The sequence below is a fragment of the Mastigoproctus giganteus genome, chromosome 11, assembly GCF_048544385.1.
Source record: "Mastigoproctus giganteus isolate SK-2022 chromosome 11, ASM4854438v1, whole genome shotgun sequence".
NCBI lineage: Eukaryota > Metazoa > Arthropoda > Arachnida > Uropygi > Thelyphonidae > Mastigoproctus > Mastigoproctus giganteus.
Window position 1 is genome coordinate 64,776,377 of NC_143585.1, and position 243,793 is coordinate 65,020,169.

The following is a 243,793-nucleotide window of genomic DNA, read 5'->3' on the forward strand; positions in this document are numbered from 1 at the left end:
GCTATGAATAAAATTCCATGCTCTTGTGGTACCTATGCTGTAATGGTTCTTTCCTATTGCTGTAATTGATCCTCAGCCAGGAGGATTATGGTTTTGTTGCGAACTTAAACCTCTGCGATATTATGGTTCTGTTGCGATAATAACATGTATTGCAGCCTCTTTGCATATGCTTTAGCTAATATATATAAATTTAAATATTAGGTATTTCTTTACTTCGGTCTTATTAAAATTTTTAAAAAATTCTGTACCAGGTACATAATATGTCCTGCCGCTAGCACATTTAACGTGTTTTACATTTAATTAATTAATTTTAAAATTAATTATTAATTTTATTTTATTAATAATAATTACATTACATACCGGTTACTGAAAGTATTGGTCTGTGATCTAAAAATTATATATCCTACTAAAGTAGGATATATAATTTTTACATTGAAGAGATTTTAGTTGATGACTAAATACACCATCTATAGTTGTTCAATTATGTGCAGTATTTATCGAAAAGATATGATGACATATCCAAGTTGAAGAATGTTTTCATAAACGTGCAGAACTCTTTTCCAGCCTCAGTTTAATTGTAAAAAAAAAAAAAACGAAAGCGCGGTTAAGTTGGCGAAAAAAGGACAAATTGGGCAAGTTTCTTTCATATGAGATCAACTAGAGTTTATTTTAAATCAGACGTGACGCTAAACATTTTGATGACGTCGCAAAGGAAATATGACGTCGTTTAATATTTTTCGAGATGGGCTATTTTAGAGTGATACACGACAGTGTATCACTCTAAAATAGAGTGATACACGACAGTGTATCACTCTAAACGACAGTGTTCTTTCCCCCATAAACATCACCCTTTCTTTTAATGGCACGTTCCTAGCATTTCTCCCTTCCATCCCTTTCTCCCCCTTCCATCCCCTTTCGTGATGGAACAGCTGCGTCAAGCAGGGGCCGTTTCCATGGTTTCCCAAACAATGACAGAAGGCTGCGAGAAGAATTCAAATCAGAAAACTGCAATTTTCAGAGGTTTGAAAGTTTTCCCTCTAGTGTAGAGCTAAGATGAAGCTCTACACTAGAGGCAAAATTTCATTAAATTTGGTCCAGTAGACGATTAATTAAACTGGAATAAATTTTCGTAACGCGTTTCGCATGACGGTTTTTCGTTACAAAATTTTTGGAATAACACCAGTAAAAACGTTTTTAACGTCAATCACGTAGACTAGTTTCTCAGATGGGGGTTATGGAAAAATAATACTGAACAATGGAAGAATTCTTCTGCTCTTATGCTTCGATGAAACCCCGATTTCTAGGCAAGATCATATATCTCTATTGCGGGATTACACTGATGACATATCCAATTTCTCTTGGCATAAGCATATTACAAATATTGCTTCCTCTGCATCTAAAATTGGGTTTTCTCTTTCGCTCTTGGTGTTACTTTTCTTCCAAACAGTTGTTCACTCTGTTCCCACATCTTGGGCGGTGCCCCCAAATACTCTCTCAGGCTTCTAGATTCTATTTAAAAGGGCAGTTAAGGCTCTAGCCCTAAATTAAGGGCTAGATATTTAAAAGGGCAGTTAAGGCTCTAGCCCTAAATGCGCCTTAGTCTAAAGGGCAGTTAGGTTAATTAATGACTATCTCTAACAGAATCTCTTCACTCTATCTCATAGACGGTCTGTTTCTGCTGCATGCCTTTTCTATAGATACTGTACTTCCATGGATACTGTTCTTCTAAATTGGCTTATGTAATTCCCGCTCTCTCTTTCAAAGTAGTCTGAACACTTGCCGCAACCAGTCAACATCCTTTTGCTGTCCAACTTCAAATTCCCAGAACCTACTTTTCTTCTTCCTCATTTATTCATGCAACTTCCGTTTTCTGGACCAACCTTCCTTCATACGCATTTCCTGAAAATTGCAATCTACAGACGTTCAAGTCTAATGTCAACAAATATCTTCTTTCATGTTCTCAACCTCCAACTGTACTAAGTACTATAGGTTCTAATACCTCTCGTGTTTGGGGGTTTCATAAAAAAAAAAAAAAAAAAGTATTCAATTATATGATTAAAAATTTTTTTATTTATTAATTACAGAAATGTAATTTTTTTTGCCCATGCTGTAAAATTTTCTCAGGTCAGCCGCGGGTTAGTGGGAGTAGTGTTGTGGGGCTGATTGTGGCCAGCGAGACGATTTCCACTGGTTACAATCTGTTACAGTTTAACTTGTACTTCTTCGCCATTGTCATTAAGTGCAGAGTTTTAATTACAGTATATTGTAACTTGCCAAGGAGCGGTATTTACCCATTCGTACCGAATTGTTATTATTATTTTTTAGCTTTTAATTACACTTTATTTACTGAAATTATTAATTGTTCATCTTTCTTTTTTTTTTTTTTTTTTTGCGTTTAAATCTATTTCTGTTCCCTGTTCTAAATCCCATTCACATTAAAATAATAATAAATTTTCTGTTTATACTCTGGGACGACCAAACGGTCAGAGGAGTTTACAAGATACACAGAATACAGCACCGTATTCAGCAGTCACGGGCTTGAACCCCGATCACTCAAGGTGGGTATATGTACTTATGCACCCGCGCGCCTGACCACTAGTCTACGGCGGCCTTAATGCTCTACGACTGTGCATGAAAAACATTAGAAAAGCCATGCAAGTGGAATAGGTGAGTAAGTGTGAATGTCTTATCGGGGTGATTTCAATTCTCCCTAATTCATTGGGGGAAGTGGGGGCAAAATTTTTTAATAAACTAAATTATTATTATTTATTATTTATTATTATTATTTTATTTTTTTACCAGATTGTTAGAGAAAACTAGAGGAAAGAACATTCTAGGCCTGATCATCACCTACGCACTAGATAATATCGTAGGACTTACAGTACAGGAACCATTAGCAGGAAGTGATCACATGGTTTCTAAGTTTGAAGATGAAGAAAGAGGTTACATTTATTAAAGGTGATGGTATGGCTTTTAATTTCAGGAAAGGGCCCTACATCGCCTTACTACATAGCTAGCACACAGAGAGTGAAATTGCTTTTGATATATGCCGCAAAAATCCGCAGTCTTCCCTCTCACCCTAATTGGAGATGTCTGTACAAACCCGAAAGGGACTCATTTTACAACAGTAAACCAAATGAAAACAGACGTGCTGCACTTAGACTTAAAGAACTAACTCAAACGTGGAATATTGAAATCGGCAATATATATCAGGAAATAACACCGCCTGATCCACCGTGGACAAATATCCCTGGAATTTACGATGACTATTTCCAACAGTGGGGAAAGAACACCTTGTCTCCCTTCAATATCGCACAGTTACATGAAACTCACTCTGCTTCTAATTCACAGGCCTGTAAGATCTATACAGACGGATCAAAAACTGAGACCCAAGTAGGCGCTGCAGCGATCTTTCCATCTTTCACCACTTCTGTCTCATTACCTGTAGAATGCAGTATCTTCACTGCTGAGCTTTATGCTATTAACTTGGCTCTAGGTCACATTACTCAACTTCTAATTTCATCTGCCTTAATATACACTGACTCGCTCAGTGCTGTCTCTGCCATAAATAGTAATACCAACTCCTCTCACCCTGTAATAAAACAAATCCATTCTAAATTACTTGTGTGTAATGAGTCAGACCAAACTGTGACATTCTGCTGGATTCCAGGTCATTCTGGGATAGCAGGAAATGAAAGAGCAGATCTTGCAGCCAAACAACCAGTTACTTCTCTTTTGCAGACTTTTCGAACCCCATATACTGATTATAAACATATTATCCGTAAAGCATGTTACAATAGCTGGTCACTAATCTGGAGAGGTTATCCAGGAAACAAACTATACCAAATAAAATCAGAACCAAAGCTGTGGCCCTCCAGCTTCCAGAAAAGCAGACGAGAAGAAACAATTTTAGGAAGGCTCAGGATTGGGCATACTCATCTCACACACCTGTATCTATTAACTAATGACAGTGCTTCACAATGTACATCATGTCAAGTACAACTGACCATTCACCATTTGTTAGTGGACTGTCCCCACTTTCAGAACATCCGCTTAGATACTTTTAAATCAATTACTAATATGCAGACATCAATAAATTTATTGCAGATTATGGAAGATGATCCTAATAAAAAAAAAACTATTTACTTTCCTAAACCGGATAGGAATATATCATAAAATATACAGTAGTTATTATTTCATATTCACCATTAGAAGACACAATATGGTCCAAGTAGCCTATGTGTCGTAAAACCCAACAACCAAAGAGAGTGAATACATTAGGACGATGAAAATAAAGCACAGAGAGAATAACAAGATGGATGGATGAAAACAGAGCCGACCAATTTAATATAACAGAAATATGGCATGAGAAATTTACAGTATAATGAAGAGTATTGAAGCTTATAACAATTATAAATTGATATCTAATAATTCCACACAAGAGGAAAGGCTAAATATGAGAATTAACTGTCTAAGACAGCAAAGAACGGGAAAAATAAGTTTTTCACGTACAGGCAGTTCTGGCTTTACGAGTTCCCGGGTTTATGAGTTTTTTTTTTTTTTTTCAAAGTATCAAGTATCAACAAAATCGAAAATATGAACATTCATTGCAAAAAATGAATGTTAAACATTCATAAATACCGCATTTCAAACCACTCGCGTAGCTATACAATACAGTACCCAGATTAATCCGTTCCAGAGATACCATCGTATCGTGAAAATATCGTAATGTGAACCCAATTGTTTTTTGGTAATTCGTTCCATGGCCTCGGAAGTTGAAATTTTCGCTATATAACTCTCTAAAAGGTCGTTTTTATAGTGCAAATTATATTAATTACCAATTCAAATCAATAAAATGCACTACACTTTCATCGTTATCATATTTCCTGTTATATGAACCAATTTTGAACGCCTTTGTGACATTTTTCTAAAGCACATTTCTGGAGGTCACGACCATAAAACAATTTGAACTTTCTGGTTTATTGGGCTTTTCTGTTACTGCAAGCAATTATAAACGGGTAGTAAACTCGATGTATTGCATTTGCGAAAATACCGATAGCTGGAATTGTGTGGTTTTTGCGATATTATTATTATTTTCTGTTTATACTCAGGCACGACAACCAAGTCAGTAGAGCTTACAATAAATCATCAATACAAATATTTATAGTAATTAGTAATCACGGGCTTGAACCCCGCTCCACTCAAGGAACGCGTGCTATGCACTCTCGTTCCTGACCACTGGGCTATGGTGAAATGTGTTTCCTCTTTATTGAAATCTTCAATCGTATAAAAAACATAAATAAATTTTCAGAATCTTCATTTCATTCTATTTTTTTAAGTTTAGTAAACTTGTTACTCTGCGCAAATCGTGCTAGTTGCAATTTGTGCGTTCCGTTAAAAAATGCTTATGTATCTATTGAAATTTATAAAGAAAATAGAAGATTATCTTGGAAACAAACGCCTCTTGAAGCATTTCTCAAGAAGACGACTCCTTGTGAACGAGTGCCGAGCCAATAATAAGTGATTAACGAGTGTGCATTTAGTCGATGATGAAGAATAACAATTCTTTAAAATTTGTAAGTCATAAATAATTTCTTTATTATTATAATTTGCTTGATTTTACAGGCTACGTTTTAATTTATTTGGATAAATCAATCATTGTTTAAACATAAACTAATTAGCTAACTAATTTCATTGTTGAGAACGTAATCCCTATTTTTAACGTTATGTCTATGGAATTTAATCCCCGCTTTACGAGTTTTCGCTTTACGAGCGCGCGCTAGGAACGAATTAACTCGTAAAGTCGAAAACTACCTGTATATGAATATCAAGAAGGAAACGAATCGGCTCGGATTGAATAATTGGTGTGAAAAAGTCTTAGGTAATCTAGTTGATATTGCTAATTAATTTAACAGCCACTTCTCATCGATACTTTACAGATGAAAGATCTTCATAGTGAGGATTAGCTGTGCGAGCAAGGCTAAGCAGCTGAAAATTAGCGATATTGAAATTAGAGAAGATTGTTTATTAGAAGAAAATTCAAGTCTAAAAGGCTCTCGTGGGTAGAACAGTAGGTAGCAGTGCCGGATTAAGGCACGGGCTAGCAGGGGCCCTTATCCGGGGCGCCATTTTTTTAAGGGGCGCCAAAAACAAGAACAATGAAGCAAAAAATATCTATATCCTTACTAAAGGGCGTCGAAAAATCTTTCTGCCCAGGGCGCGGCAGGCCTTTTGGTGAAGGCCTTGTAAAAGGCCTTCACCAAGTATGCTCAGACCATTTTTGAAATCTGCCGAACCTTGCAGAGACAGGCTCTTCAACTAGTCCCTGTAGCAAATCAATGGACCACATATATAACCAGCCCATTTCCCTCCCCATGCCCAGTGAATGACAAAATCTCTACATGACTGAACATACCTGAATTGACTCAGGTGCCTCCGTAGCCAGGTGGGCAGGAGCAGCAGTGCGTAGCACACGCTTCTTGATTAGACCGGGGTTCGAGCTCGTGACCACCAAATACGGAGGATGCGGATCGGTCATTGAATGACCACCGCATATCCCCGGTGCAATATGGCCTTAGTTGCTAATGCTCCTAAAAACCAAATAACAAACAACAACAAACAAACCTGAATTGACTCAGATATTATCGGGACTTTACCAGAGTTGACGTCTTGCCCCTGGGGACTCCTTTGGCTCATTGCCAGTGGACCATAGAGGTAGGAAAATAACCAAATGTGACTGATGGGAATAATGGCAGGCTGGTACTGCCCTCATCATAGCATACATCCAATCAAAACAGACTGAGTTCCTAAACATGACAACACTCACGGAAAGAACTTTAAAGAGACTGGTATAGACATACAGCCAGGGTTACCTGTCAGCTGGAAAACACTAGTAAGCTGCAGGTTTCTGAAGTATGCTAGTATGAATGAGAACTGGACTGAATGTAAAGGCAAGAGTATGAAAGGAAATGCTAGGAAGGGTGAGTGAATGATAATTTATGCCTCTGGGTGTGTGAGGGATGAATGTGTGGGAAGGGGTGAGTGCTGAAAGAGTAAATGTGGAAATTGAGTAAAATTAGCGAATGACTGTGGAGTCTGAGTGAAATGGGCTGGGTGTAAAAGTGTGTGCCTGGATGAGCGAATGAATGCCAGAAATAGTGTGGGATAAATGTCGAAAGCAGAATGTAAAAGTATGATAGGAAATTTGTTTAAAAAAAGAAAAAAAAAATTTTGCGTTAGTATAATTGTTATATAAATGTGTGTGTTCCTTTATTTTTATTATTATTTGTATGTAATTTAAATTGTGTGAGCTTTCTTTAAATTATTGCTTGTTTAAATTGTTGCTTTGTCTTTAAAGTAATGGTTAAACAAGCATTCAATTATTTTAAAAGCAATAATTGGACAGGCTGGATTGACAGCCTGGTGTCAGTTTTGATTGTTTAATAAGTCACCCCCTCCTGGGTGTGAATGAATGAAAAAAAAAAAAAGTATAAAAAGTTGTAAAATGTAAAAACTATGAAATGTTGCCTTGAAATGTAGGCGAAAAAACATAAAATGTTGAAAAAAGAGAAAAGAAGGAAAATAACCACACTATAAAATGTAAAAAAAAAAAAAAAATGAATGATATAAATTGCATGTTCTATTCGAGCCTCTCCTCCAAATGGCCATGGGAACCTTATGGACCATAAGGTCATCCATGCTGTTGGCTGTTCCTAGCTGGCATGCTGTGGAATGCTGTCCCAGGTGGGATACAACCACCAGCACATCTCAGCTGCTGCCATTAGGCGTTCCTAGCCATGCTCCCTTGCGTGGTACTTCGGCTCCACTCCCCGGGCGGGAGGGGGGAGGTTACCTCTGGTCTCCTCTCCCCTCGCCGCCCCTCTTTCCACTCTGGTGGGGCTGGCTGGCTCCATTGATTTGGGGGGTCATCTTCTCTATGGACCCCATATCTCTGTCTTTTTTCCCCAGCCTTCAGTCTCCCTTCCCCCTCTAACTTACAACTACTAGCGTTCGAATCATTGTTAAATTGCTTGAGCCCTACACCCAAAAATTTAATGACATCAAATTGCATAACTAGTATTCCTTTTGGCTGACCCCTATCTATAGCGGGTTTTTTTTTTTTTTTTTTTTTTTAGGTCCTAGCTACTGAAATCTCAGGAAATTAGGTGGCAGGACCCATAATACTCATGTACCTGGTCTGCCTCCATGGGGCGGATTGTGGGCAACGTTGGGTCCCATTAGGGGCCCAGCGGCCAAATGACCAGAAGAACAACGGTACACGACACTACACATATACAAGATACATACACTTTTAAATCTCTGTCATTGACAGTGGCGTGTTACTCTACCATCTGGCATTTACGGTAGAGTAATATCATATTTCTTTATTGGGGAAGTATCACTTATTAGTACTGCAACACCTCAAGATTGACTTAGAGTTTGAGAGGTCAAGCCTTTTGAAGACTTCACGTATTTTTAATAAGTAGGCTATAAAAGAGATGTAAACCCATAACTAATACTTTCTTTTATGTACAGGGTGTCTCAAAAATACACAGCATAACTTCAGGAATGAGTTCCTCATATGTAGACAATAAAAATATTTTATATCAACATAGTTCCGGAAATGCTTGGTTCCCGAGTTATTAACCGGAATGTCTTATCTCCCGCAGGTGATTTCCTTCATCACAAGGTACTGACAGAATCTGGTGGTTTTCCATTCCGACCATTTACTCAAATCAGGAGCAAGCGGATATGCACTTTATGTACGGTTTGGCGGACGGCAATGCTCTGGAGGCTCGTCGTTTCTACCACGAAAGGTTCCCAGAACGAAAATGTCCAGACAGGAAAACGTTTGAAGGTATCCATCACTGCCTTTGTGAACATGGGACCTTTACACCTCGTGTTGCCGACAGAGGACGACCAAGATCTACAACTCCTGAAGTAGAGGAGGAGATTTTGGATTTTGTGCATGCCACTCCTGGAATCAGCACACACAGAATAGCAATGCAACTGGCTGTTCAACGTTCGACTATTTGGAGAGTGTTGAGAGAACACCAACTGTATCCTTACCATCTGCAAATGGTACAAACCTTGTCACCAGCAGATTACCCTGTAGGAGTAATGTTCTGCCAGTGGTTCTTGCAGCAGTGTGGTACAACTCCTCACTTTCCTGCCTCACAGATGAAGCACAGTTCACATGAGACGGAATCCAAAACTTTCACAATCAGCATGTATGGACTGAGGAAAACTCACATGCAATTCTTCCATCACATCACCAACAGCGGTTCAGCCTCAACATCTGGGCGGGTGTTTTTGGTGATAAGTTATTTGGGCCCCATGTACTTCCAAATAAACTCACAGGGCATGCGTACAGAAACTTTCTAGAAAACAACATGCCTTTCGTGGTACAAACGACGAGTCTCCAGAGCATTGCCGTCCACCAAACCGTACATAAAGTGCATATCCGCTTGCTTCTGATTTGAGTACATGGTCGGAATGGAAAGCCACCAGAATCTGTCAGTACCTTGTGATGAAGGAAATCACCTGCGGGAGATAAGACATTCCGGTTAATAACTCGGGAACCAAGCATTTCCAGAACTATGTTGATATAAAATATTTTTATTGTCTACATTTGAGGAACTCATTCCTGAAGTTATGCCGTGTATTTTTGAGACACCCTGTATATCATCCATGGGTAGCAGAGTTGGTAGGATCGCCGTGCCCACAACTGGTAGGAAAGAAACAGTTCGAACCCGTTGATGACGGGAGGAATTTTTATAGGTCATTTTCACAACATTGCTGAATTAGTCGGTCTCAGTCGAGAGTAGCATGCTTTTTCCTCCCGGAAACTCGGGTTCTTTCGTCAAGCAAACAGAAAATCTATCTCAGCACACATGCAATTTACAGACAGTATATACGGAGCAATATGGTCTTAGCTGCCGATGCTCCTAAAACCGAATAGCAACAAATATATATATATATATATTATTATTATGTGTCAGTTGATTGAGTGCTAGACAGAACCATAGTGGACTCAGGGCATCTCCCCGAAAGATTACTTTTTGACGGGTATCGGTCTGGTAGTGATGCTCTCGACCTTGGTGACAAAAAATCATAATAATAATTATTATTATGAACTTTTCTCCTAATGGGATTTCTCCCCCCCCCCCCCCCCACCGCAACGGGTATTGGTACTAATTGCATGGTTTGTTGTGTCTGTTTTTACTATTATTTATTACTGTTGTTCGATGAACTCTCTGACTGTCCTACAGGTGTTCGGGATCGCGGCTTTCTGGAGTTCCATGTAAGTGTTATCTGCGAGGCGTATTGCTGCTAGGTTCTTATAGAGGCTCTTTAACACCATGCCGGTGGTTGACACGGTGATTGGGATGGTAATTTCTTGTTCCATATGCCAAATTTCTTTGACTTCCTATCTTAGGTCTATGTATTTCCTGATCTTTTCCTCGTAGGTTTTCTGGGCACTGCTACGTCGATCAGGTAGTTAGCCATTTCCTTCTTGTCGATTAGGGTTATGGCTTGTTCGCTATGATGGCCCGATCCCGGTATAGTTTGTGCATTGGGGTCTTTAGTAGTCCCTTGGGTTCGCACTTGCAATACGGTACACTTTCTTTGATTAACTGGTATTTTTTCTCAAGTTTCAGGTATATTATCCTGGCGACCTGGTCGTGTTGATGAGTGTACTACGTATGAATGATCACTGTGCTTCCCACAATGATGGGCTGTATTGTGTCTAAGGACCAAGTGGCATCGCGACACGTGTCATCTGCCACTTTGGGATCCTTGGCGATATTACCTGGTCATGGCTGGCGAGCATGAATTCTTCGGTCTCGGGACAGAGCCTTCGCTCATAAAATTTCCTGACATCATATGACAGTATTCGAACGCAAGTCTTTTTCATCCGATGTGAGGAGGCTGCAATTTATCAACTGTGCTAAACGTGAGGGCAACGAATGAGAGAGAGAGAGTGATGTGTTTTCAGAGGTAGAAGAAAGAAAAACTAGGAGTCACAAACATAACATTTTTAAGGAATAACAGGAAGCTTTATTTCATTACTTTGCGTAACGTATATCAGATCATTGTAATAAACTACTTACCTTGGTAAGCGAGGTACAGAGTGTTATAAGGTTCAAACCGGACTTGGATAGTCACTTTTTTGTTCCCAACTACAAAAAGTGACTATCAAAGTCACTTTTTGGAGATAGGGACACCGTGAGTTATTGAGAATTTTTTTTTTGTTTATTTTATTTATTTATTATTTTAATTTTTTGACAGATATAGAAATAGTCTGTTTCCTTTTAACATTTAGCTATTATAATATTAATATTAATAACGTCTAGGAGTATATATAGTGACGCTTGATTACAGTGAAGCGTCATATATATAGTGACACTTCACCGTAGTCATTTGGCAAAACTCATTCATTCACAGACCATCACATTTTGGAACATTTTCTGCTGGGAAGTAATAATAATGCCATTCTGACCGCACAGATGCAATTTTATGATGCACGCAAAGTTTTGCATCATAAAAAAAGGTTTCAGTGTTGTTAGAATAGCCGATTTCTCTTCACCGAGACCGACTAACTCGGCTACGGTGTTACAAAAGCCTAAACAGGTTATCCACATCTGGAAGAAAGTCTAACTGAGGCCCTTTCTACATATAACTTTCTTGAACGGCGAGATATCGCTTTATTTGGAAATGATTAAACTGAAGTTTCAATTGAAATGAAATATGCTTATTTTAGATAGCAAAACAGACAGCCTTACCTTCGTATGGAGATATCATTAGCGTGAAAAACTCAAAAACTGTAAAAATTAAGGTAACTAATTTAACAGTTAGAAGCTTCTTGTGACCGTTCATGATAATACGAGATGAAATTCACTGCACTTCATTCAGGAACAAAACACTTTATACACTTCCACCTTTACAATTGTTCTTATATAGTTTTCGAGTGCAAACATTTTTCTCCAGGAAGAAATACCTTTCATATATAATATACTCTCCATTGGTTTTTGTGAGGTGCAATATTCACTTACCTACTCTTTAACTAATAACTACTATTTAACCTACTCATTCACTAACATAAACGATACTGAACATATTCAATAGCACCATGCTTCTTATTTGACAATGCTCACATGTTTTTAGTTTTCAGCGCTTAGCGGAAGATCGTTAAACTGTTCAGACTTAGCGGAAGATCCATAAACCGTCTAGTTGTGCGAACCAGCACCAGCACAGCTTCTAAATAGTTTGGTCGATAGGCTTTCCACGGTAGGGTGCGCTTTGATCTATAGCAATGAAAGTGCAAGTTTTAGTGTGTTGTATTAATTTGAGCGTTGACTGAGGTAGTTTGTTTTCTTTCCTTAAGTTGTATTGGCATTGTATTCTTTCCTTAAATTGTATAAATATATTATCAAATTAAACAATTATATAAACCTTAACGTCATTATTGAGAAGCAGTAATCGTACAAAATATTCTGTAAATTTTAGGTTAGTAAGTCACATTCCCTTCCGTCTGTTACTCAGTTTTCAGTAATTTTTTTTTATTTTTATCCTTTTTGTTTATTTTAATATTAATTAATTTTTTAATTTAGGCATAGGTCGTTATGCATGTGTTTAAGAAGCACGTATATTTTAAAACGGTGGCTATCATGAGTAGATATTGTTTGCCTGTGTAATATTGAGTCATTCTGGAGTGACAAGCACCGGGAATTTTTTTTTTTCCTCGCCTTTTTCCCATTATTATGTGGGTTCACCGTTTTTATTGCTTTGGCATGCAATTTTTACGTCGGGATGCCCTTCCTGACGTCAATCCTCACCCTTTATTCGGGCCGGGAATATGCGGTGGTCATTCCCTGATCTGCCGCATCCTCCGTATTTGGTGGGTACGGGCTCGAACCCCGGTCTAATCAAGAAACGTGTGCTATGCACTACTGCTCCTGCCCACCTGTCTACGGAGGCGCCAGTGACAAGCACCGGGAAATCCAAAATGAAAATAGGATCTGAAATGGAATACTGTGCGAAATAGAACGCATGTCAGGATAATGTGTAGAAGGCAGCTAACCTGTATGCATGACATTACCATCGCATCAGACGAACTGGAACAGTAAACTGGCTTCCATTCAAAGTACAGGGCATGTTATAAGCCACATGACTGTCGAGTATAATGAACAACTATAGGGACAAAGTAGAGGAACTTGCAGGTTTGTTCTACACTTGAGCAAAGCATTTCTAGATTTATTAGATAACTTTGTTCTATCACTACATGTTAAAAAAGACCAAAAGAGAAAGCAATTTTCATGAACTGATTGTTACCAGGTAAAGGGAAGGGCTTTTGCTTTCATAAGGGTGACTAGACTGGTTTCGGTGGATATATATATAAAGTCTGTATCTGTATCAGCCAATACAGAAGCTTATGGTAGATATAAACCACTCCGTAATCAAGCACAAAGGAGGTAAGGCAAGCTAAGGCAGATCATGAGAAGTCTCTGACAAAGAATGCAAAGAAAAGCAGCAAAGACTTTACTCATATTAACAGTAGAAGTAAGAGGTTGAATCATATTGGTCCACTCAGTGTCGGTGGTTTAACTGTTGATAATTTTTCCGAAGTTGTTGACAAACTGAACAGATATTTTTCATCTACATTCAGGCATAAGGAATTCTTTAGGGAGAGGAATGCCAGAGTTTATCAAAATCTAACAGGAAGCTAAATGATTTTGTAACTGAGAGGAAAGTAGAAGAGAAATTGTTGAAGATTAACATAAAAAATACGCCTGGGGTGGATGAGATCTATCCAGTTATATTAAGGGAGGCAGCAAAGGAGTTAAGCAAACTCTTAGCCATAATTATGAGAGCATCTTTGGTTTCAGGGGGAAATTCTTATGGATTGGGGATGTGCAAATAAATAAATAAATTTTCTGTTTATACTCCGGGACGACCAAACGGTCAGAGGAGTTCACAAGATAGACAGAATACAAGAAACAGCACCGTATTCAGTAGTCACGGGCTTGAACCCCAGTCACTCAAGGCACGTGTACTTATGCACCCGCGCGCCTGACCACTAGGCTACGGCGGCCAAATGTATCCCCAGTTCACAAAGGAGAATCAAAAGGTGGCATGAGTAATTACAGACCTGTTAGCTTAACTTCTGTCGGAGGGAAAATAATGGAGTCGCTGTTTAAAGTCACTGTTTAAATGCAGGACCATCTAGACAGGAATGCAATTAATGAAAATGGGTGTTGATAATATGGGGAAAATGAAAATAGGTTGAAGAAATAAGGTTTCTCTATCTCTCTAACACACACATGCACACTTACTGTTCAGTCAGCCTGTGTGAACCTTTTGTTATACAAGGTGCGGAAATAAAGTTCTTGGACTGATACAATAAAAAGAACACAAAGTGAAGGAGGTCAAAAGCGGTTTTCTTTTTATTCAAAGTAATCACCACCTGATTGAATGCACTTGTTATACAAGCCGCCCCGGCTAGCCGGGTGGGTAAAGTGCCTGCCTGGCAACCCAAAGGTCGCAGGTTCGATTCCCGCCTCGAGCTTGGATCAAAGTACTGCAAAAACCTTGGGATGTGCATTATGGTCACAGAAGCCTATGCGCCAACAACTACCAAAAAAAAAAAAAAAAAAAAAAACTTGTTATACTGTTCTAAAAGTTTCTGAAAAAGAGTCAATGAAGGCATCCAAAGAGGCGAAGTTCAGTTCGGATTTTTCTTCATGTCCTCGACATTCTGAACTCTCCTTCGAGGGCAGTTTTCACTCTAGAAAAGAGAAAGACTGCTGGTGCTAGATAGGAAAAGTAAGGTGGATGGTTGATCTGTACAATTCCACGTTTTGTCAGAAATATCTACACAACAAAGACCTCTAAACCTGCAAAGAATTTTAATAATAAGTGTGAAATGGGCAGGGACATTGTCAAGCAACAAGAACCGGCTGCATTTCTCTCAAAATTGTAGCATCACCCAGGAAATATGCCTTCAATAGTCTTTGAAGCACCCGTATATAGAACACAACATTGACTATCTCTCTCTCTCCCCCCCTCCTCTCTCCCTTGGTGATGATTTTGAAGTTCACTGTGTGCCCTGACATTTTGTCCTTTGGTTCATACTGAAACACCCAACACTCATCTACAGTAACAATACAGAATTAGGATGCCTTCACAAGTCTGGATGAAGTCTTCATCCTGACTTGTCACGACTTCATCTTTGTTGCTTCTGCTCATATGTGAGGCCTTAATTTTCCCTAAAATCTTCATGCAGAATTTGACAGATTGTCTCCTTATTCATATCCAACTCATTTTCCATCATTTTGAGGGTCAAATAACTATCTCCTCCCCCAATTTCCAAAACTTTTACAATTCTGTCCTCCTCATTTTAAGAGGTTGATGGGCATCCACATCAACCTCTTGAAATGAGGTTGATGTGGATGCCCATCATTGTGAGCATTCTCACTTTCATCCTTGAACTGCTTGTACCATTCAAACACAGTGGTATGCCTTAATGTTTAATTACCATAAACAGTTTTAATATTTCGTACATTTATGTTGCAGATTTCTTAGTTTTAAAGCAAAATTTCATATTCTTTTGTTGCTACATTGCAAAATCGTTACACAGAATGTTACAATTTTACTAATGAAACTGGTTGTTGCAACCTGTCAGCTTATTGGACAGTCTCTGTACACCATCTGTTGGAGAAAGTTTTAACTATAGCATACTATTTTAGTTTTTTTTTCAAATTCATCGAACGTGACCACAACAGCACCAGTTAGGGAACTGTATTGCCACAGCTTGTATATTACTGCATATTTCTAATTATCATAATCCCATTCCAATAACAGAATTATAGGTATGAATTTTTGTTCTGTAAGCTGTAAACCTGCAAAGAAACATTGTTTCACTGGTTTGTGGTGTTTTCCTTTTATTACTCTTATTCACATTTTTTTCCTATATCGGCAGACTTTATTATTTTAAAATGAACAAAATAAAAATAAAATCAGTTAAATTGATGCTGTAGAGCAGATATCATCTTTTAAGGGCACAAAAAGTGATATTGTTGTACACATTGGAACAAATGACTTTAAGAGTAAGAGATCTGCAGATTTACTCAACAAGTACAGATCAATATTGAAGAAAAGTCACGAGTTAGGGTTGAATGTGAAAATGTCTGCAATTCTGCCCAGACACGATAGGAGGGAGTATATGATGAGAGCCTTGTCGATCAGTTCAGCCCCGGAGAGATTGTGCAAGGCTCAAGGGGTAGAATTTTTTTCAGCCTGGTCTGTGCTTGTTGATAGGAGAGACTGCTTCTACAGGGATGGGGTACATTTAAATAGAAAGGGCGCAAGAATATTTACCGATGCTATCAAGGCACTGTTAGGTGGGTCGGAATACTGCTAGCTTGGGGGAATACGCAGACCAAAAGGTTAACAGTGGCCGCAGGCAGAGGCAAAAGTGACTCTTGCACTGCTTCTATTAGAATGAACAGCAGCCTGGAAAGCAAGGTAATGGAGATTTCCAGGACTGTTGGGAGTCATAGTGGAACAAGTAAATACATGGGCTGTGTTAGGGTAACCAAGAGTAGGAACAGGTGCATGTATACTTGCATGTACACCAATGCTAGGAGTGTAGTTAATAAATTTGATGAGCTTGAAGTGCTAGTGAAGACATCAAAGGCAGATATTGTTGGGATATCAGAGATGTAGTGCCACACAGATATAACCAGTACAGAATTCGAATTTGGGGAGTACAAAGTGTACAGGAAGGATAGACAGGACAGAAAGGGAGGAGAGGTTATACTGTTAGTTAAGAAACACAAAATCTAAGGAAGTGCATCCAATTGGTGTTGGTGGACAGTGCAGTATCGAGTCTGTTTGGTGTGAAATAAGCACTGGGAAAGGAAAAATGAGAGTAGGTGTGTTATAGGCCTAATGAATCTGATGAGTATAATGAGCAATTGTGCAGAGAAATAGAGTGGGCCAGTAAATCAGAATTTTAAGGGCACAAAAGGTGATATTGTTGTACAGGTTGGCACTAATATTAAGAGTAGAAGACCAGCAGAATTACTTAACAAGTACATGTCACTGTAGAAATAAAGCCGTGAATTAGGATTGAATTTGAAAGTTTCTGCAATTCTGCCCAGACACGATAGGAGGGAGTATATGATGAGAGCCTTGTCAATTATTTCGGCCCTTGAAAGATTGTGCATGGCTCAAGGGGTAGAATTTTTTTCAGCCCAGTCTGTACATGTTAACAGGAGAGACTGCTTCTACAGGGATGGGATACACTTAAATAGAAAGGGTGCAAGAATCGAGGCAGTGTTAGATGGGTCAAAAAACTGCTAGCTTGGGGAGATACAAGGACTAATAGATTAACAGTAGCCACTAGGGCTTGCAAACTGGTTTCATAAAACCGGTTAAATCGGTTTTCATATTGAGTTGTTAAAACCGGATTCGAATATTTTCTTAGTTAGCCCTCGAATATATTTTTTTTGTTTTTCTTTTGTTTGTTTGTTTGTCTGTCTGGATCGTTCAACTGCTTTATGTTTTAAACATATATTTTATTTTATTTTATGTTTAAGTACGAACATCATGGGCAAGTGGCTCAAATCTAGGAGGGGTACCTTTTATCTTCCCACCTGTATCATGGCACGATGCAGGTGTACTCATTTACGACTGAGTGAGTCGGAGCGATAGCGTAAAAGAAAATGCTCAACATTTCTCCATTCCATCTATCTTGTTCGCTAGGCAAGTTATGGAACGTGCCTTATTGATGGTTACCCACTAGAAACAGATTCGCTGAATATTGCATCAAATTTCAATCGTAGAAAGTTTTTTGCTTCTTTATTCCTATTAAATTTGTGATCAAATGTTCTCCAAAAAGCAGCTTCACCAAAAATACAATAGATTTAATTGGGGGAAAAAAATTGCAAGTAAATAAATAAAAAATTTCTTTCGTGAAAATTTTGAAACTTGTCTCGTTTAGACTCTTCATTCAGTGTTTGCTGGTGTGACGCATAGTATTGTGCCTTTGTTATCTTCAATATTTTTATTTAAAATTGTCGGTGATATAAATTCCTACTAATTAATATTTATTACCCTTAATATGTCTAAGATGAAATCAAATGTATGGAATTATTTTGCTCGAAAAAGCAAAGATGAAGCACAATGTTCGAAATGTCAGAAGATAATGAAGTCATCTGGAGGATCTACATCATCTTTGATGTTGCATTTAAAGAAAATGCATCAGATTGACATTAAACAAGATAACAGTGAACCTCCCGTAAAAATGGTAAGAACATTAGAAAACTTTATCGTTAAAAAATCTATGGAAGAAGAGATTTCAAAATTAGCTGTTTTAGATGGATTTTCTTTTAATTCAATTGCCAAGAGTGAGTTTATACAATCAAGCCTTCACCTTCAGAGAAATAAATATGATAAATTACCACCAGCCTCAGTGAATGGAATTAAAAATATGGTTCTGAATTATTATAAAACTAAGAAAGAAGAACTCATTCAGCATTTCAAAAATTCATTGGTTTTGGGTGCCCGGTATTCATTGACTCTAGACGAATATGCATCGATACAAAATAAAAGGTATATGAATATAAATGTGCATTCAAAAGACAATCATTGGTCGTTAGGTCTTATTGAGATTAATGGTTCACTTGATAACAGAAGAACTGAGCAAATTGTGAATGGACTCTTGAAGGAATTTGGTTTGAACTTGGATGAGGATATTGTTGCCTGCACCACCGATGGAGCAGCAATGTTGATTAAGTTTGGCAAGCAAATTACGCCTAATCATTAACAATGTATAGTCCATTGTATAGTCCATCCGTCAGTTATAGATGTACTTTATGAAAAAGCAATCAATTATGGTGCCACAGTCTCTGAGTCTCCCAAAGACAATGAAGAAAATGAAAATAATGAAGAAAGTAGTGATGATGAAGAAGTTGAAGAAAGACAGCAAGGCATGCTTTATCAAACCGACTTTACCGATGAGCTAATTTATTTCTTCAATCCAATGGCCAATATTGCACAAACTATTAACAAAGTCAGAAAAATTTGCAAGCTTTTTCGAAAATTGCCTACCAAAAATGACGTATTACAAAATTTTGTTAAAGCAAAATTTAATGGGAAAGAATATAAACTTATATTAGATTGCAAGACTAGAGGGGATAGCACATTCTATATGATTGAGAGATTTTTGAAATTGAAAAATTGCATTCCAAATGCTCTATGTGCAGTACTGTCAACTGAAGCCGTGTCTGACGATGACTGGAAAACACTTGAATTGCTATGTGAAACTTTGCGACCTGTTGAAATGATTCTGAAGGCTATAACCTCAGAAGATACAGACTTACTTAAAGCAGAGTCTTCAATAGAATTTCTGCTTGCTGAGCTTGATACAGCAGAAAATCCATTTGCTTTAAAGTTTCACCAAAGCCTTTTGCAGCATTACAATGCAAGACGAAATTGCCAAACTGTGACTTTGCTGAGCTATCTACACAACCCCAAAAAGTTTAGGAAAGCAGATTCAGGTTCAAGAACTTTTGATTTTCCAAGTAAGCAAGTTTTGAAAAAGCATGCTGAAGAGATTTATCAGAGATTATTTGCAAAACATTCCGAAGGAGTCTTAGCATTGAATGAAGAAACTGAAAATAAACGAACTGTTCTTTTAGAAGAAAACAAAGACTCGTCTAGTTCCGATGTTGGAGATACACTCATGTGAGAGTATGATAGTGTAATAAAGAGATTAACTGAAGAGCCTTCAAAATATCCGAGTGAATTGGAAATCAGCAAAGAATTTAAAATTTCAGAGGCAGCTAGCAGTAGAAGTGAAAAGCTGGAGAAAGTTTATAGAGCACTGCTGACCATTAAACCAACAAGTGTCCAATCTGAGAGAGTGTTTTCGATCACTGGTCTCTTTAACACAAAAATAAGGTCAAGTCTATCAGGAAAAATGTTTAATATACTTGTGCTTTTTAAAGGATCATTTTCAGAAAAAATCTGAGCAATAAATAGTAAAGTAATTTCCCCAAGCTGGTTTTTTTTTTCACATTATTTTTATTTATTTATTATTATTATTATAGGGCTTATTATTTTTTTGTTTACTATACGAGAAGATAGTTTTTATTCAAAGGATTTGAATACAATTTGTAATTTTGTATAACCTCAAGTTGGTTACTTTTTTGGAGCATTTTTATTTTTTTTTACTATAAGAGGTGATAGATTTTGTTTAAAAGATTTGATTACGATTTGTACAATCTACCCAAGATAAAATAAATACCTGTGTTATAAGCTTTTAATTATTTTTCTTAAGTCTGAGAAAATCGGTTTTAAAACCAGTTTTAAGAGTAAACTTCGGTTAAATTCAGTTTTGAAATTTCTCAGTTTTATGCAAGCCCTAGTAGCCACTGGCAGAGGTGAAAGTGATTCTTGCACTGCTTCTATTGGAATGAGCAGCAACATGGAAAACAAGATGAAGGATATTTCAGAGACTGCTGGGAGTCATTGCGGTACAAGTAAACACATGGGTTGTGTTAGGGTAGCTAACAATAGGAACAGGTGCATGTAGTTGCATATACACCAATGCTAGGAGTTGGGTAAATAAATTTTATGATTTTGAGGTATTGCTCAAAACATCAAAGGCAGATATTGTTGGGATATCATAGATGTGGTGTCACACAGATATAAGGAATGCAGAACTGGAATTTGGGAAGTACAATATGTACAGGAAGGGAGGAGGGGTTATGCTATTAGTTAAGAAACACAAAATCCAAGGAAGTGAAGCCAGTCGACATTGCTGGCCAGTGCAGTCTCGAGTCAGTTTGGTGTGACATAAGCATTGGGAGATCAAAATTGAGAGTAGGAGTGTGTTATAGGCCTAATGACTCTGATGAGTATAATAAGAAACTGTACAGGGAAATAGTGGGCCAGTAAATCAGAGTGTCTTATAATTGGGAATTTTAATTTCCCAGATATTGACTGGAATTTGTGGGTTGGCCACTCACACACTAGCAAGGCTTTTGTGGATTTATTGGATGATTGTTTTCTACATCAGCATGTTCGGGAGGCAACTAGAGGGAGTAATACTCTTGATTTGATTATCAGTAGTGATTCTTCATGCATCAAGAATCTGCAGATAAAGGAACCACTAGGTGGCAGTGATCACAGTGTGCTGAAGTGGGATTTACTCAGAGGTAACTACCATCAGGGGTAAAGGGAAGGGTTTTTCTTTCAGAATGGTGACTACGGTGGGACCAACTGATGATGTTACCAACAGCAAATTCAAAATGGGAAGCATTCAAAGAATTTATATTGGAAGCTACTAGGCTTTACATACCAACTAAAAAATATTGTTCTATGTTTAGGCCTAAATGGATGTCAGATGAACTAATGAGACATATGGCAGCGAAGAAAAATGCTTGGGATACATATAAATTAATGGGTGACATGGAAGCCTATGATAGATATATAAGCTGGTCTGTAACCAAGTTACAAAGGAGATCAGGCAGACAAAGGCAGATTATGAGAAATCCTTGGCAAAAGATGCAAATAAAAACAGAAAAGAGTTCTTTACCTATGTAAACTCAAGAAGAAAAGGGATGAATCAGATGGATATTGATGGTTCAACAGTTGAGGATCCTGCTCAGGTGGCTAACAAACTAAACGAGTATTTCGCATCTACATTCACCCATGAGGAGTTATTCAGAGGGGGGAATGCCAGAGGTGAGTTGAACTCTGGCAGTGAGCTAGATGAGTTTGTAATAACTGAGAGGAAAGTGGAGGAGAAATTGTTGAAGATAAACACAAGAAAGGCACCCGGGGTGGATGGGATCTATCCAGTTATATTAAAGGAGGCAGCAAAGGAAATAAGCAAACCCTTAGCCATAATTATGACAGCTTCTTTGGACTCAGGAGAGGTACCCATGGGCTGGAGATGTGCAAATGTGACCCCAATTCACAAAGGAGGATCAAAGGGTGACACAAGTAATTATAGACCTGTTAGTTTAACTTCTGTTCCAGGAAAATTAATGGAGGCAGTGGTTAAAGAAGCACTGCAGGATCATCTAGACAAGACTTCATTTATAGCTCGGACACAGCATGGTTTTGTTAAGGGAAAGTCTTTCCTGACCAATTTGATTGAATACTATGATGTGGTCACAAAGGAACTGGATGCAGGGAATAACTTTGATATCATATATTTGGATCTTAGAAAGGCTTTTGATACTATTGCACATGGAAGACTACTGAACAAATTGGAGCAGTGTGGCATCGGAGGCAAATTGCTGCCATGGATAAAGGGATGGTTGAGTGGGAGAAGACAGAGAGAGAGTGGTAATCAGTGGACACTGCTCATCGTTAAATTCATTGTTATTAGTGGAGGCCCTCAGGGTTCATTGTTGGGTCCGTTCTGGTTTTCTGTATTTATAAATAATATTGATGATGGTATATCAGGCTTAATGTCCAAGTTTGCAGACGATACGAAGGTTGGCAGGGTTGTTAAGGACACTAATGACAGTACGCTGCTGCAACAGGATCTAGAAAAGTTGATCAGATGGGCTGAGAGGTGGCAAATGAAGTTTAACATTGACAAATATAAAGTACTACATATGGGAAGCATTAACCCCAGAGTGACATATCAACTCTGTGGTACTACACTGACAGTGGTAGAGAATGAAAAGGATCTCGGGGTAATTGTGCAGGCAGATATGAAGTTTTCCGAGCACTGCAGACGGTCTGCAAGAGTAGTTCATGGTGTCTTGTCAATGATATACAGGAATTTTTCTAGCAGGGATAATTAGGTGATTATCCCCTTGTATAAAGCAATGGTCAGGCCACACCTCGAGTACTGTATACAGGTCTGGAGGCCTCATTTTAAGAAGGATGTAGAGCTGTTGTAACTAGTACAGAGAAGGGCAAAAAGATTAGTGAAGAGAACAAAGGATTGCTCTTAGAAAGAAAGGCTTAAGTTTTGCAAATTAGTGTCTAGAGACTAGGCACCTGCAAGGTGATCTGATTGATGTGTATAAAGCCTTGAATGGTTTGAGCATGCTCAATGCTGATGGGATTCTTCCTCTTGCTCCGAATAATCACCTGAGAGGGCATAAATTGAAATTGAGGAAAGACAGATGTAGGATAGATGTGTGAAAGTTTGCCTTTAGCCAGTGGCCAGTTGGGTTGTGGAACAGACTTCCATCCTTTGTTGTGGAAGTTGATAGTTTAAATAAATTTAAGGCTGAGCTGGACAGGTATTTGGAAGAATGGAGGGGGTGAAATGGAAGCATTTTTTTTTTTTTTTTCCTTATTTGGCTGATGCTGCATAAGCTTGCTTTCTTGCATCATATGCCTCTACTAATGCTACTGTCTTATAATGGGGGATTTTAACTTTCTAGATATTGACTGGAACTTGTGGGTTGGTCACTCACACACTAGCAAGACTTTTGTGGATTTATTGGATGACTGTTTTCTACAGCAACATGTTCGAGAGGGAGTAATACTCTTAATCTGATTATCAGCAGTGATTATTTATGCATTAAAAATTTGCAATTAAAAACCACTGGGTGACAGTGATCACAATGTACTGATGTGGGAATTACTTAAAGATGCAACTACCATCAAGGCTAAAGGGAAGGGCTTTTGCTTTCGTAAAGGTGACTACAGAGGTCTCAGACAGTTTTTAAATTCTGTACAGTGGAATCAACTGATGATGTTACCAATGGTGAATTCTAAGAATTCTAATGGGAAGCCTTCAGGGACTTAATTTTGGAGGCTTTTCATTCCAACTAAGAAATACTGTTCAAGTTTTAGACCTAAATGGATGTCAGATCAATTAATGAGGCTTGTGGTAGAGAAGAAAAATGTATGTGATGCATATAAAATATCAGGTGACACAGAAGCCTATGACAGGTATAAGCTAGTCTTTAATCAAGTCACAAAGGAAGTTAGGCAAGCAAAGGCAGATTACGAGAAATCTTTAGCAAAATATAAAAAGAAAAACAGCAACGAGTTCTTTACTTATGTAAACTCTAGAAGGAAAGGAATGAATCAGATTGGACCACTTAACATAATGGGGTGACTATTGATGACCATGCTCAGGTAGCTGATAAACTGAATCAGTATTTTGGATCTACAGTCATACATGAGTTATTCAATGAGAGGAGTGCCAGAAGTTGATAAAATGCTAACAGAGAACTAAGTGATTTTGTAATAACTGAGAGTAAAGTGGAGGAGTAATTGTTGAAGGTAAACATAAGGAAGGCACCTGGGGTGAGTGGGATCTATCCAGTTATATTAAAGGAGCCAGCAAAGGAAGTAAGCAAACCCTTAGCCATAATTATGAGGGCTTCCTTGGACTCAGGGGAGTTCCCATGGACTGGAGGGGTGCAAGTGTATCACCAATTCAGAAAGTTGGTTCAAAAGGTGACACAAGTAACTATAGACCAGTTAGTTTAACTTGTGGTCCAGGGAAAATAATGGAGTCACTGGTTAAAGAAGCATTGCAGGATCATAAAGAGAAGGCTGCAGTAATAGTTAAGACACAGCTTGGGTTTGTTAAAGAGAGGTCTTGTCTGATCAATTTGATTGGGTACTATGATGTGATCACAAAGGAACCAAATGCGAAAAATAATTTTTATTTCAGGATTTCAGGAAAGCTTTTGATCTTGTTGCACATGAAAGACTGCTGTACAAATTGGAGAGGTATGGCATGAAGGGTAAGTTGCTACAATGGATAAAGGGATGGTTGAGTGGGAGACTACAGAGAGTGGTAATCAATGGGCACTGCTCTTTGTGGACAAATGTTATTAGTGTCGTTCCCCAGGGTTCGGTGTTGGGCCCATTGTTGTTTTGTATATTTATCAATGATATTGATAAAGGTATAAAGGTTTAATGTCCAAGTTTGCAGATGATATAAAGGTTGGCAGGGTTGTTAACGACAGTAAGGAGAGTATGCTACTCCAACTGGATCTAGATAAGTTGGGAAAATGGGCTGAGAAGTGGCAACTGAAGTTTAACATTGACAAATGCAAAGTACTGCATATGGGTAGCAATAACCGAAGAGAAACATACCAATTGTGTGGTACTACACTCAGGGAAGTGGAAAGTGAAAAAGACCTGGGGGTAATTGTGCAGTCAAATATGAAGTTTTCTGAGCAGTGCAGAGGGCTGCCAGGGCAGGTCATGGAGTCTTGTAAATAATATATAGGACTTTTGCTAGCAGGGACAGGGAGGTGATTATCCCGTTATACAAGGCAGTGGTCAGACCACACCTAGAGGCAATGGTGAGGTCACAGCACATCTAGCCACTACATCCTTCCTTTTAGGAAGGATGTGGAGTGGCTAGAACGAGTACAAAGAATTGCAACAAGATTGGTGAGGGGAACAAAGGGGTGCTCTTACCAAGAAAGGCTTAAATTCTGCTAATTGCAGTGCTTGGAGGGTACACCTGCGAGGTGATCTGATTGAGGTGTATAAGGCCTTGAATGGGTTGAGCAAGCTGAATGCTGATGTGATTCTTCCCCTTGCTCAGACTAAGAACCTGAGGGGGCACAGTTTCAAATTGAGGAAAGATAGTTGTAGAATAGATGTGCGGAAATTTGCCTTTAGCCAGCGAGTAGTTGATTGGCTGCCATCTTTTGTTGTGGAAGCTAATAGCCTAAATAAATTTAAAGCTGAGCTGGACAGGCATTTGGAACGAATGGAGGGGTGAAATGGGAGGTGTTTTTTTTTTTTTTTTGGCTGATGCTGCATAAGCTTGCTTTCTTGTATTGTATACCTCTACTAATGCTAATGCTAAGTTTCCTGTGCATCAGTGTCAACAAGAATATTTATCATTGCCCTCAAAATATGTAATTATACATTTTTATCTTCTCAAAAGGGAATGGGAAGGCTGCTTCCCCCCGATTAAAAGGCCAGAAGCCACTGTTTATTTGGCTTCTGTTTGCATAAGTAAATTGTGTTATGCTTCTTTAGAAAAAATGTTTCACATACATCAGTAAGAAATGCTGAAAATAGCTCTTGTTCATTTTTATAGTTTTATTGAATGATCAAAGAAGTAATTTTTTAAGAAAATTTTATTTTAGGGGTGACTAACCAGTTATAAAATTTGAGTTCTAGTGAAAGCACATAGTCTGCATTTTAAAAACAGTGTGCAAAAATTGCTTATTTTTTTCAGCAGTGTGCTGGGGATGGCTGGCATGTGTCATTCATATATGTTTGCCAGTACATCCTTGTATATTATGCAGAAGTAATAGTAAGAGGGGAAATGGGGAGGAAGAAGACATAAAAATAGGGGATAAAATTGTACAGTGAAATTTAGAGATGATTTGGTATCAATATCTGTTAGAGAAGAGGGATTACAGATTTTGTTGGAAAGACTCGAGCAAAGTTCTGAAAATATGAAATGAGAATGAATTTCAATAATACTGAAATTATGATAGAGATGGGATGAAAAGGGAAAATGCTATTAAAATGAATAAGAAGGCTGTTATAAATGGATAAATATCAATATCTTGGCAGTCTGCTAACAGACGATAGGAGAAATAGCCAGGAAGTTAGAACTATAATTGCAATAGTGTTTAGGAGGAGGAAGCAGATATTTACAGTGAGATTGGGTTTTGGAAGAGATTAGCTAAACGTTTTGTGGTATTAGAAAAGAATTAGCTTTTCACTTGTGAGGACACTTGAAAGGGTGATATTGACAGATAGGATTACAAATGAGGATTTTTTTTTTTTTCTTTTCACCAATGCTAGATAAGCTTGCTTTCTCGTGTCATTGCCACTACCAATGCTAATACAGTACTAATTTAAGCTGATGAAAAGATTTTTTGCTTCCAGTTCCTTTATTACTGTGTCATTATATCCAATCAGGTTGATAAAAGACAAGATCGGCCCTTAACAAATGCATGCTGTGACTGCTGTATAACTGCATTCCCCACCCTAGCTTTTCTTTCATTACTTCTTTAACCAATTACTCCATTATTTTTCCTAGATCAGAATCAAGCTAACAGGTCTGTAATTACTCATGTTACCCTTTGATCCCCTCCCCTTTGTGAACTGGGGATACATTTACACATTTTCCAATCCACGGGGATACCCCCTGAATCCAGAGATGCTCTCATAATTATGGCTAAAGGTTTGTGCTGCCTTTCTTAATATTAATGGATAGATGCTGTCACCAGGTGCCTTATTTATGTTTAGCCTCAACAGTTTTTTTCTCACTTTTCCAGTTGTTACAAAATCATTTGGCTTTCTATAATTTGATATATTATAGATTTTGATATATTTATGGCATCCTCACTCCTAAAAAATTCCTCATTGTGTGATTGTAGATGCAAAGTATCCATTCAGTTTGTTAGCAGCCTGTTTTACTGTTCATACGTAGTGGGCTGATGTGATTCATCCCCTTTTAGTGATTACATAAGTAGTCTTTTTTTTCTTTTTTTTTTTTTTTTTTTTTGCATTCTTTGCTAGGGACTTTTCATAATCTGACTTAGCATTCCTAACTCTCTTTGTAATTTGATCGTAGACTAATTTATACTTTTAGTTTTCTTGCAATTTTCTTCACTGCTGCTAGTCTCATCAGGTCATCTGATAGCCATTTAAGTTTAGACCTTGAACAGTATCTCTTAGTTGGTATAAAAATCCCAGTGGTGTCTACCTAAATGCTTCTCATTTAGAATTTATTGTTGGTAACATCATTAATTGGTTCCATTGAATAGATTTTAAAAACTGTCTGAGACCATTGATTGATTGAAATCCCATATCAATGCACTGTGACCTAGTCCCTTTACCCTAGACAGTAGCTTCATTTTTATGTAAATCCCATATCAGTGCACTGTGATCACTGTGACCCAGTGCTCAGGGGACAGCAACCTGTGGCTCGTGAGCTGCATGCAGTTCTTTGAATGTGTAATTGTGGCTCTAACTTTTAGCACACATGAAGCACAATTTGAAATGGAGTTAGGCCTTAGAAATCAATGACATTTGGAGTGCAAGACTAAAATGCCTTAAAACTGAAATTGAGGATTTGGAAAGGCAAAGGGTTGCCCTTGCAATTGTACACAAATGGACTGTGATAGATGAGTTGAAAATGCAAGACCAAATTGCATTCAATGCGTGGAGTAGCTTACCGGACACACATAAATTTGAATATGATTGCGTTTGGATTTCTCTCAGTTTATGGTTTGACATATTTCTGCAGGCAAATATTTTCGAACATGAACTATATTAAAAATAAATCAAGAAACTGTATGAACAATGAGAGTTTCTCAGCATGTTTAAAGATGAAAATTACGGCATACTCGCATGATGTTGAGAGACTAGCTGAAGAAGTTCAGAAGCAAAAGTCACATTAAATTGTCTCTAATTGGATGTTTGTTACATTTTTTCAGTAATAATAAATAATATTTCAAAAAAATATATTTTTTAATAAAACACCTTCCCATTCTATTCCATTTCTTAAAAAACTCCCCCCCCCTCCCAGCTTGAGCTGAGATGCGGTTCTTGGGATTCTTATTTTTTAATTAGATCAAAAATGGCTCTTCACTCAAACAAGATTGCCGACCTTTGCTAGTGCTTCTTTTTTCTACAGATTCTCAATGCATGACATCACTGCTGATAATTGGATAATGGTGATGTTTTCTCTTGTTGCCTCTAACATGCCTGGTGTAGAAAACAGCCATCCAGTAAATACACAAAAGTCATACTACTGTATAAGTAACCAACATGTGTTTCAGTTAATATCTGAGATGGGTTCTTGGTTAACATGCATGTGCAAATTTACGCATTCCAAGATCAAACCTATATGCTGCCACTAAAAGTGCATAACCCATTGTTAGCTGTTACGTTGGCTACAATAAAAACAGTTACAATGAAGTTGTAAACCCTTCTTGCCTTGGCTGTCCAGAATATAAATGTATACATTTATTTATTTATTCTGATTTACTGGTCTACTCTATTTGTCTGTATAGGTGTTTGTTATACTTATCACAGTGGTTACATCCTACTCTCATTTTTGTTTTCCTAGTGCTTATGTTACACTAAACTGACTCAACATTGCACTGGCCACCTCCATCAACTGAGTGCACTGCCTTAGATTCTGGCGCCTCCGTAGCCAGGTGGGCAGGAGCAGCAGTGCGTAGCACACTCTTCTTGATTAGACTGGGGTTTGAGCCCGTGACCACCAAATATGGAGGATGTGGAAAGGTCAGAGAACGACCACTGCATATCCCGGAGCAATATGGCTTTAGTTGCTAATGCTCCTAAAAACCAAATAACAACAACAGCGGCCTTAGATTCTTTGTGCTTCTTAACTAATAGCTTAACTCCTCCTTTGCTCTCCTCTTGTCCTGTCTCTCCTTTCTGTATACACCTGTATTCCCATCTCTCCTTTCTGTACACCTCTACTCTGAGAGCCTATCTTAGCCTTGGCAAACTAGGCATGTTCCTAGTGCCTGTAAATGGCAATGGACACAGCCAAAATCAATGATTTCCAGTAGCTTAATGATGAGCATGAGTGCTAATGTTGTTTATAAAATTTTGCAAATAAAATTATCATGGTATTTATACTTATACCTGATTTTGATACCAAAAATAAATTTTTTTAGAATACGTGTTGTGCATTATATTCTGCATATATGCAGATATCTGCATATATGCAAATTTATTTGCTTTACATTTTTATATTGACTATAATCCTACAGGCTGGTGTGGGGGTCCTCAAATACCAATGAACAATTGCCTAGGGCCCAAATACTTCAAAAATAGGCCCTGCAGTACTTTTCATATTCAAATTCTGCATCCTTTGTCTACTATCCCTAAAATGTCTGCATTTGATGACTTAGCCAGTACTTCAGATTTATCAGATTTATTTATTATGCTCATAGCATTAATGTGCAAGCAAATATACATTAATGCATACTTGCATAGACAGTGGTACTACTGGCCACTGCCTATGCTTAATGCGGTTACTGTGTGCTCCTGGATTTTATGTTAATGTGATTTTAAGAAGAAGAGTTTGATTTTTCTTAGTGATCACCTTGTTAACGAGTTGCATTGTAGTTAGAGTTGAGTGTTCTTTCACCATATCAGGTAGTATTCAACTACTTATAGACATGCGCTTATTTGACAGTTGGAACGTTCTTTAGTTCTAACGGTCAGCTGATTGTTTGCCTATATTATAGCATAGCGTAAATACTTAACATTTTATGCTGGCTATAATTTAAAATTTATTCATTGGGACTAAGCCTGTACAAACCACCATGAAAATGGGTTTAAGAAAATTCAAAAATCATTAATATATTGGACAATATTAGCTGGAGATTGAGAGAGGAAGAGTGATAATGCACCACCTCACTGAAGATTAAAAAAATAATAATGAGGGCACTAAGTGGAGCTTTGCTGTAGTCACCTTTCCTCTTCAAGAGCATCTCGTAGGATGCATGACTCTTTCTATGATTAAAGCCAGCCCCTTTCAAAATCGGCCATGTCTACCACATGGCCGATTTTGAAAGGGGCATACCACCACATTATTTGATGCCACAGAGACCATAACAAAACCAACTCCAAAAACTGCTGATAAAGGAAGACCTGCAACTAGGTCGGAGGATAGGATCAGTGAACTTTTGGGTGTGACATTTGGCGATGCTGCTCGTATAGCATATGATCGATGCAGTTGGAGGATTTTGTTGATGGCCACAGCTCCTCAGGGAACTGTGACTGGAAGAAGAAGTATGCATACAGTTGTTTTTACTCATAGTAACTTAACTTAACATAGCCTGTGTATTTGCTTGTAGCATCAACCAAAAAAAAAAAAACTTCCCATATCACCTGTCCATTCCTTAAAAAAAAAAACTTCCCATATCACCTGTCCATTCCTTCAATAGTTTTAGTTCTTCCTTGAATTTATTCAAACTACTGACTTGCACAACAACTGATAGAAGTATGTTCCAACAATCAGCCACCTGCTAGCTTAAGACAAACTTCCACACATCTGTATTGCAACCTGTATGTTTCAATAGAAGCAGTGCATGAATTGTTGTGTGGCTGCTGTTAACTATTAGTCTTTGTATTCCCCCCCCCCAAGCTAGCTGCTTTTCTACCTACCTAACACTGCCTTAGTGGCATCAGCAAATATTCTTGCACCCATTCTGTTTAAGTGTCTCATCCCTGTAAAGACAGTTTCTCCTGATAACAAGTGCAGACCACGCTGAGAAAAATTCTACTCCATGAGTCTTGCACAGTCTGCAGGACTGAATTTGATTGACAAGGTTCTCATGTACTCCCTTCTGTTATGTCTGGGTAGAATTGCCGACACTGCAAAATTTAGGATAGTCTTATGTGTGCTACCTTTAGCATGATCATTATAAGTTGTTTATTCTTGGTTTAGATTAAATTAAAAATATCACCAGAGATATCATATTGATCCTCTACCAGTTCATAAGCATATTCTATATGCTTTGAAATTAATGACTCATTACTTACTGATTTGTGTAGCACAAGCTCATAGATAAGTGTGAAAAGATACCTTTAGATAACTTTAGATAAGTCTAAAAAGATGTTTACTATTCTTTTTATTCACAGTTAAACCAACTTAACATCTGTTGAAAAATGAAACTCTAAGGAAACTAAGGGAGTCTCCCCATTCTGAGGTAAAAATGAATAGTCCCAAATAGTGTAATCAGTTTATTTGAGAAAAAAAAAATTTCATTAGTGCTTGACACCTGCAACCTGTTTAATAAGACAGTTTTCTAGTGAAGTGGATTATACTATATCAACTTAACATCTCAAAACCACTCCTAACTATTATGAATTGTGTTTGTTCATATTTTCTCATAAATTTCCAGACTATTTATTCCTTGTTATTAAATTAACTGCATTTTAATTTCTTCATTCTTGATGTTTCATAATCTTTGTTTTGCCTTAGCTGTTGGGCTCGGATCACATTAGTCATAACATGCCCAAACATATGTAGAACTGTTAACTACTCCCACAGTTCTGCCACAGAGCCTCTTATATAATAAGATGTCTCTCATCATGTGTAGAAGTTTCCATTAAACAATGTTCTCTTTGTTCCTTACCATTCGTTTTTATTCAGACTCCTGTACTTCTGGTGAGCTATGATTTTACAAGAGTGTATATACACTGTACAATCATACATTACCTTTCTTTCTCTGTTTTTTCCACCAAGAAAGAATTTCAGTTGAATCAGAAATATTTATTATTTGTATCACATCAGTTAATAATTAGTTTCTTTATTAAATAGCACATAGTATTGCTTCTGAGTTGAATGCTTACCACATTTCTTGTCATCTTTATAAGTATTCATTTTCAGATATATATATTTTAAGTCCGGTAAGGATGGATTTACCTTCAATCATTCCACATAACTCTGGAGTTGGAAATGCACCAGTTAAAGAAGATGACCAGTATGGGATTCATACCACACTAATCCATGGGTAAGTAGCTAAAATGGATTTGGAACGTTTATCTAGTTATCATTAGTAGAATTAGCTATGATTACTTAAATTTTTCTTATTTCTATACTTATTATTCACCTGGTTTTTTGGTGCATTATAGCCTCAGTTGCTAATGCCCCAATAAATCCCAAACTAAACCAAACCAGACCAAAACTTGTTATTCAACTGTTGAGCTTATATGTTAGTTCAGGTATCACACTTTTTATATTTCTAATGGAATTTTATTGCTAGTCATTGTTACTTAGTTTTTGTACTAAGTTTCGGATTTTCAAAATATCTATTACTTTACTTTCAGTGATATTGAGAAGTACTGGAAACTTTTTTTTGAAAAAAATGGAAACAAAAACTTTTTTTTTTTTTTTTGATAATCTAATAAGGAAAGAACACAGGCTAATAAAAAATGGATAATGAACTTATTTTGCCTGCTGATTGGTAATATCAGATTGTTTTTTAACAAAACAATTTTGCTAGTTATAAATGTTTTATAGGTTACATTGTTAAAACTTTGGGAAATTATTTTTCTTCTAAGAAATACAGAACAAGCACCACACAAAAACAATATATTAAATTTGTCACAGTAATGATAAGAGACAAGTAGTAGTTAGCAGGCATGTAAAAATAATTGAAGCAAAAGAATTTTTTGCACATCTGCAAGAATCAATCATAGTCATCTGTTAACAGTCATGTTTCTTTATATGTTATTCAAATGGAATATTGAATCAAACTTATACATCTATCTTGTGGCTATAGCAGTTTCATGACTTGTCACTCATTTCAAGAGGTATGGATTTAAATCCCATCAGGGCCTGTAGAAATTACCGGGGGGGGGGGGGGGAGAATCAGTTTTCTTCTGAGTTAACCAAGTTTTTTTAGAGTGCACAACATACACATCAGCCTGTGAGCCCACGCATACAAATTAAATGGTTCAAGATGCTCTAAAGCCAACGAATTATCCATTCTTCATATTAATGAAGTGCAGTAATGAAAATTGGTTATGTAAAATTTCCTCCACATATACATCATATACTTTGTGAACTTCATTTTCCTTAAATTCACGCATCAGGATTTATACAGCACTTCTGGTGAAATTCTCTTATTGTTGCTGGTGCAGTGCTGTTATATTTGTAAAACTGTTTAACAGGAATAATGGCACTGCATGTCCAGAATGAAGTAAATTTCAGTGAAGTGCTGAATCTGAATTATGCTCCAGTGAATACAGACAGACTTAAATTTATTTGCCTGTATGTGCACTGCATGTTTTGCTATCTTTGTTTTGTTTTCAATGCAAAAGTTTGCTAATCTATTACAGCATTATGTGATTTTCCCATAAAATGTCATTAAATCATATAATTCTTTAGTGTCTAGTTGTAACTTCCCACTCATTTTAAACATGTAATGCTTCAGTGCTTGTCTTTGGCTTCCCCTTCAATGAAATATCACTGTCCTCCGCATATCTTTCTGGTCTCAGAAGACATTGGCTCATGTCACCTTGCATAAGAACACTTTATAGAGATCTTTGAAAATGAAAGTGTTATTTTTCATCCATACCATCAATAAAATTCATATCTGCATCGCTCCTGTCTCACTTGATTAGCAGTTCCCTAAACCCTTTAAGGCCTCTTCAGTGATATCAGCAAATACTCTTACAACCATCTCCATTAATATATTGACTGCTTGTTGATGCCTATTGTGCATCATAGATTGATTTTTGGGCTTTCTTCTCATGGCTGAATTAATGAGCCACATTTTTCATCCAATTGGATGAAAAACCACCTGACTTTAAGAACCATTTCCTTCTGATTTGATTTGATGGAAGAAAACCCAGATATTTTTGACAAGCAATTGTTACCATTGGCTCAACTGATTCAGCCATAGTGAGAAGAAAGGCCAAAAATGTCTGCCCTCTCCAATCCAGATTGAGTCAATCTTGTAAATTTTTAATTCAGCACATGAAGGTTGTAGGTAAAATTAGCAGCAAAGGTGTTAAAGTGTACTTTATCTCTAATGACATGTGCTCATTAAAAAAAAAAAAAAAAAACTAAATGCTTGTAGTGTTCAAGTTTTGAGTTATCATTAGGCTTTTAGTGTAGAGTCAATGCATATCAGTGCATGAACAGAATTACAAGCCCAAATACAGATATACCTCAGTTTACATCTTTTGGTTTTGTCAGGGCTGGATGTTAAGCAAAAAGATATATTGAGGATTATTTTCCCATAAACACATTAGATGCTATAAATAGGTAATTTGTTCCCAACGTTGAAAATCACATTGTATTTTGATATTATCCTATTTTAAGCACTTATTGGCAATAATTTATATAAATAGAAGAATATTAAAAATATTTGATGGAACAATTAAAATATAAGGCAATGCTTTAATTTTTAAGTTTTTGCATATTTGAATAGGCTTTAAAAATTATTCAGATAACTGTTACCTTCATCAGTTTGGCCTTTTCAAGGACTTGTTCAGTTTCTGGTTTTTGTGTTCTGTCAGGGCTCCATGGGGCTATCATTGGAAAAGGAAAAGTTTTTCCAGTGACAGTAGTAAAAATTTTTTTTTTTTTTTTTCTAACATAGAGTATTTTATAGCATCTTACAGAATTCAAACTTTTGCTCACTTTGTTCAAGGAATGGATCATATGTTTGAACAATCTCCTTTATTGTCTTTAAATGATGAAAACTGATTAAAGGCCTATGCTTTAAGAGATCTTAATGATGGAGTTAAGAGTTCTTTATTTATGTAAACACTAGAAGGAAAGGGATGAATCAGATTGAACTATTTAATGTAGATATGTTGACTATTGATGATCATGCTCAGGTAGCTGATAAACTGAATGAGTATTTTGCATCTACATTCACACATGAGGAGTTATTCAATGAGGGGAATGTCAGACATTTATCAAACTCTAACAGGGAGCTAAGTGATTTTGTAATAACTGAGAGCAAAGTGGAGAAGAAATTGTTGAAGTTAAACATAAGGAAGGCACCTGGGGTGGACAGGATCTATCTAGCTATATTAGAGGCAGCAAAGGAAGTAAGCATACCCTTAGCCATAATTATGAGAGCTTCCTTGGACTCGGGGGAAGTCCCCATGGACTGGAGGCGTGAAAAATCACCAATTCACAAGGGGGGTTCAAAAGGTGACAAGTAACTATAGACCTGTTAGTTTAACTTGTGTTCTGGGGAAAATAATGCAGTCACTGGTTAAAGAAGCATTGCAGGATCATCTAGACAAGAATTCAGTAATAGTATCATATACTTGGATTTCAGGAAAACTTTTGATACTGTTGTGCCTGGAAGACTGCTGTACAAATTGAAGAGGTATGGCATTAAGGGTAAGTTGCTACAATAGATAAAGGGATGGTTGAGTGGGAGACGACAGAGAGTGTTAATCAATGGACACTGCTCTTCACGGACAAATGTTATTAGTGGAGTTTCACAGGGTTTGGTGCTGGGCCCATTGTTATTTTGTGTATTCATCAATGATATTGATGAAGGTATATCAGGGATAATGTCCAAGTTTCCAGATGATACAAAAAAAGGTAAACTGCAGCCATTATCAACCCACTGCAGGATGGAAGCCTCCTCAACAATTCATGTTGAGGGAAATGGACCATAATCTGCCACACTGGTCCAGTGCTGGTTGGCAGATCGATCGTATTTAGCAGTCGGGCTTGAACCCCGGTCTACTCAAAGAGCGTGTGCTACCACACTCCCGCTCCTGACCACTCGGCTACAGAAACCCTACGGAAAAAGATAGTATACTACTCCAACTGGATCTAGATAAGTTGGGCAAGCTGAGAAGTGGCAACTGAAGTTTAACATTGACAAATGCAAAGTACTGCATATGGGTAGCAATAACTGAAGAGAAATGTACCAACTGTGTGGTACTACACTCAGGGAAGTGGAAAGTGAAAAAGACCTGGGGGGTAATTGTGCAGCCAAATATAAAGTCTGCTGAGCAGTGCAGATGGGCTGCCAGGGCAGGTCATGGAGTCTTGTCAATGATATATAGGAATTTTGCTAGCAGGGACAGGGAGGTGATTATCCTGTTGTACAAGGCAATGGTCAGGCCACACCTAGAGTACTGTGTACAGGTCTGAAGGCCTCATTTTAGGAAGGATGTAGAGTGGCTAGAACAAGTACAAAGAAGGGTAACAATATTGGTGAGGGGAACAAAGGTGTGCTCTTACCAAGAAAGGCTTAAGCTCTGCAAATTGCAGTGCCTGGAGAGTAGGCACCTGTAAGGTGATCTGATTGAGGTGTATAAAGCTTCCAATGGGTTGAGCAATCTGAATGCTGATGGGATTCTTCCTCTTGCTCAGATTAAGAACCTTAAGGGGGCATAGATTCAAATCGAGGAAAGACAGTTGTATAATGGATGTGCGGAAGTTTGCTTTTACCCTGCGGGTGGTTGATTGGTGGAACAGACTTTCATCTTTTGTTGTGGAAGTTTATAGCCTAAATAAATTAAGGCTGAGCTGGACAGGCATTTGGAACAAATGGAGGGGTGAAATGGGAGGTTTTTTTTTTTTTTTGGCTGATGCTTTCTTGCAATGTATTTAATAAGCTTGCTTTCTTGCATTGTATGCCTCTGCTAATGCTAACTTTATTCCAGGCTTCATCATTGATATTTATAGCTTTACGGAAGTTGAGTTACTTCCAAAATTGATTTAGGGTTAGTTTCACTAATTTCTCTGTAAGATGATGACGTATGGTAATAGTGCTTGAAATTTGCAATGACACCTTGATCTGTAGTTTCAAGTATTGTGACTTGTATTTGGTGGTATGAAAAAACCTTAACCTTGACTTCAGGCAAATCTATACCTTGTGAATTATCCAGATCATTATTCAAAAAATATCCTGTGAGATCAGCAACAGTATCTGAAGGGTTATTTTTGATGTGCAGTCTTTACTAACTAATTACTAAATAATCCACTTGCCATTCTTGAAAAACTATTTGTGTAACCCTGGCCTTCTTATTTGCTTTTCAGAGAACTGGCAACTTTTATCTTAGATAGGCACTTTAATGTGAGTGGAAAACTAGCATTGGTTCGAGTTGTAAATGTCCTTCAGTGTTCTATCCAAGGGAAAGAACAAGCTCTTTAGATTTTTTAAATTCTGGTATAGATTATTCATTGCTGGTTAAGAAAGCTTATCAGACATGTGTTTTTTTCCCTACAAAATAAATTTTTGTCCATTCTGAATATGTTTGGACTGTGTATCTTGTTTATTTTTTTTTTCAAGTGACCCCAGTATAATGAGCTATTGTCAGATGTTTCATTGCATATATAAGTGGAAGAAGAGATGTATGAAGGTGGGTTTGGTTATACAGTAGACTCTCTATTTTCTAGGATAGATGATAAAAAAAAAATCCTGGATAATCGCCTTCCCGGTTAATCCAAAAATACAGTAAGTCCCCGACATATGTAACAGATACGTTCCAGGACTTCTTACGTAAGTCAAGTTTTATGTAACTCGGGAATGACTAATAAAATATTGCTACTATATCCCTGATATGCAAAAACCACATAATATCCTCAGAAGAATGAAGAAGAATAGTTATATATTTTTAATTAGTTCAATTAAAAATTTTATTTGGGGTCAGTGGTGAAGTAGCCGGAGTGGCACATAAGAAAATAAAACATAAAAGGAAGAAAAAAATAGAAAGAACGCATGTTATTGTACTGTAAAAACTGATACGTATTTCGTACGTAGCCTTATTATAGTTGACTTAATTGGTGCCGATTCCTTCACTTCTTGTATTCTGTTTTTTCATTATTGTGTTCACCGTTGACACTGAAAAATCTGAATTCCGTGCGATACTTGTTAATGTTTGACCAGTTTCATACATCCTTATTATTTTAATTTTCTGATCCAACTCGATCGCTTTCCTTTCCTTGGTAGATTTACTAGTACCGCTGTCCCTTATTCTCTTAGTCGGCAACATGATAACGATCAAAATAAAATTTTCTGTAAAGAACTTCAGAGTTAAGGTGAAAACTCACTATTATTAACCGACCGAGCCCACATTTTACTAAAGCATATTTCTGGAGGTCACTACCATAAAAAAATAAAAACAATTTGCAGTTTCTAGTTTATTGGGCTTTTCTGTTAGTGAAATATATTATAAATGGGTAGTGAATTTGATATTATTGCATTTGCGATAATACCGATAGCTGGAATTCTGTGGGGGGTTTTTATGTTATTATGGTGAAATGTGTGTCCCCTTCACAAATCTTCAATCATATTAAAAAATAATAATAATAATAATAATCTTCTCTTCATTCCCATTTTTAAGCTTGTTACTTCGTATCTCATTTGTGCAGTGATCATCGTTATTGATTGCTTATTTTTTTATTATTATTATTTTTTTACTGTTTTAAATTTTACAATCCTAAAAAAAATGGAGTGAAAAAAAATTTACGTAAGTCTGGGACTTACTGTATCGAAAAATGTTCAGCAACATAGGTAAAAAATATGGCGATAGATAAAAAATGAAAAAACTTACCACAACCATACACTACTTGCTTGTCCAACATGATGCTTCCCTTTATTTTTTATGATGTTGCGTATGGTTTGATCACCAACGTTATAATGGTTCATTAAAGATTTAATAGAGGCATTGTTTTCAAACTTTTGAATAATTTCAAGTTTTTGTTTAATTGAAAGCATAACTCTTTGACGTTTACCATATTTTTCACGATTTCTAAACAAAAAAAATATATTTACTATATAAAAAAAATTGACATCCCTGACATAAATAACGAAACAAATTTTGTCTTTTTGTGGTGTGACGGAATACAACAATTGAACGCGACAAACTAAACATTTGTTCTCTCTCTCTCTCTCTCTTTTTTTTTTTTTTTTATTAGTGGCGGGGTTTACAAAATAATAAGTACATTAATCTCTCAATGACGACTTATAATGCCGCTTCTTGTCACTTATTTAAAACTTGCAAAATATATGTTTATACCAATTCTAGTTATTACTTGAATTTTACGATTTCTGCTTTATTATTATTATTTTTAATTTGGAGTCTTGAAGTGTCCCAGTAAATCGAGAGTCTGCTATAATTGGTTGTGGACGTAAGCAAAAAGACTGAAATCAGCAGATTCCTGTAGTGAGTCCTCTAATAAAATTGCATCCTTTCGAACCAGAATAGTTTTTATTTGACAGTTTTTTCCTGAGGCCTGAATCAGGGGTTGGCACCTGCCAGTTTACTGGTTACTTGAATCCCCAGAAAGTCTGCAGTTTTGTTTTCTGGAAGGACACCAATTTGCTTCCTTAGTAATTCAGTCTCATTTTAGCAAGGGTTTTAATTTGTTTCCTACACTTGTACATCTGGGACATAGAAGAGAATCATCAATTGAGTGAGGATTATGTCCAAGAATGATCATGAAGTACATTCTTTGATTATAAAATATTGGTATAAATACACCATAGTGAACTCATAATGAAAAACTACGTAAGTAGTGTAAAGGCATTGATTTTATTGTATCTCATATTGTATTGCCATGTATTGCATTACCTCGAATAAGTAATGCTTCACTAATAGAGAAGATTATTGTTACTTATTCTCAGTGGGCACCACCACCCACATGGCACTGTTTCAAGGCTTATTGGTCTATCCTCAATGGGTGCGCAGATACCCTGGTGTTGCAATCATGCCAACCCAGTTGGAATCTCATATTCCACAATATGAGAGATGCCAAAAGGTGTACAAGATAATACTTAAATAAGATTTAAATGCTCAAGGCATAATATATTATTAGTTTAAAATACACTATAAAATATCTGTGTAAAACACACCATAGTGAACTCATAATGAAAAACTACACAAGTAGTGTAAAGGCGTCGATTTAATTGTATCTCATATTGTGATTACCTTCACAACAAGTTACCATGTATTGCATTACCTTGAATAAGTAATGCTTCACCAATAGAGAAGACTATTGTTACTTATTCTCAGTGGGCACTACCACCCAGACAGCTCCGTTTCATGCATACAGGGTACGCGTTGGTTTTTTTTTTTATTTTTTTTTATGATTCTGACAAGAGGAGAAAAGACAATGGGCAATATAAAAAAAATAAATAAAGAAAGAAAATAAAATGTGCTATTTACTGTTGGGCTGCTGGTTGGAATGAAGTAAAGTAGAAGAATGAAGTAGCTTTTTCCATGCATTTACAGTAGGAATTGCATGGGAAAAGCCATTAAATGATAAATTGATTTCATTTATTTAGATGGAATCGAAGGTGAAAAGTCTGTTTTGAATCAGTATCAAAAAAGTAGTATTAAATGGGTGATGTGAGAACATGGCTAGAAGATTTTTAAATAGCAACAGCATTTCAAGGGGAAAAAAATCTGTAGGTGAAGTAGGAAGTGAAGAAAGAAATATTATTTCATATCATTATATTCTAAAGTTTGGTATAATCCCCATTTTAATGTGCTACCTATGGTTAGTTCATAGATACCCCATTAAAATTAAAATAATGTCCATTTATACTCGAGATGTGACCAAGGCAAGGAGAGTTTACAATTTCATTGTAACTGTTTTATTGCAGCCGACATAACAGCCACAGCAGCTAACAATGGGCTGTGCGTAATTTGTGGCAGGGTACAGGCTCAATCTCATAATATGTGAATTTGTGTTCATGCATGTTACCCCAGGATGTCCAATGGTTTTGTTCAAAACAACCAATGGTCCCAGGCAGTAGCGTAGCTACCCTTTTTCAGGCCCGGAGGCAAAGAACATGTTTGGGCCCCTACTTAATTAATGAAATTTGCAAAAAAGAGGAGACAGCCAAAGATTCCGGGCCCCTAGGCAATTGCCTTGCCTGCCTACATGGTAGCTACACCACTGGTCCCAGGCCAAACTGTGAAAAACAGCCCCCAGATCACTCTGCACTCCATTGTTAAGATGATACAGTCTGGTAGCCAGCTTTCTCTAAGCATCTGCCATGCCCAGGCACAGCTGTTAGACCGGTAGACATGTACTCTGACTCGGCACTCCAAAACACAGCTTTCCATTGGTCTGTGGTACAAGAATGGTAGGCCTTACACCAAGCTACATGGTTTCATTTGGCATTATAACAGCTTGCAGCTGTCATAATGACAAATGAAATGTCAAGGATAAAACTAATGATTATACATGCATTTTGGAGAAATGTATTCTATTAAATTTATTCTTCATAATTGTATTTAAAATAATTGAGTTATTATATTAGTGCATTTATTAATAAAGTGGTATTACATTCCAGATTTGGTAGTGTAAGATCAGAGTTATCGTTATCTCATCCTCTTGAAGCTTCTGAAAAGAGAGTAAGTTTTTTTTTTTTTAATATTACTTAATTTAAATTGTGTAAAATAAAGAGAATACAGATTTTTGTGGTATTCTGATGTGATATTTAGATGCTCTTTTAAACTGTGAAATGAATGCCTTCTAGTAGTAACTGTTGATACTTTCAATGTTCCAAAAGCGAATTCACATTCTTAAATAATATCAGTGGCTGTATGTGAGCATTTTTATCTGCAGACCCTAACTCTAATTTTATCCAATGATCTGAACCTGTGGTTCTTTTGCTACTATTGTATACAAGAAATGCAAGAAAAAAATCTGGGAATTAATTTGATTAATTTGGTCTGTTGTGTGTGGGCTTTCAGCTTTCCAAGAGTCCGTGTACTATTTTTTCTGTATGACTAGAAGTTTTGTATGATATTTAGATATGAGTTCTAATATAAATAAAAACATGTGCACTATCTCTGTGCAGAATGTTATACATAATTTTTTTAAACATCAAAAATCAAATATTCAAAATGGGTTAGGTCATGTTTAAGTAGTAAATAGACTCATATATACTGGTTTTAAAAGATGTGAATATATGGGATTATCATGTGTAAAACGTTACCACAGGAAACTCAGTTATCTTTAATCTGTCATCTTATACTCTGATATTGTAATTTATTAAATATCTTTTTATTGTTGTAATTAGCATTTGTGAATTCATAATAAATAATATAAAAAATATTCTATTTATACCTTCAGCATGACTACTAGGTCAGAGGAGTTTACAGGTAACCATTTCAATGGTGGATGCAACACTTAACTATTTGGCAGTCACATTAGCTTGAACTGTGGTGCACTCAAATGCATGTGCTTTGGCATTCTTGTGCTTAACCACTCAGCCAAAAGTCAGGCATAATGAAGATGTGCCAGAATGCACCAAAATGAAGTGATGGTAGTGAGAAAATTATTATTTTATTATTTTTATTTATTCTTTGTGACTAATCCACACCAATACTACACTTGTGCCAAAGTAAAAGTCGTTATCAGTATATATGTTGAGATGGCTTAAATAAAAATAAATTCCATTTTATATCCTGTATGGCCACTTCAGCCAGAGGAGTTCACAGTTACACTGTAATAACTGTTTTGTTGTAGTAGGTAAATCAGTACAAACAATTTACAATGAGTAGTGGATTTTTTGTGTTGTGTACAGGTTTGATCTTACATTATAACACTGAGTGAATATGCTTTTCTGCTATAATCCCATTGTCAAAAAAACTGCATTAATTTGTAAATTAAAACCAAATTGTGTCTTAATTAGGCATAATTAGGATAATCCGGTTTTGGTTTACAAATCAATGCAGTTTTTAATGCAACTATAAAACAACTGTTGTAATTGCTGTAACTATAAAGAAAACAGTAAAGAAATGTATTGAAATAATCAAAAATGATAGAAATTATACTAATACAAATAAGGAAATAACAAAGAAAATAAGTATAAAATAAACAAATATAAATTAAACCATCTGAAAACACATTCACTTAAGTGCAGAGTTCTAGCTAGGTTTTTGGTACCCTTGGCAAATTCATGGCTACGTGCCTTTTTTTGATAATTGGTAAAATCATAACGAATAATAATAAGTACAGTCAGACCTCTGTTTAACGAACTTCTTTATAGTGAATTTTTTGAATTCCCCTTGGTAATTACATTTAAGTTTCCGTAGAATGAAGAAAGTTTTCCGTATAACGAATGGATTACGAGAGACTGAACTGGGTATGCATTGTTTGCATATCCAGGCAATAGTGCTGTTGCTAAGCACAAATTAAGAGCTAAAGAGATTACTATCTGCAACTTAGTTGGTACCCATAAAACCTGCAGAGGTCTAGCTAGGTTTTTGGTACCCTTGGCAAATTCATGGCTACGTGCCTTTTTTTGATAATTGGTAAAATCATAATGAATAATAATAAGTACAGTCGGACCTCTGTTTAACGAACTTCTTTATAGTGAATTTTTTGAATTCCCCTTGGTAATTACATTTAAGTTTCCGTAGAATGAAGAAAGTTTTCCGTATAACGAATGGATTACGAGAGACTGAACTGGGTATGCATTGTTTGCATATCCAGGCAATAGTGCTGTTGCTAAGCACAAATTAAGAGCTAAAGAGATTACCATCTGCAACTTAGTTGGTACCCATAAAACCTATCCAACTACCTGTCCCACATACTGAGAAGTTGACCTGGTCAACTACTTTCTATGTATCCATAGCCAGTGGGCAAATTAAGGTGTATTCCACATTCAGACAGTAGGCTCTGGTCAACCTTATACTATAAGCACCCTATTAGAGATAGTGCTCAGACAAAAACCCTCTCGATGTAGGACAAAACCTCTTTAGTTAAAGTAAAATATGACAAAAGCCCCCATTTTTTTCCGTTTTTCACACTTTTAATTTTTAAATACAGTGGAACTTCTCAATTACGAACTTCTATTTAATGAATTTCTCTATATTACAAATTTTTTCGCAGAACATTGTACTTTGAAATGAAATTACATGTAAAATTAACCCCACATAGTGAAGTGTTAGTCTCTCTATAACGAATTTTTAAAAAAATTAGCAAAAGCATTTTTGAAGATTTTCAAGCTTTTACTGCTAAACAGCTGGTCAAATATACGGCCTCCTTCCCTCTGAAATTTCTCACTGGCATCTGTAATTAATCATCCTTTTAGTGAACACTTGTAGCCATTGATGCCTGTAGGAGGGTCTTTGTTTCATTTTTGTTACAGCTATGAAACCAAATTAATGGATTTTCTGAAAAGTGGTCATAAACTTTGCAATAAATAGGGTAGATTTGTAAATTGAGGTTGGCTAAGGGGAAAACGAAATTTGCTGCAGGTAAATCTTTAGCACACTGTGGTGGCAATACATAGAATGCTTCAATAGTTGGTTTTTAGTAATGCCTAATGAGTGACATTCACTTCTCACCACAACTGTACCATGTGACTATTCTATCAATCATTGTGATAGTTTTTGTATATGTCCATTCTCATCTAACTGGACTCCCAGCAGATGATTTTCATGAATTTTTTTTTTTAAATTTCATTCTTTTAGAATGATTTGTCATCAATCACATAGGCTATATGCACTTGATTTTTTTTTTTTTTTTTTCTGAAAAGTAATGTACAGCATACATCAACCATAAATTTTATTTCATGTATCAAAGCAGAATAAAAGAAATTCACAAAGTCATATTTCTTCAAAGTGATTGATAGGAAAGGCACATGATACTGTTGAATTGACAAGTGAACGTCATTGAGTAGGTGGTACTAACAATTCACTATATGGCCAGCGCAGCGAAATTTGCGGTGGCTACATGGTGTATGTATCGGCAGTGAGCTGCAGCCAAGTAATTTTTACCGTTGCTGAAATAATGTTGAAGAGAAAAAGTGTTTAAGTATTAATGAAAAAGTCAAGATTGTTCATGATATTGACCAGGGTTTTAAGAAAAAAGATATTGTGGAGTTTATCTACAATTTTAAAAAATCGAGAATTAATTTTAAATCCAATTGAAGGAGGAGTAGACAAGAAACGAATTAAGTTGTGTATATACGAAGATGTTGATAAAGTTGTTCTAAAATGGGTGCAAACGATACGTGAAAAGAATATACCAATATCAGGTCCAATAATTAAGCAACAAGCTCTGAAATTTGCAGTCACTTGGACATACAGAATTTAATGCAAGGTGGTTAGATAAATTTAAGAAGCACCACAGAATTGTGGAAAACGTTATTTGTGGAGAAAGTGTTAATGTAAGTGAAGAAGATTGCAACTGTTGGAGGAACAACACCTTAAACAAGATTTTGGAAAAATATGAACCTAAGGATGTTTTTAATGCTGATGAAATGGGTTTATTCTTTAAATGTTTACCTAAAAGAATACTTGCTTTTAAGGATGATAAATGTTTTGGTGGAAAAGAAAGCAAAGGAGGAATCACTATTCTAGTTGGAGCCATTATGAAGAAGTGAAAAATAAGACTTAGTCATCGGAAAATCAAAAAACCCAAGATGTTTTAGAGGCACAAAATCTTTGGAGGTTGACTACACCTTTAATAAAAAAGCATGGATGACAAGTGATAATTTCGAAAAATGGATATTAAAACTAGACAAGTGTATAACAAAAGAAAAAATTAAAAATCGTGTAGATTACTGACAACTGTCTGGCACATCCTGCCAGTACTTCTGCCGAACTTAAAAGTGTGAAGTTATGGTTTTTACCACCAAACATAATGTCATAACTCCAGCCAATGGACCAAGGCATTGTTAAAAATTTTAAATTTCATTATCGAAAGAGAATAATAATAAAGATTATTAATGCGTTACACGAAAACAGAAACTTGAAGGTTACAATTAACCTTAGAGATTGCATCTCTGAACTGGCAAAAGTTTGGACAAACGATGTCACTGAATACACTATTCAAAATTGTTTTTCAAAAGTAGGATTTGCATTGAATACAGAAGTCAAACAACTGAAAAACTTTTGGACATTTATTAGAATCATCCAGAAACATCAAATGAAATAACGCTGGATGGTTATGTTTATATAGATCAAGATCTGGCTGCAACAGAACAGTGCTAATAGACGTGACCATGATCACGAAGAAATTAATGATGATACTGAAGACACATCAGAACAACCCGTAGAAAAGCCAACTCGCGAAAAAATGATTCACGTCTTATAAAGCGGTTCATCTGGGTCTACAGGTTTGTGAAACTGTTCCTGATAATGTTTTTAATGCTCTGAATAAATGTGAGGTTTTCTTTGAGAATCACATTTTTTAATTTTACCGTGCAAACAAAAATTACTGATTTTTTTTTAATTTGTGATACTTACCGGCAAAAATTGCGTAAATGTAATTTAATTTATGTTTTGAAATAAAATACATTAAAAATAAATGTACATTCGTTTTCATTTTCTAATTAGATAACAATTTCCAATAAAAAGATTCTCTGTATAATGAATTTTTTCCGCTGGATTTATCGAATTCGTTATAGGGAGGTTTGACTGTATTTATTAGAATATCAGACCTGAAAATTATCTTTGTCCATGTTGGTTTACTCTACTTGATCATTGTTTTGTCTACCTGAGTAATCCTCCAAAAGTGACCTGGTGCACTCAGGTCACCATTTAGTGGTCATATGACCTTGTATCTTAGCAGCCTGTCAGAGATTAAATCAAAATTAATCTCAGGAGGGCAAGTCAGCATTTAATTATTTCGCACTTATGTTTTTATTCCTCCAAAGTGTGTGGGTTCTATATGTGAGTTCTGCACCAAATTGCAGGCATCCTCCACAATTTCCAGCATTTAATTATAAGTTATAAGCAATTGTTATATCAACGGGATTAACAAACCCACAACTGTCTAACTTTGTATCTTAACAGCCTGTCAGAGATTAAATCAGAATTAACCTCAGGTCATTGCTGGGGAGAGCAAGTCAGGTGTGTATACAAGGCTTCTAGATCTAATCTGTTAACGTCTGTAGGAATATGCTGTTGTTGTGAGCTTGTAGTGTTTTTAAAAATTGGTTATATTCTCTGAATGACCTGAAAAATCAGTATCTTTAACCACCATGGAGATCATCAAGAACAATAAAGGAGATTCTAAACTGTGTACAAAAGGCTATTTGTACACCAAGAAGAGCTTAAACAATACACGAATATGTTAGGAATGTTCTCAGAGGAATGCACTTTCTGCAAAGGTTGTGCTCGTATAGATTTGTAGGTGAAGCAACTATTTTCTGTAACTGAACACAGCCATGATTTTATTCTAACAAGGTTAAACATTCAAAGTAAAGAACACCATAAAGAAAGCTGCTTTGACCAACTGGGTCAGACCTGCACATATTGTTGCAGATGACATGTCAACAACCACTTGGGGGTCTGCTGTGCCATTGGTCGATTTGACTTGTTGAAACGTAATGTTCAATGTCTACAGAAAGGAGCATTGCCAAAGGACCCAGCATCCTTACAAGAATTGGAGCATATCAGTGGTGAATGGAAAACTACAGAAGCTCCAGAATACCAGAATTTCCTCATTTATGGCACTGGACTTGAGTCAACACCCTGCCCTCTGCTCTCATCCTTATGCAACATCATCTAGGGGTGCCATTTTCTCAGCTAGCCTCTGGTATCGAAATAGATTGGCACGGAAATGCTAAGTCAGTGGCACCCTTCTGATATCAGCGCCCTTGGCACCTGCCCCCAATGCCAAGGCGTTCTTATGCTACTGCTTAAGTGAAATTCATTCCTAAAGGAAAAGAGGATCCGTAAAACCTTCCCAGCTGTAGGGACTAAAACTATAAATGAGTGATCTCGTAGAACAGCTACCTAGTATTTTTAACCTCAATTCTCCCAAAATGACTAAAGAAGCCATCTTAAATTAAGAGGTGAGATGAATGTTTTTCAAATTACCATCTTCAAAGGGATAAACAACAAGGAACTATGGTAATTTTATAGCTATAGCTCATACCATTGCATTACTACTCCTGGGGTATAAGAAAGGGAGGGGAAGAAGATGAAAAGGAAAAGAAAGAATAGAAGAATATCTCTACACCCTTGTATAAGCTAATAGCAGATGGAAAAAAATTGAGGAAATAAGGAATGCAAAAAGAAGAAAACAAAGATTTCACTTGGATATCTGGATGCATGAGTATGAGTACCTGCCCTCTTAGTTGAAGTCTTGGTTAAAGAATTAAACGTTAAAGTGTTCATGAGTGGGGGTTGTGTATGTAACTTATGACCACAAAATCAAAATTATATTAAAGTGGCTTGAGGTTCCATTCTTTGAAACATTTTAGCAAACATTTATAGAGTAAGTAATTGCAGTTTTATCTGCAATTACCCAATCTTGCTACTAAAGTTTCCCTAGTTTCCAACTTAAACTTAGTAAGCTGTTTATCTAATACTATGGTCAAATTCTAGTTTAGTGTGGTTTACAAACAATCTGGTTTACAAACAGTGTATCACTAATTAACTTAAACTATATACAGGTGACCCCCACTTAACGCTGATAATTCGTTCCTGAAAAAAAAAAAAAGAGTGCTAAGTGAATCAGTGCTAAGCGAGTGCCGCATTCCCATAAGGTAACATATGTATTTGTGAGTTGCGGTCTATTCCATAGGATATTCCTAATCAATAATAAATGGTAGAAAATATGCACAAAAATGTCGATTAAAAATATTTAATATTCAAATTTTTGTACATTCGAAACATTCTACATTACATAGTATATAATTATGTGGTAATTAACTAAAATTATAAATTTATTAATCTGATGGCCCTGTGCTCTCAAGTTTTCGTACCTTCAGACTGAAAAATGTGTCGATTTTGGATTGTGCTTTGGCCCCTTCCTCTCGTTGTACAATATCATGTCTAGATTCATTTCTTTCTTCACATTTCTTATTATCTTGGCACTTTGTTCCGTGTCAGGGTTGTTCTGGAAATAATCACATTTTTTCAAAGTGTTCAAAAGCTTCACTAAGTCCTTTTGCAGTCAGCGACTTCATTGGTTCATCTGTAGTATCTTATCTTCTCCCTCAATAGCAAGCTCTTGTTCTTTTATCATTTCCATTAGTTCTTCATTAGAGAGGGGCCATCCCTGTCGTTGTCGATCATCTCTTGTATGTTGTCATCATCAATTTCGTCTAATTCTGCTTCTTTTCTGAGCTCAACAATTTGCGCTTTAACATTTTCAATGGAATCATCAGGTTCCTGGGAATGCTTTATGCAATTCTTCCAAATTTTCCTCCACACTCCATTCTTGGTTTTCTTAGTCACTTCAACCCAGGCACTTGAAATGTTGTAGATGGCGGTTTTAATGTTATAGGATTTACAAAACTCCTTCAGGCTCAGTACATTTTCAGTGTTGATGGCTTTTAATAGCTTGGGAAAAGGTGTTCTTTATGTAGTATGCTTTAAATGTGGCAGTTACACCTTGGTCCATTGGTTGGATCAGAGATGTAGTGTTTGGAGGCATGTAGAAAACTTATGTGATTATTCAAGTCTTCTAAGCTCTCTTTGCTTGGGTGTCCTGGTACGTTGTTCATGATCAGAATTGCTTTGTAATCAAAGGTTATTTTTTGCACAATATCTTTCCACCGCAGAACAGAAGAACTCCACATCAAACCTACCTGTAATCAATGAAAAGTGGCCTGGTTATCCAAGCCTTTTCCAGATTACAGGTAGGTTTGATTTAGCTGAACCTTTAAGAGCCCTTGGATTTTCCAAATGGTAAACTAAAAGGGGGTTTAATTTAAAATGCCCCACAGCGTTACCGCCCAACAAAAAAGTCAACTGATCCTTCGCCGCTTTGAAGCTTGGCATGTTTTTTCCTTCTTTCGATATGAAACTTCTTTTAGGCATTCATTTCCAGAAAAAAAAAAAGATCTGTTTCATCTATGTTAAAAACTTGTTGAGCAGTATAACACCCCTCTTCAATAATTTTAAGTTCTTTTTTTTTTTCAAGTTTCGACGACTCCTTGATCTGTACTTGCGGCTTCTCCCTGTATTGCTACGTTGTGTAGGTTACAGTGCTTTTTAAATATATAAAACTAGCCCTTACTAGCGTTAAATGGTTCCCCATTTTTTTTTCGTGGTGAGCTTCCTTCAAATCTTCGTATAGGCTCTTCACTTTTTCTTTAATAATAATTGAACTTAATGGAATTCTGCATTGAATATTATCTTCAGTAAAATTTAGAAGTTTCTCCATTTCAATCATAATAGCTGCCCTAGCCCTAGTCAGTTTAGTTGCTTGCAGGGGAACAGCTGTTTTTCTGGCTGCTAAAATTGATTCTTTATTTTTTATAATTGTTCTTACAGTTGAACCTGCTAGTCCTAAATTATTGCACACATCCACTTGTCGTTGACCAGAATCGATTCTCTTCAAAACGTCTAATTTAATTTTCAAACTCAATGTTTTTCTTACCTTTCCAGTCTTTGTATGGCATCCAGAAGTTGTTGCTTTTTCATTCTTATCCGCCATAACTCTCTGAAAATGTAACTGTGTTGCACTGATTGTGATACGATGTTTGAGTACAGTAAACTGTCCGTATGTCTAACACTGTAGGTATTGAATGATGACTAGAATCCCTCTGGCAAGTGAGCTGAAGACAGTGACAACAAGAGTTTTATTTATCTGAAAAGTTCAATTTTGCCTTGCGGTAAAATCAAACATTTGTACCGTAATCCTTTATTGCACGAAAAGTACTATAATCAATTACATTGTGAGTAGTGGAGAATGTTTTTCTGCTTCAAATGGATGGAAAGTATTTATCAATATTCCATCTGGAAATAATGTCAAGGGGTGTGAAGACAGTAACAATAGTTGTTTTATTTTGAGAAGTCCCATACAGTAAATTCAAACAAGGAAGTTACCCTTTATGTTACCGAAAGTAATTCATTACGGTGGAGAATGTAAACTGCTTCTAACAGATGTATTTTCCAATATTTCCAAAGGGGATAATCTCAAGGCAATGCAGCTTAGAAGACAGAATGGAGTACATATGGCCATTTGGACAGTAAAACAAATTTTCTGTACTTCGAGTCAGAGGAGTTCAGAAGATAAGAGAATACAAGAAACAGCACTGCCCTTAGCACTCATGAGGTTGATTGTGTGAAATAACATTTTCACAAGTTATAGTTCCTACAGTAAAACAAAAGAAGAGATAGGGAGTAAATCTATTTTTCAGTAGGGTATATTTTTCTATTACAGGTCAAAACAGGAAATGCAGACTTCATAACAGCATATGATACTGAATGGTGAATTTTTTCAGCTTGTGTACTAAAAAAGAATTTCTCCCTTAAGTTTCAATTTTGTACATAGAGTAGAAATCATAAAAATAATTAGTTAATTTCGTGGTGGCTATTTTCTCCTTTTGCCAAAAAAAAAGGCTTAAAAACTGACTGGATTGAAGCAGGGTTTGCAAAAAATTCAATCTGTACACTAGTAAAATAGCATTATAGTGAATTGTGGCAGCGTTATAGTGAGATACAGGTTATAATATAAGAACAGTGTTGATTGTAGTGAATTAGTATAAAGTGAACTGCGTTATAAGGAGGGCCTGCTGTAACTTGATATGATGCTGAGAAAATATATTCATGTTTCTTTTTTTTTTTTTTATAACTATATTTAGAAAACCTTTTTATTTCTATAATTGGGTATATAGAGATGTTCTAATGCTTATTTTATTTATTTTTTTTATTTCCTGAATTGTATTAATGTAATTTCTATTGTTTTTGATTATCTAAATAATATTTCTTTTTCGTTTACAAATTCACACAATTTTTTTGACAAGAATGGAATTATAGTAGGAAAGCATTTGTTTCTGTCTACATACAGCAGGTTTTGAAACAGAAGTATATTTGCTCAGTGTCATATCAAGTTATATAAGTTTATGAGGCAGTAGGAATTTCCTTCATTACTTTTTTTTCAAGTGTGATTTTGCAATGTGTGTGCCATTTTGTTATCCTAGTACCACAGCCATTCCCAATAATTAAAGCCCTGAACATTTAAAATTTCAGCTAGACTTTACACAGGTAAAAAATTGGACACTTCTAGAAATATCTGGAAATGTAACCGTATGAATACAGTTATTTTAAGAATTATTTAAGAATGAATGAAATAATTATTAATAATTTTTCACATGCTTTAGTTTTCATTCTTTTATTAACGTATTCCCAAGATTTTACCTTATATAGACACGGGTAGAATTTGATAAATCGCATAACAAATATTTTAAATTTAATATACTTTAAAGTAACATAGCTGCATATTGACTGTTGGTTGCTGTTGGAACAATGTGGCTTTACAGATAAAACTAGTTTGGTCCAGTACACACTAGCATACAGTTTTTTTTCACTACAGCTTTATCTTCAATTACTCCTGTGGCAGTTCTGTTCCCAAATAGGTTTACGCCCTGAGGTGGCCCCGGGTGCCAAGCGTTTCCGTGGCCAAGCGATTCTCGTGCGATTGAAAAGCGTTTTTCTGTAAGCGACTAGGTTCTATTTTGTTTTCTCCCTTGATTATTAAACTTTTTCTTTAAGTAGCCCTTTTTCTTAAAAGCATTAAGAAGAGAGCCCAGAAGAAGGAAAGAACCTTTTTCTTTAATTAAATCCGTCTTACTAATTGTACTAACCTATACGCTTGGCCACAAGCGGCACTGCTCCTGCCTCCCCGTGGCGGGGCCGGTAATCTGGGTGGTAAAAATATACCCCAGGGCCAAAAGGAGCTAACATGGATACGACTAATTATCCACCTTTAGAGCCATCAAGCTCAAGGTCAGAAATTCCTGACAACGACCATGACACCAACCAGCCCAAAAGGCTTAGAAGGGAACCTGAATGCCATGATGAATTACCAAATTTCTTGGTGATTCATTCCTTATCCTCCCAACCTGTAGGCAAATTGTCACCATTTTTGATTCAAAAATATTTGGAATCAATTACTGGATCACCAAAAATGGTGAAAAGACTACAATCCAGAGATCTCCTCATTGAAACTGCCACCGCTAAACTCACTCCAACGAGATCGATCATTTTAACATTCAGTACGCCAGACTTACCATCCTCAATTAAAGCTGGATATTTGAATTGTCGTATAAGACCATTTATTCCGAATCCCGTTCGCTGCTTCAAATGCCAGAAATACGGGCATTCGCAGCAGGCATGTAGAGGTGAGGCCATATGTCCCATCTGCGGCTCTAAAGATCACACTCAAGCGGATTGCTCTGTCAAAACCCCTGTTTGTCCCAACTGCAAAGAAAGCCACCCAGCTTTTTCCAAAACATGTGGGCTATGGATTACAGGAAAGAAAATTCAAAAGTACAAAATAGAAAATAAAGTCACCTTTCCTGAGGCACGTAAACAAGTTATGTCGACCCTGCCTAGTAGTCGTTCCTATGCAGCTCGCACTCGGAACTTCGTTTCTACTGCAGCTCAAACAGATGTATCAGTTCCACCTAACACCTCTCTAGCGAACTGGCTCAAATCTACGCTTTCAACCTCAAAGAAAGATAATCCTCCAAAAAGAACTAGCGAAGCCACAAATACTCCAATCAGCATTCCTACTCATACCCCATTAGTCCCAGTTGGAAAAGAACAATTAAAATCTGAATCAGTCTCTAAAAAAACGAATCTCCCTCCAAAAGCAAGGATGTAGATGAGCTGCTAGACAATGAGGAACCTATTCTAGAACTCCATGCAGATGACACCATGGATACTGGACGCCCCACATTCTCAAAAAAGGACCAGAAAAAATGTCCCACGTACAGAAAACAGTCAGATGAATCATCCTCAGTTAAACCTAAATAATGAACAAGATCATACAATGGAATTGCAGAGGACTAAGCACTCATTCTGATGACTTAAGAGATTTAATAGCTCAATTTAATCCCATAGGTGTATGCTTACAGGAAACATTCTTGTCAACCCAAGTTTTGCCAAAATTTTCAAGTTATACCATTTACAGACGAGATAGGAACTCGATATCACCTGCACGTGGAGGAGTTGCTATTCTTGTTAACGCCAACATACCATCCAAGCCGATCCAATTGAGAACTACCCTAGAAGCTGTGGCAGCTCGCCTGCAGTTGGTACGTCATTTACCATTGTTTCCATTTATATTCCGCCATCTGCCCCACTTCTGCTTTCAGAACTTGACAACCTCATTGCACAACTCCCAACTCCAATTTGTCTTTTTGGTGACTTTAATGGACACCATCCATTGTGGGGATCGGCCACAATGGATATAAGAGGCAAATTGATGGAGGAATTCATGCATAATAATGATCTTAATTTATTAAATTCTGGATCTCCTACCTACCTCCACTTAGCAATCGGATCTGCTTCCGCAATAGACTTGTCAATTTGTTCGCCATCCATATTTCCAATCATGACATGGTCGGTATTAACCGATCCCTTCAACAGTGATCACTTTCCAATTATTTGCTCACTACAAACAGGGGTAACTTCAAATCCTGACCAACGATCCACTTGGCAGTTTAAAAAGGCAAACTGGGGGGCTATTCTGCCCAGATACGCTTAGACAGATTTTATGTTCAAAGGCAACATATTGATGATGTCAACACTTACATAACCAATCAGATTCTGACTGCAGCTAAGGCCTCCATTCCAAAATCCACACCATATCGAAAACACAGAAATCACTGGTGGAATACAGATTGTTTAATTGCCAAACAGGAAAAAAACCGCGCCTGGAATCATTTCCGCAAGTATCCCACCACTAGTAACCTAATTGCTTTTAAAAGACTAAAAGCAAAAGCTAGACAAGTTAGGCGGAAAGCGAAACGGGATTCATGGATTGCTTTTGCCTCCACCATTACCAAAGACACGGACACACAAGTCATCTGGAAAAGAATACAGGCACTAAATGGCAAATTTGCTCGGCTGCCCTCTCCGATACTTCATTGGAAAGGGAAAGACATTTCTACTCCCGAAGAAGTTGCAAATGCATTAGCAGAATCATTTGCAAAAATGTCAGCTTCTGCCACCTGTGCCTCCACCTTCCAGAAAATCAAAGCAGGTGCAGAACGGTATAAAATTAACTTCTCCATGCGCCGTTCATTCCCGTACAACCAACCGTTTACGTTAATAGAACTTCAAGAATCATTAAACAGATCTTCCAATAGTGCTGCAGGTCCAGATGGAGTTCATTACATTATGTTAAAGCATTTACTTGGAGAAGACTTGAGAACCCTATTAATTTTTTACAATCGGATCTACTCTGAAAATGCCTATCCATCTTCATGGCGCCATTCGTTCATTATCGCCTTACCAAAACCAGGAAAAAATCCTTCCTGTATTGAAAACTACAGGCCAATATCTCTTACAAGCTGCATGGGAAAAATTTTCGAAAGAATGGTTCATACTAGGCTCACTTACATCCTGGAGTCAGAGAATCTCCTTCCAGATCACCAGTATGGCTTTCGAAAAAATAGATCAACCCTAGATGTGCTCATTAAAGCCGAGTCTCATATCCGAAATGCCTTTGTCATGAAACAACATCTAGTCATGGTCAATTTAGATCTTGAAAAGGCATTTGACACTACATGGCGGCATGGTATTATTATGGACCTTTACCATCTGGGGCTTAGGGGTCATTTGCCAGAAATAATTCAGAATTTCCTGCAATTGCGCTCTTTTCAAGTCCGATACAAAAACGTCCTCTCTACATCTCACATTCTGGAAGAGGGAGTCCCGCAGGGTTCAATACTCAGTCCAACACTGTTTTCAATCCGAGTTAGCAGCATGACACGAGATATCCCAAAAACTGTTCAAACTTATATGTATGCAGATGATCTTACCATTTTCGTGTCAATCTCAAAGTATGAATACCATTGAATGGCAGCTACAACTTGCCATAACCAAAATAGAATCCTGGACTTCACGGAACGGTTACAGACTGTCAGAAAAGAAATGCACTGTCACTCACTTTTGCAAGAAGCGAGCTCTCCATCCTGAACCTGAATTACAAATAAACAATACTCCAATCCCGCTCGTTAATACCGTTAAATTTCTTGGACTACTATTAGACCGCAAACTAAATTTCCAAGCTCACATCACTTATTTGAGAACTTCCTGTTTAAAGCATTTGAATATACTTCGTTCAGTATCATCTATGTCATGGGGAGCTGATCGGTGTACTTTGCTGCACCTTTATAGAAGTTTAATCTGTTCACGGCTAGATTATGGTTGTCCAGTGTATGACTCTGCCAGGAGCACTACTTTAAAACGGCTAAATATGATCCATCACAGTGCTCTGAGGACTGCGTTGGGAGCTTTCAGGACTTCTCCGATCCAAAGTCTGTATATTGAAGCGCATGATCCTCCATTACACCTGCGTAGAAAAACACTACTGCTTCACTATGCTGCTAAGATCCAGAGTCTACCATCGCACCAAGTTGGGAGTATCTCTATAATACTCGTTGGGATGTCTTCTATGAGAGTAAGCCAACTGAAAATAGATCTGCTTCTCTCAGGATCAAAGAGCTTGTTCAGACTTGGAATGTCGATTTAAATGAAATCTTCCAAGACACAACTACACCTCTTGCTCCTTGGACATATGTGTCTGTCTCTCAAGATACATACTTCCTCCAGTGGGAGAAAAATATACCTTCCTGCAATATCAGACAGTTACATTCAGCTCATGCTATGAACAACCATGCCTGTAAAATTTATACGGATGGTTCAAAAACTGAGAGTATGGTAGGTGCTGCGGCAGTTTTTCCTTTATGTACAATTTCAGCCACACTACCGCTTGCTTGCAGCGTCTTCACAGCTGAATTATATGCCATTAAGTTAGCGCTTAGTAAGATAATTGAGCTTTCCATCTCATCTGCCATAATTTACACAGATTCTCTTAGTGCTGTCTCTGCCATAAGGAAGAATTCCTCCATTTCTCACCCTACATTGAAACAGATTCATTCCCAGCTATTTGCTTGCAGTGTGTCCAATCAGTCAATCAGTTTTTGCTGGATCCCATTCAGGCATTCCGGGAAATGAAAGTGCCGACTTTGTTGCTAAACATCCTCAACCCGCTCTCTCACAACATCCTCAGGTTCCTTTCTCTGGTCATACGCAAAGCCTGCTACAATAAATGGTCACAGACCTGGAAACGTGACCCTAACAATAAACTTTACCAGATAAAAGAAGATCCAAAGCTGTGGCTGTCTGGCTTCCGAAGAAACAAACGAGAGGAAGTGGTACTGGCAAGACTCAGAATTGGACACACTCACCATACTCATCTCTTTCTATTATTGGGTGAAAGCCCACCACAGTGCCCATCCTGTCAGACGCAACTTACAGTCCGTCATTTCCTGGTTGATTGTCCCTTACATTCAACCATCCGGTCAAACAATTTTCAGTCTCTCTCTAAATTGAATATATCACCTGATTTATCTCGCATCTTAGGAAATGAAGCAAACATTGAAGAACTTTTATTATATCTAAAACATATTGGTTTGTATGGAAGCATATAATGTAATTTCTCTAACAATATACTTTTTGTCAATTAACGATGAAGAGACTATGTATAAATATAGTACAAACGCATCAGAAAAGTATGAAGAGACACAATTTGGCCGTAGTAGCCCTTGTGTCGTTAAAACGAACAACAACAACGCCCTGAGGTATTCTCACTTTCTGAATACTGGAAGTTAATTGAAATGATGATGATTATTATTTTTAGTAGTAGTGGTGGTGACAAATGATGCAAGAAGCAAGCTTATACAGCATCAGCCAAAAGAGACCCATATTTTCCATTTCACCTGTCCATCCCTTCTAGCAGTTTATCTATTTCTACCTTTAATTCATTCAAACTACCCACCTCCACAACACCAGATGGGTGTTTATTTCAACAGTCAGTCACCCTCTGGCTGAAGCAAATTTCTGCATGTCCAACCTACAGCCATTCCTCCTTAATTTGAATTTATGCCCCTACATGTGTATAATCTGAGCAATAGGAAGGATTACATCAGCATTGAGCTTACTCAATCCATTCAAGGCCTCAAACCCCTAAATCAGATCTCCCAGGTGCTGTTCCTAGATGCTGCAATTTTCCTGCTCTTACGAGGAAACTCGAAGCGTCTCCTGGTAAGGGCACCCTTATTATGCATTGTTCCCATGCTGACTTGTATATACTGTTATATACATCTATTATAAAATTTATATCTATATATTTAATTGTATGTATAATACCACCCTGTTGCCCTTGCTAGCTGTTTCTTCCTTGGGACATGTACCAACTATTAAACTGGATAAATAAAATTGGATCTGTTGATTCATGCTAACAGATCAGTTTTTATTTGTGATTTTGGACTGGCATAATTGAAATTGAAGGATAAAAATGCTCATATATGGCCACCAATATTTCTTGTATGGAGAACCTGATACACATCAAACTGGCTTTGCATTAATGCTTGGTTGATGGGATTGTATCCATGGGAAAACCTGGAGTCTAAAAGCACCTACCATGTTGGCATTACTTATACAAAGGAAACATTATTGGATGGAAATTTATACATAGGATTATATAGTGATCAGTATATGAATGATGTTGGAGGAAAGCAAGTGAATGATAGTATAGAGGAGAAAGAACTCAAAATTTCATTAAAAAATTGAAACATTTATTTTTTAAAATGATTTTACAAAACAAAGGGCGCCTCCGTAGCCAGGAGGGCAGGAGCTGCAGCGCATAGCACACGCTTCTTGATTAGACCGGGGTTCGAGCCCGTGACTACCAAATATGGAGGATGTGCAAAGGTCAGGGAATGACCACCGCATATCCCCTGGAGCAATATGGCCTTAGTTGCTAATGCTCGTAAAAACCAAACAACTACAACAAAACAAAGCCTCAATTGCTTTATCATTTAGAGATCTGCACATCTTAAAGAAGACCCATTCACTTGCCATAAGCATTTGACAAATATATTTTAAGGTGCCATATATAAAGCATTTATCTTTTAGGTACATTTTGTATTCTCTTATGAGACTATCCCCCTACTCTTGAGTTCACGAAACAGAAAACAGTTCCTTAATTTACAGTATTCGCAGGTTTTGTGAAGTAAGCAATTATCTATGGTTTATTAATTTGATGTTTGTTAGTATAAAGTTTCATAATAATGTTTATTAGTAGTATCCAGTGAGTGATAAGGCAGTCAGTGGTAAGTAGTCAGTTAGTCCTCCAGAGTTTCTTCTCTCTCTGGGAGAAGAAACCCACTCTCCCAGGGCTTTAAGGAGCAAAGACAGATAACAATGTTTCCACCTTTAGAACCATTGAGCTCAAGACCTCAGACAAATGACACCAGAAGTGACTTTTTTAAATCCAAGAGGTTGAAAACAATTCATCAAGAGGAAATGCCAGAATTTCTCATTTTGCACTCCCTACCAGACCAGCTTCTGAGTAAACTATCTCCCTTGTGCAGAAATGCATCAAGTCTGTTGCAGGCTTACTGAAATCAGATGATCTGGTGGAGACTTCTCAATCCCAACATTTTGCAAAGCTATTAACGCTGACAACCTTTGGCAGACATCCAGTAAAAGTTACTTCTCATGCCATACTGAACTCCTCAAAGGGAGGAATAACAGAATGGGACTTATTAATGTTTCGTGCAATGGCCATCCATTTACTACACACGAACTCTTGAATTTCATCTGTCCATCTCCGTCGTTGACTTTCAGGTTTTCTTTTAGCTCCTATTAACTGTATCAGAGGAGGAAATTGTTCAAGAGCTGTGTGAGCAAGAAGTTATCCAGGCAAGGAGAATCAGCACTTGAAAAGACGTTAGTCTTGTTCTGACAAGGAGCACGGTCCTCACTTTTAGATCTCCTAACTTGTCAACATCTGCCAAAGCAGGCTATCTCCACTGCCGCATGTGATCTTACGTTCCTAACCCCATCAGGTGCTTCAAATGCCAAAAATATGGGCACTCCCAAACTATATGTCGATATGAGGCAATATGTCCTATTTGTGGATCGAACGATCACAACCAAACTGTTAGCACTCCTCATTGCCCAAACTGTAAAGATGTATCAATATCCCTATTGATATGGATCATGCCCCTAATTGACCATGTTTTTGCTCTGTTCCAAAAATATCCTTTGCAATAAACAACTGAACAAGCCAGTAATACCACAATTACAATTCAGCCGATGTACCTCTGACAATAAAACCAAAAGCGACAAATGACCAAACTGCAGCCATCACTTTCCATCAAATGGACATTGAACAGAATGATATGGATGATGGAATTTTAGAACTCCATGCGACTGATGGAATGCTTGTTTTTTGCATATTACTTATTTTAAAATTCATAGAAAAATCAATGATTTTTCTGTGAATTTAAATTTTTTTTTGTTATTCCCTGATTATCCCACCACCATATGACAAATCTCACCCTAGTTATCATTTATTTATAAGAAAATTTCTGGTACTGGGCAGTGCCAGCAGAACATGGTTCTGAAGTGCTCTGGCTAAAATTGGAAACTTGAAGTCTTCCAATTTTTGATTTCTAAAAGTTGGCAGGTATAAACAAATAGATATATTTCTGAACAACTACTCACTCTGTGCAAATCTCAAATCCATGCCACCTTGGAATATTGTTCCCACATATAGGGTGGTGATCATCTCCTCCTCCAGCTTCTCTACCAAAGTATTTAGTATTCTGTTAAATTTGACTTGGAGTATTATGGCCTTAGCTGAGCTGCCAATGTGCCATTAAACCAAATCAATCAATCAATCAATCAACCCCAGCCTCTCTTGGGCTACTCCATTCAAAAGAGGACATTCGTGTTAATTAATAATCCATCTCTTACAAAGTCTCTCCACTCTGTCTCATAGGCATTCAATTTCGGCTGCATGCCTTTTCTATAGATACTTCTATGGGCATTATTCTTCTGAATTGGCATCTGTAATTCCCCCACTTTTTTCTAAATCAGTCTGAACATGTGCTGCAAGTAACTGTCAACTTTTCCTCATCCTCATTTATTTTTTCTACTTCTATTTTTTGGAACAACCTTCATCAAATGTATTTCTTGAAAATTACATTCTACAGAAATTTGTCTAATGTCATCTTCTGCTTTCTCTGTCTTCATCCCATACGTGTGGAGTCTAATAATTTTGTGATAAAGTTTTCATTTTGAAAATAAGTACCAATTAATTCATATTTATTTAATTATAAAGTGATTTTTTCTTTCATAATTTTTTTTTCCTGTAATTTAAAAAAAAGCGTATTTTTGTATATCTCTTTTAGTATAAGAGCAACTCAAATCGGATGAATTTTGCCATGATGAAATCAGTTCAAGGACTTCATGCTCCATTACGTCTGCTAGCTGAGAAGAAAGCTGCACTGAAGGTAATAAAAACTTACTAGGAATATTCGGACAGATTTGTTACTAACTTTATAAATGTATATAAATATTATACGTAGAGAAGAGAAAAGTGATTATTCATAGTTTAGGCTCATGGCTTGAGATAATGCTGTTCAGAAAAAAATTTCCTTTTTTTTTTCCTCCCTCAATTTCAGTTTGTCTTCAGCTTGTTCTTGGAAAAATGGACTTAACTCTTTTGAATTTGATTAATTCTACTATAGATAAGCAGAGAGCTCATCTTGACTTTTCTTTTTGTTTCTTTTAAATTAATTTCTTACGTGTATGACAACGAGCACATCTCGTTGTCATACACGGCAAGCGAGCCATGCCAAAGGGGTGATGAGACATTCTTATTTAATTCACAAAAAATAATAAACAGTTTTACAGAAATGGAATAAATGATTTTTTTACATGGAGGGCAAATGGTTTAGTGAAATTATAAAAAAGTAAAAGAAGTTTACATAAATTTTCATTGATGTAAACCTTCAAATTTATGTTGAATTTTTATGTAAGTAATAATTAAAAGGCTTGATATAACCATTTTCTAATACACAGAATAATAAGATTAAATATCACAAATGATAAAAAGTTTAGCAAAAATTGAAATATATTTACATTAAATTTAATGTAAAAGTCACAAATGTTTACAAGAATTTCTGTTTTCGGCCTTTTAGAGGCAAAAACATGAAGTAGGTCTTAAAATTTGATCTTTTTTAAAACATTGTGCTCTATGGAGATATTTGCCAGTCCAGTCAGTCATTCTTAAGATATAGTTGATCTCAAATAATTTATAAAATTTTCATTTTAGAGAAACCTCTTTCAAAAGACGCTTATTGGAAGAGTTAACATAATTCCCAATGTAACTGCCACATTGAGAGCAAAATCATTTGGTAAAATAAATCGCAACACAGCTAATGATGTCCAATCGATTTTATTAAAGGAGAAAGTGCTGTTATTTCCTGAAACATTTCCAAGCCATCCAAGTCACTCTCATTGATGTCATTTGAGTTTGTTAATTTATCGTCTTTAAAATATTACCAGACAACGATACAGCAAATAAAACGGAAATTTTTCATTTGATTTGCTAATGTTTCCGCTTCATGGCAGACAAATGGATCAAAGGCTGAATCTCAATAAAGGGAATCATAAATTTTGTGGAATGAAACCTGAAAGGTTTTATCTTCTCTGTTGTACTTTCCCATCTAGTTTCACTCAATGGTTTTACTGTTAATTTTTGATTAAAATAGACCATCTTGTAGATCCACTCCTGAAAACATAGATAGCCAGTATTACTCTAAAAAATGATACAGCAATGTGAGATGATTTAGCAGCATCATTGATGACAAGATTCAAAGAGTGAGCATGGCAAGGAACAAAAAATGCTCAATTATTTACCTCAAGTATCCTTTTTTTAACACCTGAATGTCTGCCTTTCACGTTTGAAGCATTGTCATATCCTTGACTGCACATATTACTGATGGAAATACCGGACTTTTCAAGTTCCGTAAAAATAGCCTCGGTAAGTTCTGATGCAGTTGTTTTCTGCTCCTTGATTGATATTGAGAAAACATTATGTTGACATCTGTTCAACTTTGCTTATGTCTGGAGTACAATCAGTGACTATCAAATAATATTTCACTTGCTTTAAATTTTCTGTTATCTTATTTTGCACTGCCAGGGATGTTAGCTGCATTAGTTCTTTTTGAACAGTTCCCCCTAAATAGTGGTTATGGAGTTCATTGGATTTTACTCTTTGCAAATGCTTTGCCATGACAGAATCCAGCAGCCCTACTAATTGCAGATAATTCCCATTATTGCTTTCATACAATCTGTCCGATGAACCCCTAAATGCAAGACCCTGGTGTCTGAGAAATTCGACTATTGCAAATAGTCTTTCTAATACTCTTTGCCAATAACAAGTTTCAGCATTCAAATTGTTTTGAAAATGTAAATCTAATGTTTCATTATTAGAAGCCCTTTTCTTGAGTACTGTCCATTTCTTATGCGATTCAAAATGAATTGGTGAGGTTTCATGCTCTTTAAGGGTTTTACTCAAATTTCTCCAGTCATTATAACCATCCTGAGCAAGAGAAATTTTTGTCAAGCTAAAGAGTTAAAAAAATAAAAAGCAAAACATGTTTTTAATTGGATTACCATGAGATTACCATGTTCTGGTAATCTCAATTTACTTTTGACATTTGCAACAGTAAATCTACGGTTATTCTTGTCTTTAGGGTAATTAAAATCAGCACTTGGCTTCCAGTCCTTTTAAAACTGCTTTTAATCTAAGTGAATCTGTCATAACAGATGACCAGGTTGCAGGATCTGAAATGCTATCAACACATTCTTTTCTAAGATCTGAATTTATCATGTTATCTGCCGCTTCCGCAGACTCATGTGAAGAAAGCTCATCTTTCTTGTCTTCAAGAACCACAGTTTCACTTATTATGGATTCTCTCAAAGCTGGCTCTTCTTTTAAATTTTTTTTCAACGACCCTGATTGCTTTTTAATTTCTAATTGAGGCTTAGCCTTTCACTCGCAATATTCAGCACCCGATAATTTTTTTAGCCCAAAGCATCATTATTTAACTGTAAAATAATAAGGAATAGTGTTTCGATTTTTTTATGATTATGAAATCGAAAATAATAAATAATACACAACTGTTGTAATATTATTTGCCGTTGATCTGCTCTGATTAACTTTATATTCAAGTTTTCGTAACTTTTACAAAATTTCTACGATTACTTCTATCGTTGACCTCGGCAATTTCAGTGTGGTTGGCATTAAGGGTTACATTAAAAATAAGATTAATTCTTTCCCAAAAAAGAATGAAGTTATGGATTAAATGCAAATAAATCTGATGCTACTTATTTCTTTATTACAAATAAGATTGGAAACCTATTTTTGTCTCTCAGCACCCTACCTCAGATAATTTAATCTCCTGTAATTTTCATTCCTCTGAGTTTATTTTTTATCAGGTTGTGCAGTTTATTCATTTAAAAACTAAATATAAATCGCTTATAAATTATATTTATTAAATTATTGGGGATTCACAGGGGAAAATCAAGTAATTTATATTGTTTATAACAAAAGGCTGAATTGTAGGTCTTAAACATATAAATGTTGCCAATTTCTTATTAAAGCAGTATATAAATTTGTTAAAATTATAAAACGTTTCCATTAGACCAATTTAAATGTAATCGGTAACTGTTCGGAATGAATACACAGCGAGCAATGAGGGGGGGTGGCAAGCATCAGCGAACAGGGGACATCCTCCTATTAAGTCAATTAATATATATTGAAAGAACTCTATCATTTTAGTAAGCCTATGTTTCCAAACGATATATTGAATGTCTTCACCCATTACCATTTGAATGTCTTTGCTGATTTTCAGTAGCTTCAAATACAGCAGAATTAAGATCATTTTCAGAACTTTGTGATTTAGATTTAGCACCCTCGAAATTTTGCTGTCCCAAGCAATCCCTTGGTTTGCTTATAGTGTTGGGCTGGCCCTGGCTATAAGACCTATATTCATGTCTGTTTTTTTTTTTTTTTTTCCAAAATCCAACTCAAAAATTTTCGTCTATATTATCTCTTTAGACATTTTAGAAACCGTTGATCCACAGGCTGGATCAGAGATGTCACACTTGGTGGTATACATGGTCTTTATGTCCTCTCTTTTAAGTTCCTAACAATTGGGATGCGGAGGAGTTGTTCTCCAGAAAGAGAATAGCCGTTTTAGGTAAGTTTGTTTTCTTTAGTTTCTGTACAGAAGGTACAGATTTGTGAACCAGTCTGCATAATTCAGGCTGTCCGTGCTGATTTTTGTGAGTGATAGTAAATTGGTAAAGAGAACAATTCATATTTTTAAAAGTTGAAGGATTAGTTGATTTGCCAACAACAATTGACGCGTTTCATTGCATTGCTGCAAGTGGCTACTGTGATTTTTTTTTGTATACTTATAATACAGGCTCTGCTTTTTTTGCCATTATTTAGGGAACATTTTATAATTTAGACCTGTTTCATCTATATTGTAGAATTGTTCTTCAATAAATTTTTCTTTGATAAATGAATGCAAATCTTTTGTAAATTTTTGAGCAGCAGGCTGATCAGCAGACTATCTTGTCCTACTAATAATCAGTACATATATTTTTTTCTAATATCCATGCCATTTGTTGCTCTTGCTGTAAACCCTTTGAACTGTTCAATCTTTTGTTGTAAGACCAAGGATTTTTTCTGATATTGCTTTTATGAATGTGCTGATTGGGGTTCCATGTCGTATTTCTTGTATAAACCACAGCCATAATGCATTGTTTACTATTTCTAATTTTAGTTTAATTTAACTACCCTTATAAAATAAACTTAGTTCAAAATCCTACTAGATTTTTTCCCTCCCAGTCTTTCACAGATGTTTCACCCACACCCAATTAAACAGCCAAATTTTTTTAGCTTCACCTTAATCAGTCTTTTCAGAGCATCTAACTTAGTCTTCTTAGAAACAATTCTCTTTCCAGGAAGTCTAATATCTAATTTCACAGCCAAGGTCAGATATAAGAAAATCAAGTGATATTGATACATAAATAGATGTAAGAGCATGATTGCTTCAAGAAAGCAATGACTGGTTTTGTTTTTCTGATCAGCTGTTGTGTTGGATATTAAAATCAAAATTAGAACAAATCAATATTTTAAAGCATTTATGTACAAAGTTTTCATTTTTACAAAATTCCATGATCAATGATCAAATTCGCTTGACAGAGCCCTCCCCCCCCATTTAGTAAACTCATGAAAACGTTAATATAGACAAATTTGTTTACAGTTTTTATACAGGCATATTTTTGTGGAGTACACTTCGGGAACCACTGGTCCAAACAATATTTTTTGCAGAGTAATTGAATATATTTCAATATTATTAAAAAATTCATAGCATTTTTTTTTTTTTTATATTTAAAGATTCAGCGCTTGCCCCTTCTTCCAAGTTCAAACATCATGTTGGAAACTTTAGAGGGAACTGATGAGACGGTTGAATTTGAAGATGTACTGAATGGTAAGTATGTCTGTGCTTGTTGTCTTGTTATTACTGCAGTTTAATTGCTGGACTACTTTTTTCTTTCTTTGAGTTACTTTCAAAATATTCATCATTAACTAGGCATGCCCCCCCTTCCCTGTCTGTCTCTCCTGGAAAATCAAATATAAAAATATTTTGAGCACAGTACATCTTAACCTTCCTAGTTGGTTAGGATGTTTCAATCCCATTATTTTTATTATATATGCTCCACACACTGAATTTTATAAGGATACCAGTATAATGTATTCCTTAGTGCTTACTACACTGGATGTTCCATCCATTCATGGAGTGATCAGTTTGTTGATGTGCTCTTCAGTACCAGGCACAATTATGAGGTGTGATCAAAAATTTCAGGGGCTGAACTAATATTTGGAAAAAGATGAAACTTACTGGTATTTGGATGGGTCTCCTTTGAAGTAGTCTCCTTGACATGACATGTATATCAATTCCAATTCTTCTGCAAATTGTAGAAGTGAAACATTCCTAGTAGGCTTATTGGAATTGCTAATAATTTCCTGTTTTTTTTTTTTTTCAAATCTGTGACTTTTCAAGGGGGACTTTAAGCTTGGGGGAAATCAAAGGTGCTAAATCCAGTGAGTATGATGGATGGAAGACTAGTGATTTTTTTTTTTTTTTTTTTATTAAAACCCCAAACACGAATACCAAATAGGTATTAGAACCTATAATACTTATTACCGTACTTGGGTTGGAGGTGGAGAAGACAAAACGATATTTGTTGATATTATAGACTTGAACTTCTGTGGACTGTAATTTTCAGGAAATACGTATGAAGGAAGGTTGTTCCAGAAAATGGCAGCTGAATGAATAAATGAACAAGATGAAAAATTGGTTCTGTGAGTTTGAAGTTGGACAGTAAAAGGATGTTGGCTGGTGGCAGCACATGTTCAGACTGTTCTGAAAGAGAGAGTCCGAATTATGGAAGCCAATTCATAAGAACAGTGCCCATGGAAGCATCTGTAGAAAAGGCATACAGCAGAAACAGTACGTCTATGAGACAGAGCGGAGAGACTGTTAGAGATGAGCCGAGAATTAGGGTTGAATTTGAAAGTGTCTGCAATTCTGCCCAGACACGATAGGAGGGAGTATATGATGAGAGCCTTGTCGATCAATTCGGCCATGGAAAGATTGTGCAAGGCTCAAGGGGTAGAATTTTTTTCAGCCTGGACTGTACTTGTTAACAGGAGAGATTGCTTCTACAGGGATGGGATACACTTAAATAGAAAGGGTGCAAGAATATTTGCTGATGCTATCGAGGCAGTGTTAGGTGGGTCGGAAAACTGCTAGCTTGGGGGGAGACAAAGACCAATAGATTGACAGTAGCCACTGGCAGAGGTGAAAGAGATTCTTGCACTGCTTCTATTAGAATGAGCAGAAGCCTGAAAAACAAGATGCATGATATTTCAGAGACTGCTGGGAGCCATTGCGGTACAAGTAAACACGTGGGTTGTGTTAGGTTAGCTAAGAATAGAAACAGGTGCAGGTATACTTGCGTGTACACCAATGCTAGGAGTTTAATAAATAAATTTGATGAATTTGAGGTATTGCTCAAAACATCAAAGGCAGATATTGTTGGGATATCAGAGACGTGTCACACAGATATAAGGGATGCAGAACTGGAATTTGGGGAGTACAATGTCTACAGAAAGGATAGACAGGATAGGAAGGGGGGGAGGGGTTATGCTATTAGTTAAGAAACACATAAAAACCAAGGAAGTGAAGCCAGTCGACATCGCTGGACAGTGCAGTGTTGAGTCAGTTTGGTGTGACATAAGCATTGGGAGATCAAAATTGAGAGTAGGAGTGTGCTATAGGCCTAATGACTCTGATGAGTATAATAAGAAACTGTACAGGGAAATAGAGTGGGCCAGTAAATCAGAGAGTCTTATAATGGGAGATTTTAATTTCCCAGATATTGACTGGAATTTGGGGGCTGGTCACTCACACACTAGCAGGGCTTTTGTGGATTTATTGGATGATTGTTTTCTACATCAGCATGTTCAGGAGGCAACTAGAGGGAGTAATACTCTTGATTCGATTATCAGCAGTGATTCTTAATGCATTAAGAATCTGCAGATAAATGAACCACTAGGTGGCAGTGAGCACAGTGTGCTGAAGTGGGATTTACTCAAAGAGGTAACTACCATTAGGGGTAAAGGGAAGGGTTATTGCTTCCGTAAAGGCGACTACGATGGACTGAGACAGTATTTAAATTCTATACAGTGGGACCAACTGATGTTACCAACAGCAAATTCAAAATGGGAAGCATTCAAAGAACTTATCTTGGAAGCTACTAGGCTTTACATACCAACTAAGAAATATTGTTCAAGGTTTAGGCCAAAATGGATGTCAGATGAACTAATGAGGCATATGGCAGAGAAGAAAAATGCATGGGATACTTACAAATTAACACATGACACAGAAGCCTATGATAGATACAAGTTGATATGCAACCAAGTTACAAAGGAGGTTAGGCAGGCGAAGGCAGATTACGAGAAATCCTTGGCAAGGGATGCAAAGAAAAACAGCAAAGAGTTCTTTACTTATGTAAACTCTAGAAGGAAGGGGATGAATCAGATTGGTCCACTTGATATTGATGGGTCAGCTGTTGATGATCCTGCTCAGGTAGCTAACAAACTAAATGAATATTTTGCATCGACATTCACACATGAGGAGTTATTCAGCAAGGGGAATGCCAGAGGTGTATTCAACTCTAGCAGTAAGCTACAGAATCTTGAAATAACTGGGAGTAAAGTGGAGGAGAAACTGTTGAAGATAAACACAAGAAAGGCACCCGGGGTGGATGGGATCTATCCAGTTATATTAAAGGAGGCAGCAAAGGAAGTAAGCAAACCCTTAGCCATAATTATGAGATCTTCCTTGGACTCAGGGGAGGTATCCATGGACTGGAAATGTGCAAATGTGACCCCAATTCACAAAGCAGGATCAAAGGCTGACACAAGTAATTATAGACCTGTGAGCTTAACTTCTGTTCCAGGAAAATTAATGGAGGCACTGGTTAAAGAACCACTGCAGGATCATTTAGACAAGACTTCAGTTATAGCTCGGACACAGCATGGTTTTGTTAAGGGGAAGTCTTGCATGACCAATTTGATTGGATACTATGATGCAGTCACAAAAGAACTGGATGCAGGGAATAGCTTTGATATTATATACTTGGATCTTAGAAAGGCTTTTGATACTGTTGCAATGGAAGACTGCTACACAAATTGGAGCAATGTGACATTGGAGGCAAATTGCTGCTATGGATAAAGGGGTGGTTGAGGGGGAGAAGACAGAGAGTGGTAATCAATGGACACTGCTCATCGTGGACTAATGTTATTAGTGGAGTCCCTCAGGGCTCAGTGTTGGGTCCATTATTGTTTTCTGTATTTATAAATGATATTGATGATGGTATATCAAGCTTAATGTCCAAGTTTGCAGACGATACAAAGGTTGGCAGGGTTGTCAAGGACACTACTGACACTATGCTGCTGCAACAGGATCTGGAAAGGTTGAGCATATGGGCTAAGAGGTGGCAAATGAAGTTTAACATTGACAAATGTAAAGTACTACACATGGGAAACAGCAACCCCAGAGCCAATGTATCAACTCTGTGGTACTACACTGACAGTGGTAGAGAATGAAAGGGACTTGGGGGTGGTTGTGCAGGCAGATATGAAGTTCTCTGAGCAGTGCAGACGGGCTGCAAGAGTAGCTCATGGAGTATTGTCAATGATATACAGGAATTTTTCCAGCAGGGATAGGAGGTGATTATTCCCTTGTATAAGGCAATGGTCAGGCCACACCTGGAGTACTGTATACAGGTCTGGAGGCCTCATTTCAAGAAGGATGTAGAGCTGCTGGAACGAGTACAGAGAAGGGCAACAAGATTAGTGAATGGAACAAAGGGGTGCTCTTACGAAGAAAGGCTTAAGTTTTGCAAATTATAGTGTCTGGAGACTAGGCACCAGCGAGGTGATCTGATAGAGGTGTATAAAGCCTTGAATGGTTTGAGCATGCTCAATGCTGATGGGATTCTTCCTCTAGCTCAGAATAATCACCTGAGAGGGCATAAATTCAAATTGAGGAAAGACAGATGTAGGATAGACGTGCGGAAATTTGCCTTTAGCCAGCGGGTGGTTGGTTGGTGGAACAGACTTCCATCCCTTGTAGTGGAGGTGGATAGCCTAAATAAGTTTAAGGCTCAGCTGGACAGGTATTTTGAACGAACAGAGGGGTGAAGTGGAAGTGGGTTTTTTTTTTTTTTTTGGCTGATGCTGCATAAGCTTGCTTTCTTGCATCAAATGCCTCTGCTAATGCTAATGATGAGTCATTATTAACCTAACTGCCCTCTTCTGAATGGAATCTAGAAGACTGAGAGAGGTTTTGGGGGCACCACCCCAGATGTGGGAACAATATTCCATGGTAGGGTGGATTTACGATTTGTACAGAGTGAACAGTTGTTTGGAAGAAAAGTAACGCCGAGAGCGAAAGAGAAAACCAAGTTTTTTAGATGCAGAGGAAGCAATATTTGTAATGTGCTTGTGCCAAGAGAGATTAGAAGTCAGGGGCCGACCGGGCTAGCCGAGTGGGTAAAGTACCTGCCCGGCAACCCAAAGGTCGCGGGTTCGATTCCCGCCTCGGGCTTGGATCAAAGTACTGCAAAAACCTTGGGAGGTGCAATATGGCCACAGAAGCCGATGCGCCAACAACTACCAAATCAAAAAAAAAAAAAAAAAAAGAAGTCAGGGTAATCCCCAAAAGAGATGTATCATCTTGCCTAGACATCGGAGTGTCACCAAAGATAAGCATAGGAGCAGAAGAATCCTTTTTGCGAGATATAAGAAGGACTGGCTTATATTCTTATCAAATGCTTATCTTCTACATGTGTAGTTGTCTCACTGACACCACCTCATTGCAGGTGTTTCAAACTCTTGTAAGGCCTCTAGCGCCATTTCCCCCACCTTCCTTCAGGCAAAGGCGGATTGATTTAAATTTGATTCAACATACTCCTTTCTAAATCACAATGGAGAATGGACACTAATACTATCTTACTTTAATCAAGACTTTGAACCAGTCCTTTGCTTAGTGTACTTTATCCATAAAGATTGATACTAATTACTGTGCTCTTTACATTGCGGAATAATAAAATAATTTGCCACTCCGCAACTCATTACAGCACCCTTACCGAAGCTGGATCAGTTTGCAAGTGATCAAGGTTCCGTAAAAGGTGCTGTAACGCACTGTGGAACAAATTATTTTATTATGGTGTAAAGAGTGTAAGTAATTATCAATTGTTCTGTTCATACTTATTCATTCAGTATATAGTACACATTCATATAACAGGGAAAAGGGAGAGAAAACTTAATTCAAATTTGGTGTGTTCTTTATTCTATCCGAGTAAGTCTGATAACCTGAATTCCTTTGTGGAATCCGAAACCCCTGTCTTGACAGGATATACCTATCGTTAGACTGCAAGTATAAATGTTGCCTGTTTTGCTGTTGAATGCTTCATGTGAAATTCTTGATTGGGAAAAGTGAGCATGTGGGGGCATTGTCATGATATTGGAACAAATTTCCTGAATCCTACTTTTCTGGCATTTTCTCCGAACAGCATTGCACAATTGTTGTTGAACTGTTTTGTAGTATTCACTGTTTGACTGAGACATTTATAATGAGCAATGCCTTGTGAATAAAAAATACAATAAGCATGGTCTTCACATTTCATTGAGATTGACTTAAATGGACCTTTGCTTAAATTCATAACCATACACCCACAATTTGCCATCAGTAATGATGGAAGATAAAAGCATAGGTCAACAGAAGTACATTAACAAAGATCCTGACATGTGAGAACTCTTTATAATCATTAGTAAGGATGCAAGGCACAAACGGCTGAAGCACATTGTTCCCAAAATGAATGATTTTATAAATTATAAATACATAGTTAACAATGATATATAGCCTAAGAAATATGTAAAAACAGAGAATTTGGTGTTTGTAAATTATTAATGGCACATAATACATAAATTTGGCACCTGCAGTGCTTTTTTAAAGTCCAACTAGCCTATTTGCGATTGGGTGGTCAACTGCCTTTACAGAAATATTCAAAAAGTGCCAGAATTTGCAGTTTTTTCTACTGTAATAGTTTTGGTTTAATGTGTTGTGTGAAAGGCATGATGTGGCTTATTAACAGTAACTAAAATTATATAAAATAAATACTCATACATGTTTGTTTTTGTAATTAGTTTATTGTGAATTAAATTATTGAAAATTATTATCCTTATTGAAATTATTACAAAATATTTGTATATCCAATCACCTACTACAGTTCAGTAAACTGTTTTATCTCACTATGTTTTGGAGTGTACGTTGAAAATTCCATCATTGTCTGCGATATGTGGAGAACAGGAATTGAACAAAGGAGTTAGAGATCTAGCAGGGAAAAATGGATACCCTTACCTATGTAATAAGATTATAAGTGGGGCATGATTAATAAATACAGAAAATAAACTTCACAGAAAGAACCCAGCTGCACTACAATTATTACATATATACCTGTTATAGAAGAAGCAAGATCTTAGTATCCATGCCCACCATCCCATTAGGAATAGGCTGAGTTCAGTACCTTCTATTGAAATTGAAGGATAAAAGGAAATGATTGTTGAAAGGACTTTCCAACCAGCCAAAGAGTAATCAATTGTTAGAATAAACTTCCACCTAATATTGTCGAGGAAGATAGTTTGAACATATTTAAGGTGGGTTTAGACAAATTACTGGAAGCAATGAGGAAATTGTGTGGTTTTTTTTTTTTTTTTTTTTTTTTTTTTTTTTAATGATACTGTATAGGCTTTGCTTCCTTCCATCATGTTGCCAATACTAATACTCTGTTACCTGCTTTTCATTCACATTTAAGTATGATTGCTATAACTATCAGTGTAATATGTGGATGGGAGCCATCAATGCACTTTCTGGAAAGCAAAGTTTTTCTTGTTTAAAATGTCAACTGGACAGTAGATGAAAGAAAAGGCTAGACATGTCTGGCTTTTGCTGGACACATAGTAACCTTTGTAGTAATGGCAGAGCCTCCAAAACAACATGCTTTCATTTATAGATTTCTCTGGGAAGGGGGGGGGGTCTGGCTGTGAAATTGCAGTTCGATCTTGAACATTTCCAGGGACCAAAAAAACATACATTGAAAATTGTAACATCTGAAAAAAAAAAAAAACCTTGATTTACTGCAGATGTGTAACCTGATATGTACAAGGGGAAAAAAGTAATTGTTGGGTCTTTCTAAATGATAAAATGTAAAGCTTTGTGAAAACACATCCAATAGCAGTAGAGATATGTAATGAAGACAATAAGCCCCTTTACACATCTGTGAGCACACCTAGAAAAGTTGACTTGTTCGTAATTTATATGAAAATTAATTTTAAGTAATTTCTGCTTTTATAAACTATTTATATTTAATTTTACTTTGAAACTTATTATATATATAATAATTATTGATTTTAATTACAGAGCTAAGTCAGTCAGAAGTTTTGGAACCTCCTGCATACTGGTGATGGAAAAATGTTAAAGTGTTTTAGGTTCTTTTTTGAATGTGAAATAATTGATATGTATTAAAGAGATTTTTAAAATAATTTTTTCCTTGTTTCAGTGTCTGTTTTTCTAGGTTTAAGTTATTTTTATATACAGGAAATCTCCTTAAATAATTTGTATATTGTGTTGATTTTGTAATGGTTATTTAAAACCAGTGATTCTTATAAATACAGTAAGTTTAAACTACTATTCTTCAGATCACTCTAAATTGCACATATAAGATATTAATCCATGGATTTGAGGGCAGCCATTTGTGAACAATTATAGGTCCATATTTTTTTTTATGACTGTTAATGGTGACTAGACACCAAGATATCCGTTTTAAAAATAACACCACAACAGAATGCAGAAAGATTGGCATAGAAACACTAGAGCAGTGGTTTTCAACCTTTTTTTTTAATAATGCCACCCCTAAGTAATTTATTTTATTTTGCGGCACCCCTACTCAATTTTCTGCCTGTTTGATCTGATTTTCTCTGTGTGTGTGTGTGTGTGTGTATATATATATATATATATATGTTATATGACACATATATATGTTATATGATATTTATTATAATAATATATGATTATAAAAATTACATTTCATAATACAAATTATATATATACACAGTATATAATAATTTTATTCTTTATATAGAAAGTACTAAGTAAACATCAATTATAGATCACCACAAAATTAAAAAGATACTGTACACCTTTTTATAAAGAAATAAACATATAAATTAAAAAATTTGTTTATTTCTTAAACTTCAAACCCAAATTACACGGCACCCCTGGAATGTTGTTGCGGCACCCCGGTTGAAAACCACTGCACTAGAGAATAGTTTAGATTAGACACTTCCGATATACAGTCCAGTAGCCACTCCCATTTCTCAAATTAGTTCAGTATGTTAAAAAATAATTATCACTGAATTGATCAAAATTAACATTGTGCTTAGAATTAATTAACTGTTTTTTGGACTGCTTCTGTACTGCAGGAAAAAATCGATATTTTTTAATAATTAACAGGCTAAACTTCATTGTTATCAATAAAAAAATATATTGCCCTATATATATGCTGCAGACCTATATGGCCTCAAAGGAATGAGTTTGACTATCTAATGCAAATACTGGGATCACGTGATGCACTCATGCAACGTATACTTAGATCTAAGAATCCAGCTACTCCTAGACCTCCACACTACATCACTTCAGCCAGAAACCAAGTTATTGGAATCTAATGATACCTTCCGTGCACTGACCAATTATGCCAACGAGGTCTTTCGTCGTCGCTGGCATCACCTGCAACTCCCGAACACTACTCCTGGATAACCTCCTCTAGACAGCAACTGATAACCAGCACCGGAAACTTCCAGACATGAAACTGCAAATGGCGGCCAGCCCTGTCGACGCCGCTCCGTGATTCTCCATTGTGATGATCCTGGACTCTTTTAATTTGAACTTTACCTATTCTCTTCTTCCTACCCACAGTCTTTCTCCAGGACTCCCACAACTCCACCTAGCACTCTTCCTGCTCCGTTTCGCCTGGGAGGATGCCTACACTCTGTCATCCTCGCTATCTTGTCTGTCTTCCACTTTCCTGTCTCTTCTCTGCTCTTTCCTTGGCCTTCCCCGCTCTCGCTCCTGCAAGAGTGTGGACGGCCCGTCAGATGTCTTTTACTCCCTGGTCCGGCTCCTCGTGCCAGTGGACAGATGCTGGGAGGCTCCTTCCTGGTGATTGCGCCTCCCAGTAACGAAGAGGCCAGTCAAATAACACAAACAAAACACTACTCACACATAACCCACACTGACTGGCTTTGCTATGTTAACAGAGTATTTAACGCGGATTTGTGGGAAACCACGGGAACCACATAACAAAAAACACTATGTCCACTATCTAATGCAAATATTAAGCTGTAAATAAATCAGAGTAATTATTGTGGAGATTACAGAAGTTTGCTTTTCTTTTCATTTCTTTGAAAATTGAGGAATACAGGTAACCCTTGTATAACATGGTAGCTAGGTTTCTATAAAATGTGTTGTGCGAAACTGTTATATGGCAGTGGTCTCAAACTCAAATTGCATGCGGGCCGAATGCACAATCTGAAAGCAGCTGACAGGCCGTGATTTTTTTTTTTTTTTAACAAAATGAGAGTAAATATATATTGCACTGTACTTACCCCTAATATATGGATACCACCCCTTTATAATCTGGTGTGATGCATGTGTATGGTGTGTTGCGTGTAAGTTTATAATAAGTTTGGAAATTCTCTTTCTTTTATTTATTAAATTTTTCTTCGATACATACAGAAAAAATACATGTTTATATGTAAATAATTATAAACTTCTTTATTTCTTACTACAACTTGACACTTGATGGCGTTTCGATTCTGATAAAGTTTGTAGCCTTGGAGAAAAATTACTAGAAACTATCTTCATCACGGATTGTAGATGCTCATCGGTCAATCGGGTTCTTTTCTTAGACTTATTAATTTTCAATTGCAAAAACAACTGTTCACATATAAATGTACTCCCAAACAAAGCGATTATTCTTATTGCAAAAATTCGTAACTGAGGGTATTTATCTTTTTACAAGTACGAATAAAAGTTGATCAAATCTGTACTTCAAATCTTTGAATAAGATTTATATCACACTGTAAATTAATTAGCTCCATTTATAGATTTTCTGGTGCATTATTCACGTTCGTTTTTAATGGTAATGAAAATAATGTAAAATCAGACTCCAAATCATTAAAATCTTTCTTCAAATTCTTGTCGTAATAATGCTATTTTTCTTGCATATTCTTGAGATTTTTCATTTGAAATAATAGGGCAGGATTTAAGATGTAGGAAATGTACGAAACTTTTTGATTCCAGTTGTGTTTCCCATAATTGCAATTTAACTTAAAGCTTTAATACAAGCATACATGTCAGTGATAAGTTTATTCTTTCCTTGTAGCTCTTTATTGAGAATATTTAAATGGCCGGTTAAGTCAACAAGAAATGCTAAATCTGTTATCCATGTATCATTATGTAGCTTGTCGATGGTTTTATTTTTTTGTCATGAAAATTTTGATTTCATTTATTAAATCAAAAAATCGTTTTAATACAGCTCCTCGACTTAATCACCTCACCCGTTATAATAAATCATTTCTTTGTACCCACTTTCAATTTCTTCAAGCAATGCAACAAATTCTCGATGATTCAGAGCTCGTCCACGGATAAAGTTTACTGTTTTAGTTACTGTTTCCATAACATTATCCATCTGCAAACTTTTGGCACAAAGTGCTTCTTGATGAATAATGCAGTGTATAGTGCAAAAATTATTCTGAAATTTTTCTTCTTTCACTATATTTCTTAATTTTACTGTTACTCCATTTTTTTACCAACCATAGTAGCTGCACCATTTTATCCCAACTTAATTTATATTTATCTATTACAGTTTTTATTTCAGAAAAAATATCCTGTGCACCTGTTTTTCCTTTCATAGGAATTATTTCCAATAATTCCTCAATTACTTCAAATTCATCAGTAACACCTCGTAAGAAAATGGCAAGTTGTGCTATATCTGTGATGTCAGTACTCTCATCAACTGCTATTGAGAATGCTGCAAAATCTATACTTTTTTCTTTTAACTGACATTGTAAGTCATTAGCGATTTCATTAATACGTTCTGCTACTGTGTTGGCTGACAAACTAATATTTTTAAATAATTGTTGTTTGTCAGGACAAAGAAGTTCAGCAGACTTAATCAAACAATCTTTAAGGAATTCGCCATCAGTAAATGGTTTTGATCGTTTTGCAGTGATGTGCACAAGAGCAAAACTTGCGTGAAGTGTTGCTTCACTGGATTTATTTGCTTCAGTAAAAAAATTTTATTGTTGTTGTAAGCCAGATTTCAGAAACTAACTTTTCTTCCCTCAATTTGCCTTAACATTTCAAATTTTTCTTTATGATTTGTTTCGTAATGGCGACGTAAATTGTATTCTTTTGGAACTGATATTCCCTTATTACAAATAAAACATACAATTTTATTGTGCACAAAAGTACATAATTTCCCATTTATCTTGACAAACACTTCCTTCTTCGTCCACTTTTCTTTTACCCTTTGTTAAAGACATGGCTTGCAGTTTAATCTCTTAATTAAAATCACTATTATAATTTTATTTAACTTTAATTTAACAAGATAATTTTTGTATGAAAGCAACACTCAAAAGTTATGCACAATTCTAAACGATAGGTATTGATATAATGTAGAATCCTCATTATATCAATACCTATCATTTATCGTTAGATCTACATTGTAGAATTGTAAGGAAAATATATATCAGAAGTACCAACTCAATAGAAAAAATCGGAAACACCACCAACTGTCGGCTGGCAAACTAAATTTACTGATTGTACCGAAGTGGGAAGTTCTCCCACCTTATCCCAGTCACGTGGCCTGGCATACAGTGACAAAGACAAAGCCCCAACCTATTCATTCTCTCTTTTTCCTTCAATAGCAGTCGCGCACATAAGCTCAGTCCATATCTCTGTCTCTAAAACTATAAGCACCATATTTACAACAAATACATAATTGAAATGTATTCGCGGGCTGTGTAAAATTGCTTCGGGGGCCTGATGGGGCCCGCGGGCCGCCAGATTGAAACCACTGTTATACGGGACTAAGAAAAAGTACAAAAAGGGAGGTTACGTTCCAAAAACTAACAAAAATACATCATTCTAGATTTCGTGTATATCTTCTGCTCTCTTTAAAAAATCTAATCTGGGTTTGTTTGCTTTTGCTTGATAGATCTTTGCAAATTTCATCGTATGGAACTGAAGCTACCTTTTGAACTTTGGGCTCCTTTCATTCAATAATCTGCATTCAAAAAATAAGATTCTAATTGCTCAGCTAACTTTTATGCCTTCCCCTATGCTTTTTAGTGTAAAATTTGAAAGTTTAAAATTTATCTGCCCCCATCATCCTCTGAATTGATTTGGTTTTACCTCCGATGCCATTTCCACCAAATCCGCTTCGCCAGCCTCTTTTTATACCAGTAATTCTTGAATGTCTTCAGTAATCATATTTTTTTAAAATTTTTTTGAAGAGCATTGGCAACTAAGGCCATGTTACTCTGTGTATATTGTTTAAATATTGCATGTCCTGAGGTCAATTTTCTGTTTTGCTGGACAAAAAACCCAAATTTTAGGGAGAGAAAAAAACTATGCTACCCTCGCCCAAGCCCAACCAACTCAGCCAAGTTGTGAAAAAGACCCATAAAAATTCCTCCCGCCATCGATGGGATTCAAGCTCGGATCTTTTCCACCCGGTGTGGGGAGGAGGGCGATTCGGTCAACTGTGCTACCCACGAGGGCTTCAGTAGTCATATCATCAAAACCTTCCCCTCCTACCAATGTAGCAAGTTCTACTAATGCACTGATTCCGTTTTCTGCCAGTTCAACTATACATTTTTCTGCACACATTTAACATTGATGGTTTTACTTTTTTCAGCGACAAAGCTATGATTCTGATACAGTCCACAATTGTGAAATGTTTTCATGCCTCCATTACTTCAATAGATTTGGAATCAATTTTTTCCAAAATTCATTGTAACGATTTTCTGATGCAGTGAGTTTTAAAGGTGGATATAATGCCTTGATCTAATGGCTGAATGAAAGAAGTTGTATTAACCCAGTACAACTGTGGTGGTAGGAACATAACTTCGATGTTTGGATGACTTAAATCTTTTGGAGCCTGGTGTGATATCCAATTGGCATAAGCCCTGATTTGCTTTTCTTGATCAATAATACTCTTCCATATAGGCCTCAGCTAGTAACTTATTCTTATTAAATGTCCAAGTTATGCAGGTCTGTTCCCTAGTTTTGATAGTTATGATTACGATTCATGAAAATAGAGGCATATTTCATTTCAGACTCATAACTGCCAAATAACAAACAAACATGTTTGTTTGTTATTTGGTTTTAATATGCCATTAAATGATAAATAGCCGACTGGGCTATAGCCAGGTGGGTCAAGTGCCTGCCTGGCAATCCAAAGGTCGTGGGTTCGAATCCCGCCTCGGGCTTGGATCAGAGTAAAATGCAAAAACTGTGGGAGGTGCATTATGGCCACAGAAGCCGATGCACAAACTAACAAAAAAAATAAAAATAACTGGTAACTCTAACAATCTTCCACAAAAGATTTGACAGAACTGCAGCAAGTATATTTTTATTGATATTTCAGATTTTATGGGTATAACTTACAACTTTTCTGCATCACATACACTTTCTCTCACATTCTACTCTTAGGAGCATGCTTCTCAGAGTAGAATGTGAGAGAGGTGTATGTGATGCAATGCAATATTGCCCCCCCCCCCCCCCCAGTATTTATCTTCTCTAAGTAGTTTGGCACTACCTTTTCTTTCATTAACCGGTATCACCTTTATGGTCATTATTTTGTGCCAAATTATGATGCTTGTATAACTTCTACATGTTATAATTCCCCACCTATATATTTTTTATTTATCTTTTGGCTTTGCTTCTTGTTTGACTTTACGCACTATTTTGTTTAATTTTGTTTCCACAGGGTAGTTACTTTACTTTAACATAACACTCACTGTACAGGCAACCTGCATTATAACACGGTACTTCTACAACACGGTTTTGCTCTAACACAATTGATAAATTGCGGAAATCCTCGCACAACACAGTAATTATATAACACGGATAGAGAATTGCCGTAAACCTCCCATAACCTATGATGGTTGTAATTTTTCAACATTTCCACTCTTTTTGAATGCCCACTGTTGACTCTAGTCAAAAAAAAAAAATTATTGAGAAATCCCCTGTATTTCATTTTGTTGGGAAATCCCCGTGTTATGTTCTGTGCTATTGAACTTGTGCTTGTTGAAAAATCTAGATTTCAAAGTTTTATTACTAATTCTCTTTCAAATGAGAAAGGAATGTCTGCATCAGATGCAGTTAGCTCCCTTCTGGGGGATGGGGAATGTATATTCTAATTTCATTTCATACATGGAGTTCAGAAGCATTTCATAACTCTTCAGATGGACAGTATTTTAACCATTACAGTAGAAGATAGCATCATTGTAAACAAGTTGTTGGCAAGTGTTTGGAGCGGATGGAATTTTGAAGTATGATTAGGTATCTAAAATTTTGTCTACCCTTGTTTCTCACACTGATGCAGAATGTGAATGTGTTTTTCAGTCTTGTAAAAAAGAAGTAACAGACCAGAATTCAGATTGCATTTCAGTTTTAAAATATTAGAAAATTGGTCCTTTTGCTGCTATGGCTTTGTTAGATTTTTCCTGAAGAAGCAAAGAAGTTTATTGCTTTAAGGTCTCTATATCAAGTTTGTATAGGAAGGAACATCTTATATTTTGCATTTGCTTTGAAATGTATTTCTTTATACTGTAATTTCAGTATCTGGTAATTTCACTTTGAAATTTACTTTTCCACTTGACCAATTTCAAACATCAACCTTGGTCACAAAAATTTTCTATTTATAATCAAATAGAATATTTTAGAAATACTTCAGAATTTTTGTCAGAAGTTCAGATTTTTTTTAATGGATTTAAATTTATAGTTTCTACAAATTTTAGGGCAATCATAGCACTTCTTTTCTGATACTCCAGAAATCATGGTTTATTTGAATTAGTGCAATATCAGACAACTTTTGTGAAGTAGCAAGCGCACTTCCAAGTTTTTTATGATCTCAAACAAAAGGTATTGGAACCTATAGGATTCTAGTACCTTGTATGGTTTGAAGGATGTGGTAAGGAAGAATAAATTCATTGACATTGGACTTGAATTTCTGCATACCATAATTTTTAGGAAATGTGAAGAAAGGTTGTTCCAAAGAACAAAAATAGTAGATGAGATCAATGACTGAGGAAAAGTTAGTTTGGAGTTATATTTTTAATAGATGTTGACTACTTGATGCATACTTAAATTGAAAAAAAATGGATGCAGCATAATGTGCAAAAATTTTCTTGTTGTAACACACTTCCATCTGGTGTTGCGAAAGTGGTTAATTTAAGAAAGAATTATACAAATTATTAGAGGGGATGGGTAGGTTCTTTTTTTGCTGATGCTCTATGAACTTGTTTTCTTGCATCACTTTCCATTACTAATACTAAAGCTTTCCTTTTCTGTATGATACAATACAAACCAAAGTTTATATTATACAGAATTGTGGGAAGTGGAGAGTTTCTTTTATACTGTTACAGTAATGTAAGTGGTTGAGTGTGTCATACTCAACAGTGCTGCTATTTCAATATTGAATTACTGTGATTTTAACCACCTCCAATAACTTAGTTGCACTCATATAAACCTCATGAAAAGAAATTCATTTTTGGTTTTTAAATCACTATCACTTTCAAAAATTTCCTCTATTTATACCCAGAGTATTCTGAAAATACTCTATTTGGAATTGAAACAGTTGGGCCTGTAATTCATTCATTTTGTGGATGTTATTATTGTTTTCACTTTCCGTTTAAGATAGTCTCATGCATTCTCTGGAATTTAAATTGGAATTTAAATGCCATACCATTGCCTCATGTTTCTCGTGGTAGTTTAAAACAGTAGAGGCCCAATGAACTGGGGTTATCATCTTGGAATGTGATAGTATCAACATTATGAGTGCCCCTTGAATATTCAGCAATAGGCACAACCTGATCATATTTGTATAGCCAGCCTGATTCTTCCTAGTTGGTATTTCAAGTAACAGACCAAATTTATAATAATTAAAACATCCCCAAAGCTTCAGTGACCCAACATCACCTTGCCTGCAGGCTGGATGAAATGCCACATTGTCTCTCTTGTACCTGGCATTAGAATATAGACAAAATTGGATTTGTTAGACTATTACAGCTTTACAATTATCAGAATACCAGTTTTTGTGGATGTTGATGATGGGAAAACCTTTCACAGCTTGTATTAACTAGAATTTTGTTATATGCAACTATTAACATTGATATTTTTTGGGTGACTACTCCAGACAAGATATCCGAGTTAAATTCTTTTTGGAGTATTCTCTCCGAAATCAGCTAATGAGGACACGATATTTGATATCAGTCAAGATCACTTAGCTCAGACTTTTGACAACAATTCTGCTGTTGATTTTGATTCACTTTTCCTTAAAAACTGTTATTGCTGTTCTATTCTTAAACACCAGCAAATTCAGCTTTTAACAGGATGTTCTTTAGACATGTTAAATGCTATCATACCTTTCTACCACTCAGTAGCATCTTTTTTGAGCTTCATCATTCATGGTGGGAACACTTTTGTTTCTTCAGTCACAACTAGTATACCTGTAAATAGAGAAGATCGGTTAACCTTATAATCTAACTTCTCCACTAATGCTGGTGTCCCCCAAGGTTTAGTTCTTATCCCCACTCTTTTCCTCTTGTATATTAATGACCTTCCATTGACCGGAAATCCTTTGAGACTTCCACTTTGAGAAACCTCACCCTGCTCAATCAGCTTCAACTTCTCAAATATTCGCTATCAATTCCTTAAATGCCAATCTCCAGGTAATTCTCCAGTGGAGCAAAGACAACTTAGTTGATTTCAATCCTTCTAAAACTCAGTCCTTTCTTATATCTTGCAAAAAGGATTCTTCTGCTCTTATACTTATCTTTGGTGATACTCCAATTTCTAGGCAAGATGATATCTCTTTTGGGGATTATGCTGACTTCTAACCTCTCTTGGCACAAGCACATTACAAATATTGCTTCTACTGCATCTAAAAAACTTGGTTTTCTCTTTCACTCTCAGCGTTACTTTTCTTCCAAACAGCTGTTCACTCTACAAATCGCAAATCCGCCGTACCATGGAATATTGTTCCCACATCTGGGGCAGTACCTGCAAAACCTCTCTCAGGCTTCTAGATTCCATTCAGAAGAGGGCAATTAGGTTAATGACTCATCTCTAACAGTCTCTCCACTTGCTGTCTCATAGATGTACTGTACTGTTTCTGCTGCATGCCTTTTCTATAGATACAGTCTGTCCTCGTATAGCACGATAGTTGCGTTCCTAGAAACCCTCGTGCAATATAAACAACAGGTCCTATGGGAAAAGTAGGGTTATGTGCCGACCACCCAAGATTGAACACACATTTGGAACCAAAACATTACCAAACACAATAAATAATCGGGTAATTTTAATTGTTATAAAATACGTAAGTATTTTATAATGATTAAAATACACAATAAAAATAATATTATATTATAATAAAGTATTTTTAGTATTTTTTAATACAAAAAAAGTATTTTTTACGGATAAAATACGTATTTTATTCGTAAAAAATTTATTATATTAAATAAAATAGTAATAAAATACGTATTTTATAATACGTAAGTATAAATTATAATACGTAAGTCGTAATAAAATATTGCTAATGCTTTTGCTTCTATCGTAAGCAAACTTGCTTTTTGTTTGATTTTCTATCCAAAGAGATGACAGCCGTTCCATCTCTTCCAATTTCTTTGTGTCTTAATCTAATGGATTTTAATTACACTTTGAGTTGTTCCCGCTATGAAAGTTGTTTTTATTTTCTCCGCATTTGTAGTTCTCAGCGTTGTCTCATTTAGGTCTGTAGCACGTGCAATATCACATGGTCTTTCATTTCGCTCAAAGCCTTTCAAAATTTCATATTTTTTCTCTATCGACAGAAGCGGACTGGCCATAAGCCTTATGGGGGAAACCACGGTGGGCCGGAGGCCGGTGTGATTTTGGCCATAAACCGTAGTATCAGGCCACTACAAATTTTCCCGGGTAAGAATTTTTGACCCAGTCCGCCTCTGTTTATCGATATTGCTTCTTTTTTTTTCTCTCTGAATCTGCAGTGTCTTAGCCAGGACGCTTCCTTTTCACACCTTTTAAGTATTTTACTAATTTTTAGGGAATAAAGCACAATTACAAACGAGGTGGCACGCTTGATACACAGAAACAAAGCTGCGCGCGTGTAGCAACTGAATAAACAACACCGTAAAGGCCGAGATACACTATTGCCTACACCTCACATTTTACTAAAGCACATTTCTGGGGGTTACTACCATAAAACAATAAAAACAATTTCCAGTTGCGTTTATGCTAGAGGAATCTGTTATAAACTGGTAGTAAACTCCATCTAATTGCATTTGCGATTATATCGATAGCTGGAATTGTTGGTTTTTACGTTATTATGGTGAAATGTGTTTCCCCTTCACTGATATAAAACACATAAATACATTTTCAGAATCTTCTTCGTTCCTATCGTGTTGCGTTCAGTTGGGGTGATTGCGCATTCGACTGCCATTTCTTGTAAACACAAAGGCGAATCGTGTATAAGCGAATTCGGTTCGTGTTATATAAGATAACGTTCCCCTATTTATAAATCGTGTATGATCGAATTCGTGTAATGCAAACACGTGTTATACGAGGACCGACTGTACTTACAAGAATACCGGACAGTCCTAATCATACAGCCAATACGCTTGATCTTTTTCTCATAAACAACCCTTCTAAGTACACGGTCGAAGTGAGAGGTCCTTTAGGCACTTCAGATCACAACTTGGTGATTGTCTCTTCTCCAATGGAACCTTTATCTCATGGCTATTCCCAACCACGTGTTGTTTGGCATTACAAGAATGCAAAATGGGATGACCTGCGAGACTTCTTTTCTTCTTTTCCTTGGTCGGATTACTGTTTCAAAACTTCTGATGTCAACGTTTGCTCAGATCGTGTCAGTGAAATTATTCTTGCAGGAATGGAATCCTTTATCCCACACTCCACTTTAAAATTTCGTCCTTTATCTAAACCTTGGTTTTCCAATAAATGTGCTAAGGCTGTTCAAGAGAAGAATGTTGCATATCGTAATTGGCTTGTTTCTAATTCTTCAGTTTCATTTTCTGCCTACACCAAAGCTCGCAATCGTTGTAAAGCAGTTATTAACCAGTCCAAACTAGAGTTTGAACAGGCTAAGAGTAGAAACTTGCTTCTTGCCCTAATGGTAGCCGAGCATTCTGGTCTCTTGCCAAAGCTATTGGCCGCAACTTTTGCCCATCTTTGCTCCCACCTCTGTCCAAACCAGATGGTTCTGTTGCCACTTCAGCCAAGGATAAAGCTGACCTGCTAGCATCCCATTTTTCTTTCAGCTCATGTATTAATGATCTTGGTAAAACACCTCCCACCATTCCCAACACGCTCCATTCAATGCCTCCTGTGGTCTTCCGTCAAAAGGATATCAGAAGGATTTTGATGAATCTTGATGCTAAGAAAGCTCCAGGTCCTGATGGTATTTCTCCACTTGTTCTCAAAACCTGTGCTCCTGAACTTACTCCTATTCTTTGCCGCCTTTTTTCACTTTCTTATTCCAAAGGTGTTTTTCTTTCTGCTTGGAAATTTGCTCCAGCCAGTTCCTAAAAAGGGGTGACAAATCCCTCCCATCCAATTATCGTCCCATTGCAATTACTTCTACTCTTTCGAAAGTAATGGAGAAATCAATTAACCGCCAACTCTTAAACTACCTAGAAACCTTCCGTCTGATCAACGATCACCAGTATGGATTCCGTCAGTGTCGATCCACTGGAGATATTCTGGCTTATGTTACCCATTTATGGACTAATTCAATGGAAAGGTTCGGTGAAACACGAGTAGTTGCTCTTGACATCTCAAAGGCTTTTGTTCGTGTTTGGCATAAAGGTCTTCTAAACAAGCTTCCATCTTATGGTTTGCCAACTGTTTTTAGTAATTGGTTATCCAGTTTTCTCTCTGATCGCTCACTGAGGGTGATGGTAGATGGCTCTCTGTCTTCTAACTTCTCCACTAATGCCGGTGTCCCCCAAGGTTCAGTTCTTTCCCCCACTCTTTTCCTCTTGTATATCAATGACCTTCTTCCATTGACTGAAAATCCTATCCATAGTTTTGCTGATGATAGCACATTGCATTCAACTTTCCATTTTGAGAAACCTTGTCCTGCTCAATCAGCTTCAACTTCTCGAAAATCTGCTACCAATTCCTTAAATGCCGATCTTCAGGTAATTCTCCAGTGGGGCAAAGACAACTTAGTTGATTTCAACCCTTCTAAAACTCAGTCTTGTCTTATATCTCGCAAAAAGGATTCTTCTGCTCCCATACTTATCTTTAGTGACACTCCGATTTCTAGGCAAAATGATATATCTCTTTTGGGGATTACCCTGACTTCTAATCTCTCTTGGCACAGGCACATTACAAATATTGCTTCCTCTGCATCTAAAAAACTTGGTTTTCTCTTTCGCTCTCGGCGTTACTTTTCTTCCAAACAGCTGCTCACTCTGTATAAATCGCAAATTCGCCCTGCCATGGAATATTGTTCCCATATCTGGGGTGGTGCCCCCAAAACCTCTCTCCGGCTTCTTGATTCCATTCAGAAGAGGGCAGTTAGGTTAATTAATGATTCATCTCTAACAGAGTCTCTCCACTCACTTTCTCATAGACGCACTGTTTCTGCTGCATGCCTCTTCTACAGATACTTCCATGGGCACTGTTCTTCTGAATTGGCTTCTATAATTCCTGCTCTCTCTTTCAAAACAGTCCGAACACGTGCCGCCACCAGCCAACATCCATTTACTGTCCAACTTCAAACCCACAGAACCAACTTTTCATCTTCCTCATTTATTCATTCAACTGCCGTTTTCTGGAACAATCTTCCTTCATACGTATTTCCTGAAAATTACAATCTACAGAAGTTCAAGTCCAATGTCAACAAATATCTTCTTTCGTCTTCTTAACCTCAAACCCAAGCACGGTACTAAGTACTATAAGTTCTAATACCTCTCGTGTTTGGGGTTCACATAAAAAAAAAAAAAAAAAAAAACTTCCATGGGCACTGTTCTTCTGAATTGGCTTCAATAATTCCTGCTCTCTCTCTTTCAAAACAGTCCGAACACTTGCCGCCAACATCCATTTACTGCCAACTCCATACTCGCAGAACCAACTTTTCATCTTCCTCGTTTATTCATTCAGCTGCCGTTTTCTGGAACAAGCTTCCTTCATACGTGTTTCCTGAAAAGTACAATCTACAGAAGTTCAAGTCTAATGTCAACAAATATCTTCTTTTGGCTTCTCAACCTCCAACCCACCATGGGTTGGTAGGTTCTAATACTTCTCGTGTTTGGGGTTTTCATAAAAAAAAAACTTATACTCTAATTTCAGTGCTATATGCAAATAATCATAGAAGATACACGTTCAATCTGTTATATGTCCTAAATATCATATAATTGGATTTAAAAATATAGTGGTTCTTATTGCAAGTTTATATAGCATCAGTCAAAAAAAAAAAAAAAAACATGCTGTCCAGATCGTCCTTGAATTTATTCAAACTACCCACTTCTACAATGCCCTCATGGGTAGCACAGTTGGTAGAATTGCTGTCCTCCCACGAAACCAGTGGAAAAGATCTGAGTTCGAGTCCTGTCAACGATGTGAGGAATTTTTATGGGCCTTTCTCACAACATGGTTGAGTTAGTCTGTCTCGTGTGAGGGTGGAATGGCATTTTTGTCCTGGAAACTCAAGTTTTTTGATGAGCAAACAGAAAATCGATCACAGAACACTCAATTTACAGACAATATACTGTACATGGAGCAATATGGCCTTAGTCACTGATGCTCCTGAAACCCTACTACACACCAGATATGGAAGTTTGTTCCAACAATCAACTACCCTCTGGCTGAAGGTAAACCTCCACATATCTATCTTACAACCAACCTTCCTCAATTTCACAGCATGTCCATACATGTCCTAGCAACAGAAAGGATTCCATCAGCTTACTCCGTCCATTCAAAGCCCTACACCTCAATCATACTCCTCTCGGGTGCCAAGTCTCCAGACTGCAGTTTGTAGAATTGAAGGAAGCCTTTTAAAAGCAACCTTTTTCTCTCACTCTAATCTCATTGCAAATTGCAATTCTCTGTACACGTTCCAACAGATCCACATCCTTCCTAAAATGAGGCTTCCACACTGCTATGCAGTACTCAAGATGTGGCCTAACCATTACGTTATACAATGGAATAATAACTTCCTTGTCCCCCACTGGAAAAATACCTTTATCATTGACAAAACTCCACAAGTTGCCATGGCAGCCTGACTGTTCAGAGAACTCCATATCTGACTGCACAATTAACTCCAGGTCTTTTTCATTCTCAACTACTGAGTGTGGTATTGCTACCCATGAGCGGTAATTTGTCAATGTTAAACTTCAATTGTTACTTCTCAGCCAATCGGCTTAATTTTTCTGGATCTTGTTATAGTATTTTACCCTGATTACTGTCATTAACCACCTTGTCATTAGGTAACCTATGGTATCATCTGGGCATTAAGTCTGATATACTTTAATCAATATCATTAATAAATATAGAAAACAAAAATGGGCCCAGCACAAAACCCTGGTGGACCCACTAATATTTGTACAAAACAAAGTGTCATTGATTACAACTTTTCTCACTCAACCATCCCTTTATCCACAGCAGTAACTTACCCTTAATGCCACATTGCTCCAATTTGTACAGCAGTCTATTGTATGCATTAGTATCGAAGGCTTTTGTAAAATGCCCACATTTTTCATATTAATTTACAGATATTTCCCATGCATTTCCCTCCCCCCCCCTTTGCTGTGCCCCTTCTTGCTAAAGAGTTGTTTTGACCGTTTCAGCAGAAAATATAAATGCCAATCGTACATGAGTAACCGCTATCAGTTTCTTGTCAAATATAGAATGGTAAAATTCGACTTAGTTGCTTTCTCAGTTATAAATTCCCTTTGCCATTATTTTCCTAACTGAAGATAACAGTCGCTACGTAGAAGTAAGTTCACAAGTCCACGAAAATACGAGCTTCGCTCTCCCTGACAAATACTGGTCAGTGTGTCTGATGTTGACCGCGTGAGAAAAGTGTCCCACCCTAGTTCAAGCTCGGTGTGAGGCGAAAGTTCATGCGATAAGGAGCATATACCCTGGTGGACGATGAGCGAAAGGGGGTTGTTTTGTGGTGGCTTTTGGTAGAAGCAGTCGGTTAGTTAGTCTGTATGAGAGAGAGTGAAAAAATACAGTAAGTTTTTGGAAACGGGAATTACGTTACAGAATGACTGTACAGAGAGAAGCTTGAAGAACAGCGCAAGAAGATACAGAATGAGCGAGCGAAGATAGCAGAACCTGAAGGAAGGCTGCGAAAGCACGGAATCCCCTCACCGAGTTCCGCCCCCCGTAGAATGAGTCATCCGTATTTAGGTAAGTCATCCCACAGCTATGCATAAACCTTACTCCTCAATAATATAATTAATTATGTTAGCATTGATAAATTGTAAAATGTCTTAATACTGCTATCTTAAATAGCGCATCACTTAGATTGTCAGTTTCACAAATTAACAATAGGTAAATGATGTATCTTAAGCATGCTATCCTAAATAGTGCAGTACAGTATTTTTAGTATTGACCCCATCATGTTTGTACAACCATTATGTCATATGCTAGTCCTTGCCTGAGATGAAGTATCCACACGAAGAACACCTATGTGAAGAACCCATTAATTTCCAAAACATCAATAAATGCTAAGAACTCTTAAATACTTCCATAAAGTCAGTTTATATTATTGTAACCAAATGATTTAGGATTTGCTTGTCACTGCCGCTAGGGCAGTAGTTTTCATACATGTATCAATTCTATAGTGGAGTATATTAAACTATATTTTGTTTCAAACATATGCCTCAGGCCTATCCTCTATTCACACGAATGAGTAAGCAAAGAATTATATAATAGAACTGATACCGCGGGTACTCGAATTTCTACCTATAATTGGAAAGAGTTTGAGTATTTTCACAACGCCTGATCGAAGCTGCAGTTCCTATTCCCTTGAATAGTTTACCGAGGGCCGAGATCATTGTCCTAATATGAAAAACCACTAGACAATCACATGAGTATACTGGGGTTATCATCGAACAAATGATTAAGGAAGGAAAACGTCCCGCCATACAGATGTGTTGTCCAGAGAAGTCCGAACGAACGAAAGTAAGTAATTAATAAGCAAGCAAGAAGTATAATAAATAAAAACACCCCCGGTATAACACTTTCCTGAAACCCAAGTGTATGTTATCTAAATTTTTTGCATCCAGTTCCTTTTTGACTGCATCATAGTATCCACTCAGTTGGCCAGACAAGCTCACCCCTTATCAATTCTATGACGCAACTGCAGTATAACTGCATCCTTGTTTAGATGGTCCTGCATTACTCCTCTAACCAGTAACTCCAATATTTTTGTCAAAATAGAAATCAAGCTAACAGGTCTGTAATTACTCATGTCACCCTTTGATCTGCCTCTGTTAATTGGAGAATCATTTGCATATCTCCAGTCACAGAGACCTCACCTGAATGCTCTCATAATTATGGCTAAAGGTTTTCTTACCTCCTTAGCTGCCTTCCTTAATACAATTGATTGTATAATGTATTGACCTACCTTTGGCCAGACTGGAAGAAGAGAACAGCATGACTCATTCCACAGTACAGTTTTAGTATTTTTTATTTTTTAATTTTTTATTTTATTATAATTATTTTTTTAATTTTTTTATTTTATTATAATTATTTATTTATTTATGTTTTTTCTTATTATTTTTTTATTATTTTTAGTAATTTTTTTTAATTTTTATTTATTATTATTTATTTTATTTTTTTTATTTTATTTATTTATTATTATTTTTTTTATTTTATTTATTTATTATTATTTTTTTTTATAGGCCCTTGCCACTGAAATCTTAGGAAATTAGGTGGCAGGGCCTGCCAGAGTAATTACTTCTAATGCGATCCCTCTATGCCTGACCTGCCTCCTCAGGGTTAAGTGTGGCAACGGGGGGGGGGGTCCCACTAGGGGCCCAACGGCTAAAAGGTCAGAGGAACAACACAACATAAACATGTACCTTACACTTTTTAAAATCTCTGGCCTTCACAGTGTTCTGTGTTTCACAAACAGAGTACACAACACGGAGATGGGGGAAGGGAAACCCCTTGGGCCGTTAGTCAATGAACACTTTACACTTTACACAGTACAGTTTTAGTGTCCTTTGTGCCTGCCGACTAATGGTGTGCATTTATTTTTACCATCAGAGGCTTTTTTTGGGTTGTAGCACTGTTGGGGAACATAAGTTTGCCTGTGGCTGCTTGCAGTGCTCAAACTCACATACTTCACTGTCTGATGGTGAGCAAGGTAACTTTCTATTTTTAGGTGTGTTGGTTCCTGTCAGAAAGTATTTTACAATAACCCGGTTGTTTCTTTGACTCATTTCTATTTCTTCAACATATTGCCTAGCTGTTGACCCAGAAATGCTGATATTCCTGTCAACAGTTAGCAATGTGCTATGGTTAAAATAAGTAACAGTCCCCTGGGATCAATTTTTTTTTATATATATATTTTTTTTCCTAGTTGTATTTTTGTGTTGTATCCTGTCCCCCCCTTTTTTTTGTGCTCGTATCCCACCAATATGCACTTGCAGGCCTATGAGATAATGTGCAGAAAAGTTACCAATATGGCAGCTACTAACTCAATCTTCAAACAGGCCTATGGGGCTGGGAAATTCCATACTGCAATAATTAAAGACAAACACCAGCCAAGGAATTAAAAATTTACTATAAAAATAAAATATACAGAATATAATGAAATACTGTGATACACTATCGGAAGACTAAAATATTACAATAAATTACGATAAAATAAACTACGATAAAACGTTAAAAATATCGAAGCAATAAAATTATCTAAAATAAACTGGATTAAAAGCTATAAAACCTGATAAAAGCCTCTGATGGTAAAAACCTAAAGCTTTTAATCCAGTTTATTTTAAATAATTTTATTGCTTCGGTATTTTTAACTATATTTTTAATGTTTTATCATAGTTTATTTTATCGTAATTTATTGTAATATTTTAGTCTTCCGATAGTGTATCACAGTATTTCATTATATTCTGTATATTTTATTTTTATAGTAAATTTTTAATTCCTTGGCTGGTGTTTGTCTTTAATTATTACAGCTACTAACTCACACTGAAAGTCTGTAATGTTCCAATCCATGACCCATACTATTTCTGCACAGGCAGACAAAACATTAAAACATTTACGCTTGGCATATCTGAGCTGATATATGTATATCAGCAAAGAACACAATATTAATGGAGAGGTGTCTGAATACTACTCGTGGTCAGTATATGTCATTTATGTTAGCATAGAGGCCTCTGCAATTCCACTGGATTATAATTCTAATTATCTAGTTTTTGAGAAGACTTCAGATTGGCTCCTTGGAGTTTTTTGATCTTTCTTTTTCTTTACCAAAATTCTCTAGCTCTAACTTCTCTGATTGATTTTCCTTTGTCTCCATTTGCCTGACTGGCTTTTAATTTATAATGTTTATATGCTTATTTTTGGGTGTCTATATTTGGAGAGATTTATATTGGTGTTTTTAAATTTGTTCTTTTGCTTGTAGTTGATACAAGCATAACTTTGTTGCCTTGTCTAAAATGGGCTTGAAGAATCGGTTTTTGTTGTAAGCAGATTTTTTGTGATTTGTGTAGAATCACAAAAAACTTAAAGAATGCTTGTTTACAGTTGTAAGTATTGTGGAGTATGGCATAAAGTTTTATTCCAATGGAATGTGACACGTCTTTACCACCGTATCAGCATTTCTCTTGTCAAATATTTAGATTTTTGAGTATAATGTTTGATCATTACACTGGCCAACACGTAAAATGTTATGAAAATAAAAATACCAAACCTTGACTAATTTTATGCTGCTGAACACAAAAATTACATTAAAATTTGTCAATTGGCTCTTGTTTTCAAATTACAGTTGGGGGTTAGCGAGGTGCTGTACATTATCAACTACAGCTCTCGGCAAAACACATGGCAATCCCACAGTTTTAGTACCACCACGCTCTTATGTGATCGGCAACTGTTGCCTCGCTCTGCATCACATGACAAGTTGTCGCCTCAAATAAGTCTTCAACTCTGTTGCAGTAATCCTCACATGGGGTGAGATTCCTTTTTGTGCAGCATTTGTGTCGTGTAAGATTAATATGCCCGTAATTGTGTGAATATTCCAGATGACTTCTGTTACGTATGTGGAGAAGTCGCATTAGCTTCAAGAAAGTGTTAGAAAAGGGATGACAAAGAAAAAGTGGACAGTGACATACCCAAGTATACATCTGCAATTCGTCCTGTGCCTCACGGTGAAGTACTATATTTCTGAGCCACCCGACCATTTTTCTGTATACTCTGATGAACACCAACTTGATGTACACAAAGAAGTAGAGCAGCTATCTACATCAAGGGATCCACTATTTTGTTGAAACCTTTATCCTTCTGAACCACATAAGATCACAGAAAGTGAGCTTAATTAATTCATCAGGGATTTCGAACTGCCGAGGAATAAGGCAGAACGTTTGGCCTTGAGGCTACAACAGTAGAATCTTCTGGATCATTCTGTGAAAGTGACATTTCTTAATAGAATATTACATGATAGAATAAATTCTATCAAACAGAAGGTGAACTCATTTTTTCAAAATATGTCGGTCTAACTGCAGCAATGAATATGAGGCATGTTCCAGAAGAATGGCAACTATAGACACTTCTAAGGTTAGCCTTAAGGATATGTTATTACACAGTGGAAATATGCTGCCTTCAATACCTCTTGTGTATGTGGCCACAAAAAAGAAACATGGAGACATCCTCTTAGGTGTACACTGTCAGTAGTATGATTGGCAGATATATGGTGATTTAAAGGTAATCACCATTTTATTAGGACTCTACAAAACGGTTACACTAAAGATTGTTGCTTTCTCTGTGAGTGGGATAGTTGTGCAAAGGATATGTACTGAGAAGAGTTGGTCTCAACAAAAATCATTACCACGCAGAATGAAGAAAGTAGCATTTGAACCTCTGGTAGATCCAAATAAAGTTTTGCTTCCACCACTTCAAAGTGGGGCTCATGAAAAATTTCGTGAAGGCTTTGGAAGTGAACGGTCCTGCATTCACATACTTGTAAGAGAAATTCCTAAGACTTACTACAGAGAAGATTAAGGCAGGCATTTTCATTGGTCCACAAATAAGGCAACTTTTCAAAGATGAACAGTTCAAACGTGTCCTTTGTGATAACGAGAAATCAGCGTGGAAAGCCTTTCGAAATGTTTTGACTGTTTTTTTAGGAAATGTTAAATCTGCAACTTTTGGAAGATATCATTATGTCTTATGAAAAACTGGGGTGCAACATGTCATTGAAGATGCATTTTTTGCACTCACACCTGGATTTCTTCCCACCAAACTGTGGTGCAGTCAGCGAGGAAAATGGTGAGCACTTCCAACAAGACATCGCAGCAATGGAACAAAGATACAAAAGCAAACGGAGTGCCACTATGTTAGCTGATTATTGTTGGATGGTGAAAAGGGATGCTCCCAAAGCTGAATACAAGTGAAAGGTGAAAAGGTCCTGTTTGATACAGATGTGTTCGTAGCTACATCTTACTGCTGTTTAAATAAAAAAAATACCTTTTATAAATATAAAAAATTACTCTTTTCGAAAACAAGAGCCAATCTGCCATTTTAAGCACTATTTCCATGTTTCTAAAATCTATAAAGTAAACTTACTTTCAAGCATATAACAAGATATAACCCAAAATTTTTTTGTTCTGTGTTGTCAAACATTGCAGATTGGATAATGTTTGCTCATTTAGTTTGGAATTGGACGGTTTAGCGTGTCAACGAGAACCAGATGGTACAAAAAGCAATACTGCAGCATGCTGTTTATAAATGGCAACATTTCTGGAATTTTAAGCAATGGAGGGGGATTTATAATTACAGTCTGATGGTACAATTTAAATATCCCTCCCCATGAATAAGTAGTTCCTTTGCAACTAAGACTTAGACATGTGCAAATTAATACCTCATAAAATACATTTTTTTTTTATACCTTAGTTGCCCTTGTCATAAAACAACAACAATAGCATTTTTACAGTTCATGTGGACAGTGCCAGGAAGGACATTAAACTTCTAGTTAAACTTCTAAGGGTAATTTCAATGTTTGCTTATTCTCAAAAATTACATGCAACAAATATTTTATAGAGAAAACCTCAGTTTATTTTTCAAAAGAGGTTGTCTAGACTGTAAAATGTTCTGCATCATTTAAAAAGCCAATTATTTAATAAACATCAAAAGCAGAAAATTATTTAACATTCAGCAAAAACAACAGTGTATTAACAAAAAATTTCTCTTCAGTCATTTCAAATGTATTTCCTAATATATTCAAACATACATTGTGTATTTTACATCTTTGAATTTCAAATATTCATAATTAGAAAAATTTTCTTTTCAATTCAAAGGCACCAAAACATTTTCAGTCACAAATGTTTTTTGAATGCAACTTGGAACAAATACTTTGGTTATAATTTAATATTTAAAAAAAAAAAGTGATATTTCTAGTGACTTAATTATTAAACAGTAATTTAACATTTTCTTCACTTGATATCAAGCTATACATAAACTTTAAAAGATAATCTACAAATAGTGTCCTTACAACTAAGTACACATAAAAACTACCACGGGTCCCAGTACAAATCTCCAGCTGAACTGTATTTTTGTTTTTTATGATACATGTGTATAAGAATATCAATATCAAATTGTATAATTTGCTTCATCCTACAGAACAGTGAGAAATATACAATTATATATATTTTTACAGATTAGCTAACAGTAAATTTTCACTGTATTTCAGAGCTGAGATCTACAATGTCCTCATTTGTTTCACACCCAGAGCACTGTTTTGGAGATGCAATTTTGGCATCTGTAATAGAGTGTGTACTGTTATTTACAATACTGTCATAACTTCCTATTACTGACTGTGACCTTGTCAGTTCCTCACCAGGTGGTGAAACTAAAAGGCATCTTTCTTCATCTTTAATTGCTATGTTTCTTCCCGACACTGTCATTTTCATTTTTTTACCTAAGCAAAAAAAATTAGGTATTTATGTGGAGAGAGCATAATTGGCTATATCATTATAGAAATGGATCTTAAATAACTAGCTGAAGATACAAGGGGTATACAGAAGATATGAGACTGCAATAACTTGTATACAGAGGGAGCTGAGCCATTTTCCTGATTTGAATGTTGCCCACATAAGATGTAAATCAGGCCATAAGCACACAATTGCACAGATGTGACAAACCATATGAAATACTGGAACTGACACACTACAGTCTGTGCATCTGATGCATTGAATTCTCATGAATAAGAAACCCCAACTTTAGTAGAAGTCAATATGACTCTCTTTGAATTTTTTTGAAAATACTAATAATAAATGGTTCAAAGAGAACAATAAAAAAGTAGCAATCTTCAGCCCTTGTTTATAATGCAAGTGAATGCATAATGTAGGCTTCTGGGACCATGGAAGAAAAGGAAACTGTACATGTAGAAGTGCAATAAAATTTTATCAAATTAGACTGATACAATTACAACATATAAAAACAGGCTGTCCAAAAAGCACTGTGTGTGGAGAGAGAGGGAGAGTTTGAATTTAATGTTACTGAATTTTCAATCCACAAAATTTGATTAAAAAAATTCTGAACAAGTACCAATATATCAAGAATTTGATACCAAGTTAAGGCAGTGTTTGTTCTGCAGTAATTTTTTAGCTGTAAGCCTAAGTTTAGTGGCACTGAACATATCAGCCAAAGTGTCATATATTTTAAAAGTCGTCTCCAAGTACCATTTGGTTTAATGTATGAAAGTAAAGAATTAAACTATTACCTAGAATCCCTCTCCCCAAATAATGTGCACCTCTGTATGGAGAATTAACATTTCCCTAATAAAATACAATTTGAACACTAAAATAAAGCCAGGAGCTCTAGTGAGGCACTTTTGAATTCATGTTCCATCTCCTGCTGATTATGGCAATAACATTTGAAGAGAGAGTAATTTAAATTATGTATTGTTTTTGTTATTTTATTTTATTTTGAAGTTAGGTAAATGACATTCCACCATGCAAAGGTTAATTTCATTGGATTTCTACTTAACAGTTTTTAATTCTTTATTTTTGCATTAAATCAAATTGGATTTGAATGTGATTTTTGTTAAAATATAAGTTTTGGCTGAATTAGGATAGCCTAAAAGAGGCCTTTATTGCTATAAGAAAAACTTCTTCAAAAAAGGTACCACTTTTCATTAGGAGCAACCAACAAGGTGACTTCATTATACAGTTAATTAGTATTAGTAATGGCAAATGATGCAAGAAAGCAAGTTATTTATAAAGCATCATACAAAAAAAAACAAGACACCTCCCATTTCACATATTCATTCCCTGCAAGAGTTTGTCTACTTCTTCCTTGAATTTATTTAAGCAGTCTACTTCCAGAATAACAGATGGAAGTTTGTTCCAGCAATTAACCACCCACTGGCTAAAAGCAAATTTCCACACATCTATTCTGTACAACTGTCTTCACCCAATTTGAATTTATGACCCCCTCAATTGTGTAATCTGAGTAAGAGGAAGAATCCCATCAGCACTGAGCAAACTCAATGTTGATGGGATTCTTCCTCTTATACGCCTCAATCAGACCACCTCACAGGTGCCTAGTCTCCAGACATGGCAATTTGCAGAACTTAAGATTTTCTTGGTAAGAGCAACCCTTTGTTTCCCCCTCACTAATCTCGTTGCCCTTCTCTGTACTCATTCCAGCAGCTCCACATTATTCCTAAAATGAGGCTTCCAGACCTGTATGCAGCACTCAAGGCATGGCCTGACCATTGCCTTATACAATGAGATAATGACCTCCTTATTCTTGCTAGCAAAATTCCTATATATCAATGACAAAACCCCATGAGCAGCAATGCTCAGAGAACTTCATATCTGACTGTACAATTACCACCAAGGTCTTTTTCATTTTCCACTACCCTGACTAGTCCCACACAGTTGGTACGTTACTCTGGAGTTACTGCTACCCATATGCAGTAATTTGCATTTGTTAATGTTAAACTTCAATTGCCATTTCTAAGCCCATTTGCCTAACTTTTCTAGATCCTGTTGCAGTAGCACCATTACTATCATTAACTACCCTACCAACCTTTGTATCATCTGCAGACTTAAATATTAAGCCTGATATGCCTTCATCAATATCACTGATAAATACAGCCACTCCCTGACTTATGTAAGGATTGCGTTCTGCGGACTTAATTCGGATGTAAGTTGCAAATTTGATTAAAGGAAAAAAAAAAAAAGTTCAACGAATGTGTAAATAGAATTATTTATTCAATTTTTTTTTTATCTCATGTGTAGGAAAAGTTAAAAATGTGTACAAAATTATAAAATTTTCAAAATTATAAAATTACAAAAAGAGAGAGGAGACAGGCATGCAGCAAGTTTTACCTTTCGAGCATTGTTGCCAGAATTAACTCTCCAACTGATAAGCATGCTGCTGTGGAGATTTAGAAGGGTTTTTTCCACCACATCACAAAATTTCTCTGCAGCTGCAGAATTCGCACTGGCAACTTCACTGCATGCTTGAATGTTTTGGAAACCAGCGCGATGTTTGAACCTATTAAACCACCCATTGCTTGCCATGAACTTGGCTTGGGTTGGTTGATTGTTTGTGTTTTAATGGTGCATCAGCAACTAGGGCTATAATGCGCCAACTTGGCTTGGGATTCCCCATACTTATCCTTAATATCTCCATAATGCTTCTTGCTTTTGCTTGAATGGCCATTAGACTCGGGGGCACTTCCTTCTGAATCTGATTTTCCATCCATATTATTAATAGCTTTTCCATCTTCGATATAGAACCTGAACACTGTTTTGTGATAAATGTTGATCTTAAATGCATTGATCCTTTAACATGTTCTTTTATATGTGCACTGTCCCATAAAATAGTATTCACTGATAAAGCAGCGAGACCTAATTCTGTGCAATAGATGACGAACTTTGTCCTGCTTCATACTTCTTAATTAATCATCTTCATTTCTAAATCAATTTTGTTTCGTTTCCTACACCATTGTAATAAGTAAATAGGAATGAAGAGAAGATTCTGAAAATTTGTTTTTTATGTGATTGAAGATTTCAGTGAATGGGAACTCATTTCATTATAATACCGTAACGTAAAAACCCACAGAATTCCAGTTATCGGTATCATCGCAAATGTTATAAGATCGAGTTTACTATCCGTTTATAATAGATTGCACTGACAAAAAAGCCCAATAAACTTGAAAGTGAAAAAATTGTTTTATGGTAGTGACCTCCAGAAATGTTTTAGAAAAATATCACAAAGGCACGTTCAAAATTGATTCTTATAATGGAACGTATAACGATGAAAGTGTAGCGCAATTTCCATTACAAAAATGATCTTTTAGAGAGATATATAGCTTAGTCATATAGGGAAAATTTCAACTTCCAAGGTCTTGGAACGAATTACCAAAAAAAAAAAAAAAAAAAAAAACCGTGTTAATGAATCATATTACAATATTTTTATGATACCTCCATTTCTTCCTATGGGATGCAAAATATGTTTCCACAATTTTTTAAAGTTTGCAACGGCTGGCAAAAACTTATATAAAGTTGAATTTCCGTAAGTCGAGTATTACGTAAGCTGGGGAGTGGCTGTATTGAAAAGAACAATGGGCCCAATATTGAATCCTGGGGGTTATTATTGTTATTATTTGGTTTTTAGAAGCATTAGCAACTAAGGCCATATTGCTCTGGGGATATGCAGTGGTCATTCCCTGACCTTTCCGCATCCTCCGTATTTGGTGGCTCACGGGCTCGAACCCCGGTCTAATCAAGAAGCATGTGCTGCTCCTGCCCACCTGGCTACGGAGGCGCCGAATCCTGGGGGAATCCACTAATAACATTAGTTCACAAAGAGCAATGTCCGTTGATTACCACTTTCTGTCCTCTCCCATTCAACCATCTCTTTACCCATAGCAACAACTTGCCCTTAATTCCACACTGCTCTAATTTGTACAGCAGTCTTATGTGCAAAAGTTTTCCTGAACTCCACAAGTATATGATATCAAAATAATTTTTTTGTCCAGTTCCTTTGACCACATTGTTGTATCCAATCATATTGGCCAGACAAGATTTTTCCTTAATAAACCCAGGTTGTGTATAATTGCAGCCTTGTCTAGATGATCCTGCATTGCTTCTTTTACCAGTGACTCCATTATTTTCCTTGGAACAGAAGTTAAACTAACAGGTTCGTAATGACTCATATCACCCTTTGATCCCCTTTGTAAATTGGGGATACATTCGTGCATCTTCAGTCCATGGAGACCTCCCATGAATCCATGGATGCTATCATAATTATGGCTAAGGGTTTACTTACTTCCATTGTTGCCTCCCTTAATATAATTGGATAGATCCCATCTACCCCAAGCCTTTATGTTTAACTTCAACAATTTCACTTTCTTCTCAGTTATTACAAAATCATTCAGCTCTGTTAGTTTTATAAACTTTTGGTATCCTCTTCTCTAAAGAATTCCTTGTGTGAATGTAGATGCAAAATACTCATTCAGTTTGCCAACATCCTGAACAGAATCATCAATGGTCAAACCATCGATGTCAAGTGGATAAATTTGATTTATCTTCACATAAATGATTTTATTCATTGTAAAAATAATGTAAACTCCACTGACCTAGTGGCCATGCTGGAGTATAAACAGGAACATTTTTTTATTTGAATTTTATATTCAATATGTTTTGTGTAGTATAGGGTGTAAAAAAAGACCTGTAACTGGAAGGCAGCTTTTTTACAGACCACCTCGCGTCCAACACTCTGCTGAAACCAATCTTAAAAATTTTAATTTGTTCTTGTTTATGTGGTGCATTGGAATCTTAGGCCATACTGCACCAGTAATGTCTATACAAGTGTGTGTTCACAGGTCAATCTGTAAGTTGTGTAAATAACTGAACGTGGGGCTCTACTACCCTTCAACCAGAGACTGATCCAGCTCCAGCTGAAGAGGCCATTACAAATTTTTTTGGTCTCCAAAAGGATATGAGCCCAGACCTCTTCAAACAGGTTACAAGTGACAAAACTCCTATAGTGTCATGGAGGATGCAATCCTAGAATAAGTTTAGCTTTTAATTGCAAAAAAGAACAATAATATTTCTGAGTGTGCTACACTAATTCATTAGTCAAGTTTAATGCTGATAATTCCTGGATATTTATGAGACAGTGGGGCTGACCGGGCTAGCCGGGTGGGTAAAGTGCCTGCCTGGCAACCCAAAGGTCGCGGGTTCGATTCCCGCCTCGGGCTTGGATCAATGTACTGCAAAAACCTTGGGAGGTGCATTATGGCCACAGAAGCCTATGTGCCAACAACTACCAAAAAAAAAAAAAAAAAATGAGACAGTGGAATACATACAGGAACAATTAATATTTTATGAATGGAGTGACTAACTTGAATTTGAGATAAAATGCCAAGTTGGTTGGTTTTAAAATGCATTACTTATTTTATCTTGCACAATTACAATATTAAAAAAATTAACACTAGATTAATTGTTAAAATAAATAAAGGACAATACTGTAATGGTTTGGCTGTTATACCACAGGCTTTGACTAATTCCTGTTAAAGCCTACACCATGACAGCAATTAGTGTTGCTGGTAGCAGGGATTTCATGCCATTAATGAGTGCTAAGTCCTGATTGTAATGAAGTGCACTTTTCTGAAGAGCCATTAATTCATTAAAGTTTTGAGAAGTGGATGATGATGACTCAAAATTTCAAAGCAACCCCAAAGTATCCTACTCTAACAGGTACAGAGACCCCTCTCACTCCATGTGGAAAATATCCTCCGAGAAGAAAATTCTTCTTCCTCTTCCATGGAAGAGAGAGAGCATTATCGTCCATTAAAAAGGGGTACTAACTGTACTTCAAGAAAGTCTAATATAGGGCGCAAGGATTTTTTCCCCCCTTATATCTCAGAGCAGTTAGTTGCTCTTGCAAATACGTGCACATTTTTGTAATAATTATGCCTGCTCAGATCAATTCACCTCCTGCAAGTGATCTCTCACTCTATGAGACATATTTAAAAAGGTTTCTGGTGTACCGCTTCATTCTTTCTGTGGTCTGAAATGAATTCAAATCTTACCAAATTCTCAAAGCACTACATATTTGATGCAATTTTCCTCCATCTTTTCTATACCGTTTACACAGAACCCACTGTCTTGTTCCTCTAACTGTTCCTTAGTCACATGAATAACATCATTATTTGTCCCCAAGTTTCATTCTTTCCATGCCAGTGCAGGAAACAGGTAGTAATCTGAAAAAGGCCATACCTAAGAGAACACGGTGGGTATGACAATAATTCATAATCTAAATGACTGATTTTCTCCTTGTGACTTGGAGCAGTGTCATGCAAAGGAGGATCCCTCTGGAGAGTTTCTCATGACATTTGGTCTTAACTGCTCATGAAATTTCAGTAGCAAGAAATAATAATATTCATCCATAATTGATTTACCCTTTTGAAAGTAATCAGCAAATATCACTCCTTAGTCCAGAAAAAAAATTGATGTTATCACTTTGGTGGCTAATAAGGGACCCTTTAAAACTTCTTGCTGCAAGGAGACCCTTTGCAATGCCACTCCACGGAGTGTTGTTTGGTCTCATAATCACAGTAATGAACCCAAGTTCCACCCCATGGTTAGGTTTGACTAAGACTAACTTGTTTGAAAGTAAGGCAATTTTGCAAGAATCGTCTTTGTGTAATTCACCCTCTCCTCTCCTTTCTGGTCTGCATTTAAATCTTTTTGTACCCATTTTGCTGAAGTATTTTCCATGCTGTTCTTTGTAGACATGACAGCCTCAGTAATCCGTCCAATGATTGTTCAAAATCAGGCCACGAAATAGCATGTTTTCTACAGTTCATGTAGCTTACAGGTTGTCTAGGCTTGGGTTCACCTTCAGTGAGAAGGATCCCTTTTTGACCAGTAGCCCAAAGAGTTTTTCTGTGTTCAAATATAATTTCATAAAAATGCTATATGATGCTTGATATTGCTTTCATAATTGCCTTAGCAACAGTGGTATCCAGCTTTTTAAGTGAGGGATGTCAATTTTCCCATGCCAAAATACCATTTTCACTTGATAGTGGTAATTTAAGTGGCTATGTGTAAAGGTTTTATTGAAGTTTGTTTGTGTATATTCCTACAGAACACTGGCTGAAATTGTTCTGTGCATAACACTGATTGCATACTACTTTTTTTAATGAAATGAAACAGAGCCATGTGCAGAAATTTAAAGGGGGGGGGGGAGTTTGACCCATTAAAGGGAAGGTTGTATTCTATTACATTAAAAGAATTCTATGTGACCAAAAACGATGCATATAGATGAAAACAAGTAAGTGATCAAATCTAATTATCCATAATGAACATGAAACCGCCTAAACCAAAATGCTCTAAACAAAGAATTTATATTCATTTTAAAGTTAATTAACTGAAACATATATGTACAATGATAATCAATAAAACAAAAAATTCTGAGTAAACATCCAGTTATGGCAAATTTTATTTTTTCAAGTTGCTGAAACTGGATACACCAACCTCTGCAAAGTGGATACTTTCTTTTGACCTAATGGTATCTGCTTTGGAGAGGTTCTGCTGTATATAAAAAAAAAAAAAATAATAATAATAATACAGTGCAGCATTGATATACTGAGTGTATGTTTATATCCCCAAAAACAAATAGGGGATAAAAATAGTGTTCAGAAAGCACTTTCACAAATTGGCAATGGTATATATACACATCTATATCACACTACTTCCATAAAAGAAAATCAGTTACTGCAGGATGTCCAAAACTTTATGCACCTAGGGACTGGTTTTTTTCAGCACCTTTATTTTGTGGCCAAAAAATATAAATGTATATATAAAAAACAAATAATTTTTTTTCTTTATTTAATTTTATAACAATAAGTTATTTCTTGTGTGTGCACTTTATAGCTTTTAAATAACTAAGAGGAAAACTAAGATGAAGGATGAAGCTTAATATCACAAAATTTGGTGTTTGCTCTTTGTTACGTTGTTCCTCAACAACACAGACAAAGGAAAGATGTGCAGCTCAGCTCACACTACGTTCTGAAATGGTGCCAATTTCTGTTGACCTTGACTATGATGCTTGAGAAACAATCACTCATTTCATGACATCAGTCTCATTTTCCAATTACTACACTATGTATAATATTCTGGCAGTCACTGAATAGTGGGGGCGATGTGAATGTGAAAATTTAATTAAACTTTAAGAAGATAAATAAAAGTCTGGTCCTGTATAAGTGAATGAAGTGATTAAAGAAAGGACAATGAAAAAAAATGATAGTAAGCCAGTAAGTCTCCTTTCAGACAAATTTATCCTAAATAAATTACATAACTGAAGAGAATATTCAGAAGTAAAAAACTCTGCAGAACCAGCAAGACGACAGGTCTCTGTTACTGGACTAAAGCTCCCACAAACTGAAATGAATTTTGGGGGGGGGGGGAAATGGGGTTGTGCCGCCCATATAAAGGAAATGGCAAAATATACATGAGAAAATGTAGAAGTAATATTTTATATTACTTCTCCAGGCAAAAATTACTCCCTCTTTTCCTATTGCTGCACAGTATAATGTTTCTCTGATCCCCCCATCCCCTAAGTAATCCAATTACCACAGAGATTCCAAGAAAAATCATGGTACTTTATTGCACTCAAGATCATGGACATATCTGCACTTCTCCAGGCAAAAATTCCTCTCTCTTTTCCTACTACCTATCATATAGTGAACGGTACTTTACTGTGGTGACTCCATCGTAATGTGATTTGATTGTACAGTGAACCAATTGTAAAGCAGGGGGCCATTGTAATTTTAACTTTTTTTTACGTGAAACGTCGGATAATTGGGACAGCCGCTTAATCGGGCCAAAATGCACTAGTCCCGATGTGTCCCAAATAACCAGAATCGACTGTACATCTATTTCTCGTACACCAAGCAAGGGCACTAAACTTTAAAAAAAAAAAAAAAAAAATATATATATATATATATATATATATATATATATATATATATATGAAGAAGGAATGTGTGGTAAGTTTTTCAAACACTAGACGAACCTCCATTTTGTATTTTCTTTTGCTTTTTCTTTCTCTGAAACATTGAAATTTGCAAATAGTATATTTAATTCTTTTAAGACTGGTTCTACCTGCAACTTATTGTGGTTTAAGTTAAAACAACGTGAATTATCAATTAAGATATTCTTGGCATCCAATGCTTTCATGAAAATCACTAAACCATAAAGCTGTTTGTTTTGTTTTTTTTTTGGTTTTTAGGAGCATTAGCAACTAAGGCCATATTGCTCCGGAATATGCGGTGGTCATTCCCTGACCTTTCCGCATCCTCCGTATTTGGTGGTGACGGGCTCGAACCCCGGTCTAATCAAGAAGCGTGTGCTACGCACTGCTGCTCCTTCCCACCTGGCTATGGAGGCACCTAACCATAAAGCAAAGACATCACATTATCCAGTATTTGGATGACATGATATTTTTATAAAATCACAGTTAGAGTTTTTTTGTGTTGATGTAGCTTGGAACACCATGGGCTTTGTGATTGCTAGTCTTGTTGGTGCACAGAAACTGAGTCAATCTGCAACTCCACTAATCAATTGGAGCTCTCTGACTTCCTCTCTTTGCAACTTGACTTTCTCCAGTCCAACTTTCCTAACAGTGAGGTAATTTTCCTTGGAGATTTTAATGTTCACCACTCCAGCTGGCTTCCGTTTTCTAGTCACACCGACCCAGCAGGTCGAGATGCTGAGGCTTTTGCAATTACTAATGACCTAGCACAGATTGTTCGTTTACGTACAAGAATACTGGACAATCCTAATCATACAGCCAATACGCTTGATCTTTTTCTCACAAACAACCCTTCTAAGTACACGGTCGAAGTGAGAGGTCCTTTAAGCACTTCAGACCACAACTTGGTGATTGTCTCTTCTCCAATGGAATCTTTATCTCATGGCTATTCCCAACCTCGTGTTGTTTGGCATTACAAGAACGCAAAATGGGATGACCTGCGAGACTTCTTTTCTTCTTTTCCTTGGTCGGATTACTGTTTCAAAACTTCTGATGTCAACATTTGCTCAGATCGTGTCATTGAAATTATTCTTGCAGGAATGGAATCCTTTATCCCACACTCCACTTTAAAATCTCGTCCTTTATCTAAACCTTGGTTTTCCAATAAATGTGCTGAGGCTGTTCAAGAGAAGAACGTTGCATATCGTAATTGGCTCGTTTCTAATTCTTCAGTTTCATTTTCTGCCTACACCAAAGCTCGCAACGATTGTAAAGCAGTTATTAATCAGTCCAAACTAGAGTTTGAACAGGCTAAGAGTAGAAAACTTGTTTCTTGCCCTAATGGTAGCCGAGCATTCTGGTCTCTTGCCAAAGCTATTGGCCGCAACTTTTGCCCATCTCTGCTCCCACCTCTGTCCAAACCAGATGGTTCTGTTGTCACTTCAGCCAAGGATAAAGCTGACCTGCTAGCATCCCATTTTTCTTCCAGCTCATGTATTAATGAGCTTGGTAAAACGCCTCCCACCATTCCCAACACGGTCCATTCAATGCCTCCTGTGGTCTTCCGTCAAAAGGATATCAGAAGGATTTTGATGAATCTTGATGCTAAGAAAGCTCCAGGTCCTGATGGTATTTCTCCACTTGTTCTCAAAACCTGTGCTCCTGAACTTACTCCTATTCTTTGCCGCCTTTTTTCACTTTCTTATTCCAAAGGTGTTTTTCCTTCTGCTTGGAAATTTGCTCATATCCAGCCAGTTCCTAAAATGGGTGACAAATCTCTCCCATCCAATTATCGTCCCATTGCAATTACTTCTACTCTTTCTAAAGTAATGGAGAGATCAATTAACTGTGAACTCTTAAACTACCTAGAAACCTTCCGTCTGATCAACGATCGCCAGTATGGATTCCGTCAGTGTCGATCCACTGGTGATATTCTGGCTTATGTTACCCATTTATGGACTAATTCAATGGAAAAGTTCGGTGAAGCACAAGTAGTTGCTCTTGACATCTCAAAGGCTTTTGATCGTGTTTGGCATAAAGGTCTTCTAAACAAGCTTCCAGCTTATGGTTTGCCAACTGTTTTTAGTAATTGGTTATCCAGTTTTCTCTCTGATCACTCACTGAGGGTGATGATAGATGACTCTCTGTCTTCTAACTTCTCCACTAATGCCGGTGTCCCCCAAGGTTCAGTTCTTTCCCCCACTCTTTTCCTCTTGTATATTAATGACCTTCTTCCATTGACTGGAAATCCTATCCATAGTTTTGCCGATGAAAGCACATTGCATTCCACTTTCCATTTTGAGAAACCTTGTCCTGCTCAATCAGCTTCAACTTCTCGAAAATCTGCTACCAATTCCTTAAATGCCGATCTTCAGGTAATTCTCCAGTGGGGCAAAGACAACTTAGTTGATTTCAACCCTTCTAAAACTCAGTCTTGTCTTATATCTTGCAAAAAAGGATTCTTCTGCTCCTATGCTTATCTTTAGTGACACTCCGATTTCTAGGCAAAATGATATATCTCTTTTGGGGATTACCCTGACTTCTAATCTCTCTTGGCACAGGCACATTACAAATATTGCTTCCTCTTCATCTAAAAAACTTGGTTTTCTCTTTCGCTCTCGGTGTTACTTTTCTTCCAAACAGCTGCTCACTCTGTATAAATCGCAAATCCACCCTGCCATGGAATATTGTTCCCACATCTGGGGTGGTGCCCCCAAAACCTCTCTCAAGCTTCTTGATTCCATTTAGAAGAGGGCAGTTAGGTTAATTAATGATTCATCTCTAACAGAGTCTCTCCACTCGCTTTCTCATAGACGTACTGTTTCTGCTGCATGCCTCTTCTACAGATACTTCCATGGGCACTGTTCTTCTGAATTGGCTTCTATAATTCCCGCTCCCTCTTTCAAAACAGTCCGAACATGTGCCGTCAACATCCATTTACTGTCCAACTTCAAACCCACAGAACCAACTTTTCATCTTCCTCATTTATTCATTCAACTGCCGTTTTCTGGAACAACCTTCCTTCGTATGTATTTCCTGAAAATTACAATCTACAGAAGTTCAAGTCCGATGTCAACAAATATCTTCTTTCGTCTTCTCAACCTCCAACCCAAGCACGGTACTAAGTACTATAGGTTCTAATACCTCTCATGTTTGGGGTTCACATAAAAAAAAAAAAAAAAAATCTCTCGTTAGTTTTCATGCCCTCTTTGTCGGGTGCCTTCTTAATATACACTGATTTGTTTGAGAGAAGTTATAGTACAACACTGTTTTGTCACAGTTAAAAACTGTTCATCAGTGAATTCACCATCCATTACAAAGATGAGGTCTTGCAACTGCTCATGGATCAAAACACACATATGTTAGTGCATGTAATACAGCAAATATGTAGAGCTCAATTTTGTTCTCATCACCAATCTTGCAGTCAGAGTACAAAGAACATGCATGTTTAGTAATACTGTAGATTTTCTTCTTCTGTTTTTGTTTTAAGCTGTCCACACATGTGGCAGAAATTGTCGGCATGATTCAGACACTTCCTTTGCTTCTGCTAAAACATTTTAAGAATACAATGCTAAGCAAAACAGAAGAAACAAACAATATGTAACAGGTATGTAGGTAAACTATATATGTACTGAAATTACAATTATCTTTCTTAGTGAGCAAGGCAGACAAGTATCTTACTTGCCGCTAACCCTTCAGAAGCTTTAAATGCATCATCTCAACCAAAGCAACTTATGAACTGCCTATGCTTTCAAAATTATTCAATTTATCAGTACTCCTCTATTATGTTTATGTAGAAATCACACATATAAACATTAGTGGAGGAAGCAGGCCCCAAAGAAAGAAGAAATCTACCGTTCTTTCTTTGGAAGGCCTACTTCATCTTCTGTGGAGTACGGAGGCTGTGAATGTATATATTTTTTCTTACACATTCATCTATCTGCAGATCATTCCTTCTGGAATTTCACATTCACGAAATACTGTTTTTTTGCCACTCTTGACTCATTCTGAAAATAACAATAAGCTCATAGATGACAGTGGCAGGGTTAATATGTTCACTCTTGTCTACTTGCTACTTGCCTCTCACTAACAAAGATAATTGTAATTTCAGTACATGTATAGTTTATCTACATACCTATTACATATTGTTTGTTTCTTCTGTTTTGCTTAGCACTGTATTGTTAAAATATTTTAGCAGAAGCAAAGGAAGTGCCTGAATCATGGCGACATGTGTGGACAGCTTAAAACAAAAACAGAGGAAGAACATCTACAGTATTACTAAACATGCATGTTCTTTGTACTTCGGTTGCAAGATTGCTGATGAGAACAAAATTGGGCTCTACATATTTGCTGTATTACCTGTACTATAATTCTGAGGATGTGACTAACTGGGACAATGAGAACTGCACAACCATATTGACAACTGCAATTGCATGACAAAAATATCAGGGATATCCAGATAAAGCAACAGCAGCACAGCATCAAATATCCTAATATATGTGTTGCAGGCTTTGCTAGATGAAAAGACACATTTTTGATGCCCCAAAATTAAGTTTAAAAGCATTTTTGCTGTACAGTGGAAATGCATTCCAATTTGTGCTATTGTATTTGAAGAAATTTTTTTTTTTTTTTAAATGAAAACCCCAAACATGATAGGTATTAAAACCTACAGTACTAATAACATGCATGGGTTGAAGGTTGATAAGATGAAAGAGATACTTGATATTAAACATGAATTTCTGCAGGTTGTAATTTTCTGAAAATAACTTATGAAGGAAGGTTGTTCCAGAAAATGGATGTTGAATGAATAAATGAGAAAGAAGAAAAGTTGGTTCTGTGAGAGTGAAGTTGGACAGTAAAAGGATGTTGACTGGTTGTGACATGCATTTGGACTGCTCTGGAAGAGAGCAGTAATTATAGAAGCCAATTCAGAACAGTGCCCGTAGAAGTATCTATAGAAAAGGCATGCAGCAGAAACAGAATGTCTATAAGACAAAGAGTGGAGATACTTTATTAGGGATGAGTCATTAATTAACCTAACTGCTGTATTTTGAATAGAATCTAGAAACCTGAGAGAGGTTTTGGGGGGGGGACCATCCAGATGTGGAAACAATATTCCATGGTAAGGGAGATTTGCGATTTGTACAGAGTGAACGGCTGTTTGGAAGAAAATAAAAGAGAGATTAGAAGTCAGGGTAATCCCAATAGAGATATATGATCTTGCCTAGAAATCAGTGTCATCGAAGATAAGCATAGGAGCAGAAGAATCCTTTTTGTGAGATATAAGACAGGACTGAGTTTAAGAAAGATTGAAATTAACTAAGTTATCTTTGCCCCACTGGAGAATTACCTGGAAATCAGCATTTAAAGAATTGGTAGTGGATATTTGAGAGGTTGAAGCTGTTTGTACAGGGCAAGATTTCACAAACTGGAAAGTAAAATGCAATGTGCTATCATCAGCAAAACTATGGATAGGATTTCTGGACAATGGAAGGGGGTCATTAATATACAAGAGGAAAAGAGTGGGAGAAAACTGAACCTTGGGGTATACCATCATTAGTGGAGAAGTTGGATGACATAGCGCCATCTACCATCATGGGCAGTGAACATCAGAGAGAAAACTGGATACCCAATTACAAAAAACAGTTATTAAACCACAAGATGGAAGCTTATGTAGAAGACCTTTATGCCAAACACGATCAAAAGGCCTTTGAAATGTCAAGAGCAACTTCTTGAATGTCACCCAACTTTTCCACTGAATTTGTTCATAGATGCGTTACCTAAGCCAGTATATCACCAGTGAATCGACACTGATGGAATCCATACTGGTGATCATTGATCAGATGGAAGGTTTCTATATAGTTTTAAGAGTTGCCAGTTAATAGATTTCTCCATTACTTTAGATAGAGCAGAAGTAAGTACAATGGGATGATAATTGAATGGGAGGATTTGTCACCCTTTTTAAGAAGTGGTTGGATATGAGAAAATTTTAAAAGCAGAAGGGAAAACACCTTTGGAATAAGAAAGTGAAAAAAGGCAACACAGAACAGGAGTAAGTTCAGGAGCACAGGTTTTTAAAACAAGTGGGAGAAATAACATCAGGACCTGGAACTTTTTTAGTATCAAGATTGTTCAAAATCCTTCTAACATCCTTTTGACAGAAGACACCAGGAGGCATTGAATGGATGTACTGGGAATGGGTGATTTACTAAGAGCATCAATACACAAGTTAGAAGAAAAGTAGGATGCTAGCAGGTAAGCTTTATCTTTGGCTGAAGTGGCAATAGAATCATCTGGTTTTGACAGAGGTGGGGATAGAGATGGACAAAAGTTACAGCCAGTTGTAGGTTTTTTCAGTAGTTTTGGCAAGAGACCAGAATGCTCAACTACCATTTGTACAAGAAACAGGTTTTCTACTCTTAGCCTGTTCAAAATCTACTTTGGACTGATTAATAATTGCTTTACAATTTTTTCAAGCTTTGGTGCAGGCAGAAAAGGAATCTGGAGATTTGGATACAAGCCAGTTGCGATATGCCGCATTCTTGAACAGCCTTAGCACATTTATTGAAAAACCAAGGTTTAGATTAAGGACGAGATTTTAAGGTAGAGTGTGGAATAAAGGATTTCATCCCTACAAGAATAATTTCACTGACACAATCTAAGCAAACATTGGTATCAGATTTGAAACAGTAATCTGACCAATGAAAAGAAATCTCGCAGATCATCCCATTTTGCATTCTTGTAATGCCAAGCAACACTAGGTTGAGAATGGTCATGAGAGAAAGGTCCACTGGAGAAGAGACCATACCAAGTTGTGATCTGAGGTGCCTTGCAGACCACTTACCTCAACTGTGTAATTAGAAGGGTTGTTGGTGAGAAAAAGATCAAACACATTGGCTGTGTGGTTACGATTGTCTGGTATTCTGGTAGGTAAATGAACAATTTGTGCAAGGTCATTAGAAATTGAAAAAGCCTCAGTATCTCAACTGGCTGGGTCCGTGTGACTAGAAAATGGAAGCGGGCTGGAATTGTGAACATTAAAATAAAGTAAAATTACCTCTCTGTTAGGAAAGTTGGACTGAGAAAGTCAAATTTCAAAGAGAGGAAGTATAAGAATTCCAATATTTAGTGGAGTTTCGAGAACGATAGCAGCAACAGATGAATTTGGCAGAATGCGGTAGAGAGATTTTAAACCAAAGAAGATCAAAAAGAGAAGATTCCAAATTATTAATTCTCTGATAGAATATCAGAGCCGATATATGCACAAGTACCACCTTTGAAGTGAAAGGAATCATACAGTGAATAATTCAGATTACTGATACGAGCAATGATGGAATATACCCTATAATCTTAAGGGAGGCGGCAAGTGAGTGCATTGAAACATTGAGACTAATTATGCAAGCATTACTAGACTCGGGAGATTCCGTTGAATTGGAAAAGTGCCAATGTATCTCCCATACATAAGAGTGGTTCTAAGAGTGAAGTGGGAAATTATCGACCTGTCAGTCTGACTTCAGTGGTAGGGAAAATCATGGAAGCAATGATCAAGGGTGGAATTCAGTATCATTTGGATAGAATTGAAATTCTCAAGGATACTCAGCATGGTTTTGTAAAGGGAAAATCATGTTTAACAAATCTGGTTCGCTATTTTGAAAGGGTCACTCTCGAGCTGAATTTAGGGAATAATTTCAACATTGTTTATTTAGATTTCAGCAAATCTTTTGACTCAGTCCCACATGAGCGGTTGCTTTATAAGCTGGAACAGGTTGGAATCACTGGGAAAATCCTTAGATGTATATCAGGATGGCTTCAGGGCAGGGGGCAGAGGGTTGTGATAAATTGCTATTCCTCAGATTGGGTTGATGTAAGAAGTGGGATTCCCCAAGGATCAGTATTAGGACCACTGTTGAAATTTGTAGATGATGTTTAAAATTGGTAGAGTAGTTAATGATCACTGTCAAGCTGAGCTTCGTCAGAGAGACCTAGATAGACTTCAGGAATGGTCAGAAAAATGGCAGCTATGCTTTAATCCAACAAAGTGTAAGGCATTATACCTGGGAAACAGTAATCCCAAAATAACTTATTCACTTGGTGGAGTTCAACTAAACCCAGTACTGGAGGAAAGGGATTTGGGTGTTACGATACAGTCAGACATGAAATTCTCTGAGCATTGTAAACAGGTTGCAAGGAAGGCCCATGGTGTCCTATCAATCCTATCAATGATCTATCGAACTTTTGCAAGTAGAGATAGGGATGTGATAATCCCATTATATAAGGCTTATGTTAGACCACACTTGGAATACTGTGTTCAAGTATGGAGACCACACCTAAAGAAAGACATCGAGCTTCTTGAAAGGGTGCAAAGATGGGTAACTCGCCTGGTGAGATTGGCAAAGGGGTGTCCTTATGAAGAAAGACTTCGAATATGTGAGTTGCAGAGTCTGGAAACTAGACACTTTAGAGGAGATTTGATTGAGGTGTTTAAGGCTCTGAGAGGTATCAGTAAAATGAATGAGGATGAAATTTTCACGATTATAAATGATGCTAGAACTAGTAGTAGTGGTAGTAGTAATAATAGTGGCATGTGATGCAAGAAAGCAAGTGTATGAGCTTATGCAGCATTAGCCAAAAAAAAAAAAAAAAAAAAAATCACACCATTCCCTCCAAATGCCTGTCCAGTTCCTCCTTAAATTTATTTAACCTATCAACTTCCACAACGACAGATGGAAGTTTGTTCCAGCAATTAACCACCCGCTGGCTAAAGGCAAATTTCCGCACATCTATTCTACATCTGGCCTTTCTTAATTTGAATTTATGCCCCCTTAGGTTCGTAATCTGAACAAGTGGAAGGATCCCATCAGAATTAAATTCAAGTTACGGGGAGAGATGTTTAGATTGGACTGCAGGAAGTTTTATTTTAGCCAACGAGTTATTAATTACTGGAATAAGTTGCTTACATGGGTGGTAGAGGCTGACAGTTTGGGGAAATTCAAAGGTCATCTGGATAGTACCTTCGGGTGAGGGAAACGCATAGGATGATAGGTTTAATTTCCTTTTCTTTTATTAATTGTTAGTTGTTTTTTTTTATCATTGTTTTATTCCGGTTTTTTTTTTTTTTTTTTTGGCTGGTGCAGCATAAGCCATAGGCTTTCTTGCACTGTGCAGCCATTACTAATACTAATACTAATGGTTGAATCAATCGATAACTGGGATTCTGTCAGAAAAAGTACATGGCTTTGGTAGACTGTAAATGGACATCATTGAGATTGGAACTGAGACCACGTATATACATGAAATGAATGAGGAAGTGTTTGGGAGGTTTAGATGTTTTATGATGTTTTTGCAAATACAGTATTCTTGTACGTAAACGAACAATCTGTGCTAGGTCATTAGTAATTGCAAAAGCCTCAGCATCTCAACCTGCTGGGTCGGTGTGACTAGAAAACGGAAGCCAACTGTAGTGGTGAACATTAAAATCACCAAGGAAAATTACCTCACTGTTAGGAAAGTTGGACTGGAGAAAGTCAAGTTGCAAAGAGAGGAAGTCAGAGAGCTCCAAGTGATTAGTGGAGTTGCAGATTGACTCAGTTTCTGTGCACCAACAAGACTAGCAATCACAAAGCCCATGGTGTTCCAAGCTACATCAACACAAAAAAACTCTAACTGTGATTTTATAAAAATATCATGTCATCCAAATACTGGATAATGTGATGTCTTTGCTTTATGGTTTAGTGATTTTCATGAAAGCATTGGATGCCAAGAATATCTTAATTGATAATTCACGTTGTTTTAACTTAAACCACAATAAGTTGCAGGTAGAACCAGTCTTAAAAGAATTAAATATACTATTTGCAAATTTCAATGTTTCAGAGAAAGAAACAGCAAAAGAAAATACAAAATGGAGGTTCGTCTAGTGTTTGAAAAACTTACCACACATTCCTTCATATATATATATATATATATTTTAAAGTTTAGTGCCCTTGCTTGGTGTATGAGAAATAGATGTACAGTCGATTCTGGTTATTTGGGACACATCGGGACTAGTGCATTTTGGCCCGATTAAGCGGCTGTCCCAATTATCCGACATTTCACGTAAAAAAAGTTAAAATTACAATGGACCCCTGCTTTACAATTGGTTCACTGTACAATCAAATTACATTACGATGGAGTCACCACAGTAAAGTACCGTTCACTATACGATAGGTAGTAAGTGCCGATTGTTGTGATCCCATTTTTGAATTGTATTTTAATTCTATTAAACAGCGATTATAATTACAGAAAATAGAAGGAATATTATCCACAGGCCATAAAAGTAAAGATATATTAAGCACAAATTTACCCTTTATTACCATACCTACCAATTCAAAAATTAAATGATACGTGATAATCGGAATAATTAACCCTGATATGTATATTGTCAGAATTGACATTTCCGTTCACTGACATTTGTGGGTGGGGGTTAAAATTTAAAACAGTAAACAGATAAGCAATCAATAACAAAGAACACAGCACACAAATTGCAAGTAACACGATACGTGCAAGTGAGAATGGATTAAAAAGTTACGAAGCTTTAAAAATAGGAATGAAGAGAAGATTCTGGAAATTAATTTTTTTTAATGTGATTGAAGATTCCATGGAAGTGTAAACACATTTCACCATAATAACCCACAGAATTCCAGCTGTCGGTATTATTGCAAATTCAATAATATCAAGTTTACTATCTGTTTATGATCGATTGCACTAATAGAAAAGCACAATAAACAGGTGACTGCTAATTGTTTTTAGTTTTATAGTTGTGACCTCCAGAAATCCAACCAAACCATGTGGTACGGTCAGAGACAATCTTAGGGTAATCTCCAGTGCTGCGGTCTTCTGCCCCGATTAAACGGCATGTTGTACCAATTAAGCGAAGTAAACCCTGGCTATTTTCTCGATTGGGTTCTGTTTTTTAAGATTTGCCCCAAATAAACAGCTGCCCCGATTAACCGGTGGCCCAAATAATCGGAATCCACTGTATTTTATGGTTTTATTATATGGTGATAGGCTTAAAAGGCCATTATATGTGCCTGTATGCTCATTGATTTTAGATAGAGTTAGCCATAATGCTTGAGCATTAAGCATGATTTAGTTTATGTGTAAAATTTTTAGTTATTGGGGGAGAACCTTTATCTGGATTCTATAACTGGTCAAAGTAAATGCAGTTTGGTATGAAGCTCTCCAAACAGCATAGTAAAGCGGAAAAGAGGGTATATGCAGAAAATTTGCCACTAGAGATAAAGAGGTAATTATTCCATTTTATAAATCAGTTATTAGACCATATCTTGTAATATTAGATATTACAAGAAGACAGTCCAGTCCCATAGCTTCAAAGTTTCGAAACTAGACAGTTTCAAGTACATTACAAACAACCTTGTTCTGAAAGTGCTGCTAACTCCAGGTGATGATTGATGATCTTGTCTTGTGCAAAACATTTTTATAACAGTTTTAAATTGGCATGGAGCTTTTTTCCTTGCTAATCTAGCAAGGAAAAATGTATGGTATGCAAGTGTTTTCTGAAATTTGGGAACTTACTCTTCAGAGTTCACAACTGCTTTGCGGGCTCAAATAGTGTCTCGATCCACGAGCTGGGCAGTGATCCAATAGTAACAGAGCCTTTTTTCAAGTTTTTTGGAAGTGACATCTCACTGAAGTTAAAAACTCACTACCAAACCATAAAGCAAAGACATCACATTATCCAGCGTTTGGATGACATGATATTTTCATATATCACAGTTAGAGAATTTGTGTTGATGTAGCTTGGAACACCATGGGCTTCCTGATTGCTAGTCTTGTTGGTGCACAGCAACTGAGTCACTCTCTCGTTGTTAGTTTTCGTGCCCCCTTTTTTGGGTGCCTTCTTAATATGCGCTGATTTGTCTGAGAGAAGTCTATAGTACAACACTGTTTTGTCACAGTTAAAAATGTCCATCAATGAATTTACCATCCATTACACAGAAATTCAAGGAACGTTTCTGCTGCTTTAATGTTTCTAAATGTAGATTTGCTTCCAAGACTAATCTGTGATATCCCACGATAAACCTTTGAAGTCCAAAGCCACCCTTCAGAAGCTTTAAATGCATTATCTCAACGAAGAAACTTATGAACTGCCTATGCTTTCAAAATTATTCAATTTATCAGTACTCCTTTATTATGTTTATGGAAATCACAAGTATAAACATTAGAAGAGAAAGTAAGCCCCAAAGAAAGAAGTCATCTACAGTTCTTTCTTTGGAAGGCCTACTTCATATTCTATGGAGTACGGAGCCTGTGAATGTATATATTTTTTCTTACGTGCTCATCCATCTGCAGATCATTCCTTCTGGAATTTCACACTCACAAAATACTGTTTTTTTGCCATTCTTGACTCATTCTGTAAATAACAATAAGCTCATAGATGACAGTGGGAGGGTTAATATGTTCACCCTTGTCTACCTGCCTCTCACTAACAAAGATAATTGTAATTTCAGTACATATATAGTTTATCTACATACCTATTATATATTGTTTGTTTCTTCTGTTTTGCTTAGCACTGTATTGTTAAAATATTTTAGCCGAAGCAAAGGAAGTGCCTGAATCATGGCGACATGTGTGGGCAGCTTAAAACAAAAACAGAGAAAGAAAATCTACAGTATTACTAAACATGCATGTTCTTTGTATTTTGGTTGCAAGATTGGTGATGAGAACAAAGTTGGGCTCTACATATTTGCTGTATTACCTGCACTACAATTCTGAGGATGTGGCTAACTGGGAAAATGAAAACTGCACAACCATATTGACAACTGCTATTGCATAACAAAAATATCAGGGATATCCAGATAAAGCAACAACAGCACGGCATCAAATATCCTAACATGTGTCTTGATCCATGAGCAGTTGCAAGACCACATCTTTGTGATGGATGGTGTATTCACGGATGAACAGCTTTTAACTGTGACAAAACAGTGTAGTACTATAAACTTCTCTCAGACAAATTGGTGCATATTAAGAAGGCACCCAAAAAAGGGGGCACGAAAACTAACAAGAGAGAGTGACTCAGTTGCTGTGCACCAACAAGACTGGCAATCACAAAGCCCATGGTGTTCCAAGCTACATCAACACAAAATCTCTAACTGTGATTTATAAAAATATCATGTCATCCAAACACTGGATGATGTGATGTCTTTGCTTTATGGTTTGGAAGTGAGTTTGTAACTTCAGCGAGATGTCACTTCCAAAAAACTGGAAAAAAGGCTCTGTAAACTATTGGATCACTGCCCAGCTTATGGATCAAGACACTATTTGAGCCTGCAAAGCCTACTATTATTGTGAGCTACTTGAAGACATTGTGAACTCTGAAGAGTAAGTTCCCAAATTTCAGAAAACACTTGCATACCATACATTTTTCCTTGCTAGATTAGCAAGGAAAAAAAGCTCCATGCCAATTTAAAACTGTTAGAAAAAATATTTTGCACAAGACAAGATCATCAATCACAACCTGGAGTTAGCAGCACTTTCAGAACAAGGTTGTTTGTAATGTACTTGAAACTTTCTAGTTTCGAAACTTTGAAGCTATGCAACTGGACTCTCTTCTTGTAATATCTAATATTATGAGATATGGTCTAATCACTGATTAATAAAATGGAATAATTACCTCTTTATCTCTAGTGGCAAATTTTCTGCATATAACTGACACTACCCTCTTTTCCACTTTACTATGCTGTTTTTTTGAGAGCTGCATTTACTTTGACCAGTTACAGAATCCAGATAAAGGTTACCCCACCAATAACTAAAAATTTTACATATAAACTAAATCATGCTTAATTCTCAAGCATTATGGCTAACTCTATCTAAAATCAGTGAGAATACAGGCACATATAATGGCCTTTTAAACTTATTACCATATAATAACCCAACCATAAAATACATCTATTTCTCATACACTAAGCAATGGCACTAAACTTTAAAAAATATGTGTATGAAGAAAGAATGTGTGGTAAGTTTTTCAAGCACACTAGACGAACCTCCATTTTGTATTTTCTTTTGCTGTTTCTTTCTCTGAAATATGGAAATTTGCAAATAGTATATTTATTTCTTTGTTTTTCTAAAAGTAATTCTTTTAAGACTGGTTCTACATGCAACTCATTGTGGTTTAAGTTAAAATAACATGAATTATCAATTAAGATATTCTTGGCATCCAATTCTTTCATGAAAATCACCACTCTCAATTTCTAAAAGCTAAAAATGCCAAAACCAATGGTATCCTTGACTGCAATTGCTTTACTGTGGGTAGCCATGCATTCGTTCACTAGTGGGGTGATATATGTGCCAAAACTATGGCAAAAATTAGGTAGCAATGCACATCAAAATTTAATTTCTTAAGGATAAAAAATTTTTCTGTTAGATATTTTATCCCTCATATATTAGCAAGCTGCCTCTTGCTTATTTCTGTTTATGAAAGCCACTTGACGACTCATTCTATCTTCTAAAGAGAGCTTCAAATATCTTTGATTCTTCAAAAAAAAAAAAAAAAAAAACCCACCATGTAGAAAAATAAATAATATATCTTTTACATACATAAAATTACATCCATTTGGGTCACCTCATATAAATAAATTCAAGAGATAATTTAAAATGGAATTATACACACAAATTAAGAATTTTTCTTGTTTTTTTTTCAGTTACAAAGCAGAATAAATAGGTTTACAGTGATAATAACATCAGCATAAACCTATTTAAAAATAACAGTTTTTCTTACCAACATGTCGTATATGTTCAGAAACATCATGAGTTACATCTGATACATCCCACATAGCCATGAAAGAGAGACAACAGGGAACTTGATCTGCTGCTAGGTCTATATATGGCCGATGAGAAAATGCAAAATAATGTGCCACGGCAGCAATAAACATTTCAATGCAGATAAGGTAGTCCTAAAAAATTAAAAATAACTTATCTTCATAATATGCAAAAATGATTTAGTTATATTAGTTGGAATTATGAAATATATTAGAAAACTAAGGGCTAATTTAATGTTCTATTATCATAATTCTAGCTACTGCATAAAAATCATACAGGTACAATAGTGGAATTGTAGTAGTAGTGATAAATGATGAAAGAAAGCAAGCTTATATAGCAGTAGCCAAAAAAAAAAAAACAACCATTACACACTTCACCCATTCATACCCTCCAAGTATTTGTCAGGTTCTTCCTTGAATTTATTCAAACCATTCACTTCCACAACAACAGATGAAAGCACTGGCTGAAGGCAAACTTCTGCACATCTAACCTGCAACCATCCTTCCTTAACTTGCATTTATGCTGCTTCATGTGTGTAGTCTCTCAGCAGGAAGAATGCCATTAACATTCAGCTTATCCAATCCATTCAAAGCCTTAAACATCTCAATCAGATACCCCCCCCCCTGCAGGTGCATAGTCTCCAGACGTTGCAACTTGCAGAACAGAAGCTGTTTCAGATAGGAGCACCCTATTGTTTCTGTCACCAATCTGGTTGCCCTTTTCTGCACCTATTCCAGCAGATCTACATCCTTCCTAAAGTGAGGCCCCCACACCTGTATACAGTACTCAAAATGCAGCCTAACCACGGCTTTGTATAAAATGTTAATCACTTCTTATCCCTGCTAGCAAAGTTTCTGTATAACACTGACAAAACGAAATGAGCTGTCCTGGCACATGTCTGCACTGCTCAGAGAATTTCATATGTGACTGCACAATTACTCCGAGGTATTTTTCATTTTCCACTACCCTGAATGAATTACCACACAGTTGATAAGTTACTCTGGGATTACTGCTACCCATATATTCAGTAACTCAATGTACCTTCAACTGCCATTTCTCAGCCCATCGACCCAGCTTTCCTAGATCAGTGAACAAATGGAACGGATTATTTCGCATTCAGTAGCAGCTAGTTCTTAGACCATTTAGATGACTTCTTTCTAAACTAACTTGTTGGAGAAGACACTGGATGATTCAATATGCTTGACTTGGTCATTATTGTATCACATCAAAAATGTTTTTGTATGGGAAATATCCAAGGAAATCATAATTATCAAGGGTGAAGAGAAGGATTTTATTTTTTCTTATTGGCCCTAGACCTCATCTAAGTTTAACAGAAACAGAAATTTTATTTATTTAACGTTAAAAAATTGTCATTTACTCGTGCCCATTATGTTTAACTCACACAGAAAATTTGTCAGAAGTTGTTTCTGGAACAATTTTATCCTTAAATCTAGTTTCAACATTCAATCTATTTCTATACTTGTTTTTAAAGAAAACTAGAGATGGGAAACTAGCAAGAGAAACTACCAAACACGAGAACAGTTTATCAAAAATGTTCTTTTAAGGCAGAGTAACAGGAAAGTTCAATTAATGAATCCACTGCTGATGTAGTTGATTGTAATATTTCCTCATTTTGATGTTAACAGAAAATGGGTTCTTAATCCAAATTTAATTGGCTCAACTGCAGGAACATCACATACGAAACATTAGTTTCAACATATTTTTCTTGTACAGTTAATTGCAAAAACATTTAAAAATTCTTTTGTCAACTTACTTTGCTCATAAACAAAGTTTTTTAGAGTTCTTACTTTTATTAATTTATAAAAGTAAATTTAGTTTACTTTTATAAATTATTAATTTTAGATAAATAATTTAATATTAATTTTAAAATAATATTAAATTTAAAAATATTAATTTTAAATATTAATTATGTTAAAATATTAATTTTAGAGTAAATTTAGATTTACAAGTAATATACTCAAAAGACAAAATATATCACATAAGCCCCCACTTGATCCAATGAAATTCATTAAACAATTTCTTTAAATTCAAATAAAATATAGCATCTTTTACTGATGGAGAATACTGTGCCAAGAATAATTAAACTTTAGATTTATTTTCAAAGTTTTAACATGACCTTTTGAGAACCACTGAATCTCACAGTATAAAAACAGATGTTCATGTTCACTTCCCAGTTCTTTGCACAAAAAGCAATAAAAATTCTGGAATTTAAAGAATGACATTTTATATAATTTATAAACTTCATATACAGGGTGATTCAAGGAATAGTAAATATTTTGGAGGTTATAAATATCGATTATTATGAGTAAAAAAATTCATAAAATGTGTCCAATTCTCAATGGATATGAAAATACAGCTGGTTGAAACTGGCGCACACAAAGCCATTATGAGAGGTATTAGAACAATAAATGACTTGTTTGTATTTATGGACTTTTTGAATGACACAAAATGCAAATAATTGACAAATTTTTTATAGTTCACAATAAATGTTTGAATATCCCACCGCCAACCTCAATGCACTTTGCAACTCTTGTGGTAAAATGTGTTGTTCTTCTGAGGTCGTTTTGGCATTCCTTTATGAGGGCAGCAGTATCCAAAATGCGACCGAACAATTCATCTCTTGTATTCACCTTTTGGTGGCCAATGAACAGGACCACCGCAGCCGATCCACTGTTCAGGGAAAGTTTGATTTAGATATTGTAACACCAGACGAGTATAATGTGCAGGAGCTCCGTCATGCTGAAAGTACATACCAATCATTGTAGCCAAGGGAACATCCTCCAATAGTAGTGGAAGTTTGTTTTCCAGAAATTCTACGTAAATGGGCCCTGTAAGACAATTTTGTAACACAACAGGCCCAATCAACTGATTGTCAATGATACCGCACCTGTAGAAAATTTGTTTCTACAGTGGCATGTGGATTTTCATCTGACCACCTATGAATCTCACAGGTACTGTTGATACTGTCACAGGTGAAAGTATCTTCATCACTGAACAGTATTAATGGAATTAATCGGTGATTAGCATTTACCTATCGACAAAATTCCAATCGCTGGGCATCGTCTCCTGGTTGCAGGTGTATCCAGTGTACATGAAATGTGGATACAAGCTGCGCTCACGTAATGTTCGCCATACTGTCATCTGTGGAACACTGACACATGTAGAAATTCTTCGTATGCTAATAGTAGGATTATGTTCTACCAACTGAAGAAAGTATTCTATTTCGTCCACATTTTGTTCAATTGCACGTTCAGAAGAAATGAGTGATGGGAACTGTACCAGTCTCACAGTTTAGTTTAAACACTGGTAAACGCTCCTGAATCTGGTATTCTCTGGTTAGGAAACCACTGACGGTATTCGCTACAAGCAGCAGTAGCACTTCCATCACAAAAACCATATCGGCATATTCAGCATGTGTGAAGATGAGTGGCATTCTTAACAGCACTTCTAACACCAAACAGCATCAGGTTATAACTGCTTCTTGGTCACAACTGATTCAGGGAGCTGTGCGTGCCAAACAGCTGTATCTCCGTATCCATTCAGAATTGGACACATGATTATACAAACATTTTTACTCAGAATAATCAATACTATAACCTCCCAAAATATTTATTATTCCTCCTAAATCACCCTGTATACCATAAAAGTGAACTCAAAAATGAGGGTATAGTTTTCACAGCCGGTGCATCTCTACGAATATTACGATGCACCCATTGTGTTGTGTGTGAAACTGCTTGAACCCTGGGACAAACCCACTGCAGAGCCCTGCCAACGCCCAAGTTCCATTACTGTCATTCCAATCAATAATGCTTTAAAGAATAAAAATGTTGCCAGCTATTCTTCTTGTTGGAAGTGGTTTACACAATAAAAAATGCCTTGAATGGAGTATATGTAACAAAATATATACTAAGAAATTTTATTTCTAGTAAGGCTATAACAAATTTAAAACTTAGTATAACTTAGCAGTGCAATATGTATTTTTGCATTTAGCTATCTAATAGTTTATAGTAGTACAGTAGATTCTGGTTATTTGGGGCACCGGTTAATCGGGGCAAATCTTAAAAAACAGAACCCAATCGAGAAAATAGCCAGGGTTTAATTCGCTTAATTGGGACAACATGCCGTTTAATCGGGACAGGAGACCGCAGCACTGGAGATTACCCTACAATTGTCTCCGACCGTACCAAGTGGTTCGGTCGGATTTCTGGAGGTCACAACCTCAATTAGCAGTCACCTGTTTATTGGGCTTTTCTGTTAGTGCAATCTATCATAAACAGATAGTTAACTTGATCTTATTGAATTTGGGATAATACCGACAGCTGGAATCCTGTGGGTTATTATGGTGAAATGTGTTTACACTTCCATGGAATCTTCAATCATATTAAAAAAATTAATTTTCAGAATCTTCTCTTCATTCCTATTTTTAAAGCTTCGTAACTTGTTACTCCATTCTCACTTGCGCATATCGTGTTACTTGCAATTTGTGTGTGCTGAGTTCTTTGTTATTGATTGCTTATCTTTTTACTGTTTTAAAGTTTAATCCCCACCCACAAATGTCAGTGAACAGAAATGTCAACTATTTTTCAGTTAGTATGTACATATTACAGTATGTATTAATTATTTCGATTATCATGTATATTCTTCCGATTTTCACGTATGATTTAATTTTTTAATTGGTAAGGTAATAAATTTGCAAAGGTAAAGGTAAGGTAAGGTAAAGTGTAAATTTGCACTTAATATATCTTTACTTTTATAGCCTGTGGATAATATTCCTCCTATTTTTGCTAATTAGAATCACTGTTTAATAGAATTAAAATTCAATTCAAAACGTGATCAATGACCGGCGCTTACTACACATCGTATAGTGAACGGTATTTTACTATGGTGGCTCCATCATAACGTGATTTGATTGTACAGTGAACTAATTGTAAAGTGGGGGTCCATTGTATTTTTAACCTTTTTTAAGTGAAACTTTGGATAATTGGGGCAGCCACTTAATCGGGCCAAAATGCACTAGTCCCGATGTGCCTCAAATAACCGGAATCTACTGTATTCTCAAATTAAATTGAATTTAAACAGAAATCATGACTTAGACTAGAGCAGCAAAGCAATGGGATCAAAGTAGCAGGAGTGATGTGGCTTGGGAGAGAAATTGAATGGGTGGTTTTCCCATGAATCATGGACTTATAAAATGTGATACCTGTGCAAAGTTTGCAGACTTATCTGGAATAGCACATGATACAGCTAAGGAAAATGTCTTTGTGTGAGTTTGGTGCGAAGAGTGTGAGGAAATTATGTGCAAACTCAGAGTTCTAATGGGCATTTATGAGAGCTTGAAGCATTGGGGGATGCCATTGAAGGAAATAAAATATGGGGGGGGGCCCATTAAGCTCTCAGCTGCCAAACTCAATACCAGAGCTTGCACTTGTGCATTAGGCAACAGTGGCAATCTCATATTATAACAGGCAATACTTACTTGCAAACTCCTGCTTAGCATCTTTGTATCTCCCTCAGCATCAGTAGTGAAAGATTCAGATATCACTCCCGTGTATACAAGAATGGCAATAATCACAGACTGGCTAGAGGTTAATAACAAAATTTATTTAAGTTTTATATATGATTATATTTTGCTATTATATGCCCATAATAGCAAATATACCTATATTCTTTTAAACTAAAATAATAAATCTAACACAAGCAGTGGAAACTCATTTTATGAATATCAATCAATAATTTTTATGCTTATTTTATTTACTTCTGGTGTGACTACAAATAATACCATATCTTCTCTTGCAAAAAAACATAAAATCAATCATAAAAAATATATACAGTAATAGTGCTTTTGAAGGGTCCAGACCCAAAGAGCATTATATAAGGGGCTCCCACTTCACAGGGCTGACCATAAGAATGGAAGAGCACAGGTGACACCCGCTTAACGCTGATAATTCGTTCTGGAAAAACAGAGCGTTAAGCAAATCAGCTCTAAGCAAGTGCCATATTTCCAGTCTGTGCCATAGGATATTTCCTAATAAATAATTGAACAGCTGTCATTTCCATTGCTAAAATTAATTCTTTATTTTTTATAATTGTTCTTACAGTTGAACCTGGCAGTCCTAAATTATTGTGCACACATCCACTTGTCGTTGATCGGAATCAATTCACTTCAAAACATCTAATTTAATTTTCAAACTTAGTCTTTTTCTTAACTTTGTAGTCTTCGTACCACATGCAGATGTTGTTGCTTTTTTTGGCTTAATATATCTTTACTTTTATAGCCTGTAGATAATATTCCTCCTATTTTTGCTAATTAGACTCGCTGTTTAATAGAATTAAAATTCAATTCAAAACGTGATCACAATTATTAACCATTTACTATCCACCATTATTAACTCTTAAAAAATTTAACTGCGCTGTATTAATTATATACAATGTTCGAGTAAACTGTCAGTTACGGACAATGTCTAGCATTGTACTCAGTGATAACTAGACTTTGAATAAATGCATATAACACAAATATTACAAGCAATACTGCAATATTCCTTAACTTGATCATTTTTTCAAATGTTGATCTAGGAACTAAGTAAAAAGTCACTGTACTGCAATTAAATTAGTGTGGGAGAGAATTTACTGAGTGTGGGAAAATTTCTCAAGTCTGGGTGGGAAACATTTTAATGCTGTCTTGCTATTCATTCTCATGCTATCGATCACATTAGATGAAACTTTTGTTACACATGCCAAAAATAACTGTAAAAGAATTCAATTCAAAAATTCAAGCTGTACGTGGGTAAAACAGCATTATAGTGAGTTGTGACAATGTTATAGTGAGATATGGGTTATAATATAAGAACAGTGTTATAGCGAATCAGCATAAAGCAAACCGCATTATAATGAGGGCGTACTGTACAAGAACAGGATAATATTATATGTGAGAGTGCCACAGAGGGAGGTTTACCATGTGTGTGTGTGTGTGTGTGTGAAATATAAAAGTACATGAAGTTTGAACAACATTATCATTACTGGATTACTTAAATACACGTGTCCCTTGAGTCAGGCGATTAATGTGTTCTTGAAAATATTTAGTAAGGTGAAAACACATCTTGGAAATAATTTTCCATAGAAAATGTAATAAGCCCAGATTGAACTTTCTGTCACACACACACACACACACACGAATTTTAATTACTACAAAATCATTTAATGAATGGTGGTGGTAAGGATGTTTGATGGATAATATTATGGATAGAGATAATAATTAAATTATGGATACTATATACATCTCCTGAATATAACATTCTATCAATATTTAGCTCAAATCTGTAAATTGCATTCATTAAATTAAGAAATTAAAACCTGACAGCCTGAATTAAAAATTTATACTGTTTAAGACTTTCGCTGCATACATTTCCAATGACCTTTTTAAGCTCATTAAGCTCATAAGGGGAGGCAAAGACGAATAGATTAACAGTAGCCACTGGCAGAGGTGAAAGAGATTCTTGCACTGCTTCTATTGGAATGAGCAGAAGCCTGAAAAACAAGATGCAGGATATTTCAGAGACTGCTGGGAGTCATTGCGGTACAAGTAAACACATAGGTTGTGTTAGGGTAGCTAAGAATAGAAATAGGTGCATGTATACTTGCGTGTACACCAATGCTAGGAGTTTAGTAAATAAATTTGATGAATTTGAGGTATTGCTCAAAACATCAAAGGCAGATATTGTTGGGATATCAGAGACGTGGTGTCACACAGATATAAGGAATGCAGAACTGGAATTTGGGGAGTACAACATCTACAGAAAGGATAGACAGGAGAGGAAGGGAGGAGGGGTTATGCTATTAGTTAAGAAATACATAAAATCCAAGGAAGTGAAGCCAGTGGACATCGCTGGACAGTGCAGTGTCGAGTCAGTTTGGTGTGACATAAGCATTGGGAGATCAAAATTGAGAGTAGGAGTGTGCTATAGGCCTAATGACTATGATGAGTACAATAAGAAACTGTACAGGGAAATAGAGTGGGCCAGTAAATCAGAGTCTTATAATGGGAGATTTTAATTTCCCAGATATTGACTGGAATTTGGGGGCTGGTCACTCACACACTAGCAAGGCTTTTGTGGATTTATTGGATGATTGTTTTCTACATCAGCATGTTTGGGAGGCAACTAGAGGGAGGAATACTCTTGATTTGATTATCAGCAGTGATTCTTCATGCATTAAGAATCTGCAGATAAATGAACCACTAGGTGGCAGTGATCACAGTGTGCTGAAGTGGGATTTACTCAAACAGGTAACTACCATTAGGGATAAAGGGAAGGGTTATTGCTTTTGTAAAGGCGACTACGATGGACTGAGACAGTATTTAAATTCTATACAGTGGGACCAACTGATGATGTTACCAACAGCAAATGCAAAATGAGAAGCATTCAAAGAACTTATCTTGGAAGCTACTAGGCTTTACATACCAACTAAGAAATATTGTTCAAGGTTTAGGCCTAAATGGATGTCAGATGAACTGATGAGGCATATGACAGAGAAGAAACATGCATGGGATACATACAAATTAACACATGACACAGAAGCCTATGATAGATACAAGTTGATCTGTAACCAAGTTACAAAGGAGGTTAGGCAGGCGAAGGCAGATTACGAGAAATCTTTGGCAAGGGATGCAAAGAAAAACAGCAAAGAGTTCTTTACTTATGTAAACTCTAGAAGGAATGGGATGAATCAGATTGGTCCACTTGATATCGATGGGTCAACTGTTGATGATCCTGCTCAGGTAGCTAACAAACTAAATGCATATTTTGCATCGACATTCACACATGAGGAGTTATTTAGCGAGGGGAAAGCCAGAGGTGTATTCAACTCTAGCAGTAAGCTAGAGAATCTTGTAATAACTGAGAGTAAAGTGGAGGAGAAATTGTTGAAGATAAACACAAGAAAGGCACCCGGGGTGGATGGGATCTATCCAGTTATATTAAAGGAGGCAGCAGAGGAAGTAAGCAAACCCTTAGCCATAATTATGAGAGCTTCCTTGGACTCAGGGGAAGTACCCACGGACTGGAGATGTGCAAATGTGACCCCAATTCACAAAGGAGGATCAAAGACTGACACAAGTAATTATAGACCTGTGAGTTTAACTTCTGTTCCAGGAAAATTAATGGAGGCACTAGTTAAAGAAGCACTGCAGGATCATTTAGACAAGACTTCAGTTATAGCTCGGACACAGCATGGTTTTGTTAAGGGGAAGTCTTGCCTGACCAATTTGATTGGATACTATGATGCAGTCACAAAGGAACTGGATGCAGGGAATAACTTTGATATTATATACTTGGATCTTAGAAAGGCTTTTGATACTGTTGCACATGGAAGACTGCTGCACAAATTGGAGCAGTGTGACATTGGAGGCAAATTGCTGCTGTGGATAAAGGGGTGGCTGAGGGGGAGAAGACAGAGAGTGGTAATCAATGGACACTGCTCGTCATGGACTAATGTTATTAGTGGAGTCCCTCAGGGCTCAGTGTTGGGTCCATTATTGTTTTCTGTATTCATAAATGATATTGATGATAGAATATCAAGCTTAATGTCGAAGTTTGCAGACGATACAAAGGTAGGCAGGGTTGTCAAGGACACTACTGACACTATGCTGCTGCAACAGGATCTGGAAAGGCTGAGCAGATGGGCTGAGAGGTGGCAAATGAAGTTTAACATTGACAAACGTAAAGTACTACACATGGGAAACAGCAACCCCAGAGCAACGTATCAACTCTGTGGTACTACACTGACAGTGGTAGAGAATGAAAGGGACCTGGGGGTGGTTGTGCAGGCAGATATGAAGTTCTCTGAGCAGTGCAGACGGGCTGCAAGAGTAGCTCATGGTGTATTGTCAATGATATATAGGAATTTTTCTAGCAGGGATTCCCTTGTGTAAGGCAATGGTCAGGCCACACCTAGAGTACTGTATACAGGTCTGGAGGCCTCATTTCAAGAAGGATGTAGAGCTGCTGGAACGAGTACAGAGAAGGGCAACAAGATTAGTGAATGGAACAAAGGGGTGCTCTTATGAAGAAAGGCTTAAGTTTTGCAAATTACAGTGTCTGGAGACTAGGCACCAGCGAGGTGATCTGATAGAGGTGTATAAAACCTTGAATGGTTTGAGCATGCTCAATGCTGATGGGATTCTTCCTCTCGCTCAGAATAATCACCTGAGAGGGCATAAATTCAAATTGAGGAAAGACAGATGTAGGATAGACGTGCGGAAATTTGCCTTTAGCCAGCGGGTGGTTGGTTGGTGGAACAGACTTCCATCCCTTGTCGTGGAAGTTGATAGCTTAAATAAGTTTAAGGCTCAGCTGGACAGGTATTTCGAACGAACAGAGGGGTGAAGTGGAAGTGGTTTTTTTTTTTTTTTTTTTTTTTGGCTGATGCTGCATAACTTGCTTTCTTGCATCAAATGCCTCTACTAATGCTAATGCTAAGCTGGGATGGAAAACAACAGGATTGAGATGATTGTAGAGGGCAGACATTTTTCAGCTTTCTTCTCACAATGGCTAAATTAGTCAGCTGCTGGTAAAGGTTGCTTGACAAAATATAATTTTTCTTCCATCAATTTGGAATAAAATTGTTCTAAAGTCAGGTGGTTCCCTTCAAGTGGATTAAAAATCCCTTAATGCGATTAATGTGTTAGCCTTTCTCAAATATATAATAATTATATTCATCTGCATACTGTTCTCTTTTATTTTAAAATTTTCTTATGTGCTACATGTAGTGAGTATAATATAAACTATATTCTAAAAAGCAACCAGAGTTTCGCATTGACATCACTCATTTCAACAGCAATTCTTCCCCCCCCCCCCCACCGCCACTATAACAACCTTATCCTCCAGAGGGTAGGCTTTCACCAACGAACAATAGATTGTAGTAGGCATAGTTATCCTCTCCTCCTGCAGAACAGTGACTAGTTGAGCTACTGATGTCGGAAGTATTGGTCAAATATTCATCTGATGTTTCAATTAATCTCATATGTGTTCTACAGATTTCAAATTGGGACTCTGAACTACTATTCCAACCTTTGTACATTCATGTTTCACAAACCATTCTTGAACAGCACTCACAGTATAACATGGGATGTTAACCTGTTGAAACAAACATGGGTCTATACCAGGATTACTGGATGTTCATTTTTTTCATGATTTGTCTTTGGGACACACAAATATTCCAGTTTTCCAAGATTTTAAGTGTAATCTTGGTAATTTTAAAAAACTTTAAAATTAAGTGTAATTTTAAAGGTTCATCCACCAGTTTTTTCAACAGGATAATATGAATGTCATACTGCAAGTACTGCATGATTGAATTCAATTTCAATCTCAAACCAGATCTACTAAATACAATTTTACAAAAGGTATTTGAATTTTCAGTGTTGAAAAAAGCAACTTTTGTAAATAAGTTCACCAAGAGTTGATTCTAAGAAAATAAGGATGAGAGCTGGGCACAAATTTCCCCTCATTCTCTTTTTTTATTAGTAGCCTCGGTGGTGCATATTTTGAGTGCATCTGCTGTGCTATCCCGTAGAGCAGGGGTGGGCAACTTCCAGTACACGGGTCAACTCTGGTCCAAAAACGTACGTAATCCAGCCCATGGTTCTTTTCGAAATATATATATGATAAACGAACCACTGAAGGATATATATCATGAAATTATGTTTATTGTAATTTTTTATTATATTTGCTGTTATTAAATTGTTTTTAACATTTTGACATCTAATGAATCATTTGAATTTGTGCCATAATCACAACGCAAGTAAGCAGCACTGTAGTGTTGCCAAACGGTAAGCAATCATAGCTTCTTCTGGCAATACTGGTAAGCAGGCATAGACTTGCATGTAGTCATTAGTAGTTCCAGGACTCTCGGCTCTGAAGAATGCGATTGCAGTATAAGTGTATTGCACGTTTCAATGGCAAATGGCAGTGAATAATCAACGGATAAAAGCAATAATTTGGAGAGGATTTACCATTTTATTTTTATGAAGGTATTTATTGAAACTTATCGCAATGCATAATTGAAATTCTAAGATTATTAAGGTTTTATAAAATCTTTGAAATTATAATAATTTTCAATTTTATTTTATTTTACAATTGTATACTATAAATGTATTTTTGAAATTTTATTCTTGAATTTACATTTTGTTTTCTTAATAAAAATTAATTATATGTATGAGTATTATTGAAATGAAAAAATTATAATTCCTCAGAGCGATTAATACTAGAATATACATATAGAGAACGGTTAGTATACAAAAGAGCTTTCGGCTGAGTGGACAGCCTTCTTCAGTTAAACATATTAAATGACAGTCCATAGACAAACGCTGGCTGCGTCACCACCATACGTCACAGCCACAAACTTCAACCTCAAACAATTAGCCCGCGCCTCACGCACCAACTTGGCAGTGCACATCTCCATTCTACTGTCATTTAATATGTTTAACTGAAGAAGGCTGTCTACTCAGCCGAAAGCTCTTTTGTATACTAACCGTTCTCTATATGTATATTCTAGTATTAACTGCTCTGAGGAATTATAATTTTTTCATTTCAATAATATGAATCCGGAGCGCATAGGCCTCTTTCACCACGTATGAGTATGTACAAATATTAAAATAAATAAAATAAAACTGTTTATGGCAATTTTTTCATTATACACCATTTTACCATTTCACCACCATACGTCACCACCATACGCCACCATACACCATTCACCACCATACGTCACAGCCACAAACTTCAACCTCAAACAATTAGCCCGCGCCTCACGCACCAACTTGGCAGTGCACATCTCCATTCTACTGTCATTTAATATGTTTAACTGAAGAAGGCTGTCTACTCAGCCGAAAGCTCTTTTGTATACTAACCGTTCTCTATATGTATATTCTAGTATTAACTGCTCTGAGGAATTATAATTTTTTCATTTCAATAATATGAATCCGGAGCGCATAGGCCTCTTTCACCGTGTATGAGTATGTACAAATATTAAAATAAATAAAATAAAACTGTTTATGGCAATTTTTTCATTATACACCATTTTAATAATCCTAAAAATTGTGGAAAGCTAAAAAAAAAAAAAAAAAAGTACACACAAAATGACACGAGATACACACAGACAAAATGCCTGTGTGTACCTCACAGACATTTTATTTGGCTCACCATTTAAAAACTTTGTCCACCCCTACTGTAGCATGTCCTTCTGTGGGTTTATAGACAGAATTCCATGTAGACAGTGAACAGACAACCAATGTTGTACAGTAAGACAAGCTGTCCTGCAATTTTATTTTCATTACTAGTTCGCCGAACTTAGTAATTTTGAGAATTTTGTTCTTTATAAGATTTATTTAAAAACCTGACAGATAAGCTTATAGCAAGCAATCTATAGAATGTTAAAAATTTTTGAGGTATTGGAGGCATTTTTCTTGAAGGAAGAAAAATGCCTTCAATACTTCAAAGGAAGAAAAACCACTGAAATTTATTTGTAAAATTTTTTGAATCATCATTAAGTGAAGCATACTTCCATGGTATGCACAGTGTGCTTAGCACGTTCAATAATCAATTACTAAAAATGCAATGCTTCAAAGATTGCATAATAAAGGTTATGAGTTACATGCATCATATGATCAAAATGTTTAAATTACAAATTAAGGATAAGGTTTCCTTTAAATTCTTGTAAAATGTTAATTGATCACAAATTCAGGGCAAAAAAATATATATATATAAAATTTAAAGATGAAGTATTTTATATGCATAAAACGACTCGGTCAATAACTAAAAAAATGGAATTATCCCCCTGCTCAACACTCACTGTGCCAAGGTTTTATGGGAAAGAGTCAAAATGCAAGAAATGTGGTTACCCAAAGAAAAGGTTCCACAAAGCCACTTAAAAACCCATCATTCTTTTAGTTGTAACACACTGCAGCAGCTCTTGATTTGAAGCCCAACGAAGATTCTCTCTTTCAATTTTGTGGCAGCGATTTTTGGAAATTTCTCATTTAAGTAAGTGAAATCCTCTAGAATTCATCTTGCCCATCACTTTCACAAAACTTTTCATTAGGCCAAGTTTAATGAGGAAAGGTGAAAGGCAAAAATCTTCATTTAATCAACTAATGCAACATAGTGCATGCTAGTCATTCCTAGCTTGTTTGTTGTTCTTTGAGACCAATCATGTTTGATATAATGGTATGCAGTAGAATGACTACCACAAATGCATAGGAAATGATCTTTATTGAATCCTCCTTGCATGCCCATAAACATACTAACAACTTTGAAGTCCCCACAGATATTTCATTGATGTGTGCCGTGTTGGATTGCTTTGAGTAGTAACTTCACATTATAGTATGTCTCCTTTAGACAAATAGGGTGGAGATGGATAGCTTTTAAGTTCCTGTTATGCAGAAGAGTAGCTTTCCAACTTTGTGAGTTGATGAAGAGGCACCCATTCAGATGTAATGTGCACTTGTAACAATTCCCTAAAAACTCCATTGCCATCATGGCAGCAGAACACACCATTTACTATAAAGAATGTCACCAAAACTTGGTTTCTTTTTTTTTCATTAGCCACTGCAATTTCAAATTGCAGTGGCTGGAGACTAGGCACCTGCACGGTGATCTCATTGAGGTATATAAGGCCTTGAATGGGTTGAGCATGCTGAATTCTGATGGGATCTTTCCACTTGTTCAGATTACGAACCTAAGGGGGCATAAATTCAAATTAAGAAAGGACAGATGTAGAATAGATGTGTGGAAATTTGCCTTTAGCCAACGGGTGGTTAATTGCTGGAACAAACTTCCATCTGTCGTTGTGGAAGTTGATAGGTTGAATAAATTTAAGGAGGAACTGGACAGGCATTTGGAGGGAATGGTGTTTTTTTTGGCTGATGCTGCATAAGCTCATACACTTGCTTTCTTGCATCACATGCCACTACTACTACTACTACTACTACCTTCTTAACCAAGTGTTTCTGCTTTAGCCTTGAAGTGAAAAGTTTGGGTTTATCAATGGAGATGGTCAGATCTGTAATGATATCATTTAACTCAACTTGGGTAAATAGCTCTGACTCATGTTTCTTCATCAAGTGCATACCTATGCACTTGATGAAGCCAAAGTTATCAGGTCACTAACAATCTGCACCTTCATCACATTCCATTTCATCTTCTAAAGAATCTAGTCCATGCTGTAGAGGTAACGGAATTGGCATATTGTCAGCATCAGGAACTGGTCACATCATTGAATCTAGTCATATTAAAATTATGAAGCTAACAATCACCACCACAGTCTTTTGGCTCCTTCCATATCATGGGTATTGCATATGGCTGAATAGGTATATGAGTGATATAATCAGTCTCATCACAAAAAACTATAAATGCAGGAGGAAAACCGATACAGACAGATCTGGAATCAGCATCCAAAGATCTATCTAGTACAATTCTAGTATTAGATAGATCTAGCTAGGATTGTAGTAGATCGCTACAGCATGATTTACAGCAGTTCCCACTAATTTCACACATATAAGAATGCAGTTCTCTTCCTATATATCCACAAAATCCATCAATGTAACTAAATGTAACAGCATGAGATGGCTCAAATATATATAGTGAATGTATTGATTAAGAAAATATCTTTTGATGAATTCAATGAGGTCTTTATGGCTGAACTAGAGTCAGAGGCTTTAACTAACCACCAAAACAAATCCAGAGTGAAGAGGACTGTGGATACATTATATAAGGTGTGTATACAAAAAGCCAAAACTAAACTATAAATCAAACCATTCTCCCGACGTCTAAATGCACTTGATGAAAGACCTGGGCTTCAGATCCAATCATAGAAGAAAATCTTAAAACAGATCAAAGCATCTGGCCACATCAAGACTTAATCAAAAATTGCATGCCACTAACTGTATTATACATAGTTAAATTTATTAACAAATTTACTTTAATTCTTATTGTGAGTTCATCAAAGTAGTTAGTTATTATATATAATTACAATTATTCAACTTGTGCAGAGTACTGTCAGTTATTTTAGCATTTATAAACAGATAGTCAGGAGTTCTCTCTTTTCAGAGAAATCTAAATTTAATGTAGTTACATTTAATGTAGTTATATATAATTACAATTACAATTATTCAACTTGTGCAGCGTACTGTCAGTTATTTTAGCATTTATAAATGGATAGGAGTTCTCTCTTTTCAGAGAAATCTAAATTTAATGTAGTCTTTATTAGTGGGATTTCCTACATTTAGAAAATGATGGAGAGTGAATACCACACAATATTTTCTGTGCATGCAACATTCCCAAGTACATAAACAAATAATGGTACTTACTAAAAGAATTTTCATGCTAATATAAACATGAGGAAAATCAGGGAGGAAAATAATTCTGACTTTATTTTTTTCTCAGGCACTGGAAAAGTGAAACATTTAGGTTGCAGGGAAAAAAATGTTAATTAATATGACAATTCAAAGAATATATATACTTACAAGAATGAAAAAAATACCACAGACTTGATGCACAAAAATTTTGCTACAGGCTTCATGGGTGCAAGTTCTACTGCATTTGCTTTATAAAATAATACCAAAGAATACATGGCTACCTGAAAATAGGTAAGTCAAATTATTAGAATAGGTAATTCAAAGTATTAATCAAATAGAAAAACCTATATTACATAAAATTAAATATAAACTTTTTGGCGAAGGTAAAGAAAGTCAACACGAGAACGGCGAGAAACGTCGGATAACTTACGCTGAAAATTAGTTTCCCGATATGGTACTCTAGTGCTGCTCACTCGGTAAACAGACGGTAGGAGTTATCGGTCTGAAGTAAAGTCGAGAACGATATATTGATTGATTGATAGGTAGGTATGGCAAAAGATGTGCTGATTGGTGTGCTAATACAACATACGATAACATCAGTTTAGTATCACTTTAGTAGCACTCAGAAGCACTAATGGTAACTTGCCCTAATCGCACATGCCCTAATGAACGCTTTCCATAATGGTGAAAAAAAGGTCAGGTTACCCCCACTTGAATCCCATGGGAGCTTGAACCCCTACCAAAGTGGAGGGGGTAACCTAACCTTTTTTTCTTTAGAATCACAGTCATATTTAGAAATACATTAAAAAAAAATTTTTTTTATGACTGTATTTTTATTTTCTTGTTCAATAATATGCCCTAATGGTGAAAAAAAGATCAGGTTACCTCCACTTGAATCCCATGGGAGCTTGAACCCCTCCCGAAATAGAGGGGGTAACCTAACCTTTTTTTAGAATCATGGGTGGACTAATGCATAAATTGTTTATCAAAAAAATTAAATTTTTTATTACTGTACCTTTATTTTTAAAGACACTCGTGTGGATACACATGTATCATAATGTCAAATCAACACCTCAATAGCTATTCACTATATATATTTATTCTACTTGTAATTTTAATTGCTCGGAAATACTTGCCTATCTTGCGCAAGCTGCAAAGATAAAACAGCAATGATAAAACAGTAAAAGTCAATACTAAAAATCAATTTTAGTATTGACTTTTCTAAGTGTAGGCTGTTTCCACTCTCAATACATGTTTGTTATTTGGTTTTTAGGAGCATTAGCAACTAAGGCCATATTGCTCTGGGGATATGCGGTGGTCATGGGCTCACACCCCGGTCTAATCAAGAAGCGTGTGCTAAGCAATGCTGCTCCTGCCCATCTGGCTACGGAGGCCCCCTTCAATACATGTCTGGCTATAAAGCTAGTGGGAGGTGAAGTTGGGAAAGCGATAGACATTCCTTCCCTCGTATTGCACTAATAGCTCAGAGTGTGGAAGAATTTTAGGGTAAGGATAGTAAATAGAATATGATTGTAGAAAATACAGTTGGAGCTCAGGACATCCGGGGTTGCAAGTTCCCGTTCATATTAGTAACGGCCCTGGAATAGGTAAGTATTTGCAATTTGGAAAGAGTTAACTTTGTCGCTCTGTATATCCAAAAAGTTATGTCCAGTCTAATGTTTAAAATGACCACCAGCTATTAACAATAATAGACTCACTAGCCTTAAGAACTTAATTTTTAGATTTACAATAACAGACTTACTAGCGTTAAGAATTCAATTTTTAAATTGCAATTTCATCTTTAAAAACTAACTATCAAACTAACATTCTGAATAGCTTTAAAATAATCTTACTGGCTTTAAGAACTCAATTTTAAATTTAAAATATTAATCATCAAACTTACGTTCTGAATAGTTCTACAATAATATAGACTCACTAGCCTTATGGACTCAAATTTTTTTTTTTTTTTTTTTAAATTTAAACTATTAACCATCCAACTTAAGTTCTGAAAAGTTTTACCAATAAATTAACCGTATAAATTCTCATAAAATTATAATTTATCATACATTATATCCTTGTAGGTAACTGGCAGATATATGCCACTATTACAGTACATGTACTGAAATAGCAAGGAAACTGTTTCAGTACATGTACTGTGGCATCCTGAAGAGATACTGTTTCACATATGTCTGCCAGTTACCTACAAGGATATAATGTATGATAAATTATAATTTTATGAAAATTTATACGGTTAATTTATTGGTAAAACTTTTCAGAACTTAAGTTGGATGGTTAATAGTTTAAATAAAAAAATAAAAAATAAAAATTTCTGAGTCCATAAGGCTACTGAGTCTATATTATTGCAAAACTATTCCGAATGTAAGTTTGATGATTAATATGTTAAATTTTAAATTTAAAAATTGAGTTCTTAAGGCTAGTGAATCTATAACAGTAAAAACTATTCAGAACATAAGTTTGATGGTTATTATATGAAAGTTTAAAATTGAGTTCTTAAGGCTAATGAGTCTATATTATTGTATAACTATTCAGGAAGTAAGTTGGTTGGTTAATATTTTAAATGTTAAAGTTAAAGATTGAGGTCTTAAAGCTACTGAGTCTATTATAGGGAAACACTCAGAACGTAAGTTTGATGATTAATATTTTAAATTTAAAATTGAGTTCTTAAAGCCAGTAAGATTATTTTAAAGCTATTCAGAATGTTAGTTTGATAGTTAGTTTTTAAAGTCGAAATTGAAATTTAAAAATTGAATTCTTAACACTAGTAACTCTATTATTGTAAAAACTATTCAGAATGTAAAATTGATATTGTAAATCTAAAAATTAATTTCTTAAGGCCAGTGAGTCTATTATTGTCAATAGCTGGTGGTCATTTTAAACAGACTAGACATAACTTTTCGGATATACAGAGAGACAAAGATAACTCTTTCCAAATTGCAAATATCTACCTATTCCAGAGCCATTACTAATACAGACGGGAACTTGCAACCCCGGATATCCTGAGCTCCAACTGTATTTTCTACACTCATATGATCTGATAGAGGTGTATAAAGCCTTGAATGGTTTGAGCATACTCAATGCTGATGGGATTCTTCCTCTTGCTCAGAATAATCACCTGAGAGGGCATAAATTCAAATTGAGGAAAGACAGATGTAGCATAGACATGCAGAAATTTGCCTTTAGCCAGCGGGTGGTTGGTTGGTGGAACAGACTTCCATCCCTTGTCATGGAAGTTGATAGTCTAAATAAGTTTAAGGCTCAGCTGGACAGGTATTTCGAACGAACAGAGGGGTGAAGTGGAAGTGGTTATTTTTTATTTATTTTTGGCTGATGCTGCATAAGCTTGCTTTCTTGCATCAAATGCCTCTACTAATGCTAATGCTAATATTCTATTTACTATCACTCTGAGCTATTAGTGCAATACGAGGGCAGGAGTGTCTATTGCTTTCCTAAGTACTTTCCTAACTTCACCTCCCACTAGCTTTATAGCCGGAAATGTACTGAGGGTGGAAACAACCTACACTTAGAAAAGTCACTACTAAAAATATATATATATATTAAGAATCTTTCTTTCTTTTCCTATCATTTCCTAACCTAATGTTTAAGGTTAGGTCACGAAATATAAGGAAACCTTTTCTATTATTTTCCTAACCTACCATTTAAGGTCAGGTTATGAAATATAAAGAAAAATAAAGAAACCTTTTCCTTTTTTCATAACCAAAATCAACAGTATGGTAAAAACACTCATGAACTGCAAAAATCTGCTTTTAATAATGAGAAAAAAAAAAAAAAAAGCAATGAAGAACATAAAAATGAACAGAACGAAACTTTTATTAATTTAGTTTTCATCAAAAAAAAAATCAACAAAACTATTATGCACCGTTATTTACTCATAAATAGACATGATAATGTCAACCAATGACTACACAATAGCTTGTCGTCTTTCGTGCCCACCACCAATCATTTCGTCATTTGTCATACCTACCTGTCAATCAATATATCCGTCTCGATTTTGGCTCCAGACCGACAACACCTACCGTCTGTTTACCAAGCGAGCAGCGCTAGAGTCTGGTGTCGGAAAACTAATTTTCCGCGTAAGTTATCTGACATTTCTCATCGTTCTCGTGTTGGCTTTCTTTACCTTAGCCAACTTTTTTTCTAGGGCATAACCATAAAATAAACTGGTAACATGTTTACAGAAACTCTAATCTGTTAACTTTTAATACAGCACATGGTAATACTATATGGTGAAGTCACATTTTCAAAAGTGTGTGTTAAAATAATTTGCACTCTTGGGTTTCAAATGGGTATATATCTCATATTTAACTTTTTGGTAAAAAAAAAATAATTATCATGCATAGTTAGAATTGAATTCACATGTTTGAGCAATATGAGGACTGGTTACTTAAAGTGCCTTTAAGTACAAACACTATTTAGTATTAGTAGTGGCAAAAGATGCAAGGAAGCAAGCTTATACAGCATCATCCAAAAAATATAAATAAATAAAATAAAAAATCTGGCATCACCTGAACATAAGCTCTAATCATTTGTCTAACTCTCCCTTAAACTGATTCAAAGTACCCAGTTACTCAACATAGAATGGAAGTTTCTTCCAACCATCAACTAGCCACTGGCTGAATGCAAATTTCTGCATTTCTATCCTGAAATTATCCTTCCTCAATTTAAATTTATGCCCCTTACATGCACTGTTACAGCAACAGTAAGAAGGCATCGGCATTTAGTTAATCCATTCAAAGCCTTAAACACCTCAATCGAATCTCCTTGCAGCTGCCAAGATTCCAGATGCAAAATTTGCAGAACTAGAGTCTCTTGGTAAAAGTACCTCAACAGATCAGTCTTTATAAAATTAGGGTTCCGGACCTGTATGCAGTACGCAAGACACCAAACCATTGTCTTATATAACAGTATAATCACTTCCTTATCCTTGGTGGAAAAATTGATCTATATCATTGACAAAACCCCACGGGCTGTCCAAGCAGCCCATCTACACTGCTCAGAATTTCATGTTTGACTGCACAATTATCTCCATTACCTCTTTGCCTCTCTAATACCTTTGAGTGTAGTATACACAGTTGGTATGTTATTCTGATCTTGACAATAAATAAGCTCATACACCAACCATTAATTAAATAATTCTTTACTGTGACTAGAATTTACAAATTAAATAACTATTTACAATAAAATTTAATGTATAAAATAAAATAAAATAAAACTGCTATGATACACTATATAAGAATTAAAATTGTAATAAAATTATTATAATAAAATTACCTAAAATAAACTGGATTAAAAGCGATAAAACCTGTAGCTTTCGGAAGCATCAGCTTCCTTCCTCAACAGTAATGAATCTTCTGGCAACACTTCCTTATATATAACAGGCTCACGGTATTTCTCCACGTGGTTCCATCAGTGCATGGTCAGAACTGGAAGCAGAAATAGCTCGGGAGCGCGAAAAGCAAAACCATTCATCCATACTTAGGACAATAGTTTCAAATAGGGGATGCAAATGCATACCCCTGTCCCTATTCATGGTATTGTTGTCGGATGAACAGATTCGCAGGCTCTCGAGCCATTTACGGTCCCAGAATCCATGCACAGAAGCGCATGGATTCTGGGACCGTAAATGGCTTATAGAATGAACTATACATCTGTTCATTCTATAAAAACCACTGATTATAACAAGTCTGATGTGGCCGAGCATTATTGGGAGAGGCAGCATCAATGTGACATCCATGTGCAGGGCACTCTGATGTCTACCACCTACCTAAACATCATTGCTGACCAGGTACACCCTTTCAGGGCAACGGTCTTCCCCTTTGGTGGTGGTGCAGTCTTTCGGCAGGATAATGCGGCATGCCACACTGCCCGGATTGTTCGAGACTGGTTCATGGATCACGAGGAAGACTTCCAGGTATTGCCCTGGCCTCCAAATTCCCCAAACATCAATCCAATTGCACATCTGTGGTTTGTGTTGGAACAGCAACTCCGATCTGCGACGTCTCAACCACGGACCTTACAGGAGTTAAAGGATCTGCTGGTTACATGTTGGTACCATATACCACAAGACAAGACACATTTAGAAATCTTGTAGCATCCATGCCTTGCCGGGTACGAGCTGTTTTGGCTGCACGTGGAGGACCAACATTATATTAGGTAGGTGGTCATAATGGTTAGGCTTATCGGTGTATAACTAAGCTATTTATCTCTCTAAAAGGTCATTTTTATAATGGAAATTGCGCTACATTTTCATTGTTATATGTTCCGTTATAAGAATCAATTTTAAATGCCTTTGTGATATTTTTCTAAAACACATTTCTGGAGGTCACTACCATGTTGTTGTTAAATTTGTTGGTGCATCAGCAACTTAGGCTATAATGCACATCACTACCATAAAACAATAAAAACAATTTGCACTTTCTGGTTTATTGGGCTTTTCTGTTAGCACAATCTATTATAAATGGGTAGTAAACTCGATCTTATCGGTATTGATAATACCGATAACTGGAATTCTGTGGGTTTTACGTTATGGTATTACGGTGAACTGAGTTCCCCTTCAATGAAATTTTCAATCACATAAAAAACATAAATTTTCAAAATCTTCTCTTCATTCCTATTTACTTATTACAATGGTGAAGCAAAAGGGACCAACAGAAAGTGCAAGTGCTGGCAGTGCTAGGAAATGAAACAAAATAGATTTAGAAATGAAGGTTAATTAAGAAGTACAAAGCAGGACAAAGTTTGCCATCTATTGCACGGAATTAGGTCTCGCTGCTTCAAAAGTAAATACTATTTTAAGGGACAGTGCACGTATAAAAGAACATGCAAAAGCAAGAAGTATTTGTGAAGATATTAAGGATAAGTATGGCAAACCTCAAGCCAAGTTCGTGGCAAGCATTGGGTGGTTTAATAGGTGCAATGTGCCAGTTTCCAAAACATTAAAGTATGCGGTGCAATCACCAGTGCCGATTCTGCAGCTGCAGAGAAATTTTGTTGTTGTTTTGGTTTTTAGGAGCATTAGCAACTAAGGCCATATTGCTCCGGGATATGCGGTGGTCATTCCCTGACCTTTCCGCATCTTCCATATTTGGTGGTGACGGGCTCGAACCCCGGTCTAATCAAGAAGCGTGTGCTACGCACTGCTGCTCCTTCCCACCTGGCTATCGAAAAACCAGGGAATTCCTTGAAATAAAGTTACAATCTCACCTACATCTTCATTCAAATCTTGCACATGCGTGACTGTCTCAGCAGCACCAGAAAGTTTATGCCATTCCTTTTTCAGATTGTCCTCCGACAATATGTTCCAGGCATCTGCTAACATGCAGCAAAAATCCTTAATGTTGAGCTTTTTGGAAAACTCAACCATGTTCTCTCTATCTCCCTCTGGTAACAGCAAGCAACACAAGACTTGTCACAGGAAACTGTCCTGGGCCCACACAGTAGCTAAAGCCAACATTTGATTTTTAACTCCTGTACTGACAAATTAAGACTATTTCTATGCTATACTGCATATATCTTTGAATAAATAATCAGAAACGAATGTATTAAGCGACAGGAGTACTATTTCAGTTTGAGTAAAAACCAGTGCACTAAAAGTAGATACAGTCAGTCCTCGTATAACACGTGTTTACACTACACGAATTCGATCATACACGATTTATAAATAGGGGAACGATATCTTATATAACACGAACCGAATTCGCTTATGCACGATTTGCCTTTGTGTTTACAAGAACCTAACGCAGAATCACCCCAACCGAACGGAACACGATAGGAATGAAGAGAAGATTCTGAAAATGTATTTATGTGTTTTCTATCAGTGAAGGGGAAACACATTTCACCATAATAACGTAAAAACCAACACAATTCCAGCTATCGGTATAATCGCAAATGCAATTAGATTGAGTTTACTACCAGTTTACAGTGACCCCCGCTTAACGCTGATAATGCGTTCCGGAAAAACAGAGCGCTAAGTGAATCCGCGCTAAGCGAGCGCCGAATTCCCATAAGTTAACATATGTATTTGTGAGTTGCGGTCGGTGCCATAGGATATTTCCTAATCAATAATAAACAGTAGTGAAAATATGCACAAATGTCGGTCAAAATATTTAATATTCAAATATTTGTACATATAAAATATTCTGCATTACATACGTATATAATTATATGGTAACTACTTACGTATCAAAATTAAACTTAAAATTCCAATTAAAATCATGAATTTAATTGATCTAAATTGATTGATTTAATTTAATTTAATTTAATTATGAAAAATGTGTCGATTTTGGGTTGAACTTTGGCCCCTCTTCCGATTTAAACTAAAAGGGGTATTAATTTTAAATCCCCCGCAGTTTAATTACCACCCGACAATAAAGTCAACCGATACTTCGCCGCTTTGAAACCTGGCATGTTTTTTTCTTCTTTCAATATGAAACTTCTTTTAGGAATTCGTTTCCACAAAAGTCCTGCTTCATCTATGTTATAAACTTGTTGAGAAGTATAACACACAATATCCCTCTTCAATAATTTTAACAAGTTCTTTTTTGAAAGTTTTGGCTCCTTGATCTGCACTTGCGGCTTCTCCCTGGATTTTAAATCTATTCAACCAGCCCTTACTAGTTTTAAATGGTTCCACTTTTTTTTTTTTAGGTGAGTTTTCTTCAGATTATCATATAGGCTAATCTCTCTCTCTCTCTCTCTCTCTCTCTCTCTCTTTTATTATTTATAATATTTAACTTAACTGAATTCTGCATTGGATATTATCTTCAATAAAATTAGTTAGTCTTTCCATTTCAATCCTAATAGCCGTCCTAGCCCTAGTTGCTTGCAGTGAAACAGTTATCTTTCCCGCTGCTAAAATTAATTCTTTATTATTTTTTTTTTATAATTGTTCTTACAGTTAAACTTGCAAGTCCTAAATTATGGCACACATCCGCTTGTCTTTGACCGGAATCGATTCGCTTCAAAACGTCTAATTTGATTTTCAAATTCAGTCTTTTTCCTTACATTTATAGTCTTCGTATTGCGCTCAGATGTTGTTGCTTTTTCATTCTTATCGGCCATTATTAACTCTTCGAAAATGTAACTGTGTTGGTTGCATTAATTATGATACAATGTTCAAGTAAACTGTCCGTTTCGCACGATGTCCAATACGGTACTGAGTGATCACTAGACTTCGGATAAATGCATATAACGCGAATATTATAAGCAATATACGTGATCATTTTTATTAAAATGTTGATCTCCGAACTACGTAACAGGTCACTGTACTGCAATTAAATTAGCGCGCGAGTGAATTTCACTGAGCGTAGGAATATTTCTCAGGTCAGCGTGGGAAACGTTTTAACCGTATTTTTATATTCATTTTCAAGCTATCGACTCCATCAAATGAAACGATTTCGTTAAATATGCCAAAAATGCAATCTGTAAAAGAGCGTTATAGTGATCTATAACAGCGTTATAGTCAGATACTGGTTATAATATAAGAACAGCGTTATAGCGAATCAGCGTAAAGCGAACCGCGTTATAACGGGGGTCTGCTGTATAACAGATTCCACTAGCAGAAACGGAACTGAAAATTGTTTTTATTGTTTTATGGTAGCAATCCCTAGAAATGTGAGCTGGTGAGGTGTTAGTGTGTCTCTCCCTTTATGGTGTTGTTTGTTCAGTTGCTAGACGCGCGCAGCTTTGTTTATGTGTATCAAGCATGCCTCTTCGTTTTGTAATTGTGCTTTATTCCCTAAAAATTAGTAAAATACTTAAAAGGTGTGAAAAGGAAGCGTCCTGGTGAAGACACTGCAGATTCAGAGAGAAAAAGAAAAGCAATATCGATAAACAGAGGCGGAATGAGTCAAAAATTCTTACCCGGGAAAATTTGTAGTGGCCTCATACTAGCGTTTATGGCCAAAATCACACCGGACTCTGGCCCACCGGGGTTTCCATGGTAAGGCTTATGGTCAGTCGCGCCTCTGTCGATAGAGAAAAAATATGAAATTGAGAAATGCTTTGAGCGAAATGAAAGACCATGTGATATTGCACGTGCAACAGACCTAAATGAGGCAACGCTGAGAATTACAAAGAATGCAGAGAAAATAAAAACAACTTTCACAGCAGAACAACTCAAAGTGTAATTAAAATCCACTAGATTAAGACACAAAGAATTGGAAGAGATGGAACGGATGTCATCTGTTTGGATAGAAAATCAAACAAAAAACAAGTTTGCTTATGATAGAAGCAAAAGCATTATTTTCTTACGTAATAGTCGTAATAAAATACGTAAGTATTTTATTATGATTATTTATTGTATTTGGTAATGTTTTGGTTACAAATGTGTGTTCAATCTTGGGTGGTTGGCACCTAACCATATTTTTCCCACAGGGCCTGTTGTTTGTATTGCACGATTTTGCATTGCACGAGGGTTTCTAGGAACACAACTATCATGCTATACGAGGACTGACTGTACTGTAATTTTTTTTGGGCGGCGGTGGTTCGGATAATCGACATTCTACTGTAGTATAAAACTCAGAACTCAGTTTTATACTATTTTAAAAACTGATTATAAACCATCAATAAATAATATTTCAAAATTTTTGCTTATTACTAAGCATGTGCATCTGATTTCTGTAAAATGTTTTTTTTTTTTTGCAACTTTCCCCAAGTATGTAAATAAATAACATACTGCCAAATATAAGTTATAGAATTCTTATAATACCGTGATAATAGACTAAGTATTAAATAGCAAATGCTTAATGTACGGTACTCACCTTGAATATAATCTGCAATAGTTTTATGAAGAGACTGATGGCTAAATTTAAGGTGGAATAATTAAATTAATGAATTAAGGCAGGATAAAAAAATAAGTTAATTTAATGGAATTTAAAATAAGCGCAAGGAAGCAGAAGTGCACCACTCCGTCCCTGGTTGTCATAAGGTAGAAAGTAGTTAATCTACAACTTAAGTGAAAAAAAATGTGAAACTCCCCTTTAATCTTTCCCTGGCTTGGAATCGCTCACATTTGAGATTCTCACGTGTCCCAAAGAGCATCACGAGAGTATAGATAATTCTTTAAATACAGCAGCGTCTACTCCCCACTTAACTTCGCCAACTGAAGACATTATAACTTAACAAAAGTCCGTCGCTATGACTATTGGCATTATCAATTTTTGTTTTTCACTTAAGTTCTAGATTAACTACTTTCTACCTTATGACAACCAGGGACGGAGTGGTGCACTTCTGCTTCCTTGCGCTTATCTCAAATTCCGTTAAATTAACTTATTTTTTATCCCGCCTTAATTCATTAATTTAATTATTCCATCTTAAATTTAGCCAACAGTAGATTCATAAAACTATTGCAGATTATATTCAAGGTGAATACCGTACATTAAGCATTTGCTATTTAATACTTATAACATACTGCCTTAACGTTCTTCCATATCATTAAAGATTTTATCAGAAACTTAAAAAAAGTGAACTCTAACCCTATCTGATTTTGTTTAAGAAAGAGCAACAGAATATTAAATTAAAATTATAAATTACTTACAAACTGAGAAAGATTATTAACTGCCACTATGTAAGGAAATGCATATTTTGCAGAGAAGTTTCCCTCTTCATAAACACCGCAAAGTTCACAAATTCTACAAAAAAAAAAAAAATTATAAGTAACAGACATTTTATTCTTCTTGCATTTAGAGAATGACAACTTATGCAGTATACCTCTTTCTAGCAGTGGTCCATTTTACAGACAACAGAATGTGATGATCCAGTACATACTGTGATAGTTTTTCTTCCCTTTTCATTCAAGGATTATTAATAAATGACTTTTACCATAACAAAAATAAAATACATATATATGAAGATCAGTCAAGTGAAAACAAGATTGTTTGTTTAAATTTATATTATTATTGTACAAACAGCACACAGCCTATTTATGTATGTAGCAATGAGAAGATGTAACAAGTAGCAAACTAGGTCTGCTACACTTTTTGAATTGTCTGTACCCATCTCATGTAAGACAGTGCACCCAGTTGAAGTGGGTTGCATTTACAATTTTGAGCCACTGTGGCATGACACATGTGCAGGGAAAACAAAAATGTGGTTATAGGCCAAATAACTGTTGATGAGTGATGATATATAGATAACTAGAGTGGGGCAATAAATCAGAATTTTTTACATTGGAGCACTTAACTTTCCGGATATTGACTGGAACTTGTGGACTGTTCACTAACACAGTAGCAAAAATATTCTGGATTTATTGGATGACTGTTTTCAACAATAGCATGTTAAAGATGCAATAAGCAAAGGCAATATTCTTGATATGATTATTAGGCGATACTTTATACATTAAAAATATGCAGATAAAATAAAAACTAGGTTGCAGTGATCGGTGTATTGATGTGAGATTTATCTAAAAATATTACTAATGTCAAGTGTAAGGGGAAGGGATTTTTCATTCATAAAAGGTAACTACAATGGACTCAAACTATTTTACTCAAACATTACCCAAAGCAAATTCTAAATGGGGAAGCATTCAGGGAAGTAATTATAGAACCTACTAGCTTTTTATACAACTAAGAGATAGCATTTGAAAATTAGACCTAAATGGATGTCATATGAACTAATGAGAATAATAGAAGAGAAGATAAATATATGGGATATATATACAATAGAGCATCAGTTATCCGGAATAATTGATGTCAGACCTCTTCCGGATAGCCAAATTTTCCAGATAATTTTTCTGGTAAGATTAAATAAATTTAAAAAATTATAAACTAATTTAATTTCGGAAAACAGAAACATCGATCCAGGCATTTTTATGAATTTTATATATAACAGGAAGATTTTTAAATGCTCTCAGTGTTTTCGACTTAACGATAATGAATATGGACAATCTGTGCATCCCAGTGGCATTTGCACACATAGCAATTATAACTCGCTCTTTTCTCATCTTAAAACTTGGTGCAGGCATTTCTCTTTTAGTGGCTAGGGTTTTTCTTGGTAATACTTTCCATAATAAGCCAGTCTCATCAACATTATAAACATTCTTTCTCAAAATTTGCTTAACTGAAGTGAACTTACTTTTAAAGGACCCGCAGCCAATTCATCTTCAGAAAGTTTCTCGTCTTGAATGTCTAGTTCACATATACCATTCACATATACCATGTTTCAGTTTAAAATTTTTCAGCCTACCTGTGCTTGCCTTAAAATCTTCATTACCTCTTAATTTTCGATTAAAATCCAATGCTTTTTCACACAACATTGGGCAAGACACTGGTTCACCTAAACTTTGCTTCTGAAGAAAACAAAAAGTGCATTTTCAGGTTTCGACAGTCTTTTTCTTGCTAGATCCTCCTTCACTATCCATAATAGGCACAAATTCTGTTATAGCATTGGAATTTTTCTTCATGTCGTAAATTGTTGAAGTTCCCACATTAAACTCTTTGGAGAGATTTCCTAAATTTTCACCATTTCTAATTCTATTAATAATTTCCATTTTTTTGTTGCAATGTTAAAATAATGCATTTTCTTTTCGTTCACATTTTACCATAAAAAATTGAGGAAAATAATAAATCGCACAGTTTTGGGCCAATATTATTCTTACCGAATTTGGAGCTAACCTAATGTGAAATCCAAGAAAATCCAGTAGTCTGATATTTTTCTAAAGCACATTTCTGAAGGTCACATAGAATTCTAGAGGTCACAACCATAAGCCATAAGGCAGATTAAAAACAATTTGCAGTTTTTGGTTTATTGGGCTTTTTGTTTGTAAAATCTGTTATAAACAGGTAGTAAACTTTGATTGTAATAAGCAAAAGTCAACAGGTAGTTGACTTTTGCTTATTACAATCAAAATTCAATTTGTAAATGTGATCGCTATAACCAGCACTTACTGTACCAGCACGCACTGTACTACCATTAATAAAAAAAAAAAAAAAAAAAAAAAAAAGAAAGAAAGAAAGATCAGCCTTTCAAATTATTCTGTATAACTAATGTTCCAGATAACTGACTTCTGGATAACCGACGTTTTACTATATATAAATTGTCAGGTGATACTGAAGCTTACACTCGATATAAACTAATCTGCAATCAAGACAAAAAGGAGGTTAGCAAAGTAAGGCAGATTAAGAGACATCTCTGGCAAAGAAAAGCAGCAGATTTCTTTACAGTAGAAGGAAGGAGTTGAATCACATTGGTCCATTTGATGTCAATGGTTTAACTCTTGATACTGCTCAGGTTGCTGACAAACTGAATAGGTATTTTGCATCTACATTCACACAAGGTGAATTTTTTTAGAGATGGGGATGCCAGAAATGTATCAAGTTCTAACAAGGAGCTAAACATTTTGTAATAACTGAGAGGAAAGTAGAAGAAACAGATGGTTTAAGCTAAAACTAAATAAGCCTGAGACAGAAGGGATCTATTTAAATATATTAAGGGAAACAGCAAAAGGAGCCTTTAGCCATAATTATGAGCATTCTTGGATTCAGGAGAGGTTTCTATGGATGGAGATGTGTGAATATATCTCCAATTCACGAAGGGAGATTGAAGAGTGAATTGAGTAATTACAGGCCTGTAAGCTTAATTTCTGTTCCTGGGAAAATAATGGAGTCACTGGTTAAAGAAGTAATGCAGGACCATCTAAACAGGATGCAGTCACAACATGGATTTGTTATGGATGGATTTGTCTGACCTATCTAATTGGACACTATGAAGGGAAAAAATTAGATGATTAATAGAACTAGATGATTACTGTCATTAACCACTCTGCTCACCTTTGTTGTCAAATCTTAGACAGTAATCTGTAATACCTACATCATTAATAAATATTGAAATATTGAAACCAGTAAGGAGCCTACTGCTAAACCTGAGGGACTCCACTCATAACATTAGTCCACAAAGAGCAGTGGCTATCAATAACTGCTCTGTCAACTGCTATTCAACCATCCCTTTATCCATAGCAATAACCTGCCCATCTAATGCCACACCACTCCAATATGTACAGAAATTCATTCATTGATCAGTATCTTTATGAAATCTAATTATATGTCAAAATTATTTTTTACATTCTTTAACAAATATGTGATGTGACTACTGTATAAATGTGCTTCTGTCAGGATGATCCTGCATAATTTCTTTAACCACTGACTCCATTATTTTCCTTGGCATAGAAGTCAATCTTATGCACTTTGCTCTTCAACATCTCCCTTCAGAATACGAAGAGAGACATTTTCTCAGGATCCAAGGATGCTCTCATAATTATGGCTAAAAGTCTGCTTGCCTCTTTTGCTGCTTCTTTTAATATAACTGGATAAATTCCATCAGCCCCAGTTGCCTTATTTACTTTTAGCTTCAACTATTTCCTTTCCAACTTTTGTCAGTAAGCACACAATCATTTAACTCTTAGTTAAAATTAAGCATACTTCTGGTATCCCCATCCCTAAAAGCTTCTTCATGTGTGAATGTAGATGCAGAATATTTATTCAGTTTGTTGGTAACCTAGACAGGATCATCAATAGTTACGTTGTTCATGTTTAGTGGGCTAATGTGATTCATCTCTTTCCTTGTAATGTTAACATAGGCAAAGAATTCTTCTCTACTTTCCTTTGTATTCTTAGCCACAGGCTTCTCATAATCTGTCTTAGTTTGCCTAATTTCCTTAGTGACTTGACCATAGACTAGTCTGTACCTACTGTAGGTTCCTGTGATATTTTAATCATTCATGCATTTCCCTAATAATTTAATCATCCCATGCATTTTTTTCCCCTGCCACTAGGCTTATCAGTGATCTGACATCCATTCAGATCTAAATCCTGAACAATATCTCTTAGTTGGTATAGAAAGTTTAGCAGCTTATACAATTATTTCCCTGAACACTTCCTATTTCCATTTGTCAGCAACATCATTCCACTGAAAAGAATTTAATAACTTTAAGGCTATTCTAATCACTTTTGCAAAAGCAAAATCCCTTCACTTTACCTCTGATAGTAGTTATATCTTTAAAAAGATCCCACATCAAATCACAATGGTCATTTCCATATAGCAGTTCCTTTACCTGAAGATTACTGATACATGAAGAATCACTACTAAGAATCAGTAGCACAGAAATGTGCTACCGAGTGAGTGACCACTACAATTTCCAATCAATATCTGAAATAATTACTTCCCCACACCATGGTAAGATATTCTGATTTACTAGTCCGTTCAATTTGCCTGTACAGCTCATCATACACATCACAATAAATTGGTCTATTGAGAAAGTGTTTCTCAACCTGTTTGTGCAAAGTACCCCTTTTCAAAAAAATTATAATAAGTACCCTCACCACCCACAATTTTGATATATACAATTCAGTTCACTCGATTTTAATTGTGTTGGTTTATCCACACAGATTTTTCTCTTGAGAACTTCTAAGGGAATGCATCCCACAGGTTGAGTAATACCAGTATATAATGCTACAACTCTCTCTCTGTTTTGTTTTTGCAGTGTTCATATTACACCAGAATAACCCAACATTACACTGAAAACCCACATCAACTGTGTGTTTCTTAACACAAGATCATAACTTCTTCCTCCACACTTTTCATATTCTGCATCCCATATGTCAGAGCAGCACCACATTTATGATATCCCTGTAATGTCCACACTTGATAACAAACACATCAAATTTCAGCAGATTTAGTTAATATGTTCCTAGAATTTGTATAAAAGCAAGTATATGTGGGTAGGTCTGTGTTCAGATTAGCATTAGCATTAATTGAGGCATACAATGCAAGGAAGCAAGCTTATACAGCATCAGCCAAAAAAAACCCTTCCCATTTCACCCATCCAGTCACTCCAAATGTTTGTCAAGTTCAGCCTTAAATTTATTTAAACTATCAACTTCCACAACAACAGATGGAAGTCTGTTCCAGCAATAAACTACCCACTGGCTAAAGGCAAACTTCCATACATCTATTCTACAACTGTTTTTCCTCAATTTGAATCTATGTACCCACAGGTTCGTAATCTGAGCAAGGGAAGAATCCCATCAGCATTGATGCCTGCTCAAACCATTCAAGGCCTTATACACCTCAATCAGATCACCTCACAGGTGGCTAGTCGACTTGCAGAACATGCAACTTGCCGAACTTAAGCCTTTCCTCTCACTATACTTGTTGCCTTTCTTTGTACTCGTTTCAGCAACTCTACATCCTTCCCAAAATGAGGCCTCCAGACATGTATGCAGCATGCAAGGTGTGGCCTGACCATTGCCTTACACAAAGGGATAATCACCTCCTTGTCTCTGCTAGCAAAATTCCTATATATCATTGAAAAGACTTCATGACCTGCTCTGGCAGCCCATCTGCCCTGCTCAGAGAACTTCATATCTGACTGCAAAATTACCTCCAGTTCTTTTTAATTCTCTACTTCCCTGAGTGTAGTACCACATAGTTGGCACATTTCTCTGGGGTTACTGCTACCCATTTGCATTTGTCAATGTTAAACTTCAGTTACCACTTCTCAGCCCATCTGCCTAACTTTTCTAGATCCTATTTCAGTAGCATACTGTAATTACTGTTATTAACAAACCTGCCAACCTTTGTATCATCTGCAAACTTTGACATTAAGCTTGATATACCTTCATCAATATCATTGATAAATTTACAAAACAACAATGGGCTCAGTACCGAACCCTGCGGGACTCCACTAATAACATTAGTCCATGAAGAGCAGTACCCATTGATTACCACTCTCCATCTTCTCCCACTCAACCATCCTTTTATCCATTGTACCAACTTGCCCTTAATGCCATACTGCTCAAATTTGTACAGTAGTCTTCCATATGCAATAGTATTAAAAGCTTTCCTGAAATCCAAGTATGTGATATCAAAATTATTTTTTGCATCCAGTTTCGTTTGTGACCACATCATAGTATCAATCAAATTGGTCAGACAAGACCTCCATTCAACAAACCCATGCTGTGTCTGAACTATAACTGCAATCTTGTCTAGATGATCCTGCAATGCTTCTTTAACCAGTTGACTCCATTATTTTCCCCGGAACAGAAGTTAAACTAGCAGGTCTATAATTATTTGTGTCACACTTTGATCCCCTTTTGTAAATTGGGGATACATTTACACATCTCCGGTCCATGGGAACCTCCCCTGAATCTAAGGATGCTCTCATAATTATGGCTAAGGGTTTGCTTACTTCCCTTGCTGCCTCCTTCAATATAATTGGATAGATTCCATCCCCCAGGTGCCATTTTTGTTTAACTTCAACAATTTCCACTCCACTTTGCTCTCGGTTATTACAAAATCATTTAGCTCCCTGTTATAGTTTAGTAAACTTCTGTCCTCCCCTTCCTCACAGAATTCCTCATGTGTGAATGTAAATGCAAAATACTCATTCAGTTTGTCAGCTATGTGAGCAGGCTCATCAACAGTTGAACCATCAATATCAAGGGGACCAATGTGATTCATACCTTTCCTTCTAGAGTTTACATAAGTAAACAAGTCTGTTGTTTTTCTTTGCATCTTTTGCCAAGGATTTCTCGCAATCAGCCTTTGCTTGCCTAAACTCCTTTGTGACTTTATTATAGACTAGCTTCCCATTTAGAATTTGCCGTTGGTAACATCATGAGTTGGTCCCATTGTATAGAATTTAAAAACTGTTTGGGACCACTGTAGTCACCTTTACGAAAGCAAAAACCCTTCCTTTTACCCTTGATGGTAGTTACATCTGAGTAAACCCACATTAGTACACTGTGATCACTGTCACCTAGTGGTTCCTTTATCTGCAAATTCTTAATGCATGAATAATCACTGCTGATAATCAGATCAAGAGTATTACTCCCTCTGGTTACCTCTCAAACATGCTGTAGAAAACAATCATCCAATAAATCCAGAAAAGCCTTGCTAGTGTGTGAGTGACCAATCCACAAGTTACAGGCAATATCTGGAAAGTTAAAATCCCCCATTACAATACATTCTGATTTACTGGCCCACTCTATTTCCCTGTACAGTTTCTTATTATACTCATCAGAGTCATTAGGCCTATAACACACTCCTACTCTCAATTTTGATCTTCCAATGCTTATGGCACACCAAACTGACTCAACATTGCACTGTATACCAATGTCAACTGGATTCACTTCCTTGGATTTTATGTGTTTCTTAACCAACAGCATAACTCCTCCTCCCTTCCTACCCTGTCTATACTTTCTGTACACATTGTACGGCGCCTCCGTAGCCAGGTGGGCAGGAGCAGCAGTGAATAGCACGTGCTTCTTGATTAGACTGGGGTTCGAGCCCGTAACCACCAAATATGGAAGATGCGGAAAGGTCAGGGAATGACCACCGCATATCCCCGGAGTAATATGACCTTAGTTGCTAATGCTCCTAAAAACCAAATAACAACACATTGTGCACTCTAAAGTCCAATACTGCACTGCTTATATCTGTGTTTTTGTGTGATGCCATGTCTGTGATATCCCAACCATATCTGCCTTTGATGTCTTGACCAGCACTTCAAATTCATCAAATTTATTTACTATACTTCTAGCATTGGTGTACATGCAAGTATACATTCACCTGTTCTTAATCTTAGTTTCTCTAACACAGCCCACGTATTTACTTGTCCCAAGATGACTCCCAGCAGTTCTTGAAATCCCCAGCAATCTACTCTCCAGGCTACTGTTCATTCCAATAGAAGCAGTGCAAGAATCACTTTCGCCTCTGCCTGCAGCTACTGTTAATCTTTTAGTCCGTGAATCCCCCAAGCTAGCAGTTTTCTGACCCACGTCATCATATAATTGCTCGTCCTATGAAGGAACACAACAGCTTTGTTATTGTTATTTGGTTTTTAGGAGCATTAGCAACTAAGGCCATATTGCTCCGGGATATGCGGTGGTCATTCCCTGACCTTTCCGCATCCTCGGTATTTGGTACAACAGCTTTGTAATCCCCCTTACTTTCATGGCTATAGCATATCCAAACAGAAGTACAGCCAAGAAAGTTTCACCTTTGCTTATAGCTTCTAAATCAAGACAAAGGCAGCACTGGAAGAAGTTGCTGGTAAGTTGTGTGCATCAGAATGCTTACATAGGGACTGTGTTATTCTGAGAAATACTACGAAAGAAATTAGGATTGGATGAAAGGAATGCAAGACTAAAGATATGTGGACAGATAATGTGAATCTGCTTGAATGTTCTCTACCCATGGGTAGAGAAAACATTCAAGCAGATCCACACTCATAAACTTCTAATGATTGAGAGCTTCTAGATTGCAGAAGGGGAAATGTTTTTGCAGTACTTTAATCCAAGCCTGAGGCAGGAATCGAACCCGCAACCTTTGGGTTGCCAGGCAGGCACTTTACCCACCCGGCTAGCCCGGTCGGCCACATATAATATATTGTAGCTGAAGCAAATATTATGTTTGTTGGCACGTGCTGGTTGGAGGAACTAGTGGACAGTGAGGAGAGTGTGCAGAAATGAAATGTTCTCATTTGACACATAAAATTGATTGTGCTTGCTGTTTTTTTTTTTTTTTTTATTTCTCATCAATCATAAATTATTACTATTTGCTAATGTGCTTGAAATTTACACACTACGTACATTAACTACGTTGTTTGTTTTAAAATAGACTTAAATAAAGTGGTGATCGTTTCTTGTGACATGAAAATCAGCTTACAGTAAGTACTTAATTTTTATACCTACTGCCATAATCAATACAATATTTTATTTTTAATTCTTTATGAAGTGCTACCCAAATGTTCCTGAAATTTGAATGTTGCGTGGGAACTACGTCTAGTACGGACTTTAGGCACTAGGTAACACTGCATGCATCATTTGTGAATCAGTGTGCCACGTGGCTTCGGACTGGATAGAGTCATCGAATATTTATGCCCAGTTCTTTGGCAGTGCGTTTCACGTAGTTTGTGATGGCTGATGTGAGAGTGTAATATGCTTGCATCAAGTTTTGTTTCCTTCTTAACGATACAGCAGCAGAAACCCATAAGAAGCTGAAACAAGCTTTTGGTGACAATGCATTAGGCCAGAGGCAGACCTACCACTAGTTTAACTGTTTTGAAAACGGTCGAATGTCGGTTGATGACAAAAATCGCTCTGGGCATCCATCATCGAGCACCACCCTGGAAAATGTCACAAAAGTTTGGGCACCGATCTGTGAAGATCGCAGGCAGACCATCCATGACATTTGTGGCATTGTAGGACTATCGTATGACACGCATCAGTGAATCTTGTCAGATGAGTTGAATATGAGAAGGATTGCAGCCAAGTTCGTGCCATGGTTACTGAGTGAAGACCAAAAGCAGCATCGCATGGAAATTAGCAAAGATCTTCAAGGACGGGCCAGGAGTGATCAAAACTTCCTTTCTACGGTCGTCACTGGTGATGAGAGTTGGGTGTATGGGTTCGACCCAGAAACCAAGCAACAATCATCCCAGTGGAAGAGCCCATCTTTTCCAGGACGAAGAAAGCCCGACGGGTGAGGAGCAATGTGAAGTCCATGCTGATCTGTTTTTTGGACATTGACGGGGATTATCCATAAGGAATTCATCCCTCCTGGCCACAAAGTTGATGGTCTGGCCATCAGCTTTGTGTTGTTCTACTGTGACATCCTGAGGCAGTTAAGGGAAGCTGTCAGTAGGAAACGTCCAGAGAAGTGGCACATAAAGAACTGGGTCCTTCATCATGACAGTATACTGGTCCATACATCTTTCACTGTGATGCAGTTTTTGACATCCAACAACATGATAATCTCCCCCACCCCTCTTATTTTCCAGACTTAGCCCCCTGCACAACATCTTTTTCTTCACAACAATGAAAATCAAGGTGAAGGGTTGAAGATTTGACGGCATAGAGGATATCCAAACCGAATGGCCGGTGGTGCTGAACACTATGACAAAGGACTTTCAGGATGCATTCAAATCATGGGAGAAGCACTGGGATTGGTGTTTACACTCTCAAGGGGACCACTTCAAAGGTGACGGTGAGAATAAGACCCAGGGTGAGTCTAATTTATTTTATAAATACATTTCAGGAACTTTTGGGTAGCACCTCATATAATAACATTAACTAGAAAATAATTAATGAGTCAAATTCATATCATTGCATTAGAATATCTTATATGTTAGGGTGTAAGACAACCTTGCATGACCATATGGATTTTTATTATTTCTTTTTAATTAATAGGGCTACTACAAATATGATATTTTAATTTTACCATGGTTACAATATTACAAATCAATAAAAAAAAAAAAAGCACATTTTTATTTCTTTATATAAATTATCAAAGTAGGGATAGGGAGAGAAAAAACACTTACAAAGCTATAACTGTTGTTAATGGACGAATAACTGTATACTGAAGAATACCATGCTTGCAAGTTTGAATGAAATACCTGTTAAAAAAAAAAAAAAAAAAAAAATGCATGTAGTTGAATAAAGCTAAATAATTAAGAATTAATATAACATAAAAACTGCTTTATTTCTTTTATGGAAAATTTAGAAAATCTACTTATCAAATAGCCAAATTGAAAGTAACTCAGTAAATTCTTTCTTTATTAGTTTTAAACTCTGCAAAAATGTTGGCTATAGCCTAAAAAATTGCACTTAATCTATTAAATTGCACTTAATCTATTAAATCCCACTATTACAATTATATGACAAATTTTTCTTACAAAAACTGTTACAGTCAATCTATTTCAATCCATGGATTTTATAATTTGTATTTTTACCATTATTTACAATGATAAAAACATTTATGTTAAATTTGACAGTCAGTTTAAAAAATTAGGCAGTTTTCAATATTTCAATTACAAAATTTTGAAAACTGCCTAATTTCACTGTTGTGAGATCTTACCAATAATTTTTAAATAGAATAACGACTGTTTATAGAACTTACAACTTTTTTGATTTTAGCATTAGATTTGGCATTACTGGTACATACAATAAAATAATCTATTTTTGAGGTTTCTCGTAAGTAGAAATAAATCACTGTCCTATTTTTAGGACACTGGTCAGAAACACTATATATATTTTAACTTTCAAAGTGACAGGCATAAAAACTAAGACCTTCAGTACAAATCACATAAATATAAATTCTCTATTTATATTTATTATCATTTCAGTGCCAGACAAGCTGTACTTGCTACCTGGGAGTCTAAAACGCTGATGGAACTGATATTCGGGTGACACTCAAGTCAAGTGGACCCAATTTCGGCGAAGTCCGGACGGTCTGTGACAACCAAATCCTCTGCTTGCACCTTCACGATGGTGGGACTGTTAGTAATCCTGGGTATAACCTCCATGCACAAGCACATGGTGGGTGACCACCCAGGTGTGAACCAACGTAAGCAGGGGTCGAGGTGTGGCGCCCACACCACATGGAGGAATGCCGCCCCTCTATGTTACCAGGCAGTACTAGGTGGTAGATGACTCATCAACCGGTGAAATACCACCACTTTGCTTATTGGAGGCTCGAAGTGGTGGAACCCATGTTTAGTCTCTAGAGCTAAGTTCCGGTCAACCCTTCCCTATCTCTTCCATCATGCAGTATGATTGATGACTCTTGAGGTTATGATGAACGTTGTGGCGAGATCCAATATTCCTTACATTTCGAGGGTACAGCTCTAAAACGGTTTTCGCAGGCCGGCCGCTAGTTAGTACACCGGACCGAACCTATTGGTAACTCTCTAGGAGGCTTCCGGATCAGCTAGTGTATAATCTTGCTACCTCTACTCTGCCAGATAGTGACTGGAGGGAGTCCGAGTAGTGTGTATGCGGGGAGCATTGTCGAGGCCACGTTTTGTCAAGGATCTGGGTATATTCTTCCCACATGTACGCCATATCCAAAAATTTCATTACTTCATACAGCATGTCCCACCCACTTTTTCTTACTATTGAATACACCATGAATTGTCAAACTAATAGAACAAGCTTATCTGCGAAAAGATCTAAACCTCCCAAGGATTTCCTAATTCATTTCACAAATATACGTGGTCTCAATTCTAATCTCAACGATGTCCATTTCCACTTGCAGTCTGCCAAACCCCATGTACTTTTTCTGACAGAATCTCAGTTATCGGTTGATTCAACTACTGTTCATCTCAGATGCCCAAATTATTCGCTGTATGATTCCTTTCGCCTCAAAGGTGGTACTTGTGCATATGTCCGTTCTGATATTCCCTGTCAGAGACTTGGCAATTTGGAATCTCCTCTCTTTGATCTTCTCTGGCTTAAAATCTCTCTACCTCATTGTGTCAAATTCATCTGTTGTCTCTACCGTTCTCCCAACTCCACTAATCACTTGGAGCTCTTTGACTTCCTCTCGTTGCAACTTGACTTTCTCCAGTCCAACTTTCCTAACAGTGAGGTAATTTTCCTTGGTGATTTTAATGTTCACAACTCCAGCTGGCTTCCGTTTTCTAGTCACACCGACCCAGCAGGTCGAGATGCTGAGGCTTTTGCAATTACTAATGACCTAGCACAGATTGTTCATTTACCTACAAGAATACCGGACAATCCGAATCATACAGCCAATACGCTTGATCTTTTTCTCACAAACAACCCTTCTAAGTACACGGTCGAAGTGAGAGGTCCTTTAGGCACTTCAGATCACAACTTGGTGATTGTCTCTTCTCCAATGGAACCTTTATCTCATGGCTATTCCCAACCTCGTGTTGTTTGGCATTACAAGAATGCAAAATGGGATGACCTGCGAGACTTCTTTTCTTCTTTTCCTTGGTCAGATTACTGTTTCAAAACTCCTGATGTCAACGTTTGCTCAGATCGTGTCAGTGAAATTATTCTTGCAGGAATGGAATCCTTTATCCCACACTCCACTTTAAAATCTCGTCCTTTATCTAAACCTTGGTTTTCCAATAAATGTGCTAAGGCTGTTCAAGAGAAGAATGTTGCATATCGTAATTGGCTTGTTTCTAATTCTTCAGTTTCATTTTCTGCCTACACCAAAGCTCGCAACAATTGTAAAGCAGTTATTAATCAGTCCAAACTAGAGTTTGAACAGGCTAAGAGTAGAAAACTTGCTTCTTGCCCTAATGGTAGCCGAGCATTCTGGTCTCTTGCCAAAGTTATTGGCCGCAACTTTTGCCCATCTCTGCTTCCACCTCTATCCAAACCAGATGGTTCTGTTGTCACTTCAGCCAAGGATAAAGCTGACCTGCTAGCATCCCATTTTTCTTCCAGCTCATGTATTAATGAACTTGGTAAAACACCTCCCACCATTCCCAACACGGTCCATTCAATGCCTCCTGTGGTCTTCCGTCAAAAGGATATCAGAAGGATTTTGATGAATCTTGATGCTAAGAAAGCTCCAGGTCCTGATGGTATTTCTCCACTTGTTCTCAAAATCTGTGCTCCTGAACTTACTCCTATTCTTTGCCGCCTTTTTTCACTTTCTTATTCCAAAGGTGTTTTTCCTTCTGCTTGGAAATTTGCTCATATCCAGCCAGTTCCTAAAAAGGGTGACAAATCCCTCCCATCCAATTATCGTCCCATTGCAATTACTTCTACTCTTTCTAAAGTAATGGAGAAATCAATTAACCGCCAACTCTTAAACTACCTAGAAACCTTCCGTCTGATCAACGATCGCCAGTATGGATTCCGTCGGTGTCGATCCACTGGTGATATTCTGGCTTATGTTACCCATTTATGGACTACTTCAATGGAAAGGTTCGGTGAAACACAAGCAGTTGCTCTTGACATCTCAAAGGCTTTCGATCGTGTTTGGCATAAAGGTCTTCTAAACAAGCTTCCATCTTATGGTTTGCCAACTGTTTTTAGTAATTGGTTATCCAGTTTTCTCTCTGATCGCTCACTGAGGGTGATGGTAGATGGCTCTCTGTCTTCTAACTTCTCCACTAATGCCGGTGTCCCCCAAGGTTCAGTTCTTTCCCCCACTCTTTTCCTCTTGTATATCAATGACCTTCTTCCATTGACTGGAAATCCTATCCATAGTTTTGCCGATGATAGCACATTGCATTCAACTTTCCATTTTGAGAAACCTTGCCCTGCTCAATCAGCTTCAACTTCTCGAAAATCTGCTACCAATTCCTTAAATGCCGATCTTCAGGTAATTCTCCAGTGGGGCAAAGACAACTTAGTTGATTTCAACCCTTCTAAAACTCAGTCTTGTCTTATATCTCGCAAAAAGGATTCTTCTGCTCCTATGCTTATCTTTAGTGACACTCCAATTTCTAGGCAAAAGGATATATCTCTTTTGGGGATTACCCTGACTTCTAATCTCTCTTGGCACAAGCACATTACAAATATTGCTTCCTCTGCATCTAAAAAACTTGGTTTTCTCTTTCGCTCTCAGCGTTACTTTTCTTCCAAACAGCTGCTCACTCTGTATAAATCGCAAATCCGCCCTGCCATGGAATATTGTTCCCACATTTGGGGTGGTGCCCCCAAAACCTCTCTCAGGCTTCTTGATTCCATTCAGAAGAGGGCAGTTAGGTTAATTAATGATTCATCTCTAACGGAGTCTCTCCACTCGCTTTCTCATAGACGTACTGTTTCTGCTGCATGCCTCTTCTACAGATATTTCCATGGGCACTGTTCTTCTGAATTGGCTTCTATAATTCCCGCTCTCTCTTTCAAAACAGTCCGAACACGTGCCGCCACCAGCCATCATCCATTTACTGTCCAACTTCAAACCCACAGAACCAACTTTTCATCTTCCTCATTTATTCATTCAACTGCCGTTTTCTGGAACAACCTTCCTTCATACGTATTTCCTGAAAATTACAATCTACAGAAGTTCAAGTCCAATGTCAACAAATATCTTCTTTCGTCTTCTCAACCTCCAACCCAAGCACGGTACTAAGTACTATAGGTTCTAATACCTCTCGTGTTTGGGGTTCACATAAAAAAAAAAAAAAAAAAAGATGAAATAATAGTAAAATACTATGGACAGTGTGGGTTGAAACAATTCATCCAGAAAAAGCTAAGCTTATTTGATTAGAATTTTGGGAACTCTGAGAATGACTAGTCATTGTTTCAAATTTACATTCTATACAAAAAACCCGGTTTGAATTTAGGTTAAAAAGGTCACTGAATTGTTCAGTTGTGTGGAAAATTCAAATGAACATGCTTTTTGAACAAAATGAAAAATTTTTTGACAATTTTTATAAAAAAAACAAGATTCAATGATTCAATTAAAAAAAACATTGGTTTTTAAGCTAGCAGTGCAGTTTGTGAAAAATGCCTGCTCAACTCAAAGGATTAACCAAACAAACTCACAGATTCAATACAAATGTATGATAACATGACAATAAGTGCATCATTATTGGTAACAATTAAGACAACGTAAGACCAACTTATATAACTGGTTGATAAGAAAATACAGAGTACAGATATGAGATAAAAAATTGATATTGGTTCATTTTTGTGTGAATTTTAGATATGACGCTGATCAACTCTTGGATTTCGTATAATTGTTTGCATGGCAAAAAGGTACTCAATGCATTAAAATTTCATGAGGTAGTAGCAATTCCCTATAGAAATTTACACACAAAAAGAGTTAAATGCAGATATGTCCCATCATCATCACTCGTAGTACACTGAATGGACAGAATTCATGGGATACCTGGTTTCTGGGCAACGCAACACTGTCATTAGTGGGGCTTTTTTGGAATTACCCCTCTTGCTAGTGGACAAACCCACTGCTCGGCAGGTATACAGGTACAGTGCATTCACATATATGGTACTTCAATGTCAATATGAATAAATGTTGTGAGTTAACCAACTTTGAAAGAGGAATGATAGTGGATGCCTGACGCATGAGTTACTATTGCAGAGGTGGTACAGAAATTGCACTATCCCCTTTCAATAGTATCAAGAGTGTATTGGGAATACATCATTTCTGTCCACTCAGTGTAGATGCTCAGTATGATGGAATGGATCATTTTATTGGATGAAAGGACAAACAGTGTCATTGACAAAACAAAATCTGTACCACTAAAATAACTTTTTATATAATATGGAATGTAAATTTTTTTTGCATAGGATGTTTCATTTTGTATTATAAGCATTTTAATCGTTGTACTTATGTAAAGAAATAAAAAAATAAATAAATAAAACATGTATTTGTGATTGCCCTTGTCTTTTAAATAAAACACCCTGTTCCCACTTCCCTATAACAATATACAGGGTGTCTCAAAAATATTGGTACAAACGTTTAGGGGAGGTAGGTAACATCTAAAGGAATGTGAATCGCATAGGAACCCATAACCGGAAACGTCATGGAAAAGTAGTAGCAGAGGCACAAGAAGCAGAAATGACACAAGACAGTAATTAGTGGAAAACATTTATTTGACATAATATTAACAATGGAGTATGAGATGGATGCATTTCATGATGTTACAACAGATGCTCGAAGGTTCCACCATGAGAAGCAATGCATGCATGACACCGACGCAGCATGGATTGGCGGACACGGTCGAACACACCTGGAGTTTCTTTGACAGTAGCAGCAGCGCAGACGAGTCTCGCCACGAGATCCATTTCCGTCTCCACAGGCGATTCATACACAATAGATTTGAGGGCTCCACAGAAAGAAATCAAGGCTCGATAAATCAGGTGAGCGTGGGGGCCAGGCAACGGGTCCACCATGGCCAATTCATCGACGCCCAAAACACCTGTTCAAATGGTCACGAACAATACACCTTCCATAATGGGCAGGTGCCCCATCATGTTGAAACCAAATGTTGCATCTCACATTTGCTGGAACATCGTCAAGTAACCCTGGTAGAACTTATTCAAGAAAGATCCGATATTTAGCGGAGTTCATGTGGGATGGTAACAGGTATGGGCTGACTAAGCAGTCACAGACCATACATTTATTGCGAAGCGATGTTGTGCCGAATGGGGGCACACACCGTGTGGGTTGTCGTGAGCCCACACACAAGCATTGTGATGATTGAAAAAGCTTTCCTGAGTGAAATAAGCCTCATCCGTGACCAACACATAGACTGGAAAATTCAGGTCTTGAACACTTTCTTGGAGAAACCACTGCGCAAAAGCCACATGTGCAGGATGATCTTGGGGGAGCAGTAACTGAACCCTTTGGAGATGAAAGGGGTGTAAGGAATCGTCGTGCCAGACATGCTGTACACTGCAACGAGACACTCCTAAGGCAGAGGCCTTAGGAGTGTCTCATTGTGTTGAATGCCATCCAGAATAATCCTACTATCAGCACGTGTGCTGGTAGTAGGATTATTCTGGATGGCATTCAACACACTTTCTTCCATGGCGGGAGTTTGAACGTGGTCTGCCCGCACTACTCCTGTTACCTCTAAATGACCCATAATCGCACAAATTTTGATGCACATGCGCAAACAAACGGTGGTCCGATACATGTCTGTCTGGGAAGCGTTCTCCATAAATTCGTTGAGTGGCTCGTCCATTGCCCTCTAAGGCGCCTCCGTAGCCAGGTGGGAAGGAGCAACAGTGCATAGCACACGCTTCTTGATTAGACCGGGCTTCAAGCCCGTCACCACCAAATACGGACGATGCGGAAAGGTCAGGGAATGACCACCGCATTTCCCGGAGCAATATGGCCTTAGTTGCTAATGCTCCTAAAAACCAAAATAACAAACAACAAACAAACCATTTCCCTCTGCTAATCCATACACTAGATGCATGTGTGCCAGCTCACAGTTCGCATATCGATGCATGCTCTTCATGCGGCGACTACTGCTTGAATGAGTAAACCAGAAATTTTCCCTCTTGCGAACTGATGAACAGCGCCGTCTACCTACATACAGTGATGTTTCCGGTTATGGGTTCCTATGCGATTCACATTCCTTTAGATGTTACCTACCTTCCCTAAACATTCGTACCAATATTTTTGAGACACCCTGTATAAAATCATAAATCATCAATCATAAAGCATATGAATCATAATAAATTTAACAAATAATTTTTATAATAAAAATCATAAAAAAATTACACAAGCCTAACTATTCAGTTTTTATACTGAATAATTTTTCAGCTAAAACATCATATTAGCATTTTATGCATTTGAATTCTTATTACTTTCAATATATGTTCTAGCAGGCAACCTTCCTCAACTGTAAATGAAAAGCAATCTGGCAGCTGGTACTCAATAGAATAAACCACTCCAAATGTATTACATCCAAATGCAACAAAGATTTCCATATTGATGAGAAGGTATTTCAGAAATGGGTATCTTTAACTTTCAACGAGGTGTCATTACACCCAAAAACCCAAAACCTAAGTGATTTCGTCATGCACTCCAGACAGCCCCTTTCAACTATAACTCTAACAAAACAACACCTTATAAATACCACCAATAGACTTTCCTAATAAATCTACAATTGGTCCTAATGGCTTCCCTCTATTCATGGTTAAAGTGTGTAGTGCCTTCATTGTGGAGCCCCTTCTTGTAATCTTTACTCGCATATTGAATTCTGGATCAATCTCGACAATGTGGAATCACTACAGGGTACAACCCATACCCAAAAGAAGAAACCCTAAGGAACCTAAGGACTTGAGACCGATCTCAGTGGCTGCTCTCTATTAAAAGTGTTTGTGAAAACTATCTTATCAGCACTGATCGAACATTGCTTCTCTCATAGATCCAAAAATCTGCTTACTGTGATCCTCAAAAGATCTACATATGAAAACCTACTGGACACCCTATTTAAAATTCAAACTGCTCTCAACAGTAAATCTCAGCTGGATGTCATCTTCCTTGTTATTTCATCTGCTTATGATAAGCTCTCAATTCCCACTCTCATCTACATTCTATAAAAGTACTTTGGCATTACTGGAAGCCTGCTAAAAACCATCAACCTCATCCTTACACTAAGACAACCCATCATCAACTATAAATCCTTCCAACAGGAGTGCATTATAACGAGAGGAGTACTGCAAGGAGGTGTCCTGTCCGGTCTACTGTTCACGGCTGCCCTTGAACCTTTCCTCGCAAGGTACACTGATTTCTCATCATATGCAGACAACCTCAAATTACTATAATAATTAATGATAAACACCAGCCAAGAAATTGAACTGAAAATTTACTATAAAATAAAATAATATACAGTGAAATGTGACGAAAATAAAAACACTGATTAAATATATAGTTACAATATAATTTAAAATATAGTTAAAAGCAGTAAAATTAGCTAAAATAAACTGGGTTAAAAGCGATAAAACAATGAAACCTGGAGCTTTCGGAGAACTGCCGTCTCCACGTGTCTTAGCACTAGTAGTATGCTGTTGAAGGAGACGGCAGTTCTCCAAAAGCTCCAGGTTTCATTGTTTTATCGCTTTTAACCCAGTTTATTTTAGCTAATTTTACTGCTTTTAACTATATTTTAAATTATATTGTAACTATATATTTAATCAGTGTTTTTATTTTCATCACATTTCGCTGTATATTATTTTATTTTATAGTAAATTTTCAGTTCAATTTCTTGGCTGGTGTTTATCATTAATTATTATAGTATGAAAATTCCCAGCCCCATAGGCCTGTTTGAAGATAACCTCAAATTATACATAGCATTAGCATTAGTAGAGGCATATGATGCAAGAAAGCAAGCTTATGCAGCATCAGCCAAAAAAAAAAAAAAAAAAAACGTTCCCATTTCACCCCTCTGTTTGTTCCATATACCTGTCCAGCTCAGCCTTAAATTTATTTAGGCTATCAACTTCCACAACAAAAGATGGAAGTCTGTTCCACCAATCAACTACCCGCTGGCTAAAGGCAAACTTCCACACATCTATCCTACAACTGTCTTTCCTCAATTTGAATTTATGCCCTCTCAGGTGATTATTCTGAGCAAGTGGAAGAATCCCATCAGCATTGAGCATGCTCAAACCATTCAAGGCTTTATACACCTCAATCAGATCACCTTGCAGGTGCTTAGTCTCCAAACACTGTAATCTGCAAAACTTAAGCCTTTCTTCGTAAGAGCAACCCTTTGTTTCATTCACTAATCTTGTTGCCTTTCTCTGTATTGTTCCAACAGCTCTACATCCTTCTTAAAATGCCTCCAGACCTGTATACAGTACTCAAGGTGTGGCCTGACCATTGCCTTATACAAGGGGATAATCACCTCCTTATCCCTGCTAGAAAAATTCCTGTATATCATTGACAAGACACCATAAGCTACTCTTGCAGACTGTCTGCACTGCTCAGAAAACTTCATATCTGCCTGCACAATTACTCCCAGGTCTTTTTCATTCTCTACCACTGTCAGTGTAGTACCACAGAGTTGATATGTTACTCTGGGGTTACTGCTTCCCATATGTAGTACTTTACATTTGTCAATGTTAAACTTCATTTGCCACCTCTCTGCCCATCTGCTCAACTTTTCTAGATCCTGTTGGAGCAGCATACTGTCATTAGTATCATTAATAACCATGCCAATCTTCGTATCGTCTGCACACTTGGACATTAAGCCTAATATACCATCATCAATATCATTTATAAATACAGAAAACAACAATGGACCCAACACTGAACCCTGAGGGACTCCACTAATAACATTAGTCCACAAAGAGCAGTGTCCACTGATTACCACTCTCTGTCTTCTCCCACTCAACGATCTAACATAACATGTAAAGAAGCTGAACAAACTCACCTGATAAATCAGCGAGTCTCTATCGTGATTGACAGCCTTGTAGCCTATCTACTGCAAATAGGTCTGGAACTAAATGTATCAAAATCAGTTCAACTTACCTTCACAAAAAAGAGAATCAAAAATGACATCACAGCCTACCACAACGGATTACAGATAAGGAAAGTGAAGTCTCACACCGATCTCAGCATGACTTGGAATGAGGGCCTCACTTTTCAGACCCATTTCTCGACCATGAAATTGAAGACTTTCTCCGTGATGTGGGCAATTTGACAAGAGCTGACGGGGTTACTGAACGTCGATGTAGTCTGAGGATACGTCCAGCAGTGCCTACAACCTATCGCACTCTATGCATCGCCAACTGGTCTTCTGCCCCGACGTCGTACATAAACTGATTTCTGGCAGTCGAGTACTGGGTAATGCGATGGATGAACAGGGTCACTGGGCTGTTTTATATACTACCTTAAATATCACTCCCTAGAGAGTTCACATTTCATCCAGGAATATTTTTTTTTCTTTCTCAGATGCTTACCGATGTGATTGATGCCCCCCAGTCTTTGAGGACTTATCTCTACTCCACGTACTGGATGCAGTAATGACAACCCCTACCTACCGTTGCAATCTATACTGTGCAACGTGTGCTGTCTGAAGAATTTCTTCCCAAACAACTCAGTCAACCTTTTCAATTCATTGGCAATAGACCCTGTGAAATACTCCAAAAGCAAGCAGTACAGAGTGAAGAGCCTCTCTGAAGCAAACAGCTTACTTCAACTATAATTTTGTCATTAACTGAATTTGGTAAATAATATTATAAATATATGCACTTGTGTAAATATTGTAAATAATTGTAATCGTGCATTTTTGTACACCCTTCTTATATTGTAAATAATTGCAATTCTTGCATTTTTGTACACCCTTCTAGCCAGTCGGCTGTGTATAAGGGGTGAAAGCAAACACTTGCTACTTTAATAAACGGATTTAATAATAATAATAAGCTTCATAATAACAAAAAAAAAAAAAAAGTAAATAAATAAATACAATTTTATTCACTGAGCAATAAGAAGTTAATTTTATGAAAATACTTCAGGTTTTTGTGAAAAATAAAAGGGGAAAAAAAAAAAAAAAAAAAACAATTTCCTACAGAAAATGTATAAATTAAAAAGTGGAAAAAGTACAAATTGAATCTATTCAGCAATGCACTGCATGGAATTAATTTAGGACTAGTGCATGTTTAGTAATATTTTAGGTTGGCATTTTGAATTGACCGCATCAATTAGGAGGGTAATGTTTCAGATCTTTCTGTATCACTCTTCATAGTTTGTGAAACAGAAATGTACAAAATACAAATCTACAAAATAATACTCACCAAAGTTCATAAAACTTAGGAAAAATCCACTGTTTTTGTATCAATGTATGATCTCTCTCTTTCTCTCTCTCTCTCTCTCGCTCGCTCGCTTGCTAATAGTTGATATCATAAGATACTTAATGATGTTAGACAAATTTCTGTAGATTGTAATTTTTTTTTTAGGAAATAACAAGGGACTTGACAAAAAACACAGAAGTAGAAAGAATAAATAAAGATGAGGAAAAGTTAGTTCATTAAGTTTGGAGTTGAGCTGTGAACAGATGATGGCTAGGTTGATGTGTTCAGTTTTGCAAGAAAGGTAGAATTACAAGTATCAATTCAGAAGAACAATGTACTTGGAAATAAGGCAACTTTGTGTGCATGAGAGAGAGAGAGAGAGTAATATTTCCGATATGAAAAAGTCATGGTCAACTCAAGAAAAGATATCTGATATCGTTTAAAAATCCAAGCATTGTTGGAGATGAGCATGGGAATGGCAGATTTTGTTTGCTGAGAAATAAATTGGAAATTGGTTTTAGAAGGATTAAAGTTAACTAAGTTTTCTTTTCACCTGAGAATTTAATAATATATAATAGATATTTGAGAAGTTATAGCTCTCTGTGTACAGCAGGGTTTGTCTCCCATCACTACTGTCCAAAAATTTGTATAGTTCTTCCTTGAATTTATTGAAACCATCCACTTCCACAACAACAAATGGAAGCCTGTTTCAACAATCCTGGCTGAAGGCACACTTTCGCATATGTATCCTGCAACTATCCTTCCTCGACTTAAATTTATGCCCCTCATGTGTGTAGTCTCAGCAAGAGGAAGAATGCCATTCACATTCAGCTTACTCAATCCATTAAACACTCGATCAGATCATCCAGTATGTGACTAGTCTCAAGACAATGCAACTTGCAAAATTTGCCTTTCTAGGTAAGTGCACCCTTTTGTTCCCTTCACCATTCTGGTTGCTGCTGAAGAAAACAGTCATCTAAAAGTCTTGCTAGTGTATGAGTAACCAATCCACAAATTCCAGTCAACATTTACTGGCCCACTCTATTTCTCTATATAGCTGTTTGGTATACTCATCACAGTCATTATGCCTATAACACACTCCTACTCTCAATTTTTTTTTCCCAGTGCTTATATTACACACCAAACTGACTCGACATTGTACTGGTCACCTATGTCAACTGGATGCACTGATTTAGATTTAATATTCTTCATAACTAGGAGCATAAATCCTCCACCTTTTCTGTCCTGTCTGTCCTTCCTGTATACATTGCACTTCCCATATTCAAATTCAGCATCACTTATATCTGAGTGACACTATGTCTCTGCTATCCCTACAATGTCTGCATTTGATGACTTAATCAGTATATCAACTTCATCAAGTTTATTTACAATGCTCCCAGCATTAGTGTATATGCAGATAAACATGCACGTGTTCTTACCTTAGTTACCCTTACACAGCCTACGTGTTCACTTGTTACATGATGATCCACAGCAGGGCCTGAATTCCCCAACACCTTGCTTTCCAGGCTGCTGCATTTTACAATAGATGTAATACAAGAATCACCTTCACCTCTGCCTGCAGCTCTGGTTAATCTATTAGTCAGTGTATGCCCTCCCCAAGCTAGCAGTTTTCCGACCCACTCATCACTGCCTCAATAGCATCACTAAATATTCTTATATCCCTTCTGTTTAAGTGTATCCTATCCCTGTAAAAACAGTCTTGTTAAGAAGCACAGACCATGCTGAGAAAAATTCTACCCCGTGATATTGCATATTCTCTCCAGTGCCAAATTGACAAGGCTCTCAACATATACTCACTCCTATCATGTCTGGGCAGAATTGCAAACACTTTCAATTTCAATCCTAACTAATGACCTTTTCCCAACATTGTCCTGTACTTGTTAAGTCCTCAGATCTCTTACTCTTAATATCATTGGTGCTGATGTGTACAAGAATATCGCCTTTTGTGCCCTTAAAAGATATCTTCTCTACAACATTATCTACTTTTGCTTCTGGCACACGTTTCCGGGTCCTATTCCACCACCCCTTTTTGTACAAAGGAGTGGTGGAATAATTCCGAATGCACAAGCGTGAGCTCTGGCATTAAGTTGGGCAACAGAGCTTGATGGGATCCCTATTTTCGTTCCTTCCTTCCTTCTAGGGCATCTACCTTACTCATCAAACTATGTAGGGTCATTAATAACAGAAAAAGGCTTTCTTTATTAGCAAGCTTTTTGCTCTTATTGTTTTTGCTAGTTATATGAACACTCTTTGGACTGTCTGTTAGACATCAACTAATTATGACTGCTTCAAGATAGATACTGTTTGCAGCCTTTGCCATCTTCAAAGAAGCTAAGTCAAAGTTTTGGTTATAATAATAGCTCTGTTGTCTGCCAACAGCATATCCAAAGCTTCACCAAAAGAGAAAATTTGAACCAAGGTGCTTTTTTTTTCCCTCCTGGCTGAACACTCTCTCATACTCAGCATACTATGAGGAATTGTTAAAATTCCAAGCATGACTTGGGTTAATTATAGTTCAAGCTTTTTTGTGCGATTGCCAGATACCCAACCAAGAACCACTTCAATTCTTTCATCATAGCTTCTGGTAGGGTTCAGACACTGAAATTAACAGAACTGATACTGAAAAACATCTAAAAATTCATCTATTTCTCTATCTTCGATGATACTAGAGGTATTCGAAACTTGTCTACAAAAAATTTCAAATTTCAATGGATTGGAAAAGTGCCAATATATCTCCAATACATAAGGGCGGTTCTAAGAGTGAGGTGGGAAATTACCGTCCTGTCAGTCTAACTTCAGTAGTAGGGAAAATCATGGAGGCAGTGATCAAGGGTGGAATTCAGGATCATTTAGATAGAAATGGAATTCTAAAGGACATGTAGCATGGTTTTGTAAAGGGAAAATCACATTTAACAAATCTGGTTAGCTATTTTGACAGGGTCACGCATGAGCTGGATTTAGGGAATAATTTCGACATTGTTATTTAGATTTAAGCAAAGCATTTGACTAAGTCCCACATGAGCAGTTACTTTATAAGCTGGAACAGGTTGGAATCACAGGGAAAATCCTTAGATGGATAGCAGGATGGCTTCAGGGTAGAAGACAGAGGATTGTGATAAATGGTTATTTATCAGATTGTGTTATGTAAGAAGTGGGGTTCCCCAAGGATTAGTCTTGGGACCACTGTTGTTTTTGATTTCGAAGTAGGGATAGAGGGCATGATGTCTAAATTTGCAGATAATATAAACATTGGTAGAGTAGTTAATGTTCACTGCCGAGCAGAGCTTCTTCAGAATGACCTAGATAGACTTCAGGGATGGTCAAAAAAGTGGCAGCTAAGCGTTAATCCAACAAAGTGCAAGGTCTTACACCTAGGAAACAGTAACCTCAAAATAACTTATACACTTGGTGGAGTTGAACTAAAGTCAGTAGTGGAAGAAAGAGACTTGGGAGTTATGATACAGTCAGACATGAAGTTCGCTGAGCATTGTAGACAGGTTGCAAGGAAGGGAAAATAAGCCCATGGTGTCCTATCGATGATTTATAGAACATTTGCTAGTAGAGTTAAGGACATCATAATCCCATTATATAAGGCTATTGTTAGACGACACTTGAAAGGGCCCAAAGATGAGTAACTCGCCTGGTGAGATCAGCAAAAGGGCATCCATATGAGGAAAGACTTTGAATATGTGGGTTGCAGAGCTTGGAAACTAGGCACCTTAGTGGAGACGATTGAAGTGTTTAAGGCTCTGAGAGGCACAAAGGCATAAGTAAATGAATAGGGTGAAATTTTCATGGTTATAAATAATTCTAGAACTAGAAGCCATAAATTCAAGTTACGGGGGGGGGGGGGGAGGTATTTAGACTGGATTGCAGGAAGTTTTATTTTAGCCAGTGAGTTATAAATTACTGGAATAAGTTACCAACACGGGTGGTAGAGGGTGACAGTTTGGGGAAATTCAAAGGACAGTTGAATAGTTACCTATGGGAGGAGGGAAACACATAGGTTGTCTATTTCCTTTTCGTTTATTATTTATTAATTATTTATTTTTATTTAATTTTTTATTAATATTACTTTATTCTTTTTTTTTTTTTTGGCTGGTGCAGCATAAGCCTTAGACTTCCTTGCACCCTATGGCCATTACTAATACTAAAGTGTATGGTCTTGCATTTTGCTACATTAAAACATAGCTACCACTTTTCTAACCACTCGAAGCCTGTACAAGTCATCCTGAAGGAGTGCTGCTTGGTACTGATCATTAACGACTCTCCCAACCTTTACATCAGTAAATTTTGACATGCCTTCTATCCCTTCATCAATGTCATTTATGAAAATCAGGAACAACAGTGGTCCAAGAATTAATCCTTGCAAAACTTCACTTCTGACATTACATACCAATCTGAAAACTAACCATTAATCACAACCTTCTGCCCTGCAATCCTTCATAGAATCTTTCCAGTAATCCCAACATGTTCCATCTTATACAGTAACCCCTCATGAGGGACTAAATTAAATGCCTTGCTAAAATCAAAATACAGTATGCTTAAATTGTTCCCTACATCCAGGTCATGAGTGTCTGTGTCAAAATAGCTTATTTATCAGGTTAATTAAAACATGATTTTCCCTTAACAAAACCATGTTGTTTGTCCTTCAGAATGCCATTTCTCTCTAAATTTCCCTGGGCCACTTTCTTAATAATTGACCTTGAGATATCCCTGTAACATTGAAGTGAGACTAACCAGTCTGTAGTTACTAACTACAGACCAGTTAGTCTGTGCTCAGTCTCCTCTTTTAATACCTTGCTGCTCAGTTTTTAGGTATACCATATTACTTGAATGCAGGTGTATTATCAATATTAAGTTCCAGACAGTTTTTTAAAAGAGTCCTTCAGTTGTTCAAAAAAGACTGTTGTACCATAAAGTTAACCCTCTGGTGGTAGCACTCAGAGCAAGCTGCCTCTCTTTGCAAACAAAAATGGCACATTTTACAGAGCCATCACCATCTATTCTTTCCCTCTATAAGATATTTCTCAACAATGATTCTGCATGGTTAGCACAACTCAAAGGTAATGTTCTATGATATGAATAAACATCTGGCACATATAAAAATACCCATGGTCAGTGTGAAGTGTTATGTCTATTTTTGCATTCCTTTCTACATAGTGTACATTGTCTTTATGCTTACTCTTTGCAAAAGTCTGATTACATTACATTTCCTGCCATTTAAAATTGAAAAAATCACATCTGAACATGGTGCAAAAGGCAAATGTGTTACCTATCCCAGATTTTACAATATATAGAAAATCTTGTCTTTATGTCTTCTGAAATTTTATGTCACATTTCTTACCTTCAACATCCATACAACAGGAAGAGACCATTTGTTAGCACATTCACTACCAGAATGCACACTTGTGGCAAAACAAACTGAAATTTTTATGCCTTAATGCACATATACACATCCATTCAATTGCAATCAATAAAAGAGCACTATAAAAGGAAAGGCACTTGAAATTAACAACTACGGCTGGGATTTTGCTTAGCATCAATTGCACTGTCTAAAGAGCACTATAAAAGTCATACACGTAGTTCACAGTTTCATATGTTTTTTGCGTTTGTGAATCAGTGGTTTATACGTAGGTTTTCAACTTACATATAAACCACTGATTCATAAACGGCAAAAAAAAAAAAAAAAAAAAACACTAAAACCAATGTTATCTACCAAAATATCAATAATGTAAAATGAAAAATAACCTCCAAAAAAAGGGGGGGGGGTCACTATTTGTGGTGGTCTTTGAGGTCGGTCCCTTCAAAAGCACTACAATGGGAGTTTACTGTATATCTAATACAAGAACAATATTTTGAAGTCTGTCTGCATTCAGGAAAGTTAATAATTCTCTGTAAGTCCTGAATAACAAATAGACTACTAAAAGTTTTTTATATGAACTAATACTGATAGCTCACAATAGAAGGTCTTTTGAAAAGCACGTTTTGTGCAGGTATTCATTTACAGGAATGAAAACACTCCTGTAACTGAAAAAGGCTAGTTCCATACAGGTAGTTCTCGACTTTACGAGTTAATTCGTTCCTAGCGCGCGCGCTCATAAAGCCGGAATTAAATCCCATAGATGTTAAAAATAGGGATTACATTCTCAACAATGAAATTAGTTAGCTAATTAGTTTATGTTTAAACAATGATTGATTTATCCAAAGAAATTAAAACGTAGCCTGTAAAATCAAGCAAATTATAATAATAAAGAATTTATTTATGACAAACAAATTTTAAAGAATGGTTATTCTTCATCATCGACTAAATGCACACTCATTGATCACTTATTATTGGCTCGCCACTCGCTGGTTTGTTGCACAAGGAGTCGCCTTCATCAGAAATGCTTCAAGAGGCATTTATTTCCAAGATAATCTTCTCTTTTAATTATAAATTTCACGATTGCATGCATAAACATTTTTTAACAGAACACACAAATTGGAACTAACATGATTTGTGGGGGAGCAACAAGTTTACAAAGCTTTAAAAAAAGGAAGAGAAGATTCTGAAAATTTATTTATGTTTTTTATACGATTGAAGATTTCAGTAAAGGGCAAACACATTTCACCATAATAACATAAAAACCCACACAATTCCAGCTATGTATTTTCAAAAATGCAATAACATCGAGTTTATACCCGTTTATAATTGCTTGGTTACAGAAAAGTCCAATAAACTGGAAAGTGCAAATTGCTTTTATTGTTTTATGGTCGTGATCTCCAGAAATGTGCTTTAGAAAAATATCACAAAGCGTTCAAAATTGGTTCTTATAATGGAACATATGATAACGATGAAAGTGTAGTGCATTTTATTGATTTGAATTGGTAACTAATACAATTTACACTATAAAAACGACTTTTTAGAGAGTTATATAGTGAAAATTTCAACTTCCGAGGTCGTGGAACGAATTACCAAAAAACAATGTGTTACTGGGTTCACATTATGATATTTTCATGGTATGATGGTGTCTCTGGAACGGATTAATATCGTAAAGCGGGGTACACTGTATTGTATAGCTACGTGCGTGGTTTGAAATGCAGTATTTATGAATGTTTAACATTCATTTTTTGCAATTAATGTTCATATTTTCAATTTTGTTGATACTTACTTTGAAAAAAGAAAATAAAAAACTCGCAAAGCGAGAACTGCCTGTAATTAAGTAACTGCACACAGGAATAGCTTCTTTTATAGCTGCAAATTCCTAAAAGCAGTTACTTAGTTATAAAACCAGAGCAGCACAGTGTTTTTCACTCCTACTGTCACCTTTGTTCTACAATCTAATTTGATCTTATTTAATTTTGAAATTTTTCACTGATGGGTTGATATGCATAATTCCTTATTTGTTTGTGTGTGTGTGTGTGTGTGTGTGTGTGTGTGTGTGTGTGTGTGTGTGTGTGTGTGTGTGAGTAAGAATAAATGTGGGAATCATTCCAATAAATAGAAAAATATTTTACAAATCTATCTTTCAGAGACATAAATATAATACAAGAGGGAGCAAGATATTTACCTTCCTCCAGGACAGGGAGACAGACAACATAGTGGGATCATGTGCTTAACAGCAGGTTTGGTATCCAATGTCTGTTCGAGATCCATCTCAAAATACAGAAAATTCAGGAGAAATACCATAAAATTATATATAACATATGCTTCATAACACTCTCTACATGTATCTAAATAGATTCCAGACTTGGGGAATGTTAAGGCCAACCACTAAAAATTAACAATGGAAAAAATAAGAAGAAACTTACAAAATGAATACTAATACAAATATGTATATGGAATCTTTTTAACTGAAAAATAAAATGGCTGCACAAGAATAGTAGTAGTGAAATTCTAATCTTAAAAAACTGAATAAAAAATAAATAAATTCTAAGTGATATATATAGATTTTTTAACTTGACTGATTTTTTATACAGAAATTCAAAAATTGATGCATACAAATTAAAATATAATTACATTTAATAAATTTATGGTAAGTTATTAGGTAGCACAGAGCAAAACAGAAGACAAAATAAAATAAATGACAAGTTTAATGTTAAATTATAAAACACAATATGTTAAATATTCGGTTATTATGGTAACCTTCATCAGTGATGAAGGTTACCATAATAACCGAAAGCTTTTTTGTACTGTATGTATTTAACATATTGTGTTTCACTTGTCATTTATTTTATTTTATCTTCCGTTTCGCTCTGTGCTACATAATAACTTACCATAATGAATCCAGAGTGCACAGGCCTCTTTACCTATGTTTTAATAAATTTATTTAATTATGCTGCATTTTAGGGCAAAACCTCAAGTTGCCTAGTGAGTTAACATGCTTACAAGTTAGTGCAAATACATCAGTTCTGCTCGCAACTAACTACTAAATAGTTACAAGATTGGCATCATTATATATATCTCATATTGTGAATACCTTCACAATGAAATGCCATGATATTGCACTACCTTGAATAAGTAACTCTTCACCATAGGAGAAGACTACTTTACTTATTATCAGCAGACGCCACCACCCATAATTGATGCCAATCTTATAACTATTTAGTAGTTAGCTGCGAGCAGATCTCATGCATTTGCACTAACTTGTAAGTAAATTTATTTAAATAATTTTAAATAAATTATTTAAATAAACATTTAAATAAATTTAAATGGGGGAAAAATGGCATATTAACAGTTGAATAAAACAAGGTTACACAAAACAGGCTTTTTACTAACTTAATGTTTTCATTATGTTAAGATGGAACTTTTGAGTAAATATCCCTTCCTTAGTGAACCCAAGGAAGTGACAATTAAACTGTATTTGGATAATTTGAAATTGCTTAATTTGAAATATTGGTTATTTCAAATTATTTTTTTGCATGTTGAGCTGCCTATTCTATAAAAAAGAATTATTTAATTTGAAGTTTGGATAATTTAAGATAATTTTGATGCCCCTTCAGCTTTCAATTATCCAAGCTCCACTGTATATATGAAAATCATATCCAATATAACAGTGTTCTCCCCAGAACTTATCGAATGGGCGCACCACCCAGTGAATTTAACTGACCGCCCATGCAAAATTTAAGTGATTCTTGCAAAATTTAAGTGATTCTCGAGATCAGTGAGCAATACCGTATGGTACTGCTCACTGATCTCGATCAATATTGATTGGAACATATTATGCGATCGAGATCAATGCGGCAGGAGCGTATAATGTTAAATTATGCAATCAATTTTTGCTCTGGATCGCTTAAGTCACATTTATAAATAACAGAAAATTTTATAATATTGAGAAGTATTACACTTCTCACCAGGCTACTTTATAATGCCACCTGGCTGGCAAAATTTTCTGGGGAGAACACTGGTACAAGATTGTTTATCTGGAAGTCCCAACACCAGAAACATCCAACAAATTGTTATAAAAGGATTTTTTTATGATCATCCATTTTTAAATCATATTACTGTAGTAAGTGAAAAATGATATGCATCACTGGCCAGTCATTTTCAACTCAACACATTACACCACTACCACCATGTGTGTGTGTGGGGGGGGATGCTTATGAGCCACCTGTCAGTGGTGAGCTTGCTGGTAGCACGAGTTGTGACAGTTTTCAATCATTTATATCAGGAGTGGCCAACTTAATTTGTGATGCGATCTACTTTTTTCCTTCAAAATGTGCCGTGATCTACCATCTCAAAAATTTCATTGCACAAGGTGCACAAATTGAGGGACGACTGTATATTTAAAATTTGTTGTGATCAACCGAAATTAAATCCGCGATCGACTGGTAGATCGCAATCGACTCATTGGCCAACCCTGATTTATATGTTTTGGCAGGTGATAACTGTTTTAAAGCATTGAATTACAATTGTGTAAATATATATACAATATAATGAAAAGAAATACCAAGAGAATCATTCATCAGATGTTGGAGCAGGATCAAGAGAAGATTTGCACTTACAATCCAGCAAAAACTGGAAGCATTCAGATAAAATAGATCATAGTGTAAGTGTATGTCAACTTTGTGAGGAGTATAGTGTTGGGAAATCTACAACATATGACATTGGGACTAAAAAATCAAATGTTTTAGTTTGTTGGTGAGCTGGATTCAACTTCAGCATTACTAAAAGGAAAACTTTTAGTAATCTAAACAAAGTGATCTTTAGTGATCTAAGTGATCTAAGATCAAAGTGATCTAAACAAAGTGAGTTAACCCCTGGCTTTTAGCCGTGAAGGGTATTGTGTACGGCATGTGCGTTTGTATGCAATAAAGAGTTCTATCTAAACCAACAACAGTGATCTAAACAAAGTGATATAGGAGTGGCTCCACCAACATAGGAACAAAGGGATTCCTATCTTTGGCAATATAATTCAATGAATTACATTGAATTATATTGCCAAAAATTTCTTATAATAATTTTACTTTTTTTTAGCTGCCCAAACTTCTGGAGTCCACCATTCTGAACTTTCTGTATTTGCAAGACCATCATCTAGTCATATTAGCATGTCATGAATGCCATTCTTTCAGGAAAGAAAGTTTTATATTTAAAATGCGGCAAGTCTGAAAGCTTTATTAAAGTTTTGTTAACAAAACTTTGAACTAGCTCTAAAAGTTATTTCTTACTTCCAAATTAAACTAGTTTTTGACTATTGTTTAGCTGTAGCTCCCTTTGTGATACCTACTATTCTGATATTATATCAATCTAGAAAGCAATGGAATTAACAGAAGAGATTCCACTCCCTTCCTATTTAAGCATCTAACATTGAGGGTATCAATATCATATTAACCTAGTTTATGTGCAAATTCCACTTTTTTCCCATTTAAGCCTCGAACATTGATGGCAACTACGTTGATGGTTGCTTCAGTGGCAGTATCAGAAAGTTGATAATTTAAATTGTATTGTAATATTCATTTCCACATCATATACAGGCTGGCTTCGATTAATGTGATTAATTTGTCCCCATGATCATATTGTGCAAAACGGAAACGCGTTAATCGAATATAATAATCAATAGGAAAAATTATAATTGGTCCATGACCTTCAGAAATGTCCGTAAAGAATTTTAAAAATACCTTTTAACTGTATACCATGTAAAATATAATGAAAATAATTACAGAATTAAAGGTTTATTGCATAAAATACACAATGAAGAAACTGTTTGTTACAGAAATATTTGAACAGTGTTGGCGTTCTTTTTTTTTATCAATCAATTTCCGATAGCTGACAACAATCTTCTCTAGGCCCTGAAGAAATATATATTGCAGAGAACCTAAAACCTTTTGTTTCAGGTTCTCTGCGATACGAAGGATTTCATCTAGTTCTTTTACCATCATCTCCTCTGTGGTAACATTTTCATTTGGCTCATTTAAAAATTAATTTTTTTTTTTTTTTTTTTTTTTTTTTTGCATTTAAAAATTAGAATTTTTAAATGAAAGTCTGCACGTGACTTTATTAGTGGGAGACAAACAAGTAACACGTCTGCTTCTGATGTCTGATGGAACACACTGAGGCAGGCAAAAGCTTGTTTGCTCATCCGACGAGCGGCAAGCTTAGTGTGCAATTCAAATATTTTTCAACTATCACATAAAAAAAAGATCGCATTAACTGGAAATTTGCATCATTTAAAGTGAAAAGTAGGCGCCTCCGTAGCCAGGTGGGAAGGAGCAGCAGTGCGTAGCACACGCTTCTTGATTAGACCGGGGTTCGAGCCCGTCACCACCAAATATGGAGGATGCGGAAAGGTCAGGGAATGACCACCGCATATTCCGGAGCAATATGGCCTTAGTTGCTAATGCTCCTAAAAAAAAAAAAAAAAAAAAAACCAAATAACAAATAACAACAAGTGAAAAGTGTAATTTTTTTCAAATAGCAGTAACTGAAAAATATGTTAATCGAACTTGCGTTATGCAAGGCCTGGCTGGCTGGCTGTGTGGACTTTTAAGCATTGCTGAACTGTTATCAAAAAGACCTTAAATTAATCTGTTATGTATACTTGATGCATAATTTAACATAAAATATAATAAATACAAAGGGTACTAGGAAAGTTTTGCAATACAGCTTTGTTTATTTAATTTTTTCAAAGTAATTTCCTCTACATTCAATACACCTCTCCATCCTCCGAAACCAATCTTTAAACCAGTTCTGCCAAGTTTCACTAGGGAGTAAAGCACACTCGTTGTCCCAAGCCCGTAGAAGGTCCTCAATCACTGGAAAACCGCCTCCCTTTTAGCTTCATTTTCACATGCGGGAACAGTGCAAAGTCGCAGGGAGCAAGGTCTGGACTGTAGGGAGGGTGCTCGAGAAGTTTCAGTCCTGTCGTGGTCAAATATTCGGTGCAGGCTTTGGCGCGGTGAGCTGGAGCATTATCGTGATGGAGGTACTAGGTGTCCATTCTTGACTTTGGCCGCAGGTTCTTCATAGATCCAATGACTTTAGGCAGGCATTGTTCAGTATACCACTTAGCTGTGACTGTCTTCTGCGTGTCCAAAACGACACGTTCCACAATTCCACTCGATTTGAAAAATACAGCTATCATTTTCTTCTTTACAGATCGGGATTTTCTGACAATTACGGGTGTGTCGTCATCATCAAAGACCCAAACTTTGTTTTGAGCCTTGGTCGGCAGATCGTAATAGTACAGCCAAGTCTCGTCACCTGTCACGATGTTGTTCACATACCGAGATTGTCCCTTATCAAACTTTTTTAACATCTCCCGGCACCAAGTCACACGTCGTGTCATCTGCTCTTCAGTCAGTTGATGCGGCACCCAGAGAGAACAAAGTTTCTTCACGTGCAAATGATCTTGCAGAATCGAACGAATTGCTGGTGCATTTGGGCCCAAAGTATCCTCTATCTGTTGGTAGGTCACTCGCCTGTTTTCGTCAAGCATTTTCCTCACAGCAGTAACGTTTTCCTCCGTAACTGACGTTCGTGGCCTTCCCGGCCTCTCAGAATCCTCCAGAGTGAAATTTCCCCTTTGGAATTCTCTATACCACCTGAATATCGTTGTACGATGTGGACAATCATCATCTAGTGCAAGAGTCATTTCTTCTAAGCACTGGTCTATGGTTAAACCACGCACGAAATTATACCGCAAAACTGTCCTTATCTCATTTCGTGACCACGATGCCATCGCAAGCACTTTACACTCTCACTACTAATGAATAACTGAGCCCATCGACTTGGCGCGGCGGCTACTATGCACGTATGAACATGTCTCAACATGCAGCAACAAGCAGCTTCCTGTGATTCATTGTTGCGTCATATTGCAAAACTTTCCTAGTACCCTTTGTAAATACAGTAGACTGTTGAAATAATGGCACCCCAAATAACAGAACATTCGAGCTAACGGCACATCGAGATCGGATGTTTATATACAGTGCAGATGTCTTGCAGTGCCAAAAAAAAAAAAAAAAAGAAAGAAAACAGTAAGTCACATGATTACTGTATTTATTTATGCTCACCATTTTGAAAGTGAATTCTGTACTGATATTACGAATTATCATAAATGTAAAACTGCTGTTTTATATTTATTTTAAATTAAAAACTCCTCACGGTGGCTCCTAAAGTTAATAAACCTCATACAGGGAAGAAAAGAAGAACAATATTAAAGTTTAGTGACAAACTTGATATAATCCAAACTGTTACATTAGAGTCACCTGGAGAGTTAAATCACATACCCATGTGTATTGTATCTGTAAATTGCATGTGTTCTCTGGTTGATTTGATTGTTTTGCTGGTTGAAAAACCTTGTTATCTATGCCTGAGACCAACTTACTCAGCCACAGAGTGAAAAAAGTCCATAAAAGTTCCTCGTGTCATCGATGGGATTCAAAACCGGGTATTTTCCACCTGGTGTGGGGAGGATGGTGACGATACCACTGCACTACCTGCGCAGACTAAACGTATATAATAAAGAAAATAGAACGGGGCATAAGTACGAGTGTATTAATGGTAGAATATAACATTGGATAGTCAACACGTTTATGTTTTTTTTTTATGTGCAGTGAATAAAATTGCATTCTTAGTCTCTCAATTTCTTATTTATCCTCATTATTTCTGCATTAAATATATTAAAAAGAAAACGGAAAAATTTAAATAACAGCACCTTGAATCCCTGAAGGTGCCGTTTTATTCTAAAAGTCTACTGTATAAGATATAATAAAATATATAGATTATATTTATTTAAATGTTCTATTTGTAATTATTAATTATTTAAAATATATTTAGAATATATTTAAAGAGCATATTTTAAGTATATTTAAAGTATATTGAGACTCATACAACAACTAGACAATTCAAGTAAGAGAAAAGGTGAGTAGAATATAGAAATAATGCACCTGTAAGATCAAAAAAAAAACACAGATATGAGTATAGACTTCAAATATGGGCTGCAGGAACTCGGAAACCAGACACCTTAGAGGAGATTTGACTGAGGTATATAAGGCTCTGAGAGGCAAAAGTAAAATTAACAAGGATGAAATTTTTGATTCCAGAACTAGGGGCCATTACATTTAAATTATTGGGAGGTGGGGTTAGACTGGACTGCAGGAAATTTTCTTTTATCCAGCAGGTTATTAATTATTGGAATAAGTTGCCTCTGTGGATGGTCGAGGCTGACAGCCTGGGGAAACTGAAAGCTCAGCTGGACAGATAGATGAGGAGGGAATCAAATAGGTGTTTTATTAATTTTTTTTTTTTTTTTTTTTGGTTGGTGTAAGCAAAAAACAGGGCTTTCTTGTACCATATAGCTAATACTAATATTAAATACTAATAAAACAATAGGAAATGAATTTAAAGAATACATTTTAACACATGTTAAGGTCTATGATTACAGAAAATGTTTATGAAAAATATTTTTTCAAGTAGCAACAAGAAATGTTATAGTTCCAGTATAGGTAAATTGCTGAATAATTTGAATTCTTATGCTTGAAGAAGAAAAAAGTATCATAAGTGCTTGTAATAAAAAAAATTAAATAGTTTTATATTTATAAAATAAAATATATAGGTTAATGAATAAATGTGTTTTTCTGCAGAATCAATATTACTAAGAGCTCACTAACACATGTTATATGCATTATATTAATGCTAAAAAACTTTTTTTCCCCCACATTGGTAGGTGTACCACTAACAAGAGCTGTGCATGGTGGTACACAGGTTACAAGGTTTGGCCACTCCTACAATATATAGTCTGGGCAAAGGTAAAGAAAGCCAACATGGGAACCACGGCAAACTTTCCAGACAAACTGGTTTGCTACAACCCCAGTTTCTCCCTGCATTCTTGGTAACCAGACTGTGCGTGTTATTGATAGTAGAAGTTGAGAACAATATATTAATTGACATGTAGCCGTCACAGATGACGTACTGAGCGGTGTGTGAACACAACAGACTTAACCCCAGGGGCTCACATCTGGTGAGTATGGGCTTGGCACCCCCCAGGGTCCTGAGCGGGATATCATCATTCTTCTCCTTCTTGGTGATTCCCTTTTGACACTCTCTCTCTCTCATAGATATTACCAAGCTAGAACCATGGACTAGTTATAACTATTATAGCGTTTAGTTGCCACCTGCTTATATATACTTGCCTTTAATAAATTGAACGTTTAATAACTGCTCAAACTATGCTCAAACATAATATGACTGATGTAATGTTCTATCTAGACATTCATTGATGGCATTAATCAGTTCTTCTCCTCCTTTCAGTTTTTAGTTTTTTATTGTATAATTTGCTATAATAATTGTTTATCTTGCCATAATAATTGTTAATTTATTTGTTATATTCATTATATATATATATATATATATATATATATATATAAAGAATCTTTCTTTCTTTTCCTATTATTTCATAACCTAACCTCTAAAAGCAGATTATTGAAGTTCATGAGTGTTTTCACTAAAGCATGTTACTGATTTCTTTGTACGCTTTTAAGGTTTCCTAATCTTAAATTTTAGGTTAAGAAACCTAATTTTAAAGGTTTCCTAACCTAAGAAAGAACCTTACTTTTTTCCTAACCTAACCTTAAAGGTTAGGTTAGGAAATTTATTTTTTGTTATATTTCCTAACCTGACCTTAAATGTTAGGTTAGGAAATAATAGGGAAAGGTTTCCTTACTTAATTTTAATAATAACCCCAGGGGCTCACATCTGGTGAGTATGGGCTTGGCAGACCCAGGGTCCTGAGCTGGATATCATCATTCTTCTCTTTCTTGGTGATTCCCTTCTACTCTCTCTCTCTCAAGCGGTAACTCGGGAATTTTTTTTTTTTTTGGCTGGTGCACCATAAGCCCCAGGCTTCCTTGTACCATATGGCTAGTAATAATAATGAGAAAAACGAATCATTACATTGTCTGTCATGCCTACATGTCAATCAATATATCATTCTTAACTTTTACTGCCACTACTGATAACATGCAATGTCTGTTTACCGAGAATGTAGGAAGAAACTGCGGTAGTGGCAAACCAGTTTGTCCAGCAAGCTTCCCATAGTTCTCGTGTTAGCTTTCTTTACCTTATCGACAGTCTGATCTAAAAAAAAAAAAATCCCTGTATGCACATAGTATATGTTTGAACCATAAGATGCAAGGGAATTTTAGCCAACATTTTCCATGAAAAAAAAAAAAAAAGTGCCCCTTCTGGTCCAGCAAATACAGTACATACAAATAAAAAATTAGCAAAAATGAATACAAATATGGTCTAAAGAGCAAGAAATCAAATTTTGCTGTTTTCTATAATAGCTATTATAACAATTATAGAATTATTAATTAATAATAGTCATTAATTAATTAATTGTCATTATTAATAATAGTAATGATTAAGAGAAGAGAGACAGAGAAAATAAGGAGGCTACATTCATTAAGCACTTAAAAAAAAAAAAAGGGTGCTACCTTACAGTCAAAAGAGCAATGTCAATTTTGGGCACTACATATAATAAAATAAATTTTGTTAAGCTACTAATACTAGGGCAGCATAGTTATAGAAATCACTTACTTACAGCATTTAAAGCATATATAGGAACCATCCATAATATTCTGAAAACAAAGGGAAAAAAATTAATAATTCTAATAGCTGATTAAAAAACTGCATTCCATGTAAATTTTTACATTGCAAAAAATGAAATTTATTGAAACAAACAAAGCAGAAAGAAAACTTTACAAGGACATTCCAATAACTCAACCATTTAAAAACCAATTTTATGACGTTTTGAAAATCTTGTTGATATTGCTCTCAAGTCCACAAGAAGGAAAGAATAAGGTGATCAAAAAAACTAGTTACATCAAACACTATGCTATTTTTAATTATGTGATAATTATGAAATTGAGACATTGTCAAGTCTCAAGAACAAATTGGTCCTTTGCCTTCTTCATGATCAGGAGCCAGCTCACAGGCATATGGTACCAATTCTGATCTTCCATCCATATATTAAAAATAGTTGTTCCATCTTCTTCAATGAATTACTCCTGGAACTTGCCAGCTTTGTTGTAATCAATGCAATGATGGACTTGGCAGAGGTTTTTATCTTATCAACATTTTTTAGTTTCTCTGATGGTTGATGTCACTAGGCCCAAAGCATGACTAATGCTACTTGGAGCCACCTGGTTGAAGTCGCTGTAACACCTGCATTGTGCGTAGCACACACTTCTTGATTAGACCGGGGTTCAAGCCCGTCACCACCAAATACGGAGGATGTGGAAAGGTCAGGGAATGACCACTGCATATCCCAGAGCAATACGCCTTAGTTGCTAATGCTCCTAAAAACCACAAACAAACAAACACCTGCATTTTAACATCCAGCTTGATACCTTTCCTTTGCTTTTTTTGTGGTATGGCCAGCACTATCACATGCACATTTTTTGTCAGCCAATGGAGAGGTATGCATGCATTACAATAATTACATTAAACATCATGCAGGATGTGAACCATAAGCAGATTAAGATATGGCATCCACATCACACACAGGAATCCCCCTACCCATATCATGAAAAACAACTCCACACCAAGGACTTGCTATCTGCACTTAGTTAAATGGAAGTGATCATCCCCACAGGTGTGAAACAATGTAAGTAAGGGCTGAGGTGTGGTATGTACATCACACAACACTAGGCATCATCCAGTATTGTACCATCCCTTTTCTTATTAGAGGCATGCTCAGTCTCCAAAGCAAGGCTCCAGCAATCCCCATTTCATCTGTCATGAGTGATGTCTTTTGAGGTTAGGATGGGCATCAACAGTGAGATACAATATTCCTACATTTCCAGGGTACAGCTCTAAACATTTTTGCAATTTGACTTCTAGATATTGCATTGGACCAAACTTATTGGTAACTCACCAAGAAGCATCCAGATCAGTTAGTGTATAATCTCACTGCCTCTACTCTGCCAACTAGTGACTGGAGAGAGTCTCAGTAGTGCACACATGGCCTTGGCACTGTCAAGGCCATGTTATGTTCAGGACCTGGATATACTGTTGCAGTGCACAAGCCATATCCATAAATTTCATTAATTTATACATGTCCCTGCTCCAACTTTAACTAAACTACACAATGCACCATGAACACTCAAACTAATAGAACAAAATTTAACTGCTAAAAGATCTAAACTCCAAAACTAGTTTTTGGAAGTCTCAATCATTTCACAAATATATGTGGTCTCAGTTTCCACCTCAGTGATGTCTGTTTCCACCTCCAATCTGCCAAGACGCCTCTTACTTTTTCTAATAGAATCTCAGTTATTGGCTGCCTCAATCACTACCTATCTCAGTTGCCCTAATTATTTGCTTTAAAGGTTATACTTGTACAGATATCTGCTCTGATATTCTTTATCAGAGACTTCCTAATCTGGAATGAATTTCTTCTTTTTAAAATCCTCTGGTTTAAGTTCTCTTCATTTTCATTCTGTCAGATTCATCTGCTCTCTCTATCTTTCTCTACTAATCATTTTGAATACTTCAGTTTCCTTTCTTTGAAATCCCACTTTCTCCAGTTTAACTTTCCTAACACTGAAAGTAACTCTCCTTGCTAATTTTAATGTTTGTAACTCCAGCTGGCTTTGGTTTTATAGTTGAATGGGTCCAGCTTGTCGAGATGCTCAGACATTTGTGATTATTATGAATCTGACAGAATGAAAATGAAGAGAACTTAAGCCAGAGGATTTTAAAAAGAGGAAATTCATTCAAGATTAGGAAGTCTCTGATAAAGAATATCAAAGCAGATATCTGTAGAAGTACAACCTTTAAAGCAAATAATTATGGCAACTGAGATGAGTAGTGGTTGAGGCAGCCAATAACTAAGATTCTATCAGAAAAAGCAAGAGGGGTCTTGGCACATTGTGGGTGGAAACAGACATCATTGAGGTTGAAACTGAAACCATATATATTTGTGAAATGATTGAGACTTCCAAAAACTGGTTTTGGAATTTAGATCTTTTAGCAGTTAAATTTGTTCTATTAGTTTGAGTGTTCATGGTGCATCGTGTAGTTAAGTTAAAGTTGGAGCAGGGACATGTATGGATTAATGGAATTTATGGATATGGATTGTACACAGCAACAGTATATCCAGGCCCTGGACATAGCATGGCCTTGACAGTGGCAAGGCCATGTATGCACTACTCAGACTTCCTCCAGTCACTACAGCTTACTTGCTGAATACCACAATACCAGACAATACTAACCACATGCCCTACATTCTTGATCTTTACCATAACAACAACCTTTCCAAGTACAAGTGTCAGTAGTCTCTTCTCCAATGGAGCCTCTATCTTATGGGTAGTCTCAGATGTCATTTGGCATTACAGAAATGCTAAACAGAATGACTGCATGATTTCTGTACTTCTTTTTCATGGTTTGATTACTATTTTAAATCATCTGAACCCAATATTTTCTCATATATGTCACTGAAACTATTCTTCTAGGGGATGAAATCCTTTATATTGCATTCCATCCTTAAAATCTCAGTCCTTTATCTAAACCTTTGTTCCCAATAAATGTGCTAAAGCTGTTCAAGAGAAGAATGTAGCATATCACAACTGGCTACTGTTTAGATTACTGTTTTAAATCATCTGAACCCAATATTTTCTCATATATGTCACTGAAATTATTCTTCTAGGGGATGAAATCCTTTATATTGCATTCCATCCTTAAAATCTCAGTCCTTTATCTAAACCTTTGTTCCCAATAAATGTGCTAAAGCTGTTCAAGAGAAGAATGTAGCATATCACAACTGGCTAGTATCTAAATCTCCAGGCTCATTTTCTGCCTATACTAAAGCTTGCAACAACTGTAAATTAGTTATTAATCAATCCAAAGTTGATTCTGAAGAAGTTAAGAGTAGTAAACTTCCTTCTTGTCTGAATGTAGTTGAGCATTCTGGTTTCTTACCAAAGCTATTGGCTGTAAATTCTGTCCATCTATACTTCCACTGAGTAATTGATTTACTAGCATCTTACTTTTTATCAACTCCCATATCAATGATTTGGTAAATCACCTCCTACCACACCCAATACACACTCCGCTCAATGTCTTGTGTGGTCTAATAACTGAAGGATCTTAGAACTCTGAGTATCCTAATGCCAAAAAAACTTCAGGTTCTGATGGCATTTTCCCACTTGTTCTCAAAACCTGTGCTCCTCAGCCTTGCTTCTCTTCTGTATTGCCTTTTTAAATTTCCAATATCCATTGGTGTTTTTCCTTCTTGGAAATTTGTCATATCCAGCCAGTTCCTACAAAGGGTGACAAATCCCCCAATCCAATTATTGCCCTATTGCATTCATTTCTACTCTTTCATTGTAGCTATATTGCCAATATAGCTACAATCGGCGTTTATCCACTAGTGATATATTGGTTAATGTTTTTCAGCCTTGGACAAATTCAATGGAAAAGTTTGGTGAAACTCAAGCAGTTGCTCTTGATATTTCAAACCTTTCAATCGTGTTTTGCATAAAGGTCTCATCTTTTGGATTGTTCACTGTTTTTTGCAATTGGATATCCAGTTTTCTCTCTGGCCACTGAGTGCAGGTGATGGTAAGTGGCTCAGTCTAACTTCTCTGCTAATGCTGACATTTGTTGAGGTTCAGTTCTTTCTTCCTCTCTTTTCCTCTTGTATATTAATGATCTTCTTCAGTGACTGGAAACCCTATCTATTGTTGTTTTTGTTTTGTTATTTGGTTTTTTAGGAGCATTAGCAACTAAGGCCATATTGCTCCGTGATATGCGGTGGTCATTCCCTGACCTTTCCGCATCTCCGTATTTGGTGGTGACGGGCTCGAACCCCGGTCTAATCAAGAAGCGTGTGCTACGCACTGCTGCTCCTTCCCACCTGGCTACGGAGGCGCCCCCCCCTATCTATTGTTTTGTTGAAGAGGGTACACTACATTCCACCTTCCAGTTTGAGAAACCTTCCCTGCACAACAGCTTCAAAATCCAGAATTAATTTCATAAATTAGTGCAACTTCCATGTAATCCTCCCAATGGAACAAAGATAACTTAGTTTAACTCCAAACCTTCTAAAACTCAGTCTTGTCTTATTTCTCAAAAAGGTCTACTGCTCTTCTCTTCAGTGACACTCCAATTTATAGACAGAATCATATGTCTCTATTAGGGATTAATAGAGACATATGATCCCAACATCTAATCTCTCTTGGCATAAGCATGTCACAAATATTGCCTATTCTGATTAAAAAAAAACAAACAGTTTTCTTTTTTTACTCTTGGCATTATTTTTTTCTTAACAACTACTGGCTATGTACAAATCTCAAATCCACCTTTCCATGGAATATTGTTCCCACATATGGAGTGGTATCCCCAAACCTCTCTCAAGCTTCTGGACTTCATTCAAAAGAGGGCTATCAAGTTAGTTAATGATCCATCTCTTAAAAATTCTCTCATCTCTGTCTCACAGCTTCTCCTGAATGCCTTTTCTTCAGATAATTCCATGTTCTGAATTCCATTTTTACACTGTTCTGAATTTGCATCTGTAATCCCCACGCTTCCAAACTACCCCAAACACAAGTTGCAACCAGTCAGCATCTATTCACTTTCCAACTCCAAACTCACAGAACCAACTTTACTTCTTCCTCATTTGTCCCTTTTACTTTTTTTTTTTTGGAACATCCTTCCTTTGCATTCATTTCCTGAAAATTATATTCTACAGCTATTTAAGTTGATTGTCAATAAGTATCTTCTGTCTTCTCAGCCTTCAACCTATGTTGGTAATAAGTACTATAGATTCTAATATATTTCATATTTGTGGTGTTTAAAAAGAAATAAATAACAATAAAACTGCCACACAACAGAAATATTGAATAATTAGTGATAATTATAGATTCCATATTGAATCCTGTAATCAAGCCTAATCAAGAAAGATTGAAAGCTGGGACCAAACGTACATGGCAGGAGTCAACTTAGTTCATTCAGGGTATAGAACTAAATAGTCTCAACACAGCTTTCAATCTTTCTCAATTAGGCCAGATACAAAATTGAACACAGAAGCCAGAAATTACTTTTCTTCAATTATTAAAAACTACTGTTTTATGGAAGTTTAACTTACTTATAATAATATAATACTTTATACATGATAAAATTCATTTGGTAACAATTAATGTATTTAATTACTCTTATTCATATATCACATTAATTCTTTAATAAAACTCTTAGAAAGCATATTTCTTAAATTGCTTTTATCCTCGAAGAAACCAAATCCATGTACAACAGGTTGTTTTACTTTTCAGTAATAAGAAAAGCTATAATTTGTATGGTAACAATTAAAATATATTAAATTTAAAAAAATTGTTTATTTAATTATTTAAATAAATAATTTAAATAGTGAAAATATAGAAATACATCATTATACTGTCAAAAATGGCCTGCCTTACCTAATAATGTGTTTCTGAAGATGTGGTTTAGTATAATGGACTAAATGTTGTGTTATTTCCCAAAATGTGATAGGAAGTGCCATTAAAACAAAAATTCCTCCACTAAACCATGCTTGATCTGTAGGCCTAGCACCTCTCTTTTTAAAATACCAGCTGCAAAGTGGCAAAAGCACAATGATAATCAAACCATAGACAGTCATAACAACAGGACGAATCCAAAGACGCCATCGTCTGATGCATCCTTTACAAATCATAATTAAATTTCTCCTATTTATGTCGACTGCAAAATCAATCGAAAAAACTTATCTGTAAATAAATAAAAATGTTTCCTCAAAAAACAGAAATCTAAGATAATATAAACAGTTTCAATTCATGAAGCTCACTTTTTTTATCCAGGTTAACACTAAATTTATACATAAAAGCATATATAGTCACCCTAAGTGCAGAAAATCATGAGCAGTCCATTGTTTTGTGTGAACTGTAAAAGACCAAAAAGATTACTTTTTTTCAAGTGCAACTTGCCTTCTTTTGTTGAACATTACTTTAAGTGAAGTCTGACAAAGTGCATTTGGTTGAAGGATACATTTCTGGATTTTGCTATTCCAAAAAACCAACGATTTGTTATCATAGTGATCATTATCATGAGTGAGGCAATATACATTAAGTTTTCTAACTACCTTCATTGATTAGTATTAATTGGTTGTAATGCCTCGAATTTTATTATAATCTTCAAAGTAATCACTGAGAAAATTTTCTCAGCAATGTGGCATGTTAAACCAAAATGTACTATGGGCTACAAACTTGTGAAGTGTAGTAATCACTGCTCAAGTTATGAATAATTTTTTTTAACAGAATTTGTTTCCTGAATTTTTTTTTGTTGCTTTATTATAGCAATATATTCCTACTAGGATTTCCTTTTGTATAAAAAAGAACACGGGAAAAGGGTTGATGGACTTCTCAACAGTTTCAAAATTTCATTTGAAGGGGTATAGATGTCTTGGATAGTTTTTCACATATCATGTCATGTCTGTAAATGTTTAATGTAGAGCAAAACCAAAATGCAAGTCCATATCTCCCCCCTTTTAACTCAACTCTGTGCTGGAAACAGCATGTACAAATGCCAATTGGTGAGTCTGTGAATTTAAGTGTGGGTTATTTTGAAATGTTTGACTGGCTACTTTTCAAACAGGAAGCAGTAATCAATTTTCTTAACAATTAACAAAATCTTCTTCCTTGTCCTCCTTTTCTTATTATTTTTGACAACTAAGACAATGAAATAGCCAAAAAAAGAAATAAAGAAAATAAATAATAAATAATAATAATAATTAAATTAAACCAAATTAAAAAGAAAAAAAAATTAAAGAAAAATTGCTGCTTTCCAACATTGCTACAAAGAGGCTGACCACATGTCAACATCACTGATTGTAGAACAATCAAAAATAAAAATATTGCATACAGCAAGAGCCTAAAAGGCAGCAACAGTGTTAATATTTCCAAGAAGGTCCTCCCCCCCAACCCCACAAAATAAAAATGAAAAAAAAATAAATAAATAAAAGAGGGCAGGAGAGACATGAATCATATGATGTTAATCAGGACAATAATGAGTATAAGAACGGTTAAAGTATCACTAGCTACAGATTTGAATTTTAGGGGTCTACATACATTATTTCAATGGATTATATATTGCTAGTGAGAGTCCAAAAGCATAACTTTAGTTTAGTGTTCTCTTATGCTGCATTATACTGATATGATTAAGCAAAGCTGAAATACGTTACTGGTCTGAGAGATAATGTAGAGTGAGTGATCTTGATAAACAGAGCATAAGAATAAGAGACTAGCTCTCCTTATAGAAAGTGCTATTTTGGCAAATAAATAGAAAGTGGAGCCAAATCCTCAAAGGCACCACAATGACACATCTCACTCATCAGAGAGGTTAAAATAAAATAATTTTGCATTTAAGGAGCTATGTCCAGTAATCATCTGACCAATTTTATTGGATACCATGATGTAGTCACAAAGGAAATGGATGCAAAAAATAATTTTGATATCATATACTTAGATATCAGGAAAGCTTTTGATACTGTTGCACTTGGAAGACTTCTCTACAAAATGGAGCAGTATGGCATTAAGGGCAAATTGCTACAATAGATAAAAGGATGGTTGAGTGGGAGGAGATAGCGAGTGGTAATCAATGGACGCTACTCTTTGTGGACTAATGTCATTAATGGAGTCCCCCAGGGTTTGGTGTTGGGTCCACGTTGTTTTGTATATTTATCAATGATATTATGAAGGTATATCAGGCTTAATATTGAAGTTTGCAGATGACACAAAGATTGGCAGGGTTATTAATGACTCTAATGACAATATGCTATTGCAACAGGATCTAGAAAAGTTGGGCTGAGAAGCAGCAAATGAAGTTTAACATTGACAAATGTAAAGTACTGAATATGGGTAGCAGTAACCCCAGAGAAATGTACCAACTGTGTGGTACTACACTCAGGATAGTGAAGAATGAAAAAGACCTGGGGATTATTGTGCAGTCAGATATGAAGTTTCTGAGCAATACAAAAGGGCTGCCAGAGCAGGTCATGGAGTCTTGTCAATGATATATAGGAATTTTGCTAGCAGAGACAAGGAGGTGATTATCCCATTATACAAGGCAATGGTCAGGCCACACCATGAGTACTGTGTACAGGTCTGGAGGCACCATTTTAGGAAGGGTGTAGAGTTGCTGGAGCGGGTGCAGAAGAGCAACGAGATTGGTGAGGGGAACAAAGTTCTGCAAATTGCAGCATCTGAAGACTAGGCACCTGCAAGAATCAGAAGTGATCTGATTGAAGTGTAAAAGGCCTTGAATGGTTTGAGCAAGCTCAATGCTGATGGGATTCTTCCTCTTGCACAGATTCCACACCTGAGGGGGCATAAATTCAAATTGAGGAAAGACAGTTGTAGAATAGATGTACAGAAATTGGTTTAAGCCACCGGGTATTTGATTGATGGAACAAACAAACTCCCATCTGTCGTTCTGGAGGTTGATAGCTTAAATAAATTCAAGGAAGAAGTGGATAAACTTTTGGAGTGAATGAATGGGTGAAATGGGAAGTTTTTTTTTTTTTTTTTTTTTGCTGATGCTCTATAAGCTTGCTTTCTTGCATCATATGTCTCTGCTAATGCGAATCAGGTAAGAAGAGTAGAACGCTGAGGAGAGCCACTTTCTAGTAGCTTTATATGTGTTGAAGGTAACATTTGGGATAAATAGTTAGTATTAGTGGTGGTGGTGGTAGTAAATGATGCAAAAAGCCAAGCTTATACAAATCAGGAAAAAAAAAAAAAAAAGAAAAGAAACAAATGCACACACTCTCTTCACCCATCCTTACTCTCCAAGAATTTATCTTGTTCATCCTTTAATTTATTCACACTTCCACAACAACAGATGGAAGCCTACTCCAACAATCAACCACCTGCTGGCTGAAGGCACTTCTGTACACTTCCTCAACTGAAATTTATGCTTCATCACGAATGGCATTCTTCCTCTTGCTATAGTCTCAGCAAAAAGAAGTTGTTGTTGTTTGTTCTGTTTGTTTGTTTTGTTTTTAGGAGCATTAGCAACTAAGGCCATATTGCTCTGGGATATGCGGTGGTCATTCCCTGACCTTTCCGCATCCTCCGTATTTGGTGGTGACGGGCTCGAACCCCGGTCTAATCAAGAAGCATGTGCTACGCACTGCTGCTCCTTCCCACCTGGCTACGGAGGCGCCGCAAAAGGAAGAATGCCATTCACATTCAGCTTACTCACTCCATTCAAGGCCTTAAATTTCTCAATGAGATGAGGTGCTAGCTAGATATGAGTATGATTACTTTAATACAGGAAAGCTATACAGACACTGAAAAAAAAACTGACAGATCGGTATATTGGGGACTATTTTTATCCATCTATGTATTTTTCAGCCAATAAGATCAACTGTTATGAGTACAGTAAACCCCCGCTATTCGCAGGGGTTACATTCCTGAGAAATGTCGCGAATACCGAAAACGCGAATACTGAGTTATGGCTCCCATAGTAATAAAGGGGTTCCATTTCAAAGTATGAAATATATAAGAAAAACTAGTCTAAAATTTTGTCTATGTATGTATTATATGTACCTTCATAATATGACTATGTACATAGACAGTACGTAGTGAAATGCAAGCATAAGGCATCAAAATGGAAATAAGAAACAATTTAATATTAAATGTAATATTTATTAGAAATTTCAAACAAATCTTTCAAACCAGCGCCTTTGCTATCAAAAAAACTTATCCCACCAGTGCTATCACCTGTTTCGCTAAAGTGTTGATAAAGGAGTTTTGCCTTTTCACGAATGATGAGTGAACTTAACGGAAGTTTATTTTGAGTTCGGTCTTCTATCCACAGATTTAAAGCCTTTTCCATTTTTTTCTAATTTAACATCACGAGTTACAGAGCAAATTTTTGAAGCAATTAGCGCGTTTTCACGGACACTACGGCGGATTTTTTCTTCCGATTTTTTGATTGATCATACCGTTGACTCATTGATTTTATAATGTTTTGCCACTGAGGAGACACTTTTACTATTAGAAATTTTATCTAATAACTCAATTTTATTCACTAATGTCATCATCACCTTTGATATTTTCACATTTCTCTTGTTATTTGTAGCCATAATTTTGTAGGGGTTAGAAAGAACTTGTCCACAATAAAGTCCTTTCTTCCGTTAACACACTCGAAAAAGTCTGTTTTACACTGCAAAATGGTACATTTATCATTTTTGTAAGCATATCAATTTATAAATTGATAAATTTATTCAATTTATAAGCATATAAATTAAAAGCAAACGACGAAATCTTCCATGACAAGCGCATAACACATACTGAACAAGGATTAGCGAGAAACATCCACGCTCGCGATTTTGTCACCCCTCGCCCCCAACCCACCCACTGAGCACTGTTTTGACCGGGAAAGATCATTTTAGCCACGCCCATGTTTTTTTATGGCGGAAAATATTCATAGCGCTTTAAAATTCACATTTTTTTAGGTTTCATTTTATATTAAATCGGCGATCGCGAATACAGATACCATGAATAGCGGGGGTTTACTGTATATGCTGTGGTCTTGACACAGCCAAATCTCAACATTTAGCAACGTTGGAACCCAGAACCATCCTGGAACTTAGAGTTTTCAGCACTTGGGCAGTCATGTTATAATTAAGTAAATGTTAAATAAAAAAATCATTTCTATACTGTAATTTATTGTACACAGAACTGCATGGTGCTACAAATGTGTGCTACACTAACAGAAACATAATATGCAGTATGCTTTGCTGTTGTTGTTATTTGGTTTTTAGAAGCATTAACAACTAAGGCCATATCGCTCCAGGGATATGTGGTGGTCATTCCCTAACCTTTCCGCATCCTCCATATTTGGTGGTCACGGGCTCTAACCCCGGTCTAATCAAGAAGCGTGTGCTACACACTGCTGCTCCTGCATGCTTTGCAACCCCTATCTTCACTGTCTACAAAGATTTAAGCAGCATCACTCTGATTTCTTCATCAAATTGCATCACCAAAGCTTCACTGCCTACTTTCTTGAACAACCTGTTGTTCAATAGATGTGCATATTGTATGATAAATATGTTGACCTATTTCTGTATTTGGAACATTGCAATCCTCCTGGCCACTTCAGGATATTTAAAGGCAAATGCAGGTTAAATCTACTATTAAAATAGATATAAATATGGGAGATTCTGATATAACACAAATTTATATCCAGGTGCACGTGACAACTGGGAATATTAGGTGGATGGAAGCTCCAACATACATTGTTTGGGCAATGTATGCTGGAGCTTCCCTAGAACTAAAGTTGACGGTTCTTAAGTTGTTTACTGGATTTACCCATTTCCCTAAAAACTGCCAGAAAATGGGTGGTAACATTAATGGATTACCAGATCTTGGAGGTTTGAGTATACTCAAGATAGAACAAACTGTCTTGACCACCAGTTATCTAGAGTTAAACTTGTAGTGAAGAAAGTTTTTAAACAAATAGCACCAAAAATCTACTCTATATTTGTTTCAAAAGCAAAATGTACATCAAATGATTCAGCAATTATTCAATGATGCTAACTGCTTAAAATAACTGCTTCTCTAGGCAACTTGTCATTAAGGAAGCTTGTTCTATCTTGAGTACACTTGCACCTCCAAGGTCTGGTAATCCATTAATGGTGGAAGACCACATAATTTAGTCATGGCAACTGAAATTCTACTGGCTGCAAAGCATGACAAGCTAGTAGGCAGTTTATTGAAATGACCACAGTGCAGATCTGTGGTCATCAAATTTACTGAACCTATCATTGCTTAATTGTAAACACTTGGGCTTGTAAATACAGACCACAACAAATACTGGGAAGTGAGTTTCATGCATAACTCAATCAATGCTTTGCTACATTGGTTAAAAATGGTTCAAATTGGTGCAGATTCTGGAGACTAGGCACCTAATGCAAGGTGATCTAATTGAGGTGAATAAGGCCTTGAATGGTTTAAGCAAGCTCAATGCTGATGGGATTCTTCCTCTGGCTAAGATTACTCACCTGAGGGGGACATAACTTCAAATTGAGGAAAGACAATTGTAGAATAGATGTGCAGAAATTTGCCTTTAGCAAGCGGGTGATTGATAGTTGGAACGAACTTCCATCAGTTGTAGTGGAGGTCAAAACTTAAATACATTCCAGGCAGAACTGGACAAACATTTGCAGTGAATGGATAGGTGAAATGGGGAAGGTTTTTCTCTTTTTTTTGGATTGGCTGATGCTATATAAGCTTGCTTTTATGCATCATATATATATATATATATATATATATATATATCTGATAATTAAAATAAATATGATATTTAAATAAAATCATCAGCCAGTAGTACGGCAATAATGCAGAGCGAAATGAAACGCAAAATAATATAAAATAAACAAACAGGGAAGGGAAAGTAGAGATAATAGAACAAAAAGGTAGTCGATAATCCCCTGTATAATTTAGTCAATTAAGTCATTAAACCCAATTAATAAAAAACGATATAAATTTAAATAATGCCAATTATAAATAATTTAGCGGTACCGCCCTTGAAGGTACCAGTTCCAAAAGACGTGAAATATCACCAAAAAAGGGTTAAAGAAACTACCAAAAAACTAAAATATCAAAATAATAGACTGACCATCATGCCCCATATCGACTGAGGACCACGAGGCCAATAATGGTCATGGAATCGCTGCATTTCAATCTCCATACAAATCATCGCAAAGGCAGAAATATCGAAGAACCATACCACCCCTCCATTCTCCGATAGATCAACCAATGCAGAGGATTTGCATGGCGGTGGTCCTTATGCAGCGAAAAATAATCTATAGAACAGACAGCACTCTTAATCAGAGCCACACCACTGACATAATGCAAGCTTAACCAGCTTATATAATAGAAAGGAAAAGAATAGATAGCGGATATATATATATATATATATATATATATATTTTTTTTAGGAGCATTAGCAACTAAGGCCATATTGCTCCGGGATATGTGGTAATTATTCCCTGACCTTTCAACATCCTCCGTATTTGGTGGTGACGGGATCGAACCCCGGTCCAATCACGAAGCGTGTGCTACGCACTGCTGCTCCTTCCCACCTGGCTAAGGAAGCCCCAGTGGAACAAGTAAATACATGGGCTGTGTTAGGTAACTAAGAGTAAAAACAGGTGCATGTATATTTGCGTGTACACCAATGCTAGGAGTATAGTTAATAAATTCAATGAGCTTGAAGTGCTAGTCAAGACATCAAAGGCAGATATTGTGGGATATCAGAGACATGGTGTCACACAGATATAAGAAGTACAGAACTGGAATTTGGGGAGTACAATGTGTACAGAAAGGATAGACAGGACAGAAAGGGAGGAGGGGTTATGCTGTTAGTTAAGAAACACATAAAATATAAGGAAGTGCATCCAATTGACGTTGGAGAAAAATGCAATGTTGAGTCTGGTTGGGTTTTACATAAGCACTGCGAAAGGAAAAATGAGAGTAAGTGTGTGTGTTACAGGCCTAATGAATCTGATGAGTATAATGAGCAATTGTGCAGAGAAATAGAGTGGGCCAGTAAATTAGAGTGTCTTATAATGGGGGATTTTAATTTCCCAGATATTGACTGGAATTTGTGGGTTGGTCACTCGCACACTAGCAAGGCTTTTGTGGATTTATTGGATGACTGTTTTCTACATCGGCATGTTCAGGAGGCAATTAGAGGGAGTAATACTCTTGATCTGATTATCAGTAGTGATTCTTCATGCATCAAGAATCTGCAGATAAAGGAACCACTAGATGGCAGTGATCACAGTGTGCTGAAGTGGGATTTACTCAAAGAGGTAACTACCATCAAGGGTAAAGGGAAGGGTTTTTGCTTTCGTAAAGGTGACTAGGGTGGTCTGAGACAATATTTAAATTCTATACGGTGGAACCAACTGATGATGATGTTACCAACAGCAAATTCAAAATGGGAAGCATTCAAAGAATTAATCTTGGAAGCCACTAGGCTTTTCATGCCAACTAAGAAATATTGTTCAAGATTTAGGCCTAAATGGATGTCAGATGAACTAATTAGACATGTGACAAAGAAGAAAAATGCATGGGATACATATAAATTAACATGTGACACAGAAGCCTATGATAGATATAAGCTGGTCTGTAACCAAGTTACAAAGGAGGTTAGGCAGGCAAAGGAAGATTACGAGAAATCTTTGGCAAAGGATGCAAAGAAAAACAGCAAAGGGTTCTTTACTTATGTAAACTCTAGAAGGAAGGGGATGAATCAGATTGGTCCACATCATATCGATGGTTCAACTGTTGATGATCCTGCTCAGGTAGCTAACAAACTGAATGAATATTTTGCATCGACATTCACACATGAGGAGTTAATTAGGGAGGGGAATGCCAGAGGTGAAGTAAACCCTGGCAGTAAGCTAGATAATCTTGTAACAACTGAGAGTAAAGTGGAGGAGAAATTGTTGAAGATAAACACAAGAAAGGCACCTGGGGTGGATGGAATCTATCCAGTTATATTAAAGGAGGCGGCAAAAGAAGTATGCAAACCCTTAGCCATAATTATGAGAGCTTCCTTGGACTCAAGGGAGGTACCCATAGACTGGAGATGTGCTAATGTGACCCCAATTCACAAAGGAGGATCAGGCTGACACAAGTAATTATAGACCTGTGAGTTTAACTTCTGTTCCAGGAAAATTAATGGAGGCACTGGTTAAAGAAGCACTGCAGGATCATCTAGACCATGCTTCTCAAACTTTTTTGGATCACCGCCCCCCTAAAAAAAAGCCCTCACCAGGGCTTTTTTTTGGCCCACCAATATAAAGTGAAGCTAAATAACTGAAATGAATATTTGTCTGTTTGCCTCCAAAAACGTAAATGCAGCCCTGCATGTATGTGTGTGAATTATAAAGAAAACTATTTACTGCACTTTAATCCTTCTTCGTAAAAAATTACAACTACATAAATAAAGTCAGTTATAGTCACTTAAATTAAGACATAAAAATTAAAGTTAATTACATAAATAAGTCATGATATTAATGGAAATAGTTAATTATATTTTAATATTTAATGCGATGGATGAGCTTGGTGGAGATTTATTAGCTTATCAATATTAGGTTTATTATCTGTAAGTAGAAGTTGTAAATCACCACTTTTAACAACATCCAGACAATTTATTTGTTTTGTCAGCAATTGAGATGCAGCACTGAAACCGGTTTTGAATAGATATGATGTTGGAAAAGAAATAAGTAATTTTTTTACAATTCCCCACAATGCAGGATAATGGTCAGGGATTTTCTTTTGTAACCAAAATTCCTGATATGAATTTTGAAATTTTGGCCTCAGTTCAACTTAATTTTGTAACTCAATCAATTCTTCTTCTATAAAACGTTCACCATCGTCATTATTTAAAAAAGGATTTATAACCCAATCTGGAATTTTCAAATTAAGGAGATCTTCGAACCTTTCCTGCATATCTCTGTGCAACATTTCTAGATGATTAATAAATGTTAGTAGAGTTACATCAGCTATTTTTTCTTTTTTCTCTATTTCCAACAAATTTGGAAATTTATACAATTCACGTCATCCTACATCGCACATAAAAAGCTTCAATTTTGAAATAAATGCTAAAATTTGAGTTTTCACCTTAATAAGAGTTACATCTTGTCCTTGTAAATGTAAGTTCATTGAGTTGAATCTAGTAAATAAATCTGCAAAATAAGCAATATCAGTTTTCATTTTCTTGAGGTCATTACTAAGGTCATTGTTCCTATCTTCAAAAAACTCGACAACAGTATCAAAGAGTTCATAAAATCTGTTGAGACAGTTGCCTTTTGACAGCCACCGAACCTCGGAGTGAAATAGAAATTGTTCAAAATCTTCACTGTTTTGATCATAAAGCTTTCGAAATATACGATCATTCAAAGAATGTGCTTTAATTTTGTTTATAGCAGTAATAAGTTTGTAGAGAATTGTGCAGTTGATCACCAAGTTTTTTCGCAACTAAATGCTGACGGTAAATGACACAACAATGAACAGTAATAATTGGCACAGCATTTTTTAAACAAGCCATAAAACCCTTGTAACTGCCAATCATTGATGTTGTTCCATCCGCCCCCTGTCACCCCCTTTCATGCCTAACACCCCCATGGATAATTCAAACGCCCCCCAAGGGGCGATATCGCCCACTTTGAGAAGCACTGATCTAGACAAGACTTCAATTATAGCTCAAACACAGCATGGGTTTGTTAAGGGAAAGTCTTGCCTGACAAATTTGATTGGATACTATGATGCAGTCACAAAAGAACTGGATGCAGGGAATAACTTTGATATTATATATTTGGATCTTAGAAAGGCTTTTGATACTGTTGCACATGGAAGACTGCTGCACAAATTGGAGCAGTGTGGCACTGGAGGCAAATTGCTGCTATGAATAAAGGGATGGTTGAGTGGGAGAAGACAGAGAGTGGTAATCAATGTACACTGCTCATCGTGGACTAAGGTTATTAGTGGAGTCCCTCAGGGTTCAGTGTTGGGTCCATTGTTGTTTTCCGTATTTATAAATGATATTGATGATCGTATATCAAGCTTAATGTCCAAGTTTGCAGATGATATGAAGGTTGGCAGGGTTGTTAAAGACACTAATGACAGTACACTGTTGCAACAGGATCTAGAACAGTTGAGGAGAGGTGCTGAGAGATGGAAAATAAGGTTTATCATTGACAAATGTAAAGTACTACATATAGGAAGCAGTAATCCCAGAGTAACCTATCAACTCTGTGGTACCACACTGACAGTGGTAGAGAATGAAAAGGACCTGGGGGTAATTGTGCAAGCAGATATGAAGTTTTCTGAGCAGTACAGATGGTCTGCAAGAGCAGCTCATGGTGTCTTGTCAATGATATACAGGAATTTTTCTAGCAGGGATAAGGAGATGATTATCCCCTTGTACAAGGCAATGGTCAGGCCACACCTAGAGTACTGTACACAGGTCTGGAGGCCTGATTTTAAGAAGGATGTAGAGCTGTTGGAACGAGTATATAGAAGGGCAACAAGATTAGTGAATGGAACAAAGGGTTGCTCTTACAAAGAAAGGCTTAAGTTTTGCAAATTACAGAGTCTGGAGACTAGGCACCTGTGAGATTATCTGATTGAGGTGCATAAAGCCTTGAATGGTTTGAGCATGCTCAATGCTGATGGTATTCTTCCTCTTGCTCAGAATAATCACCTGAGAGGGCATAAATTCAAACTGAGGAAAGACGGTTGTAGGATAGATGTGCAGAAGTTTGCCTTTAGCCAGCGGGTGATTGATTGCTGGAACAAACTTCCATCTGTCGTTGTAGAAGTTGATAGTTTAAACAGATTCAAGGCAGAACTTGACAAACAAGCGAGTCGATGGGTGAAATAAGGGGTTTTTTTTTTTTTTTTTGGCTGATGCTATATAAGCTTGCTTTCTTACATCATGTGCCATTGCTAATGCTACCATATACCATAGTATATGATTATACTAGCATATGGTTAATATATATGTAGAAAAACAACAAAGACTTCTTTACATATGTAAACTGTAGAAGGAAGGGGATGAATCAGATTGGTCCACTTGATGTTGGTCGTTTGACTGTTGATGATCCTGCTCACATAGCTAACAAACTGGATGAGTATTTTGCATCTACATTCATACATGAGGAATTCTGTAAGGAAGGGGAGATAGAAGTTAACTAAACTCTAACAGGAAGCTAAATGATTTTCTAATAACAGAGAACAAAGTGTTGAAGTTAAACATAAAAAAAAAAAGGTACCTGGGGCAGATGGAATCTATTCAGTCATATTGAAGGAGGCAGCAAGGGAAGTAAGCAAACCCTTAGCCATAATTATGAGAGCATCCTTAGATTCAGGGGAGGTTCCCATGGACTGGAGATGTGCAAATGTATCCCCAATTCACAAAGGGGGTTCAAAGGGTGACACAAATAATTATAGACCTGTTAGTTTAACTAACAGGTCTATAATTATTTAATAGTCACTGATTAAAGAAGTGAAAAAATAATAGTCACTAGTTAAAGAAGTGATGCAGGATCACCTAGACAAGACAGCAGTAGCAGTTCAGACACAGCATAGGTTTGTTGAAGGGGGAGTCTTGTCTGACCAATTTGATTGGGTACTATGATGTCACAAAGGAACTGGATGCAAAAACTAATTTTGATATCATATACTTTGATTTCAGGAAAGCTTTTGATACTGTTGCACATAGAAGACTGGAACCGTTGGCATTAAGGGCAAGTTGCTGCAATGGATAAAGGGATGGTTGAGTGGGAGATAGCAGAGAGCACTAATAAATGGACACTGCTCTACGTGGATTAATGTTATTAGTGGAGTCCCCCAGGGTTCGGTGCTGGGCCCATATTGTTTTGTGTATTTATCAATGATATCGATGATGGCATATCAGGCTTAATGTCCAAGTCTGCAGATGGTACAAAGGTTGGTTGGGTTGTTAATGACAGTAAAGACAGTATGCTACTGCAACAGGATCTAAGTTAGGCAGATGGGCGGAGAAGTGGCAACTGAAGTTTAACATTGACAAATGCAAAATATATATGGGTAGCAGTAACCCAAGAGAAACATACCAACTGTGCAGTACTACACTCAGAGAGGTGGATAATGAAAAAGACCTGGGGGTAATTATTCAGTCAGATACGAAGTTCTCTGAGCAGTGGAGACATGCTGCTAGAACAGGTCATGGAGTTTTGTCAATGATACATAGGAATTTTGCTAGCAGAGACAAGGAGGTGATTATCCCTTTGTATAAGGCAACGGTCAGGCCACACTTTGAGTACTACGTACAGGTCTGGCGGCCTCATTTTAGGAAGGATGTAGAGTTGCTAGAACAAGTACAGAGAAGGGATAACAAGATTGGTGAAAGGAACAAAGGGATGCCCTTACCAAGAGAGGCATAAGTTCTGCAAGTTGCAGCATCTGGAGGTGGTACAGAAATTGCACTATCTCCGCTAGTGCATCTGCAAGGTGATCTGATTGAGGTATATAAGACCTTGAATGGTTTGAGAAGGCTCAATGCTGATGCGATACTTCCACTTGCTCAGATTAAGAACCTGAGGATAGACAATTGTAGAATAGATGTGTGGAAGTCTGCCTTTAGCTAGAGGGTAGTTGATTGCTGGAACATACTTCTATCGGTTGTTGTGGAAGTTGATAGCTTAAATAAATTTAAGGCTGAACTAGAAAAATGTTTGGAGTGACCGGATAGGTGAAATGGGAAGGGTTTTTTTTTTTTTTTTTTTAAGCCTATGCTGTATAAGCCTGCTTTCTTGCATCATATGCCTCAACTAATGCTAATGCCATAACTCTAAACAGTGTACTTCACAACTTTGTAAACCTATAATTGTTTATTTTTAATTGAGTAACAACATACCAAGAATTAATACACACTATAAAGAAGACAATATACTCATTTCAAATAATAAATATACAGTATAATAAATAAATTAAAAAAATAAACTGCATGTGTACCCTGTATGCACGAAAAATGTTTTATGTGAAAACATCTTTGACGAAAAGCAGAACCGTTTTAAAAATCGAACAAAGCTAGAACCAAAGTCATAATGATGTACAATTTTATGCTCATGCCCACTACTCAGTCTACCAAATCTACTTTAGTGACATACTTCAGTCCAAAATATTTAGTATGAACAATTTTATTGTTTTATGCACACGCCTGCTACTTACTCTACCAAATCAACGTTTGGAAGAGGTTAACGAAATCAAAGCCAATAGCCTAATTACTTATTTGATTGTAGCCATTTGTGAATGGTATTATTGCAACAATACAAGTATTTGTATTGTTGCAATACAAATTCTTACAAAAAAACCCATTTTTTTTTAAATATCAGCTCTTTCAATTTCAGTATGAGAACCTACTAGACACTATTATGAAAGAAGAAGAATGAAACGATGTTACAGTGGTCCTTGGTTGGAAAACTGGCAGTTGCTTGGGAAAGCTTGAAATATAACAAATTATTCCATATCATGCTTGTCATTTTAACAATTCCTCATGTGTTTCTAGTGTAGGTGGCTCTAGGAATGTCAGCTCAACTCTGCTGTAGTGCTGTGACAAGATATTCAGCCAGGTGTGAAAAACAAAAACTGAGCTCAGGTCTTCTCTCAAATGATCTTGACAGCAAAATCTAAACAGCAACACCACTGTCATAAAGAAAACTTTGATTTAACATTGTTGAAGGTGGCAAAGTTTGCTGCCTCTCTTGAAGCAGTGGTAATCAGTTGATGTCTGAAAGATAATCTACAGACAGAAAAATTCTAGGTAAGTTAAAAAAAAAAAAAATCTTTGAAACCATACTGTACTGGTAAACAACCCTATAACTGCATTTTAATATAAACAATGTATATTGTCAGTGAAATTTAATTTCTATTGCAGTGTTGACTAAATTCTCTTGGCTTTTTCTATTTTTTTCGCCAAAAAATTTCCTTTTTTTTTTTTCCTGCTTAGACTTATGTAATCTCCAGTATTTTAAAAGCAAAAAGTTGGCAGCTATGGAACTGATAGAAGAAAAAGTTTAACATGTTAAGATGCATATACCTGGTGAAGTTCTCCCCCTACCTTAAAAATGTTCCATAAATTCCATTCTGTTCCACTGAAGGTTTGTTATTTGGTTTTTAGGAGCATTAGCAACTAAGGCCATATTGCTCTGGGTTATTTTATTTATATGTGGTGGCCATTCCCTGACCTTTCCGCATCCTCCGTATTTGGTGGTGACGGGCTCGAACCCCGGTTTAATCAAGAAGCGTGTGCTACGCACTGCTGCTCCTTCCCACCTGGCTACGGAGGTGCCTTTTCCACTGAAGGTAGCCGTTTTTTTTTGTTTTGTTTTTTGTTTACATTGTATGCATGGTAATATTGATGAAACTACTACTGATCATCAATAAAATCTTTAAAGCCACATCTTTTGTTTGGCATTTGGTATGTTGTTACTCAATTAAAAATAAACAGTTATGGGTTTACAAAGTTGTGAATTACACGGTTTAGAGTTGTGACTTTAACAGTACATAGAAATAATGTATGTTGTTACAGTAATTGTTTTGTTAATGTGAATTGCACTTGATAAGTTTTAGAGCTTTATTGCATTTGAACTAATTCTATTTGTTTCACTTTTCCCATTCTCTATTTGATTTAACTTTTTTATGTTTAGTTTGATTAAAAAGGAACCCATAACAGTTAACTTTTTGAAAACATCTTTGGTGGCACCTACTAAATTTCGGCCTGCAATAAAACCAATTTGTCACAATTTTGCGAGGTGGAAATGACATTTCTGATTCATTTCTGATTCAAACATCTTTGGCAGCACCTACAAATTTCAGACTGTAGTAAAATCAGTTTGTCACAATTTTGCGCCACGGAAATGACATCATTTGACGTCATTTCAGCTTTGTTGATTTGATTGATAAACCGGAAGTGACGATTTTGCAACACAGAAATGATGTGTCGCAGAACAGTGAATTCCAAGGGGACAAAAGAGAAGCCAAAGACAGGAAATGATGATTTTGCAACGCGTCTATCATTTATCCAGCGTTATTTTTTTGTAACACGCTAGTATGTTTGTGAGTTTGAAGCTTGATGTTCCCGAAGCCTTGCTAGCAGAGACACACACTGACATGTTGATCATTGCAATGGCATAATCTTTGTTCTCACACAAAGGATCTTTGGCAGCGTTATTCAGCCACAGCAAAATGTGTGTGCAGACTACTGCATTACTGAAATTTTATATTCATACTAAATATTTCGGACTGAAGTGTGGCGCTAATGTCAGTAATATAGATTCAGTAGACTAAGTAGCGAGTGTGAGCATAAAACTTTACATTGTTCATGTCTTTGTTCACTAGCGTTGCCTTCTGTTGGTCCATGTCGCCTTGCATCATGCTCACTAACGATGCGCCCCTTACTCTGTAACTTGTACAATAGCTGAAGCAAACATGGCCAATGGATTTCATTGGCCATGTGTAATCGAGCTGTGTAATCATAGCAAATAGATCACGCTTACATTGAGCCCAGTAGTAGGTTGAGCTTGAAATTGTTCTTAGGAAGGCCAAATGGTTTTCCATACAGCTGGTAATGTATTCTTTGGATTGAACTTACTCGCGGATCAGTTTTGTATCTTTACCTGTGTATTTGAAAGTCACCATCAAAGTCCTCGTTCTGAATCTCATTATCTTCATTGCTAGGTAAAGGAGATGATATGGAGTAACACCACACTGATCAAATCACTTGAGCTGACTCATTGTCATCATCAACGGAGTGGCACGTAAATTCTCTTTGAACGTTCTGAATTGGCCATGATGAATGCTGGGAAAGGACAGTTCCTTTCCCAGCATTCACACAATATGAGAGATGCCAAAAGGTGTATATGACAATATTTAAAATAACTAAATGCACAAGGCATAATACATTAAGAGTTTAATAATATCTATATAATATCGGTGTGTAGATACACCATAGACAACTCTTAAGAAACTACAAAGTAGTTGTTGTAGGCATCATTTGCTCTTTCTCATATTGTGCTCTGCCTTCACGACGAGTTGCCATGATATTGTACTACCTCGAATAAGTAACGCTTCACTAATAGAGAAGACTATTGTTACTTATTCTCAGTGAGTACCACCACCCAGACATGTTTCAAGGCTATTGGCAGGTACCCTAGTATTGCAGACATGACGACCCAGTTGTGAATATAATCACACAATATGAGAGATGCCAAAAGGTGTATATGACAATATTTAAAATAACTAAATGCACAAGGCATAATACATTAAGAGTTTAATATCTATATAATATCGCTGTGTAGATACATACACCATAGGTCTATAGTGTATCTACACACCGATATTATATAGATATTAAACACTTAATGTATTATGCCTTGTGCATTTAGTTATTTTAAATATTGTCATATACACCTTTTGGCATCTCTCATATTGTGTGATTATATTCACAACTGGGTCGTCATGTCTGCAATACTAGGGTACCTGCCCACCCACTGATGACAGGCCAATAGCCTTGAAACATGTCTGGGTGGTGGTACTCAATGAGAATAAGTAACGATAGTCTTCTCTATTAGTGAAGCGTTACTTATTCGAGGTAGTGCAATATCATGGCAACTCGTGAAGGCAGAGCACAATATGAGAAAGAGCAAATGATGCCTACGACAACTACTTTGTAGTTTAAGAGTTGTCTATGGTGTATCTACACACCGATATTATATGTATTTAGGTATCGAATATTATCTCCGAGTTACATTATATATAAGGAGGTGATTATTCCCTTGTATAAGGCAATGGTCAGGCCACACCTAGAGTACTGTATACAGGCCTGGAGGCCAGTATACAGTACTCTATTGCAAATGTGACTCCAATTCACAAAGGAGGATCAAAGGCTGACACAAGTAATTATAGACCTGTTAGTTTAACTTTTCTTCCCGGAAAATTAATGGAGGCACTGGTTAAAGCAGCACTGCACGATCATCTAGACAAGACTTCAGTTATAGCTCAGGCACAGCATGGTTTTGTTAAGGGGAAGTCTTGCCTGACCAATTTGATTGGATACTATGATGCAGTCACAAAAGAACTGGATGCAGGGAATAACTTTGATATTATATACTTGGATCTTAGAAAGGCTTTTGATACTGTTGCACATGGAAGACTGCTGCACAAATTGGAGCATGGAAGACTGCTGCACTGCATTGGAGCATTGGAGGCAATTGCTGCTATGGATAAAGGGGTGGTTGTGGGGGAGAAGACAGAGTGGTAATCAATGGACACTGCTCATCGTGGACTAATGTTATTAGTGGAGTCCCTCAGGGTTCAGTATTGGGTCCATTATCGTTTTCTGTATTTATAAATGATATTGATGATGGTATATCAAGCTTAATGTCCAAGTTTGCAGACGATACGAAGGTTGGCAGAGTTGTCAAAGACACTACTGACACTATGCTACTGCAACAGGATCTGGAAAGGTTGAGCAGATGGGCTGAGAGGTGGCAAATGAAGTTTAACATTGGCAAATGTAAAGTACTACATATGGGAAACAGCAACCCCAGAGCAACGTATCAACTCTGTGGTACTACACTGACAGTGGTAGAGAATGAAAGGGACCTGGGGGTGGTTGTGCAGGCAGATATGAAGTTTTCTGAGCAGTGCAGACGGGCTGCAAGAGTAGCTTATGGTGTATTGTCGATGATATATAGGAATTTTTCTAGCAGGGATAAGGAGGTGATTATTCCCTTGTATAAGGCAATGGTTAGGCCACACCTAGAGTACTGTATACAGGTCTGGAGGCCTCATTTCAAGAAGGATGTAGAGATGCTGGAACGAGTACAGAGAAGGGCAACAAGATTGGTGAATGGAACAAAGGGGTGCTCTTACGAAGAAAGGCTTAAGTTTTGCAAATTACAGTGTCTGGAGACTAGGCACCAGCGAGGTGATCTGATAGAGGTGTATAAAGCCTTGAATGGTTTGAGCATGCTCAATGCTGTTTGGATTCTTCCTCTTGCTCAGAATAATCACCTGAGAGGGCATAAATTCAAATTGAGGAAAGACAGATGTAGGATAGACGTGAGGAAATTTGCCTTTAGCCAGCGGGTGGTTGGTTGGTGGAACAGACTTCCATCCCTTGTCGTGGAAGTTGATAGCCTAAATAAGTTTAAGGCTCAGCTGGACAGGTATTTCGAATGAACAGAGGGGTGAAGTGGAAGTGGTTATTTTTTATTTATTTATGTTACTTTTTTTTTCTTTTTTTTTTTTTTTGGCTGATACTGCATAAGCTTGCTTTCTTGCATCAAATGCCTCTACTAATGCTAATGCTATCCTCTGTCAACTTATATGTATTAATTTATGATGTTACGTTTGTAATAACTAGGTCGCTATATATATATTTAGTTAAAAAGTACAATTCAATTGACAATGAAATTTAATAAGATTAATAAATTTTACTGATTAATTGATACTACGATACTTGCTATCTAGTTTCCCATTAAACCTTACGCTAGCACACATATCGTATAACAATGGCAGCAAGTTACAAATGGTTAATCTATGGACACGAGGTATTATTTACTTTCCAATTCAAGCTATCTAAATTCAAAATAAACCACGGAGCTTGACTAGGTCTATAAGCTACTTATAGAGAATAATTTAATCTAACAATTAAGTCAATAAAGCGGCTAAGCATAATTAAAAAACTTTCGTTTGTGGGAGCTGCAAAACCTGTCCACACGTGGATTTGACACCCTTACCGATACTATCTAAATTCAATTTAAACTAAAGTATTGTTACTAGGAATATAAAGCAACTCTAAAAAATAAATTAATATGCCAATTTAAGTCAATAAAAAAGCAAAAACTTCTCTATTTGCTGGAGCCGTAAAAACTTCCTGTTCACATGTGAACAGGCAAAGTTTTTAAATGTCATATTGGTGAACATTTAACCATGCTCTTCTCTGACACAGTTGCCAAATTCACAGCACCTGTGTTATAAACTGGGCAACAGCAGTGGGGGAGCTAAAAGGTGGAAGTAAATGAATGTGCCACCATATCCCAAATGAGTTCAATGGGGAAATCCGGTGAACGAGCAGGCCAATGAAAACGTCGATATCATGTGGGCGCTGTTGGGTTATGAGCTGTATATGAAGTAGCATAGAGAAGGTAAAAACACTGGTCTTAGAGTGCTTCCACCATAATGTTCTGCCACCAATTAGGACCACAGGTGAACAGCCATTGAAACTGATGGCTCCCTATACCACTGATTCTTGGTGTTGAAACATAGATGCACAAGTAGAAACAAAAGAAATGTTATTAGATCTGTGTTTATATTTTTATGCATGTGTGATTTTGAGCATTGAAAGAAATACACACATACACACATATGTATTTATCTATGGATATATATCATGTCTTTCACCCCTCCACACAAGTTTATGTAGGTAGCTTCTAGATTTTCAGTATATTTGTAAAGCCCTGCTTGGTAAGATAAATCCTTGTTTTATTGCTTATCCTATCCTCATCTGTCAATATCTGGTTTGCATTTTATGCATTCTACATATCTTTGTTTTTCCTTTCCACAACTTTAGCCAAATATAGATCTCTTCTCCAACTATTAACTCTTCCCAATAAGGTATTAACTATTCCAGATTTAGCTTTACTTACAGATCTCTTTGCATTCCTTTTAAATCCTCTATAGCAGGAATGGCAAACCTTCCTGAAAAGCCATAAAATGAAAATGAAATAAATCCATCTTGCACACTACTCTGGACTGTAAACAACAATCACCATATGATGACATTCACAGGGTCAATCTATTCAATTTTGTTAAAAATAATGTAAGAAATAATGTTTTATTTCAACACTGCTGAAACAGAAAGTTGGTTTTTTGCATCTATGAACAAAAAAGCATAATACTGAAAGGACTGTGAAAAGGGATAGCAAACTTTCTTCATAATGAATGCCATAAAAAAAAAGCATATCAAATTATCTTGTGGCTTAGGTGCCATAAATGATCCTGATAGATATCCAAGGTTAGGCATTACTGACCCAGATTTTGATTCTGTTTCACAAAGCAGTTAAGTCCAGGAATCTCATTTGGTCCCACATTTCAATATTTTTCTCTGCATTTTAGAATATTACATCACTTTGAGTTACCTTAATTGGATTGTTACTTGTTCCAAATTGAAATATTTGGAACAAGTGCATGTATCCACATTATACATAAATTCATAGTTTTAAGTTAATTGTAATTAGCTATAAAGAACATAATTAGCCTCCATTCAGTGCATTTTGCATTGAACATGCTAGAATCATCACTCTGCATATCCAAGCAACACAAAAGTGTTGCTTGGATATGCAGATATCTTCAGTATTATTATATATTTGTTCAAATGTACATGGTGTCATCAAAAAGTTTAGTGAATGTTTCAAAAAATTTTATTTTATACATATCTACATTGTTAATATTCTTCAATATAACTCCTGCTGCCATACATTTTTTCTATCATACCTACACTGACTGTGAATGCTTTTAATCAGTTTGCCATGTTTAATTGGATTACTTTAATTGACTCAAATTGTTTTAATTTCATATCCTGTTTTAATTTTGGGAAGAGCCAAAACTCGCATTTGCCAAAGCAGAAGAATAAGGTGGGTGCGGCACGACAGGAATATTTCTTTTGGTCAAAAACTGCTAGATTGTAAGTAAAGTGTGACTCAAATTGTTTTAATTTCATGTCCTGTTTTAATTTTGGGAAGAGCCAAAACTCGCATTTGCCAAAGCAGAAGAATAAGGTGGGTGCGGCACGACAGGAATAATTCTTTTGGTCAAAAACTGCTAGATTGTAAGTAAAGTGTGACGCAGTGCATTATTATTATTATTATTTTATTTTTTTAATGTAAACCCCAAACACGAGAGGTATTAGAACCTATAGTACTTAGTACCATGCTTGGGATGGAAGTTGACAAGACGAAAGAAGATATTTGTTGACATTGGACTTGAACTTCTGTAGACTGTAATTTTCAGGAAATACGTATGAAGGAAGGTTGTTCCAGAAAACGGCAGTTGAATGAATAAATGAGGAAGATGAAAAGTTGGTTCTGCGAGTTTGAAGTTGGAGAGTAAATGGATGTTGGCTGGTGGCGGCACATGTTCGAACTGTTTTGAAAGAGAGAGCGGGAATTATAGAAGCCAATTCAGAAGAACAGTGCCCATGGAAGTATCTGTAGAAAAGGCATGCAGCAGAAACAGTACATCTATGAGACAGCGAGTGTAGAGACTGTTAGAGATGAATCATTAATTAACCTAACTGCCCTCTTCTGAATGGAATCAAGCAGCCTGAGAGAGGTTTTGGGGACACCAACCCAGATGTGGGAACAATATTCCATGGCAGGGCAGATTTGCGATTTATACAGAGTGAGCAGCTGTTTGGAAGAAAAGTAACGCCTTGAGCGAAAGAGAAAACCAAGTTTTTTAGATAAAGAAGCAGCAATATTTGTAATGTGCTTGTGCCAAGAGAGATTAGAAGTCAGAGTAATCCCCAAAAGATATATATCATTTTGCCCAGAAATCGGAGTGTCACTAAAGATAAGCATAGGAGCAGAAGAATCCTTTTTGCAAGACATAAGACAAGACTGAGTTTTAGAAGGATTGAAATCAACTGAGTTGTCTTTGCCCCACTGGAGAATTACCTGAAGATTGGCATTTAAGGAATCGGTAGCAGATTTTCAAGAAGTTGAAGTTGATTGAGCAGGACAAGGTTTTCTCAAAGTGGAAAGTGGAATGCAATGTGCTTTCATCGGCAAAACTATGGACAGGATTTCCAGTCAATGGAAGAAGGTCATTAATACACAAGAGGAAAAGAGTGGGGGAAAGAACTAAACCTTGGGGAACACCGGCATTAGTGGAGAAGTTAGAAGACAGAGAGCCATCTACCATCACCCTCAGTGAGCGATCAGAGAAAAAACTGGATAACCAATTACTAAAAACAGTTGGCAAACCATAAGACGGAAGCTTGTTTAGAAGACCTTTATGCCAAACACGATCAAAAGCCTTTGAGATGTCAACTACTTGCGTTTCACCGAACCTTTCCATTGAATTAGTCCATAAATGGGTAACATAAGCCAGAATATCACCAGTGGATCGACACTGAAGGAATCCATACTGGCGATCGTTGATCAGATGGAAGGTTTCTAAGTTTGTTTGTTATGTTTTGTTTTGTTATTTGGTTTTTAGAAGCATTAGCAACTAAGGTCATATTGCTCCTGGATATGCGGTGGTCATTCCCTGACCTTTCCGCATCCACCGTATTTGGTGGTGACAGGCTCGAACCCCGGTCTAATCAAGAAGCGTGTGCTACGCACTGCTGCTCTTTCCCACCTGGCTACGGAGGCGCCTGGTTTCTAGGTAGTTTAAGAGTTTGCGGTTAATTGATTTCTCCATTACTTTAGAAAGAGTAGAAATAATTGCAATGGGACGATAATTGGATGGGAGAGATTTGTCACCCTTTTTTGGAACTGGCTGGATATGAGCAAATTTCCAAGCAGAAGGAAAAACACCTTTGGAATAAGAAAGTGAAAAAAGACGGCAAAGAATAGGAGTAAGTTCGGGAGCACAGGTTTTGAGAACAAGTGGAGAAATGCCATCGGGACCTGGAGCTTTCTTAGCATCAAGATTCGTCAAAATCCTTCTGACATCCTTTTGACCACAGGAGGCATTGAATGGAGTGTGTTTGGAATGGTGGGAGGTGTTTTACCAAGATCATTAATACATGAGTTGGAAGAAAAATGGGATGCTAGCAGGTCAGCTTTATCCTTGGCTGAAGTGACAATAGAACCATCTGGTTTGGATAGAGGTGGGAGCAGAGATGGGCAAAATTTGTGGCCAATAGCTTTGGCAAGGGACCAGAATGCTCGGCTACCATTAGGGCAAGAAGCAAGTTTTCTACTCTTAACCTGTTCAAACTCTAGTTTGGACTGATTAATAACTGCTTTACAATTGTTGCGAGCTTTGGTGCAGGCAGAAAATGAAACTGAAGAATTAGAAACAAGCCAATTACGATATGCAACATTCTTCTCTTGAACAGCCTTAGCACATTTATTGGAAAACCAAGGACGAGATTTTAAAGTGGAGTGTGGGATAGAGGATTCCATTCCTGCAAGAATAATTTCACTGACACGATCTGAGCAAATGTTGACATCAGAAGTTTTGAAACAGTAATCCGACCAAGGAAAAGAAGAAAAGAAATCTCGCAGGTCATCCCATTTTGCATTCTTGTAATGTCAAACAACACGAGGTTGGGAATAGCCATGAGATAAAGGCTCCATTGGAGAAGAGACAATCACCAAGTTGTGATCTGAAGTGCCTAAAGGACCACTCACTTCAACAGTGTACTTAGAAGGGTTGTTTGTGAGAAAAAGATCAAGCGTGTTGGCTGTATGATTAGGATTGTCCGGTATTCTTGTAGGTAAATGAACAATCTGTGCAAGGTCATTAGTAATTGCAAAAACCTCAGCATCTCGACCAGCTGGGTCGGTGTGACTAGAAAACGGAAGCCAGCTGGAGTTGTGAACCTTAAAATCACCAAGGAAAATTATCTCACTGTTAGGAAAGTTGGACTGGAGAAAGTCAAGTTGCAAAGAGCTCCAAGTGATTAGTGGAGTTGGGAGAACGGTAGAGACAACAGATGAATCTGACACAATGAAGTAGAGAGATTTTAAGCCAGAGAAGATCAAAGAGAGGAGATTCCAAATTGCCAAGTCTGACAGGGAATATCAGAACGGACATATGCACAAGTACCACCTTTGAGGCAAAAGGAATCATACAGCGAATAATTTGGGCATCTGAGATGAGCAGTAGTTGAATCAACCGATAACTGAGATTCTGTCAGAAAAAGTACATGGGGTTTGGCAGACTGCAAGTGGAAATGGACATCATTGATATTAGAATTGAGACCACGTATATTTGTGAAATGAATTAGGAAGTGCTTGGGAGGTTTAGATCTTTTCGCAGATAAGCTTGCTCTATTAGTTTGACAATTCGTGGTGTATTCAATAGTAAGAAAAAGTGGGTGGGACATGCTGTATGAAGTAATGAAATTTTTGGATATGGCATACACATGGTAAGAATATACCCAGATCCTTGACATAACGTGGCCTCGACAATGCTTCCCGCATACACACTACTCGGACTCCCTTCAGTCACTATCTGGCAGAGTAGAGGTAGCAAGATTAGACACTAGCTGATCCAGAAGCCTTCTAAAGAGTTACCAATAGGTTCGGTCCGGTGTACTAACTAGCAGCCGGCCTGTGAACACCATTTTAGAGCTGTACCCTCGAAATGTAAGGAATATTGGATCTCGATGTTCAACATAACCTCAAAAGTCATCAACCATACTGCATGATGGAAGAGATAGGAAAGGGTTAACCAGAACTTAGCTCTAGAGACTTAACATGGGTTCCACCTCTTCAAGCCTCCAATAAGCAAAGTGGTGGTATTGCACCGGTTGATGAGAGTCATCTACCACCTAGTACTGCCTGGTAACATAGAGGGGCGGCGTTCCTCCATGTGGTGTGGGCGCCACGCCTCGACCCCTGCTTAAGTTGGTTAATACCTGGGTGGTCACCCACCATGTACTTGTGCATGGAGGTTATACCCAGGATTACTAACAGTCCCACTATCGTGAAGGTGCAAGCAGAGGATTTGGCTGGCACAGACCGTCCGGACTTCACCGAAATTGGGTCCACTTGACTTGAGTGTCATCCAAATATCAGTTCCATCAGCGTTTTAGACTCCCAGGTAGCAAGTACAGCTTGTCTGGCATATCTCTCAGTTATGCCAGACAATGAAAGAGCCAACCATTTTGCCATTTAAGACAATTTGTATCTGTTAACCATTTTAGAAATTCTAAATGGCTACATTAACAATGACACCTTGTGGAACAAATTCTGCTTTATATATATTCTTGTCAAAAAATGCAATCAGCATGATCTTTACATGTGATTTTGATTGTTGTGCCACATTTAACCTTGGTAACAACATTGCTTTCCATTTACTTATCACTGCATCATTTCAGTAATTGTAATGAGCATTTCATGTGTTTCCATCACTGACCTTCCAGATTTGCAAACAAATTTTACATTTGCATATTATTCAAATTTTGTCATTTTCAGTACACACCACAAATGAGAAATACAAGTGTTTACTCAAAGCAGCTACACTAGACTGGCTTGTATCAGCAAGTTAAAACTTGGTGTGTATATACACACTATAAGTCCCAAAAGCATATACACACTATAAGTCCCACTTGCAATCTTTTAGCTACTGCTATGCCTTCAATATTAGGATCATTGACAAAACTTTTTGAACAAACCTATATCAGCTACATTTCTATACATATATATATATTTTTTTAAATCTATTTCACATTTGCATAGACATTTGTTGCAGATAAAATTTAAAATGTCATACATTAATCATTAACTGCTATGAAAAACTTTTAGCATCCACAGAATGCAGATGATACATTAATTTACCAGTTTCATAACTGCATTCATATACCTGTGTAGTTTTCTAAACACAATATAACCCAGGAGTGTCAAACCCAGAAGTGCCTACAGGCTGCACAAATGTTTCTTGGCGAGCTTGCAGGCCATACTTATGTAAACACAACACATCAGTTACATTACTGGAAAAAATATTTTGAACAAAATAGGTGATCATATGTCCATCAACATTTATGAAAGTTTCTATAAGTTATGAATTTTATTTAAATCTTATATTAGTTTATCGCCTTTAAGTATCACCATTTGCCATTATTTTCATATTTTCACACTGTTAACATGTGAAAATTAATAACTCTTGAAGGCAGCACTACAAAGCAGATGGCTATGCATGACCGACCACTTTGACATGCCTGGTGTAAACATTTTAAATTTGATTAAATACATATTTTAACTGTACAGTACATACCACTAAGTAAATAAATGAAAGGTATTATTTTACAAACAAAAAATTAAAAAATTAAAAAAATTATTAACCTAAACTTTTCATAATGTGGCTACCTTATAAGAAGAAAAATTTATGGTATAAGTGACCTACTTTAGATTCCAGAAAATTTATGTAATAGGTTCACTTTATTTTACTACTTACCTGACTCTCCTGAACTTCACTCCATCACTTTTTTCTTCTCACAATCCATTGACTTCTAGGTCTCAATTCTATTCCTTTTTCTGCTGCAGCAACCTGAAGAAAATTCCCTAAACTATAGAGACAATGCATCTTTTAATTTATATAATTTTATTTTTAGATGTGGTTTGCACTTGATTTGCATCCTGCCATTTGATTGAGATGAATATTCATCCCAACTATCCTGTGATGATGTTTTTTCACTATTAAATCTTAAAAAAAAATAAATAAATAAACTATTGGCCACAACTACTAAGATATCAAAAATCTAACAGATATTTATTTAAAGTATACCCAGTAAAATAAAATAAAATAAAATATTTCCAGAAGCTTTCGGAACTCGGAAATATTTTATTTCCGAGTTCCGAAATGGACCCCAGTACTCCAGGCCCATTTGTCACTATATCAAAAATCTATTATGAGCTTGCAGTATTGGTATTAGAATGGGTAGGCAGTCGAAGAGAGCAGACATGTTTTAAACATGGCTGCAACATGCTAACTGAAGGGAATTAACATGTGTTTTTGTAGACAAAATTTTTGTTTAAATTTTATTTCTGTAATTTTTAAATCATATTTCAGTAATTTGTAAAATTAATTTATATTTCTTAAATTTAATCCTTAACTTTTCTAAGGTATTTATGCTAATTTAAATTCCTGCAGTAATTTTGGTAGCTCAATTTTAACTTCACTAGTGGATAAAGTTTTGGTAACAGTTTAATTTCTGTAATACTTTAATTTAAATTCTGCAGTATATTGCAAATTTATATTTTTTAATCTTTCTTAAGTTCATATTTTACCTAAATAATGGTTGTTACAAGGTCTACTTACAAAGTTCAAGGACATTATCAGTCAGACTGTGTACATTTCCAGAGTGCGTCATGAGTTTGTTAATTGTACAGGCTGTACCACGTATTCTAGGGTTAGTCTATTACACAAACCAAACTCAACCGATGATTATTTACATTGTATCCAATGCAAGGAGTGTGCTGATCTCAAATTAGAACTTGGTGCATTACGAGAAGAATTTGAGTCGCTGAAGAAATGAGTGCTTGCCCTAAAAACAAATATCACTGAAAGCACGTTGGGGGACTTAAGTATCTATCTCATGATCAGCCAAGTGATACACTCAACCAAGTGATTCAGGTTCCATAGTCAAGTACTATACTGCTCTGGTTGAAGGTTTGTGTTATTTGGTTTTCAGGAGCATTAGAAACTAAGGCCATATTGCTCCGGGGATATGCGGTGGTCATTCCCTGACCTTTCTGCATCCTCCGTATTTGGTGGTCACGGGATCGAACCCCAGTCTAATCAAGAAGCGTGTGCTATGTGCTGCTATTTATTATTATTTGGTTTTTAGGAGCATTAGCAACTAAGGCCACATTGCTCTGGGGATATGCGGTGGTCATTCCCTGACCTTTCCGCATCCTCCGTATTTGGTGGTGACAGGCTCGAACCCCAGTCTAATCAATAAGCGTGTGCTACGCACTGCTGCTCCTGCCCACCTGGCTACGGAGGCGCCTCTGGTTGAATAAGATTTAGTTTGGAAGACTCTACAGTCAGGGCAAAGGGTAACATTTTTTGTAATAAAGACAGGTGGATAAGAACCAGGATGTTTTTGCCAGGAGCAAAAATTGATATGTTACCAACAGATTGTCAGTATGGGGGAGTAATGAGAGCATTATATGGGGAGTAATGACAGCATTATTATTTGTGTGGGGACTAATGATATTAAATGAACATGACGTGACCATTTGTTGGATAAACATAGGACATTGCTGAAAAAATGCTGTGAGTTAGGTAGGAGGGATTATATGCTGAAAGACTTGTGAATTAACTCAAGACTTGAAGGTATCTGCAAAAGATTTTTGCCAATATCATTGAGGATATACTGAGGGTTAAGGGAACTGCTACTTGGGGGAGAAGGGTAATATAGGTTTGCATTTATCTGATGATATGGGTCAAAATCATGCTTGCACTCACCACAAGGATTCTTGTTTGTTGCCACAACAGCCAATGTTGACAAAATGTTGAGTGTAGCAACTTTTCAAATAAGTAAGAAGATAAAGTTAGGAAAACAAGCCTAAATAATTTCAAAGGATGTGAGTTAGGATAGTAAACTAAATAAAAATACTTAGTCTTAACTGTGTCTACAGTAAGGTCAGGAGTGTTGTCAATAAAATCACTGAATTTGAACTCCTAGTTGGGACTACTAATGCAGACTTATATAATAGGGCTAACAGAAACATGGTGCCACCAGGAAAATGAGGATGACAAGTTCCACTAAGGTATATATATAATGTATTTAGGAAAGTTAGGTGTGATGGGTCATGTTTCTTAAAAAGCATGCCCAAGTGCAAAAAGAGCTGTTGAATTAGAAGTTACATCTGCCAGCAAAGAATCTGTGTGGGGTGAGTAGTTAGAAGTAAAGGTAGGCGCATTATAGCCATAGTAGCTTATGCGCCATTAAACGCCCATAACAACAACAACAACAACAAGAAGTAAAGGTATAATAATGAGAGTGGGAGTAATCTATAGACAAGAACATTCTAAAGAATATGACAAGATGCAGATGAAATGGGCAAACAAGAGTGAATGTCTTATTATGGGTGACTTCAACCTGCCTCTGTTTGAAATAAGTGGGAGGAAAACTGGAAAATGGGGGACAAAATTTAAATAAACTTGATGATTATTATTTGTACCATCATATAAGAGAAAATACTAGAGGTGAGAATATTCTTGACCTCATCATTACTCAAGAATCAGATCACATCACAGGGTTTAAATTAGAGGAACCGTTGCCGGTAGTAATCAGGCAGCCATTAGTTGGAAGATGAAGAAATATTAGCATTAGCAGAGGCTAGGGTCAATACTGGTCAAAATCTTAATACCGGTATTTTGGTATTTTTAATTTATGAAACCGGGATCCCAGTATTCCAAAGACAAACAACTTTCTCAATAAATTTTGATAACTAGGTGCAATAAAGTATGAAAAAAACAAGTACTGTAATTACTTGAATTTCTGTTTATTTAAAACTTTTAAAATAATAAATATTCTGAAAAAATTATTAAAAACACAGTTAATCTAAAAAAAATTGCGTGTGTATCCTGTATGCAACAAAAGATGTTTTACGTGTAAACATCTTTGACAACACCTACTAAATTTCGAACAGCTAGAACCAAAATCATGAACGATTTAATTTATGCTCGTGCCCGCTACTTACTCTACAGAATCAACGTTTGGAAGAGGTTAGGTTAGCGGTTTTTTTTCCAACCAGGGTGCCACATAATTTGGGTTTAAGTTACTTAAACTTATTTTTTTTTTTAATTGATATTGTTTATTTCATTATAAAACGGTGTATAGTATCTTTTTAATTTTGTGGTGATCTATAATTGATTTTTACTTAGTACCTCTATAGATATAAAGAATAAAATTATATAGATATAAAGAATAAAACTATATAGATATAAAGAATAAAATTATTATATAAATGTACTGTATATATATAATTTGTATTATGAAATGCAATTTTTATAATTATATTATTGTAATAACTATCATATAACATACATATATTTTTAATATTTTATATATATATATATATATATATATACACATATATATACAAAGAGAGAATCGGATCTAACAGGCAGAAAATTGAGTAGGGGTGCCACAAAATAAAATAAATTACTTAGGGGTGCCATTATTAAAAAAAGGGTTGAAAACCACGGGGTTAGGCCATAGTCTAATTACCCATTTGATTGTAGCCATTTGTTGAATAGTATGATTGTATGATATATGTTTGATTGTATAATAGTATGATACTATTATGTTGGATCATTTTGCTCTATCATGCTTTGTCGCAAATTACAAATGCAGCACTACGAGATCTGTAAGAAATGAGAGTATCCATGCATAATACACTACCGAAACTATGGCTTGGCTCAGGATCTCAACGAGTACAAGTGCGAGATGGTAACGTTCCACATTCCATTTCGCAATGAGGAAACAGAGATACTGTCACAAATGAAATATGTCAAGATCTATGACAACAATGAAGAGCTCATACTAGATCGTAAATTGTATGAATAGGACTTGGACATTTGCAAAATGATTGAAATATGTAAGACAACGACAACGTTGACCCTGATGAAGCATGCGGTAATGACCTGCATAGCCTTGTAACACGACTGCAAGAAGAAGACCACTTTCGAAACTTTTATGGGGATCTAAAGCTCATCACGCTGAACCGACTCAGTGCAATTGCAAAGAAATGTGAAAATTTGATGACTAACGAGGACTTCTGCAACTTAATAAGAATGGCCAATGAAAAGCAAAAGATTGCTTGTCTTGGCTATTCCAGCTCTAAGCACATCCAAGATCACTGCCCTCAAGATATCCCTTTCTCTGGTTACCAAAAGGTTTGTGCCACGGGTGACAATAGTTAGCCCAAAGCCACCTAAATGGTATGTCCCAAATAAATGTTTTTCCGCAACCAGCTGGTTTATGCCAGCTCTGAGCACATCCAAGATCACCTCCCATGATCCTTTGTGCGATATCCTCTCCCGACATCATTCTTTTTGCCTTTCCATGTTTTTTCTGCAACCAGCTGGTTCATGCCAGCTCTGAGCACATCCAAGATCACCTCCCATGATCCTTTGCTTTAAATGCTTTACTTTACTTTAAATTTTTCAAGATATCCATTTCTCCAGTTACAAACATTTCTGACACAGGTAGCAATGGTTAGCCCAAAACCACCTAAGTGGTATGCCCTAAATCAAACATTTTTCCGTCACCAGCTGGTTTATGCCAGCTCTGAGCACATCCAAGATCACCTCCCATGATCCTTTGCAGCATATCCTCTCCTGACTCCGTTTATCTTTGTTATGAAATAGAAATGACATCAAATAAAGCCATTTCTGCATTGCAAAATTGTGACAAATCAATTTTAGTAGGTACCTCCAAATATGTTTACACATGAAAAATACATTTTGATACTACAAAGTTTAATTATGTTTAAGCATCCATACTACCAGTCCGAATAAAGTGAGCTCTTAAAAAACATAAGCAATCAATAGTCTTATCGTTTAAACTAGATTAATTTTGGTACATATTTGATTAGCGGCAGAAAACGCCCTTTTGGGTTTTATGCTGAATCATTTACTGAGATTGTCGTACATGATCTCAGTCCATATTTTCTAGGCTTTTGAACTTTTTTAGCAGGAACAGTTAAAAGTATTTCATTAATTGCCGACTCAAGGTAACTTTTAAAATCTCATTAGAGTCAAGAAATTTCTTATATTGGAAAGAATTTGCAGAATGCTCATGTTCTGTTCCATGTTGGACTTCCAAGGTTGAATTCTGTTTGTCATTTTCTGAAGGAGAAAGATGTTTTATTAAGTGAAGTACAATTTTCACTATAGTATCTTTACTGAGTCTGGGAGAGAGCAAAGAGTGGGGATAAGAAATAAAAAAAAAAGGGGACAACAAGTGCAGATATGGAATTTTTCACGTATATAAATGCAAAGAAAAGAAGGGCAAATCAGATCGGTCCCCCTATGTAATTGTGTGGGATAGTATTAGGTACCACAACTGATGTTGCTGATGAACTCAACTTTGCATCCATATTTACAGGAAAAAAACCCTTTATGTCAATGATCACATATGGGAATGAAGTGGAAAAATGTAATTAATGATATTGAAATTTCACACGATTATTTAATCAAAAAAACTTTCACGCCTACAGGCGAGTAAAGCTTCTGGGGTTGATGGCATATACCCTATAATCTTAAGGGAGGCGGCCAGTGGGTATAGAACCATTAGTGTATTGGACCATTAAGGCTAATAATGAGAGCATCACTGGACTTGGAGAGATTCTGTTGGATTGAAAATTGCCAATGTATCGCCAATACATAAAGGCAGTTCTAAGAGTGTAATGGAAAATTACTGACCAGCCAGTCTAACTTCAGTAGTAGGGAAAGTCTTGGAGGCAATGATCAAGAGTGGAATTCAGGATCATTTAGATAGAAATGGAATTCTGAAGGATACACAGCATGGTTTTGAAAAGGGAAAATAATGTTTAACAAATCTGGTTCCCTATTTTGACAGGGTCACTCGTGAGCTGGATTTAGGGAATAATTTCAATAATTTTTTATTCGGATTTCAGCAAAGCATTTGGCTCAGTCCCACATGAGCGGTTACTTTATAAGCTGAAACAGGTTGGAATCACAGGGAAAATCCTTAGATGGATAGCAAGATGACATCAGGCAGAGGGTTGAAATAAATGGTTATTCCTCAGATTGGTTAATGTAAGAAGTGGGGTTCCCCAAGGAACCTCACTTCTTACATTAACTCAATCTGAGGAATATGGTCCCATCGGTATTGGGACCAGTGTTGTTTTTGATTTTCTTAAATGACATCGATGAAGGGATAGAGGGCATGATGCTAAATATGCAGGGATGTAAAGATCGGTAGAGTGGTTAATGATGACGGCCGAGCAGAGCTTCTTCAGAATGACCTAGATAGACTACGGGGATGATCAGAAAAGTGGCAGCTATGATTTAATTCAGCAAAATGCGAGGTCTTATACCTATGGAACAGCAACCCCAAAATAACTTATACATTTGGTGTAGTTGAACTAAAGTCAGTAGTGGAAGAAAGGGGACTTAGGAGTTACGATACGGTCACACATGAAGTTCTCTGAGCATTGTGGAGAGGTTGCAAGGAAGGTCCAGGGTATCTTATTGATTATTTATCGAACATTTGCTAGTAGATTAAGGACGTCATAATCCCATTTTATAAGGCTATTGTTAGACCGCGCTTGGAATACTGTGTTCAAGTATGGAGCCTTTGGACCCTAAAAAAGGGTCCAAAGGACTGGTAATTTGCCTGATGAGATCATAAAAAGGGCAACCATATGAGGAAAGACTTCGAATATGTGGGTTGCACAGCTTGGAAATTAGGCACCTTAGAGGAGGCTTGACTGGAGTCTGACCGGAAAAAGTAAAGTGAAGGAGGATGAAATTTTCATGGTTATAAATAATTCTAGAACTAGGGCAATAAATTCAAGTTGGGGGGGGGGGAGTGTAGACTGGACTGCAGGAAGTTTTATTTTAACCAGTGAGTTATAAAGTACTGGAATAAGTTACCCACAACGGTGGTTGAGGCTGACAGTTTGGGGAAATTCAGAGATCAGCTGGATAGTTACCTACGGGAGGAGGGAAATGCATAGGTTGTCTGTTTGATTTTCTTTCATTCTTTATTAATTATTTATTTTACTTTTTTTTTTTTTTTTTTTTGCTGGTGCAGCATAAGCCTTAGGCTTTCTTGAACTATATATGGCCATTACTAATACACTAAATAATTTGCTATCGTATTGTGTTCCACTTTGCAAATACTGATGTTTGGTTTATTTGGTTTTTAGGAGCATTAGCAACTAAGGCCATATTGCTCCGGGATATGCGGTGGTCATTCCCTGACCTTTCCGCATCCGCCGTATTTGGTGGTGACGGGCTCGAACCCCGGTCTAATCAAGAAGCGTGTGCTACGCACTGCTGCTCCTTCCCACCTGGCTACGGAGGCGCCGCAAATACTGAAGAACCTGTGATAAATGTGTATGCCTCTGTGAAACACGGAGTTTCAATGCTGTATCCAATTCTGTAGCTATTTCAGAATTTTGATTGCCAAGGGTTTCATCATAAATTTTATGTTAGCATCGGCAGTTAAAAGATTTGCTCTTTGTGCGGCATAGCGCATCTACCGCTAACTTTATAGGAATTAATGTAGATATAGTCACAGATAATAAATTAAATTCATCCTCACAAAAATAAATGCTTGAATCTAAATCAATTAAAGCTTTCTGCACACAATATCTCAACTCAATAAGCTTTAAAACATGGACAATAAACTGTTCCAATGAGCTTTGGAATCTAATTGCATGATAATTTATTTGCCAAATTCTGCTACAGTATACTTTTGTAAATATTCATAATATTTGGTTGGTGGTTATAAAATCACCTTTATGTGATTCAATCATAAACAATTATTTTTTTTTAATTAGTACCGAAAAACTTGTATTTTTGTATCAATACTGGTATTTGAATACCGGAAAAATTACCGGAATTCCAGTATTCGAGATCTCAGTTTTTTAAGCCCTAGTAGAGGCATATAATGCAAGAAAGCAAGCTTATACAGCATCAGCAAAAAAAAAAAAAAACACTTGTCATTTCGCCATCCATTCATTCGAAATGTTTGTCTAGTTACAGTAGTAGTAGTAGTACATATGTTGCAGTAGTTAAAGGTTGGATGAGATTGGCAAAAGAGTGACCACACATGACTATTTCGGCTACAGAGCTTGGGCAACCAGGAAACTTAGAAAAGACCAGATCGAGGTTTATAAGGCTCTGAGAAGTGTTAATAAAATGAATGATGGCAGAATTTTCACTGTTATAAAGAATTCCAGAACTAGGAACCATAAATTCAAATTACAGGGGGAAAGCAGTGAGTTTTTGATTATTGGAACAAGTCTCCTTTGCAGGTAGTTGAGGCCAACAGTTTGCAGAAATTCAAAGGTCAGTTGGATAGTTACCTAATGAGGAGATTTGTTTGTTTGTTGTTTGGAGCATTAGCAACTAAGGCCATATTGCTCCGGGATATGCGGTGGTCATTCCTCTGACCTTTCCGCATCCTCCGTATTTGGTGGTGACGGGCTCGAACCCTAATGAGGAGAGAAGTGCATAATTTGTATTTTCTTATCTACTTTCTTTTTTTCTTTTTGACTAGTGCAGCAAAAGTGTGGCTTCCTTGCACTATATGACTTATAGCAGGGTTGCCAACCTTTTTGAGTGAAGAGCCATTTTTGATCTACCGTATTTCCCCATGTATAAGACGCACCTTTTTTCGAAAAATTTATGGTCTAAAAACTGGGTGCGTCTTATACAGTGGTTGTAGATTTTTTTTTTTTTTACTTGCATTTCCCGCTTGTTGTCTTTGTGCTCATTGTTTCGCACTTGTTACCGGTATATTAGGTTACGTTTTGCCACATTCTGGCCAGAAATGGCTCAGAAAAGATTTTCGTACAGTGCTGAATTCAAGTTAAAAGTGATCCAGTTTGCAAAAGTGAATGGAAAGCGTGCTGCTGAACGTAAGTTTGGTCCTCCTCCAACTGAGAAAACAATCGGAGACTGGCTACAGGAAAAAGAAACCCCACTGAAAACGCCATGGCAGAAGAAGGCCATGAGAGGCAAGTCAGCAAAATGGCCTGATTTAGAGAGGGAATTGAAGATATGGATTGAAGAGCAAAGGGCAATTGGAATTCCTGTGTCCACAAAGATGGTTCAGCATGAGGCAAGAAGAACTGCTGATGAAAAAGAAGTTACTGATTTAAAAGGAGGACACAATTGGTGCTTCGGGTTCATGAAACGGAATGCTAAGCATGCGTACACGCACCAGACTTGCCCAAAAGATGCCTGATGAGCAGAAGGTCCTTGAATTTCATCGTTTTGTCTTTCAATGTCGAAAGACATCAGTTTGAGTTGGGACAGCTTGCAAATATGGACAAAGTCCCCCTTCAATTTGATGTCCACAGTAACAGAACTGTTGATAAGAAGGGGGTGAAAACTGTAACTGTGAAGACAAATGGACATGAAAAGAGCCATTATACAGTTGTTCTAGCTTGTTATGCCGACGGAACCAAGCTGCCTCCTATGCTGATTTTCAAACGCAAAACAATGCCAAAAGAAGACATTCCTCGAAGAGTGATTGTCCACGTTCATGACAAGGGTTGGATGGATCAGGATGGGATGAAGATTTGGTTTGAGAAAGTTTGGAGCAGGTGGGCTCTTACACAAACCTGCCCTATTGGTGCTTGATCAGTTCAAGGCACACACAACAAAAAACATAAAGAAGATTGCTGCAGGGCAAAAAACAAAACTTGCCAGCATACCTGGAGGCTTGACATCCCAGCTCCAACCACTTGATGTCAGCATTAACAAACCCTTCAAAGCTGCCATGAGAGACGAATGGAACCAATGGATGAAGTCTGGGGACAATTTGACACCAGCAGGAAGAGTAAAGAAACCAACTATAGGAGAAGTTTGTACCTGGTTGAAAAGATTGAGATCGTTGTCAAGTCATTTAAGAAGTGTGGCATTTCAAATGCCATAGATGGAACTGAGGACGAGGCAATATATGAAGACAGTGATTCGTCATCAGACACAGATGAGGACAAGCTAATGGATCGGAGTTTTGACAGTGATGAGGCGTTGTATGAATTTTATGATAAATAAAACTTGAGTTCAATAACTTTATGTAATACATTTTTTTTTCAAATTTCGGGCCCCAAAATTAAGGTGCGTCTTATACATGGGGAAATATGGTAATTAAAGAAAACGAGAATCTGAAGAGCCGCACCTCAGGTACAGCTGGGAGGAGAGGGATGAAGTTTTTTAAGAAGTCGAATAGAGTGGGAAGGCGTCTTATTAAAAAATATAAAGTTTGAAATATTATTTTTTAATACTGAAAAAACATAACAAACATTGAATTAGATATGAATCAATGTGACTTTTGCTGCTGAACGTCTTGAGCGAGTCTCTCAACATCAGGCGAGTATGCCGTAATTTTCATCTTTAAACATGTTGAGAAACTCGCATTGTTCAGACAGTTTCTTGATTTATTTTTAGTACAGTTCATGTTCGAAAATATTAGCCCACAGAAATTCGTCGAACCAAAAACTGAGAGAAGTCGAAACGCAAATATTTTCAAATTTATATAAGTGTCCGGTAAGCTACTTCACACATCGAACACAATTTGGTCTTGCATTTTCAACTCATCTATCGCCATCCATTTGTGTAGAATTGCAAGGGCAGCCTTTTGCCTATCCAAATCCTCAATTTCAGTTTTAAGGCATTTTAGTCTTGCGCTCCACATGTCCTTGATTTTTAAGTCCTCTAACTACATTTCAAATTGTGCTTCATGTGGGCTAAAAGTTAAAGAGCCGCAGTTATGTTGTTCAAAGAGCCTGCAGCAACCTGCCGCAGGCTCTTTGAACAATCTGCAGCTTGCAAGCCGCAGGTTGCCAACCCCTGATTATACTAACGAAAAAAAAATCCCAATCACTCACATTTTTTTTCATCACCAAAAAGTGACCATCCAATTTCAACTTGAACTTGACCGAACTTGACACTTCAGCCACACTGAAAGGCAAAAAACTTATTCCAATAATATATAACATATTACCTGAAGTTAAATTTCACGAGCTCATGTTGCCTTCTATTGTTCCCTATTATATTTGTAACCACTGTTATTTGTCTCTCCTACCAGTGAAAATACAGGATGCACCAAAAGGGAGAGCATAATTTTATTTTAAATTTTCTGGAAAAATATAGAAACATAATAATAAAAAATTTTATTAACTAAACAAACCAAACACTTTTTATAACCATATAAAAAATATGTTACACTACAAAACTGTAAACTTTGGGAGGTGCATTATGGCCACAGAAGCTGATGTGCCAACAACAAAAAAAAAAAAAAAAAAAATGCCAAATAACCAACCAAATGATCAATTTAGCTTCAGCAAAAGAAAGCTGCCTTTTTTATTATTTTTTTTATGTAAATTAAACCTCGTTTCCTGTTCTTTAAAATGCTTACTGAAGTCTGATGTATTTTTAGTTCACCTCAAAACCTTTTGTATATTTTTTGGGGTTTAATGCAGGGCATGCTTACCACACATAGCACTTACCACACATATTGGAGCAGTGTGGCATTGGAGGCAAGTTGCTGCTATGGATAAAGGGGTGGTTGAGGGGGAGAAGACAGAGAGTGGTAATCAATGGACACTGCTCATCGTGGACTAATGTTATTAGTGGAGTCCCTCAGGGTTCAGTATTGGGGCCTTTATTGTTTTCTGTATTTATAAATGATATTGATGATGGTATATCAGGCTTAATGTCCAAGTTTGCAGACGATACAAAGGTTGGCAGGGTTGTCAAGGACACTACTGACACTATGCTGCTGCAACAGGATTTGGAAAGGTTGAGCAGATGGGCTTCGAGGTGGCAAATGAAGTTTAACATTGACAAATGTAAAGTACTACATATGGGAAACAGCAACCCCAGAGCAACGTATCAACTCTGTGGTACTACACTGACAGTGGTAGAGAATGAAAGGGACCTGGGGGTGGTGGTGCAGGCAGATATGAAGTTCTCTGAGCAGTGCAGACGAGCTGCAAGAGTAGCTCATGGTGTATTGTCAATGATATATAGAAATTTTTCTAGCAGGGATAAGGAGGTGATTATTCCCTTGTATAAGGCAATGGTCAGGCCACACCTAGAGTACTGTATACAGGCCTGGAGGCCTCATTTCAGGAAGGATGTAGAGCTGCTGGAACGAGTACAGAGAAGGGCAACTAGATTGGTGAATGGGACAAAGGGGTTCTCTTACGAAGAAAGGCTTAAGTTTTGCAAATTACAGTGTCTGGAAACTAGGCACCAGCGGGGTGATCTGATAGAGGTGTACAAAGCCTTGAATGGTTTGAGCATGCTCAATGCTGATGGGATTCTTCCTCTAGCTCAGAAAAATCACCTGAGAGGGCATAAATTCAAATTGAGGAAAGACAGATGTAGGATAGATGTGCGGAAATTTGCCTTTAGCCAGCGGGTGGTTGGTGGGTGGAACAGACTTCCATCCCTTGTCGTGGAAGTTGATAGCCTAAATAAGTTTAAGGCTCAGCTGGACAGGTATTTCGAACGAACAGAGGGGTGAAGTGGAAGTGGTTATTTTTATTTATTTATGTTACTTTTTTTTTTTTTTTTTTTTTTGGCTGATGCTGCATAAGCTTGCTTTCTTGCATCAAATGCCTCTACTAATGCTAATGCTAATGCTAATGCTAATTATCTTCTGTTCAAGCTGAACATGATATTCCACTAGGAAGGCTGGTAATACTTCCTGTCTACTCGAAATATTTAATTATTTATTAGATTGTATTTTCTAAGGGTGATGCAAAGTCAGAATGCTTAAGCCAGTGGTCCCCAACAGTGCACTTAGACACCTACCAAACCTTATTTGGGTGTCTGCATTTTTGTGGAAAGAGGTTGTAATGTATAATGAAGGCCATAAACAGAGTGGGGTACATTAAGGTTATAAATTCACTAGATACACCAATGCTATGTATATGCAAAGGAATGTTAGATTTGTAAACAATCCTTCACAGTGTTGAAAACTAGCATCTACCGCTCTAAACAATGTAAAGCAATCTATACGGAAGAATACTGGATACCGGGATGCGCTTCATATAAGCTTCAATACCTATTGGGGTGTTCTCCTACCCAGAGAACAACCCAACACACAAATGCCGGTGGGGTATAGAAACCTTAAAGATCATCTAATTTCACATTCATGTAATGCCAAACAATGTAAGGCTGAGAATGACTATGAAAGAAAGGCTCCACTGGAGAAGAGACTATAACCAAGTTGTGATCTGAGGTGCCAGAGGAATATTCACTTGAATGTGTACTCTGAAAAGCTGTTTGTAAGAAAAAGATCAAGTGTGTAGATTATCTAGTATTCTGATAGGTTAATGAACAATCTGTAAGAGGTCATTAGTAATTGCAAAAGCTCCATCATCTTAACCTGCTGGGTCCATGTTATTAGAAAACTGCTGGAGTTGTGAACATACATACTGCTTTGCACCAGTCACTGCCTATAGCCTTGATTCTTTAGAATTATTTTTCTGTCTCCTGTTCACATGGATTCCCTTCACTCTTAGAACATAGTATTCATATACAGGTTATTTATATATACGGCCTCCGTAGCCGAGTGGGCAGGAGCAGGAGTGCAGTAGCACACGCTCTTTGAGTAGACCGGGGTTCAAGCCCCTGACTGCTGAATACGGTCGATCTGCCAACCCGCACTGGACCAGCGTGGCAGATTATGGCCATTTCCCTCAGCATGAATTGTTGAGGAGGCTTCCATCCTGCAGTGGGTTGATAATGGCTGCACTTTACTTTTTTTTTTTTTATTTATATATTATATTCACTTAGTTTCTGCTCTTATTATTCTTGTGTTGTGGTGGATTATTGGTTTGTTTTCTATAATGGCTTCTTTTCTTTCTGTAATATTTAGCAGCTTAAAAGCTGCAGCCCTTCAAACAAGTCACTTTGTTGCTTGGTTGTTTATGAAATGCTGCTTGGCAGTCAGGTATCCTGCAGCTTTCTGAAGATTTTGTACTCATATATTCATAATGTGGGCATGAATTCATAGATGACATTTCTTCTTTTTCATTTATTTCCTACTTTATAGCACTTGTGATATTGCATTATTTAGACATCTGCTTAATCAGATGATTGTTGTAAGAACAATTCTATAACCAGCAAAAAATTTGCATTTTGATTTTTAGACATGATGAGCATTACTTTACTTTTCATTTACTGTTTCATTTACCATTTTTGTTCTTGCTGTTTTGGATTCCCTTGCAAACTGGTATTAGTCATGGCATATGATACAAGAAAGCAAGCTCATACAGCATCAGTCACAAAAAAAAAAAAAAAACTTCCCATTTTACCTATCCATTCACTCCAAAAGTCTGACCACTTCTTCCTTGAATTTATTTAGGCTATCAACTTCCACAGTGATGGATATAAGTTTATTCCAGCAATCAACGGGGCCTCCGTAGCCAGGTGGGCAGGAGCAGTAGTGCGTAGCACACGCTTCTTGATTAGACCAGGGTTCAAGCTCGTGACTACCAAATACGGAGGATGCGGAAAGGTTAGGGAATGACCACCGTATATCCCCAGAGCAATATGGCCTTAGTTGTTAATGCTCCTAAAAACCAAATAACAACAACAACCAGCAATCAACCACTCTCTGGCTAAAGGCAAATTTCTGCAATCTATTCTGCAATTGTCTTTCCTCAATTTGAATTTATGTCCCCTGAAGCATGCAATCTGAGCAAGAGAAAGAATCCCATCAGCACTGAGCTTGCTCAAACCAGTCAACGCCTTATACACTTCAATCAGATCATCTTGCAGGTGCCTAGTCTCCAGACACTGCAATTTGCGGAACTTAAGCCTTTCTTAGTAAGTGCAGCCTTTTGTTCCCCTCACCAATTTCATTGCTCTTCTCTGTACTCAATCCAGCAGCTACACATACTTCCTAAAATGAGGCCCCAAGACCTGTATGAGTACTTAAGATGTGGCTTGACCATTGCCTTATACAAAAGGATAACCACCTCTTTAGCCCTGCTACCAAAGTCTCTGTATATCACTTACAAGACCCCATGAGCTGCTCTGGAAGCCTGTCTGCACTGGCCTGCTCTGAAAACTTCATAACTGACTGCATAATTAACTTTTTAATTAATTAATTAAATTAATCATAATTAATCCTCTAATACCCTGAGTGTAGTACCACACAGTTGGAACATTACTGTGGAGTTACTGCTACCCATATACAGTACTCTGCATTTGTCAATGTTAAATTTCGGTTGCCACTTCTCAGCCCATCTGCCCAACTTTTCTAGATTCTGTAACAGCAGCATACTGTCATTAACAACTCTGCCAACCTTTGTATCATCTGCAAACTTGGACATTAAGACTGATCATTGGACAATTACCTTCATCAATATCATTGATAAAGATAGAAAACAACAATGGGTCTAACACTGGGTCTAAATTAATCATAATTAATCATTGATAAAGATAGAAAACAACAATGGGTCTAAATTAATCATAATTAATCCTCTAATACCCTGAGTGTAGTACCACACAGTTGGAACATTACTGTGGAGTTACTGCTACCCATATACAGTACTCTGCATTTGTCAATGTTAAATTTCGGTTGCCACTTCTCAGCCCATCTGCCCAACTTTTCTAGATTCTGTAACAGCAGCATACTGTCATTAACAACTCTGCCAACCTTTGTATCATCTGCAAACTTGGACATTAAGACTGATCATTGGACAATTATCTTCATCAATTTAGCATTAGCATTAGTAGAGGCATATGATGCAAGAAAGCAAGCTTATTCAGCATCAGCCAAAAAAAAAGAAAAAAAAAAAAAAAAAAACCACTACTCCCATTTCACCCCTCAATTCGTTCGAAATACCTGTCCAGCTGAGCCTTAAATTTGTTTAGGCTATAAACTTCAACAACAAGCGATGGAAGTCTATTCCACAAACCAACTGCCCGCTGGCTAAAGGCGAATTTCCGCACATCTATCCGACATCCGTCCTTCCTCAATTTGAATTTATGCCCTCTCAGGTGATTATTCTGAGCAAGAGGAAGAATTCCATCGGCATTGAGCATGCTCAAGCCATTCAAAGCCTTGTACACCTCTATCAGATCACCTCGGCGATGCCTAGTCTCCAGGCTCTGTAATTTGCAAAACTTAAGCCTTTCTTCGTAAGAGCAACCCTTTGTTCCATTCACTAATCTTGTTGCCCTTCTCTGTACTCGTTCCAGCAGCTCTACATCCTTCTTGAAATGAGGCCTCCAGACCTGTATACAGTACTCAAGGTGTGGCCTGACCAATGCCTTATACAAGGGAATAATCACATCCCTGTCCCTGCTAGAAAAATTCCTGTATATCATTGACAAGACACCATGAGCTACTCTTGCAGCTCGTCTGCACTGCTCAGAGAACTTCATATCTGCCTGCACAATTACCCCCAGGTCCTTTTCATTCTCTACCACTGTCAGCGTAGTACCACAGAGTTGATACGTTGATCTGGGGTTACTGTTTCCCATATGTAGTACTTTACATTTGTCAATGTTAAACTTCATTTGCCACCTCTCAGCCCATCTGCTCAACCTTTCCAGATCCTGTTGCAGCAGCATAGTATCAGTAGTGTCCTTAACAACCCTGCCAACCTTTGTATCGTCTGCAAACTTGGACATTAAGCCTGATACACCATCATCAATATCATTTATAAATACAGAAAATAACAATGGACCCAACACTGAACCCTGAGGAACTCCACTAATAACATTAGTCCACGTTGAGCAGTGTCCATTGATTACCACTCTCTGTCTTCTGCCACTCAACCATCCCTTTATCCATAGCAGCAATTTGCCTCGAATGCCACACTTCTCCAATTTGTGCAGCAGTCTTCCATGCGCAACAGTATCAAAAGCCTTTCTAAGATCCAAATATATAATATCAAAGTTATTCCCTGCATCCAGTTCTTTTGTGACTACATCATAGTATCCAATCAAATTGGTCAGACAAGACCTGCCCTTAACAAACCCATGCTGTGTCTGAGCTATAACTGAATTCTTGTCCAGATGATCCTGCAGTGCTTCTTTAACCAGTGCCTCCATTAATTTTCCTGGAACCGAAGTTAAACTAACAGGTCTATAATTACTTGTGTCAGCCTTTGATCCTCCTTTGTGAATTGGGGTTACATTTGCACATCTCCAGTCCATGGGTACCTCCCCTGAGTCCAAAGAAGCTCTCATAATTATGGCTAGGGGTTTGCTTACTTCCTTTGCTGCCTCCTTTAATATAACTGGATAGATCCCATCCACCCCGGGTGCCTTTTTTATGTTTATCCTCAACAATTTCTCCTCCACTTTCCTCTCAGTTATTAGAAAATCATCTAGCTCACTGCCAATGTTTACTTCACCTACGACATTCCCCTTCCTGAATAACTCCTCATGTGTGAATGTAGATGCAAAATACTCGTTTAGATTGTTAGCCACCTGAGCTGGATCCTCAACTGTTGAACCATCAACATCCAGTGGACCAATCTGATTCATCCCTTTCCTTCTTGAGTTTAAATAGGTAAAGAACTCTTTTCTGTTTTTCTTTGCATCCTTTGCCAAGGATTTCTCATAATCTGCCTTTGCCTGCCTAATCTCCTTTGTGACTTGGTTACAGACCAACTTATATCTATCATAGGCTTCCACGTCACCCATTAATTTGTATGTATCCCATGCATTTTTCTTCTCTGCCATATGTCTCATTAGTTCATCTGACAACCATTTAGGCCTGAACCTTGAACAATATTTCTTGGTTGGTATGTAAAGCCTGGTAGCTTCCAACATTAGTTCCTTGAATGCTTCCCATTTTGAATTTGCTGTTGGTAACATCATCAGTTGGTCCCACTGTATAGAATTTAAATACTGTCTCAGACCAGCATAGTCTCCTTTACGAAAGCAAAAACCCTTCCCTTTACCTCTGATGGTAGTTACCTCCTTGAGTAAATCCCACTTCAGCACACTGTGATCACTGCCACCCAGTGGTTCATTTATCTGCAGATTCCTAATGCATGAAGAATCACTACTGATAATCAGATCAAGAGTATTACTCCCTCTAGTTGCCTCCCGAACATGCTGGTGTAGAAAACAATCATCTAATAAATCCACAAAAGCCTTGCTAGTGTGTGAGTGACCAACCCACAACTTCCAGTCAATATCTGGGAAATTAAAATCCCCCATTATAAGACTCTCTGATTTACTGGCCCACTCTATTTCCCTGTACAGTATCTTATTATACTCATCACAGTCATTAGGCCTATAGCACACTCCTACTCTCAATTTTGATTTACCTATGCTTATGTCACACCAAACTGACTCAACACTGCACTGTCCAGCGATGTCAACTGGCTTCACTTCCTTGGATTTTATGTGTTTTTTAACTAATAGCATAACCCCTCCTCCCTTCCTATCCTGTCTATCCTTTCTGTAGACGTTGTACTCCCCAAATTCCAGTTCTGCATTCCTTATATCTGTGTGACACCACGTCTCTGATATCCCAACAATATCTGCCTTTGATGTTTTGAGTAATACCTCAAATTCATCAAATTTATTTACTAAACTCCGAGCATTAGTGTACACGCAAGTATACATGCACCTGTTTCTATTCTTAGCTACCCTAACACAGCCCATGTGTTTACTTGTACCGCAATGACTTCCAGCAGTCTCTGAAATATCCTGCATCTTGTTTTTCAGGCTTCTGCTCATTCCAATAGAAGCAGTGCAAGAATCTCTTTCACCTCTGCTCATGGCTACTGTTAATCCATTAGTCTTTGTTCTTCTTCTTTTGGTTTTAAGTTATTTCTGGGTTTTGCTCTTCTTCTGACATAAATTATTATATTAATATCATTGATAAAGATAGAAAACAACAATGGGTCTAACACTGAACCCTGGGGGACTCCACTAATAATATTAGCTCGAGAAGATCAGTGTCCAGTGATTACCACTCTCTCTGTCTTTTCCCAGAGTCAAATAGATGGCATATAGATTTCCATTGCAATGTCACCTTTCACACTTCTGGATTTTAGCCAATCTCTTCAGTAGCTTCAAAATTCTTCTTCTTCTTTTGGTTTTAAGTTATTTCTGGGTTTTGCCCTTCTTCTGACATAAATTATTATATTAATATTTTATGATCTTCTTAGAGTCATTAGTATTACAGTTACCTGTTCCATCACTACAGTTAATCATAACTTTATAATATACTTTTTCATGTAATACTTTAATGTTATTATACTTTACACAACCCCAGGGGATCACATCTGATGAGTATGGGCTTGGCACACCCAGGGTCTTGAGCTGGATATCATCATTCTTCTCTTCCTTGGTTATTCCCTTCTACTTTTGTCTCTTGCTCTCAGGGTAACTCGGGAATTTTTTTTTTGGCTGGTGCAGCATAAGCCTCAGACTTCCTTGCACAATATAGCTAATGTTAATATTATTATTATGGTTTTCAGCTGCATTGCACTTTTCCATACATATATGTAACATTTTCATATAATGAATAACTTACTATGTCTTCATTCTTTATATTCACTCTACTCATATTTAATAAATATTATTATTAAAAACAGAAACCCATTTTAAACAAATCCATTTACAAAGGAAAAGTGACAAGTATCATTATACTATTATTATCAAAGAATAACTGGCCACTTTAACAATAAAAAAATTAAAGGTGCGGTGATCAAAAATTAAGAAATTTTATCTAACCATCGTATGTACTATGGCAAAGAAATCAACGGGTTACTCTTTCCCTTAGTACACATGTATTTCTTTATATTTCCTAAGAATGTGGGCAAGAGATTCAAGCAGCAGTAATAGAAGGATTCTCTCCTTCAGGGAAAGTTCTAGACGTCGATGGAGAGGGGCTTCAATTTTTTTTTTTTTTTTTTTTTGGGTAGTTGTTGGCGCATCGGCTTCTGTGGCCATAATGCACCTCCCAAGGTTTTTGCAGCACTTTGATCCAAGCCCGAGGCGGGATTCGAACCCGCGACCTTTGGGTTGCCAGGCAGGCACTTTACCCACCCAGCTAGCCCGGTCAGCGAGGGGCTTCAAGTCTGAGAATACTGGGGAAAAGAACAGCAAGAGCTTCTTCATGTAAGTATTGAGCCCTCTCCCCCCAGCTCTGTTAGAATTATTATTTATTATTATTATTATTATTAGCCATATAGTTCAAGGAAGCCTGAGGCTTATGCTGCACCAGCCAAAAAAAAAAAAAAATTCCCACATTACTCAGAGAGAGAAAGAAGTAGACAGGAATCACCAAGAAAGCAAGAAAGAAAAGAATGATGATATCCAGCTCAGGATCCTGGGTTTGCCAAGCCCATACTCACTAGATGTGAGCCCCTGGGGTCGATTTTGGTCCCAAGAATCGACCGTGTTCCCCTTCTACATATTATTTCTTCGTTTATGAATAAACCTATTTAGTGATATCCTAGATGGTAAGCATAATTATGAATTCTCAAGGGAAATCTAAACACACTTGCGATGTAATAATTACGATATAATTTTTTTATGCAGGGATGAAGGGGCAGAAAAATGAGGTGACCTAATCAGTTTCGCTCACTTTTTTTTCCTAGCTGCCCTGCATTTTCAATTAATATCGATTTACATCAGTAACATAAGTTATGTCCTTTCAATTCATTTGCAGCCTAGTCACTGGTCCTAACACAGAATAAGTCAGATATCTTAATACTCTGTGGGTTCTAAAAAAAAGAATATTTTATATCCTTTTTTATTTATTTATTTACAGTGACGTCATATATCACACGGAACAAATGGTCTAAACCTATACAGAATATATTATTTGATAATTATATGGAATCCCTATATTTTTCAAATAACAACAAAAAAATCTATACAAAAAAAAATTCGTAGAAGCAATGCAGAGGATAGTAATATTTTCAACTTGAAATATTCAAAATGTAATAAATTTATTGTAACAATAATCGAATTTCAGGCAATGACGAAATTTAACCTCATTCAGAAAAGTCCACAACGTAAAAGTTAATGTATAATCAGAAACTGTAAATAAAACAGCAATAATAAAATATTCACCTTCTATTTTCAAGCGTATGTATTTCTTTAGTGAAAATTTGAAGCGTGAAATCCAGGGCGAAAACAAAAAAAAGATCCATCTAGCTACAAATTTTCAGTATTATTGTTGTAGTATATATATAGCATTTTAAATCCTGGGCGCATTATTTACATATGGAGTAAATATTAACCATTAAGCTTTGGATACAAGAAACACTGTCTTCTGTCTGAACATTATTCTGGGTGAACGCTATAAACAAACTGTCACGTGACTTCGGACTGAATAAAATTGTCCACCTACTCCAGTTAGACCGATATCCGACAATATCAATGGCCAAATAAATGAAATTAACTTAAGAAGGTCAGTCAAATGCTATTACCACTAATTAAGATTATTTAATTTCAATAGCTAACTATTCCTCATCCCCAAATGAAACAGGCCTCAGTTACTTTAACAACGTTCGTAGTTATCGCATATACATTGAATGATAAACTGTACAACGGCGACCGTCGTGGTAAGCACACTTGGTTGAGGGCACGTCCTCCTTACACAGGTTAGAAAATATCGGAGCTCGAATCCCTTTAACGACCGGTAGAATTTT

The 243,793-nt window shown here is 36.6% G+C and overlaps 3 protein-coding genes across 5 annotated transcripts in view; 1 reads left to right on the forward strand and 2 right to left on the reverse strand.

The window, feature by feature from the left end:
• LOC150078070 (vascular endothelial growth factor receptor 1-like) overlaps positions 1–11,923 on the reverse strand; it is a 341,587-nt gene extending 329,664 nt beyond the window's left edge. Inside the window, exon 1 of the mRNA XM_090385266.1 lies at positions 11,787–11,923. Within this exon, the coding sequence (XP_090241392.1) occupies positions 11,787–11,880 (94 nt within the window). The 5' untranslated portion in view covers positions 11,881–11,923. The remainder of the gene's footprint in view (positions 1–11,786) is intronic.
• A 361-nt stretch (positions 11,924–12,284) lies between these two features.
• Positions 12,285–74,380, forward strand: Pomp (proteasome maturation protein). Its single transcript, XM_090384451.1, has 6 exons — positions 12,285–12,365; positions 32,363–32,486; positions 41,769–41,829; positions 61,611–61,712; positions 66,680–66,773; positions 74,337–74,380. Exons 2-6 carry the CDS (start codon positions 32,389–32,391, stop codon positions 74,378–74,380), a joined length of 399 nt encoding a protein of 132 aa, XP_090240577.1. The 5' UTR covers positions 12,285–12,365; positions 32,363–32,388.
• Positions 74,381–96,936: 22,556 nt separating this feature from the next.
• LOC150078072 (transmembrane protein 184C-like) lies at positions 96,937–243,477 on the reverse strand. 3 transcript variants are annotated; one of them, XM_090385285.1, is made up of 11 exons: positions 243,213–243,477; positions 221,874–221,966; positions 194,577–194,856; positions 188,705–188,741; positions 179,237–179,439; positions 159,998–160,072; positions 149,219–149,312; positions 137,812–137,924; positions 126,778–126,880; positions 121,240–121,414; positions 96,937–97,386 (listed from the first exon to the last, which is right to left on the reverse strand). In XM_090385285.1, exons 3-11 carry the CDS (start codon positions 194,828–194,830, stop codon positions 97,145–97,147), a joined length of 1,296 nt encoding a protein of 431 aa, XP_090241411.1. In that variant the 5' UTR covers positions 194,831–194,856; positions 221,874–221,966; positions 243,213–243,477; the 3' UTR covers positions 96,937–97,144. The 3 variants fall into 3 exon arrangements, with proteins under 3 accessions (XP_090241411.1, XP_090241412.1, XP_090241413.1); XM_090385286.1 differs by having other exon boundaries at positions 221,874–221,985; XM_090385287.1 differs by lacking the exon at positions 243,213–243,477 and adding an exon at positions 233,143–233,251.
• Positions 243,478–243,793: the final 316 nt, after the last annotated feature.

Bases quoted from the DNA above. Each gene is read 5' to 3' on its own strand.
- Pomp (XM_090384451.1), top strand. From the start codon at position 32,389: ATGGATTTACCTTCAATCATTCCACATAACTCTGGAGTTGGAAATGCA. The intron at 32,487-41,768 runs GTAAGTAGCTAA...ATTACATTCCAG, and splicing joins CATACCACACTAATCCATGG to ATTTGGTAGTGTAAGATCAG. The intron at 41,830-61,610 runs GTAAGTTTTTTT...TATCTCTTTTAG, and splicing joins TTGAAGCTTCTGAAAAGAGA to TATAAGAGCAACTCAAATCG.
- LOC150078072 (XM_090385285.1), bottom strand. From the start codon at position 194,830: ATGATTTGTAAAGGATGCATCAGACGATGGCGTCTTTGGATTCGTCCT. The intron at 137,925-149,218 runs GTAAGTAATTTA...ACCTATTTTCAG, and splicing joins TTAATAATCTTTCTCAGTTT to GTAGCCATGTATTCTTTGGT. The intron at 121,415-126,777 runs GTAAGTATTGCC...TTAATTTTTTAG, and splicing joins TGCTAAGCAGGAGTTTGCAA to GACTACCTTATCTGCATTGA.